At 42.6% G+C, this 268,929-nt stretch overlaps 6 protein-coding genes across 12 annotated transcripts; 3 read left to right on the top strand and 3 right to left on the bottom strand.

Annotated features, from left to right (window-relative positions):
• Window positions 1-26,776: 26,776 nt before the first annotated feature.
• On the bottom strand, window positions 26,777-75,663 carry ACADSB (acyl-CoA dehydrogenase short/branched chain). The gene is made up of 11 exons (XM_053584038.1): window positions 75,531-75,663; window positions 51,685-51,844; window positions 48,022-48,122; window positions 45,108-45,314; window positions 43,768-43,938; window positions 42,585-42,710; window positions 41,077-41,169; window positions 37,432-37,521; window positions 32,650-32,787; window positions 30,601-30,700; window positions 26,777-29,626 (listed from the first exon to the last, which is right to left on the bottom strand). Exons 1-11 carry the CDS (start codon window positions 75,570-75,572, stop codon window positions 29,556-29,558), a joined length of 1,299 nt encoding a protein of 432 aa, XP_053440013.1. The 5' UTR covers window positions 75,573-75,663; the 3' UTR covers window positions 26,777-29,555.
• A 122-nt stretch (window positions 75,664-75,785) lies between these two features.
• IKZF5 (IKAROS family zinc finger 5) lies at window positions 75,786-99,520 on the top strand. Of its 4 annotated transcripts, none has more exons than XM_053584778.1 (5): window positions 75,786-75,929; window positions 77,915-78,063; window positions 90,361-90,526; window positions 93,880-94,062; window positions 95,571-99,520. In XM_053584778.1, exons 3-5 carry the CDS (start codon window positions 90,394-90,396, stop codon window positions 96,512-96,514), a joined length of 1,260 nt encoding a protein of 419 aa, XP_053440753.1. In that variant the 5' UTR covers window positions 75,786-75,929; window positions 77,915-78,063; window positions 90,361-90,393; the 3' UTR covers window positions 96,515-99,520. The 4 variants fall into 4 exon arrangements, with proteins under 4 accessions (XP_053440753.1, XP_053440754.1, XP_053440755.1 ...); XM_053584779.1 differs by having other exon boundaries at window positions 90,346-90,526; XM_053584780.1 differs by having other exon boundaries at window positions 75,800-75,929; window positions 77,915-78,055.
• Window positions 99,521-100,001: 481 nt separating this feature from the next.
• PSTK (phosphoseryl-tRNA kinase) lies at window positions 100,002-115,215 on the bottom strand. Of its 4 annotated transcripts, none has more exons than XM_053584782.1 (6): window positions 113,482-115,215; window positions 111,819-112,110; window positions 110,130-110,328; window positions 105,508-105,583; window positions 104,979-105,072; window positions 100,002-100,218 (listed from the first exon to the last, which is right to left on the bottom strand). In XM_053584782.1, exons 1-6 carry the CDS (start codon window positions 113,695-113,697, stop codon window positions 100,019-100,021), a joined length of 1,077 nt encoding a protein of 358 aa, XP_053440757.1. In that variant the 5' UTR covers window positions 113,698-115,215; the 3' UTR covers window positions 100,002-100,018. The 4 variants fall into 4 exon arrangements, with proteins under 4 accessions (XP_053440757.1, XP_053440758.1, XP_053440760.1 ...); XM_053584783.1 differs by having other exon boundaries at window positions 110,130-110,298; XM_053584785.1 differs by lacking the exon at window positions 113,482-115,215 and adding an exon at window positions 113,252-113,385.
• Window positions 115,216-126,699: 11,484 nt separating this feature from the next.
• C3H10orf88 (chromosome 3 C10orf88 homolog) lies at window positions 126,700-148,467 on the top strand. The gene is made up of 6 exons (XM_053585719.1): window positions 126,700-127,865; window positions 128,580-128,783; window positions 129,724-129,796; window positions 134,285-134,491; window positions 143,949-144,391; window positions 148,171-148,467. The coding sequence occupies exons 1-6, from the start codon at window positions 127,444-127,446 to the stop codon at window positions 148,403-148,405; spliced, it is 1,584 nt and encodes a 527-aa protein (XP_053441694.1). The 5' UTR covers window positions 126,700-127,443; the 3' UTR covers window positions 148,406-148,467.
• A 5,683-nt stretch (window positions 148,468-154,150) lies between these two features.
• On the bottom strand, window positions 154,151-156,105 carry LOC128581144 (protein FAM24A-like). Its single transcript, XM_053583526.1, has 3 exons — window positions 156,090-156,105; window positions 155,220-155,346; window positions 154,151-154,328 (listed from the first exon to the last, which is right to left on the bottom strand). The coding sequence occupies exons 1-3, from the start codon at window positions 156,103-156,105 to the stop codon at window positions 154,151-154,153; spliced, it is 321 nt and encodes a 106-aa protein (XP_053439501.1).
• Window positions 156,106-180,788: 24,683 nt separating this feature from the next.
• Window positions 180,789-193,333, top strand: CUZD1 (CUB and zona pellucida like domains 1). Its single transcript, XM_053585090.1, has 9 exons — window positions 180,789-180,870; window positions 182,998-183,148; window positions 185,057-185,271; window positions 187,335-187,485; window positions 187,845-188,062; window positions 188,540-188,712; window positions 189,929-190,320; window positions 191,425-191,693; window positions 193,167-193,333. The coding sequence occupies exons 1-9, from the start codon at window positions 180,789-180,791 to the stop codon at window positions 193,331-193,333; spliced, it is 1,818 nt and encodes a 605-aa protein (XP_053441065.1).
• Window positions 193,334-268,929: the final 75,596 nt, after the last annotated feature.

Raw genomic sequence — 268,929 nt, 5'->3', positions numbered from 1 at the left:
TCTGGAGAAGGAGGTCTGGTGGTGGTACCCCCGCCAAGGTGAGCAGCCAGCGCAGCAGCCCCTCAGCTGGTCTCGCCCCAGAGCCCTCCCAGTCTGCTCCACCTGCTTCTGTTGGGAGAGGGAGCTTCTGGCTCACAGCCTCCAGGTTTCTTTCAATGGGTTCAGGTCCTATTTCAACAGCAGCATTTCTATAAACTAACTGGCTCCCTGATGTGTCTAACAGAACTATGGGCTGTGTTCCCTTCTTGCTCCTAGAGGTCGCCAGGCCCAGTTAATGGCATCTGAAGGGGTCTCTGATAAGATGTGTCATCTCCCAAACAAGAGTTCTCATTATTTACCCCAAAGAATAAACAAGAGGGGCTGGGTGCGGTGGCTCACACCTGTAATCCTAGCATTCTGGGTGGCCGAGGTAGGTGGATTGCTCGTGCTCAGGGGTTGGAGACCAGCCAGAGCAAGAGTGAGACTTGGTCTCTACTAAAAATAGAAAAAACTAGCTGGGTGTGGTGGTGCCTGCCTATTATCCTATCTACTGGGGAGGCTGAAGCTAATGAATTACTCATGCCCAAGAGTTTGAGGTACCTATGAGCTATAACACCATAGTACTCTAGCCTGGGCAACAGAATGAGACTCTATCTCCAAAAAAAAAAAAAGAAAGAGAGAGAGAAAAAAAAAGATAAGAAAAGAAAAAACAAGAGGTAGGAAGAAAGTTAAGGAACCTGTGTAGACTCTGTGAGGGATGGTCCACAGCTCTAGAATGACTCCAGTTGGTGGACAGATGGGCACACAATGAAGGCATAGATGGCCATGGCCTGATCCATGACACTCCCTTCTTAAGGGAAATGACCTTGTCAACACATACATGCATATTTAAACCCAAAACGACCCTGTGATGTCTGAGGCCACAGTAAGTCCACAGGGCTGAGAATTATGTGGCACACTGAGACCAAGGCTTCTGACCAGAGACTCCACCTGGGTATTCTGATGGTTTGCACCTGCTGGTAGCGTGCTGCCAGGCAGGTTAGCAAACACCACGCTCCTGCCTTCTTGCCTGAACAAGGGCCAGGCTCAAGTTTAAGGAAGGGGGAAATGTTCATAGAATTAGTAATTTAAGATGTTCCAGCAAAAATCTCTACTTATACTCCCAGATAATGTTTTTATTTGTTTTTATTTTTATTTTTTTATTAACATATTCCAAACCTAGGAACCAAACTGTCTTTCTTTTTAAAAAAAAAAAAAAAAAAAATTATTTTTTTTTTGGAGACAGAGCCTCAAGCTGTCACCCTGGGTAGAGAGAGTGCCATGGCGTCACAGCTCACAGCAACCTCCAACTCCTGGGCTCAAGCAATTTTCTTGCCTCTGCTTCCCAAGTATCTGGGACCACAGGTGCCCACCACAATGCCCGGCTATTTTTTGGTTGCAGCCCTCATTGTTGTTTGGCGGGCCAGGCTGGATTCGAACCTGGAAGCTCAGGTGTATGTGGCTGGTGCCTTAACTGCTTGAGCCACAGGCGCCAAGCCCAAACTGTGTTTCTTAATGGTTCTCTGGTCAATCAGGTCTTTCAAGAAATACATATCAAAAGCTTATGTGGTAAAGTTTTTACCAAAAATATTCTTTGTCAGTTTCAGTGATTCACACCTCATACGGCTCTTACTTTTAAGTAGAATCAAAGAGGCTTGGTGGTGTTGGTGGTGGGCCTATGACCATGCACTGCTTTCTGAAATATCCTTTGGTTTTTTTTTTTTTCTAAATCATAACTGTATACATTGATATGATCATGGGGCATCATACACTCGCTTCATAGACCATTTGACACATTTTCATCACAATGGTTAACATAGCCTTCCTGGCATTATCTCAGTGACTGTGCCAAAAGATTTACATTGTACATTTACCAAGTCCTTTGTACAGCTCTCTAGTCACTATGGAGAAAAGTGGAAATAGAGATGCCAGGATGGTTGACCTTTGGGTCCCAGGGGTAGTGGGTGGTAGAAGGCTTAGGCTTCTTCAGGCACAAGACGGGACAGAGTACCTTCCATGGAGGGCTCTGGCTTGGCTGGCAGGCAGTAGTCCTGGGCCTCTGGTTCACTCTCCAGATGAAGGTGGGCCTCTAAGCAGTGTACCCATCCCTGCTTAGTTTGTAAAGCACACTGACATCCAGGATCTCGTTTGATCCTCTCAGCTTGTGTTAATATTATCTTCATTTCACAGATGGGAATACTGAAGGCTCAGTGGGAAAATAACTCACCCCAAGTCACACTGCTGGTTAAGAAGCAGAGCAGGACTCACATGTAGGTGTCCTTATCCCAGCCCACTGTGTGCATTCACGGAGGGTGCGGTGAGCAGCGCTCTCGGGGGGGCCCAACGAAGGAAGCTCTGAAGATGGGTCCAAAGCTGCCCATGGTGTGGCTTTTATGCAAGGTTTGTGTCTTCTTGGTGTAGCTCTTGTTGTGCTGAATTTAATTATTTGTAACAAAGCATTTTCATAGCTCCTACTAAAACTATGCATAATTACAGTGTGTAATGATGTAAGAATCCCTGAAAGTCCTCCTGGCAACCCCTTCCTGGAGAAGGAGGAACTTTCCTGAGTGAAGCAGGCCACTGAGTCTTTACCAAAACGTCCCCCATAGTTAGGGCACATTAAAGATGCAATGCCCAGAAAATTGGATTGTTTAAAAATAATGAAACTTTAAGCAGCAAAAAAGAAAAAAAAAATTAACAATTAAAGATTTTCATAGGGTGATTAGGGAAAGATTCGAGCTGATTAAAATGCTACCAAGGGAATGAGACCCAGGGAGGGAATGGAGGGGGCACCTTCATCCCTGTGAGGATGGGTAGGACCGTGGCAGGATCTAGGTGTATGAGAGAAGGGGTTATGGCGGCCAGCTGCAGACAGGGTCTGCTGGGCACTGCCAGTTTTGGGGGGATTATGGGCTAACGATGGCTCCCATTCTGTGAAAGAAACCCAAGTCCTCAACATTTGTGCTTTGATTTGAACACCGTGATAAATCACTGGAGTCCATCTACGGGCCCCCAGGCATCTCTCCCACCAGCCCCTGTGGCCCTGCCTGACCCCTAAGCACAGCCACCATCGTAATCCACCTGTGTTATGACAGAAGCAGGTGCCCTCCCTGTTCTTGGACTTCAGGACCACAAAAAGGAGGGCAGGAACCCTCCTCATCATCTGCTCCCCTAGAGGCCTCCCTGAAGGTTCTGAAAATCACACCTGGAAACTAACCCAGTGAACACTGAGTCAGGAAGAACGGGGTGGCAGGGTGGGGAGGGGATGGCATGGCTGCTTGCTCAGGGAGGGGCTGCCTTCCCTGATGAGGTGTCATACTGAGGGCCCCTCCTTACCTTCTGTGTTAGATCATGTTGAGTCTTGAGTGCCCCTCTCATTCATTCATCCATCCCCTAACTCAGTATTTCCTGAGCAAGTTCCCTGTGGCAGAGCCTGAGGACACAGCCTGCTCTATCCGGCACTCACAGGGAGCAGCAGACAATAAGAAAGGAAAATGCAAGATGATCACAGTGAAGAAAGTTAAGCGAATGATGTGGTAGGAGTGACTTGGCAGTGAGTGGAATCAAGGGGGTGGTGACAGTGAGCCAGGAAGGCAGCACAGGTGTGTCTGAGCTCACTTTGCTGCCCTGGTGGCAGCACCCAAATGTTCTCCGGCCAGGAACCACTCCTAGGCTGGAGAGGAGGGCCCCTCTCAAGCCTGAGTTCTCCCTGTCTCCCCCTGCTCCACCAGCTCACCTCTCCTTTGGTCCCTCGGCTGGTAGGTCAGCATTGCCCATCAGCACTGGTGAGACAGAGACGGTGGCCCCAGGGGTCGCTGCTGGAGGAAACCTCCCAGGTACCCACCAGGGCTCAGGCTTCCACTTAGGAAACTCTTTTGGAGGAAAATATTCTTTTTTTTTCCTTCCTCCTGCCTTAGCTCCATCTCTCAGCTGTCAGGGCCTTTTCAGATCAGAGTTCCTGGGGCCTCCGTGTTTATCTTATGGGAACGTAGTAAGCAGCGGGGAGCTGGGCTGTCAGACCCTCACTAACACGGTGGACTCACATTCAGGACCTTCTGTGGCCTGGAGCAGCTGCTGCAGCTCCCAGGCCTGTCTGGACAGCTGTGGGTGCTGGTTGACCCGAATGCCTATGTGGGCAGGCTGGGATTGGCAGTCATTCCTATTGCACAAGGGAGCAAACTGAGGCTTAGAGGGCCAGCTGGTGTCAGGATCTGCCCTCGATCCTTGGCCTGCCTCTCTTTGAGTTTCCCATGGCCACGGTAACAGACTTCTAGGAGCACAGAGCTTAAAACAACAGAATTTATTTTCTCACCCTTACAGAAACCAGAATTTTGAAATCAGTATCACGAGCTGAAATCAAAGTGTAGGCATAGGCCTTGTTTTCTCAGAAGCTCTAGGGGAGAATCTTTCCTCACCTCTCCTAGCTGCTGGGAGCTGCTGGTTTCCTTGGCCTGAGCCTACATCACTCCCATCTTCAAGGCCAGCACTGTCAAAGCTCTTGGCTTTGTCTCCACATGGCCTTCTCCATGTGTGTTAGATCTCTCTCTGCCTCCCGCTGATAAGGAAATATGTGACTGCACTTAGGGCCACTGGGGTAATCCAGGATAGTGTCCCATTCAAGATCACATGTGCAGAGATTCTATTATAGGAAAATGTTACAGTTCTAGGGATTAGGACCTGGTATCTTTGAAAGCCATTATGCAGTCTACCATACTCCTCCTAGCTAAAGAGCCTGTACTGCCAGCTGAGAGTTTCCAAAACACCCTTCAACATGGCCTTGGCTTTGTGTTGATCCATTTCCCTAGGAGGCTCCTGGGGATGGCAGGCTGGCAAGTCACAGGTGTGGAGGAAAGCAGCTGCCTGGCACTCACATAGGTGTCTGTTGGACCCCCCCCCCCCCCCCGCAGCAAATAAATGGGATGCAAATAGTTCCTACTGGGAAGGCTCCAGGGAAGGAGACTCAGTCTGAGCTGGAACCTGCTTTTAAGTTTGCACTGAAGCAAAGCAAAGAGTTTCAGTGTCCAGCTTCTCCTGGGAGCCAGTGTGGCGCAGGGCATGGCCAGGAAAGGCTGCTGAGGGCTCCCATGTGTCCTTGTCAGTGGGAGGCAGAGAGATATTTTACACACAGAGAGAAGACCATGTGAAGAAGACAGAGCCAAGAAGGTGCTGGCTTTGAAGATGGGAGTGATGCAGCCGCAAGCCAAGGAAACCAGCAGCTTCCAGCAGCTGGGAGAGGTGAAGAAGGATTCTCCCCTAGAGCTTCTGAGGAAACAAAGCCTGCCCAGCCCATGACACTGACTTCAATGAGCCAAGGACCCTGGGGTCTAGATGCCTCCAGCAAGCAGGTCTTGACCCCTCTGGTCACTCCTCAACACTGTGGTGCTCCAAGCACTTGGGCACAGTCCCATTCCCAGAACTGCATGGGGGTCTTTGCATTCTGGCTGTATTAGTTTGCTAGGATGACTGTAACAAGTAACCACAGATTTGGAGACCTAAACAACTGAAAGGCATTTTCACAGTTCTGGAGGCTGGAAGGGTGAGGTCAAGGTGTTGGCAGGGTGGGTCTCTTCTGAGACCTCTCTCCTTGGCTTGTAGATGGTCGTCTTCTCCCTGTCTTCATATGGTCTTGCCCTGTACATACTTATCCATGTTCTAACTGCCTATTCTTATAGGGACAGCAGTTAGATTGGCTTAGGGCCTGCAAAAATGACCTCATTTTAATTTTTAAATTTCTTTAAAGCCCACAACTCCCATATAGTCTCATTTTGAGGGACTGGGGAAAGGGCATCAGCATGTTTTGAGGGGAGACAGTTCACCCCTAGTATCTGGCGTGCCCCTTTCTTTCCCACTTGGTCCTCATACTCAGTTCCATCGTGACACGTCCTCTGTGAAGCCTTCCTCAAATTCCTTCCCCTGCCCCTGTATGTCTTCACGGTAGCACGGTGTCTATGCTACCGACAGAGTTCTCACAGCACATCTCACAACTAGTCACATACCTGCCTGTCCTGCACCCAAAGCTCAGGGATTGGGGCCACTTTACCACAGTGGGTCCCCACTGTGGTGCTCCTGGCCCAGGATCTTGTGTGGAGGACATTTGCTAAATTGTATGGAATGGCAGAATCCTCTCCTTTAGACTCCGGGCTCTGAAGTCTTCTCTCTTCCTTTCTGGTGGTTCTGGGTGGGAGTTCCGTACAGCTCTCATTCTGAGTTCTACTCGGAGTCCCTCCAGCTTGAATTTGGGTCATGGGGAATCTGAGAACTAACAGGGCAGAACATTCTGGGGAAATCACCATGCTGTCTGCTCATGTTGTCTGTCCCACCAGGCCGCCTGTCCTCACCGTCCTGTCTGTCCCACCAGGCCGCCTGTCCTCACCGTCCTGTCTGTCCCACCAGGCCGCCTGTCCTCACTGTCCTGTCTGTCCCACCAGGCCGCCTGTCCTCACTGTCCTGTCTGTCCCACCAGGCCGCCTGTCCTCACCGTGCTGTCTCTTCTACCATGCTCTGTTTTCACTGTCATGGTGGTGTGGTGACAGCTCTAGGTGATCACTGAAATGATTGAAGAGAATAAGAGCTAGTAAGGTTTTAGCAAGAAAGGAAATGTTTATTTTAACAGCTTGGATAACAAGCTAGGCCTCATCCTGGAGACTGCAGGCATTATGGAGAGTGCAGTGCTGGATTTTATGCACAACTTTTGAGAGGTATCTGTTGCTTCTTAGAAGCTTCCCAGGGTTTTGATCAACTCTGTTCCCATAAGAAATGTTCCCATAACTACTAGTATCTATCTGTCCATGTCAGAAAGTCCTGGGAACATTAATCAGTCCCCCAAAATAATGAGCTTCCCAAAACACCCCCCTGTAAGATCTTGATTAGACCTATTTCCATCATAGCTCAGGCCAACCTAACCCAAGACAATCCAAAATAGCCAGGACTGCACCTGCCATCGTCCCTGTCATTTCTAAGTGGCTGCCTAAGCTAACATCCCAGTGCCGTCTGTTCCACCACACTGTCCTCACTATGCTGTCTGTTGTTTGCTTCCCTATTTGGAGTATTCTGATTTGTCGACGGTTCTACTTAACTGAGAATTAATTACTATGGGTACTTCAGTCTAATACTTCTTTCTGAAAGATAAGTCACAATGACATTTAATGACATTTACTCTTTTATTTGGAATAAAGCACCAACCAGGTCCAAATCTCAATAATGTGAAGGTTCTTTAGAGCCTAACAGCACTGCAGGGCCACCATGATGCTCCCAGTTACCTTTTGTGCTAACAGGTGTTGCTGGTGGGTAGAATGCTGGCTCAGTTCCATTTTCCTGCTCTGCGTGGTCTTCCCACCTACCGCCTTCTTCTATTCCTTCTCACTCACTCTCTCATTTAGTGATCTGGTTCTGCTCCTGTGTGCTGAGTGACCTCAGACGAGCCTGACCTCTATGTGCCCCGTATATCTCCCAAATGGAAATGATCAAACTTGCCTTGGGTCTCTCTTGCTCTTCTTGTGAGGGCTGAATAAGTGAATGCAGGCAAAAGAGCTTTGGAAATAGTTCCTTTAACATATGATTAGAAATCACTATGATCATTGGAAGACCCTGGATAGGAGGAGCCATGTGATTGAGAAAGTGGAATGGGATGGTCTGCACCCACATTTCAAAGACATCAAATGCAGCCCTCTGAGCCAGGAGACCAAGCAGCAGAAAGACCTTCTTCCAGTTGCCACCCTCTGGGCTGCTTTGCTCATGTCATCCATCCCAAGATAGGAAGGGCCAGCTGGGCAAGCCGGAGGACAGTCACTCTCCTACAGGCCTGGGTCCAAGTTCCCAGGTAAGGCCATCTGCATGTGAGCCTGAGAACAGATGAGACATTTAAATTTTACCAGCTTGACATGGAGAAATGGCTGCAATTATTTTTATCAGCTGAGAGAACAGGCATTAAATGACAAAATATTAGCTGGGACCTAGACTCACAAAAACTGCAGGTTCCAGTGGCTCCAGGAGATCTAAACTTGCAGGGCCAGGCCGGGGGAAGAGTGGTCTCTGGTTCCCAGGCCGCTCTGGGGGCTCCCTGTCCACTCTTATATTTACTGTTTTACCCAATCACTTCATTCATCCATCTGTTCATCCGTGTCAACCCATTTTTTAAAAAATTTTAATTCTTATTTATAGACTGACCTTAATAAACTCTCCTCAAGTACTGCAGGTTTGTCACTGTCACAGATGCAAACATTATTAATGACAGGCTGGTTGGCCGGAGATGACGGCTGCCCTTTAGACTCCTCTGCAGCTGCCTGGCCGGCAGATCTCGGCTGGGGAGGAGGGTGTCGGTTGATGAGGTCAGGGGTCAGCACAGCGGCCCATGATTAACGCCCTTTCCAATCACAGTGGCCAACCACGCCCGCAGGTAGAGCATTCTGCTCCTATACTCAGAAATTGTCCCCGGCTCTCAGATGCACCAGAAAATCCATAGCAGCTGCCCTGGCCTATTTGTTTAAAATAAAGATGAATCAATGGGAGAAGGAGATGGCTGGGGAAGGAGAATGCATCTGAGAACCTTGCCCAGGGGTCACCCATGGGGAGTTGTGGGAGCTCTGGGCCAAGCTGGGGCCTGAGACACCTTCCACGTGAGCCCTTTCGTGAGCTACCATGGCCAGACCCTCCTGGTCTTGAAATAAAGAAACTCCTTGAGAAAGACCAGAAACTTGGACCCTGTAGCCCAGGACAGGGCCCACTTATCCATTAGGCCCAGCAGGCACAGAGCGTAGGGCCTGTGGAAATGTTTTCATTTTTATCTCTTTTAAAATCAGAAGCAAAAACCAATTATAATAGTAATGACTACATAATAATGAATCCTGCCTAGATTGTATTTGTCTTGATATCAGTGGAGTTGTCAAATATAATCTTACTGGTTTTCTTTTGGAGGAAGGGGCCCACTCAGGCAAAGGCACCTAGGACCTGTAGCGTCCTAATGCAGCTGCTGGTCCAGCTCCCACGTGGTTTTAAACTATACCGATTTTCTTCCCAGAAGGCTGATCCATAGCTCATTAAAAGGCACACCCTGGCTTTGTGGCCTTCTCTTGTTACCTGAGATCATAAACATTCCAAAGTCACTAGCTTGGGAGGGTGGAAAATATCGGATGAAGTAGTAAATCAAGGCTTCTCCCATTAGCCTTAAAATTAGACATTTCTACATTAAGTCTTGGGCACATTCTTAACAGACAACTGTCACCAGTCTAAGTGCAAAATAGATTATAAATCCTGTTTGTTGGTGGAGAACCAACCTGCTTGAAATATATATTTTTCCGCCAGTGGCTTAAAACAAGCTTAGCAATTATTTGACAGAGAAACTCAAAATATTTCTTATTTTCATCTGTAGAAAGGCCTGCCGCGCTCAGTGACACAGCTTGGGCACTGAAGGCAGAGTGGAAGGGTGGTGGCAGCCCTGGCTTCCCTCAGCACGTGGGCGCAGGAGGACTCCCTGACACCTGGCCCAGCGCTGGAGAGGTAAATCATGCCACGTCCCCATTAACGTCTCATGTTGTTGCACGGTGGTAATTTTGACAGCAAAATAAGCCACAAAACTGCATATGCTATTGGGTGACATGTAATTTTAACTTCATTCAGGAGCAAGACTTTTGAGACATTGTTACCTGCCGGAACAAGCAATAAAGTAAGGATGTACAGGAATGTGTCAAACCGAGGGCCTTCCTAAATTATGCTGGGAGGCACAGATTAATACATTTAATATATTCTGGTCATGAGTGAGGTGCTCATAGCAGAACAACTGCTCCTTCAGCGATATCATTCATGGGAATGAACTACAGTCACACTGACAGCCTGGAAAAATGCCCCCACTTTTCAAACTGTACAAATGGCAGTTGGACACAGTAACTCAAAACTGGACACTTCATTTCAAGTTTAAAGCTAGTGGCCCAGCCACAAACTATTACTCCATCTTCTTTATTTGTGGTCCATGGTTTTGTACTCTTTAAGAATCAAATAAATACTGGTGTAATGGTTAGCAACTGCCAGTTCAACGAAAAATACTGCTAAATTCACCAATAAGTCTTTTTTCCACACACACAAATTTATGCCCCAAGAACAGAGCCCATTCCTGCCACAGGGTCTGGATAGTTTTTTAATGTAGAGGGAGACTCACTTTAGTGATAAGAGTTTAAACCTGAACACTTTTTTCCTTTCTTCTCGCTCATAGATCTAGGGCTGGGGTAAACGATCAATGAATGTAATCAGAGGCGCATTAGCTCGAGCCGCTCAGGCTGGCAGGAGCCAGGCAGGGCTCTTCCCCACCTCTCCATCCCTCCGCTCTAGCCAGACGTGTCTTCTAGAATTCCAGTGGAAGCTGGGAATCCTCTGGGTTGCTAGTGGCCAAGAGTGCCCTGAGTGTCCACACACACGAAGTCCTAGCCAGTGTCAACTTGTTGCTGTCACTATAGATAAAAACCTATCCCATTTTCCAAGTGTCTTTCCCCCAACTTTAAAAAACCTTTCTATTAAGATATCATTAACATACCTTGTAATTCAGTGATTTAAAGTATACAATTCAAAGGGATTGAATACACTTGTAGAAATGCACAACCATCACCATGGCCAATTTTAGGATATTTGTATCACCCCACAAAGAAATCCTGTACTGGCTTGGCGCCCTTAGCACAGTGATTACCGTGCCAGTCACATACACAAAGGCTGGTGGGTTCGAAACCAGTCTGGGCCGGGCCAGCTAAACAACAATGACAACTACAACAAAAATAAAGCCGGGCGTTGTAGCAGGTGCCTGTAGTCCCAGCTACTTGGGAGGATGAGGCAAGAGAATCACTTAAGCCCAAGAGTTTGAGGTTGCTGTGAGCTATGATGCCATAGCACTATACTGAGGGCGACATAGTGAGACTCTGTCTCAAAAAAAAGAAAGAAAGAAATCCTGTACCTATTAGCAGTTGCACCTGGTTCCCTTCCATCATGCCCAGCTCTGATCAGCATTCTGTCTCTGGGACTGGCCCATTCTGGACATCGCTCGTAAATGGAGTCAAACAGCATGTGGCTCTTTCTGACCAGCTTCTTTAGCTTAGCACAGTTTTTGAGGTTCCCTGTTGTTGTAGCAGGCATTAGTATTTTATTCCTTTTTAATAGCTGAATAACATACCATTGCATGGATGTACCACTTTTTTAAAAACTTGAGACAGCATCTCCCTTTGTTGCCCTCTGTAGAGTGCTGTAATATCCTAGCTCACAGCAACCTCAAACTCTTGCTCTCAAGTGATTCTCTTGCCTCAGCCTCCCAAGTAGCTGGGACTACAGGCACCTGTCACAATGCCAGGCTATTTTTTGTTTAGTAGGCTCAGGCCGGGTTCAAACCCACCAGCCCTGGTGCATGTGGCCAGCACCCTAACCCTGAGCTATGGGTGCCCCCCATGGACCACATTTTATTTATCCATTCATCACTTGATGAACTGGAATGCCTGCTTTCACCCTGCTCCCAGTCTTCCCCAAATCTTCATAGCTGGCCTCCTATGTGTCACATATGCAGAGTGGAATAAAGCGTGTATTTGTCTATGGCTTCAAGGTCTTGTTACAGACTCCGAACACTGGTTAGTTGACACCAAGGCAGGAGGAAGCAAAGTAAGTTGTCCAAGTTATCTTACCTGATGACAGCTCAGAATATAGCTTTCTGCCCAAGGGTTTTTCCTCCACCCTGTGGGCCCAGCCCAATGACCTGGGAAATTTAACCCCATCACATGAAGAAGGGAGGGAACTGGGCTGTGTATTCTCTCTTATAGAGGGAGGACGAGGTTCTGATACCAGAATTTCAGGTTCTTGGTCTCGGTGATTTGAAGAATAAATCGATGGACTACAGGATCAGTGGTAAGTCAGGATTTATTTGCAGAAACCAAAAATTACGACAACTACAAAAACCAAACCTCCTGGCAGAGAGAATCCAGAAGAGGAACAAGCTTTCCTGCTCCTTTCTGGAGGTCTGTCTTTGGTCTCTCCGCTCAAGGGTTTATATAGTGGCAGGGGGTTGTTCTGCTAGGGTGTGAGTCCTGTCAGTTACAGCCAGCTGTCCAATGACTCTCAGGCCTTGGAAACTGACAGGAAATCCACCAGTCAGAAGTGCACATGGAGGAGACAGCAAGGCGCCATCCGCTCAGAAGTGCGCTGGAGGAGACTCCCGGCGCCAGCATCTTCCCCACAGGTGTCCCGCCCTTGCAGCAAGCTGGTTCCTCCATCCACAGGAGCATCAACACCTCCATGGCTAAGGCAGCAGGTCATGGTGCTGCTTTGTCCTGCATCAGTTCCAGGGCGGTCAAGCACCCTGGCAGTGGTCACACAGGATAAACATGCTGTGCAATGCAAGATTTGGGGTTCAGCATGTCTCCTCCCAACACTCGCCCCATGGTGAGGGATGGCTGTGTCTTAGTCACTGTGCTAAGAGTATAAATCCCATTAGGAGGAGCCTGGGTGAACCAGGAGGGATTGCTTCCACAAAGCAAGGCGGAGTGTCAGGCTCTGTGGCCCCTGCTCCTCCACATGACATGGGGAGGGAGCAGAGAAACTGCCCTGGGCAGAGGCTGTGAACTCCCACCCACCATCCCTTCTTCTCCTCACTGACAGAACCCTGCTTGTATCAGGTGTCTGTATACCTAGCTAAAGGACTGCTTTTCCCAGCCTCCTCGTCAGCATGTTGTGGCCAAGGAGAAGAAAGAAAATCTTGTTGGGCAATGGTCATGCATCATGGGTGATCTCTCTTTTAAACAACAAAAACAAAGCCAAATGTACCCATACATTACCCATTATCCAGATTTAATAGTTGCTTACATTTTGCCATATTGCTTTTTTTCCTGGAACAATTAAAAATAAATTATAAACATTATGGCATCTTACATTTAAATATTTTAGAATGCATCTCCAAAAAGGAAGGACATTTTTCTTATATATTCATGATACCTATCACACCTAGCAAAATAAACAATAATTCCTTGGTATTATCAAGGCACCAGTCCACATTTAATGGAAGAAACCTCATAAAGAAAGTCTGACTCGGATGGGAGACAAATGTCTTTTTGTCCTTCCTTTTAATCTTCTGTTTTCCTGAATCACAAACATGAAGGTTGGTGCTCCAGCAGCTATCTTGTGACTCTGAGGTCAGCCTGATGGTGAAAGCCAGAGACAAGTATGGCCAAGTAGTTTGCCAGATTAGCAAAAAATAAACAACAACAAAACCAAATTTAAAGATGAAGACGAAGAAGAAAGAAGAAGAAGAAGTAGTCCAGGTGTGATGGCTCGTGCCTATAATCTTAGCACTCTGGGAGGCTGAGGCAGGTGGATTGCTTGAGCTCAGGAGTTGAAGAGGACTCTGAGCCACAGCGAGACCCCATCTCTAGAAATAGCTGGGTGTTGTGGCAGATGCCTGTAGTCCCAGCTACTTGGGAGGCTAAGGCAAGAGAATCACTTGAGCCCAAGAGTTTGAGGTCACTGTGAGCTATGATGCCATGGTACTCTATCAAGGGTGACAAAGTGGGATTGTCTCAAACAAATAAAAAAAGAAGAAAGAAACAGAATTAAGCAATACACAAAAATGTCTAAAATACTAGTTCAACTTGAATTTCAGATAAACAACGAATAACTTTTTAATAACTATGTTGTGTAAAATATTTGGGACCTAGTTATTAAAAAGTTACTTGTTTTTCTGAAATTCGAGCTTAACCGAGCATGCTGCCATTCTTGTGGCAATCTCCTCTAAGGGTCTCCGGCACCTGTGGACTTCCAGGGGTCCTCCACTGTGGGGAGCTGCCACACATGCACCGCAGCCTAACCAGCACTGCCCACCTTCTTCCCTCCCCCCTTGTCTGATTAATTCAGTTAAGGAACACTTATTAAGCATCTCCTATGTGCTCGGTCTCAGAGCTCTGTGGATATAGCAAGATGGGATATGAGACTCACAATCTAGTGAATAATACAGATATTAAGGCAGATACCCAAGTGCCTATAGGAGCGGTTCTCAACCTGTGGGTTGCGACCCACAGGAACTGTATTAAAGGGCTGCGGCATTAGGAAGATTGAGAACCACTGGCCATAGGTTGAGGAGCAAAGAGGGGGCATTCAGGTGCTCCCACACTCATCCGTACTGATTACTTCCAGGTCTCTAGCACTGGGCTGTTTCCCTCCACTGGCCTTTGCCTACAGTGCTCCTAATCTATCATTCCCCACATCTGCCCCTCCCCCTTCATTCATTCGGCAAACCTTGACTAGGCACCTGCTATGCCTTGTGCCAGGGAACAAAGGGCCCTCCCCCCTGGGGCCTCAGACTCACTGCCCGTTCGTGAAATCTTCCAGGTGTTATTACCTTAGATATATGGACTGTAGGATGATGAAGGCTTCATTATTCCTGGGGAGCAAAGGAAAGGGCAGGGTAACAACAGAATGGGGTCTTGAGGAATAAATAGGAGCTCACTAAGCCCTTGAGATGTAAATGCAGCCCTGAATGAGGGGACGAGTAGATGAAATCAACCAAACAGATATGGGTACCCCCTTTTTGTCCTTCTCTAGTCACAGCCTCAACCTCCCCTCCCCATGGAGAGAAGGTGAGATCCACAGAGACTCTGGAGTTCCACAGGGTGGACGGAACGCGGCCTGGAAGCCAGTTGTCATTTCTCTGCCTCTGGTTAGGCTGCGGTCACGCCCTCACTGTGACTGCCTTGAGCTGATGAGTATTTGAATAACATGGGTCATTTTCCTTGGTCCAAACCTTAGCATTCTGCAAAACAAGGCTGAAAAGCCCCTGGGCTGGCACATTTCCAGTCCCTTCCAGCATTTTTGGAGTCGTCTATCTAGAACAGCAGTTCTTCACCTGTGAGCCGCGACCCCTTTGTAACAATGAAAATACATTGCGGCTTTAGGAAGGTTTAGAACCACTGATCCAGAAGGTCAGATCTGGAAAAGTTTCTTAGCCAAGATCTGGTCCAATCACTCATTTAAGTGATGAATAAACTGAGCTTCAAACTAGAGAAAACTTGCTTGAGGTCACATCCCACAATGAGGTCCAGACCAGCTCTGTTTGGGCCCTGACTTTCCTGGCCCCCCTTGGGGGCTTCCGGAGCAACTGACACAAAAATTATACCCAGTGAGATTTCTAAATACTACCTTGCAACTACTGGCTTGGGGCACCCAGCAGTGGTTAAATCTCCTTTCTAAAAGACCCTAGTCCCACCTAGGATGTAGCTACAGTGGCTCAGCTTGGGCCTCCAGAAACATCTGTCACCTTGTATGACAGAGGCCAGGGCCACAGGAGCCAGCTGACCTTAGGAGCTTCCCTCTGGCAGATAGGTGTCCTGGGGACCCGGTCTTAGCCTCATCTCCCTTTTCCTTCCCCAGGGGATTCTGTGCTCCAACCCAGCCTGCAGCTCTGGCCACAGGCAGACCCTGGAAGGAAGCTAGGACCAATTGCTCCTGCTGAGCAAAGGGAGGGAGCTACAGGGACTGAGCCAGAGAACTTCCCCAAAGCGCAGTGGGGGCCAGGAAGGACCTGTGGGGCAGGGGAGAGGAGTGACTGGGGGAGTGACTGGAGGAGCCAGCTGGCTCTCCAGGGCTAGGAGAGAAGGTGAGGACTGGTTTGGAAAAAGACTTCCCGGGAAGGCAGCCCTAGACCTGTTGAGATGACCCCTGAATGATTGAGGACAAACAAGCAGCCCTCATCACCCACAAGCAGTGCCCAGAACCAGCAGAAGAGCCTCCTGACTCTGACCCCAGGGTTCCTTCCTCAAACCCTTGTTCTTTGGGGGGTCCACCTGCTCCCTGAGCCCTCTAGACGTTGGCGCCCCCAGTCTCAGATGTGGCCTGGAGAGGCCCTGATGAGGCTGTTCACAGTCCTCCACCTGGCCATCACAGGTGAGTGAGTCGTCTCAGGAGTGTTTGGGCATTACCCTTCATGGACTCAAAGGTTAGATGCCGATTCCACCTTGCCACTGGTAATGAAGAGCAGGGAAGACAGATGGAGGTGCCCGGCGCAATATGCTAATTCCCTACCCAGTGGACCAGGAAATGGATGATCATTTGTGCTGCCATCAGGACTCAGAGATGCTGCCTTAGAGCCCACTTGTCGTTAAAGCCGTCCCCCTGTAGAGGCTCCTGAGAGCAATCCCCACAGCCAATTTCCAGAGGTGTAGGCAGCATGAGCAAAAGGACAAGGGATGGGTTTGAGGGGCTTTCTGGGGAGCCTCCCAGGAACTTCCACCTGCGCCCAGACTGCCCTGGCTCCCAGCACCAGCCAGGTCCCCCTGGGTTGGCCCCAGCCCCTTGGCTTTTCCTTCTGAGCAGCTGAGACTGCTGCGCACCCTGGGTCTTCCCCAGGAACAGGGAGCAGGTGTGCTGATTCAGGGGCCCAAAGGCTCGTGGAGGGGAACAAAATCGGTGTGGGTGCAGAGAGGCATTTCTGGACTCTCTGCTAACCCTGAGCTCCATTGCTCTCTCCATTACTCACGGTGTGGGGGGCGAGGGTGGGTCCAGAACGCTGCCTGGGACTTGCAGAGTTCAGCCTTTATATTCTGTCCCTTTGATATGTCTGAGACCATTCCAGGGCAGCTACTGCTCAGGTTGTTGTTCCAAGCCCTTTGCCCGGCAATTTGGACCTGAGCTAATAATGCTGCTGGCTCCTTTCCTTCTGCCCTCCAGTCATAGAGTCTTGTGCTCTGAGGAAGTCACCAGAGCTGACTGGTGACTCCCAGTCAGAACTGGGAAAGCCCTACCAGGATAACACAGCCTGGAGGCCGGCCCCACGTGAACCTGCAGGTGAAAGTGCAGAGGACCTGAGTGCTCGGCCTGTATTTCTTTTTTTTTTTTTTTCATTTTTTTATTAAATCATAAGTGTATACAATGATATGATTATGGGGCATCATACACTCACTTCATAAACCATTTGACACATTTTTATCCCAGTGGTTAACATAGCCTTTCCGGCGTTATCTCAGTTACTGTGCCAAAACATTTATATTCTACATTTACCAAGTTTCGCAAATACCCCTGTAATATGCACCACAGGTGTGATCCCACCGATTCCCCTCCCTCTACCCACCCCCCCCTTTCCCACTTCCCCCTATTGTTAAGTTGTAGCTGGGTTATAGCTTTCATGTGAGAGTCCCAAATTAGTTTCATAGTCTCGGCCTGTATTTCCACGGACACCAGCCAAGGTATGTGAGTAAAGGCACTCGGCAGCACCAGGCCCCTCTTGGGAATCCCAAGCTATCACCTGGGGTACTCAAGGTCCTTGTCATCCTAGAAAATTGGTGCAGGAAAAATTTCACTTTAAACAATTCCAAAAGAGGCTTAGTATAGAATTTGTGTTAAAACAAAATTTGTCTTAAAATTTGTGAAAATAAATTTGTCTCATTCTAAAGTTAAGGCTATAATTGCATCTACAATCTTAGACTGAGTGAAGAATGAATCCAATGTTGATTGGAAGGGCTTTAGCACAAAATTGTATGATGGCTCACTCTGTAGGCCATTCTTTGCGGTTGATTTTCACAGCATGGTCTTAGTGTCATTTTTGCAAAATTATCCAGAGGCTTCATGCATTTTCACAAGGGCATATCTTAATCCATGGCACTCAAATCATTCTCTTTTGAGTGTCTACTGTGTCATTTCTCTTGTCCATTTTTTTTTTCTTTAACTCAAGCATGGCCAGGTCCTCACTTGTCCGTAGCTTTTTACGGAATTCAAACGGTTCTCCAGCATCCTTTTCACGACTCCACGAGCTCCTGCAACTGCAGCACATCTGCAGTTCCATTCGCCATCAATCTGTACGGGCTTTGCAATGTATTGTTAGAATATTTGACAATTAGCGAGACCTACAATAAGGTTGGTATGGGTTGAGCAAAGAGAGACTTAGAGTTAACAGAAAGGGCAGTCCCAGTGGCTGCTGCTGCCATAGATGGTTCTTTAGCTAACACAGTGTCATTAATATGATGACTTGCGCTGTTCTAAGGAAAATAATTGGAAGATACAGGAGATGAATCCTTGGATAATGATCTTTCTGGGTATTCAGATCCTCCTCCCTATAACAAAGAACAGTGAAGGCAAACATGCTTCATTTCACAATGTTTCTGCTGGATCTTTCTGGACCATTTCTGAGAGACTCATTCTAATAAAAGACAAGAGCTTCTGAAAAGAATCAGGCCAAGTCTAACACAGAAGATTCTATTGAAAATAGCTCCAGACCTAACTTTGACCTTAGCCTAGGTTCTGGCACTTTTCTCATCATTCCTGCATGGCCACAGGATTCTAACTGGGATGACACTTCCCTGTGCCATTTTCCCAGGACTCAAAGAGGTGGTGGCAGTACTTTTCAGAACCCATTTCATTCAGTGCCAGAGGTTTTCTAGGTCTTAACAATAAGAGAAAGAAGTAAAAATTTCTGGAGTCTATACTTGCCCAGTGCCAGATATTGTAAACATTTTACAAATACTATTTGATTTCCATTACCTTTGTGGTGTTGATACCATTTTAAACTTGAAGAAATAAAGACACAGAAAGATGATTTTTGTCCAGGTCACACGTGTGGTGAATGGTGAGTTGAAATTTGAATGTAGGCAGCCAGACTCTAGACCAGGGGTCCTCAAACTGCGGCCCGCGGGCCACAGGAGGTGGTGTGATTGTATTTGTTCTCGGTTTGTTATTTTACTTCAAAATAGGATATGTGTAGTGTGCATAGGAATTTGTTCATGTTTTTTTTTTTTTTAAACTATAGTCCAGCCCTCCGACTGTCTGAGGGACAGTGAATTGGCCCCTTGTTTAAAAAGTTTGAGGACACCTGCTCTAGACCTCATACTTATGACTAATGTTGTGTAGACCAGTGATTTTCAACTGGTGTGCTGGGAGAGGATATTAAGCGTGCCTTGAAAACATTTTTAAAGATTATTAATTAAATTATTTTTCCAAGAAGTTCAAAGCACAGTGAACTTTTACCCTTCCTTCTTTTGATCAACATAGTTTAAGTGTGCCACAGAAGTTTAACTATAGGTTCAAGTGTGCCATGAGATAAAAAAGGTTGAAAAACACTGTGTTAGATGCTGACTTCCCTTCTTTCTTCTGAATTTGAAAATGCTGGGGAGCAGAACTGAGGCATTAGAAGGGCTGCACATTCAGGATCACCAGCCCCAACCCACCCTCGGTCAGAGAAGCACAGAACACCCAGAAGCATCTTGTGTAAGTTTCCCAGTGGAGCCACCCAAGTCAGTAGCATAGTGATTAAAACTCAACGTCTCCTGAACCCTTACCAAGCATACTTTCTGTTTAATCATGAATTCATTTAAAAAATTCTATGTGGAAGTTGAGAAACTGTCTTTTTGGGAAAGGCCACGCGGGAAAAACTGTTGTCACTCAGATTCACCCAGCACAGAATTATTTTCTCAAAGATGCCTTGTGTCTTGAAACCAAAAAAATAATCGGGTTGAACATGCTCCATGCAGACTTTCCGCTACCAGTGAGCTCTTTTATAGCCACTGAAAAGTCACTTTTTGGGGGGCTCATTATCCTTCAAGATCTCTACTGCTCATTTGCATATGAAAGAGGAAGTTCATAAAAGCCCTTTCTTATTTTCTAACACAGGTTCAAATCAGGGGCCATTATCATCCTATAGAAAGACCCAAATGGCATATGGATCATTCTGAAGAAGGGGGTGAGCGCCTTTTAAAAGAATTGTTTTAGTTTTTGCAGGAAATTAATCAGAGGGATGGGCTTTGTGGAGCGGGGAGCAAATCTAATCTGTCCTTTGTTCGAATTTGCCTTGCTCCAATTCCTAGCAATTGTAGACAACATGCTCTTTTGTTCGGGAGACACTTGTTACATGCATAATTAGAGGCTGCAGTAGCTGTGTTTAAAGAAAAACTGTTTTCCAATGTAATGTGTGATCTTGATAATAGTATTTTCATCAAAGGTAGCAATTACATTCATTAAGCTGGGGCTGGCGTGGCGGCAAGGAAATTAAGTGGAAAGTGAATAAAAAGCTCCCCTCCCCCTCTTTTTATCTCCTTTTCTTTATAAGTTGAAATGCACCATGGTGAGCTGTAACTGGGAAATACATAGTGAATATAAAAAAATAAAGTCCTCCTTAACCTTTCTGAATAATGACCCTGCAGATATCCCAGGGACAGCAACTATAGATGCACTTTTCAAATTAAAGGGCTTTATTCTACCTTAATTTCCTATGCACGTTTTAAACGAGCTCAACATATGATTCAGGTCTTTAAAGGCTGCAGGGCTCTTTAGGATTAATTCACTGTTCTTTTCACACATAAATTAATAGTTTTGTGTTCTCAGAAAAACCACAACAAGGCATAAATCAACCAGTTTAGGAGAGAAACAAGGCCAGTTGCCTATTTTTAATTACCCCTTTAACTATTCATTTAGGTTGCCTTATACTTTCATTTTGAGGATGTTGTAAAAGAAGCCCACATATTGAGGCAGAAAAATAGCAGAGAGAAAGAGCCCCCCCGGGTTCTTGACTCTCACTGTGTTGCTGTCAGAAATTCACTCTGGAAAAGACAAGTAGACGCAGGCGTGTATGTATGTATGTAAGTGTGACACACTTAGGCCTGTGTGTGAGCCTGTGTATGTGTGTGTCGCTCCTCCAGGCAGATGCTTGCGTTTTTTCTTCCTGCATTAAAAGTCCTGCTTTAAAAATGTCCTTGCAATGCCTCAAAGGGCTTGATGATTCCAATTTTATTCAATAGAACACAAGGATAGCCAGACATTCCTGGTCAAAAGTAGCTGGAAATATGCCACCTCCCATTAGCACCCTAGCTTCCACCATTGACCTGAAAAGCTTTCTGAGAAAATAAAACCAGTCTACAAAAATCAATTGGGGACCCCTATTTTTTGTGTGATTGGACGTGCACAGCTCTGCACTGAGAATCATTATCTCTAGATTGATTGACCCAAATATCATGCAGATCATCTTGGAGCAGAAGCCGGAGTGCATGAACAGGCTTCACATTTTCTGCTGTCTGCACAGCTAGACATGGCAGTGGCCTTGATGCCAACCCCCTATGCAAGTAGGTCAAGGTGTTTTACCCTTGGCTAAGGGAGTTACTATAATCTGAGCAAAGGTGGATTTCAGAAGTTTTTCAGCTTTACTTTCTAACCTGCTTATTAGCAGCTGGTTTGACTTTGTGAGGCAAGAACACAGACTGGTAGCCGGGACAGCCGGCTCTTGGTCCCAGCTCACCACATGTGGGGTGTTCTGCTAGGGGTTCACACGCACTGTGTAACTTGTCCCTCATAGCCACCCTTCCAGGTGGGCACAGCATCATCATCATGCCCACGTTACACTCAAGAAAACCCACAAAACCTTGGAGAGGTCAGGTAACCTCAGCTGTGGTCTCAATGTCTGCATCCCCACCAAGTCTCTATATTGAAACCTAATTCCCAGTGTGGTGGTAATAAGAGGTGGGGTCTTTGGGAGGTGATTAGGTCATGAGGAATCTACCCCCATAAATGGGATGACTGCCTTTAGGAAAGAAGCCTGAGGGAGCTTGTTTGCCCTTTGGCCCTGTGAGGATGAGGTGAAAGGTGCCATCTGTGAAGCAGAGTGAGCCTCAACTTGACCTTGGATTTCACAGTCTCAAGAACTGTGTGCAGTAACTTTCTGTTGTCAATTGTCCACTCAAAGTTATTTTTCTATGGCATTCTGAGTGGACATCAGACACCCACCATCAGTTGTACCATTAAGAAGTGATGGGGCAGGCACATCAACTCCAGCAGTTTGAGAGCAAAGCTTGGGTTCTTAGTCACCTGCCTGCGGGAACTTAGGAGCAAGGGCCTTTACCTTTCTGGGCTCAGATTCCTTCTTCCTAAGATAAAGGGGTAATTCACAAGTCTCTGGGACAATGAGCTGGGACTGTCCAGGAACACTGATACTTATGGCTACCCAACCCGTAAGCAGCTCTGGACTCTAGCTTTAGTTCTGCAAAGGTGTAAAACCCTACATCTTCTTATTCCGTTGATCAGCATCATGTCAACTTTGAGCCCACAGCCCAGCATTTGATGAGCTATCCAATCCTGTGCAGGGTTCCGTTCCCAGAAACTGAGTCTGGGTTCTAGGGTCTTGCCCAGTGCCACAGAGCAAAGGAGGCTGAGAGCCTCCCTCATCTCCTGCACTCCTCACCTCCCAGAGAGAGAAGTCAGTTTTTCTGGCTCCAGGAATTTTCTTTGGGTCAGTTTTTCTGCTCTGTGTGGGATACATACTTGAGGAGAAACCTGAATACCAGTAAAATGGGATTAAAGAGAGGGCTCTGAGGATGAGGACCTGCCATAAGAAAGGGACCAGTGTCCATCCTGGCAGCATTGTGGAGCAGTAGCTCACAGGGAAATTTATCTTTTAGGGATGGGGAGACATGAACATACAGTTGTCCCCACTTATCCACAGGGGATATGTTCCAAGACCCCCAGTGGATGCCTGAAACCACAGGTAGTACCAAACCCTATATGTTTTTTTCCTATACTTGAGTATATACATGATAAAGTTTAATTTATAAATTAGGTACATATGGTTAAGAGATTAACAATAGGTAATAATAAAATAGAACAATTACAATAATATGCTGCAATGAAAGTTATTACCACATGCAAATGTTGTCTCTCTCTCAAAGTATCTTTGGTGCTGTACTCACCCTCTGGTGATGATGTGAGATGATGTCTGGGGAACATCATAGGCATCGTGACGGAGCATTGGGCTACTACTGACCTTCTGACAATACATCAGAAGGAGGATTATCTGTTTCAGGTGATCCTTTGAGCCATGGCAAGGTAGATGGTTGGATGTCAGGAGCAGATAACATCCATGACTAACAGGCAGGTAGCATAGACAGCACGGATATGCCGAGAAAAGGAATAATTCCTGTCCTGGGTAGGACAGAGTGGAACTGTGTAATCTTTCATTATGCTACTCAGAACATGTGATTTAAAACTTATAAATTAGTCTGGGTACAGTGGCTCACGCCTGTAATCCTAGCTCTCTGGGAGGCTGAGATGGGTGGACAGCCTAAACAAGAGTGAGACTCTTTCTCTAAAACTAGCCAGACGTTGTGGTGAGCGCCTATAGTTCCAGCTACCTAGGAAGCTGATGCAAGAGGATAGCTTGAGCCGAAGTTTGAGGTTGAAGTGAGCTATGACACCACAGCACTCTACAGAGGGTAACACAGTGAGACTCTGTCTCAAAAAAAAAAAAAAATATATATATATACAGTTAAAAACAATAAAACTTATGTCTGGAATTTTCCACTTAATATTTTTGGACCATAGTTACTTGCAGGCAACTGAAACCATGTGTAAGGAGGGACTACTGTATTCCTACATTGTCCGAGGGAATCGTTAGGGTTAGAGAGGCTGCAGATGAAATCAAGAGAGAAGAATGACCCAAGTTCCCAGGGGAGGACTTCTCTCTCTCTCTCTCTCTCTCTCTCTTTTATTTGGTGTGGCACCCAGGCAGAATAACCAACTTCTTAAACTTTGATTTTGAGGTAATCATTTAATCAGCAGCTGGCAAATATTTTCCTAATGGGTCAGATAATAAATATTTCAGGCTTTGTGGGCCATCTCTACTAAAAATAGAAAAATTACCCAGATGTTGTGGTGGGCACCTGTAGTCCCAGCTGCTAAGGAGGTTGAGGCAGAATTATTTGAATCCAAGAGTTTAAGGTTACTGTGAGCCAGGCCTATACCACAACACGCTAGCCTGGGCAACGGAGTGACACTCTGTCTTGGCTGGGGGTGGATACTCAAAACAATCAGCAGGGGTCCTCAAACTGCAACTGCAGGCCACGTGAGGCGGTGCGATTGTATTTGTTCCCGTTTTTTTGTTTTTTTACTTCAAAATAAGATATGTGCAGTGTGCATAGGAATTTGTTCATAGTTTGTTTTTTTAAACTATAGTCCGGCCCTCCAACGGTCTGAGGGACAGTGAACTGGCCCCCTGTTAAAAAAGTTTGAGGACCCCTGCTTGCTGGTGACCCCCATGACCTCCTTTTTCATCCCCAGGCCCAGCACCTCGGGCCCCCAAAGTGAAGTGCAGGTAGTGATGTGGCAGCTGTACTTTGCAAACTTTTCCTAAGAATTTATATACCTGTTTGTGCTTAAAGAAATATGTATATGTAGCTTGGTACCGTTCTGCACAAGTACTGTGTGGTTTGAACAGTACGACTTGCTGACCATTTCATCTCCAGGTGTGGATCCACTGTATTCTTTTAAGCTGTTGTGTGTGCTAGTTTTCCTGCATAGCCATTTCAAATTTTTCTTTACTGTAGACAGTGCTGCACTGAATGTTCCCGGAATCTTTGCGGTCACCCTCCCGGAAACTAGGAGAGCTGAGCTTGTCATAGCCTTGCTGACAATTTGTAATTTATACTTCGATTTTCTAATTGATCCAGCTTAAAGTTATGGTTCGCTTTTTTTATTAATATAGCCACTTTTTTTGGTCATTTATTTGCTTATCATTGCATAGTGAATGCTGCCTGGAAAATTTAGTCTTTTTAAATTTGTAAAAATTTCTTTTGAGACAAAATCCCAATAACGACCATTTGCATTCGAAGAGAAAGAAGTTCTCTCTCTGTATGTCAAGCCTGTTAATTATACGCTATCTGCATCCTTTAGATCTGTCTTTACCTTCTACTTGACTTGTTGATTTCTAAGTCAGCACCTGTGATTATGGCTTTGTCAATTTTTTTCATTGTATTTCTATTTGTTTTGCTCAATATAGTTCCCAGTTATGTTGTTAGGGACATAAAGTTCATGACTATTGGACCTTCTTGGCAAATTCTTCCTTTTTATGAGATATCCTTTAAAATTATTTTTGCCTTTAATTCAGTTTAGTTAGCTATTAGCATTAGGGCTTTCCTTTTTGGTAGCATTTGTATGGTCTTTTTCCATCTCTCTTTTTCTTTCTTTTTTTTTATTAGAGACAGTATTACTTTGTGTCCCTCAGTATAGTGCATCTCTCTCTTTTTTATATTTAATTTTTTTTCCATCTCTTTATTTCAACCCCTACCCCATCCACCATTGGTGTTTTGTTGCAGCTGTGTCTAACTTTATGTAGCTGGGATTTGAATTTCTTTTTTTTTTTTTGGTACCATCTGAGTATCTTTGATGTTTTTAATAGGTGAGTTTAACCCATTTGCAACAACAAATGCAATGATGTTTGGCTATTCCCATCTTATTTTGTATTCTACTTACCAGTTCCTTAAAAAAAATTGTAAAGTTAGGTCTTTGTGAACTATCTGTACAAATAATTGCAAATCAAACACCCTGCAGCCACCACTCAGCTTTCTATCATGATTTTTTGTCATTCTCCCCACCCTTGGGTAGGCTTTAGCTATTATTTTCTTAAAAAAATGTTTTTTTTTCCAGATCAAGAGTCAAACACAGCTCACGGCAGTTCTAGCTGAAACTTTAAGGGGTGACCTGGGGCTTCCTTAGTTCCCTTTTCAGTGCTTTTCTCATCCCTCCAGCAGCATCTTCCTATTGTTCCATCCATCCATTCTTTCTACTAAAACACACGTGTTCCCTCCACACTTGTTTCCTAGGCCTTGTTCTCTGCTAGTTTCTCTGCTTAAAAAGGCCCGAAACTCACCCATGAAGAATTATTTTTTTGTGTGTTAATTTTTTTTTTTTGGCCGAGGCTGGGTTTGAACCCACCACCTCCAGCATATGGGACTGGCACCCTATCCCTTTGAGCCACAGGTGCCGCCCCCCCATGAAGAATTATTAATTCATTACGGGCTAGTTGGTGATGGCATTTTTACTGGAAGGCTCCTGAAGATAAATAAGCCTTAAAGATCCAAAAGAATGAATCTGGAGGGGGTGGGAGTCCTTCATCAGCGAGACTACCAGAGTTTGAATCCCATGTCTGCCATTTACCAATAAGCATCTTATTTAACCTCTCTATGCCTCAGTTTCCTTGCCTGTAAAGTGGGATAACAAAAGCACCTACCCGACAGGGTTGTTGGCAGTTAATGTGTCAGGAGTACAGAGTAATGGCTGGCACATGGTAAGAGGTCGGGAGATGCTGGCGCTTATTGTCACCATTCTCATGGGCCTAAAGCACTGCTTCTGCAGAAGGCCTTGGTAGTTTCCTACTCAGTCTTTCTGTGAGGATACACTAATAAGAACAGACAAGACACCTGGGAGAGGCACACAGAGAAATGGGCTGTTTTTATTCATCTTTGCCTGGTGGCTCAGGGCCCACAGCACCGTGGGCACAGCAACCACTCCGCATGTGTGGCTGAATGACAAAGAAAGAAAAAGGGACTGAAAACTACATTTCTAAATAATATAGAAAATGATGGGGAACAGACAAGCTGAAATCTTCTATGGCTTTAGACTACAGTGCATCACTGAGTAAAAGTGCAATAATATAAAATTTCCAGAAGTAATGCTACAAAGTACAGGCATAAATATCAGCCAGATAATCTCCGCACGCTGAGGATATGCCCAAATGAGATGACCTCGTGAGTGAAGAGCTGCTTATTTTGCCATTAAAAAAAAAAAAAAAGGGTCCTCTGGCAAAATTTCCTTTAGCATCATGAATTTAAACTTGGCCTACATTATAAGACCTCTTCTCTGAAAATAAACAAAATTGGCTTACATAAGAGGCAAGCTATTGGCTTGGTAAACAAAGGTGTCTCTATTTTGCAGGAAGATTACATCATTTTCTTACTTCATCTATACATGTAACAAACAATTTTGCTTTATAAGAGTAGCACAAATCTCCAGTTAATTTAGGGCTTTATTTTTCATTCTCCATAGAATATTGGTTTTGTAACACTGGATACATTCTAATACCTACACCATTAAAACAAAACTTACACTTTATAAAAATAAGCAAAAATATATCAGCAAAGATATAACTAGTACATTTATAGATCAGAATAATGAAACCAAATGATTGCACAGTAATCTTCATAATTTGATATAACAGTTATAGCCAAAGGGAGCCACTGAGTGCCAGGATCTTTGGGCAAGTGATTTATATACATAAGCAATGACACTGGTCAATCAAAACACTTCAGAAATTTTAATTCTTTATCAGTTAAACCTAACAGAATGATAGGAACAACACTGGACTGGGAAGTAGCACATGTAGATTCTTGTCTTTGTCCCTGGATGGAAGATCTCGGGCAATCAAGCTATGAATCCTTCACTTTTAAAATGAAAGTGTTGGCTGGATGGTTCACTAAGGTCTAAGTTTAACTTTCCATGATTCTAAATCTTTGATACTCATTCATTTTCATGTTATAAAATGAAATCTTTAATGATACTAACTTGGCATTTGGGTTGATTCTAGCTCCACCCATACAAGTCTATTCAAACAGTTCTCTCTTTTCTGAGTTCCGAGACAGCCCAATCCTCAAATTAACAAAAACGGTAATAGGCTTCAGGAGGGAAATAGTTCTCCACCAGTCATGGACTCAAGATCAGTAGTTTTAAAGATCTCAAAGTCATGAGTACCAGAAGAAAAGTAATAATGAAAGAACTATGAGAAAAATCCACTCAACTTTTTTGGTAAAAATGGTAAAATAACACATTTTTAAACCATTTGCTGATTCACTAACAGAAGATAGGTGCATATCTTAACTATAATACATAATTAATTTTAACTGTTCATGAACATGCACAAAGTACACAAAATTAGAACTTTATCAATAATAAATATAAATTCAAGGTTCAGGTGTATACAGCGCCCTGACTGATGCTGCTAAATTGAACATGAGGTTTATTGCACTTTTGTATGTTTATAAATCCACAGGAAGAAGTTCGGCTTCTTTCTACTAGTGTTGGCTTCTGCTTCATCATCTGTCAAGCCCACCTCTCTCCCATAATCACAGAAATTACAGATGTCTAAAGCCCCTTTAGGGCATTTCATCCATTTCCTACTTTTCTTATCAGATTACTGTCTTTTTATTCTGAAAGACCAAATGAGTGGGTTTTCATCATCTCCCCATTTGAAAGGCAAGTAAACGTTATCTCTTTGGCTCCTTACTTCTTCCTAATATTTTAATGTAATTCCTAGCTCAATTGTATCTATGCAACTTTGAATATTTAACTATGATTTGCATTGTAGAAATTAATTCCATTCAAGAAACATGAAAGTACAAAGCAAAATTACTTTGAAAGCATCAGGTTTTCTTAATAAACATTATCCCTTCATTGAAGTACTAAAATGCTTCCCATTTCGCAGTAATGTATGTGTTAAAGCAACTGCACAAGCTTTGGGACACTGTTCATGTCCACTGTCTGGAACATCTGAAAACCCCCCTCTTCTGTGGTCCCTGTGCTCCCTACTGAGGGGCTCAGAATCTGTGCCTCCAGGGGTCTCTTCCGCCCTAATACTGAAGAGTGCCCTTTAAACTATATATTTTGTTAAATTTTTCCTATTTATAGTTTGCACTATAAAACAATAGATTTATTTTTGCCTTCCCAAATATAAAATTATTTTAATATTGAATATGCTTTCTCAAACTCTACAACTCTTCTCCCCCATTCCTTACGAGATTTTTGATACCCTTCTTTATGGGCAAGAGAGATCTCTCTCTCGAGAATTATTCAATCAAGAGCCAATTTCTGATACTATTCAGGATAAAGCCCAATACCCAAATTTGAGGAAATAACACTGTTTCAATTAAAATACAGAAAGAAATTGTACTATTAAAAAACTGTGCATATTATTACAATATTGTATTGAGTACTTTCTGACTCTTAAACCAAACTACTTAAACCTTATACTTGAAAACTAAGGTAGAGACTTGTTTTTAAAATGACCTACTGAGTGGGGCGGTGCCTGTGGCTCAGTGAGTAGGGCGCCGGCCCCATATACCAAAGGTGGCAGGTTCAAACCCGGCCCCGACCAAACTGCAACAACAACAACAAAAAAAAAATGACCTACTGAGGGACTGCATCTTTTATAAAGATCAATCACTGTAACAATTATATTGCTTTATTCACATTGTTAAAATAATATTTTCTTCAATTATATGACCTACAAAGTTATATAGTTATTTTTCAACCAATCTCATATTTAAAACTAGGTTTTTAGATTTTTCTAAATAAGTTTTTCAAATCAGTTTTTACCTCATTTAGCAACTGAGATCTGAAAAAAGTAATGAATAAAAATTGCCTCCTTTAATATACTTCTCTGATGCCACAAGATAAAGATTTAATAGGATTCTATAAGTAATTTGGCAGTTCAGCTGTCTTTATTTTTCCAAATGCTGATAAGGTGAAACTTTTCTATACTCTGAAATTAGACTGATATTATAAATGTGTATAGAACTTTAAAACTAGCTTTGAAGAAAATATGGCTGCTTGTCTTCCCCAATTTACAAAATGTTCGCTTGTAAAAGGTAAAATCTAAAAGGCCTTCCCCCAGCACCGCAGCTAAGGGCTCACATAAAGCACTTCGATGCTCTGGAGGTTTACTTCTCCGACGAGGCACAATAGTTAAAACTTGGACAGCAATGACACCAGAAGAAGTCACATTCCTGCGGACATCAGTATTCCATGTCGATGTGCTTTGCGATGGTGTTCAGCTGGATGTTGGAAGTTCCTTCATATATTGTACCTTAAACAAAGGGGAGCAAAAGTTAACAGGAGTGATCCACGGTTAAGAGTCTATATAAGAAACAGCTTTATGCACATTCCCTCTGCATGTTATAAAACTGTTACTAGTGACAGTCAAGGTCCCCTAAATACGGTAGGTACTATCTGTCAAAGTAGCTTTGCTAAGAGACAACAATCTTCCATTTGGCTTACAGATGTCTAGAATCAGTATCGAACAATTGAAGATTTCAGTCCTCAAACTAGTATGTATTAATACATGAACTCAAGAGTGTTATCAAGAACTGGTAGCTTGTGGAGCCTGGGTTTGTTTTCCTACCTAGCCTTAGAACACTGAAGGGCTCAGGCTTTACTGGGCACTTAGGTTCTGACACTAGAACGACATCTCAAAGATCAGCCTTAAATTACACTAACCAGAAAACATTCACATTTTAAAAATTAAGGTAGATTTTTTGGCTCAGCACCTGTAGCTAGGGTGCTGGCCACATACACTGGGGCTGGCAGGTTTGAACCTGGCCTGGGCCTGCTAAACAACAATGACAACTACAAGGAAAAAATAGCCAGGTGTTGTGGTGGGCGCCTGTAGTCCCAGCTACTTGGGAGGCTCAGGCAAGAGAATCTCTTAAGCCCAAGAATTTGAGCTTTTTGTGAGCTATGATGTCACGGCACTCTACCGAGGGTGACATAGTAAGACTGTCTAAAATAAAACAAAACAAAGAAAACAAACAAAAAATTAAGATAGATTTGGTCGCAGTCCATTGAGGTATTTTAAAGGGCAATTCTATGTTATTAAAAGCATAGCCCTCCACCCCTTTTAAAGAAGAGAAAGGGAAACACACAGCCACAAGAACGCCAAGAAACACACACCAAAGAGGTTAAAATTGCCTTTGTCTGAGTACCAGTAACACGAGATTGAGAAATAAAATAGCCAGAACTTCTGAAGAGGCAAAGTCAAATGTAAAAAAACAATCTATGTACCAATCTTTGCATCTCGGAAGTATTTTTCCACAGGGTAATCTTTGGTGTAGCCAACTCCTCCCATCCACTCGATACATTTACTAGTCGTTAGCCCGGCAATCTACAAAAACAAGAAGGAATCACTCACTGAAACCATGTAACTTAGGCATTGTACAGTCTTCTATGTAACATCTTTAGAAGGCAGGAAGTTATTTGATTAATGCTCCACAGAAGAATGGGTTCCTCAACCTCAAGATCTTTTGAGTGACCCAACGGTTGGAATCAGGGCAAGCTGGGAAAGAGAATGGAGGGGCAGGCTGACCTTACAAAGTGGTGAGCAGTGTGAATAGTGTAATGGCCTTCAAGGATGTCTACACCCTAATCCCCAGAAACTATGAATATGCTGCCCTACGTGGCAATAGGGGCTCTGCAGACATGATTAAGTTAAGGCCCTTGAGATGGGGTGGTTATCCCAGATGATGTGAGTGAGTCTAATCACAAGGGTCCTAATAAGGGAAAGAGGTTACCTCACTGAAGGCTATGTGACCACGGACACAGGAAGCAGAGCAGAGATTTGAACAGGCCACGTTGTTGGCTTTGAGACAAAGGAAGGGGCTGCGAGTCACAGAATGCAGCAGCCTCTAGAACGGTGGTTCTCAACCTTCCCAATGCCGCGGACTTTTAATACAGTTCTTGTGGGTCCCGACAGGAACTGAAAACCGCTGCTCTAGAAGCTGGGAGTGGATTCGCCCCTAGAACCTCCACACAGGCAGCCCTGCGCATGCCGTTATCTTATTACAGTGGGACCCATTTCAGACTTCCGACATCCACAAGTCAGAGAATGAAGCTGATCTGCTGTAGGCCACTACATTTTGGGCAATTTGTTGCAGCAGAGATGGAATCTAATACAAATCTAGCTCCTTTTGTTGGGAGAAGCCACTGGAGAGAGAGGTGGCCTCACAGACACTTTGAAAAGGGAGGGCCTACCTTGGGGGAAACCACAGGGGCCAAGAGGGCAGCGGGGTGATTGCAGGAGTTTGGTCAAGAAATGATGCTGCTGGACTAGAAAGGTGGTAGCAATGAAGGAGAGAGATACAGAGTCAAGAAATCTTTTGGGGCAGTGCCCATAGCTCAGTGGGTAGGGCATTGGCCATATATACTGAGGCTGGCGGGTTCGAACCTGGCCCGGGCCAGCTAAAACAACAATGATAACTGCAACAAAAAAATAGCCAGGCATTGTGGCAGTGCCTGTAGTCCCAGCTACTTGGGAAACTGAGGTGAGAGAATGGCTTAAACCCAAGAGTTGGAGGTTGCTGTGAGCTGTGATGCCATGGCACTCTACCAAGGGTGACATAATGAGACTCTATCTCAAAAAAAAAAAAATCTTTTGGGAGTAAAATCCATGGGAACTGATGCTGGATCTAACTTGGGAGATAAGGAAAAGGAGGGCATTGGGAGGACATTCGGGTCCTGATGCTGCACCAAAGGGCGGGCCACAAAGAGGCTGGGCATATTAGTCTGCAACTCAGAAGGGAAGTTGAGGCAGGAGATGAAATTCAGGGGCTGGAGAGGTTAAATAGGTATTTAAAAGCCATGGAATGTCTGAACATATCATTGATGCTGGAAAATAGGTACCCTATGGTTTGGCTGAATTCTCCAGCCAAAGTCTAATGTGTTAAATACAGAATGTGAACATGTGAGTAGAAAGTATTAAAACACAGACAGGCTTTTCTTGGTCTTGTTAATCTCATTTGCTCATATTATGGAGACATCTTCCACGCCATTCACTCCGCCCCAACTTGAAGTGATGGGCACGACACCATCGTTCAGAGGAAGCTCAACCACGGATGTGTGCGTGGGTGTCTATCTGATCCAGGTCACTCACCAAAACACTGGCACCTCCCTGCACTAAAGTGTTCTCCTATGGCAGCTTTACTTTTCTGCTTTTCTATGAGAGAAACTGGAAAGTCCACATTATCTTATTTGAGAAACAACTGAAATTCAATCAACATTCCTAAGTGAAAAGGTTAAAAACATAACTGGAAAAAAAAAAAAAGATTTTTTTTTTACCTCTGAAGCATAGTATTTGGCCATGGAAGCTTCTTTTATGAATGGCCTTCCGGCCTCCACAAGCCTCACAGCGTTGTACGTCAGCAACCGCGCAGCTTCCAGCTGGGTGGCCACAACAGCCACTTGGTGTTGGAGCCCCTGTAACGGTCAAGCCCAAGTTAGAGAATTATGATTTCTAAAAAGCAACTCATCCTCAAAGTCCTGCCTGGACACACAATACTGACAGACTCAAAGTACACTCCAAAGGAAATTCACATTCATTTCTTTAAAATACTTTAAAATCTGCAATCTAAAATAAAGTAGGAGACTATGAGTATTATTAAATCCTCTTTCTGTGGAAAAATTTCAAAGTTCAAATTCTTCACAATTGTTTAATAAATTATCACAAAATAGAAAAAGTTGGCTGGTGTGGTGGCTCACGCCTGTATTCTTAGCACTCTGGGAGGTGGAGACAGGTGGATTGCTTGAGCTCAGGAGTTTGAGACAAGCCTGAGCAATAGAGAGATCCTGTCTCTACTAAAAATAGAAAACAAACAAACAAACAAACAAAAAAACTAGCTGGGAGTGGTAGTGCACACCTGTAGACTCATCTCCTCAGGAGACGGAGGCAAGAGGATTGCTCAAGCCCAACAGTTTGAGGTTGCTGTGAACTGTGATGATGCCAGAGTGAGACTCTGTCTCAAAAACATAAATAAGTAAAATAAAAACTTGACTGTTATATTTGATAACCATTTTCTTTTATTCTTTTTTAGTAACAGAGTCTTAGCCTGTCACCTTGGGTAGAGTACCATGGCATCATAGCTCACAGCAACCACAAACTCTTGGGTTCAAATGATCTTCTCGCTTTGGCTTCCTGAGTAGCTGGGACTGCAGGCACCAACTATGATACCTTGCTAGTTTTTTCTCTTTTTAGTAAAGATGGGGTCTCACTCTTCCTCGAGCTGGTCTCTAACTCCTGAGCTTAAGCAATCTACACCCAGAGTCCATCGCGGCCAGCATTTGATAATCATTTTCACTTCTTTATGATCAAAATTGAGCTTAAACTAAACCCCAGCATAGAAAAACTTTGACTATATTCTTTATTTGCTTGAAGTAAGAAAATTTTGATTTTGCATAGGGCCCCAAGGCATTATAAGATGTTAGCTGCAAAGTAATAAAGGAATATTTGAAGCACCAATTACTCCCATCCTGAAATTCTGGAGGACGATTAGCTACACACTCAATTTTGTCAATGAAAGAAACTATCTTAGCAAGACGAGAATACAAATATTAACATTTATGGTTATAAACCATTTCCTGGAAACACTAGGCACAGATGTTTATTACAAACGGAAATGTATCTCCTGCCTAATCTATCTATCCATCCGTTTAGATACCCCACGAGCAGCTATGAAATGCTAGACCAGTAATTTTCAACCTGTGTACCTCAGATCTTAGGTGTGCTGTGAAAATTTTTAAAGACCATTAATTAAATTATTTTAGAAAGGAGTTCAAAGCACAGTAAGTATATTCTTTCCTTTACTCTTTTTTTGGATCAACATAATTTAAGTGTGCTGTGGAAGTTTAGCCATAGGTTCAAGTGTGCCTTGAGATAAAAAAAGGTTGCACTGTGCTTAGCGATGGAGGAATCATGCTGAACGTGACAGTCAGAATTCCCTGTTTTTTATGATTTACAGTCCAACAGGAAGAATAGATAATTAAGTAATTATAATCAGGTGTGAAGAATGTTGAGCCAGAGAACCTTGATTAAGGCAAAATCACACAATAATCCCAGGAATGGCTTTTTGTAATTAAAATGGAGGAAAAAGCTGGAGAAAAATAACACTGCTCCTAAATATCTAACAGATTTCTTCTTCCCTTTCTGAAATATTTGACATGTACAAAAATCTGATATGTAAAAACACATGTAGGTTATGAAGGCTATAAAGCATAATAAGAGACACCCACAAACCTACGTGCAGAGTAGGGGTGTCTGTCCCCTTATGATTTACCTTTCCAATTTATGGCATCTTTTGAAGAAAAGAAATATGCCAGTCTTATCACCAATCCTATCTTTATGATTAGTCCTTCTTGTGCCTTGTTTATGAAATCCTTTCCTACCATGAGGTCGTACAGATACCCTACGTGTTGGTTCTTCCAATTACTATGTAGGTACCATGAAAACTGAGTAAGGCATGTCTCCTGCCCTGTGAGAACCCACTACTGCTGAGGACTGGTTCCCTAACCATGTTGAGAACACAAGGCCTGGCGTGAAGAACATGTTCAATAAATCTATGCTGAATAAACAATTGAAAAGAGCTAAGATGAACAGGCCTGGTCCCACCCCTCAACGATCCTCTAGTCCAGAGATCAGAAAGGTAAGAACGAACACATGCAAACAAAAACCAAATCACTCAAACGACATAAAGTTGTTGGGAAAAACCCTCCGAACTTCAACGAACGCTTCACATAATGTTGCTTTTTAAGATCAAATTTCTAAGTTTTCTTTAAATTACTCACACTAGGCATCTCTAAAAATGCCATTATGATTATACGTATTAGTACAACTGACCTCTTGCATCTACATGTAACATTCAGATACACATAGAAACAGGTTCCTGTGTACAGGAAATCAAAGACTTCTCTTAAAATTGTCTTTACATTCTGTCCTTTTCATTACAATCTTTGTCGTAGCTGGCTCTGAGCAAGAGCTCTATTATACTGAAATGAGAATTAGACCAGGAGCCAAGACAAAACCCTGTCATTTTGGTACCATAGTAGCTACGTGACCTTGGGGACTCAACCTCTACATGCCTCAGTTTCCCATGCATAAGACGGGGATGGTGGTAGGCACTGGGTCTTGAACCGACTGTGCATGTCCATAGCTGTATGCATGTGCGCAATCTGAGCATACCTGTGTGACACCTACTCATTGTTAGAAGCCCGCAGACCGTGCAGCACAGCAGAGCTGATAGTGTAATAAGGAACTGTACTGGGAGCCTAGAGCTGCTTGGAAGATTCTGCAACCATGTAAAGTAATTATTTTGGAATTTCAGATGATATGCTTCAGGTTATCTAAAAGGCTTAGTAAGCTGTCATTTCCAGGCTTCCCCTACTCCGGCCACACTTGAACATGGACGGGAAGAGTATCATTGCCAGTGAGGAATCCCTGGATTGCCTGGGTTATTTTGAGTAGCTGCATCGTTGCACCAAGCCAGTATTTCCCAATATTCTTGGCTGATTGCATCTTGTATTTTTGAAGCAGAGTCTCACTATGTCACCTTCGGTAGAGTTCTGTGGGGTCACAGCTCATAGCAACCTCAAATTCTTGGGCTTAAGTGATTCTCTAGCCTCAGCCTCCCAAGTAGCTGGGACTACAGGCGCCCGCTACAACGCCCAGGTATTTTTTGTTGTTGTTGTTGTCATTGTTGTTTAGCAGGCCTGGGCTGTGTTCAAATCCACCTGCCCTGGTGTATGTGGCCAGTGCCCTAATCACTGAGCTATGGGCACCGAGCTAGCTGATTGCATCTTATTTGCATTTATGGCAGCAAACTTGTTCTTCTGTAACAGTGGTCTCCAACCTTTCTGGCACCAGGGACCAATTTCATGGAAGACAATTTTTCCACAGTTTAGGGGAGAGGGAATGGTTTTAGGATGATTCAAACACATTACGTCTCCACCTTAGCTCATCAGGCATCAGATTCTCACAATTATACAACGTAGACCCCATGTGTATGCAGTTTACTGTAGGGTTGGTGCTCTGGTGAGAATCTAATACTGTGGATGATCAGACAGAAGGCAGAGCTCCGGCAGTGATGTGAGCAATGGGAGTGGCTGTAAATACAGATGAAGCTTTGCTTGCTTGCACTCTGCTCGTCTCCTGCTGTGCAGCCTGGTTCCTGACAGGTCACAGACAGCTACTGGTCCATAGCCTAGGGTTGGGGCCATAGCTGCTTAAGATGTGTGTGTCTAAGTACAGTTAGTCCCTTAAGGATTACTGCCTGGTGATGGACTGAATAGGGGACACATAATAAGTGTACTATTTACTGAGCACTTGTTCTACCTACATAATGTGAGAAATACCTTATACATACCTAATTTACAACACGATAAGGGGCCATACGTTGGCTCACACCTATAATCCTAGGACTCTAGGCAGACGAGGCAAATGGATTGCCTGAGCTCACAAGTTCAAGACCAGCCTCAGCAAGAGTGAGACCCCATCTCTAAAAATAGCCAGGCATAGTGATGGGCGCCTATAGTCCTAGCTGCTTGGGAGGCTGAGGCAAGAGAATCACTTGAGCCCAAGAGTTTGAGGTTGCTGTGAACTATGACACCACGGCACTCTACCAAGGGCAACAAAGTGAGACTCTGTCTCAAAAAACCCCCCAAAACACAATAAGGAAGTAGTTATTATTTAACAGACAAGGTAGTTGAAGTTCAGAGAGGCAAGATAACTTGCCTACAGCCTAAAGCTACTGAGCGGAAGACACAGGATTTCAACCCAGGAGACCTGACTCCAGACGCTCTGCCCTGGGACTTCTGAGGCAGTGAGGAGACGAGGCTATAGTGCTCTCCAAGATGCCCGGATCGCACCACAGCTGGGCTTAAAGGACAACTGCTCTGCCCTTGGAAAAGATGGAGGAATTCACAGATACATGTCATGAGGCCTATTCCTTCTTCCCACCTCTCCGACATTAAAATCTCTTTGAGGGGATTCCCTCCATTGCTTTTCAACACAATTGTTCATAACAGGAAGCTGGGAGAATCCAGCACAGTAGAAAGAATCTAATAATTCCATACCTGAAAATCAAATACTCTTTGGCCAAATTGTGTTCTTTCTTTAATATATGGAATAGTGTAGTCAAAACATCCTTGGGCCAGTCCCACCATCTGTTAAAAAAAATTAGAATTTCTTACTTTGTTACAAGTTTATGCTTTTAATTATCCAAGTTGTAAATTCCTTCACACATAAATTGAATAGCTGTGGTAAGAGAAGAACTGGAGATGTGCATGTGGTGAGGTGTGGGTTAGTAACAGCTTGTCAGCCAGCTGTGGTGGCTCACGCCCATAATCCTAGCACTCTAGGAGGCCGAGGCATGTGGACCAGCCTGAGCAAGAGCGAGACCCCATCTCTACTAAAAATAAAAAAATAAATAAAAAAACTAAGGCAAGAGGAACGCTTGAGCCCAAGAGTTTGAGGTTGCTGTGAGCTATGATAACACAGCACTCTAGCAAGGGTGACAAAGTGAGACGCTCCTTCAAAAAAATAAAAACAAAAACAAAACCAACACATTGTCACCTAGTACATTTATAGAAATGAACTTATAACAACTGGGAAAAACCTGAGTGATCTCTTTTGAGTATATTTAATTCCAGCATGGAGGTCAACACCCGAGCATGGTGGTGTTCCCACAACCAGATTACACTTTAGGAATCTTCTCCTTTCAGCTTTGCTTCTCTAGGCATAATGTGAGCCTCAGTTTTACTCTGAACTGGCTTCAGAGACTGTAGAATAAATAACAGCTCCTCCGGTTCTCCTAGGAGTAAAATGTGGAAGGTCACTCTTTAACCATCTACCTTCCTGTCCATTTTGTATATGGGTAAGATTACTAAGAGTTTCACCAGCAAAGGCATCAGAACGCCGGAGAGCCATGTTTCTCAATGCTGGCTGCACATTAGAGTCATCTGGGAGCTAGATACAAAAAATACCGTGAGGCTGAGGAGGGTGGATTGCCTGCTCACAGGTTCAAGACCAGCCTGAGCCAGAGTGAGACTTTGTCTCTAAAAATAGCCAGGCATGGGCGGCACCTGTGGCTCAGTCGGTAAGGCGCCGGGCCCATATACCGAGGGTGGTGGGTTCAAACCCGGCCCTGGCTGAACTGCAACCAAAAAATAGCTGGGCGTTGTGGTGGGCGCCTGTAGTCCCAGCTACTCGGGAGGCTGAGGCAAGAGAATGGCTTAAGCCCAGGAGTTGGAGGTTGCTGTGAGCTGTGTGATGCCATGGCACTCTACCAAGGGCCATAAAGTGAGACTCTGTCTCTACAAAAAAAAAAAAAAAAATAGCCAGGCATTGTGCCTGGCGCCTGTAGTCCCAGCTATTTAGGAGGCTGAGGCAAGAGAATTGCTTGAGCCCAAGAGTTTGAGGTTGCTGTGAACTATGATGCTATGGGGCACTCTACTGAGGGCAACAAAGTGAGACTCTGTCTCAACCCCCTCCCTCCCAATACAATGAAACCCTTGCCTAAAAACTGAGTCTAAATCCTTTTTTTTTTTTTTTAGAGACAAAGTTTCACCTTGTTGCCCTTGGTAGAGTGCCGTGACGTCACAGCTCACAGCAACCTCCTTGGGCTTAGGTGATTCTCTTGCCTCAGCCTCCCTGAGTAGCTGGGACCAAGGCGCCCGCCACAATGCCCGGCTATGAGTCTAAATCTTGACAGTTGAGGGTGGAGCGGGCCTAAACATCAGCATTTAAAAACTCGTTGGTTGATTTAATGCACAACTAGGACTGAAAACAAGTGATAGAGAAACTGGTAAAAGCATTAATTCACGTCCTTGAAGAACAAAGCAGGACATGGTGATAATTTTAGCTGAACTGTCTCATTGCTAATCAAATTTCATTTCTATTGAACAATTCAAGCTTAAAAATGATCCCTAAATTTCCACATTAGGTAGCCATTAAGTCACTATCCAATTATGTCAAACTTTGTAGGTTTTAGAAAAAGAAAAACAATCAATAGTTAAAGCTTTTGGGGAAAATATCTACAAACTCCTCATCAATATTTCATTAACATTCATTCAGATTTTCTTTTTTTCTTTTTGGCCGGCATATGGGACCGGCACCCTCCTCCTTGAGCCACAGGCGCCGCCCTCCTCCTCTTCTAAAAGGCATCTACCAAGACAGAGTAACTCCCTGACCTTAACTTTTAGTTAGGTTATAAGATAAGTTGGAGTAATCGGACTAAAGCTCAGGCCATGTATTTTATTGCCAGAACATCTGTATTATTTATATGTCTGGGAATAATGAGATCCAATACTGTAGTTTTTAATGCCACATCTAACCAAGTGAAATCGCAGAAAAACTTTAAAAAGAACTGATAAGCCCCTGTAATCCCAGCATTTGGGAGGCTGAGGTGGGTGGATTGCCCTGAGCTAAAAGATTTAAGACCAGCCTGAGCAAGAGTGAGACCGCGTCTTTAAAAAACAGTCAGGCATTGTGGTGAGCACCTGTAGTCCCAGCTACTCAAGAGACTGAGGCAAGAGAATCGCTTAAGTCCAAGAGTTTGAGGTTTCTGTAAGCTGTGATGCCACAGCACTCTACTGAAGGTGACAAAGTGAGACTCTGCCTCCAAAGGCAAAAAAAAAAGAAAGAAAAAGAACTGATAAGCCAATATTCTTTAGTACTATACTGTTTCACTTTGTGGGAATGGGATAGGTTTTGATCTAAGAATAGTTTGTTAGCAAAGTAACAGCAGCACGAAAAAAAAATCTAGAGTCTAAATAATCCAATGTCTATTCCAACAGCTGTTATATATGAAATATCTTCAAAATCTAAAAGCCACAGTTCTTAAGTTTTGGATACTCATTGATTAAAAACAAACAAATACAAATAATGTAATTTATAGTAACACCAGAGATATTATTCATTTATTAATCTAGAAAATTGCTATCACTTAATAGAAAAGGTAATAGCATGATACCATGTAAAGGACAAATTTGGTTAAAAAAGTGGAGCAGTTTCCATCTTATATATCTACTTAATTGTGGCTCTTTGATTTCATGTGACACCAAAAAAAAAAAAAAACAAAACAGATTTTCACCTGCAAAACACTAAACAATCTATTTAAAATCTATCATGTGCAGATTCCTTCTCCACAGTTCAAAGTATCCAAAAGTTGCCCCTAAAATCACCATGCAAAGAGAACATGGAATATTGTAGCTAAATGTACATTTATAAAATATTCACTTTACAAAAAATATTTGTAAAATTTATCACATTTTTTAGATAAAGGTACATTTAACTACAATTTCTCATTTTCCCTACGTATGTTGACTTTAGGGGTGACTTTTAGAACACTCTGTAGAATAAATATTATTTATTCTTAATTTAAAAAATTCTTCCATAATTTCATGCTTTGAAAAGTTGGTTTCTTAAAAAAATTTTTTTTTTAATTTTCAATACATTTTAGAAGTTATTGGTACAGGTATTGAATAAGGTTTATTCAGAAAAACTGTTATTGCTAGGCCATTGTTTAGTTCTCTAGACACTTCCACAATTGCCCAAAACAGAATCTGCAAGAAGTAATCAGAAGCTGTTCTTTTACCGCATGTAAGGGGAAGGCGCCATCTTGTGTTCACGAGCTTCCAAATACTCATTGGTCTTAACTGCATTTTTTCCGTTTTCCATTTTAATTGCCTCTAGTGTGGAAGAGCTACAGCCCGACTCACCTGTGCAGCTATTCCTATTCTACCTTCATTGAGACTCTCTATGGCGTGCTTATAGCCAAGGCCAATGTGTCCCAAGATATTGGCTTCTGGGACCTGAAAAAACAAATGAGCACTTAGTTCTCAATTTAATTTGACCTTATTCATTTTCACCTATTTTCAAAGCACTTAAGACTCTGAATTCGTGTGACATTCCTCCCTCTCAGTCCTTGCTGACATCTCAGTATCTCCCTCTATGCTCTCAGAGGGAAAGTACCCAGATCCATGCTGTCCACACTGCATCCTCCAAAGCCTTGCGTGACTTGCTGAAAGGATGAATGGATCTAGAAAAAGGGAATCTCATCAAATTCATCCCCAACAGAAATAACTTTTCCCCCAGTTCTTACCTGTATGCTGTAATGCGAGATAACATCACAGAAAACATGCAAGGCCTTGCAAAAACAAAAGTAGTAAGCCCTTCATCTGTTGAGGCTCTTCACCTTCACCACAACCGAGGGGTGTGTGCGTGTGTGTATATAGGGGACAGAAAGAGGAGGGAGGAAACAAAAATTGTTCTTAAAAATTAAGACTGGCAATAATAAAAAATACACTTTGCTTTATTATGTGGACAGATGGGAGAAGAAGAAAGCACAGGCAAAGTACAAGGAGGACAGTGGGGGTGAAATGGTGAGACCTAAAATGCCATTTGTAAAGATAATAACCCTCCCTTAACCCCCACACCCATGCACAAAAAGATCAAGCTCTGCTATGCGTGGTGGAAAACCCACCACCACCTGCCCTACCACAGAAAGTTCTAAAGTCTCTTCTGTTCCTAAGAGGCTTTCAACTGTGGGCGTTGCCTGCCTGGTTTCTGCTCTCGCTGCGCAACATCGCCATCTTGTGGCTGTTGGTGCACTGACACCAGACTCCCTTCTCGGAAGCCACCTTTGGTTCACAAGGATCAAGCTAAAAAGTATAAATGGTTCAGAAGTTTGTAAGTTGTAAAATATAAACGGCGTGGACGGCGCCTGTGGCTCAGTGAGTGGGGCGCTGGCCCCATGTACCGAGGGTGGCGGGTTCAAACCCGGCCCCGGCCAAACTGCAACCAAAAAATAGCTGGGCATTGTGGCAGGCACCTGTGGTCCCACCTACTAGGGAGGCTGAGGCAAGAGAATTGCCTAAGCCCAAGAGCTGGAGGTTGCTGTGAGCTGTGACACCATAGCACTCTGCCAAGGGTGATAAAGTGAGACTCTGTCTCAAAGAAAAAGAAAAAAAAATATATAAATGGCGTTAATTCTCAGCATTTGCTCCTGAGGCCAGCTGCTGAGCAGAAAGATTTCCACTCTTGGCCTAAACTTTTGTTGTAAAATGAATGTTTAGTCATGACTTAAGTGCACTGTTCACGAGTTTCACAAAATATTCTCCTGTGTGTGCCTGTCGCCCCTTGATATTTTGACACCTCTCTTGCACACCTACTATGATGCAAAGCTCTTGTCACATCAGGCTTTTATCGAATATGCTAAGATACCCACCTTGACATCTTCGAACGTTAAAGGGCATGTGGAAGACGCTCTGATCCCCAGTTTGTTTTCTGCTCTTCCTATATGAAGGCCTGCAGTGTCTCGATCCACTAAGAAGCAGGTAATTCCCTTATACCCCTTAAAAAGAGAAGATGTAAGATGCTATTACCATTTTGCTTTACACTCCCTGGTTTCTAAAGAACTCAACGTAAAAAGCAAACTAAAAATAGACCTTGGCAATAAATACTAATGTACTCAGAGTGGCAACATGTGCCTAATGAAACAAGAGTGAATGAAGGACATTAGATCCAAACTCAAGTACCCTACTGTTCCTTTCACTTTTTCAGAAACTGTCATGGACATTAAAATGACTGTTATACATGGAGACATGATGATAAGGATTCCATATTTTAAATTCAATTTTGTCATATACTTTAAAGTTTTAACAATTTATTTTAAATAATACATTAATGAAAAGATAAAAAATTGCCATTTTATTTACCATTTTGCTATATGTATATTTTCCAACTGAACAAAATATTCTTAAAATAAATGTATTAAATAGATACTTAAATTCTTTATTAAATAGAAAATTGGAATTCCGCAAAGTTAAAGATTAGCTTCCTATATATTATGAGATAAGTAATAAAATGGTGCTCCGTGTTCAGTCATCCCTTGGTATCTGGGGAGACTAGTTCCAAGACCCCTGAGGACACCCCAATCCACAGTCCCTTACATAAAATGCTCAAGTCCCTTATATAAAATAGAGTAGTATTTGCACATAACCTATGCACAGACTTCTGTAGACTTTAATTCATCTTTAGATTACTCACACAGCCTCATACGATGCCTATACACCCCTTCATTCAAAGCAGTACTTGGTGCTTGGCAAATTCAAGTTTTGCTTTTTGGAACTTCGTGGAATATTTTTCTGAATATTTTTGTTCTGTGGTTGGTTGAATCTACAGATGTGGAACCCACAAATACAGAGGACTGGTTTTAATTAATGATTGTGTCAACAATATTTATTTTACATTAGTAAACAAGAGGATGAAAAGACGCCAATTGATATCTAACATTTTTGGTACTGAGAAGGAAAAATATAAGGCTAAATCCTAAAAAGGGGATGGAGAGAGGAAAGTAAAAATAGGAAAGATGAGAGGAAAAAAGGAAGAAGTTTTATTTTCACACTCACAAGGCTGGGGTCTACATTCGCCATCACCAGGAACAGGTCTGCATACTCAGCACTGGAGATCCACATCTTGGACCCATTGATGACATAATAATTTCCCTTTTTATCAGCTCTCGTTTTCAAAGCAAATGGGTCGCTACCTGCTCCAGCCTCTGAGAGACAGAAACTTCCTATCTACATATGAGAGAAAAACAACAGATATTAATGACTATATTTGTACTCTGCATAACAAAACTTACAGCAAAATAGATGTTTATAAATCAAACTTTTAGCTACTTTTTAAAAAAGTGTGTATTTATCAAAATTGTAATATTATTCTGACAGTATTATTTTCCAAAATATATGAGGTTTAACAATTAAGTTTGTGAATTCATCCTAGAAAAAGTGCTACCTACTTCATTGCTGGATATCACTACGGCCACCTTCAAAGTACTCCCCTCGGCCATCTGATGACCACAGTGATTTTCAGCAAATGAGGTGTGTCATGCTCTCTCTAGGATGAGTTCAAGAACTTAATTGTAGACCTCATACGGTGACAGTTCTGATGGCCATTCCAGAAAAAGAGTTCCAAAACTGCTTTGAAGGGGAGTTAGGTGTTGGCAGTGGTGCAGAGCTTCCCAAGCAGAGTACTCTGAAGGTCACTGTAGTGATATTCAGCAATGAGGCAAGTTGCACTTTTTCTAGGATGAATCCAGGAATGTAATTGTCTGACCTCTTATGTCAGAATTTGTTTAAGACAAATTTAAAGACTTAAGAACACCTAGTAAAGTTTATTTAAATTGATTTTAATAATTATAACAGAAAACATCTCAATGTAAATGAAACCATCAACAAAGGTATTAGAGAATATAACTGGGACAAAAATGAAATAATTTTTTTTTTTTTTTTAGACAGAGTTTCACTATGAAGCCCTTAGTAGAGTGCCGTGATGTCACAACTCATAGTAACCTCAAATTCTTGGGCTTAAGCGATTTTCCTATCTCAACCTCCCAATAGACAGGCGCCTGCCACAACGCTCAGCTATTTTTCTGTTGTAGTTGTTATTGTTTAGCAGGCCCAGGCCAGTTCTAATCCGCCAGCTCTTGTGTATGTGGCTGGCACCCTAACCATGGAGCTACAGGTGCCGAGCCTAAAAATGAAATAATTATTTTGTCTGATGATTATTCTCTAAATTTTCAAGTGGCAGATGACAGGCAAAGTATATTTTTCTAGTAGCATTAATTTTATTGAGAATTGCTTGATTAATTAATGGTGTTGCATTGTTTCTAGATAATAAAGTCAACAACACAGTTACTTTTCTCCTGAAAAGATCTGACTCATTTCAACAACTTATCTCAACTCACCATCTCTGTAGCCAGCTTGGGTAAATAGGTGGCCTTCTGTTCTTCTGTTCCAAGTTTTATAATCAGTTTGTTAATTACTGTGTTCTGGAGGTCACAAAAGAGCGCCACAGCTGCATCGACTTTGGCTAATTCCTCTATCACTAGGATAGTGGAAAAAAATGAAGCTCCTGTCCCGCCATATTTTGTGTCAATTTCAATACCCATCAACTAAAGGAAAAACAAGGAAACAGATTAAGAAAGCTATTTTATATGGAAAATTTCTTGCAAGTACAAATTCAAAGATAAACTATAATATATATTCTCAACTTTAAAATTTTGCATGTATTATTTTATTTTAATTTGGTATGGCTATTTTGCTATTAGTAACAAAAAAATCTGTTACAGAAACTATATATATTTGAAATGCAGGAAATCACATGCTATCATTTGTTTCCTTTTGGGATGCAAGAAATGAAAATAACGGAGGAAAAATGCTTTGAACAGAATGAGAAAATATATACTCTATTATATATATATATATAAAATCTGATGACCTTTCTTGCTAAGAACTCTTGTTGCCTGCTTAAGACTGTAGGTGGTGGCTCGGTGCCTGTGGCTCAGCAGCTAGGGCATCAGCCACATACACTGGAGCTGGTGGGTTTGAGTCCAGCCCAGGCCTGCCAAACAACAATGACAACTACAACCCAAAAATAGCCAGGTGTTCTGGTGGGTGCCTGTAGTCCCAGCTAATTGGGAGGCTGAGGCAAGAGAATCGCTTAAGCCCAAGAGTTGGAGGTTGCTGTGAGCTGTGACACCACGGCACTCTACCCAGGACCACAACTTGAGACTCTGTCTCAAAAAAAAAAAACAGACTGTAGGCGGTTTTTCAACATGGCATCCTTTATACTGATTTCAGTGTCCTAAAGAAACAGAAGAAAATACCCCTCAGTGGGAATATCTACAGTTTTATTTGGTATACTCTCTTCTATTTGGGCTCTTACACATTAACTTTCTTTCTTTCTTTTTTTAAGACAGAATCTCACTCTGTTGCCCCAGGCTAGAGTGCTCTGGCATCATAGTTCATAGTAACCTCAAACTCCTGGGTTCAAGTGATCCTCCCCCCTAAGCCTGCTGAGTAACTGGGACTTCAGGCACCCCCCACAACACCCAGCCAGTTTTTCTATTTTTAATAGATGGGTCTTGCGCTTGCTCAGGCTGGTCTCAAACTCCTGAGCTCAAGTGATCCTCCTGCCTCAACCTCCCAGAGTGCTGGGATTACAGGTGTGAGCCACTGTGCCTGGCCCACCTTGACTTTCCTTATCCTGGAAAATAAATGAATGCCCATTCCTCTTGAGCCATTTTAGCAGGTCCAGGATGGTCAGCAGACAACATTTGGACTTGTTTACTAGAGCCACACTAGACAAGGCACAGGTGCCCGGTAAACACCACCAAATGCTGGCCAAGGTCTTCCAACAAACCTGAGGAAGGCTGACCAGTCACCACTGGACCTTCCACGGTACTCTCAGCTTCAGAAATACAATGTGTGTACATGTAATTCAAGACCCACAGCTGCTAACAGATAAAAGGACAATGCTCCTCCTCTTTCCAGACACTCTTGGTATCAGGCTGCGGTCAGGGCGTGGCTGTTAGTTTAAGGCTGAAGGCACAGTGACAATGGGATGATGACTGAGATGGTGAGAGGAGCAGAAGTGATGTTCTGGGAGGAAGAACGGAAGGATCTGGGTGTGCCTGAAGACTGAGGAGGGGACGCTAACTATCTGATCAAGAACAGCTGTCAGAGATGATGCTTCTCTAAAAATGTGACTAATTTCCCACAAAGTGGAGATACTGTTTTTGTTAGCTATTACAACAGGTGACCGAAGGGCTGGGATGACAGGGGTGAGAGGCGGGTGAGGTCGCATCTAAGAAAGAGCAGTTTATGGAGATGAGTGTAGGGTGTAGGGGTTGCTGCGACAGCCCAGACTGCGAGAACTGCCACTTCAAGCCAGAGGTTTCAAACTCAAGTCAGAAGACTTTTCAGAGAAGCCTAGAGGGTCTATAAACAATAAAAGAAAAGAAAGTTTTTTTTTTTTTTTGTAGAGACAGTCTCTGTTTACCACCCTTGGGTAGAGTGCCGTGACGTCACACGGCTCACAGCAACCTCTAACTCTTGGGCTTACGTGATTCTCTTGCCTCAGCCTCCCGAGCAGCTGGCACTACAGGCGCCCGCCACAACGCCCGGCTATTTTTTTTGTTGTTGTTGCAGTTTGGCCGGGGCTGGGTTTGAACCCGCCACCCTCGGCATATGGGGCTGGCGCCCTACTCACTGAGCCACAGGCGCTGCCTGAAAAGAAAGTTTTTTAAAAAAGTAAGCCAGGCACAGTGCTCTTGCCTGCAATCTAGCACTCTGGGAGGCTGAGGAGGGTGGTTTGCTTGAGCTCTGGAGCTCGAGACCAGCCTGAGCAACAGTGAGACCCCAACTCTACTAAAAATAAAACAAACTCGCCAGGTGTAGTGGTGGGAGCCTATAGTCCAGGTACTTAGGAGGCTGAGGTAAGAGGATTGCTCAAGCCTGAGAGCTTCAGGTTGCTGTGAGCTATGATGATGCCATGGTACTCTACCCAGGGTGACAGAGCAAGACTCTGTTTCAAAACAAACAAACAAAGAAACAAACAAATAAACAGTAGAGCTTTTAAACTATGGAGCATTGAGTTGGACAGTACTTTGCTGTGGCAGCTGCGCCATGCCCTGTAGGGTCTGGCTGCGTCCCTTGCCTCTGACTCTCTAGCAGAATGCCCCAGTTGACAACCCAAAGTATCTCCAGACATTGCCAAATGTTCACTGGATGGCAAAACTGGCCCCTGTTGAGCACCATTGACCTAAACGCTGAAATGTATTTATAAAAGCTTGACATTTGAAAAATTATAAAACAGACCCCTTGTTGAAATAATCCCTGTAGTACTGACTTCTCCATTTTTGAATTTTCATCCATGGTTGAAACCAAAGGAGCAATTTGTTCCTGTGCAAATTTTTTCACTGCAAGAAAAAAGAATTACTGATTAGTTTATGTTCAAGTAGCAGTCATTTTAATAAAAATTATAATTAGCTCATAATAGCTTGCTGACAAAATTTTACTTTTTAACTAAAAAGTTAAAATATACATAAGCACTCTTTTTCTTCTTTTAAAATATAATTTACGATGTGTTTTGAACATGTACATGTACAATTCCTCACCCCCCTTTGTAACTCCTGGTGAGGTTAAAACATAAATAATTCATGTATATGATACAACCACAACAACATAGAAAGCAGAAAATGAAAAATGAGAGCCATGCCCCTGCCCCTCAGTCCCACTACCTAACGGCAGCTAGTGTTAAGTTTATTATGTATTATTTCTGAAAACTTTCTTTTGAGAATCACCTAATTTATCTGTACAGACACACACTTTATATGGATTTTTCACACATGTTTAATGGTACCTTGCTTTGCTCCCACTTATATCTTTTCAAAAAATTTTAAATTTTTATTGTTTCAGGTTAATTTGAGGGTACAAAGGACTAGGTTACGATGTTTGCATTTGTAGGCAGAGTCCCTCAGCGCCCACTTCCATCCGGATGATCTTTTTATATAGCGCATCCCCCTACCTCAGCCCTTTTAACAGCTGCCTGGCCAGATGGAACCGGGTTTCTCTGCTTTGCACGCTGACATTCTGGAGCAGGTTAAGTTATTTACTTATTTATTTTTTAGAGACAGAGTCACACTTTGTCGCCCTCGGTAGAGTGCCGTGGCGTCACAGCTCACAGCAACCTCCAGCTCTTAGGCTTAGGTGATCTCTTGCCTCAGCCTCCCAAGTAGCTGGGACTTCAGGTGCCCACCACAATACCTGGCTATTTTTTTGTTGTATTTGGGCTGGGACCGGGTTCAAACCCGCTACCCTTGGCGTATGAGGCCGGTGCCCTACTCACTGAGACACAGAGGCCACCCCGGTTCAGTTTTGTTGTTGGGATGTCCAGCGTGTTGTAGGATATTTGGCAGCATCTCTGGCCTCTGCCCCTCTGGCCGCTGGTAGTACCTCCCAGTCTCAAGTTGTAGCAACCCAAGGTGTCCCTAGGTATAGCTAAATGCCCCTGGGGGTGACATTGCCCGGTTGAAAACCACTGTTCCAGACCTGGTAAGTCTTAGATGCATGTGGATTCATTTTGATGAAAGTACCCTGCTAACTTTACCATCATCATAATACCATGTGCTGCACATGGGCAGAGAAGCCCAGGGGGCTGGACCAAGAGATCAGCACATGCTGGCTTGCTCTAGGATTCCTTTGTGTCTGCACAAATGCTTCCCTCTGCCTAGGATGTCCTCCTGTCCCTCATCCAGCTAGTCAACTGCTCTTTATCCTTCAAGGTACAGCTGAAGAACCACATTCTTTGGACAGCCTTTCCCAACTGCCCCCCCCCCCCGCCTACTTCCTGCCACCCCTAGCTAATTTTAGGTACTCTCTGCTTCGCTCCCCAAATACCTCCATGATCTTTACCATGTTATCCTGAACTATTTCTTTTATTTGACTGTCTTTGCCAGTAGACTATGAGTTCTTTAAAGGCAGTGACTTTTCTCTTGCCAAGATTTTTCTTTTTATTCTTTAGACAAGTACTAAATAAACAGATAGGAGCGATTCTTTTGATTTATGTAAAATATTTGACCACCCATTCTATTTCTTCCTTAACTGCTTCAAACTCACTTTCCTAAAAGACCATATTTAAAAGCTGAAGGAACAAAGGAAAAGAAATTTACTTATTATGGTTGTCAGAATTCTTTTTTTTGCAGCTTTTGGCCGTGGCTGGGTTTGAACTCACCACCCCCGGTATATGGGGCCGGCGCCCTACTCCTTTGAGCCATAGGCACCGCCCTGGTTGTCAGAATTCTTAAAAAAAAAATTGCTATGTTGCCCAGGCTGGATAGCAGTAGCTATTCATAGGCACGATCATAGCTCACTGCAGCCCCAAACTCCTGCCTCAGTCTCCCTCGTAGCTGGAACTATGTGCATGCCCCTGTGTCCTAGTCAGAATTCAAAGACCGCCCCAAGATTCCCAGGCCCTGGTGTCTACGTCTTCTCTCAGTTATTCAATGGAACATGAATCCAAGTGCTGTTGTGAGGGCACTATTTTTTAATATTTACGTGTGTGTGTGTGTGTGTGTGTGTGTGTATATATACACATAAAAATTAATATTGTAGACCCAACTCATTACCAGGTCTCAAATCGGCTGACTTAAAACAGACAGATTAGGGGTGGCGCCTGTGGCTCAAAGGAGTAGGGCTCCAGCCCCATATGCCATATGTGGTGGGTTCAAACCCAGCCCCAGCCAAAAACTGCAAAAAAAAAAAAAAACCCAAAAAACCCTAGATAGATTATAGTTGGTGGGCCTTACCTAATCAGGTGAACCCTTGAAAAAGATGGGGTTCTATCTGGTGAAACAGGTTTTAAGTATGAGAAGGATTTGATGCAAAGGAGAATTACTGGTTTCAAAGACAGAGGGAACCACACGGCAAGGAACACACAGGCCTCCAGAAGCAATGAGCAACCTCAGACTGACAGCCAGCTGGGAAACGGGGACCTCAGTCCTACAGTCACAAGGAACCAAATTCTGACACAGCCTTGGGAGCTGGAAGCACTCTGAGCTCCAGATGAAAATGTAGCCCAACTGGTACCTTACCTCAAAGTTAGTCAGTCTTCTGAGACCCTGAGTCTGGCTCGTTACTCCTGGGCTTCTAACCCACAGGACTGTGAGCTACTAAATGGGTGTTGTTTTAACCTATTAAGTCTGTGGTGACTTGATACCCAGTAACAGTAACAGAAATCTGTACTCTCCAAGAACATATTGACATTGTGCTCTAGATTTTTAAGTGTGTCATAATTTTATACACACACGTATCTATACATGTATATAAATGAATGGAAACTGCTATAGGTTTATGGCATACAACCTGTTTCATGATTTCAAACACAGGTATTTCATAGTAAAGGTAAATTTTAAATTCCACATAAAATATAACCTCCCCCTATTTAAAACACAAAAATGGACCTTATGTGTACTTCTTAACTCTGCAAGGCTATATAAGAAACTGGTGGGCAGCACCTGTGACTCAAAGGAGTAGGATGCCAGCCCCATATGTTGGAGGTGGCGGGTTCAAGCCCAGCCCCGGCCAAAAAAACTGCAAAAAAAAAAGAAACTGGTAAGAAGGTGGCTCTGGCAAGATCTGGAAAACCAGGGAACAGAGATGAAGAGAGATTTCACTTTAACCATATAGCCTTTTATTCTATTGTTTTTTAAATCTTGGAAAAGTGTTACCTTTTCTAAAAAAAAAAAAAAAAAAAAAGAAAAGAAAAAATTCCATTCACAAAGTTAGATGGACATATTTCCCGACCATAATTTCATTTTTTTTTTTGCTGTTTTGGCCGAGGCTGGGTTCGAACCCGCCACCTTTGGCATATGGGGCTGGCACCCTACTCCTCCAAGCCATAGGTGCCGCCCCAACCATAATTTCATGTTGTCCACCCAACTCATTACCAGAAGATGAGGTGAAGTTGAGAAATTCACTCACCTGAGCTCGTTATCATTATTTCATCATCCGTAAATGTTTGCAGTGGGCCAAATGGTAGTCTGATATTTGTCATCTCGAGCAGAGCTTCTGACTGGGAAGATTTTAGGACATGAGGAGGAATCTTCCAAGAAGACAGGCAAGTTGGAAAGTGTCTTCTTAGCTACAGGAGCAGATCCCAGTGAATAGGGCACACATACAAACAAACAAAAGAAAAGTATCTGGACATCAGTTTCTTTGGGAATAACTTTACAACCCATTCTTACATTTCATATCACCAAAATAAAGCACCTTAACCTACAACATTTTTTTTTTTTTTTTGTAGAGACAGAGTCTCACTGTACTGCCCTCGGTAGAGTGCCGTGGCGTCACACAGCTCACAGCAACCTCTAACTCTTGGGCTTACGCGATTCTCTTGCCTCAGCCTCCTGAGCAGCTGGGACTACAGGCGCCCTCCACAACGCCCGGCTGTTTTTTGTTGCAGTTTGGCCGGGGCTGGGTTTGAACCCGCCACCCTCGGCATATGGGGCCAGCGCCCTACTCACTGAGCCACAGGCGCCGCCCTACCTACAACATTTTTTAATTCACTATCTTTTGAACATAAACACATTAGTTTGATAACATTATCAGATACCTCCTTTATTGAGAATGAGCTGTTTTAAATAACACATTTCTCAGATAATTAACTTTTAGCAATAAAGGAAACAAAACTTTCTAGATGAAATTCAATTCTTAAAATGTATTTCATATTCCACTGACTTCTTAGATAGGAAAACTGGAATTATAACACTATTGATGTCAAAGTTTGACTGCCACCAATACCATTCTCTTATGGGCTGGGCATGGTGGCTCACAAGACAATGGTCTTGATGGTGGTCAAATGTATTATCCTAGCACTCTCAGAGGCCGACATGGGAGGGTCACTTGAGCTCAGGAGTTTGAAATCAGCCTGAGCAAGAGCAAGATCTTGTCTCTACTAAAAATAGAAAAATTAGTCGGGTATTGTGGTTGCTGCCTAGAGTCCCAACTACTCAGGAGGTTGAGGCAAGAGGATCACTTGAACCCAGGAGTCTGAGGTTAGTATGAGCTATGATGCCATAGCACTCTAGTCTGGGCAACCAGAGTGAGACTGTGTCTCAAAAAAAAAAAAAAAAAAAAAAGGGAGAGAGAGAAAACATTCTCTTGTAAGGGTACAGAGCTAACTGCCCTTCCCCAAGTGGCCCAGACAGCTAGGTTTTTGAAATTTTGCTAATTGTTTTTCAACTTTTTTTTTTTTTTAAGAGACAGAGTCTCCCTTTGTCGCCCTTGGTAGAGTGCTGTGGCGTCATAGCTCACAGCAACCTCCAACTCCTGGGCTTAGGCAATTCTCCTGACTCAGCCTCCCAAGTAGCTGGGACTACAGGCGCCTGCCGCAACGCCCAGCTGTTTTTTTGTTGCAGTTTGGCCAGGGCTGGGCTTGAACCCCCCACCCTCGGTATGTGGGGCCGGTGCCCTACTCACTGAGCCACAGGCACTGTCCCATATTTTTCAACTTTTTGTAAGAGATACTGTAACATAAAGGTTAAGAAAATAGGCTCTGGAGTTGGAAAGAACTAATTTCAAATCTAATACCTTATATTAATACTTATGTGATCTTGGACAAGTGATACATACATATATTTTGAGTCAAAGTCTCGCCCTGTCACCCCTGGTCAAGTGCAGTGGTGGCATCACAGCTCAATGCAACCTCAAACGTCTGGGCTTGAGGAATCCTCCTGTCTCAGGACAAAGCCAGGAGTCACAACATTACTGATGTATAAAACTGATTGCTATCAAGAGTAGCTAGCACTGTAGGCATACACCACCACGCCCAGCTAATTTTTCTATTTTTTGTAGAGACAGCATCTTGCTATGTTGCTCAGGCTGGTTTCAAACTCCTGGCCTCAAGTGATCCTTCTGTTTTGACCTACCCCAAAGTGCTGGCATTACAAACATGAGCTCCCACACTCAGCCTGGGCAAGTAGTCCCAGTTAAAACCTCTTGGAGACTTGTCTCTACTAAAACCTTCCCTTACCTATAAAATACAGATTATAACCTCTTGGAGTTTTACAAGGATTAGTAAAATAACCCATTAAAGGGTTTAGCCTATGCTGCCATACAATCAGAGCTCAGTAAATGTAAACGTTAAGGACGATTCCTACAACTGCTGGTGGTGGAGCGGCTCACAGCGTAAGCAGTAGCAGTCATAATCATTTCTTGCTATTAATGTGCCTTCTTGTTGCGGTGTCCCAAATCCTTTAACAAATGTAGAAATACACAGAAAACACATTTCTGTGTATTTCTACATTAAATATATTTTCATATTTATGAAATGGAGAAATACATAGAAAACATATTTCTACGTTTCAATGTAGAAATACATAGAAATATGTTTTCTCTCTTTTCACGTGTTTTGACTAAACACGTGAAAAGCTGAGAAAAGAGAACAAGGAAACAAGACTCACTGTGTTTGAAACCACTGTCAACCTTTGCTACACACGGGCCAATCTTTGCAATACTGTTCCCCAGAGGAAAGTAATCCTATCGGAAGAGACACACGTCCATGCACATTTGTTTCTCTGTTTTTCTTGTTTTGTGTTCAGAATTAGGAGACAGTTTAGGGCAAAGTTGTGTGGAAATTTTTTTTTTTTCCTCATTGTAAGGCAGACTTGGGACAAGAAAATTTTGGGCTAGAAAGAAGGCAGCGGGGACATGGGGTGTTGTCGTCTTCCTGAGGAGACAGACAGTTAAGACTTACAAAGAAGAGTGTGGGCCAGGAGAGGTGGCTCGTGCCTGTAATCCTGACACTCTGGGAGGCCGAGGCGGGTGGATTGCTTGAGCTTAAGAGTTCGAGACCAACCTGAACAAAAGTGAGACTCGTCTCTCCTAAAAATAGGAAAATAACCTAGGCATGGGGGCGCACGCCTGTAGCCCCAGCTAGTTGGGAGACGGAGACAAGAGGATCGCTTGAGCCCAGGAGTTTGACATTACTATGAGCTGTGACGCCACGGCACTCTATCCTGAGACAACAGGGCGAGACTCTGTCTCAAAAATAAGTAAATAAGTAAATGACTAAAGAGATATTTGAAGAATTTTAAAAAGAAGGATAGGATGGGCACAGTGGTGTGCAGCTATAATCCCAGCGACTTGGGAGAATCGGCCTGAGGCCACAAGTTGGAGACCAGCCTGGGTAACACAGTGAGACACCATGTCTAAAAACATTAAAAATAATAAAAATAAAAATAAAAATTTAAAAATGATTTAAAAAGAAGGGTAAAGGAGAAGTGAGGTAAGAAATAGAAGTGCAAAGGGGCTCAAGAAGGCGAGAAATGCTGCTTAGTGGCAGGAGGAGGGTACTTGGTCGGTAGCGTCTGGCACAAGAAAGGAGCAGGAACAGGGAAGCAAGGATGGAGACATTAGGGAGAGGGAAGAGAGGTAAGGGTGGGGACAACCTTGCTCCGGGGCTGGTGCTGCCGTCTGAAATGAGGTCAGCACGTCTGTGAACGAATGAGAGGAGACGGTCTTCTCCACAAAATGCTCAGGAAGCTTGCCCAATTGCATTTCAGAAACCGTTAAGAGACTGCGCACATTTCTTATTTCTTTTTTTTTTTTTTTCTGTGGTTTTTTTTGGCCGGGGCTGGGTTTGAACCCGCCACCTCCGGCATATGGGACCGGCACCCTACCCGCTGAGCCACAGGCGCCGCCCCACATTTCTTATTTCTAAGGGAGATTATTTACTTCACTGAACCCACTACAGAATTCTTTGTGTTTCTTAGTCAATATGTCACCTTTGTACCTAAGTGTATCTTTAGATGAAAGCTCACCCCCGAGAAACTGAAGAGCCAGTGGGTCTTACCATAGTATCTATTTTTCCTGCTGACACGACTGGGAGCCCCTTCGTTTCAATACGGCTACTGACAAAGCAGATGACTTTTCAACACGCAGCAATTATTTCAGATTCACAGAGAAGATAACAGAGGCAAATGTACTTGGAAAAGTATGAAATGGTATGCAATCACAGGGTGGGATAATTGAAGATACTCTTAAAATATGCTGAGCGGAGGCCATTTTTAACGAAAGCCTTAAGAGATATTACCTTTTTCCGGCAGAAAAAAAATTCTGTTTAATAAAGGAAACTTTTCTTTCCCTTACCCTTAACTGCATAGCCTGAAGTTTCAATGTTGATTTTCTCATGTCCTCTGCCCTTAAGTGGTGACCTCAGCCTTTGCAGCCTTGGTGTCCACTCCATCAAAATGATTTTCCACAGTTATAACCCATTGCACCACATCATCACATTTTTTTGTACAGGGCAGCAATTGCTACTTGAATGGAATAACAGTTATTTATGCCTTGCCAAATACTTTTTTCAGAGTTGAATCTGATCTGTTTTCTCCTCAACTGACCAGACTTGTGCCACACTTAGAAGTGCTGGACATGATCAAGCCTGGGGCCTGACGACTCCTATGGACAGAACGATAGAGCCCATGAACTTGGCTGGAGGAAAAATTAACATCTACATTTCACTAATCTCTAACTGAAACAGTATTTCTTTCAATGATGAAGGCTGATAACTAGTTACAGTAGTTTTAGCAGAATCTACGACACTGTCATCAAAAGAAACTCACTGAGCTGGTGCAAGTATCTTGAAATATTGTTTGACCTTACCACTACTTCAAATTCGCAGCATGCTGCGAGATCTTAAGAAGCATGTGTTACTATATCACAATTAAAAATAAATGAATTATAGGGTGGCACCTGTGGCTCAGTGAGTAGGGTGCTGACTCCATATACTGAGGGTGGTGGGTTCAAACCCGGCCCCGGCCAAACTGCAAACAAAAAATAGCCGGGCGTTGTGGCGGGCGCCTGTGGTCCTAGCTACTGGGGAGGCTGAGGCAAGAGAATTGCCTAAGCCCAGGAGCTTGAGGTTGCTGTGAGCTGTGATAGCACAGCACTCTACCAAGGGCAATAAAGTGACACTCTGTCTCTACAAAAAAAAAATAATAAAAAAACATAAATAATAATTATCATTTCCTCTATAATCCTGTATTTCATACATTTTAAACATTTTGATAAAATGTAAACTTTACTACAGTGTTGTATACACCTTACTCATTCACAAAAAAGGTTAAGAACATGTGATTATGGAATCATTAAAAGAAATTATAGATATTTCTATATTACACTGAGTTGATGCAAATGTCGTCAAATACTGTTTGTGCTCACTACTACTTCAAATTCACAGCAGTTATTAGAACTGCTGCCAAAGATTAAGAAGCACATATTACTATATTATAATTTAGAAACGTAAATTATGGCTCGGCACCTGTAGCTCAGTGGTTAGGGCGCCTGCCACATACATGGAGGCTGGTGGGTTTGAACCTGGCCTGGGCCAGCTAAACAACAATGACAACTGCAACAAAAAACATAGCCAGGCGTTGTGGTGGGCACCTGTAGTCCTAACTACTTGGGAGGCTGAAGCAAGAGAATTGCTTGAGCCCAAGAGTTTGAGGTTGCTGTGAGCTGTGACTCCATGGCACTCCGAGGGCAACATAGTAAGACTCTGTCTCAAAAATACAAAATTAAAAAAAAGTATATTATAATTTCCTTCATAATCATATATATATATATATATATTCCCCCCCCGCCCCCGCAGTTTTTGGCCAGGGCTGGGTTTGAACCGGCCACCTCTGGCATATGGGGCTGGTGCCTTACTCCGTTGAGCCACAGGCGCTGCCCATAATCCTGTATATTTTATACATTTTTAAACACTTTGATAAAATGTCTGTAAACTTTATTACATTGTTGTATATACCTCACTCGTGTCACAGAAAAGGGTTAAGAACACCTGATTGGGGAATGTTCTGGTAAAAGTTTTTTTTTTTTTTTTCCTGCAATTTTGGCCAGGGCTGGGCTTGAATGCACCACCCCCAGTATATGGGGCCGGTGCCCTACTCCTTGAGCCACAGATGCTACCCCTGGTAAAGGTTCTTAAACTTAGTTACTGTGTTGATCCTAACCCTTTCTCCATTGTGCTCCAGCTTAATGAAGTATTGTTGCAAACAGTATTAAATGCTTCCAACCTACAAGTTTTCGTATCATATGAAAGGCTAAAGACAACACCAGCAAAGCTGAGTTTGCCTACAAAGAATGGATCAGGCTTTTCATAGAGAACACTTCCACAACGGCCCTTGACCTCTAATCCCTGAAGTCATTTGTTCCTGCCTAGCTGGGTCCTCCAGCTCTCCCTCCTCCCTGAGATGGTTCACAGGCACATCTGCACCCTGTGGGCCGACTGTCCACACAGATGTCATTGAGCACTACACACAGCTCTCTCCCCATCGACTTCTGAGAACATTCCTTTCTCTTTCCTGAAGTAAGGGTGACTTCACTTTCCCCAGAGTACATTACTTCCTCTGAAGCTCTCTCGAGTGGAAACCGTTCCTTCTCTCACAATCTACCTTTCTGGGAGTGAGAAGGTAGGGTCCATTAACTGCCCGCTCCTCAGCAAGGCTTCAAGAACATTACGCCTCCCTGCTCGTGCAGGAGAAGGGAGGAGACCATTTCCCTTGAGGATCCGGCCATCACTCTCTCGCTCCGCCAAGCCTCACTGCTGGCTCTTCTGCCCTCCTGGCCAATTGCCCTTATTTACTGAACCTAGTTTATAAACATGCTCTCCACCCAACACATGCCAGTATCTGAGGAGACTGCAGAGTCCATGAGGGCAGCTCATGCAACATGGCCTTGAGCTCTTCGTCTCCAGCAACTCTCTCCACTGTCCCCTTCTGAGTTGTCTCTGGGACCCAGCTTCTTGTCCCTCAGCTTTCCCAGTAACCTACACCACCAATCTGTTCCACACATGGCCAGCTCGCCAGTACCATCACACACTAATTTCTTTGTCCCTAAGTCTCTCCTGCTGTCATTACCTTCATTGTCCAGCTCCTTCTCCTCTATTTGTACAACATAAACAATGCCCCTCTTTTTAAGGCCAGTCCCTTGACCTCGTCTCAGGATCCCATCCTTCCCACCTTCTCAGGGTCCTTGGGAATCACTTTTGTCCTCTCAGGTTTCTTCCATTCCTCCCTCAAACTTCTGATCCGCACGAAAACCCTGCTCTAATTCTCACCACATTCACTAACCATCTTCGACCGTGCATCCACCTCTAGCCCCCACCCTTTCTCCCCTCCTGCTTGGCCAAACATCGCCCAAGTAGCCTCACTTGTTGCCGCTATCTCCTCCCCTACACCCCCCAAGATGCTTCCTCCCAGCTCCAGCAGAATCTCCCTCCATAAGGTCACCAAAGGACATCCCCAGACTTTGCAGGCCTCGACTCACTTGCCCTCAATAGCCACACTGTCCTCCTTCGAAATTCCCTGATTCTCAGGGCTTCGTTCTGCACTTGTTCCTGTCCCATTCTTTCCAGCTCAAATCTTCCTCAGCCTTCTATAGCTTCTCCCCCACTACTTGGCTCTTAAGGGTTAGGGACAGTGAGGGAGAGGGAGGAGAGACTCTCACCTCTGCAATCAGGGTGGACAATTCAGTGATGGTGAAGATACAAGCACGTGCTATGCTGTGTCTGAGCCCCCTTGGGTGATGCCTGCCTGTGGTGAGACTCCCCCACAAGCATGGGACTTGGGGGAAACAACTAAGGTGGCAACTGGCCCTACTCATAGCCCAGCAGCAGGGGAATGTGAGCAGCACAGTAATAGAGGTTATGTGCAAAGGGGACTTTGTCTCTCCCTGGAACAGTTTAGGGAGGCTTCAGAGAAGAGGTGGCATTTGAGCCCTGAGTGAGGAGAAGCAGATCACCTGCTACGACAGAGCATCCGGGTATAGGGGGCAGCAGCTGCAAACCACACTGCTCTGAACGCTCTCCAGATGGGGTGCTCTTCCTCTTTGACCTTTAACCCCAAGAAGCAAGAGCCAGCTTTTACCTTATTAAAACTATCCTTGAAGAAAAATAAAGATACATGCCATGCTTTGAATGTGTCCCCTCCAAAATTCAGGTGTTGAGACTTAATATGATAGTGTTGATCAGGTGGGGCTTTTAAGAGGCATTTAGGCCATGAAGGCTCTTCCCTTGTGGATGGAATTAAGAACCTAATACATGAGGCTTCACATGGCATCAGGCTCCCTCGCCCTTCTGCTTTCTACCAAGTGGGGGTCTGCAAGGAAAGCCCTCACTGGACAAAGAAATCTGCCTGTTCCTTGGTCTCAGAGTTCCCAACCTCCAGAACCGTAAGAGACTTCCTGTTCTTTCTAAGTTAACTCAGTCTATGGTATTCTGTTACAGCAGCACAAAACAGACAACATGTTTGTACTGAGGCCTGGCAAGTGTACTTTAGTTCAGATGCGAAAACAGACACATGGAAAGGACGCAGTGATGTTTATAAAGGTAAAAACCTAAAAATCCCATCATCAGCAGAGAAATGCATAAATCGTAGTACCCTGATGCAATAGATTTTTTTATAGCAGTTAAAGGGAAGTAGACAGCTACGTGTATCAGCACAGAGCAATCTTGAAAATACAGAGTAAAAAAAGCAACTGGCAAGAGGATTTGTCGGGGCCGGCATTTCTGTACACTTCCTAAGCAACCAAGTGACAGTATGTATTCACACTGGTGCATGCAGGTAGGAAAGGTCTAGAAACATGAATGAGAAGCGCACACACATCAGCTTCACGACTGTGGTTACATCCGAGAGGGAAGGGTGGGGTTTATGCTGGTTTTTCTTTGTAAAAATCTGCAGCAGGGCTGGGCACGGTGGCTCATGCCTATAATCCTAGCACTCTGGGAGACTGAGGTGGGTAGATTACCTGAGCTCAGGAGTTCAAGACCAGCTTGAACAAGAGCGAGACACCATCTCTACTGAAATAGAAAAACTAGCTGGTGGGGCAGCACCAGTGGCTCAAAGGGGTGGGGTGCTGGCCCCATATGCCGGAGGTGGCGGGTTTGAACCCAGCCTCGGCCAAAACTGCAAAAATAAAATAAAATAGCTTTAAAAAAAAAAAAAAGAAAAACTAGCTGGTGCACGCCTATAGTCCCAGCTACTCAGGAAGCTGAGGCAAGCGGATGGCTTGAACCTACGAGTTTGAAGTTGCTGTGAGCTATGATGCCATGGCACTCTACCCAAGGGCACAGAATGAGACTCTGTCTTAAAAAAAAATCTGTAGCAAAGTGGGTTGGACACATGGGTGCCAATCGTGTTAGCTCATGTGCTTTTCTGTATATTAGAAATTTAAGAATAAAATATTTTTACATAGGGTGGCTCCTGTGGCTCAAAGGAGTAGGGTGCTGGCCCCATATGCCAGAGGTGGCGGATTCAAACCCAGCCCCAGCCAAAAACTGCAAAAAAAAAAAATTTTTTTTTTTTTTTACATTAAGGTGGCTCCCGTAGCTCAGTGGTTAGGGTGCCAGCCACATACACTGAGGGGCTGGCAGGTTCAAACCCAGCCTGAGCCAGCTAAAATCAACAATGACATCTGCAACAACAACAAAAAAATAGCCAGGCGTTGTGGTGGACACCTGTAGTCCCAGCTACTTGGGAGGCTGAGGCAAGGGAATCGCTTAAGTCCAAGAGTTTGAGGTTGCTGTGAGCTGAGACGCCAGAGCACTCTACCGAGGATGATACAGTGAAACTGTCTCTTAAGACTACTTACATTAGGTATAATTGCCTGAATCATGTATGCGTTACGATCTCAAGGTAGGCATGACTTTAAATGGCTAGAAGTAGGGGTTTGCTTTTGAGAGAGCCTCACAATGTTGCACAGGCTATAGTGTGGCGGCATAAGCCTAGCTCACAGCAACCTCGTACTCCTGGGTTTAAGCCATCCTCCTGCCTCAGCCTCCGAATAGCCGGGACTACAAGTGCCTACTACAATACCTGGATAACTTTTTTATTTTTAGTAGAGATGAGGTCTTGTTCTTGCTCAGGTTGGTCTCAAATTCCTGAGCTCAAAGGATCTTCCTGCTTCAGCCTTCGGGGAATGGTAGGATTACAGGCGTGAGCCGCCACATCTGGCCTCAAGTAGGTTTTAGATAACATCTTCCTTGCCACTACACAATTTCAAGGATTTCTTTTTAATTTTTTTTTTTTTTTTTTTTTGTAGAGACAGAGTCTCACTTTATGGCCCTCAGTAGAGTGCCGTGGCCTCACACAGCTCACAGCAACCTCCAACTCCTGGGCTTCAGCGATTCTCTTGCCTCAGCCTCCCGAGTAGCTGGGACTACAGGCGCCTGCCACAACGCCCGGCTATTTTTTGGTTGCAGTTTGGCCGGGGCCGGGTTTGAACCCGCCACCCTCGGTATATGGGGCCGGCACCTTACTGACTGAGCCACAGGCGCCGCCCAATTTCAAGGATTTCTTAAGAACCTAACTGTTGAATACAGTTACATGTAAGTAAACTAAATAAACTAGTTTATTCTGATAACATTTTCCAACCACTCTACTAGTGTCTTAGAAGCAAGTGGCCCTGAGATTTAAATCTGGGGTTAGCATTCTTGGCTGCACACCTTATCACTTGGAGAACTTAACAAAGAGTTAAGAACTTAACTCAGTGGCCACCACTCAAGGTTATGATTCAGTAGACTCAGGCCTGGGCTTCCTTAGCTTTTAGGAGGTCCCCAGGTGATTCTAATGTGCACACTGGGCTAGCACCTGTGGTTTACCTGTGGCTCTGAAAGGACAACTATCAAAAGCCCTCAAAAGCCAGGCCATTCACTTGTTGCTTAGAGTCCAAGTAAAGACTATGAAGGTGCCTCCCGGAGTAGAGTAGGCAAGCGGTTAGATAATGAGAAGGGAGAGAGAACAGAAAAGTCAGGCCCCTGGCTCAGACAAACCCGAGGAGGAGAGCCAAAATTCCCAGCATTGCACAGGTGTGCAGTGACCTCTCCCTGGGTACATACGAATGAGAACGGAACAAACTCTAACCACCCATCAGGTGCCTTTGACTTCAACAAATAAAAACACCACCTGCGCCGTCTCTTCCCTGAGATTGTACGATTGCTTCTGCACCAGCTGCTCCTACGCCTATCCACTTGCACCTACACTTGCCATTCTCACTGGCTGTGTGTGCATGTCCTGAAACTCTTTTCTGCAATATTAGCATAAAACTTTATGCAGGTGACACTCCAAACCCTTCCCCCAACCCTCCAATCGTCTTTAACATTGTTCTTTTGTTTTGGACAAGTAACATGTGAACAGGCTCAAAAAACTCATCCCATCCCCATCCATCCCACTTCTCAACCTGCCGTAGGAAACTGCTTGGATTAGTTTCATTACATATTCTACTGTTTTAGTGGCACCATCATAGCTCACTGTAGCCCCAAAGTCCTAGGCTCAAGGGATCCTCCACCTCCAAGTAGCTGGGACTACAGATGTGCACCACTGCTCCTGTCTCTTCCAGGGTTCTTTTAAATATAAGCAAATAGGAAAATACATTTTCTCCCAGTCCTTTCCAAAAGGTAGCAGCTGTGTATCTGATTCTGTATTTTTCCTTTTTTCCCCCCACCAATGTATCTTAGATATCTGTTAAAACAGAACAGGAAGGAAGAGTACTTTTTCTCCTAATAGTTGCAAAAGAGATCACTGTGTACAAGAACTTTTTGTTTCTTCAAACCAGGTTCTACTTTAGATTTGCTTTTTTTTTTTTTGTAGAGACAGAGTCTCACTGTATCGCCCTCGGGTAGAGTGCCGTGGCGTCACACGGCTCACAGCAACCTCTAACTCTTGGGCTTACGCGATTCTCTTGCCTCAGACTCCCGAGCAGCTGGGACTACAGGCACCCACCACAACGCCCGGCTATTTTTTTGTTGCAGTTTGGCCGGGGCTGGGTTTGAACCCGCCACCCTCGGCATATGGGGCCGGCGCCCTACTCACTGAGCCACAGGCGCCGCCCTACTTTAGATTTGTTGAGTGAAGTACATGACTGTGGCAAAAACCTCAATCAATGGAGGTTTACTAAGCCACGATTTGGGGACATGCCTGGGAAAAACAAGAACCACAGACAAGCTGTGGCTGTTTTTCTGAAGGGGAAGTTGGAAACTCAAAGGCATACAGAGAAGGGGTGTGTGTGTACACACAGGGTCCCCACAAAGCAAAGCTATTACCTTCTTGTGATGCCCAAGAAATCTACACTATACATAAAGTAAGGGAGTGAAGGAAACATCAATTACGTAGGTGTCCCTGGATAGGTAGAATGTCTGATTCTGTCTCCCTTCAGTTCTGTCCTATAATTCATTATTATTTTGGAATCAGATAGGCTCTAGTTTTAGGTGCTAGATATAGGTACAATTTGCACATCCTTGTTTATGGAAGATCAGCAAAAATTTCTTTAAAGAAAGACCTGTGGAATTAGGGGGTGGTCCTGACTTGTTGATTTTCCTTTTACAGGTCACATAGGAAACTAGTAAGCTATTACCTCTGGGGCAGGGTAGGGTGGGGAGAGATTACACGGGGTAAGCATAATATAACTCATTTTGTTGTAACTAAAGTTGTAAAGTTACAACAAGGGAGATTTTGTGAGTATCCTGGTGGTGGGTATACAAATTTACATGTGATAACACTCCATGGAACTATACAGATGCAAACTTTTTTTTTTTTTGGTTTTTGGCTGGGCTAGGTTTGAACCCACCACCTCCGGCATATGGGACCGGCGCCCTACTTCTTGAGCCACAGGCGCCGGCCCCCCCCCCCTTTTTTTGTAGTTTTTGGGCGGGGCTGGGTTTGGCCGGGGCTGGGTTTGAACCCGCCACCCTTGGCATATGGGGCCAGCGCCCTACTCACTGAGCCACAGGTGCCGCCCTACTTTAGATTTGTTGACCGAAGTACATGACTGTGGCAAAAACCTCAAACCCAGCCCCGGCCATATCCCACCTCTGGCATATGGGCTACCCCTTTAAGCCATAGGCACCGCCCGCAAATTTCTCTAAACACCTAGGTTAAGGGGTAAAATGACAATAGGCAGATCAACAAAAGACAAGATGTGCACATCAGCTGTATTTTCAGTTTAAATGGTTTGTGTCTGGCGTTGGTTGGATGCTTTCCTGTTTGCTTTTAGAACTGTAGTTCCTAACAGAGATCCATGGCCTGTTAGGAACCTGGCCACACAGCATCACCACCTGATGCCTCCTGTCCTGTCCCCCAAGTCCAGGCTGTGGGAAAATCGTCCCACTGCCAAAATGGTTCTGCTCTGCGCCCTTGCCCTTGCCCGGAGGAGCAAGGGAAGCTTTGTCTGTATTTACATCCACTCCTTATCGCTTGCATTACTGCCTGAAGTCTAACTCCTGTTACTCCCACCCCCACCGCATGGAAAAACTGTCTTCCAGGAAACCGGTCCTTGGTGCCAAAAAGGTTAGAGACAGCTGCCTTGGAAAAGAAAATTTTAGCAAATACTGCAGGGCAGTCTAGTTACTAGGGTAAGCAAATTTTATCAGGCCCGCAGAGAGGGAAGTTTGGGACTTCAGTCAACTCCCTAACCCCATGTCTGGGGGCACTTGTTTAAAGCCATTTGTTCCCAGCTAGCTGCCTCACCCACCGCCCACAAGTCCCTGGAATATGTGACTACAAAGGTAGATTCATGGTAACTTGAATCTTTGCTCTCAGGCGGCAGTCCTCAAACTTGGCCCAAACAAACTCATTATTCATTCATCTCAGGTTGTTCTTCCTTTAGGTCATTACCCCAGAGCCTTGCCAAAACAGGAAGCTGGTCCATGTTTTGATTTCTGTACATAACGTGATAGGTGAAAAGTTATATCACAAAGCATTCTTGTATTTGTGTCTGTGTTTGAGCACCTTTTCATATGTTGCACTGTCAACAGAAAAGAACCCAAACTCTGAAAATAAAGAAGTTTATTCTGAGCCAAGTCTGAGGACCATGGCCTGGAGCAAGTGGAATTGCTGGGGTGTTACAGTTTGGCTTTAGACATTTCAGGAAGACTGGAATCCCACGTAAAGCCATAAACCAATATAGGGAAGGCATATACTGCTTTGGCCCAAAAAGGTGGGACATCTTAAAGTAGGGGGCTTACAGGTCATAGGTGATTTAAAGATTCTTTGATTTGTATTAGTTAAAAAAAAAATGAAGCTTTGTCTAAAGGCTTGGATCTTAAAGAAGGCTGCTAATCAAAAACCAGCCACCTGGCAGCCACCCAGATTTATGTAATCTATTAAGTAAATTGAGGACCTGCAGCTGTGGTTAAATGCATCCACTACCAGGTGAGGTATGAACATTTTCACATTTTTTACATTACTGATGATTTCAAATTTTTATGTTTTTTATTTATGTATTGTTTTAGGATTGTTTTGTTTTTGAAGTTTTTGTTCTATTTTCATAATAAAACACTGTGGTCCCCAAAGAAAAATTATCTTTTTTTTGTGGCAATGCATTAAACTTTGTCTTGGGTAGACTTCTGCCTGTTAATGAACAACGGAGGGTGTCTCTAAGAAGGGCGGGGGCCGGGGTGGGGGTAGCATGATGAAGAATGTCTGACACCCCTTCTAATGACCAGCAGCTTTAAGGCATTTCTGGGGTCCCCTGGGCCAAGAGGGGGTCCTTATATTCAGTCAGCTGGGGCAGGACTTAGGATTTTATTTTAACTCACAGAACCATTGTATTTTGGAGCAGTTTATTCCTGGTCTTTGCTCATGTCTTATTGTTTTCTATCCCTATTTATTTCCATCCTCATATCCAGGAGCTCTATGTAAATTAAAGAAATTGGCTCTACGGTGACAGGTTTTGTGACTTTTTAAAGCTAGTTTATCATTGTATTTTGCCTTTGCTTATGGTTTTGTTTTGCCACACAGAAACTATTTTGCCAAAATTATTAATCTTATTGTGATGGCATCTAGGTTTTGAGCAAAATATCTTCCTTATTCCAAGATAGTGAAGGAATTTGCCAGTTTATTTTTAATACTTTTATGTATTCATTTAAGATTTAATGTACATTTTTGGCAAAAGATAATGGATACAAACAAAAACACTCCTGGCGCCTGTGGCTCAAAAGGGTAGGGTGCGGGCTCCATATGCCAGAGGTGGCAGGTTCAAACCCAGCCCTGGACAAAAAAAAAAAAAAAAACCCGTGTGTGTCACACTTTATGGGGGCAAGACATGATTGCAAGAGGGACTTTACCTAACAATTGCAATCAGTGTAACCTGGCTTATTGTACCCTCAATGAATCCCCAACAATAAAAAAAAAATAAAAAAAAAAAAACCCACTCCCAAAACCTCCTGACAAATAAAGCCAGGGAAGGCAAGTGAAGAGAGGGTTCTCATGCTTGTGAATGAAGGAGTTAAGGAAATTTCATCCCCAAATCTGATTCCTTGGTATAAAGAATATTTTGAATTAAAGGCCATTCATGATCAGAAGGATCCATTGGAGGAAGACTTTTCTCTGGCTACATAAAATCTGAACAACCTTATTGGGAATCAGAAGGGGCTGCTGACTTCCTTATTACATGCTAATAAATCTGGTCCTAAGGGCTTTGAAGGGGGACACCTGTCTCTCAGGTTAGTCTACAATTCAGTCTGTTTTTAACCCATCAATACACATTCCCTCTGGTAACTAACCACTTGCTGCACGTGTATTTTCCACACTCTCCCCCCTCCCTTCTTAAAAGGCATCTTTAAAAGTCTCTGACCATCACTGAGACCGTGGGTAATCATTCTTGTGATTTCCCCCCATGCACATGGTTTCGGAAATAAACCTTTAGCTTATTAATCTGTCATAATCGTGAGTTGATTGTTCAAGAGAACCAACCAAAGGCAGGTTTCCCTGTGATCCCTACACATGCCTGATAAAAACTATCACAAAAGCCTGCAAAACCCACAACCTAACACAAAAGTCCATCACAACCTTTCACAAAATAACCTCTGTAGGGACATTGCCCGAGTGAGCAAATGCCTGTCCAACCTTGGACTGTTGTCACTCTTGTTACTGATCTTGTAGCCAAGTATCATTATTTCAAAACAATTACCGGTGTCTTCTTTTACCTCCCTGAATATGAACATGTTTATTAAACTATGGAAAGTGTATTCCCACTGCAACATTCCGTTCCCAAATATCTTCAGAGTCTGTTATTAGGTAGTATTGATATCAGTTTCCTGGTTGTGATATTTACTATAGTTTGGAGAGGTGCTACCACTGTGGTAAATTGAACAAAGAATATGTAGGATCTCTTTGCATGTTTTACAACTGCATGAGAATCTACAATTATCTGAAAACAAAGTCTAAAAAAATTCTATCCCTCCCAAAGTAAATTCAATTGCTTGGCTTTAATATGAATTGGCATGGTTTAAGAGAATTATGTCAGCAATTTAGAAGAATTTAATGAAAAAATGTTTAACACTTCTTATGCCAAATTATTTGTAACTGCTATCTAAAACATGTCTACGAGGTCTTTCAACAAGCAGGAGAGGGGAAGGGGAAGCAGTTCTCCAGGCAGATTTTTTTATGTAACAAAGGGTTAATTGCCGATATGGTTAATTAAGTTCATTTTCTGTTATCTCCTTGGGTTAATTAACCTAGTCAAAATGGCAACAGTGTTTTTCATGACTGTTTATATTCCTTGGGATGTGAGGATCAATATGGCATATAAACAGTTTTCCTACAGATTTGTTGGATGTTTAACACCGAACTTGGATTTGACAGAGATGGCCCTGTTACATAAGGCAGTTGTAGGAATTACACTGCCCACATTTTCTTCTGTCACTTTAGGCTCTGTTGTTGGCAGAGTCCAGCCAAGGTAGCAACCTGGGAAGGACTACTGAGGATTTGCTTATTAATGCTGTTTATCCCTCAGGGCGTAAGTGTTCTTTAGTACGGTAAATTACACAACACTTCTTTCTTTTTTTCAGACAGAGACTCAAGCTGTTGCCCTGGCTAGAGTGCCGTAGCATCACAGCTCATAGCAACCTCAAACTCCTGGGTTCAAGCGATTCTCCTGCCTTTGCCTCCCAAGTAGCTAGGACTACAGGTGCCCGCCACAATGCCCGGCTATTTTTTGGTTGCAGCTATCATTGTTGTTTGGCAGGTCCAGGCTGGATTTGAACCCGCCAGCTCAGGTGTATGTGGCTGGTGCCTTAGCTGCTTGAGCCACAGGCGTCGAGCCTACACAACATTTCTTTTTCTACTTCCTAGTAAAGGATTCTCAGTCTTCTAGATTTTATTGAATTCTGATTAAATACAGAATATTCACTTTAAACTCTGATTGAACTACTATATTTCCTTTTGGATTTTAAGTTGATCCTTTTTCCACTTTCACGTCCCCAAGCCAAAACAGCTACACCGGAATTTCTCCAACCTCTACTCCATTTCTCCATCAGGTAACTTCTGTACAGGGTGTTCTCCCAAACTGCTGAATATGTAACTTTTCCCTTCCGCCAGGCTCTGGCTCTTCCTTCGAGTCTCTAGGAGTTCCTAACATTGCCTTAACCTTCTGGAACACTAGTGACTGTCTCAAAAGACAGCTAAGTAAACCAAGCCAGGGCGCAATGTCACAGAATCAACTGAAGGAGACCTGTTTGTCTTCTGTATGACCTGGGCCAAGTTAGCACTTTCTCTTTCTCAAATTACCAAGGCACAGAAATGAAACCCGCCTATTTCCAAATTACTGTTTCCAAAGTAATCTGCAAAGACAGATTATGGGACTTTTTAAAAATCATGTCATTACTTGGTCTAACACCTTACCAGGCAATGGGAAATTTCTTTGACCCAAGTTCCTTTTTCAACTCTGCATCAGGCAGAATTTAAACAGGAGTCAAGAGGCCTGAGTTCCATACCAGGATTTGCATAGTCAATGCCCGCAGGTGCCAGGTGGGTACCAAATTGAGTGAAGGAGCATGGAACAAGTTCACTGCCTGCCTCAATTCGTACTCACCACCTCCATCAGCTGGCCTGCTGTGTCTGCACTTCTCCAGCACACCCCTGTGCTCTCACTAGTTAGTTCACTGTATGTAGCACAAACTCTGCTCACCCGTTTGCTTGTAAGTATCCTTTTATTTGCCCTGAATTCTGAATTAAGCCTATCTATTGCAAAACTCCTCTCAATGATATCCTCCTAATTCTCCTTTGCTGCTTTGCCTTTTTTCAGCGTTCACCTAGAATAGTCTGTACTGCACTCTGAAGGCTCAGACTTCTTTTCCTCACTATCCCTCAGCTGCCTTGAATCCCCTTGCAGCTGTTACTAGCACCCATATCTCCAGCTTCCATTGTTTTGCTACCTCCCAGACCTGTTTCCTGACCAGGTTCCAAAATGCTTCCAGTTTTAAGTTTTACTAACACTTGAAACGTGTCTAGAACAGCATTGTCTTCTTCCTGGCGCCTGAAGTTACTTCTCTTACAGATGTCCTAATCATTGTCTATCACTAAGCTACTCCATTTAAAAAACGCAGACTCCATTAATTCTTCCATTTCACGATAATTACCAAATCTTCTCAAGTCCTCCTTTATTGTGTCTTCCTTTTTTTTTTTTTAAATTAAAAACACTTTTTTTTGTTTGTCTTTCTTGAATGTGTTTTTCTTTCTAATCGTCAGTGCTGTCACCCTCAGAGGGCCTTGTTACACCATGGGTGGACTTCTGAAACACTCTAAGTGGCATCTGTGCACTAAGCGTCTTCTTTTGACAAATCCCTTCTACAGGCTGCTGACCACTTTATCTTGCAAGGTGCCTTGGTAAACAGTACCTCAGAATCCTCAATGGCTCCTGTTGGAATCTTTGAACAAAAATCTTTCAAATTATAGATCAATTTCTGTAGTCAATAAACTGGGTGAGGCAAATAGAGAGTGTCCTACCTGCCTATAAGGAGCAAGGCTACTTTACATTCTATACCAGTGTGCCTCAGTGGGGCGATTTTGCCCCCAGAAGACATTTGACAATGTCTGGAGACATTTTTGGTTACAGCTCAGGGACACTAATGGCCTCTCATGGGTAGAGGCTGGGGTCCTGCTGAACAACACCCTGAAGTGCACAGGACAGTCCCCACAACAGAGGACTGTGCAGCCCCAGACACCCAGGACAACCCCAAATAGAGGACTATCCAACCCCAAATGTCAACAGTGCCGAAGTGGAGAAACCCTGGTCTAGTCCTTAGGAAAGAAGAATAAGGACAACGCAGGCCCAAGACACTGCTCATGTACAAGGAACTTGAGACAAAGGAGAAAGAATCAAGAATCTTAGGGACACCAGCCAGGGCCTGGGGGACACAAGATGTACAGAGGTTGCCCCCCCCCCAATAAACATACACATTGTAAAAAAAGGAAATATTAAAATTGTAATACTCAAGTCATGTTTGACTTCTGCAATTAAAAGAGATACAAGATACAATATACAAGATAACGAATGTTACCGGTATCTTTTGAGTATTACAATTTTAATAGTTTTCTTCTTTTCTTAAAATGCGTATACATTTTTTGGCACTTGTATTTGCATCTGCAAAGAAACTGTCATTTCTGTCCCAATGAGTAATACAGTTATAAGTGCTTGTGTTTTGGTGAACAAAAGGGTTATTACTGGGTTTGTGGGCAACCCTGTCTGGGCAACACTCATAGAGGAAGTGGCAGAATAAACCTGAGCTGGCTTCAATCTGTGACTGTTTCCAGCTTCCTAGATTGGAAAAGCCAAAACTACTTGGCAGTTATCAGCTCCACACTACAACAGGAGTTAAGTACAACCTTAACTCCTTAACGTGATGGAGACTTGCCATGTGAACCCATCCCATCCATCTGCAAACTTGTCACTTCAGCTACCATGGCATATTATTTCTTGAGAAAGCAGAGCATATTCCTGCCTGGACACCTCTACTTCTACATCTGCTTGTCTGGAATCTCTACTTCTGTGCTGCTTTACCTGAACCTAAGCCATCCCTTCTTTGATCATTCCAAAGGTCCTCTCCTATAAACACTCTGCCCATACTATTTAGCCAGCATTACCTACACACTATCTTCTATCATATATTCATTTTTAACACATATCCTGTCTCAATTAAAAATGTAATTTCCTCTATGTCAAGAACCCTGTTGCAAACTCATAGGTTCCAAGGATTTGTTTATGTACTTGGCATAAAGCAAGGATACCCACTACCTCCTCTTGGAGTTTCTGGTAATAAGTTCTGCTTGTGTTACTATCTAGTACGTACTGAGTATTTATTATGTGTTAGGAGCTGTCCTAAACATGTAATGTCTATTATCTTGATAGTACTATTCTCCCACTTTGCAGAAAAGGAAATGGAAGTGGAGAGTGAGGAAGTAACTTGTTATCATGGTGGAGGGCAAGGGGCGAGAAAGGGCTGAACTTGTCCTTTCATGAAGAATGCATTCTCTAGGTAATGCCATGACATTAATCTATTTATGAGAGTGGTATCCCTATGACCCCAAACTACTTGGCAGTTATCAGCTACACACTTCCCCTTAGCTCCCACCTCTGCATTGGGGATCAAGTTTCCAATATACTGTATGAACTTTGGCGAACATACCGAAACCACAACACCTACCAGGCTATCTTAACCTAGTTGCCAAATACATGTTCAGAAAAAAAAAGGTACTGTGACTTCTGGCAGCTACTATCTGGCAGAACCTATGGAGAACTAACTGAATAGGAATCGTGTGAAGGATATTCTCCAACAATCACCTCTTGCAAATTTCAAGCAGTCAAAAAATGCTTTGGAACCACAGGCTGACTAGAAGGTCCAATTCTCCACTAATAGGGCTGCTCAAACCAAAAGGACAGGACAGTTCTAATCCATCTGCAGGACCAAAAGAGACCCGAGAAGGCAGAGATATGCTGAGTGCCAGCGCTGTACCTGGATTGCTGGGTGACTTGGGAACAGGGTATTGCCTCTAAGTTCCTTGTCTGCAAAATGAAGCCACTAATAACTACTTCATCAGGTTCTCAGGAAGCGTAAAGAGGGTAGTGGATATAAAACGCTATTCCTTCCCCACAATAAGTTTTCAGTAAATGCTGGGTCTCCATTTTACCTTGGATAGGGACCAAAATTAAGCCTTACATGGCATTTCTCCTTCCTCACACCACTTGTGAACATATACCTGGAGGCAGGACTCTTTTTTTTTTTTTATTGTTGGGGATTCATTGAGGGTACAATAAGCCAGTTACACTGATGAGGCAGGACTCTTTTACCTTATTCTTTCACATTAGAGATCGTTTTATTTGACCATTTTACAGGCTTAAGATGTTAAGAAAATTAGTAAAATGACGTCAGTATATTGTTGCAAAGGAACAGAAATATGTTCTTATGATTACTGTTTAATACTGTTTATAATTGTTGGTTGATAATTTAGCAAAGAAAGTTCCCTGGGTTTTACAATTTGACTCTGTTCTAACTAAACTATGGCACTGACTAAATACCTCCAAGGCTCTAAGCCTGCAATGGCTCTCCACAACCCCAAAGGATGCACATCCTTCAGATGCCTTAAATGGTCTCATTCCCTTTGTGCTGCCCTGTCCTCTCCTGTCCCCTCCTAGAACCTAACCCAGCTTCCAAACAGCCTGTCTCTTCCCATGGTCTAGTCATCTCTTTCCAGTGACACCATAGGCTGACTGTAGACCTGTTATTCCATGCTTAAATGACATGAAATTAGTTGGACATTGTTCTAACCTCTTCAATAAAAGACGAACTTCCTGAAGGTAAGGTGTTTTGTTCATTACTATATCTGCCGTAGCACACGATGCCTTGTGCATGGCCATGAGAGCTAACATTTACTGGGAGCTGCTGATGCCAGGCACTGTTCTATAATAAACGCCTTGCACAACCATATGTACCCACAGAACATGTACAATTAATTTTGATAACAACGTATGGAATGGATACAATTAATTATTCTCCCCACCTCACAGAAGAAACTGAGGCACAAAGAGGTTAAGCTGCCCAAGGTTATACCACTACAAAGTGAGAGAACATGGGTTCAAGCCCAAGCAGTCTGGGTGCAGAACCCCCCAATCTTAACCACTGTGCTACATATAGTCAACATTCAATCAGTTACATTAGCTAATTTATGGAAAAGAGCTTTGAAAACTTATGAAAGGCTGTATGTCACAATAAAACAACAAATCCAAGCAAAATAGGTCTCTGGTATCTCTAAAGGGAAGGTTGTAGCGCTTGAAGGATAAGGTTAGAATCTGACAAGAGTTTTTTTGTAGTTTTTGGCCAGGGCTGGGTTTGAATCCGCCACCTCTGGCATATGGGGCCGGCGCCCTACTCCTTTGAGCCACAGGTGCCGCCAGAATCTGATAAGAGTTTGAATACCAGCTGTAACACTTCCTAACTTTCACAAGTTTATCTTTCTTAGCATCAACCTGTAAATATGCAAGATTATAACTGGGTTATAGCTTTCATGTGAAAACCATAAATTAGTTTCATAGTAGGGCTGAGTACATTGGATACTTTTTCTTCCAAGAATAGGGGGCAGGGGGAAAAGGAGGGGAGGTGGGCAGAGGGAGGGTGATTGGTGGGATTACACCTGCGGTGCATCTTACAAGGGTACATGTGAAACTTAGTAAATGTAGAATATAAATGTCTTAACACAATAACTAAGAAAATGCCAGGAAGGCTATGTTAACCAGTGTGATGAAAATGTGTCAAACGGTCTGTAAAACCAGTGTATGGTGCCCCATGATCACATTAATGTACACAGCTATGACTTAATTAAAAAACAATACGCAAGATTAACTACATGTTCAGAATTGAGATGACTCATATAGAACACCAAGAGAGAACAGCTTGCCAGAGTATGTGGTCAATAAATGCTCGCTCTTAAACAAATTGTAAAGCTAAGAAAACTTTCTTTGCTAAATCATCAACCAACAATCATAAACAGTATTAAAATGTAGTCATAAGAACATATTTCTGCTCCATTTAAACAATATACTGACATGACTTCACTAATTTTTTTCTTAATACCTCAAGCCTGTAAAACTGTCAAATAACAATTATGTTTGATATAAGACAAAAATAAGTCCTGCCTGGGGGCATAAGACTGAAGCAGCTGTTGAAAAGCCTTCAACTCATTAAAACAAATGCAAAGGAAATATAAAAAGTAAACGTCAGCAGTGGGAAAATTCCAGAGAATTGCACGGACAAACACAAGAGTATCTAAATGAGGATCTGGAAAGTATGCCATAAGGATGTTTAACGTGGCAAGGGCTGTTGAAGAATCAACAGCTGTGTAGGTCCAGAGATCACAATTAAGTAGGGCAGGAGGATGGTTTCAGCTCAAGTTCATGGTTTCAACCTAAGTGGTGGTGAGAACATCCAGGGAAGATGTTCAGGCTCTGGCCATGAGTTAAGGATTGGAGGGAATTCTCTTCCTGGCCTGTAACTCCGAACAATTCTAAAGTCCTTTCTTACTTTTCGAGTGGGGCCATGGAAGGAAGGGCAGGGAGACGCTCTGCTCAGAATGAGACTAGACCTACATTTTAACAATCTTTTTTGGGGGGAGGTAAGAGACCGGAAAGGTGACACCTATGCATTGATGAGATCCAAGACTCGGTGGCTCTCAGGAGCCAATGGCCCGCAAAGGACAACTTACCAACGCGACTCTTAGACTCCATGCAAGGTGCCTTCTTCTCCAAACCTAGACAAGCCCCCAGGTCCCTTCCCACAGGCTCCTGCCCCCAGTCCTCCCTAAAGAAGCGGAGGCCAGCTGCACCGGAGGCTTGGAGGGAGGGTCCGGGTCATGGTCGCCCCCCAGGTGAAGGGTCTTAGGATCCGGGCCCGGTGGAGGGATGGAGGTGCAGGCCCAGGACGTGGAGCGGGGCTCAAGAAGGCCCCGCCGGCGGCCAAGTTCGCCCCAGGTCCTTAGGACGCCTGCCACCAACGCACTCACCAGACAGCTGCCGCGCAGCAGCTGGACCGCCAATCCCGCCATCGCTGCTGCAGGCCAAGAAGCTACTCTGGATCTCGCACCGCGGTGCAGCACTACAGCGCCGGGGGGCGGGCAAAGCCAGGCCCGCCCCGCCCTTCACGCCCCGCCCCGCACACACCCTCCGGAGACTCCACCCTCTCAGGCTTACGGAACACCGAGAGAGGCACACGGCCCCCTCCGTTGCCTTCGCTCTCCGTCCTGCTCACGCGAGACTTGGCAAGGCATGGGGGCGGGGAGGGACCGAGAGACACAACAAACATGGCGGCGGCCGCGGCTGCGACAGTGACGAAGACCGTGGCGGCGGCGACGGCAACGGCGTTGAATAAGACAGTGGGGTTTACTCCGTGTGGTTGTCAGGAGGTAAGTAAGAGGCTGTCGGGTCCGAGTGCGGCGACGCGGCTGAGAGGGCGGATAGGGAACGGCTGGAGGCGAGAGCCCGGCTGACCCCGCCCGAGACTCAGTTCCTGCAGGGGGACGGGCGCGGTGGGTCAGTGGGCAGGGTGACCCCCCCAGGACCTTCTCGGCCGGACTGCGGAGGGCTGCGGTGCCTGTGGTCGCGAGATCCACGAGGGAGCCGCGCCTGCGTTGTCGGCACCGTCAGGCAGGAGCTCAGCGACTCCAGGGTGAGGAGACTGATGCACCTGGCTCTGACAGGTGGTTGTGGGGAGTCGCCCCGAGATTTGCGTCTTCACGAGGTCCCAGGGACTGGGGATAAGCCTAGGGGCGGATCTTCCAGATGTTCCACATCCAGGTGAGGGTGTTGCTCCGAATCTTGGTGAAGATGCTACCCCGACGCCGACCGCAGGCTGCTCCTTGGGAGAAGGACTTTTAAAACCTTCCTCTTTTATCTGATAGATCCTGCTGGATCTGTTTCTACTACGCGTGCACTTTAATTTTGAGAACATGTAAGATTTAGGGAGGACACTGTAGCAAAGTTCGTTCAGGATTTAGGTCTCCAGGTAAACTGTCGAGTACCAGTAGACAAGCCAAGCATCGTCCACAACTGGATCCAAGCTAGAGGGGTTTTCTAACATTAACCAAGTGGCCTATTTAATGTCCCGTTAATGTACTGATCAGAAACAGAAAGAGGTGTACAAGTGGGAAAAGAAATAATGGCATCTTTAATTGTGAGATCTCAGGAAATTCACTTTTGAAGAAAAGCTTTAAAACAGCTTTTTAAACGTTTGCACTAACAATTTTTAAGATTCTGTTGTATTTTGATTTATGTCGTGTCTTTAAGACCACCAGAGATCAGTGCATTGGTGGGAGTTCATTAAAGTGAATTGAGATGTTTGGTGTTCTTTTCCTGTAGCCATCCTGAATGGTTCCCAGAAAACCAGTTGTTTTTGTTGCCATAAAGGGATAATAAAGACGAGATTCAGATGTGCTGAATGGGTGTGTATGGTGGGATTTTTGAAAACCTTTTCCATTTCCATACATAGGGGGCTGATGCATTGTTTTTTATGCAACTCTAGCTGTTCCACAGTCCTAAGCTTAACCCTTTTAGAAGTGCACTGTGACCTAATGAAATTAATAACTTAAATTTAGTAAGATGTTAAATTTTTGCTAAAAAATGAAATCTTAAGAAGTCCAGGCTCCTTGCCCGTAGCACAGTGGTTATGGTACCAGCCACACGCACCGAAGGTGGCAGGTTTGACCCTGGCCCGGGCCAGCTAAACAACTGCAACAACAACAACAGCAAAATAGCAGGGTGTTGTGGCAGGTGCCTGTAGTCCCAGCTACTTGGGAGGCTGAGGCAAGAGAATAGCTTAAGTCCAGGAGTTTGAGGTTGTTGTGAGCTGTGATGCTAAAGCACTCTACGAAGGGTGACATAGACTCTGTCTCAAGAAAAAGAAAAAAGTCCACTGGTGAAGTAAAAGTTAGTCACACCTTTGGTGCCTTTGCTGAAGTGAAAAACTATTGCTTTGTTCTTTGATTATGTCAGCTTGTGTTTCTTTTCAGCTCATGGTTAATAAGACTGGCACAAGGCTTGGCACCCATAGCTTAGTGGTTCGGGTGCTGGCCACATACACCGGGGCTGGTGGGTTCGAACCTGGCCCTGGCCTGCTAAACAACAATGACAACTACAAAAAAAAAAAAAAAATAGCTGGGCGTTCATGTGGGCGCCTGTAGTCTCAGCAACCTGGAAGGCTGAGGCAAGAGAATCGCCTAAGCCCAAGAGTTTGAGTTGCTTTGAGCTGTAATGCCAGGGCACTCTGAGGGCGACATAGTGAGACACTGTCTCAAAAAAAAGACTGGCACAAGTTACTAGTTTATTACACCCGTAGATGCTAATTAAGTGTTTGTCTTAAAGGTTTTTATTTGTGTTGTGCTTTTTTTTGCAGACCTCTGTATGGCTTTTCAATTTTAGTTGAAATTGCCTCCATGGCCTTTTGGAGTCCCTTGGTGTGTCTCCAGAGTAAATTTCAATTACTCTACATTTCATCAATGGTGGAGTGGCAGGAAAAAGGAGGAACTGATTTGAGGTGAAAAGGTTAGATTGTAAAACTTCTCTTTTGTATTTCTTCCAACATGGTTTTTTTTATGTTGTGATTTTATATTATGTTTTCTGATTTGTTAAAGCCTTCTAATGTCCCTTTTTGCCTTCAAAGAGTTTTTTGACAGTTCTGAAATCAGGAATTGTATTCTTTTTGAACACCCATGTTACTGTATACAATCCAAGCCTCATTTGTGAGCCTTCTCTATTAATGTATGTTCTACAGCAGAGTGTCTTTCAGTGACCATAATTATTAGGCGACAGAAGTAAGCACATCATTTGAACTCTAATGTAGAGTTAGGCAGTAAGTTAGTTGCTAAGTGCTGTATTCTTCCCTAATTAAAATCTTCTCAGATAATACTAGATAAATGAAATATATCCTATTGTACCCTAATTGCGTTCTCAAAATTCTCCCATATTTTAGAAAAAAGAGACTTTGGAGAAGATAGGTTAAAGAGCCTCTCCTCTGGTTCTTTCTTGCATTACTTCTGTTTCCTAGTTATGAATATTAGAAGTTGGCTTCTAATATTCATCTTAATGTCTCTGTTTTAAATTATTAGCTCTTGGTTAAGAGGTTCTTGGTGTGCATGCCTATTTATACATATATATAGAGTGTGTGTGTTCTTGTATTGATTGGCAACTTCTTATTTATAATATGAGACAAAAGAAGAAAGATCAGAAGATTTCATATAAAATAAATCCTTTATCAGAAACAAAACAAGGCTGGAGAATAGCTTAAAGTACCTGCATGGAAGTAAAGAGGTTTTCATGTTCTTTTGGGATATCAAGTCTTTATTTTTGGACACCTCTTTTTCTTCTACTGCCTTGGCAAGTCTTGGTTATTTTGTAAAAGCATTATTTTCGAGTTTAGAGTGGATAATTTTGGGGGTAGCTATTGGCATAAAAATATTTTAGGTCTACTCTAGCCAGTTTCTGTATAGACATACACCAAGACCCCATGGAATTCCATACCAAACTCAGCTTACCTTAATCAGGTAGTCACAGGAGGTACTCAGGAATTTTGCTGTATCATAATGATAATCGTAAGGTTTGAGAATGTTCTTCTCTTTGGTTATTGTGCTTAGAGATCTGTTTTAGTTCAGGCTGCTATAACAAGTTATTATAGGTTGTGGTTTAAACATTTCTGGAGGCTTGGAAGTCTTAAGGTCAAGTTGCCAGCAAATCAGGTATCTGGTGAGGGCCTACTTTCTGGTTGTATTGTCACATGGTAGGCAGTTCTCTTCTTATAAGGGCATTAAGCCCATTCAGAGGGTTCCACCCTCATGGCCTAATTATCTCCAAAGGCCCCATTTCCAAATACCATCTCATTTGGGGTCAGAATTTCAACATACGAATTTAGGGGGACACAAACATTCAAAGCATGGCAATATCAGCTAGGAGAAAGAGTCCTGGGTTGGAATAATCTATAATAGTATTAGAGAACGATTAAATAAATTTCTTCTTTAGATGACAAGATTTTATACATCGAAATTTTTTGTAAAGTAATTTTGGGCTAATAAGCCCCAAGATGTTGAGTTTGTGGCCAGTAGAGAAGATACCATTGAAGAAAAGTATAGTTTGCTGATTTCCTAAAGTATATATTTGTTATATTTGCAAAAGTTTTTAATTAGTGCTTTAGAGATATCTCCAGATAGCAATTAATTTGTAGAGTTCTTAGATTAAACTATCAGCCCTGAAACTGATGATTATTATTTTAAATACAGGAAAATGGCTTGGATATGGAATCCTCTATTTTTTTTCTATGACAGGAAGTCTTTTATATTTTCAGAATTATTATTTTTCCATGTATTATGCTCAGAAATATTTATTCGAGGTGGAGAAAACTGGGTTTTGAGTCAAAGACTCCACTTAGCTGTAGGCACCTTTCATGGGGTCTGTTTCACCAGCTAAAAGTCTGTAAGGGCCTGTCATGCTACTTGCATATGGAGATATGTGACATAGGTGACAGGTCAAGTGGGCACAAAAATGCTTAGGGACGGAAATTACTCTTTTAAATCACAATATATCTTTAAGGTTCTATACCATATTAATATATTTAAAATTCTAATTTAAGAATCATTTTCCTTCACATTTAAAATGTTATGTTCCCTTATTTCATTGGTGTCCTTTTTTTTTTTAAGTCCATCATGCATGATGATTGAAAAACAGCATACAATTTATGGCAGGGAACACAGTGAAATTTATAATGTGACAATGTGATAATAGCCAGGACTGTCAAAATATGCCAGCCATCCTCTGTAATTAGGCTCATTTGTGTTCTTAAACTTGAGATCTTGAGATGCCTGTATAAAAATATCATTTTCTTCTGCTTGCTTACTGGCAGTCTTGTGTGTTTTTACTGCATTGTCACATGTACGATAGCAGTGTTGTGCTTTTTAATCAAGATTTGGTAACGTTTATCTTGCTTACTGAAACCTATAAAAGTATATTCAGACATTTTCCACTGGAAATGTTAACCAGTTTTCATATTTCATATTTCATTATTTAAAAAATAATTTCCCAGATATTTTCTTATTCTTGATGATCTTTTTCACTGGAGCTGGCTAGCTTAACATTTTCCAACTGAAGAACAAAATTTAAAGGACAAATAATCAGTGGAATCAATGATTGCTACAAAACATACGGAATCAATGATTGCCTCAAAACATAGTAATGTAACAAATAGGAAACAGAGAACCAGTTCAAGTAAACACAGTAAGATGGGGGAAAAATAAACAAACTTGTTCAAAAGCCAGCAATAGGGGTGGGGCATGGTGGGACTGTAATCCTAGCACTTTTGGGAGGCTGTGGTGGGAAGATTGCTTGAGGCCAAGAGTTTAAGACCAGCCTGAGCAACATGGTGAGACCCCCATCTCCATAAAAAAATTTAGCTGCCTGTGGTTATATGCCACCACAGGCAGCTAAATTGGTCCTATTGGTCCAATTGGTCCTATTGACTCATCTGGCTAAAGCAATCAGATTGCTCCTGCCCAGGAGTTCAAGATTGACATGAACTATGACCATGCCATTGCACTCCAGCCTGGTGGCAGAGCAAGACTGTCTTTTGGGGAAAACAACAACAACGATAACCTATAAGACTAGAAAGTTGAGCCAGCCTAAAGTAAATGATTTAAAGAGGTGGCCTAAAAGCAAAATAAGGAGATAAATTTGTGAAATTACAAACTGATTTGGGAAATTACAAATTGGGATATATGAATTACCACGTTTGTTCTACTGTAAATAAGAGACAAAAAGATACTCAGTATATTCTCCAACCAATTTGATTAACTGATAGAAATGGGGGGAAAGAAAGAAAAGCTTCCGTTTATATCTTTTGCTTAGGTTTTTATGGGACTGTGTGATTTTTTTCCTTGCTGATTTGCTTGAGTTCTTTGTAGATTCTTGTTATTGGCCCATTATTGGATATATAACATGCAGATATTTTCTCCCTTTCTGTAGGTTGTTTTTTCGTTCTATTGATTGTTTTCTTGGTTGTGCACAAACTTTTAAATTTAATCGATTTTTAAAATTAAATCATAACTGTGTACATTGATGCATTTATGGGGTTCAGCGTACTGATTTGATATACAGTGTGAAATGCTTACACTGAACTAAGTAACACATCCATCACAGGAGTTTTGAAATGTACCATTGCATCATGCACCTTAGGCGAGATCCTCCCAGATCCCCTCCTTTCCCCCTCCCATTCTTGTCTACTTTCTGAACTATATTTATGTTTCATCATTCATATGAATGTGTAGGTGATTATATATTGATTTCACAGTAGTATTGAGTACATTAGATACTTTTTTTTCTCATTCTTGAGATACTTTACTAAGAAGAGTATGTTCCAGTTCCATCCAGGTAAACATAAAAGATGCAAAGTCTCCCATCTTTTTTATGGCTGCATAGTATTCCATTGTGTACATACACCATAATTTGTTAATCCATTCATGGGTCTGCGGGCACTTGGGCTGTTTCCATGTCTTGGCAATTATGAATAGGACTGCAATAAACATTCTGGTGCAAATGTCTTTGTTGTAAAATAATTTTTGATCATCTGGGTATATACCGAGTAGAGGAATTGTAGGATTGAACAGTAGATCTACTTTTAGTTCCTTGAGTATTCTCCAAACTTCTTTCTAAAGAGATCATATTAGCTTACATTCCCACCAGCAGTGTAGAAGTATTCCCTTCTTTCTGCATCCACGGCAACATCTGTAGTTTTGGGATTTTGTGATGTGGGTTAATCTTACTGGAGTTAGATGATATCTCAAAGTGGTTTTGATTTGTATTTCTCTGATGATTAAGGATGATAAAGTACTTTTTCATGTATTTGTAGGCCATGTTCCTGTCTTCATCAGAGAAGTTTCTGTTTCAGTTTCTTGCCCGCATAGAAATGGGGTTATTTGGGGTGGTGCCTTTGGCTCAAGGAGTAGGGCGCCAGCCCCATATATTGGGAGTGGCAGGTTCAAGCCCGACCCCAGCCAAAACTGCAAAAAAAAAAAAAAAAAAACCCAAAAAACAAGAAATGGGGTTGTTTTTTTCTTATTGATTAGTTTGAGTTCTCTGTGGATTTTAGTTATGAGTTCTTTATCGGAAGCATAACCTGCAAAAATCTTCTCTCATTCTGAAGGTTGTCTGTTTGCTTACTGTGCTCTTGGCTGTGCAAAAGGTTTTTAGTTTGATTAGATCCCACTAACATTTTTGGTGTTGCTTCAATTTGAAGGGAGTCCTCCTCATAAAATATTCTCCCAGGCCAATTTCTTCAAGTGTTTTCCCTGCACTCTCTTCTAGTATTTTTATAGTTTCATGTCTTAAGTTTAAATCTTTTATCCAATGAGAATCAGTTTTTGTTAATGGTGAAAGGTGAGGGTCCAGTTTCAGTCTTCTACAGGTCGCCAACTGGTTCACCCAGCACCATTTGTTAAATAAGGAGTCTTTCCCCCACTGAGTAGTTTTAATAGGCTTGTCAAAGATCAGATGACAACGAGTAGTTGGGTTCATCTCTTTGTTCTCTATTCTGTTCCATAAATCCACCTCTCTGTTTTTGTGCCAGTACCACGCTGTTTTGATCACTATAGATTTATAGTATAGCCTGAAGTCTGGTAACGTGATACCTCCTGATTTGTTTTTATTTCTGAGTAATGTTTTTGTTATTCGAGGTTTTTTCTGATTCCATATAAAATGAAGTACTATTTTTTCAAGCTCCTTAAAGTATGACAATGGTGCTTTAATAGGGATTGCATTAATTCTGTAGATTGCTTTGGTTAGTATGGACATTTTAACAATGTTGATTCTTCCCAGCCATGAGCATGGTATGTTTTTCCATTTGTTAACATCTTCAGCTATTTCTTTTCTCAGAGTTTCATAGTTCTCTTTATAGAGATCTTTCACATCCTTTGTTAGATAAATTCCCAGATTTTTCATCTTTGGCACTACTGCTGTAAAAGGAATAGAGTCCTTGACTATATTTTCAGCTTGACTATTGCTGGCATATATAAAAGCTACTGGTTTGTATCCAATACAAAAGCATTGATTTTGTATCCTGAGATGCTGCTGTATTCCTTGATCACTTCTAAGAGTTTTGAAGTTGAGTCCCTGGGATTTTCCAGGCATAGGATCATATCATCAGTGGAGAATGAGAGTTTGATCTCCTCTGACCCTATTTGGATACCCTTGATCACCTTCTCTGATTGTGATGGCCAAGAATTCCATTACTATGTTGAGTAGCAAGGGAGACAGTGAGCATCCTTGCCTAGTTCCTCATCTGAGTGGAAATGTTTTCAATTTTACACCATTCAATATGATATTAGCTGTGGCTTTGCTGTAGATGGCCTCTATCAGTTCAAGAAATGTCCCTTCTATGTCTGTTTTCTTAAGTGTTCTGATCATGAAAGGATGCTGGATACCATCAAAAGCTTTTTCTGCATCAATTGAGAGAATCATATGGTCTTTGTTTTTTATTTTATTGATGTGATGTATTAGATTTGTGTATGTTGAACCAACCCTGTAACCCTGGAATAAAACCAACTTGATCATGATGTATAATTTTTCTGATGTGTTGTTGAATTCTGTTTGCTAGGATCTTATTGAATATTTTTGCATCGATATTCATTAATGATATTGGTCTATAATTTTCTTTCTTTGTTGGATCCTTTCCTGGTTTGGGGATCAGGGTGATATTTGCTTCACAGAATGTATTGGAAGTATTCCTTCTTTTTCTGTGCTTTGGAAAAGATTATATAATATGAGTACTAGTTCCTCTTGAAAGGTTTGAGAGCCTGCCATGGGTCTCTTTGTTGGGGAAAGGTCTCGCATCCTCTAGTTCAGTGGTTCTCCACCTTCCTAATGCCACGATCCTTTAATATATAGTTCCTGTGGGTCGTGATCCACAGGTTGAGAACTGCTGCTCTAGATAGGCGTTGTACCTGTAATTTGTTTTCTTGAATGCTCTTCCTTGGTGTTACAGCTTGCTGAACTTCTTTCTTGGCTGAGTTCCCCACCTTCGGCTTCATAGAGTCCGAGTCTGTCCAGTTTTTCTTCCTCTGGTCAGGAGCCTCTGCCGAGGGTTGCTACCAGTTGGCCTTCTTCCCAGAATCCTCTGCTACCAATTTAACCAATTTTTGTCATTGCTGTGGTCTTCTTCATAAATTCTTTGCCTAGGCCAATATATAGAAGAGTTTTTCCAATATTTTCTTCTAGAATTCTTATGGCTTTATGCCTTAGGTTGTAGTCTGTTGTCTGTTTTGAATTAATTTTTGTGAGTGGTGAGAGGTTAAGGATCCTGTTTCAATTTTCTACATTTGTCTATCCAGTTTTCTCAACACCAAGTATTGAACAGGGATTCTCTTCCACAGTGTATGTTGTTATCTGCTTTGCCAAGATCAGATGGCAATATGAGGATGGTTTTATATTGGGTTCTCTGTTCTGATCCATGGATTTATGTCTCCATTTTTGTGCCAGCACCATGCTGTTTTGGTTACTATAGCCTTGCAGTACTACGTACAGCTTTAAGTCCTGGAAAGTGATGTCTCTCTGTTAGTCCTTTTTGTTTGAGGTTGATTTGCTTTTTTGGGCTCTTTTCTGTTTCTATTCGAAGTACGGAATTATTTTTTCTAGATCTGTAAAAATTGATGCTGGCATTGAATCTGTAAATCACTCTGGGTAGTATAAACATTTTATCACTTTCCAATCTCATTTTTCTGCCACCAACACGCTTCCCAGATTTTAATTTATTTTGGGCAGGCCATTTTCCTACAAACACAACCACATGAATATAACACACAATCACCTGTTCACATCAAAACACTTGGCCTGCCGAGAAACAGAATACAACCTGTGCGAGAAACAGAATACAATCTGTGCTGTCTGTTGGCTAGAGTCTGTATTACACAAGGAAACACATCAGACAGGTTCTGACAGCAGAGTGGGATAAAAAATGCAACAAAAAACACAATTGGATGTCTTCAGACATTAGAGTGGAACAGAAAAATAATTATGTTGCGTGAGGTCCGACATAGGGGTCAGAAAGAGTTAATAATGTTGATTCTGCTGATCCTTATGATTTTTTTTTTTTCTTTGCAGTTTTTGGCTGGGGCCAGGTTTGAACCTACCACCTTCAGTATATGGGGCCAGTGCCCTAGTCCTTTGAGCCAAAGGCACCACCCATGTTTTTTCATTTGTTTACATCCTCTGTGATTTCCTTTCTCAGTGATTCCTAGTTCTCCTTGTAGAAGTTTTTCACCTCCTTTTTAAATATATTCTTAGGTATTTTATTTTCGTTGTTGCTATTGTAGAAGGTACTGAGTCTTTGATTCTCAGCTTGACTGTTGTTGGTATATAGAAATGCTACTGATTTGTGTACCTTGATTTTGTAACCTGACATTTGTGAATTTATTTATCAATTCCAGGAGAATCTTGGCAGAATCTTTGGAGTTTTCTAGGTAGAAGATCATATCATCAGCAAAGAGCAGTAGTGTGATCTCTTCCCCATTTTGATACCCTTGATTTCCTTCTCTTGTCTGATTGCTCTGGCTAGGACTTCCAGCTCTGCATTGAACTGTAGGAAACCTGGTCTTCTTCTAGTTCTAAGTGGGAAAGCTTTCAATTTTTCCCTCTTCACTATGATGTTGGCTATAGGTTTTCGTATATGGCTTGAATAATTTTGAGGTATATTCCATCTGTGTCTATTTTATTAAGAGTTCTTGTCATAAAAGGATGATGCATTTTATTGAATGCTTTTTCTGTGTCTATTGAGATGATCACATGGTCTTTGTTTTTGCTTCCACTTACATGGTAAATCACATTTATACATTTGCTTATGTTCAGCCATCCCTGGGATGGAGCCCAACTGCTTATGGCCGATTATTTTTTTGACGTGCTGCTGAATTTGGTTTGCTGGAATTTTATTGGAAATTTTTACATCTAATAGACATACTCTTATCTGACAATGTGAATGTTACTTCTTTGCATTATTATTATTATTGCTTAATATTTCGATGCAGCAATCGTCTGATTTCTTTTCTGAATGTATTTATTGTCATTCATTCTTTACGAGGTTTTTGTTTCTAGTCCTTATCTTAAACATTGTTATTGTTATTAAATTTTAAGCCTTTTTAATTCTGTGAAGGCAAAAGCAGAAACCTAATAAACACATGTATATGTAAAAAATTTCTCCAAAAAATAATTTTTACATCTGTATTCCTAAGAGATATTGGTCTGTAGTTTCCTTCTTTTGTTGTGTCCTCCCCTGGCTTTACTATCAGCGTGATACTAAAGCTTTGCAGAATGAGATGGGGAGGATTCCTTTGCGGTTATGAAATAATTAATGCAGTATGGGTATCAACTCTTCTTTGTAGATTTGGTAAAATTTGAAAATTTTTGAAATTTTTGAAATCATCTGGTCTGGGACTTCTTTTTGTTAGAAGATTTTTTATTGCTGTTTCACCGTTGTTACTTGCTGTTGGACTGCTCAGGAGCTCCTGATAGAGCTTAGACAGGTGTCATCAAACTGTGGCCTGCGGGCTACATGAAGCAGTGTGAATTGTATTTGTTCCCGTTTTCTTTTTGCTTCAAAATAAGATATGTGCAGTGTGTATAGGAATTTGTTCATATATATTTTTTTAAACTATAGTTCAGCCCTCCAACGGTTTGAGGGACAGTGAATTGGCCCCCTGTTTAAAAAGTTTGAGGACGCCTGCCTTAGGAGGTATGTGTTTCCAAGAATTTATCCATTTCCTTAATGTTTTCAAGTTTATGTGCATAGAGATTTTTATAGAGCTTGTATTTTGGATTTCTGTGGTATCAGTTACAATATCTCCTTATCCATTTCCAATTAAGTTTATTAGGGCCCTTTTCTTTTTCTGAGTAATCTAGTGAAAGATCTATTAATTTTGTTTATCCTTTTCAAAGAACCATCTTTTTGTTTCATTAATCTTTTGTGTGATTTTTTTTTTTTTTTTTTGCAGTTTTTGGCTGGGCCTGGGTTTGAAACCGCCACTTCCGGCATATGGGAACGGCATCCTATCCCTTTGAGCCACAGGCCCCGCCCTTGTGTGATTTTGTTGTTATCCGTTTTATTTAGTTATGCTCTAACCTTAGCTATTTATTTTCTTTTGCTAGGTCTGGGATTGGATTGCTCTTTTCTAATTCTTGGAGATGGTTCATTAAATTGTTAGTTTGTGATCTTTGCCTTTTTTTTTTTTTTTTGAGACAGTGTCTCACTGTGTCACTGGCATCACAGCTCACAGCAACCTCAAACTCTTAGGCTTAAGCAATTCTCTTGCCTCAGCCTCCCAAGTAGCATGGACTACAGGTACCTGCCACAATGCTCAGCTATTTTTTGGTTGTAGTTGTCATTGTTGTTTGGCAGGCCCGGGCTGGTTTTGAACCCACCAGCTCCGGGGTATGTGGCTGGAGCCATAGCTGCTGAGCACCGAGCCAACACACCAACTTTCTTTTGGTTTGCATTTGGTTTTCACAGTATTCCCTTCACATTGAGTCTGAATGAGTCCTTGTGGGTTAGATATGTTCCTTGGAATCTTTAGATACTTAATTTGTATTTTTTTATCCACTCAGCTAGACTGTGTCTCTTGAATGGGGACTTGAAGCCATTCACATTTACTGAAAGAATTGATAAGTGGATGGATTTCTGTTTATTCTGTGGGGTAGGACCTTACTGCTTTGTTTTACTTCTTGAAACATGGTACATGTATCTTTGCTCTGAGCTTTCGCTTTTGGGTGATTTTACACTATACTCATGTGTGTATAATGCAGATCTGAGTACTTCCTGCAGGGCAGGTCAGATCTTGACAAATTCTATTAGTGTTTGCTTGTCTGAGAAAGTCTTTATTTCTCCCTCACATAAGAAACTCAGTTTTCCAGGATACAAGATTCTAGGCTGACCATACTTTGAGAAGATTCTTTGTCTTCTCAAACCATCTCTTCTGGCTTATAAAGTCTCAGTTGAGAACTCTGCAGTTAGTCTGATAGGTTTTCCTTTGTAGGTTAGCTAATATTTTTGTCTTAAAGCTCATAGGAGTTCCTCCTCTGTGTTAACTCTGGCCAGTTTGATGACTGTTACGGTGATTGTCTCCTTGTGTTGAATCTCCCAAGAGTCCTCTGAGCTTCTTGTACATGTACCTGGATATCTAAATTTCTTGCAAGACCAGGGAATTTCTCCTTCATTCTTTCTTCATGTAGGTTTTCCAACACATTTTTTTCACCTGCAAGAATGTCTGTGATTCTTACCTTATGCTGTATTTTTTGGAGGCTTTGTTCTTATTTCTCTGTTCTTTGTCTTTGGCATGTTTAATTCAAAGGTGTTGTCTTCAAGCTCTGAGATCTTCTGCTTGATACAGCTTGTATCACTGTTTTTCATATTTCCTTGAATAAATTTTTTATTTCCAGAAAGTTCCGTTTGATTTTTAAAAATAATCTGTTTTCTTCAGTGAATTTTTCATTTGTTGTTTTTATGGTTTCTTTGTGTTGGGTTTCAATTTTCTCATATTTTGTTGTGCTTCCTTATACTGTATTTTGCTGTGTATAATGTATACTTTTTTTGCCCACATTTTTAAAGGAGAAGTAAGCAAGTGCATTACGTAAGTAGTATGGCTAGGGTGCCATAGAGGCCAGTGGGCCTCCAAGGCCACCACACCCTCCCCTCTGGGCCCACCCGGCCATGTGGGCGCATGTGGTTCCAGTCTGGGAGGATCCAGGATCCAGTGGGTGTGGACTAGAGCAGCCTCCACCAAATGCCACAATCAGGGAAGGAGGAGGTGGCAGGGCTTGTGTGGTGGGCCTTGAATGTGCAGGGCAAGGCTGGAGGCCTGGATGTGTAGAGGGGACCGGGAGCCCCATGCACCTGCCTGGCTGCTTGCAGGCTGAGCAGCCTCAGAAGCTCTTGACCCACTGCCAGTGGTGGGGAGGTAAGGGATCCTAGGAACAAGGGAAGGGATAGCCTTTACAGAGCAGGCCGCTGTGAGAGGGCCGTGCATGGGCCGTGCACGGATCATGCATATTTACCAGAGTAGCTTTAGTTTGTTTTTGTAAAGGTTTACTGAAACACAGCCACACCCATTTGCTTACATGTTGTCTATGGCTGCCTGTAGTTATAGTGACAGAGCTGAGTAATTGCAGCAGAAATGGGATGGACTACAAGGCCTAAAATATTATCTGGCCCTTCACTAAATTTTCCCACCCACTGTTCTAGGCCACATATTTTGAGACGACTCTCGCATGTGAACACTATGATCTAATTAAGACCCTCTGCTGACCACACATGGCTGTTTCAACTTTAATTACTTAAATAAAATACAATATTCAGGTTATTTGTATTAGGCATATTTCAAGTTCTCAATAGCTACCTATGGTCTGTCACAGCTGTCTGGACAGCGTAGATATGCAACATGTCCGTCGTCTAGAAAACTCTCTCAGGTAGCCCTGATGGAACCACTGGTTCTTTCTTTACTCTCTCCCTCATTGAAAATCTGTGCTGATGTGCCCATTTCTTTTATCTGAACTTTTTTCTTTTTTTCTGTCTTTGTAGTTTTTTTCTATCTTCTATGATTAAGTTTGAATCTCAGTTTAAATTAATATACTGATCCCCTCCCCCCATTTTGTGTATGTCTTCTCTAGTTCACCAAAAAGATTATATAGTATTTACAGGAATACCCTGTGTTTTCTGTTCTTTTACAGTGTCTTACACAAAATGTTTTTGTCTCTATTGTAATATTTACTATGTTCTGGATCTCCCCAAATAGTGTAAAATTGTTTCAGTTTTTTTTCCTCTAGGTATAACGAACTGTAAACTTTAAAAAAGCAAAGATGGGTGAAAAGAAACCAGAGCCTTTGGACTTCGTGAAAGATTTTCAGGAATACCTGACTCAGCAGACGCATCATGTGAACATGATTTCTGGATCAGTTAGTGGGGACAAAGAAGCAGAGGCTCTTCAGGGAGGTAGACTCATTTTAATACAATTAAATAATCCAGTTTTATAAATGTTAATGCTTATGTGTGGTTACTCATATTATGAAAACACTGCTGACTGGAATGATTGTTTTTTTCCTAGAAAGATAACGGGGCATTATTTTCCTTCTTTAAATCAGACTTCTGCTCAGGGATAGTGCTTAATGTGGTCCAGACAAGTACTGTGGTCTTATTGAAGGTTATAAACTCTAAATACCCTTCCTGTCCTACAGATTCTGTTAGCTAACAATAGGCACTTGAAACTTAAAGGGGATCAAAACATTAGCTTCTTTTTTTTTTTTTTTTGTAGAGACAGAGTCTCACTGTACTGCCCTTGGGTAGAGTGCCGTGGCGTCACACGGCTCACAGCAACCTCTAACTCTTGGGCTTACGCGATTCTCTTGCCTCAGCCTCCCGAACAGCTGGGACTACAGGCGCCCGCCACAATGCCCGGCTATTTTTTTGGTTGCAGTTTGGCCAGGGCTGGGTTTGAACCCGCCACCCTCGGCATATGGGGCCAGCACCTTACTCACTGAGCCACAGGTGCTGCCCAAACATTAGCTTCTTGATGGAAACAGTTTGGCCATCAGGAAATCTGGATTAGACATGAGACCAAAGTATGGGTTGCAGCTTCACTGTTAAAATGAAGACAGAGCTAACCATATTTGCCCATGTAAGAAAACAAACTAGGGCTGGATCACTACCTGTAATCCTAGCACTCTGACAGGCCATGACAGGTAGATTGCTGGAGGTTAGGAGTTTGAGACCAGCCTAAGCAAGAGCAAGACCCCATCTCTAAAAACTAGCCAGATCTTGTGGTGAGTGCTTATAGTCCCAGCTACTCGGGAGGCTGAGACAAGAGGATCACTTGAGCCCAGGAGTTGGAGGTTGCTGTTAGCTATGATACCATGGCACTCTTCCCAGGGTGACAGACAGAGACTCTGTCTCAAAGGAAAAAAAAAAAAAAAGAAATAAAAACAAAACAAGAAGACAATTAGAGAAAGCAGTGACCACTTGAGCCTGCTAGAGGTATATTTTGTCTAGTTTGCTTGTAACACAAAAACTGAAATCTATTCCTAGCCTGGCTGAGGGGGCAGCAAACTATAGCCTGTAGGCCCCATCTAAACTACTGCTGGGGTTGTATGGCCTGTAAGCTAAGAACGATTTTTACACTTAAAAATGGTTTCAAAAAGAGAATTACGTCATGACACATGAATGTTCTGTGAAATTCAGACTTCAGTGTACAGACATGCCGACATGCTTATTTGTTTACTTTTTCTTTTTTTTTAGATGTGGTCTTGCTTTGCTGCCCCTGTTAGAGGGCAGTGATATAATCATAGCTCACTGCAACCTTGCAGCCTCATACTCCTAGGTTCAGACAATTGTCCTGTCTCATCTTCTGCAGTAGCTGGGATTATAGGTGCCTGTCACTATGCCCAACCAATTTTTTCTGTTTTTTGTAGAGACGGAGTTTCCCTTTTGCTCAGGCTGGTCTTGAACTCTTGACCTCAAGTGATCCTTCCACTTAACCCTCCCAGGGTACTAGGATTACATATGTGAGCCACCACACCCAGCCGACGTATTTTCTATAGGTACTTTTGTGCTAAAACAGTGAAGTCTGGTTGTTGTGATACAGACGATATGACCCACAAAACCTGAACAGAAAAAGTTTGCTGACCCCTTACCCAGTCTAGCTAGGGACTAGCAGCAGGGACCAGGCATTCCTTGGGAGCTTGTTTGAAATGCAAAATACTGTGGCTCGAAGGGGTGGGGCGCCAGCCCCATATGCCAGAGGTGGCGGGTTCAAACCCAGCCTCGGCCAAAAACTGCAAAAAAAAAAAAAAAAAATCCTAATTAAAATAAATAAATAAAATTAAAAAAAAACGAAATGCAAAATACCATACCCCACCTGAGACCTATTCAGTCATAATCTGTGTTTTAATAAGATCCCCAAGTAATTCATATAGATACGAAAATCAGAGTCAGGGCTGGGAATAGTGGCTCGTGCCTATAATCTTCTCACTCTGGGAGGCCAAGGCAGGTGGATTGCCTGAGTTCACGAGTTCGAGATCAACCTGAGCCAGAGCAAGACCTCGTCTCTAAAAATAGCTGCGCATTGTGGCGGGCATCTGTAGTTCCAACTACTTAGGATGCTGAGGCAAGAGAATTGCTTAAGTGCAAAAGTTTGAGGTTGCTGTGAGCTGTGACACTATGGCACTCTACCGCGGGTGACAAAGTGAAACTCTGTCTCAAAAAAATAAATAAAATTTGAGAGGCACTGGCTTAGGAAATCAGTGATAGAGAATGGAGAAACCGAGCCTCATCCTTCCAGTGCTATGGCCCCATTAGGTATCAGCCTTGTCCCACCAGCAAAATAACTTCTCTTCTCCTGATGGAGGAGGGGGAGGAAAGAGAGGAGGAGAGGCCTTGAGTTACACATGCCAGCACTGCTACTCCCTGGGGTAGAGTATAAGAACTTTGCCTGTGTAGTTGTAGGAATAAAAATTTCTCTCCTAATGCTAGTGCACAGATTGCCACACTAGATTTAGAGACTAGGGTTGTAGTCCCTGCCATTTGCTGCTTTTCCTGATTATGAGTAACACCTGTCTCTTCAGGTTTTTTGTACAAAGTAGTAGATTAGATTAGATTAAAAACAGCCAAACAAGCATCTTTTAGTTCTGAAATTCTTATAGTCCTAACATTCAGAAATATCACTGATGATACTTTTATGTGGCCTAATTAGAATTCTACGATCCTAAGTGCAATCCAGACTCTAGAACATATGTCTAAACTGGGATGGTGGAAAACTTACTGCTTTAGATTAAAGTAAACAGAGTTAGGGTTTTGGTGATGATTATGCCCACGAGTTTTTGGTTTTTTTTTTTGTGGTTTTTGGTCGGGGCTGGGTTTAACCCGCCACCTCCGGCATATGGGACCAGTGCCCTACTCCTTGAGCCACAGGCGCTGCCCTATGCCCACGAGTTTTATCTGTAGAAACAGCTAGAGTGATAGACACCTGTGTGTAACTGTGCCGTCACTCTGCAGTGAATTGTTTGACTCCTTTGTCTCTTCACCTGTTCTCTTCAAAAGCATACTGAAGACTGATACAATGTATGTGTAAATAACTGGAGGTCCCTCTATGAAACTTTCTAAGAATATAATACAGAACATACTACTGCCTGTGTATAACATTAGCCTCAGTTCAGAAAGTCTGTTATAAATTGAATTTAACTTTTGTGGGAAGTGAGCTGTCAATTTATGAAAGTTTTTAACCACTTAAGACTAAGTGCTAAATTGAGTTGATTCTGAGATACATAATTTCTTTTGCTGTACTTTGTTTATAGCTGGAACAGATGGTGATCAAAATGGACTGGATCACCCATCTGTTGAAGTTTCCCTGGATGAAAACTCAGGAATGTTAGTAGACGGGTTTGAAAGGACATTTGATGGGAAGCTCAAGTGTCGGTACTGCAACTATGCCAGCAAAGGAACAGCCCGGCTTATTGAACATATTAGAATCCACACAGGTAATGGAAGACAGCTGGAGAAAGCATTTCTTTGGGGGCAAGAGTTAGGGACCAAGTGGGCCAAATGGATCTGTCATATAAATAGTTCTTATAGTTCAACAGTGAAGGTTGATGTAAGGTTTGAATAAATGGAGAAATTATTCCATTTTTACAAAGCAACATCATAACGACATGCAAACAGGTGAGAATTGAAACCCCTTGTGGAGCATCTCCTTCTTAGTCAAATAATCTGTCCATCTGTCTGTTCCTTTGGTTGGGGAGGTCAATGCTGAAAGCAGTATAGATGCTAAAATGTCTTCATCCTGACTAGTACATTCTAGTTGCAAAAATGGGGCAGACGCTATGGCTAACCCTAGGTGTCCCCTTAGTTACCCTTCTTCTGAGATGCCTTACTAATTACACCCTGCCTCTGCCCCAGACCAGGTCTGGGTCCTTCTTGTGTCTTCCATGGCTTCCTGTGCTCCTTCATTATATCGCTGTGGTGACCCAAAAGCCGTTTGAGGACAGGGATTATGATGAGACCATCTTTGTACCCCGAGAGCCTTGGCACATACTTGTTAGATGAATGACTCCACGTCTCATATTTCAAATATTTTACGTATTTGGGTAGTTGTCAGTTGACATCATTAACTAAAATTATTCCTTCTGGCATCTGGAGAGTAGGAAGATGGAGAAGCTTTGTTAATTTTGAAGGAATGCTTTGTATAATTTATACTTGGACTAGGAAGCTCATTTTGAATTTGAGCTTTCTGTCTCATAGAAGGACTTTTTACAAAGCTTTTTTGTATATATTTTTTCACCTTGAGAAAAGAGTATGTATATGTGTGTGTATGTATGTGCATATATGAATGTCTGTGTATACATACGTACATGAACATAACACTTTATGAGATTTTTTTCATAAAATCATGTAGGAACTAGAATATTATCAGTTGTACTATTTCTTCATTCCCCAATGCCAGCTGAATACTTAACAATTTTTTATACTATATTGCTTAGAATATAAATGCATATCTCAAATTGTTGCTGATGAGTTAAGCTTTACTCCAGTTTGTGTTTTTTTTTTCTTTTTTTTAGAGACTGAGTGTCACTTGGTCACCCTCAGTAGAGTGCCGTGGTATCAGCTTACAGCAACCTCCAGCTCTTGGGCTTAGGCGATTCTCTTGCCTCAGCCTCCTGAATAGCTGGGACTACAGGCGCCCGAAACAACACCTGGCTATTTTTTGTTGCAGTTAGGCCGGGGCCAGGTTCGAACCCACCACCCTCAGTATATGGGGCCGGCGCCCTATTGACTGAGCCACAGGTGCCGCCCACAGTTTGTGTTTTTTTTAATGAATTTTTATCTTTTATTTAAATGTGAATTTTTTTTTCTTTTTTCTTTACGAATGTGAATTTCTAAAAAGCATTTTCTTCTTGCTCAGTTTCTTAAATCCAAAGACTGGACAAACATGAAACTTTCCATACATGAGCTGCTCTTGTAGTTTCTCCCCATTTTTCTTTTGAAACAGGTGAGAAACCACATAGATGTCACCTATGTCCATTTGCATCTGCTTATGAACGTCATCTGGAAGCTCATATGCGTTCTCATACTGGAGAAAAACCATACAAATGTGAATTATGTTCCTTCCGCTGCAGTGATCGAAGTAACCTGTCCCATCATCGAAGGCGCAAGCATAAAATGGTACCAATTAAAGGCACTAGGTCTTCCTTAAGCAGCAAGAAAATGTGGGGGGTTTTACAGAAGAAAACAAGCAATCTGGGCTATAGCAGAAGAGCACTAATCAATTTAAGTCCACCTTCCATGGTGGTTCAGAAACCAGACTACCTTAATGATTTTACCCATGAGATCCCAAATATCCAGACTGACTCCTATGAAAGTATGGCAAAAACCACACCAACGGGTGGCCTTCCAAGGGACCCCCAAGAACTCATGGTTGACAACCCTTTGAATCAGCTCTCGACTCTAGCAGGACAGTTGTCCAGTTTGCCTCCTGAAAACCAAAACCCTGCATCCCCTGATGTAGTCCCCTGCCCCGATGAAAAGCCTTTCATGATTCAGCAGCCGTCTGCCCAAGCAGCAGTCTCAGCTGTGTCAGTAAGTATTCCCCAGAGCTCCTCTCCCACAAGCCCCGAACCTCGGCCATCACATAGTCAAAGGAACTATAGCCCAGTGGCAGGTCCGAGCAGCGAGCCAAGTGCCCACACGAGCACTCCTAGTATAGGAAATAGCCAGCCAAGCACTCCAGCCCCCGCCCTGCCGGTCCAGGACCCTCAGCTTCTGCACCACTGCCAACACTGTGATATGTACTTTGCAGACAATATCCTTTACACTATTCACATGGGGTGTCATGGGTATGAAAACCCTTTTCAGTGTAATATATGTGGATGCAAATGTAAAAACAAGTATGATTTTGCCTGTCATTTCGCAAGAGGGCAACATAACCAACATTGATTGAAAATAATCACATTATGTTTTATCTAATTTTGCCTTTTTGTATTTTGTGGTTTGATTTTTTTCCATCCCTATTTTAAGGTTTGTACACCTGAAAACCAAAACCCTGCATCCCTTGATGTAGTAGATTATATTTATAGAACATAAATTTTGACAGTGGAAACAATTTTCCTATTTTTTTCATAAAAATCTGGTCAGTCATTTATGTATTAAAATTTTAGACACTTGTATCTCTTTCCTTTCATTTAGACATTTGAGAATTAGAGTGCAATCATAATCTTCCAGGTGTTCATTTAAATTTCTCACGTTTATGATCTGTAAAACTTTAAGGCTTATCTATGCTTTTGATATTTCAGTATATACATTGAGCTAGATGTAATTTCTGCCATATTTCAAAATGGTAGAATGAATTATTTTCTCTTACAAAGTCTGTTACAACTTATTTCAGTGTTTAGTAGAGAACTGCCTTAAAAATTGGTCTTAATTGAAATACTGTTTAGTTTACATATCTAACATTGAATTAGTAATTTCATTTCAACTGACAATAGTAAAGCTATTTCAGTGTAATTTTTTTTCCACAAGGGGAAATGTAAAATAGTTAATTCTTACAAAAATATGAGGTAAAGTTCTAAAATAAAACTCAAGACTTTAAATTGAAAAGTGTGTTTAATATTTGAAATACCCATTTATTTAATTTCTAGTTTAAACACATGTCCACTTTCCATTGATTCTTTATTATATTTCCGGATTACTTTCAAAAACCACAGGTAAATACACTAGAGTGTTAGATGCCTTTTTTCCTTTCAGCTTAAACATTCTAACTCTTTCATTATTAAGTTATTAGTGTCAGATGACTTTGATAACAATAGTGAGAATATTTTATTCTTCCTATTCCTTTGAAGACCAAAGAGGTATAGTGGAAATAATTCATCTTATTATTAAAATGCAGATCTTCAAAAAATTTTTCTCTGAGGATTTCCTTTTTCTGCCTTCTATTTATTACTGCTCATAATTTCCAAGAAAAGGTAGGTATAGAAATACATGGTAAAAGTAATGGTGAAGAAATATTTACAAAAAATGAGAACATGTATCTAAAGTGGATTCTGGTCTCCTTTCAGAATTGGCCATTTAAAATGTTTCCTGTGAATTCAAACATTCTTCTTTGTAATTTCACTAGTATTCATGTATAGTGATAAAACTATATGGAAACTGAATTATCGCCTTAGTTAGAAAGGATAAAAGATGTGACAATGGATATAAAATGCATTTAAACATATTTGTTTATAAAAGTATGACTTGCTAAATCTAGAGTAATTCATTTTGAATAGGAGGCTGTTGTTTTTATGTAATAACTAGTTTACTCTGAAGACAGCTTGGTTAAATAATAAAATATATTGTTACTAACTGTTGGTTTCTGTGTACTTGGCAAAAATTTTTAATTTGGTTCACATCTTCAATACGCTGTTACCTAGCTTCAGAAGGAGAATGTCCTGTTAAGCATCTATTAGCCCAAAAGGACTAGTAAATAAAAGGGAAATGTCCACAAAACCCCCAAGTGCCAAGTTAATGGATCCTCTGCCCCCTCCCACATGCTGGAAAACTACTGAGTTCTTTAGTATCTTATCTAAGCTAATCTCAACTGCATTATTTAAAAAACAGCATCAAGGACAGTTTCTTCAGACTGGAACTTTCTTTTTTGTTAAATCTTGTGAATCTAAAATTCTACAGTTCTGTTTCACTCTGTTGCTTAAATCACTCACTGCTCAGTTCAGTTTTGCTGCAGCAATTTCCAAATGTATAACTTTGCTGTAGTATTTATCAATTGCCAGAAAGAAACAGGTTGTTGTTTGGAAGCTGCTGCAGTTATTTTTTCCTTGTATTTTTCAGATAAAAGCAATACCCCAAAATAGAAAATGAAAAATTTCATTAAAGAGAGTGAGTTCTCTTATTATAAAACCAGCTTATAAATTCCATATTCTGGGCCAAATACATTTTTTCTAACAACTAAAGATGGGTAATTTGAAGGTATATTTTGATTTAAACATGGAAAAGATTTTTTTCATAATTACAAACTAGAATGTAAAATCCTAATTTTCCTATGACTTAAAAGAGCACAGTTGGTATTCCAAAGGTGTTGATTGCTTAAAAGCTACAATTATTCTAAATGCACTTAAAATTTTCAAGGCAAATCTACCTTATAAAGTTTTTTGGTATTGTATTTTTTAAAAGATTTAGGATTTTATTTAAATTTCCTGTGAGTTAAATTCTGTATGTGGAAAGATGTTCATATCTTCCCTTGTGTATTGAATGTTTCTCATTTTATTTTTAATCAAATATTTTATAGAAATAAGTTGTTAGGAAAAGTTTAACATGCACTATTTATAGTACTTTGCCATTAACAGGCAATGTTCTGAAACTAAATTTATTTTTGTTCAGTGAACATAAATTTAGATTTTTAAAGTTGGTAGATAATTTATCTCCACTAATATTTTTTTAAGAAACTGTGAAAAGATTAACAGGGAATAATTTTATTTCAGATTTTACTAATGTAGTATGTAGCTACAACTTGAAATTCAAGTAAAGGTTAGACTTTTACTTGGAAGAAGTTACATTCGGTGTTGCCAGTGCTTTCATTTGAGAAATTAGTGTTTGCCATTCTTCTGCTAAATTGTTTGACAAAGGGAATACTAAGAAACTCAGAAATAAAACTTAAGTTCTGCGGAAATATTAAATGAATGTCTTACTGAAAGATTCCCTGCTAAAGACTTTCTCATTAGTCTTAGAGGGTATATGCTTTCTAGAACTTGTTTTTGTTAATATGTACTTTGATGTAAAAGAACATATTTTGTATGCAAAACAGAAAACTTGCATTATGGTTGTAAAATACACTATATTGTTTAGGGATTCCAGAAAGCGGTTTAATGCTTAAATACCTATATCTAGTATGTAGTTCAGATTGTGATGAAGCTTTGCTTTTGTAATATATGAATAAAATATTAACACTTTCTAATGACCTTGATTTTTCTTTTTTCAAAACTAGGATCAAATTAATTTTTTTGTAGTATTCTGTTATGTAAAATGTTACATTAATAAAAGAAGTAGATTTTGTAGTGGTTTGAATTTCTAGAATGCCTTTCCTAAGATCTGTATGAGTTAAAAAAAAAAAAAAGAACAAACAGGTCCATACATCCGCTACCTGTCTCCCTTCTAGGTTCTTTATTCAAGGTCCATTTAACTTGACTTTTGTCCCCAAGCCCTATCTACCGTAAGCTTTCTGGCACATAAATGAAGAAGGCTGCTTCTGTGCTTAATTAAATGACAAGTAATTTCTGTTACGACAAATGAATCTTTCAGAATGAACTGATTTTTTTCTTTAAAAAAGAATGGTCTTGGCAATGTACAATAGTGACAACACAAAATTGTTTCAGCAATTTGTTAAACAATTTGTTAACTTGTTTGCAGAAAGTTACCAGAATCAGGTATTTGATTGGAAATTCAGCAATTTTAATGCTGCTTTGAAAAATACTTCAGTACAATCTTATCTTTCTCATAATTAAAAAAAGAAATGACATCTGATATGTCAATAATTTGTTGAAAGCACAGATATTTTTTGTTTCCTTGTCTTAGGTCTTCCAAAAACTCTGTTTTGAGCTTATTAAGTTCTTCTGCTAGAAACTTCAAGTTGTGAGGAGGCACTTGTTCATCTAAAATAAAAAGATATTCTCAGATTATTTGTGTAAAGTAAAGCAATCTGGGCTAATGACATCAGAAAATTGATTTGATTACTTTACTAGGGGTGGCCAACCTGTGGCCTGCAGGCTGTATACTGATTTTGTAAGGTTTTTTTTTGCTTATCTGTGATGTTGGATATCATTAAGAATATAGAGGGACCTTTTGTTGCTAATCAGCTTTCATTAATGTTTGTGTACTTAATTCGTGGCCCAAGACAACTCTTATTCTTCCAATGAAAGAAAAAAAAGGTTGGATACCCCTGTGACAAACTAGTCAGATGCTATAATTAATTACAATTGAGTTAGTGTAATATACAAACAGAAGGTCACCATATGATACACAAAAGTCATCTGAAACAAAAGAATTTAAGGAACTTGCCATGGGCTAGGCACGGTGGCTCTGGCCTGTAATCCTAGCACTTTTGAGAGGATGAGGTGGGTGAATCACCTGGCTCAGAAGCTGGAGACCAGCCTGAGCAAGAGCTAGACCTGATCTCTACTAAAAATAGAAAAACTAGCCAGGCATCATGACAGATGCCTGTAGTTGCAGGCACTGGAGAGTCTGTGGCAAGAGGATTGCTTGAGCTCAAGAGTTTGAGGTTGTGAGCTATGATGCCATGGCACTCTACCCCAGGCACAAAGTGAGACTGTCTCAAAAAAAATAAATAAATAAATAAAAAACTTGCTATGAAAAGAATGAGCAGAAAAGAAACTTGAAAGGGATTTTTGTTAAGAAGAGCCATGATAGCTAGCTTACTATCTTACTGAACTAACACGTAGAAAAGCAAAAAAAGCAGAAATAGAAAATCACAATTTAGGGTTTTTTTCCCCCATGATCAACTTAAATGGTACACAATTTAGTTTTGAAACTGATAAATCACATCTAGGCAGGAGTCCAATATAACATTCTGCAATGGAAATGTACAGCCGCTAAATTCAAGTCAGCAGCTACTAGCCACATGTGGGTAGTGTTACTGAGATATAGATTTTTGTTCATTCATTCATTCATTCATTTGGAGACAAAAGTCTTGCTAGAGTGCCATGGCATCACAGCTGACAGCAATCTTAAACTCCTGGGCTCAAGTGATTCTCTGGTCTCAGCCTCCTGAGTAGCTGGGACTATAGGTGTCCAGCACGACAGCCAGCTAGTTTTTTCTATTTTTTAGTAGAGATGGGGGTCTCACTTTTGCTCAGGCTGGTCTCCCAACTCCTGAGCTCAAGCAATTTACCTGCCTTGGCCTCCAAGAGTGCTAGGATTACAGGTGTGAACCACCATGCCTGGCCTGAATTTTATTTTTTGATAGCTTTACTGAAATATAGTTTACATTCCATATAATTTACCCCTTTAAAGTGTACGATGATGGTTTTTAGGATATTCACAGATATTTGCAACCATCACTACAGTTAATTTTCATCATCTCAAAAGCAAACCCATATCCTAGAGCTCTCATCTTCCTACCCACTCCATCCTTCTCTCCACCTCCAATCTTCCTGTCTCAAGACTTGTCTCTGTGGACATATCATATAACTGGAATCATAGAATATGTGGTCTTTTGTAACTGACTTCCTTCACTTTGCATCGTGTTTTCAAGGTTATTCTATGTTCCATAGCATCTATCAGTAATTCATCCCTTTTCATGGCTGAATGGTGCTATTCCATTGTATGGACAGACCAAATTTTGTTGATCTATTTGTCAGCTGATGGGCATCTGGCTTGTTTCCATCTTTTGGCTACTGTGAATAATGCTGCTTTAAACAGTTGAGTGCAGGTTTTTGTGTGAGCATGTTTTCATCTCTCTTGGGCATATACCTAGGAATGGAATGGGTCACATGGTAACTATATTTGAGAAACTGTCTGCATGTTTTCCGGAGTAGCTGCACCATTTTACGTTCTCACCAGAAATGTGAAGGTTCCCATTTCTCCACATTCTCAAAAGCACTTGGACTTTTTTCTTTTCTTTTTTTTTTTTTTTTTGCAGTTTTTGGCCAGGACTGGGTTTGAACCCACCACCTCCAGCATATGGGGCTGGCGCCTTACTCCTTTGAGCCACTGGTGCCACTTGGACTTTTTTTTAAATTTTGAGAAAGTCTCACTCTGTGCCTGGGGTACAGTGCCATGGCATTATCATAGATCACAGCAACCTCAACCTCCTGGGCTCAAGTGATCCTTGTCTCTCAGCCTCCTGAGTAACTGGGACTATAGGGGCCTGCCACAACCCATGGCTAATTTTTATGTTTTTAGTAAAGACAGGGGTCTCACTCTAGATTGGGCTGGTCTTAAACTCTTGAGTTCAAAGAATCCTCCCACCTTGGCCTTCCAGAGTCCTAGGTGAGAGCCACTGCCCAAGGCCCCAATACTTGGATTTTTTAATCTAGGCATCCTAGTGGGTATGAAGTGGTATCTCATTATGATTTTGATTTGAATTTTTTTCTTTCTTTTATTTTTTTGTTGAGACACAGAGTCTTACTTTGTCACTTTCAGTAGGGTGCCATTATGTCACAGCTCTCAGCAACCTCAAGCTCTTGGGCTTAAGCTATTCTCTTGCCTCAACCTCCCAAATAGTTGGGACTACAGGTACCCACTACATTGCCCAGCTACTTTTAGAGACTGAGCTCTCACTCTGGCTCAGGCTGTGACCTCAGGCTATCCACTCTCCTTGGCCTCCCAGAGTGTTAGGCTTACAGGCATGAGCCACTGCACTAGGCCTGTATTTTCTTGATGACAAATGATGTTGAGTATGTTTTCACGTGGTTATTGTTCATTTTATATCTTCTTTGGAAAAATGTCTATTCAGATCTTTTGCCCATTTTAAAAATTGGGTTATTTGTTTTTACTATTGAGGGGTAAGAGTTCTTTATTTTGGAAACAAGTCCCTTATGGGATGCATGTTTGCATCTTATAATATTTTGAAATATTTTCTCCCATTTGTGAGTTGTCTTTTTACTTCACTTAGGATAGCGAAGCTCAATTTTTAATTTTATTTATGCATAGATCTGAAAACTAGTATTACCCCCCCACGCACACACACACAAAATCTGTAATTTTTTAATGGGTGGGAAGTGAGTCAAGAGTGATTTGGGAACATAACCCTATCCACCCCATCCCTTTCACTGACAGAGCAAGAGCCCCTGGAACTACTTTTGTCTGAATTCTAATTATGCTGCCATTTCTGTTGCAGTCCTCAGTTTTTCAAAGTTTGTTTTGTGATCCATTTTTTGTGGCAACCATTGTTTGTCTAAAATGACATCCTTTAGAACACAGAGTTCATTAAATATGTGAGGGTGTTCTGTGGAGCTTTTGCTTCCACACATGTGAGTTCAGGTACTGGGTTACAACATAAAAATCTCATTAGGGGTCATGGCCTAAAAAAAATTTGAAAACAGTTATTTTCACGAAAGGCAGAAATTTAAAAAAAAGATAAAAACCACAATAGGATTAGTTTGTTTCCTTTTCAATGTTCTGGGCTTCTATAAAGGTAATATACGTGCTGGTGGTACCTGGGAGCACGATGGAAAGCGCAGGTGGAATCAGACTTAACTCTGAACACCCCGTGTTCAGTAGCCTTAGGCAAATTGCTTGATCTTCTTTACACTTCTATTTCTCCATTTGTAAAACTATACCTCTTAGGATTGTAAAGATTAGAAACAATATTTGTAATGCGCTTAATACATAAAAAGCACTCCAAAAATGTTAGCTGGGTTTTTTTTAAATCAAATTCTGAATACAGCAATAAGTCAATATTTAAAACTGAAAGGAATTATTTTCTAAAATTATATTTACCACACATTCCATCTATTATATGAATTCAGACTTAGAACATTGACCTTGTTCAAACTCTGTGCTGATCTTCAACCTGGCCCCTGACTACCTTGCCACCTTCCTTCCTTCCCCCCATGCTCAATGGCCTCTTTGTTCTAGAACATTCCAAACCATTCTACTTCTGGGCTTTTGTGTTTGATGTGTCCACTGCCTGGAATGAACCGCCAGAGAACTGCACAGTTTGCTCCTTCCCTTCATTCACATCTTTGCTGAAATGCCATCTCTGAGAAGTCTCCCTGATTACCCTTTAAAACACAAATTCTCCCTTCACTGACACTGCCTCCCCCTGTTTTATGTTTCTTCAAAGCACTGTCATATATTCATCCAACTATTTCTTGTCTTTCTCACTAGAACATTCTGCTCCCTGCTGATTCCCTAGCGTCTAGGATAAGACCCAGTACAGAGTAAAACTCAGTAAAAATTGATTAGATGGATACTTAATTCCACAGGTGGTATTTTTATATTTAACTAAATTGCATCTTTAAACTGGAAACATGCTATAAACTTCTATGACTGAAAACAAACTTCCTGAGTGTCAGGGGAACAGTGGCAGCTACAAAACGTCATTTATCACACCAGCTAAACAGCATGAAACTGACACAACATACCTTTTTTTTTTTTTTTTTAAACACGGAAATTAATGACCTTTTATACCCCCTGCCAGTAAAACATATTAGAAAACTGAAAAGAATTTTGCAGTGATAAAAGATACAATTTCACAATACCGAATTAGACATTAGAAATGGGAAAGTAGATTCTCTGTCCCTATGGTCTGCAAATTTAATGTGTGCCTTTAAACAAACAAAAAAATTCATTAACTTGAGAAACAAGTTTATGGCCATAATCAATGCTCTGTTGTGTCTCGTGTTGCTTTTTATTACATTATCTGTGTTTTTCTGCACTTACAACATACCTTTTGCTTCCTTCATCGTCTGAGACACAATTCTTCGGAGTGTCTGATCCACTTTATGAAGAATGTTAGTTGAACAAATGATTCTGTCTGTTTCCTAGATAGTACAGATATTGTTATTGCAACAGTTACGTACAGTTTTAGAAAGGAAATGGTGAAAGTACAGGTGGCGTGTATTTGAAGGGACCAAAAACAAGGTTTAAGTGAAGAGAGTCCACATGGATTACATCCAGGCATAAACTGGCTTCTACGTTGGCAGTGATATGCTGGTGAATATCTAATACCGGGCTCTTGAGAGATAAATCCCAAACCTATCTGTAGTGTTTGCCAATTTCCGTGGTGTGAAACATTCCCACCCTGCCCATGCAGTGCACACTGTGACCAGGGGTCAGCAGCTGAATGCTGGTGAGGTGCCTGTCAGTGACAAAGCACTTTTCATGTTTTACTTATTTTTTACATTTAGCTCAAAAAAGATCTTCCTACACAAAGCTGTTGTCCCTCATTTACAACACATCTATATTGGAAGACATACCTTTTGTTCCATATTGTCCTCAACATATTTGACTGGATTTTCCAAGGCAATATGCAACAAATCAGTCACCTCCAGGCTATAGAGAAAGTGTGATAAAATATAATAAATCCATGTATCAAGCATCTCTGTTTTTCTAAGAACTTATATTTATGAAACCTAAATTGAATTTTAGAGGAATAAAACTGCTGTAATGCAAGATCTTTGCCAAAAGGAAAATAACTATGATACAGAAGCTACCTTCCACCTGCAAAATCCAACAGAGTAGCTCAAAATAGATAAGCCAAACCCCCCTCATTGAAAAATAGTCATTTATGAAGACTCAAGTCAATAAACTTTGAAGTCATTCTCTCTTTTCCTATCAAGTGCTGTACTGTTGGCTGCCAAGAGTTCTGTTTTGTTCCCTAAACAAAGATGCTCAGTCTTGTCTTTCTGGCTTCTGCTTATCCGGTAAGAGAGTTTCTGGATAGAACTGTGGTGAGGGTCTGAAAGAAAGGAGAGGCGTCCAGTCCAGCGACAAGGAAAGACTTTAACAAAGGGGTAAGGAGAATGGAGAGTGACCAGGAGTCAGCTCTGCTCCCATACAATTGCAAAAGGCTTTTGTTAGCCCCATCAGTATAGCTGGAATGGGGAAGTGCCCAGAATGGGTACCTCACAGGGCTCATCTCTAGTTCGGGTCAGGGTTATGGGTGTATCACTACTATCAGCCAGGATATAGGTATAGTATTTCCAAGAACTCTGGCCTTAAAATACTCCAGGAGTCTGGAAAGGGAGACTTGCTGCTGGCTTCTAAGGTGTTTTTCTAAAAATGGCTGCACTCTTGTCACATTTATGAGAATTCCTTTCCCACACTTAGGGAGATTCTGGTAAGGGGTGGCAGCAACACTAATTGAAGCCTATGCTCTCTCTGCTTCTAACAAGGACTGGGTATAACGAGTCTCTCAGCAGGGATGGTGACCTTATGCTGCTCTCCTGGGACATCTCAGTGCCTCAACCAGCTGTCTACTTCCGAAGGAAACAATTTTAAGTATTCCAGAAAAAGTAGCAATCAACTGGTTATGTGCCTGCTCAAAGTTTCAGGATATTATGACAAGTTAAAATTAGAAAGTATACCAGTAGCTTATTACCAGTCTAAACAACAGTCAATTAGTTCAAAGTTTGTTTGGGGGGGTTATTTTTACAGTGTGTTAACTTTATAAAATGCATGGAAACTGAGCCACAGGCGCTGAGAACTCACATTAATCCACAGGAAAAAAGCCAACAATCCCTTATATCAATGGGCAAGAGACATGAATAGAACTTTCTCTAAAGACGACAGACGAATGGCTAACAAACACATGAAAAAATGTTCATCATCTCTATATATTAGAGAAATGCAAATCAAAACAACCCTGAGATATCATCTAACCCCAGTGAGAATGGCCCACATCACAAAATCTCAAAACTGCAGATGCTGGTGTGGATGTGGAGAGAAGGGAACACTTTTACACTGCTGGTGGGACTGCAAACTAGTACAACCTTTCTGGAAGGAAGAATGGAGAAACCTCAAAGCACTCAAGCTAGACCTCCCATTTGATCCTGCAATCCCATTACTGGGCATCTACCCAGAAGGAAAGAAATCCTTTTATCATAAGGACACTTGTACTAGACTGTTTATTGCAGCTCAATTTACAATCGCCAAAATGTGGAAACAGCCTAAATGCCCACCAACCCAGGAATGGATTAACAAGCTGTGGTATATGTATACCATGGAATACTATTCAGCTATTAAAAAAAATGGAGACTTTACATCCTTCGTATTAACCTGGATGGATGTGGAAGACATTATTCTTAGTAAAGCATCACAAGAATGGAGAAGCATGAATCTTATGTACTCAATTTTGCTATGAGGACAATTAATGACAATTATGGTTATGGGGAGGAACAGAAAGAGGGAAGGAGGGAGGTGGGTGGGGCCTTGGGGTGTGTCACACTTTATGGGGGCAAGACATGATTGCAAGAGGGACTTTATGTAACAATTGCAATCAGTGTAACCTGGCTTATTGTACCCTCAATGAATCCCCAACAAAAAAAAAAAAAAAAAAACCATGGAAACTGTATCCTGAGGGTGAGGGGGCCTAGGCAGCCTCGCGTGAACTGTTCCTTTCCTCCTTCTCCTCTCCGCCTAAGACAAAGATGCAAAGGATCTGGTTAGCCCCACTCCCAGAAGTTTGCACCAAAGAACTCTAACCTTCCAGGGCAAGCTGGGAAATTTGCCCACCACCAACAGCCCCATGTAAAAGGGGCCTCTAACTGCCCCCAGGCTGCAGACAACACCTTTACACTGCCCAGGTGGGTCACCCTCCCCTTTCAATAAACCTGATTTGAACAACAACTCTCCGTCTAGTCTCTGGGCACCACCAACTTATACTTTTCACTGAGAACAAAATATTTTGTGAAATGAGTTTAAAACCTTAGCTTTTAAAAATTACTGATCCTTCGTAGACAACAGGAAGGAAGTAAGGAAACATGGATAGTGTACCTCTAGAACTGGTGCCTTCCAATGTAACCAGCCACTAGCCATAGAAGCTATTGAAGTTTAAATTAATTAAAATTAAACTGAATTAAAAATTTATCACTTGTACTAGCTACTTTTAAGTGCTCAATAGTTAAACGTAGCTAGTGGCTACCTTATCAGACAATGCAAACACAGAACACTTCCATTATCAGTAAAATTTCTACTAGAGAGGTACCGCTCTAGAACTCTCAAGACATATCATGAGTGAAATGCATCAGACAGCCCAGCCTGTAAGTCTCACAGATACATAAGCAGGGTAACGATGGTGAGCTTGAGGCACAGTAGGACTCAGTACCCGTTTCGCTCTTCATTTTTCATTTATTTTTTTGAGACAGAGTCTCACTATGTCACCCTCAGTAGAGTGCCAAGGCATTACAGCTCACAGCAACCTCAAACTCTTGGGTTGAAGCGATTCTCTTGCCTCAGCCTCCCAAGTAGGTGGGACTACAGGCGCCCACCACAACGCCTGGCTATTTTTTGTTGTAGTTGTCATTATTGCTTAGCAGGCCCCGGCCAGGTTCAAACCTGCCAGCCCTGGTGTATGTGGCCGGCACCCTAACCACTAAGCTATGGGTGCCGAGCCCAATACCACTCTTTAATAGATTTCTTTCTATAAGAGGCTAGATGTGGTGGCTCATACCTATAATTCTAGCACTCTGGGAGGCTGAGGTGAGGCTGTGGATTGCTTGAGCTCAGCAGTAGACCAGCCTGACCAAGAGGCAGATCTCATCTTTACTGAAAGCAGAAAAACTAGCCAGGCATTGTGACAGGCACCTGTAGTCCCAGCTACTTGAGACGCTGAGTTAAGAGGATTGCTTGAGCCCAAGAGTTTGAGGTTGCTGTGAGCTATGACGCCATGGCACTCTACTGAGGGTGACAGAGTAAGACTCTATCTCAACAAAAAAAGGAAAAGGAAACTACAAGGTAATCTACTTAAACTGTTAAGGATAGTCATCTTTGCAGTGATAAAATAAAAAAATTATTAACTCACAGGTTTTTAATAAAAACTGCAATCTCTGCCTGCCTTCTTTCTCCTGCCTCTTCCTCAAACCACTTAGGTGCCAGACCAAAAGGAAACGTAAATTCTCTTTACATTTCCCAGCTTCATCTTTTAGAATTTGTTCCTTTTGGGTGGTGACTGTGGCTCAGTGGTAAGGCACCGGCCCCATATACCGAGGGTGGCGGGTTCAAACCCGGCCCTGGCCAAACTGCAACAAAAAAATAGCGGGGCATTGTGGCGGGCGCCTGTAGTTCCAGCTACTTGGGAGGCTGAGGCAAGAGAATTGCCTAAGGCCAGGAGTTGGAGGTTGCTGTAAGCTGTGACGCCAGAGCACTCTACCAAGGGTGACATAGTGAGACTCTGTCTCTACAAAAAAAAAAAAAGAAGAATTTGTTCTTTTAAGCCTCAAGTAATTCCTAAGTGTCCTGGAAGGATGAACAAGCAGGCCTAAAGACCGGAAAAATGTCTGTCTTCAACTTTACCATAGAAAAAACAGTATTCACATTCACAATGCCTTGTGAATGCACCTGCAATTAATTCTTTAGTATTTTTCACCCTTAAATTCAGCTACCCACAGGACCTCAGAGCTGGCATTCTTTCTTCAGGATGCCACACCATTCTCTCGCTCCTTTTCTCTCTCTTCCCCCTCTCCATCTTACCCTTTCTCAGTCTTTTCTCTTTCTCTTCTCCCCCCACTCTCTTCCCTTAATCTAATATAAAATAAAGTTTTATTCCTAATCTTGGCCTACAGAAATGCTTTTCTTGGCCTATGCTCAGCACCAACTGAGGAACTGAGTTTGCCACACCTACCAAACTATGCTGTTTTAACAAGAGCATCAAAGATGTGTTCTACTCTGAGTTCCCTGCTCTAAATTCTGGGAGGGAGCATTAATATAATCCTCACAGTTAAGCACAGGCATTTGCAGATAAACTTGAGTTCAAATCTCAGCTGTTACAAATTTGGTGATTCCGGACAAACTACACTTTTCCATTTCAGTTTCCTTGTCCTCTTCCAAGACCTGTGTGAGGATTAACAAAGCAAACACGGGTAAAGCGTTTGCAGAATACCTGGCCTCTGAAGCACATGCTGGACTCTGAATTGTGAGGCTGTTGTGTTCCCAAGCATTTTTCTCAGGGTTGGGCTTTTCTATCTTTCTTTGCATCAGGTGGATGGTCTCTGCAGGCAGTGCCCGTGGTCTCTGGCCATTCCTTTGTAAACAGGTCTCCAGAGGACAATCTAAAAAGAGTTGGCAAAAGCCTAACGAATCTGAAAATAGTTTAAAACCATAAAATTATTGGTGTACTATTTTTCCAAAATATGAAAATACATTATGCAAATTTCATATTTCCCAAAATATGAAAATATATTGTGCAAATTATGCCAATTACAGTAGGAAAATATATTGTGCAAATGATGCCAATTACAATTCATTTGCAATACCAAACATCCACCTTTTATTATTTATTTATTATTTTGAGACAAAGTCTGACTCTGTTGCCCTGGGTTGTGCCATGGTGTCCCAGCTCACAGCAACCTCAAACTCCTGGGTTCAAGCCATCCTCTTGCCTTAGCCTCCGTGAAGCTGGGACTACAGGTGTACACCATTATGCCTGACTAGTTTTTCTATTTTTAGTAGAGATGGGGTTTTGCTCTTGCTCAGGCTGGTCTCCAACTCCTGAGCTCAAGCTATTCACCCACCTCAGCCTCCCAGAGTGCTAAGATCATAGGTGTGAGCCACCATGCCCACCTGAACATCCAGCTTTTATTTATTTATTTTTGGCCGGGGCTGGGCTTGAACCCACCACCTCCAGCATATGAGGATGGTACCCTACCCCTTTGAGCCACAGGCACCACTACATCCAGCTTTTATTTATTTATTTATTTATTTTTGCAGTTTTTGACAAGGGCTGGGTTTGTTTGTTTGTTTTTTATAGAGACAGAGTTTCACTTTATGGCCCTCGGTAGAGTGCCATGGCATCACACAGCTCACAGCAACCTCTAACTCCTGGGCTTAAGCGATTCTCTTGCCTCAGCCTTCTGAGTAGCTGCGACTACAGGCGCCCGCCACAACACCCGGCTATTTTTTGTTTGCAGTTCAGCCGGGGTCGGGTTTGAACCCGCCACCCTCGGTATTTGGGGTTGGCGCCTTACTGACTGAGCCACAGGTGCCGCCCACATCCAGCTTTTATTTATTTATTTTTTTATTAAATCATAGCTGTGTACATTGATATAATCATGGGGCATCATTCACTAGCTTCACAGACCGTTTACCAAGTTTCACATATACCCTTGTAAGATGCACCGCTGATTTTAAAATTAAGTAAATCAGGCCGGGTGTGGTGGCTCACACCTGTAACCCTAGCACTCTGGGAGGCAGATGGATTGCCTGAGCTCAGGAGTTCCAGACCAGCCTGAACAAGAGTAAGACCCCTTGTCTCTAAAACTAGTTGGGCATTGTGGCAGGTGCCTGTAGTCCCAGCTACTTATAGCCCCAGCTGTTTATAGTCCCACTAACTTGGGAGGCTGAGGTAAGAGAATGATGAGTCCAAGAATTTGAGGTTGCTATGAGCTATGACACCACAGCACTCTACCAAGGGTGGACAAGGTGAGAATGTCTTCAAAAATCAATCAATCAATAAATAAAATAAATCAACCTTAACCTCCTAATCCAATTACAATACATTCTCACTGAAGATGATAGTGATTTTGATATGTGAATGTATGTCTCTGTGTGTAAGGAAAAAATGTTGAATTACATTTCCGAGCCAGCTGGTAGACTTCGTATCTCATACTTTGATAATAAAAGTTGTCATCTAAAATCAAAAGCAAAGGTCTAGAAACAGCAGTTTTCATTATGATGTAGGAAGACTGGGCCTCAGACTCTGCAGAAAATATCAGATCTTGTTCCTTTAAGCAGGTTATAAAATCTTCCCACATGGCTTCAGTCCTGTTGGGTGGGGCTGACATCTGACATCCATTAATGACAGCCATTAAGAAGTATTCCAGGTACTTTAACAGTTCCAGTCTAAGCACTTTCCACTGGAATGGCTACAAAAGACCAAAGAATTGCAATATATATTAGGCCAGTAGGGCCTCATTGCCACCCCATCACATATTAAAGCTCACAATACTGAACTATTTGTTCTGTAACACATCTGGTTTCTTATGCCTCCATGCCTTGTATATACCATTCCTTCTGCCTGGAAAACTCCTATATAGTTAAGAAGTCAAAGCTTGAGGGAAAACAAGAGGACAAAGATCAAGGTCCCTCTCCTGCTTGTCCACGCCTTACCACTGCTGAGATTGAACCGATGGGTCCTACCGCCTGGACAAAATATATTAAGTATGGAAAAAGCCAGCAAACACAGCAATCTCTATCAACAACTTCTGGCTTTCTCCTAAGTGGTGACGGTACTATCATCCAAGTAAATCCTGTGCTACCCTGATATTGTATTTACCTCACAATTAACAAAGAATAAGAAAGTAGATAAACTCTGCTACAGGCGAGGCCCAGAATTTTTCCACCCACTTACATGTACTGTATTTTGGCATATATACTTATAAAGTGGAGTCAAATAATATTTGCATTTGATTATGTAAATACATTCACATTCAAGCACTAGACAACAAAAGTAACAATTTACAATTTCAGAATATTCCAAAGGGTATTTGCTTAGCATTAGATGACAGACATCAATCCACTTTCCCCCAGTGGTCTCAGCTTTCACATGCTTCTCCAAGAGGTTGCACCTCACCATGCTGAGTATGAATACAAGTCTATTTCTTCCTTTTGTGGTTCAACTAAGAAATAGCCATCTTTTCCAATACTAGCAGAGGCAGATTTCCCCTGAAATGAATGAAGATTAAGCTTCAGAGGCCAGACCCTTCATTAGTTCAGACGCTTTGTTCCTGTGAGGAACCCAAAGCAATTTTGTTATCTATAATTTGTATACTATTTCTTAAAGACGGTTCTGCAAGTTATACAAACTTAAGCCCCACAAAAGCTGGATGCGCCGTGCCTAGATGTTAAACTGCCTCTGTTGGAATTTTTAGAGAATCTTTCCTTCTCCTAATGAGAAACTTCCCTACGGATTTTCAAGATTTCATCTGACCACAGGAAATTTCCACTTAACCTTGTCTAAACACTCCATTGTACAGAATACACAGTATATACATGCACCAAACGTACATATAAACTTCTATAAGACATCATTCTACAACGGCTGTTGGTAAATGTTTTAAGATAGATGTCTATAGCCAACTCATTCACTCCTTGGAATAACTATATTAACCCCGCTGCACTTTTCTCCAACTCCCGTCTCTGCTCCTGTCCAGGTCTCCCCGCCCACGTCAGGCGCAGTCTAGGACACAGAGGCGCTCAAAGCAAATAACCAACAGGCCCCGCCCCTCCGCACTGACCGGCGGCCGCGCTCTCGCTTCGTCGAGGAACGCATCGGGCATGACGTCATCATACGCGACGACGCCGACGGCCCAGGCCTGTTCCTGCCGCAGTCGGTGGACGAGCGCGCGCGCGAAGGTCGACTTTCCTGCAGCAGGCAGGCCGCAGAGGACGCAGAGAGCCAGCTTCCGTGGCCCCTCGTTGCCAGTTGCTCTGGCGCCATCTGCGGTCTTCATGCCGCCCGCGGAAACCAAAGGAACCTGGAAACGCTGTCTCCCGGCACTGCCCGTCAGTCGCGCAAGCGCATTGTCTCCCGCTGCCCTGCTGCGCCACCTGGTGCCTCAGCGAGGAATAGCCGGGGATCGAATGCGCACAGTCCCAGCTGTTTCCGAGGTTGCTCCAGTGGTACTCCGAGCCGCTGGAGTCCAGCGGTCGGTGAGGCTAGATCTGGAGTCTGGGGAGACAGTGGCTCTTTGTTTCCTATCTCATAGACATTCCTCCTGCTAGAAACTTGTGGTCCATTAGAATTTGCTCTTAGGTTTTGCTGCGATGAGGTATTAACGGCCCAGAGAAATCTTAGAAGAGACTTTAAGCCTTTTCCTCTAGCAGTCTTTGGAAGGTAAATTACTGGAACTCAAAGAATAATATGCGAAGCTCACAGTCCGAACACCACGCCATTCTGTCCTTCCTAGATGTGAATGGTGAAATTAGTTACTGCGTCCTAACGCCACCAGTTGGCAGCAAGTGTAAGGAAATCAGGGCAAAACAGTTTTAAAAAAAGTAATACTAAGGTATGAAGAGGTATAAATGCAAGACAATTTTTGCGTGGGTGTGTGATGTAAAACAGTTTAATTTAGATTCTAGTTTTCACCTTACTTAGGAGATGATTACTTTTTACTCAGTGTATTCAGAATATGAACACGTGAGGACAATGGATGTATAGTGGGTCAAAATACGACATATAACCTCCTAAGCCTGATATGATGTATTAGACAAAGCACATACACATAATCTCTTTTTCTTTCGGATTGACAGTGAAGAGCGTTGAGTTAATTTACTCTTTATTTCATGACATACACATCTGTCATTATTGGTCTGGGACAAGGTCCCGGTCCTTAATTTACCATTGTGTTTTATCCCTCATCCTCCACACCTGCAACCTATTTAAACTCTGCAGGCAACCTTTTTTTCTTTTCTTTTTACATGGTTATTTTTGTTTTGTCTGTTTTTTAGTAGACTGTTTTAGAGCAGATTTAGTTGGTTCCCAGCAAAACTGAGCACAAAGTGGAGTTCTCATATACCCTTTCTCCCTGCCCTGCTGTCATTATAACTGATGAACCTACATTAACACATCATTATCACCCAAAGGCCATAGTTTACATTGGGGTTCACTCTTGGTGTTGCACATTGTATAGGTTTGGGAAATATGTGTAACCTCAGTGTAACTTCGAGTGCCACTGACTTATGTTTGAAGAAGCTTTCTCAGAGTCCATATGAAGGGATGTTCCTTTAAGACCCTCCCAACTCCTACAGGAGCCAGACTGAAATTTCCTGAAAGGGACCTTGGGAGTGGAAAGCAAGATAAGTTAATGTGCATCTCAGTTAAAGGGTGCACCTGTTTTCTCAGACAAACGGCTGAATAAGTTTTTGTGGTTGCTTTGTATAGTTTGTACTCTTAGCATATAAATCATTAGCTGCCAATTAGTTTTATTATTAGAAAGTGTATGTGCAAAACTTAGTGTTATTAAGAGTACATAAGCTTGGGTGGTGCCTGTGGCTCAAAGGAGTAGGGCGCTGGCCCCATATGCCGGAGGTGGTGGGTTCAAGCCCAGCCCTAGCCAAAAACTGCAAAAAAAAAAAAAAGTATATAAGCTTGTAAGAAATAAACTTGAGGCCAGTGCATGCCTGAGCGAGCTGCAGTCTCCCCTCTTTCTGAGATTTCAGTTGTGGACTTTTCCTCTGCGGCACTGATTCACGCAACAAATATGAAATGATACCTATCCATCAATACCAAACAGTTTCTCAGCCTTATAAATCCTCTGTGCTCCACTTGTTCATTGTCCCCCTCTAATTCCTGACACAACTAATCTTTTTATTGCCTCCATAGTTTTGCCTTCTCCAAAATGTCATATAGAATCATAGAATCTTTTTAGATTTGCTTTTTTCACTTAGTAATGTATACATTTAAGTTTACTTCATGTCTGTTCACAGCTTGATGGTTCTTTTTAGCACTGAGTAATAATGTCTGGATGTACCACAGTTTATTTCTTCATTCACCTACTGCATGACTTCTTTTTGTTTTTTGTCTGGGGCTGGGTTTGAACCTGCCACCTCTGGTATATGGGGCTGGTGCCTTACTCCTTGAGCCACAGGCACCTTTTGGCAATTAAACCTCTGTGTGCTCGGTTTTGTATAGACCTGTTTTCAGAAAGGTAGGTTTATTGGCTGGGTGCCATGGCTCACACCTTTAATCCTAGCACTCTGGGAGGCTGAGATGGGTGCATTGCTTGAGCTCAGGAGTTGGAAACCAGCCTGAGCAAGAGTGAGACTCCATGTCTAATAAAAATAGAAAAAACTAGCCAGGCATGGTGGTGCATACCTATAGTCCTAGGTGCTCAGGAGGCGGAGGCAAGAGGATCTTTGAGATCCAGAAGAAGTTTGAGGGCTCAGTGATGACATGGCACTCTGTGACAGAGTGAGACTGTTATTTTTTGTTTTGTTTTTTTAAGAAAGTGGTATTTTTTACAAAACTAAACCTAAACTAATACCTGCTACCTTAGTGTATTGGCTTCCTCTTGAGCAGACAGCAGTGAACCTGGTAAGGCTGTAACAAGGTCTTGTTCTGTTGCATGGGCTGTCTAAATAGTACCTTAGTTTTTGCTGCTTTGGATGGGAGGAGGAAAGGATGTTATCAAGACAGTGGGACAGTTGGCCTTACTCTCCCAGCTGATGGGCAATGTGGTTATAGCTATTGAGTCAGAATGCCCAGAGCTTACATGCCTAATTCATTTCTCCCAGTCTCAATTCAGTTATCCCCAGTTCAGCCTATTTTATTCTTTCTTCCTGCTCATCTCTCAGCTGCTTATAATATAGAATCACTTAGTACCTCTAACACAGGGGTCCTCAAACTTTTTAAACAGGGGGCCAGTTCACTGTCCCTCAGACTGTTGGAGGGCCGGACTATAGTTTAAAAAAAACAACCTATGAACAAATTCCTATGCACACTGCACATATCTTATTTTGAATTAAAAAAAACAACAAACAAAACAGGAACAAATACAATATTTAAAATGAAGAACAACTAAAGTTAAATCAACAAGTTTACCAGTATTTCAGTGGGAACTATGGGCCTGCTTTTGGCTAACGAGATGGTCAATGTCTGGTTCCATATTTGTCACTGCTAGTTGAAACAAGTGATGCAAGTGTGCATCAGTTAGTCCCACGACTGAGAGGAGTCGAGAGACAGGAGGGGAGTCGGACAGTGCGGCACACATTCCACACATGCGCACTGTAGCAGGACAGGCAGCCGTGGCAAAAACACCCAGAGGGCCGGATCAATGTTCTCGGCGGGCCGTAGTTTGAGGACCCCTGCTCTAACATATTAAGTGGTGTTTGCACTGAAGATACAGAGCTTTGGGCAGAAGTATAGAAGTTTATTTGGTGAGCTTGAGCAGGCAGCTGCCTGAAACCTAAATGAAAAAGACTGGCTTCCTGGCCTTGGATGGCTCTGCTCCTTTGTGCCATCTTTGCCTTCCTCTTTCTTTTTTTTTTTTGTTTTTTAGTTTATTTTTATTGTTAAATCATAGCTGTGTACATTAGTGCCATCAAGGGGTACAATGTGCGGGTTTCATATACAATCTGAAATATTCTCATCAAACTGTTCAACGTAGCCGTCATGGCATTTTCTTACTGTATGTAGGTATTTGTATTCCGCCTTTAGTAAGTTTTGCCTGTACCCCTTCTAAGATGCACTGTAGGTGCGGCCCCACCCATCACCCTCCCTCCACCCTCACCTCCCCCTTCCCTTCCCCTTCCTTGGCCCTTTCCCCATAGTCTTGTGCTATAGTTGGGTTATAGCCTTCATGTGAAAGCTATAGTTTAGCTTCATAGTAGAGCTGAGTACGTTGGATACTTTTTCTTCCACTCCTGAGATACTTTGCTAAGAAGAATATGTTCCAGCTCCATCCATGTAAACATGAAAGAGGTAAAGTCTCCATCTTTCTTTAAGGCTGCATAATATTCCATGGTATACATGTACCATAATTTGCTAGTCCATTCATGGGTCAATGGGCACTTGGGCTTCTTCCATGACTTAGCAATTATGAATTGGGCTGCAATAAACATTCTGGTACAGATGTCTTTGTTATATGCCTTCCTCTTTCTTTACCCCAATCTCAGCTGCTTTAAGGAAATGCTGAGTATGCTGGGCAACTTTAGAGAGGAAAAGGACTCAAACTTTTATTGCTCTGTTAGGTATGAGTGCCCATGTTTAGACTGACCTGACCTTTGGCATTCCCAGTAATTACAGTAGTCAAAAAAAAATCCTCATCTCCAGTGGATACGTTCTGTGGCCAATTTTCCCTTATATACAAACATATAACTTGAAGGGGCACAGGTCACTTCTAAGATTTGTTACTAAACTTGACTTAAATCATTCTTTCATTAGATTGGTTAAGTCACATGGGCAGTGTCACTGAATCCGTGCAGCCTCAGTTATTGTCATCGTTCCCTTCTGATTCTCAGAAAAGATACAGGGAGGTTGGTCAGTAATCATTTATGCTGGAATAGTCATTCTGCTTTGAACTTACGGTTAGGTTATTTGTCCCAACTTATCTTACTGGTTCTTTACTGTCATTGCTGCCACGTAGGGCCCTGGGCATTGTGTGGGACCCTTGTCTCACCTTACACAAGCTGTAGAAGGTACTCAGCACCTAGTTCCAATTTCAACCTCAACTAAATTTTCCTGCACTTTCATTTCACTTTGATCTAGCTGCCTGTTGCACACATGTTAATTATTCTTAAGAGAAACTATTCACGGGAACAAGTGAGAGGAAACAGCAGTGTGGTATTTATGAGTGATAATCCTCGTTAATAAATATCATGTAGAAATCTTAAAAAGTCTGAGATTTCACCTCTGCTGACCCCCAGTATTTTCAGAGCAGGTTTTCTCCTCTAGTTACTGTCACAGTTTTCTGCCAGCTCAGCATTCATCTTCTTTAATTGGTAACAGAAATTGCTAACAACCTAGCTGCCATGATTTTTCTCAATCATGAACAGCCAATAAAATCTCACCCTCCCTACTTTTACCCATCTTCTTCTTTCCTTACTAACTCCTAGAGCTAAGTTTCCTGAAACTCTTTTCTGGTCACAAAAACAGATTTTCATCTCTAACAGATTTTCATCTGCACCCAAACATGGCTTTGCCAGCACAGCATTGTTCATAACCTCTGCAAAAATCTCACTTCTAGTTGTTGAGATTAGCTAAGACATACGTTATTTGGTAGACTAGTAGACGTTTGTACATTTTTTTTTTTTTGAGGCAGAATCTCACATTGTTGCCCTAGGCTAGAGTGCTGTGGCATCAGCCTAGCTCAGAGCAACCTCAAACTTCTGGTGCAAACGATCCTCCTGCCTCAGCCTCCCAAGTAGCTGGGATTACAGGTGCCTTTCACAGTGTCTGACTAATTTTTCTGTTTTTAGTAAAGACGAGGTCTCACTCTTGCTCAGGATGGTTTCTAACTCCTGAGTTCAAGCAGTTCTCCAACCTTGGCTTCCCAGAGTGCCAGGATTACAGGACCATGCCTGGCCTAGACTAGTAGACATTTAATAAGTGCTTGTCCCCTTGGTTGTCAACCACTCATTGACCTGTGAAAATGAACTTCCCTACTTTACTGTCAAGTAAGATATTCTTAATACCCATTTCAATAACATCTATAACGTTTAGACCAGTGTAAAAAGTTTGTGATAGGGTCTCTTTTGTCTGGACTTGAGTACAGTGGCATTGTCATGGCTCTCTGTGACCTCAAATTCCTAGGCTTAAGTTATCCTCCTGCCTCAGACTCCCAAGTAGCTGGGGCGGGGGCATATAACCATGCCTGGTTTATTTTTTTTTAATTTTTTATAGAGATGGGGGTCTTGCTATGTTGCTCAGTCTGGTCTCAAACTCCTGGCCTCAAGTGATCCTCTGGTTGTGACCTCCCAAAGTACTGGGATTGCAGGCATGAGCCACTCACTGCACTCAGCTACAAAGTAAAACTTGTAAGTTTACTGGCTCCTTTTTATACTCAATGTTAGTGTCATTTGCAGCTGAATCATCTTCAAGTCACCTGTCTTACTTCCTATTGAGTTTTTGAAACACATAACAAAGGTATCCTAAAATGTAAGCCAAATACTAACCATTACCAGATCTTGAACTAATCTGGTGATACCTAGTGTTTTTTGATTCCCCAAGACCATCTGTTTCTGGTATTGTGAACTAGTAAATTACCTAATCTGCTGAAAGTGGGTCTTAGACCTAGAATTTCACCAGTCTCACTAACCTTGAGAACCACCAAAGAAAGAACAAAGGTACAAGATGCAGTTCTGCTAATGGAGGATCTGAATATTACCAACTTCTGCTATTTAGAAACAATGATGAAAGAAGTTTCAATTCCTTCATTGCTGAAGCTTTCACCTCAACTTTAGAAAAAAAGCAATTTCGGGCGGCCCCATATACTGAGGGTGGTGGATTCAAACCCGGCCCCGGCCAGACTGCAACAAAAAAATACCCGGGCGTTGTGGCGGGCATCTGTAGTCCCAGTTACTCAGGAGGCTGAGGCAAGAGAATCAACTAAGCCCAAAAGCTGGAGGTTGCTGTGAGCTGTGATGCCACAGCACTCTACTGAGGGGGACAAAGTGAGACTGTCTCTAAAAAAAAAAAGAAAGAAAGAAAAAAGCAATTCCTGGAGATTTCTGATGACTTTTTTGGACTGTGTCTTAACTACCTACCATAGTATTGTATGTTTGAATTACTTATAAAGATGTTGCAAACAAAGTTAATCATTTAATAAGTGGGCCTTGTATTTTGGTGCTGTGAAAGTTACTTCTTCACTTGGTATTTGTGCACCAGATAGTGTGTTACATGCTGGGGATTCACATGTAAAGACAGCTCCTACTGTTAAAAGCTCATAATTTATTTTAAGAGAGTAAGTAAAACGTTCACAGCATATTAAAAAAAATTAGAAAATTTACATCCTGCTGCTCATGTTATACTCCAAAAGCACAGCTATCAAAGGTAAAACCAGGAGAAAGGTTTCTATAGCTTCCTCTAACCTGCAATCCAATAGTACAACATATCCCTGAAGGGACATTAACACCATACCTCAAAATTCTGTCCTTGTGCATAAAGACAGGTCATTTCTGTAGGAAATGTATAATATTCCAAATGAGTTGTTGGCATAGAACGTAGAATTTTTGATGGGTTACTTCTTCAGAACGTGCAAGTACCAAGAAAGCATAACATAAAGTAACAAAACAAATCCTGCAGGCAATTTGATTTGGATGCTGTTTTCCCTAATTATTAACTTACCAAAAGAAGAGTTGTTTCACCCAGACCGTCCTTTTAAGACTCTAGGTAAACAGGGCAATACCCATAGCTCAGTGGGTAGGGTGCTGGCCACATACACTGAGGCTGATAGGTTTGAACCTGGCCTGGGTCAGCTAAAACAACAATGGCAACAACAACAACAACAAAAAAATAGCCAGGTCTTGTAGTCCCAGCTACTTGGGAGGCTGAGGCAAGAGAACTGCTTAAGCCCAAGAGTTGGAGGTTGCTGTGAGCTGTGATGCCATGACACTCTACCCAGGGCGACAGCTTGAGACTCTGTCTCAAAAAAAAAAAAAATAATGATAATAAAGACTAAGTAAACAACAAATTATAGCCAAGTTCTCAATAAAGCAGATAAAACAATTTCATGAAATGAGTGCATTATGAAAGTTCTTTTTAAGCCAGTTATCTTGGAGTGGATTTTTCCATACTATGTTACTTGTGGTTACCTATTTAGTCAATTCTTTATTGTATTAATTCACATTAGTGTACATTATTGTGGACCAAACAAGAATATTTTTAATTAAAAAGGTAAAACCCATATAAACCAAAGTAGTGTTTAAAAATTTCAAAGTGAAAAGGGGTCCCAAACCCCAAGTGTTAAGGACTTTTCTTTTTCTTTTTTTTTTTTTTTTTTGAGACAGAGTCTCACTTTGTTGCCCTTAATAGAGTTCCTTGACATCATAGCTCACAGCAACCTCAAACTCCTGGGCTCAAATGATGCTCTTGCCTCAGCCTCCTGAGTAGTTGGGACTATAGGCACCCACCACAATGCCCGGCTATTTTTTGAGACTGGGTCTTACTCTTGCTTAGGCTGGTCTCAAACCTGTGAGCTCAGGCAATCCACCTGCCTCAGCCTCCCAGAGTGCTGGGATTACAGGCGTGAGCCTCTGTGCTTGGCCACAAGGACTTTGTTATAAGGCCACATATTTAGCAGTAAGGCATGGTTCTGTGATTCCTAACACCTATCTCTGTATTTAAAAATATTTTCCTCTTGGCTCATTCCTGTAATCCTAGCAGTCTGGGAGGCCAAGGTGGGTGGATTGCTTGATCTCATGGGTTTGAGACCTGCCTGAGCAAAAAGCGAGACCCTGTCTCTACTAAAAATAGGTAACTGAGAAAGGAAGATCATTTAAGCCCAAGAGTTGGAGGTTGCTGTGAGCTACGACGCCACGGCACTCTAACCAGGGCCGACAGCTTGAGACTCTCAGAAAAAAAAAATTTTTTTCCTCTAACTTTAAATTACTGTCTTTACTAAGATTCTAGGGTAGTGATGTAGACAGAGGTAGGGATGCAGGAAAAGCATGTAAGAGTACCAAGGAATTCTTTTAAAAAGACATATACAGGGTGGTGCCTGTGGCTTAGTGAGTAGGGCACCAGCCCCATATACTGAGGGTGGCAGGTTCAAACTCAGCCCCAGCCAAACTGAAACAAACAAAAAAAATAGCTGGGCATTGTGGCGGGAACCTGAATTCCCAGCTACTCGGAGGCTGAGGCAAGAGAATCGCCTAAGCCCAAGAGCTGGAGGTTGCTGTGAGCTGTGACGCCATAGCACCGAGGGCAACAGACCAAGACTCTGTCTCAAAAAAATGAAAAAAGAAAAAAAGACACACAGTCCACCAATAAAACTCTTAATTACTTCCCCACTGAAAATCAATTGCTGTTACTAATGGGAATATCCAACTCTTTTTTTTTTTTTTTTGAGATAGAGTCTCATTTTGTCACTCCCAGTAGGGTATCCTCGTGTCATAGCTGACAGCAATCTCTAACTCCGAGTAGCTGGGACCACAGGTGTCCACCACAATGCCCGGCTATTTTTAGAGATGGGGTCTCACTCTAGCTTAGGCTGGCCTTTAACTTGTGAGCTTAGACAATCTACCCACCTTGGTCTCCCAGAGTGCTGGGATTACAGGCATGAGCCACTGAGCCCAGCCTCCAACTCTTGACATATACTGATGATCAGGGGATCCAACAACCACTCTCAATTTCAATAATTTGCTTATAGAACAAATAATTTGCTTATAGGACTTATAGAACTCAAAGCACTTACTTCTTGGTTATGGTTTACTATAGTGAAAGAATACAGATTCAAATTGGCATAGCAAAGGCACATGGTGGAAAATCCAGGAGAGACCATGAGCAAGCTGCCAGTTGTCCACTTCCAGCGTAGTTGTATGGATGGCATTTAATTCTTCCGGCAATGATGTGTGACAGCCAAGAAGGCTCATCTGAGCATTGGTGTCTAAGGTTTATGTTGTGGGTTAGTCATGGAGGTATGCAACACCCAGTCTTTAGCCCTCCATAGCTCAAACTGATACAGTGTGGCCGCTCACCATACATTATACTGGTAATATAAGCTCGCTGGTGGGGTCCAAGGACACTAGGTATACAAGGACACTCTAATCAAGAAAGGCATTCCAGGGCGGCGCCTGTGGCTCAGTGAGCAGGGCGCCAGCCCCATATGCCGAGGATGGTGGGTTCAAACCCAGCCCCGGCCAAACTGCAACCAAAAAATAGCCGGGCATTGTGGCGGGCGCCTGTAGTCCCAGGTGCTCGGGAGGCTGAGGCAAGAGAGTTAAGAGTTAAGAGGTTGCTGTGAGCCGTGTGACGTCATGGCACTCTACCAAGGGTGGTACAGTGAGACCCTGTCTCTACAAAAAAAAAAAAAAAGAAAGAAAGGCATTCCAGTGGGTTACAGGTTATCTCCCTGGAGCTGGTCACAAGCCAGCTACTGTGGAAGCTGCAGGGTTTGAATCTCTTAGACATCCTTAGTTAACCCTTCACTATATAACAGTTTTAGGATAAAGTGTTTCACATAGGTGATAATCATAGATGTCAGAGACTCATTTATAGTTCAGGAAACTCTGTGACATTTCTACATTTCCTCAGAAAGGTTGTAATGAAAACCATACAGAATCCAATGTTGTTAACCAGAACAGTGGTTATTAGGTAGAGTGGGTACCCATAAATGAAGATGGGGAAGAGATCGTGAGGTCTTTCTTTTCCATTACTTCCTTAACTGCAGGCCCAGCAATGAGGTAGGGTGAGAAGGAATTTCTGGCAACTTTGGGACCTGTAAAAAAGGGAGAGGAGAAGGGAAACCCCAAATAGCTGAAAGGGAAGTTAAGTTCCAACAACCACCTTTCTGGGAAGTATACTTCTGGGTAAAGGGTAGTTCATACACAGTAAGAACTTACTTTATGTAAAATTAAGATCATTAAAAAATCTAAACTGTGGCATTACTAAATGAATATGCTCAAGAAAATTAATACCCTAAGTCAGTGGTTCTCAACCTGTGGGTCGCGACCCACAGGAACTGTATTAAAGGGTCGCAGCATTAGGAATGTTGAGAACCACTACCCTAAGTCGTTTTCTTCCAAAATGTTCTTTTCAAATGTATGTTGGCTCATATGCTGAAAACAGATTTGAAATATGCTCTTAAAGAGAATACTGAATTCTTACATACCCATAAACTACAGCAGAAGGCTCAAAATAGGTAAGGCTCCAAATTGCATAGTTTATCTTGGTGATATTGGTGGGAAGCTTCCAACATTTATTTTATGATTTATTTCAAGATGAAAAATAAAGCAAATAATCATTTGCAATTCATGACAAGAGCAATTTGTCATATTAAGGTTGAGGTCATTACTTGAAGGTTAATGTAGGATAATTTAAAAAAAAAAGATTGTGGTCAGCGCTGAAACATAACTATCCAGCCTTTGAAAAACTGTAAAACTGAATTTATTAGTTTTGCCTTTTTCTCCTCTTGGCTATCAGCTAACTCTCACTAGCCTATCAATTCCATACAACAAATCTGTATTCAACACCTCCACTGGGCACAGAATTATTTCTAATTTCAGGGAACACAAATATGTCAACTGACAAAGTCTGAGATCAAAAGGGAATTATAATACTTACAAAGTCTAAGTGTAGCACAGAGGAATTAATTTAATTCTATAGCAAAGTGAAGGTCAGCTTGGTTTTGAATAAGCAAGAAAATGTGACCAGTTTCATAACAAAATTTTACAGTTCTCTAGTGTCTTAGCTGTCTCATGTTCCAAAGGAGTTTCTAGTGTTCACATTAGAACTGAAGCAGGCAGCTGAGTCTCCTTGCCTGAACAGGGATGAAACAGCATTATCTCAGCTTCAGTGGCCTAGCAAAGTAGGCCACTTTCTCTTAGAAAAGTAGAGAAGAGACAGAGGGGTCTCAGTACAAACTGTTGAACAGAACTTTGTATTTTTTTGTTAACTGATACAATTTCTTTGAGTTTTTCCCAGGAAACAGCAGAACCTCTTTGCAGCCCTGAGATAACTACAGCGCCTTACTCTACCAGAATGTCTGTCTGGAGAAAGTCAAGATAAGCGATATACCAGGGCAGATTGTGACCGAGAGCCACTGAGCCTGTACACAAGGCTGAACAGTATTAACCCCTAGCTCATTATAAAACTAAAACTCCCACCCTGGGGAGGGACCAGAACCATTTTCTGTTCATGGGATATATGAATCATCATGAGTCCTCACTGCACCTTGTGCCCTGCACTCCACCCCAAACATACAAGGAGTATGTGTCCTCTATTAATTATTCATTTTCACCTCCATAAAACCCCCTTAACCCTGTGCCTCCCCATCCCAGCTGACATGTCCTCTGAAATAAATCCTTTCCTCCTTGACAAGCCTCATCTCAGAATTGGCTTCCTGTGCAGGGGGCAACAGTGAACCACCTTTGTGTGTTCGGTAACAAAAAGAAATGGCAGTTTAGGTGGGAGGCAGGCAGGGGGCAGAGCAGGAAGGGCTTTGTGTGCCATGCTGAGTGAAGATGTTCTTGATTCAATCAAGAGCATCAAGTACCACAAGGAACGTAGGATAGTGCAGAGAAAGAAATGGAGGTGGAGAATCAAGGCCAATGACTAGAAAAGGAACTTCTGAAATTGTTCAGATTAAAGCTGGTGCTTGGAAATAGAAGCAGCGGAGATGAAGAAAGATACGAAAGTTTTTCTTTAGGAAAATGAAGACTTAGCTGGGCAAGGTGGCTCATGCCTGTAATCCCAGCACTTGGGAGGCCTAGGCGGGTGGATTGCCTGAGCTCACAGGTTCCAGACCAGCCTGAACCAGAGCAAGACCTTGTCTCTAAAAATAGCTGGTGTTGTGGGGAGAACCTATTAGTCCCAGCTACTCAGGAGGCTGACAGAGAGGATCACTTGTGCCTGAGTGTTTGAGGTTCCTCTGAGTTATGACATCAGGGCACTCTAGCAAGGGTGACAAAGTGAGACTCTGTCTAAAAAAAAAAGAAAAGAAAATGAAGACTTAGTGATTTACTGGGTATATGGGAATAAAGTGTTGACTGTAGGACTCTTTAAGTTTTCTATTCCTGGTCATTCTACTTTATTTAAAGAAGTCAAAATCTAGTTTTCAATACTGATCTTGCTCATGAAATTGCAGATTAGTGTTTCTGAAGAACAGTCTATTTTCCTTTAGACTGTCCACAAATGTTAACATGGATCAGAGTTAGTTTATGACCACAGGAAGTAGGGCAGAAACAATGAAGAACAGAAACAATGAAGACAACTTGGACGGAGTCTAGAGTATTAAAAAGATCTTTGCCAACTAGGACCTTCACAATCAGGGATTTGAATCTTTTTTGTATTCTTTATGTATTAGGCTTCTGGTGGGTTTTCTGTTTCAAATTAGGTTGAATTTACTTACCATACATGAAGTCATCATTTTTCCCACCCAACATAGGGAAAAAGAATGCAAAAGATCACTCTGTTCTTATTTATAACTAGAGGGCACATGTCCTAATATCCAAACTCAAATGAAAACTTAAGCAAAAAACTAATTTGCACTTAATCATGAACCCAAAACAAAGTTCTGAGATGACGGTAGATTATAGGTGATCAAAAACGTTATTTTCTGGAAACTACCAGCTTAAACACAACTTTGGAACTCCGACATCGCCTATTCTGTAATCTAATTTCTTTTTTCTTTCAAAAGATGAAAAAGAATCTGCGCACACCTCTACGAGAAGAGGACTGTGGGGGCGGGGGGCACACCGTCCACATTCCCATCCTACACGGCATCTGGGAAGTTATTATCTCCCACTTCTCTGCATTCTGCGCTAGCGGCCCCCAAAGCCAAACACCCCTGGGGCTGGAGGCGGGAAAAGCCCCGGAGTCCTCGGAAGAGATGAACTAGGCCGGGAGTTGATCCCGAAGGCTTCGAGAAGCTACAGGACCACACCTACCTGACTACAGACGCCCCTCATTGGACCCGCCCTCCCCATTAACTGTCGTCCGCCTCGCGCGCAGGTCCCCTGTGACCAACGTCGAAAACTCGTCCTCGTGCCCACTCGGAGTTCTCCACGCCTGCGCAGTCTCCCCGGTGCTGGAGGGACTGTAGATGCACATGCTCCACCCTTCATCTCTGTCTCTCTCTCTCTCCCTCTGCAGGGCTGATTTTGAACGCCGTCCCCGAAGCCTGATGGCTTGCGCATGCGTCCCCACGCTAGCTGCGTTTCTCCCCACAAAAGCCACAGGCGGCGGGTATTTGAAGCTCAGCGAGCCGGAAGTCGCTCTGCTTCCTCACTTCCACGCTGCCCTAGCGGAAACTCATGCCCTGGAAGAGAGGTTCCGGGGCGGGGCTGGCCTGGCTGGAGGCGGCACAATGGAGACCCGGACTGAGGTCGCGGGAGTGACCCGCGGTCTGACGCTGGCCTCTTCGTGGCCTGCCGCACGCGGTGCCCTAATCCAAAGTCTCACCCAGGCTGGTCTCGGAGCCCATGACTTTGATTGCGAGGAACTGCCAGCGCCGCCTGTTTCGGGGTGCGCCGGGCCGGGGCGGGGGTTGCTGCTCTGGGTGACAGCCACGCTCCTGGGGGAGGAGGGCCGCGAGGGGAGAGGGTCTGCGCCAGGGTCCGAGAGCGGAATTGGTGCCGGCTCTGTGCGGGGAAGCGGCGGCTGCTTGGTGGGGCCGAGGTCGGGGTGGATCCGGCCCCGAAGTAGCCGCGGCTCTGGGTGTACGAGCTGGGGGCTCCGGGGAGCGGGGAAAGGTGACCTGGACGTTCGGAATGTCATAAATGTCCCCCTCTGTCAGGCTTGACAGCTCGTCAGTTATACTGAAATCAGTCTGCCCATCTACCCCCAAGCAAATAATCTTTCTGTCGACTAAAACAGGCTTCTTGAAAAGGCGGACTCTAGAGGAGCGCCATCAACTTAAATTTGAAAAGGATAGGCTTTTGTCTTTTATCGCCTTCTCTTCCCCACTCTTGTATGCACACGGTGAGCGTCCAGTAAATTTATGTAATTATATGAGAATCAATAGAGTAGAAGGTCAATCACTGGGAGAAGAAAGAAAGGGGAAAGCCCTGATGTCTTAAGCCTACATTTCTTTATGAATTCTGTATTTGTGGGGTGCTTGGACCTCAAGGGCAAGTGGAAGTGAGTTAGTAGAAATGTCCATGGCTTGGTGAGTAAGTGGGTTTTGAACAGTGTTCAGAGAACTATACTATATAATGTTTTTGCCAATTTTCTTCTCAGCCAGAGTCTAGTGATTTTGAAGAGAAGCCTGTGCAGCCAAGATGAAAACCCCTGCTTCCTCTTCCTAAAGTATGACCCCAACGGAGTTGAAGAAATCGTTTCTGTTGGCATTTTAAGTTCTGCAAGAAATATGGAAGTTTACTTAGGAGAGGAGTACTGTGGAACCAGTAGGGGCAAAAGTGTTGGTGCTGTCCTGGATGACAGGTTTGTACAAGTGAAAGTGTTCTTGTACAAGTGAAAGTGTTCTTCTGAATCAGTATTTTTATTTTCCACAGCTTTTCTAGTGAGGTTCTTGATTCTCTGCCACAGGGACCATACTTTAGAGAGAGAAGGAAAAAAAAAAAAAACCAACTTTTTAAAAAAAATTCAAAGACAATATAGCAGATTAGACTATTAAGGGATCATATTTATAGTCAGTCTAAATTAGACTAGTTTGTTTTGTTTGGAGACAGAGACATGCTCTGTCACCTGGGCTAGAGTTCAGTAGCCAGATCATAGCTCACTGCAGCCTCAAACTCCTGGGATCAAGTGATCCTTCTACCTTGGCCTCCCAGAGTGCTGAGATTACCATACTGAGCCCTTAATTATTTTTATAAATAGGGAAATTTAGAACTAATAGTGTGGAGGTGAATTGATAGAATGTTAGAGCTAGTTAGTGGAAGAGTTTTAATAGGATGATGAAGTTCTGCTAAGTTTTTTGTCTCTCTCGTTTAACTCATGGGGGTCTGTTTTCCAAAAGTTAATTTGGCAATTAGGGTGGAACTTTGAACACATCCTCTTCTTGGAAGACTGTTACAATTAATAATTTTTTAATAAAGATTTCTGCACCAATCTGTCTTTAATATAATCCAAAATATGAATCCTTCATATTGGAAATAATTACTGTGTTTATTGAGTTTTAAAATATTCTCTGTGCTACATAATTGTATATATGTTATCAAATTTAATTCTGTTATATAGCTAGTAAGCGGTAGATGCAGTCCTTGGGCAGAGTAATTCAGTTCTCACAGGACTTTCAACTTTATGCCTCAGCAGAAAAACTGAATTTTAGGATTTAAGTATTATCCTGGAAATGTTTACTTTTGAGTGGAACGATTAAAAGTGATAATGTATGAAAATTTTAAAAAATCTTTTTTATTTTTAGTGAACATGAAAAGATCATTTTGTACAAAAATTATCTAAAATTGGAGTCCTTTACACATGCTTGTAAAATAAAGGTAAGCTTTCAGTAAATTTTAACAAATTTGGCAAGTTGTTTTTGTACTTTTCATACTTATTTCCTGCTGGTTTGGTAATACAGTAATATAATTAGTCCAACTAGGTTTCTGGCTTTAGTTCAGAAGCACTTAGTAAACATGCAAAAAAATCACTTTTTTTTTCTTTTAAGAAGACAAGTGTCATTCTGTTGTTTTGGCTAGAGTGCTTTAGTGTCAGCCTAGCTGACAACCTCAAAATCCAAGGTTCAAGTGAGTCTCCTGTCTCACCAGCCTCAGTAATTGGAACTATAGGCACCCACAGCAACACCCAGCTAATTTTTTTCTATTTTTATTAGAGACAGGGCCTTGCTCTTGCTTAAGCTGGTCTTGAACGCCTGAGCTCAAGGGATCCTCTTGTCTCAGCCTCCCACAGTGCTAGGATTACAGGGAGCCACCACACTCAGCCAAAAATTACTTTTCTAAAAAACTATCAACCCTTTTTAACATTGAAATCTTCTTTTAAATGCAGCCATTTTTTAACTTACAGAAAAGTATTGTTAACATATCATTAATATTAAGTGCTATATTTTGAAACCTTAGAAAACTGAGCTAGAAAACATTTTTTTTTCATCTTTATACCAAAAAACCACACACAGTTTGGCCCTATTTATCAACCAAGAAGGGAATTACAGAAGTTGCAGGCAAGGGAACCAAAAAGTGGAAGGGATTGTACTGTTCCTCAGCATAAAAATACTGTTAAGGTGAATTTTACTGAGGTCATCACATCTAGGGATAGGGTACTGAGTTGGGAATCTTGAGTCCTGAATATTAATTCATTTCCATCATGGACAAGTGGTCTAACCTTGGTCAAGTTTTTTCACCTGATTTAATCTACCTCATGGGTAAATGTTGGTGGCTTAAGAAAATTAATTCTTGGACTCTCTTTTTATCTCTATAATTCTGTGCTCATTATTACTTATAGAAGAATATGAAATTATTATAAGAAAAAAGTGATTTTCATAGCAGGCAGATAGCAAATTGTTAGAACTGATTATTCAAAGATGTTTTTGTTTTGGGTAGTACATATTAAGTTTCTAAATCTATTTAAATAAAATGATTGATTCATGCAAATTCTAGAGTGCCGCTTAATGCCAGATAATATACAACGTATTTAGGAATTAGTGATAAGAAAATAACTGTAAATGCTTGCCTTCACGTTGCTTGTATTTTAGTTGGGTAAGACATAATAAGCAGACTTAGTAAAATATGAGGTCTGACAATTAAGTTCATGAACTTGCCTCCTTGAGCTTATGTTGCAGCACTGTACAGACTACTCAGTAAGGTTTCAGAACCTTGGTGTATCAGTGTCTCACAGCTGTGTGCATGTCAACTGTGGTGGTGTCTTACTGAGTGGCATTTGTTATTGTTGTATGTTTTTGTGTGCCCCCGTGAGAATGTCAGAGCTTGAATTAGCAAGTAACAAACGTTAAATTTCTTTTAAACGTGGCAAGAGTGGAAGTGAAATCAGGAACATGTTAGTCCCAAGTTTATGGAGATAACGCCATGAAGAAAATGGCAGTATACAAATGGATTAAATGTTTTTCTGAGGAAAGAGAAAGCATGACTGATAAAGAGAGGTCAGGGTGGCCAGCGACAAGCAAAAATTCATTGAATTATGCATCAGAATCATCGGCTGACTATGAGAAGCATAGCAGACCAAGTAAAAATCACTAGAGAAACAGGGAAATCTTAAAATCTTAACCAACAACTCAGTGGCTCTTGCATCATGATGGTGCACCAGCTCACTCAGCACACTGTCTATGAAGTAAACAAATAACTGTGTTGGAACACCCTCCCTACTCACCTGATCTGGTCCCCAGTGACATTTTTCTTTACCTGAAGATAAAGGAAATATTGAAAGGAAGACATTTAGGACATCAAGGTATAATATGACAGTAGCTTTGATGGCCATTCCAGAGAAAGAGAGTTCCACAATTGCTTTGAAGAGTGGACTGGGCATTGGCATCAGTGCAGAGCTTCCCAAGGGGGGGGACTTTGAAGGTGACCACAGTGATATTCAGCAGTGAGGTATCCAGCACTTCTCTAGGATAAGTTCACAGACTTATTTGTCAGATCTTATATGTACTGTATTTGATGAGAAAGGCAGGGGGGATCGAAAAGAATAAAGGACAATAGAGAAGTTGGGAGGTAGGAAGTTAATGATGCATTTCCTTAGTTGTCAAGGATAGTCATGTCAGTGGTTCCACACTTAAGAGTTTTTTTTTTTTTCCACACTTAAGAGTTTTTAGATCAAGTATTTGTATTGACATATGTCCTTGTGTGACATGGATTTACATGTCTCTGAAGGTGAATGTTTTTAGTAATTATTCTTATGGGAGTGCAAATAATTATTTCATTCAGGGAAACCCCAGAGTATATGTGAAAGCTTGTTCTAGGTCAATAGTATATGAAAGTTAAAGACTTGTCACTGAAGCAAATTTTTAAGCACTTACATAGTGGTAGACAGTGGAAATTTTAACACATAATCCTTACAGCAACCACGTGAAGTCATTGTTATTTTATTCTCTCTTATTTTCCTCCTCACTCAGGTTTAGCATTTTCCCACAGTCACACAGGTTTTGAGTACCAGTCATAATTTAAACTTAGATTTGTCTGGTTCTACAGCCTGTTCTTTTCAGTTTTGCTAACTTTTTGTCAGTATCCAACATGAAATGCCTCTTGGTTGAGAAATACGGACAAAAGGGGGTATAGTGGCTCATGCCTATAATCCTAATTACTAAGGAAGTTGAGGCGGGAGTTCAAGATCAATCAGGGCAAATTTCTTTTAAAAAAAGAAAAACCTTAAAATTTCTTAAAAAAAAAAAAAACCTTAAAAATAAATTAGCCTGGCATCGTGGTGCACACTTACAGTCCCAGAGGCTGAGGTGAGAGGATTATTAGAGCCCTGGAGTTTGAGATTGCAGAGAATTAATGATCATATCAGTACACACCAGCCTAGGTGACAGCAAGACCCCATCTCTAAAAAAGATTTTTAGAAAGAAATACGGATAGCATAAAATATTGGAAAAACAGCTGGGATAGAAGCCAGAAGAGCTAGATTCTAAGCCCAATCTTTAGTAATTAAAGTATTCTTTGACAAGTTAGAAAATCATTCTTAGACTTACCTTTTTTATGTGTTGTCTAGCAAGTTCTAATACAACATTTTGACATTCTCTGACATTTCTAAATTCTAAAAGACTGAACTGTATTTAATATTTCAGCAAACATTTAGAATGGACTTAGGGACAGCCTTCTTTTGTGTTAAGTAATTCATGGAAAGCGTGGTATGTTAAGGTCTCAGGTTAGTATACAGTATCCCTTCTTACTTGCAATTTCACTTTCCATGGTTTCAGTTACCTGCAGTGGACCTTGGTCTAGAAATATTAAATGGAAAATTCCAGAAATAAAGCAATCTGTAAGTTCTAAATTGTGTTCTATCCTGAGTAGCGTGATGGAATCTCACGCCATCCTGCTGCTTCTTGCCTGGGATATGAATGGCCCTCTGTCTAGTAACATAGAACCCAATGTATGTATGCCATTACCTGTTAGTTACTTGTTAGCCATACGTAACATCAGAAGGTCCATCGTAGCCTAACTTTAAGTCACAATGCTCAGTCGTTCACCTCAGTTCATCTCATTAGGTAGCATTTTATCATCTCATACGTCCCAAGAAGGGCGAGTATACTTGATCTTAGCCAAAAGGCTGAGAATCAGTGAAGAAGGGGCATACAATACAATCAAGTATTTTAGAGAGAAAAACTATGTTCACATAGCTTTTAAAAAGTATACTGTTATAATTATTTTATTATTGTTGTTAGTCTCTTACTGTGCCTAATTTATAAATTAAACTTTATCCTAGTTATGAATGTATAGGAAAAAACATAGTGCATGTAGCATGCAGTGCTGTCTTCAGTTTCAGGCAGCCCCAGAGATAAAAGAGGGCTACTATATTTTTAATTTCTTTAAGGAATTAAGTAAATTAAGTAAGTTAACTAAGTAAGTAAACCTTATTCTGCTTTTGTTATTTTACATGTGGTATAGTTTTTTTGTTTTCTCAGCCTCCTGAGTAGCTGGGAGTACAGGTGCCCACCACAACACCCGGCTATTTTTAGAGATGAGGTCTCGCTCTGGCTCAGGCTGGTCTTGAACTCCTGAACTCAGGCAGTTCACTTGCTTTAGCCCCCCAGAGTTCTAGGATTACAGGTGTGAGCCACTAAGCCCGGCCATTTGGTCCTTTGTTTTTGAAAGTACTTTTTTGTTTGAACAGTTCATCTGGGCCTCAAGAAATTGGAATTTTTTCTATGATTATTCTAGAGAAAAATTACACTTGAAGGTAATGTTTTAGGTTCTTGAATACTTCATCCTTGTTTAGGTAATGCCAAGAAGTGACCTTAAATGGTGGTTGTTTTTAATATCCTTATTTTATGAAACTTTTTTGTTCTATAATAGTTGCTGTCCTTTGGTGAAAAGCAATGTGTGTTCATCAGTAAAGTTGTGGTACACACAACATCAGTTTTGGCAAATTCGTCAAAAAGCTGTCCTGCTCTAGGATCAAGAATAGACCTTGACAAGGTCCGAAGCATAATGGAGTCTATGGGGTCAAAATTATCACCTGGAGCTCAGCAATTGATGAATATGGTTAGATTACAGCAGCAGGTAAGAAGAAATGGATTTCTTTCCAGATACTATTAAAAATTTCAAGAAGATGGGTGGCGCCTGTGGCTCAGTGAGTAGGGCACGGGCCCCATATACCGAGGGTGGCAGGTTCAAACCCAGCCCTGGCTGAACTGCAACCAAAAAATAGCCAGGCGTTGTGGCGGTGCCTGTAGTCCCAGTTGCTCGGGAGGCTGAGGCAGGAGAATCACGGAAGCCCAAGAGCCAGAGGTTGCTGTGAGTCCTGTGACATCATGGCACTCTACCAAAGGTGGTAAAGTGAGACTCCCTCTCTACAAAAAAAAAAGGAAAAAAAAAATTTCAAGAAGATGGCTTTTAAAAAGGAAATGCAGTGACTTAAAATGGTTTTGAATTTTACCAATTTAACTGTTATCTTTAGTTTTGTAAAACTCACATTTTTATAGATTTATCCTCTTACAAAATGTTTTGACTATAGATCTTCACACTTTTTCATGAATTTATCTGCTCATTTGTCTACCAAATATTTATTAAGCATCTTCCCAGGGAATAAGACACAGGTTTGAGCACTTCTGAGAGTGCAAAGATAGTGAGTTGGTCTACAGCATACGGGAGTCTAGAACATGTAAGTAGGTAGTGATGAGGGAGACTAGGAAAGGCTTACTAAAGGAAATTATCTAGACCTTCAAAGAAGAAGAGTAGGATTAGGCACGTCAATTCAGAAGGAGACCTTTTCAGACAAAGAGAAAGGAGGAGGATAAAATCTTCTGTGCTAAAAGAAGTAGTTATAACAGACATGAACACAGTCTTGTCTCTGGAGCAAAGAAGCGACGGGAAGTTTACAGTAGATTAGAGCGCATACAGAGAGCTTCAAGTACTATTTTAAATTTGTGAATGTTTTTGACCTATATTTCAAGAAATTTTAATCTACTGTTTTTGTAAGGTGAATAAGAAAATAAGACTAGAGGAAAGAGACCAGCTGTTTGTTATTTTCCTCATCCAGATAAGGTTAATGAGGGTCTGAGATTGGACATCATAATGTGATGCTGGATTGTGAGATGCTAAAACAGGGGAGCCATGGGAACTTGACAACTAATTTAACATCGGTGATGTGGGAGAAAAGTAGAAGCAAATGTGAAATCATTTTTGAATATGATGATGTCAATATATATAAATGAAACCCAAAGGAAGAGGACACTTGGATGGAAAAAGAGTCTAATTTTGGTGACAGTGAGAGTTAGCTTTAGATTAAACATTAGTTAAATAGATGTTGTAAGCATTTGGAAACACAGGATTGGGAGAAGTGATGTGAACCTTCAGTGGCTGGAAGAGGGGTTTAGCAGTATGTTCCTAGTAGCCAATAAAGACAGAAACAAGACAGACAGAGCCGTGGGGTGTTGCTGTGTTTCATGAGGGTACAGGGAGAGGAAAAGGGGACAGGAAGCACGGAAGGCAGTAAGATAGAGTAGCAAGAGGAAGGTTTTGGTGTCAAGCAGAGCAACTTCAGGTTCTTGTGCTTTTATTCTGCTCTGTTTGGCAAGTTGATATTTTGTCAATGTGAATTCTTCATATACAGAATTTAAGTAATAATACTAGAAAGGTCACAGTATTGATGTGAACGTTTAAATAATGCAAGTAAAGAACTCCTTGTAAATACTATAAGTATTCAGTGAGTACAAGTGTTGGAGTATGGGCAGAGTTAAGAGAACCAGGAGAGCTGAAGACTCTAGAAAACTGCAGAAAGGAGGGTTTCAAAAAAGAAGGAAATCTGTACTTTTCTTTTTCCTCCACTGTCACCTGAATGCCTCAGGGGGTTCCTACATGGTCCTGCTCTGATACAATCCATTGTCCGCAGTTTACTCAGAATAATCTAAAAGAGTGAAGAGGTGTCATCTTTCCCCTGTGTAATCTCCCCCACTGAATCCTACCACACTTAGAATAAATCCTGATTCCTTACCCGGACCTCTGCAGACGTGGTCCTGCTGTCTCCTCAGCCTCTTCAGCCACCTTTCCTTAGGCACTTTGACCTAGACTTTCTGATGTGTGTATTCCCTAAATATCCAAATCCGTTCCTTCCTTAGGACCTTTGTACTTGTAACTGTTCTCTGGCCAGACCCCCTGCCTTGTGGTATTTTTGTGTCTGTATTTTTTTTTTTATTATTCAGATCTCATTTTAATGTTACACCTTTGTTTTTGTTTTTTGAGACAGAGTCTCAAGCTGTCGCATTGGGTAAAGTGCTGTGGCATCATAGTTCATAGCAACCTCCAACTCTTAGGCTCACGCGATCTTCTTGCCTCAGTTTTTCTATTTTTAGTAGAGATGGGGTCTTACTCTTGCTCAGGCTGGTCTTGAACTTATGAGCTCTAGCAATCCACCCACCTTGGCCTCCCAGAGTACTAAGATTACAGGCATGAGCCACCGGGCCCAGCCTAATGTTACATCTTTAATGAGACTTTCCCCAGCCACTCAGATTAAAGTCATGTGTACCTCCAGATCTATACATGTATCATAGTTTCATCAGTGCTCTTCTGATCAGTTTGTTTTTTATGTGTGATTGCTTGCTAATCTTACTAAAGTGTAAACTTCATGCATACAGACACTTGTCTATCTTGTTCATGGATCCAAGTACCTGTATGTGTACAGTCATGCCTCCATTAACGATGGGGATGTATTTTGGAATATGTATCCTTAGATAATTGCATTATTGTGTAAACTTAGAGTGTGTACTTTCACAAACCTAGTTGGTATAGCCTACCATAAGTTGTATGGTGCCTAGAGCCTGTTGTCCTAGACTACAAATCTGTAGAGTATGTTCCTGTGTTGAATACTATAAACAATTATAACATGGTGGTATTTGTGTATCTAAACATGATCTTACCATAGAAGAGGTATAGTAAAACACTGGATGGAATGACTTGTGCCTGTAATCTCAGCTACTCAGGAAACGGAGGCAAAAGGATTGCTTAAGGCCAGGAGTTTGAGACCATCCTGGGTCATACGTTGAGACCTCAATCTCTAAAATAAAAAATTTAAATTAAGGGCTGGGTGCAGTGACTCACGCCTGTAATCTGAGCACTCTAGGAGACCGAGGCAGTTGGATCCCTGGAGGTCATGAGTTTAAGACCAGCCTGAGCAAGAGTGAGACCCCTGTCTCTAAAAAAATAGCCGGGCGTTGTGGTGGGTGCCTGTAGTCCCAGCTACTCAGGAGGCCGAGGCAAGAGAAATGCTTGAGCCTAAGAGTTTGTGGTTGCTGACTACAGCACTCTAACTGAGGGCAACAAAATGAGACTCTTTCTCAAAGAAAAACAAAAAAAAAATTTAAGTAAAAGTAGGGGCAGTGCCCATAGCTCAGTGGGTAGGGCACTGGCCACATACACTGAGGGTGGCAGGTTTGAACCTGGCCTGGGCCAGCTAAAAACAACAATGACAACTGCAACAACAACAACAAAAAAAAGCTGGGCATTGCAGTGCGTGCCTGTAGTCCGAGCTACTTGGGAGGCTGAGGCAAGAGAACCGCTTGAACCCAAGAGTTTGAGGTTGCTGTGAGCTGTGACACCACGGCACTCTACCAGGGCGACAGTTTGAGGCTCTATCTCCAAAAAAAAAAAAAAAAAAAGAAAGAAAGAAAAGAAAAAAGTAGGCCAGGTGCGGTGGCTCACTCTGGAAGGCCAAGGCCCGTGGATCGCTTGAGCTCAGGAGTTCGAGACCAGCCTGAACAAGAGCCAGACCCCCGTCTCTAAAAGCAGGTGGGCATTGTGGTGTGTGCCTGTAGTCCCAGCTACTTGGGAGGCTGAGGCAAGAGGATTACTTGAGCCTAAGAGTTTGAGATTGCTTTGACCTATGACAACAGGACACTCTACCAAGGGCAACAAAGTAAGGCTGTCTTGGCTAGGTGCCGTACTTAGTGGTTAGAGCGCCAGCCACATGCCCAGCATTGTGGCAGGCACATGTAGTCCCAGCTACTTGGGAGGCTGAGACAAGAAAATTGCTTGAGCCCAAGAGTTGGAGGTTGCTGTGAGCTATGACGCCACAGCACTCTACTGAGGGCAACAAAGTGAGACTCTGTCTCAATAAAAAAAAAAAAAAAAAGTAAGACTGTCTCGAAAAAGAAGTACAGTAAAAATATAAAAGATTTTACAGTAAAAATGTAAAACATAAAAGATTTAAAATGGTGCACTTGTATAGGGCACTTAATTATGAATGGAATTTTCAGGACTGGAAGCTTCTCTGGGTAAGTCAATGAGTAAACAGTGAGTGCATGTGAAGGCCTAGAATGTTCCACAATTATAGATTTAATAAACATGGTGCACTTTACACTCCACTACATTTTAAGACATTTTTTTCTTCAATAATAAATTAACCTTAGCTTATTGTAACATATTTACTTTATAATTTTTTTTTTTTTTTTGTAGAGACAGAGTCTCACTGTACCGCCCTCGGGTAGAGTGCCGTGGCATCACACGGCTCACAGCAACCTCTTAACTCTTGGGCTTACGCGATTCTCTTGCCTCAGCCTCCCGAGCAGCTGGGACTACAGGCCCCCGCCACAACGCCCGGCTATTTTTTGGTTGCAGTTTGGCCGGGGCTGGGTTTGAACCCGCCACCCTCGGCATATGGGGCTGGCGCCCTACTCACTGAGCCACAGGCGCCGCCTTACTTTATAAATTTTTAAATTTTTTTTTTTTGGTTTATTTTTTTATTTTTTTCTTTCTTTTTTTTTTTTTATTAAATCATAGCTGTGTACATCAATATGATCATGGGACACCATACACTTGGTTCATAGAATATTTGACACATTTTCATCTCATTAGTTGACATAGCCCTCCTGGCGTTTTCTTAGTTACTTTGCCAAGACATTTACATTCCACATTTGCCAAGGCTCACATGTACCCTTGTAAGATGCACCACAGGTGTGATCCTTTCAATCCCCCTCCCTCTACCCACCTCCCCCCTCCCTCCCCACGCTTTCCCCCTTCCCCCAGTTCTTAGGTTGTAACTTGGTTATAACTTTCATGTGAAGGTCCTAAGTTAGTTTCGTAGTAGGGGTGAATACATTGGATATTTTTTCTTCCATTATTGAGACACTTTACTGAGAAGAATATGTTCCAGCTCCATCCATGTAAACATGAAAGAGGTAAAGTCTCCATCTTTCTTCAAGGCTGCATAGTATTCCATGGTGTACATATACCACAATTTGTTAATCCATTCGTGGATCGATGGGCAATTGGGTTTTTTCCATGACTTAGCAATTATGAATAGGGCTGCAATAAAGATTCTGGCTGTATCTTTGTTATGATGTGGTTTTTGGTCTTCTGGGTATATGCCCAGCAGAGGAATTACAGGATTGAATGACAGATCTATTTTTAGATTTCTAAGTGTTCTCCATATATCTTTCCAAAAGGAATGTATTAGTTTGCATTCCCACCAGCAGTGCAAAAGTGTTCCTTTTTCTCCACATCCGCACCAACATCTCTGGTCTTGAGATTTTGTGATATAGGGTAGTCTCACTGGAGTTAGATGATATCTCAAAGTAGTTTTGATCTGCATTTCTCTGATGATTAAAGATGATGAGCATTTTTTCATATGTCTGAAGGCTGCAGCCTGTCTTCTTCAGAGAAGTTTCTCTTCAAATCCCTTGCCCAGCCTGCGATGGGATCCCTTGTTCTTTTCTTGCTAATGCGTTTGAGTTCTCTGTGGATTCTGGTTATTAAACCTTTGTCAGAGACATAACCAGCAAATATCTTCTCCCATTCTGTGGGCTGTTTGCTTGCTTTACTTACTGTGTTCTTGGCTGTGCAGAAGCTTTTTAGTTTGATCAAGTCCCAAAAGTGTATTTTTGAAGCTGCTTCAATCGCCTGGGGGGTCCTTCTCATAAAAAACTCACCCAACCCAATTTCTTCAAGGGTTTTCCCTGCACTCTCTTCTAGTATTTTTATAGTTTCATGTCTTAAGTTTAGGTCTTTAATCCAGTAAGAATTTTTGAAACTTATTGACTCATTTACAACAATACTTAATTTAAAACACATTATTTAGCTGCAGAAAAACTTTTTTTTTTTAAATTGAGACAGAGTATCACTTTGTTGCCCTCTGTAGAAGGCAGTGGCATCATAGCTCACAGCAACCTCAAACTCTTGGGCTCAAGCGATTCTCTTGCCTCAGCTTCCCTAGCAGCTGGGACTACAGGCGCCAGTCACAGTGCCCAGCTGTTTTGCTTTCCTTTTTTTTTTCTTTAGCAGACCCTGGTGGGGTTCGAACCCACCAGCCTCAGTGCATGTGGCTGGCACCCTAACCACTGGGCTATGGGCGCTCAGCCACAAAAAACTCTTTTTAACCTTATTCTACACGCTTTTTCTATTTTTAAAGTTTTTAGTATTTTTTTTAACTATTTAAATGTTTTTGTTAAAAATAAAGACACAAACATATACATTAGCCTAGGCCTGTGCAGGGTAAGAATCATCAATAGCACTCTTTTCTCTTTTTCAGAAATCTCATTGTTCACAGCATGTGTAGTTTATGTGCACACATATACATACATGAAGCTTTTTACATATCTTTGTATAAATATATGGACACAATTCTGTCTAAATGCTTTCCAGTTGTGTATGTTGCTAAGTAATATTTTCACTTAAAAAGATACATCTGACTAAGCAATAAAACCTTCCTGTGATTGTCTGAATATTCTGGTAGGTAGTCAGCTCTCTATTTCATCACTGTTTATTTAAGTTTCTTCAGTTTTTTTTGATAGCATGCATGTGGTATGTAGAAGGAACTTGAACATCTATTTTTGCATGCTTGTTCATGTATCTTTTTTTTTAAAAATTATTTTTTATTAAGTCATAGCTTTGTACATTGGTGTATTTATGGGGTTTAGGGTCATGTATTTTTTGGGGGTAAATTTCTACAAGTGAAATTATTCTGGCAAAGGTAGGCCTTTTAAATTATCTAAAAAGTATTTAACCAACTCCTTTCAAAAGGATTTGATATGGCTTACAAAACAATATATAAGTAAAAGTTAAAATTGAAAAAGCTCACATAAAAAGAAGAATCGCTACCAGTCCCTAGTGGTTTGTTCATTTCCTATAGTGGCATGTAGATGCACCTGTGAATTTCTCGATATTTAATCTAAAGAAAAAAATCACCTAAAGAGCTCACATCTCAGAAAATATGATATATCATCATTGTGTTAAGAACACTTAACATGAGCTGTACCTTCTTAAATTCTTTAATGTGCAATATGATACTGTTAACTGCAGACAGAGTGTTAGACAGATTTCTAAAACCTGTTCATCTTATGGAGCCGAAACATTCTGCCTATTGATTATTAGCTTCCTGTTCCCCCTTCCCCCAGCCTCTGGCGGCCACCCTTCTCCCCTCTGTTTCTGCAAGTTTAACAATTTTAGGTAAGTCATGTTAGTGAAATCATGCATCGGTTGTCCTTCTGTGACTGGCTCATTTCACTTAGTGTAATGTCCTCCAGATGTGTCATTTTGTTGCATATGACAAGATTTCCTTCACTTTAAAGGCTGAACAGTATTTCATTGTGTGTGTACACCACATGTTCTTTCTTACTACCTTAGTTAATGGCATTGAGGTTGTTTCCGTGTCTTGGCGCTTGTGAATAGTGCTGCAGTGAAGACCAGAGTGCAGATGTCTTCTCTGAGATCCTGACACAGTTCTTTCGATATATTCCCAGAGGAATTGTTGGTACATGTGCTGGTTCTATTTTTAGTTTTTTGAGGAACCTCTACTGTTTTTTTGTTTTTTTTTTTTATAACTGCTATACCATTTTCAGTCTTACAAATGACTAGTTTTTATAATCAGTGCATTTCTTATGAACAATCAGAATACATTGTTAGAAAAGAAAATTTTACATAGCAAATACCTTTACATTTAGATTTTTCAATTTAAATTTTCTGCCTACTTAATGGTCACCCATAATTTTGACGTTGACTCTAGTATAAATATCATTATGGTTTGTTTAGGTTTGTCACTTTTCTATAATATGTTTTATGGAAATATAGAGAAATAAATGAGTTTTTCCATTATGAATGAGTAAAAGTTTTTTGACCTTATGAAGAGTTGTCTAATGTTAACATTTTATAAATGTAATTATGCATAATCTATCTTGTTTCAGGAATATTCAAATATTCAGGTTTATTCAAAATTTGAATTTGACAAAACAAGATAAATTGACAAAAGGCTAACATTTCTCTATAAAGAGCATTTTTTCAAGATGTGGTTGATTGAAAGAAGTTGAATGGGGATATGACATTACAATTCCTCCTTGACATTATAAGTGTTCATCACCACCTCCACCCTATGATATATTTTCTTTCTTCCTTCCAGCGTAGTCTGTCTCTTCCTACTCTCCTGTCATGTAGGCGCCATAAGGTCAGGAATTTTAATTTGTTCTGTCACTGCTGTATTTCCAGTGCCTGAAATAATACCTAGTACAGAGTAAATTCCTGGTAAATATTTACTGAATAAATTAATGTTGGCTTGGCTTAGTCTAGCAATACTTTTTTAGAATATCTAGATGAATACATGAACTGACTTTCTTTAGCTGATCTTGAGTGTCACTTGTTTCGGTCTATTTCTTATCAGCTGTTGAACAGCAATAAGTATGGGATGTTATCCCCTAATATGAATCTATAGTAGACTTCTATATTTTGAATTTAGAATAGAGCCACATGCCTTAAGAGTTACTTAGGCCTAGTAACTTTGCCTAGGTACTTAGCCTTTCTGTAGTGGAAAAATTAACATAAAAGATATTGTAACCTTCTCTACAAGGTAAGCCAGAAACTTCTCTGGAAATAATACAGCATAAGCAGTTGAGTTGGGGCTATAAAAATGACTCTTACTATCCCAGCAATTCTTAAAGCAAACACAGTCAAGTGGTAGCACATTTTAGTTCTTGAAAGTGCCACAAATACACCCATAGAATGTACAACTTTAAATAATACACCTATCTGTGTAGCCTCATGAAAAACTCATTACAAAAGACATGACTATGTAAAAATGAGTAGCTTATCATCTGTTGAAAGTTTGGCATAATATATAATTGAATTCTAAGAAAATTATCAATTCTTGCGACTCAGTTGAGAGTACATTTTATTGCATGATTTAAAGAGGCCGTTGTAGCGAACACATTAAAATACGTCAGTGTAATTTCACTATGTGTGCTAGTATGTATTTTAATATTTTCTTTAGGAAAGCTACAGTGAAATGCTTAAAAGCTCTGGAGTTAAGTTAGCCTGGGTTCGTGTCCCAGTTCTGCCACTTCCCAGCTGTGTTACTTTGGTCAGGTCATCGTTAGCTTTGGTCTTCTTTACTTAGTATCAGGCTAGTAATGGTAATCTGCTTCATAAGGATGTTTTGAAATCAAATAAAAGAATGCACAGTGCTTGACTCACAGTAACTACTCTAAAAGTTAGGCTTCGTTATTATGTCTGTTAATGTTTATTTATTTATCTTCTTTAGAATTGCATTCCCCTTGGAGAGCAGCTTCAGTCTGTTTTGGGAAATACTGGATACAAGCATATGGTTGGGCTGCAATCATCATCTACTTTAGGAGCTTTAGACAAGTCATCCTCTACACCTTTTCCTTTTAGAACTGGATTGACATCTGGAAACATGACTGAAAACTTAAAACTTTATATTGATAAAAGTACACAGCCACCTGATCAAGGGAATCTTACAAACCTTGAAGAATGTAAAATTATGCCACAAAAGCACTCACTTCTTGAAAACGATCTTAAAAGTGCAGTATCTTCTTTCTTACCAAAGAAAGCAAGTGACAATTCAAATATACCTAATTCGGAGTTGCTGCCTTTTCTCCACAATTTGTGTAGTCAAGTTAACCATCTCCGTGTGGGACATAAAGAGAATCTCACTAAGTCCAGTGAAGGCATTCTTGGTGTTGGGTAAGTATTATTTTAAGACAAATGTAGCTTAAATTTGGTAGGTGGGAGAACCAGATGAAGGAATTTGATTTGTCTCAGTGATTACTGCCTGACAATCTGTTTCCAGAGAAAATTTTAGCAGCTGTTTTTTTTTTTCTTCCTTTTTACATTTTACTGTATTATACTTACAGGAAATAGCTACGCCGTGGAATGGATTGCTCTGAAATGAAGCGCCTATGACTAGAGATGTTACGCACTTCTCAGGCATTGTGTGAAGGGGTGTGGGGTATAATTATAAGCTAAGCTAAGAGTTGGAGTAGAAAGTGATTTTGTATGGATGGAGAAGAGCTATAGGAATCATAATCTTCACTTTTTTTTATTTACATTTGTATTATTTTTTGCCTGGGTATGTTAAAGATGCCATTGTAAAAGGTCTTCCTTGTTGTTTATGTTTGGTCTAGGTTAATTACTGAATGATAATAACCTGTATTAGGATAATTGTTTGTATTATACAAACTCTTTTCCCCTAGTCTCTTAATCCTTTATTTTGGTAGGTAAGTGTTTGTGATGTTGCTAATTCTTTCCATAGGCGTAGTGTGTCAGAATAGTGTTCTAGACTGGAATTTAGGACTCTGGTCATAGTTTTGAGTTAACCGTTTTGCCATAATATTTTTCTCATAGTATCTTCCTCAGTTTAGAGTTTTCATCCGAAAATGAGGGAGTTCAATTATTTTGTAACTAAACACCACTAACAACCAACAGGATCAAATTGACATTTGCAGAAGGCTATAACAACAATAGCAGGATATACAGTTTTTTTCAAGTGTCTCTGGAAGATTCACAGATAGATAGATTCACAGATACCTTCAGTCAGAAAGTAAATTTAACCAAATTTAAAAAGATTGAAATTATACGAAGTGTATTCTATGACCATAAATGAATCTAATTAGAAGTCAGTAACAGAAAGACAAGAAGAAAATTCCCAAACACATGGAAAAGAAACTGCACATTTAAATCTGTGGTTCAAGAAGAAATCTGAACAGAAATTAAAAATAATACATAGAAATGGATGAAAATACAACAGATCAAAATTTTGGGAATGCAGTTAAAAAGTGTTGGTAAGGCTATTTATAGCACTGAATGATTACATTAGAAAAGAGGAAAGTTTTCGACTCAACAGCACAAAATTACAACTCAACCAAGATGAAATAGTCTGAATAGTCCTATAACTATTAGAGAAATAGAATTTATGCCTGTAGTCCCAGCTACTTGGGAGGCTGAGGCAAGAGAATCACTTAAGCCCAAGATTTTGAGGTTGCTGTGAGTTGTGATGCTATGGCACTCTACCTAGAGCGACAGCTTGAGACTCTGTCTCCAAAAAAAAAATAGAAAAGAAAAGAAATAGGAATTATAATTTAAAAGCCATGCAAAATGAACCCAAAGCAAATAGAAAGGAGGAAATGATAAAGAGCATTAATCAGTGCCCTTGAAAACAGGAAAATAACTATCATACAAGCAAAAAGCTGGTTTTTGAACATTTTAATAAAATTGATTACTTTCTAGCAAGAGTGACAAAGATTTAAAAAGAGGAATGACATAAATCACCAGTATCACAAATATAATAGGGAATCACTAGAGACCCTAAGGTCATTAAAAATATCAGGAGACCAGGCATGGTGACCCCTATAATCTAACACTCTGGGAGGTGGAGGCAGAAGAATCCTTTGAGCTCAGGATTTTGAACCAGCCTGAGCAAGAGTGAGATCCCGTCTCTAAAAATAAAATAAAAATAATAAAAAGAAAATTAAAAAATTAGCCAGACATGGTGGGTGTACTCCTGTAGTCTCTGTTATTGGGGAGGCTGAGGCAGGAGGATCCCTTGAGCTCAGCAGTTTGGGGTTGGAATGAGGTAAGATGATGCCATTGCACTCTACCAGGGGCCACAGAAAGAGGCTCTGTCTCAAACAAACAAAAAGATAATAAAGGAACGTTAAAAAAAACTTTATGCTTATACATTTGATAGAAGAAATGGATTAGCATGTAAATGTCTTAACACAATAACTAAGAAAATGCCAGGAAGGCTCCGTTAACCAGTGTGATGAAAATGTGTCAAACGGTCTATAAAACCAGTGTATGGTGCCCCATGATCGCATTAATGTACACAGCTATGATTTAATAATAATAAAAAGAAGAAATGGATTAATTCCTCAATAACTACAAACTATCAAACTCAACCAACATGAAATAAGAAATGTTATCAAAACTACATTACGCCAAAAAATTGGCCATGTAAATACATGTAAAATATACACATCTATAAACATAATAAAATACTTAAAAATTATATAACTCTAACAGAACATGTATAGGATCTGTGGACTGAAAATTATAAAATCCTGATGAAATAAAGACCTCAGAAAATGAGACAAACCATGTTCATGGATTTGAAGATTCAACATAGTAAAAACATCAATTTTCCCTAAGTTGATAATATAAGGTAAATGTACTTCCTATCAGTAGTGGTAAGATTTTTTTTATAAATAATGGATAAGATTTCTAAAATGTGGAAATGGAAAATTCTAAAATAATGGAAAGGTAAAGAAACTAGAAAACACAATTTTGAAAAGGAAAAGTAAAGTAAGAGGAATCACTACTTGATTTCAAGATGTAGAGTTACAGTAGTCAAAAGAGTGGTATTGACAAAGGGATAGACACACAGATGGATAGAATGCACAAAAATAGGTCGACACACATACACTGATTTTTAACAAAGCTGTAAAATAAGTCAATGGAGGATGGATAATCTTTTTAACAAGTAGTATTAGGGCTTGGCACCTGTAGGTAAGTGGTCAGTGCGCTGGCCACATGCACCAGGGCTGGTGGGTTCGAACTTGGCCTGCCTGCTAAACAACAATGACAACGGCAACAACACAAAATAGCCGGGCATTGTGGCAGGTGCCTGTAGTCCCAGCTACTTGGGAGGCTGAGGCAAGAGAATCCCTTAAGCCCAAGAGCTTGAGGTTGCTGTGAGCTATGATGCCATGGCACTCTACCAAGAGTGACAAAGTGAGACTCTGTCTTAAAAAAAAAACCAAAAAAACAAGTAATGTTGGTATATGTGGCCGGTGCTCTACCCACTGAGCTACGGGCACCACCCAGACAAACAGCTTTTGTGGTTTCTAGCTCTTGAGTGGACCCTTTATTTTATTTATTTATTTTTGATCGCCTCAGTAGAGTCCCATGGCGTCACAGCTCACAGCAACCTCAAACTCTTGGGCTCAAGAGATCCTCTTGCCTCAGCCTCCCAAGTAGCTGGGACTATAGGCACCTGCCACAACGCCTAGCTATTTTTAGAGGTGAGGTCTTGCTCTGGCTCAGGCTGGTCTTGAACCTGTGAGCTCAGGAAGTCCACCTGCCTTGGCCTCCCAGCATGCCAGGATTACAGGTGTGAGCCACAAGCACAACATATTGACTTCATAAAAAAACTGGTCAAGAACAGTTTTGATTTGGAGCTCAATATCAAAAAGACCCTTTCTAAAGGATTGTTCTTGAAGGGTTCATCTTCACTTTTATATTTCCATTTCAATTATATACTTAGTAAAAGAGTTTAAGAATGTGTTGGGCATTCAGGACTATGGTCACCTGTTGTTTACTTAGATTGGAACCTGGGAGTCTACTGTAAGGATACAGCACAGTTGAGAACACAAATTTCAGCCATGTATGTTGGCTGCTTATTATATAGCTTGGTTATTTTTGTTATGTTAGGAAAGATTGATGTATTTGTCTTAATTGGTTTTTAGAATGGAAGAGCAACCTGTTTGTTCCTACTTGGAAAAGATTCTTTCTAAAAATATGGAACTGATAGAAAAGAAACTCGTGGACTACATTGATCAGCGAATATGTAAACTCCAGGAGCACATAGATGATAAGATTGCTTTATTAATGGATTTGCTGCAAAATCCCAATTCCCCGCTCACTGGGATACCTCTAAGACATTATGACTCTGGAGAAAGACTTTCAAATGGAGAAAGATAAGCTCTTTACATATACAATGTACTGCAGATATTTATTGCATATTTATTATAAAGCCAAAACCCAAAAATGCTTATGAAAAGCAAGGATTGAATGTCCTTTGAAGGATCACAATCTTAACTTACATAAAGTGACCTCAGTGTTAATTTTTACTACACTTTTTCTTGTAAATCCGTACTGTACATTAAGAGTTAATATGATGCCGTCATAAGTTATTTTCACTAGTAATATTTTTCTCTCGCTTGAGTGTTTAAAATGTTCAAGAATTTCTAATGTATTCATTAGTTTGTATTGTATATGTGTTTGAAGTGACTTTTATTTATTCAAAGACTAATAGTTTTAGGAATGTGAAAAATAATCCTTAGAGTAATTGATTTTTTTTCCTAATTATCTCAGAAAATTGGGTACTTCAGACTTGGAACCTTTAATATAGAATGCCAATTTACATTTTGTATTATTTATCTGAGTAATGGATACTACGTGATATTTGGCATTTGTAAAATTAGATGACACAGGGGCTGTTAATATTATTTGTTTCATTACAGCATAGCCGTAGACAGGAAAGTAAACAATCAGAGTCAGCCTATTCCTTGTTAGGATTAGTACTTTGGATTTGGTGTTCTGTGTAAAACAAGAGCAGTCCTCTCATTTGACCTCAGTAATCCTGGAGAGTATAAGGAAGTCTCTCTGTTTGAACAATTGATACATGCAGTTCTTCTCCCCCATAGTCCTTTTCTGCAGTGGGAAACATGAAATGCTGAGGCTCTGCATGGAAAGATTAGGCAGATGAATTGAGAGATTGCAATTGTCTCTGGCAGACTTAATTTTCTAGGCAGATGAATTGAGAGATTGCAATTGTCTCTGGCAGACTTAATTTTCATATCTTATAACTATTGCATATTTGTTGCATATTTGCTGAAGGGTGATATATTTGCATATAAAAATAAGGCATCCACTCTGGAAGCTACTTGTCTTAATAGAACTATCTTATTTCAACTAATCTTTGCATAAGATGTTTTATTTTTAAGAAAAGGGGTATCCCATTTAATGTTTTAACAAATTTGTTCCTTAAAAGGAGGGGCATTGTATACACTATTTGTCCATTTTTCTTGTGCTATAAAGGTGACACGGTGTATGGAACAGAGTCTGGCCACAGTGAGCTGAGGGTTTGCATGTTCCTTTTGCTAGTGCTTTGTGGGCCATTATTTATGCAACAGTCATAAGAGGTATGTAGTGTTTTCTTTGTCATTGAGGAGAATCTGTCTCACTTAAGGCTGACCCTGTGAGTTAATAGTCCTGTACTGCCTGGAATTTGTGATGTGTTCATTGATTCACACAGTGTCTCACTGTGATGTAGCTGTAATCACTGCACATAGAGCAAGAACCGTGAATGAAGAAAGATACAGACAGGCCTGGTTCCTTCTGCATGCATTTGATGAGAAAAAGTTGTGATTGGGAAGGAAGTCACAATCATTTTAAAAAGTAATATTTGTCAATATGAAGTTTGATAAATTTATGATTTTCCTATATACTCTGAGTTTTACACATTTGTTAATATTTAGAACAATACCAGCACAACATAGAATGGTTATTTGAGTTAGCTTAGTGTTTATGTTAAAAATCAAAGACAAAATATACCAAAATATATTTCTGTTTCAAATTCTTTAGTTTGACTCCCTAATGTGAAGTAAAAACTTGTAAAATTAAAGTACTGTAATCAAGGAACCATGCAGGATCATTTATTAAGGGTCAGTATTTTTCATAGTTGTCAAAAATTCCTCCTTTGAAATTGGGAAACATATTTTGCTATATGTGATGTTTCTATGACATTCATTCACAAATTTTCAACTATTTTTAAACGTATAAATGTATGTATATCATGCAAGCCTTCATAGTGAATGGGTTGATAAAAGTTTTTGAATTTATTTATTTTCTTTTTTCAGTAGATTTTTTTTTTTAAAGAGCAGTTTTAGGGCTGTAGCAACATTGTGAGGAAGGTACAGGGGTTTCCTGTAGATCCCTACCCCACATATGCACAACCTCTCCCACTGCTGGGTTCTTGCCTACTGCTCAGGAGGAGGACAGCATCCTGAGACAGCAGGAGTTGTAAGAAGAGTTTAACATTGCAAGACACCAAGTGGGGAAATGGGAGAGATTTCTCAAATCCATCTCCTCTGACTTTTGGGCTAAGATTTTACAGGTAATTTGGGGAACGAAGAGCTGGGGAATTGGGTCAGCTAATTGCTTGGAGAGAAACTCAGAGGGTTGGGAGGCAGAAATTGTCTTCTTGGCTGAGATGGCTCTTGGATAGACGGTGGCAGGACTTGTTGGGTCAGCTCCACTGCAGGGCTGCTGGTCTGGTTGACATCACTGAGATTCCCCTGAGGAGTCTGGAAGATCTCTCAAAGACCAGTGTTAGGTTTCACATTAGTGCTGTTATTGTATAGACCACAGATCTTATATCTGTTAAGAATTCATGACATTTAAGCAATAAGCAGTAAGCAGTTACGGGAAAGCAAGTTAGGAAACAACCCATGCCTAACTTGTAGCTATGTCTGTACTTCTATGAAAATCAGACTTTTTCGAAAGTTCCTGCCTTATAGCCTTACATAATTTAAAAATAGGGAGTTTCACTATCATTGTCCCCCACCAGAGTAGTGGGTTTATTATGGTTGATGAATCTACCATGATATTATCATCATCTAAAATCCGTAGTTTACATTAGGTCCATTCTTGGTGGTGTATGGTCTGTGGGTTTGGACAGATGTGTAATGACCTACTTCCACTGTTACAGCAGCGTAAGGTTGCTGTACACGGAACAGTCTCACTGCCCTCTCAGACCTCTGTGCTGTACCTGCTCATACTTTCAACCCCTTCAACCCCTGTCAACCATTCATCTCTTCACTATCTCCATGGTTTTGCCATTTCCAGAATGTTATCTTTTTTTATAGTTTTTCAGACTGTTTTTGTTGCCCTTGGTAGTGCCATGGTGTCATAGCTCACAGCAACCTCAAACTCCTGGGTTCAAGAGATCCTCTTGCCTCAAGCTCCAGAGTAGCTGGGACTGTAGGTGCCCTCCACAACACCTGGCTATTTTTAGAGATGGGTCTTGCTCTAGCTCAGGCTGGTCTTGAACTCCTGTGCTTAGGCAGTCCACCCACTTTGGCCTCCCAGAGTGCTAGAATAACAAGCGTGAGCCACTGTACCCGTCCACAATAGTATAATCTTAAGAGTTTGTTCCCCAGCTAGGGTCTCAGCTTCTCAGCTGGCCATGTACACCCAAAGTCCAGCTGGAAGATTTAAAGAGGCAGTCAACAAAACAGGAAAACTGAAGCTATCCCTGGAGGGCATAAGGAGGGAAGGTCTGGGAAGGTAAATTTAGAGGAAAAGGTTGCAGCCCTATTCATAATTGCTAAGTCATGGAAGAAACCCAAGTGCCCATCGATCCACGAATGAATTAACAAATTGTGGTATATGTACACCATGGAATACTATGCATCCTTGAAGAAAGATGGAGACCTTACCTCCTTCATGTTTACATGGATGGAGCTGGAGCATATTCTTCTCAGTAAAGTGTCTGAATAATGGAAGAAAAAATATCCAATGTATTCACCCCTACTATGAAACTAACTTAGGACCTTCACATGAAAGCTATAACCAAGTTACAACCTAAGAACAGGGGGAAGGGGGAAGGCGTGGGGAGGGAGAGGGGAGGTGGGTAGAGGGAGGAATAAAAAAAAATAATAAAAATAAAATAAAATTGAAAAAAAAAAAAAAGGAAAGTCAGCTCCTAGATTCTCTTACACTGCCTAGGCGGAGGTGGTAAGCAAGCATTGTAAAGAGGTCTATAGCTGGGGAGAAACAGGTAGGAAACCTTTGTCTTGGTAAATTGCCGTCCTGCCATCAGGCAAGCAGGGCAAGGGGAAGAGTGTCCCGTACGTTTTAACCTCCTTCAGGTCCGTAACACCCAGTACTTTAGAAAGGAATATTTTGATCTCTTTCAGTACAAAGGATTACAAAGAAAGGTCGAGTCATACAAATAAAATAACTTAATTCCTCATAACTGTTTCTCTTCTGAGCCAAAGGTCTCCACTGAGGAAAGGAATTTTGGCATGGTCTAAAACACAGCTACTGGGGAAGCTGAGGCAAGAGAATCAATCACCTAAGCCCAGGAGCTGGAGGTCGCTGTGAGTTGTGATGCCACGACACTACCAAGGATGATAAAGTGAGACTCTGTCTTTACGAAAACAAATAAACAAACAAACAAACAAAAAAACCTCTAGCTGTTTCGAATATAACCTTACCAGAATGTTGCTAATTCTTTGGATGTTAACATTTAAAAGACATGTTACAATTTACATCTCTGACTGAGTGAGAAAGGCCTGCAGACAGTTTGGGCTTTTACAGGGTTTTCTGGGGAAAGCGCTCATAAAAAGAAAAAGAATCTGTCTCTGAACTTCTGGGTCAAAGGACTCATTTTCATGGTTAAAACAGTAATTGGTCATAAATAAAAATCCAAGACCAAATTTCAAACAGTAGGAAGGAACTATAATTTTTAAAGCCTGCTGTGTAAAGTGAAATCACAGGAACTAAATTGTCATATTTCTGCCCCAGGACACAGGCAGAAAAGGTAGTTTTCCTTTTGTTGTTCCTGAAACCTAAATCTCCCCCAAGGCAAAGACAAAATCTCTCTTCTAAAATGGGAGAACTGAAAAGAACAGTCCTAACAAAGGCCAGACCTTGCCTGAAAAGAAAGGGGAGCTGAGTGGGGGTGTCCAACAGGTGTGGCGTTTCATGGTTACGTGGGCATCAGTGTGGAGTGCACTTAGCAAGTCGCTCCAGGAAGTAATGATGGCCCCTGTGGGGGAGTGAGACATGATTGCTATTGCATTTCCCTGCCTCTCTGGGCTTGAAAACTCAGGGCTGCATGTGTTCCTCGGATAGTTTCCTTTTTTCTCGCTGTGGTCCAGGGAGTCTGGGCTCTGGCCTTCAGCTGGAGGTTCCTGTTACAGCTGAAGACATTGTCGGCTGGATCAGCACAAATCAGTGTTCCAGGGATCCACAGAGGAAGCAGCCTGTTCTGGAGATTTGGGGGATGGCAAAGAGATGATCACAGTTTTTGGAAGAGACCCTTAAGTATGGAAGAGACTCATTGTCAGCAGCATAAGGAACAGTTCTCTGTGCTCTACCTGGGAGGAACCTGGGTTTTCCAAATGTCCTTTGGAGGCCACTGAGCACAAGCCCACCTGCATACAGGTCAGACAGCTCTAACCCAGGGAAGTCCCACCTGGCTTTTGTCACTTTTTCTTTGGATGAATGGAGTCCGCAAGGAGGGAGCTGAACATGATCACAGAACCCTCAGAAGAGGAGCCCATCCAGCTGCTGCAGCTGGGCAAGATCAGCTGAAGTTGAGACTGGAAATGCCCTGAGACTCCTCTATATCTTTATTCTGGCGTGGGGCCATGCCCCATGCTTTTATTTTCTACTCTAAGTCTCCTTCTGGTGTAGCGTAATATTACAAACTAGTTACCCCAAGTCCCAGAGGGGTTAATGCAAGGGATATTTATAACCAACAAAAGAAACACTTGAGGCAGAGAGGATGATTTTCTGTGTTGCATGTTTATTCAAAAGTATATAAAATAATATTGTTCATCATATAATGCAAACACACTAGAACTTGATTTGAATAATAAAACATTCCACTAAGAAATATTTCTCATGAAGATTTTTGTGCCCACTTTTCCCACGTCAGAGTCCCTCATTTGTGTCACAGCAGCAAGGTGGCAGGGAGTCATAATCTGTGTACATTCTACATCCGTCACAGCACTGGAGTGCAGCACAAGACCCAGTGGCGGTGGCTTTGTTGTTCCAGCACAACTTGGCTAGATTACCACAACATCTTATAGCATCAGCATCCCTTGCAGCTCTTAAAAAAAGACATACAAAGCGCAGGGTTAGAATTTTCCTTCTCAGTCCCTGTGTGGCAATCAAACCTGTGACACCAACACTAGGTTAAAGTTCCCCCCTCCACCCAAGTTCCTTCCTCAGATTGCTATAAATGTAGAGTCAGGTAACAAAAGTAAAGGAAAGTGAATTGCAAGTGAGGATCACCCTGCTGGTTACTGCAAGCCCTCGAGAGGCAGCAGTGGTGGGGAAGGTGCTGCGCGAAACTGTGCAGTTCTGGGATGTGCCATCCAACTCCCTAGAACGGGGGGGACACAACTGCTTCTGCAAATGAATCTCTTCCATACTTGCAGGGTCTTTTCCCAAAACTGTGATCATTTCTTGTCTCATCTATGTCCCCTTGTCAACTCTCCCAGGATCTGCACACAGCGTGGCAGTCTCAGGGTCTTGAAGGCCCACCTCACTGTCTCCTGGCTACTGGGAATGACTGAGGGAAAACCCAGAGAGCTCCCAGTGCAGGTAGGAGGAGCTCCGACCAGCCCATCTTCTGTGCCGGTCCAGGCAGAGGTTCAGCATGCAGCCTGCCCTGCAGCCTTCCGTCTACAGTGCTCCTCACAGAGGGAGGCCCAGCCAAGACACTAACTTACACACCGGGCAGTGAGCTCAGCAAGGTCCAGTGACAGCCAAGCAGCACCGGCACACAGCCCTAGGCGGAGTGCATTCTACTCCCTGGCTCACAAACCCAAGCCACAGGAAAAATATGATTCCATACCTGAGCCTTTTGCCTTTTCAAAGCTGCCTGTTAATCCTGACCTCATCCCAGTGTGGCCACAGCAGCGGGAAGGACCTGCTGGGCAGAGAGCCCAGCCGTCCCACTTAGGAGGTATTGTCCAGTCTTGCCCCCATGACTCACCTTAGTGCTCTGGATAATTTGATGTAAAGACAGAGAACGATGCCTATGAGCACAAACGTGGCAATCAGTAAGCTGATGCCAATGCCGATCATAATCTTCGTCTTGAGATCAAACATCTTTGCCACACCTAGGCAGAGAAGTGCAGAGAGGCTAAATGTGTCTCTCTCCCCACACAGCCCTTAGCAATCCCAAGTATTTCCTGCAGTGGAAGAAGAATGAATCTTCCCTGAGTGGCCCAGGAGCCTAGGCTAGCCTATGAGTGGGTAAAAGGGTATATTTGTCTGTGAAAAAGGACTGAAATGCAGCTCAGGAGAGAAAGAATCAGAAATACAGACACTGTGAAGAATCCTTACTTTCACCTGCTGTAATGTGCAGCTGTAACAAACAGGTCCCCACTGGAGATAATCCTGCTCTCAAACCCTGAGCCTCCTGAAATGTGTTCATTCAACAAAGAGTCAGTATTCAGCCCTCACTGTACACTAGGTTTAATATTTTATGAGACTAAGGGAATTAAGTTTCTCCAAAATGTTATTGTCTAGCAATCCTGAGATTATACAAACCCATTTTGTATGTAATATGTTAGGAAAAAAACTTTTTTACTTCTTCCACTGATAATTGGATCATGTTATCTTGGGGTTTAAGGAGACACTAGACCAGTGTTTTTCAAGATTTTTTTTTTTTTTTTTTTTTTTATCTCACAGCACGTTTGAACCTATAGTTAAACTTCCACAGCATACTTAAATTATGTTGATCAAAAAAAGGTAAACAAAGAAAATACTAAAATACTTCCTGTGGTTTGAACTTTTGAAAATAATTTAATTAATGATCTTTAAAAATTTTTGTGGCACACCTAAGATTGTGTCAGCATACCAGTGTACTGTGGCATACCAGGTGTAGGCTTGGCGCCCGTAGTTCAGTGGTTAGGATGCTGGCCACATACACCAAGGCAGGTGGGTTTGAACTTGCCCGGGTCTGCTAAACAACAATAACAACTACAACAAAAAAATAGCCAGGCATTGTGGTGGGCACCTGTAGTTCCAGCTATTTGGGAGGCTGAGGCAAGAGAGAATCGCGTAAGCCCAAGAGTTTGAGGTTGCTGTGAGCTGTGACACCATGGCACTCTCCTGAGGGCAACATAGTGAGACTCTGTCTCATAACAGAAAATCACTGCTCTAGAAGCTTCCAACTAAACCCTTGCCCAAGCTAAGAGATGAGTCATTCCCTGCACAGACCAGGAACCAGCTTCTTCAGAAGCCTGTTTACCCCATTGTCTTTCTAGTAGACCACAGACCTTCCTTTGCCATTTTTTTCCTAACTTTATCCTCCCGGGAAGTCCAATTTGTCTGGAATAAGCAATTTGCTTAATCTCAGTCTGAAATTGGGGAACAGTGAGCCAGTAAAGGAGACTAAACATTCTGACCACTAAGCACACTACTTAACTACAGAGAGAATATTCAGAGTTCGATGAAGGTCAACTGTAGAAAAGTAAACAAAAACATTAGGGAACAAGATATTTACTCAGAAATTTATCAAACCTGTAATCTGAGAAAGTGGAATCTAATTATCCCTGTTGGGAATAATTAAGATCTAAGGTTGAAAAGATCGCTTTTGGAAGCGCAGTCTCTGTCCAGCCAGAGCTAGTAGAACGGACTAGCTCCATCTTTTATGCCACAGGCTGTGTGACATCAACCCTCTGGACACCAGCTCTCTTTCACAGAGTTCTGAATTCTGTTCCATGTTGAGGTATATTGCAGCTTCTATGAAATATAAATGCTGTTTTGAATCACTTAATTCTAAATCTTTTATCTTTTCAGGTCTTATTTCTCTTTTATTAATCTTCAGGATTTTATTGCTAATCAAAAGCAAGTTTAATTAAGATTTTGATTTAATAAATATTGTAGAACCTCTGTGAGTTTACCACTCAAGGGACTGTACCAAACTGGTCAACATACAGAGGTGGTCAACATAAGGAACTAAACTGCTGTACGTTGAGTACGTGTGGTCATGTCTGGTCTATAAAAGTTAGGTCAGCTTAAGGAGGTGGTTCATGTAGGGAGATGGTCAACTACGGAGGTTCTACTGTAAAAGAAAAAGACAGGCTGGGCACAATGGCTCATGCCTGTAATTCTAGCACTCTGGGAGGCTGAGGTGGGTAGATTGCCTGAGCTCAGGAGTTTGAGACCAGCCTGAGCAAGAGCAAGACCTCATTTTAAAAAATAGCCAGGCATTGTGGTGGGTGCCTGCAGTCCCAGCTACTTGTGAGGCTGAGGCAAAGGAATCGCTTGAGCCTAAGAGTTTGAGGTTGCTGTGAGCTGTGATACCATGGCACTCTACCAAGGGTGACAAGGTGAAACTCAGTCTCAAAAAAAAAAAAAAAAAAAGAAAGAAAGAAAAGAAAAAGAAAAATGGGGGGAGGCATTATACTTATATATCTTCATGCTTAAAAAATTGATTATAGCAGACTTACTTTCTGTTTTAGTTATACAATGAGATAACATGGAGCCATTTATTAGGACTCGGATACACATCCATTGACATGGGAAGATTTTTCATTCATTATAGTTAAAAGAGTTACAAAAATGAAAATTGCACAGGGTTGGGGGGCAGAGCAAGATGGCTGACTGGAGTCAGCTTTCCACAGAGGCTCCCATCCAGAAGGAGAGTTAAAGGACAGAAGTTTAGCAAGTAAGCTGATGGTTTGGAGCTGAGCCAAGAGAGAAGTTTGAAGAATGCACATCAACCCTGCTGAGGCGAACTGTGACCCAAAGGATACAAACAATAGGTACAAAATCCATCACCAAGTGGATGGGAGTCCCCTCCCCCAGGAGAACAGCTCACAGTATACTTTCTACAAACAAGTGAGCAGAGTTCAAACATCCTCCTATTTTATCCCATGGGAGAGATCCTCTAAAAACTGGACCTCCTTCTGGGCAGTGCCTGTGACTCAAAGGAGTAGGGTGTCAGCCCCATATACCAGAGATGATGGGTCCAAACCCAGCCCCAGCCAAAAAAATTCACTGCAAAAAAAAAAATAAATGTTATAAAACTGGACCTCCTTCCCCTACTAGGGTGCCATGGCACTCTCCCGCCAGGCATAAAACTGTATATATTCTCTACTTGCAATTCTGAACTCCCACCACTCCCCTCCACTCTCACCCCGAGGTCTGGAGGCCTGTCCCCCATGGAGTCCAGATTCTTGGGCATTTTCTTGAGAGGTGTGGACAGGACGTGGGCTGTTGCAGGTCTGTGCTGATTCTGCCACACAGGAGTAGGGAGAAGACGGTGGACTGAAGGAACCATGCGGGACAGGACGAGGCAGTGCCCCATGGCAGAGAGCAGCAGTGGCAACTGCAGGAACAATAGGGCTCACACCCCGGGGGATATTTTGGATAGACACTCCCTGCCTCTCTGGGCAACCAGAAAAAGCCGGGCATCTTCTTCGATAGTGGACACTAGTGGAGCAGATTGGGATGGAAACACAGGCCCCGAGAGTAAAGGGTATGCCTGAGGTGGTACCTGCCTTGATGGAGCACGGCTGGGAGGGAGAATAGAAGACGTGTGTGTAGTGATGAGTGATGGCATACTTCCAGGGCGGGGCTCAGCCAGAGGACTGCTTTAGTGAGCCTAAGAAGCACCCAGCCCCCAGGGGATCATACTTAAGACAGGAACAGGTGGGCGGGGCTGGAACTGATTGCTGATAATGAGCTCTAACTGTGCCCACCACAACACAGATTGCAGTGGAGAGAGACACACCAGCTCTGGGCGGCAGCACAGACCAGAGCTGAATTGCAGTTTCTGTGAACTCAAACAGCATCTGGTCTGCAGGGGAATATAGCCAGGACAGAACCACAAATTCTGCGAAAATATAAGTGTCAGCAACATCAATCAGGAGCGAGGCTGGAACTGAGTGAACCACCCCAGCTTCCATTTAGTACCCAAGGTTGTGAGGGCTCAGCTCCCCTTGCTGGATGGTGGCAGAGTGCAGAGGCCTGGCCCAGGAGACATAGATCTCCCTGTGACTCAGGCAAGCGCAAAGTCCTGGAGCATCTGCTGATTGGAGGGAACTGGGTCACAGCCCTGTGGGGTTATCAGTGACTGGGTATGACAGAGGTGCAAGGTGGGGAAGGAGCCATCAACCTTCCCAGACTAGTTCATTTGCTGGGGGAAGAGGGGGGAGGGAGGGTTCCTTCTGGCCTCACAGAGCACCAGAACAAGTTATACTCGAGCTGCCAGCAGACCCCTGCTATCTAGTTGCCAGAGACCTTTTGAACTCTCCAACCTGAGACAGGTGCTGACTGAGACAATTGATTTGGACCTCTTGAACTGGGCCAATCACCCGAGGACTATCCAAGTAGTACCCTGGGTGTGTGGTTGTGGGAAGGTTTGATTGTCCTTTTCCAGTTGTCGCTCATAGGGGGTGGAGTGACTTAATTGCTGGTGTATCTCCACAGCTGAGACTTCAACCCAGAGTAACTGATTCACTAGGGTAGGACAGAGACCAGATGAATACAAGACAACCCACTTAACCCCACCACACCAAGCAAGTCCCCAGTGTCTCAGGCTGTAGCACTGTAGGGGTCCTTTGCAAAGCTCTAGGAAAAAAGGTACAGAAACCACTCCCAGCTCTTGGGCAATGGGCTGGTTAATCACTACTCCAGGAGCTCCCCAACCCAACTTCACCTTAGCTGCTCATCCTGCCAAACGGTGTAAAATAATCACATGGTGGAATCGGCGGAAAAACTCCAGTAAGAAGAATAATCAGAGTAGATCAATTTTCCCAAGGAACGATATGGCAGAAACAACTGAAGATCCCATTCATAAACAAATGGCTGAGATGTCAGAAATCGAATTCAGAATTTGGATTGTAAATAAAATTAATAGAATGGAGGCAAAGTTAGAATTAGAAATTCAAGGAGCATTTCAAATGTCTCAATAATTCAATGAATTCAAAGACAAAATCACCAAGATTTTGACATATTGAGACAAGAATTTTCAGCTCTCAAAGACCTGAGAAATACAGTAGAATCCCTCAGTAACAGAATGGAGCAGGCAGAAGAAAGGATTTCTGACACTGAAGACAAAGCTTTTGATCGCTCACAAACTCTCAAAGAGGAAGAGAAATGCACAGCCAAAACAGATCATTCTTTCAGAGAGCTCTGAGATAATCCGAAGAAAACTAATATTTGCCTTATAGGAATCCCTGAAGGTGATGAAGTGGCTTCGCAAGGCACAGAGGCTCTTCTCATGAGATTATGAAGGAGAACTTTCCAGACATGCCAAGAGATTCTGAAATTCAGATAGCAGACAGTTTCAGAATCCCAGCATGACTCAACCCAAACAGGATATCTCTTAGGCACATCATAATTAACGTCACTATAGTTAATATGAAGGAAAAAAATTCTGCAATTAGCCAGTCATAAGAAAACCATAACCTACAAGGGGAAGAATATTAGAATGACTGAAGATCTCTCTGCTGAAACCTTTCAAGCTAGAATAGGGTGGTCATCGACTTTTAATCTCCTAAAACAAAGTAACTTTCAACCTAGGATCCTATATCCAGCAAAACTGAGTTTCATTTATGATGGATAAATTAAATACTTCAATGACATTCACATGTTGAAGAAATTTGCCATAACTAAACCAGCTCTCCAGGATATTCTCAGACCTATCCTCCATAATGACCAGCTCAATCCTCCACCACAAAAGTAAACTCACTCAGAAACTTTTGTTTGATGAAATTCCAACTTCCACAGTGGCAAAAGAATTAAAAATGTCCACTGGACTTTTGAAAAACATGATTCCCAAAATTCTACCAGGCTTGTCAATATTCTCAATTAATGTGAATGGTTTAAATTGTCTTCTAAAGAGGCACAGGTTGGCTGACTGGATACAAAAACTCAGGCCAGATATCTGCTGCATACAAGAATCTCATCTTACCTTAAAAGATAAATATAGACTCAGGGTGAAGAGATGTTCATCTATATTTCAGGCAAATGGAAATCGGAAAAAAAGCAGGTGTTGCAATTTTTGGCAGTGTTGGATAGATCCTCCAATATGAAGCTAAGCAAAGAAATTTTAGACTTAACCATTCAAAATTTGGGTTTAACAGACATCTACAGAACATTTCATCCCAACAAAACTGAATACACATTCTTCTCATCAGCCCATGGAACATACTCCAAAATTGATCACATCTTAGGTCAAAAGTCTAACCTCAGCAAATTTAAAAGAATAGAAATTATTACTTGCATCTTCTTGGACCATCATGGAATTGAAGTTGAGCTCAGTAACAACAGGAATCTGCATACTCATACAAAAACATGGAAGCTAAATAACCTTATGCTGAATGGTAGCTGGGTCATAGATGAGATTAAGAAGGAAATTACCAAATTTTTGGAACAAAACAATAATGAAGTCATGAATTATCAGAACCTCTGGAATACTGCAAAGGCAGTCCTAAGCAGGAAATTTATAGCACTGCAAGCCTTCCTCAAGAGAACAAAAAAAGAGGAAGTTAACAACTTAATGGGACATCTCAAGCAACTGGAAAAGGAAGAACATTCCAATCCCAAACACAGCAGAAGAAAAGAAATAACCAAAATTATAGCAGAATTAACTGAAATTGAAAACAAAAGAATTATACAACAGATCAATAAATCCAAAAGTTAGTTTTTTGAAAAGGTTAATAAAATAGATAAACCTTTGGCTAACCTAACCAGGAAAAAAGGAGGAAAATCTCTAATTTCATTAATCAGAAATGGTAAAGATGAAATAACAAAAGAGTCCTCAGAAATTCAAAAAATCCTTTTTTTTTTTTTTTTGTAGAGACAGAGTCTCACTTTATGGCCCTCAGTAAAGTGCCGTGGCCTCACACAGCTCACAGCAACCTCTAACTCCTGGGCTTAGGCGATTCTGTTGCCTTAGTCTCCCAAGTAGCTGGGACTACAGGCGCCTGCCACAACGCCCAGCTATTTTTTTGGTTGCAGTTTGGCTGGGGCTGGGTTTGAACCCACCACCCTCAGTATACGGGGCCAGCACCTTACCGACTGAGCCACAGGCGCCGCCCTAAAAAATCCTTAATGAACATTACAAGAAACTTTATTCTCAGAAATATGAAAATCTGAAGGAAATTGACCAATACTTGGAAGCATGCCACCTTCCAACACCTAGCCAGAACGAAGTGGAAATGTTGAATAGGCCTATATCAAGTTCTGAAATAGCATCAACTATACAAAATCTCCCTAAAGAGAAAAGCTCGGGACCAGATGGCTTCACATCAGAATTCTACCAAACTAGTACCTATATGACTTAACCTTTTCCAAAATATAGAAAAAGAAGGAATACTACCCAACACATTCTATGAAGCAAACATCACTTTGATCCCCAAACCAGGAAAAGACCCAACAAGAAAAGAAAATTATAGACCAATATCACTAATGAACATTGATGCAAAAATATTCAACAAGATCCTAACAAATAGAATCCAGCAACACATCAAACAAATTATATACCGTGACTTAGTAGGTTTTATCCCAAGGTCTCAAGGCTGGTTCAATATACGTAAATCTATAAATATAATTCATCACATAAAGAAATTAAACAACAAAGATCATATGATTCTCTCAATTGATGCAGAAAAAACTTTTAATAATATCCAGCATCCATTCATGATCAGAACACCTAAGAAAATTGGTATAGAAGGGACATTTCTTTTTTTTTTTTTTTTTATTTTGGCCAGGGCTAGGTTTGAACCCACCACCTCTGGCATATGGGACCGGCGCCCTACTCCTTGAGCCACAGGCACAGCCCTGAAGGGACATTTCTTTTTTTGTGTGTGTGGTTTTTTTTTTTTTTTGGCCAGGGCTGGGTTTGAACCTGCCACCTCCGGCATATGGGACCGGCGCCCTACTCCTTGAGCCACAGGCGCGAAGGGACATTTCTTAAACTGATAGAGGCCTTCTACAGGAAATCCACAGCTAATATCGTATTGAATAGAGTTAAATTGAAATCATTTTCACTCAGATCAGGAACCAGACAACATTGTCCATTGTCTCCATTGCTTTTTAACATTGTAATGGAAGTCTTAGCCATCACAATAAGGCAAGTAAAGGTGATCAAGGGCATCCATTTAGAGTCAGAAGAGATCAAACTTTCACTCTTCGCAGATGATATGACTGTATATCTGGATAACACCAGGGATTCTACTACAAAACTCCTAGTAGTGATCAAGGAATACAGCAGTGTCTCAGGTTACAAAATCAACACTCATAAATATGTAGCCTTTATATATACCAACAATAGTCAAGCTGAAAAAACACTCAAGGACTCTATTCCATTCACAGTAGTCCCAAAGAAAATGAAATATTTGGGAGATTACCTAACAAAGGACATGAAAGATCTCTATAAATAGAACTATGAAACTCTAAGAAATAGCTGAAGATGTTAACAAATGGAAAAACGTATCATGCTCATGGCTGGGAATAATCAACATTGTTAAAATGTCCATACTACCCAAAGCAATATACAATTTTAATGCAATCCCCATTAAAGATCCACTGTCATACTTTAAAGATCTCAAAAATATACTTCATTTTATTTATCAGAAAAACCTCGTATAGCCAAGACATTACTCAGAAATAAAAACAAAGCAGGAGGAATCACAGTACCAGACCTCAGACTATACTATAAATCAATAGTGATCAAAACAGCATGGTACTGGCACAAAAAACAGAGAGGTAGGTGTATGGAACAGAATAGAGAACCAAGAGATGAACCCAGCTACTTACCGTTATTTGATCTTTGACAAGCCAATTAAAAACATTCAGTGGGGAAAAGATTCCCTATTTAATAAATGGTGCTACGTGAATTGGCTGGCGACTTGTAGAAGGCTGAAACTAGACCCACGCCTTTCACCATTAACTAAGATAGATTCGCACTGGATTAAAGATTTAACCTTAAGACATGAAACTATAAAAATACTAGAAGAAAGTGCAGGGAAAACTCTTGAAAAATCGGCCTGGGTGAATATTTTATGAGGAGGACCCCCCCAGGGTTTTGAAGCAACATCAAAAATACACTACTGGGACCTGATCAAACTAAAAAGCTTCTGCACAGCCAAGAACACAGTAAGTAAAGCAAGCAGACAGTCTTCAGAATGGGAGAAGATATTTGCGAGTTATATCTCTGACAAAGGTTTAATAATCAGAATCCACAGAGAACTCAAACGTATGAGCAAGAAAAGAACAAGTGATCCCATGTCAGGGTGGGCAAGGGACTTGAAGAGAAACTTCTCTGAACAAGACAGGTGCACAGTCTAAGGACATATGAAAAAATGCTCATCATCCTTAATCATCAGAGAAATGCAAATCAAAACTACTTTAAGATGTCATCTAACTCCAGTAAGATTAGCCCACATTACAAAATCCCCAAATCAGAGATGTTGGCGTGGATGTGGAGAAAAGGTAACACTTCTACACTGCTGGTGGGAATGCAAACTAATACGTTCCTTTTGGAAAGATGTTTGGAGAATACTTAGGGATCTAAAAATAGACCTACTATTTGATCCTATAATTCCTCGACTAGGTATATATCCAGAAGACCAAAAATCACATTATAACAAAGATATTTGTACCAGAATGTTTATTGTAGCCCAATTCATAATTGCTAAGTCACAGAAGAAGCCCAAGTGCCTATCAACCCATGAATGGATTAATAAACTGTGGTATATGTACACCATGGAATATTATGTAGCCTTAAAAAAGATGAAGACTTTACCTCTTTCATGTTTACATGGATGGAGCTGGAACATATTCTTCTTAGCAAAGTATCTCAAGAATGGAAGAAAAAGTATCTAATGTACTCAGCCCTACTAAGAAACCAATTTATAGCTTTCCTATGAGAGCTATAACCCAATTGTAGCCCAGGAAGAAGGGAAAAAGGGAGAGGGAAGGGAGGGGAAGGGGAAGGATGCGTGGAGGGAGGATAATTGGTGAGACCACACCTACGGTGCATCTTACAAGGGTACATATGAAATTTACTAAATATAGATGGAGAGATTAAAGATGGCGGCCATGTAACAGCTTCCCTGCAACTGGGCATGGTGAGTCTGGGGAGATAAGACTCCAGGCATCTATGGCTGGTGGGATCTGCCTATAATCATCCCTTTGAGGATACTGGGAGTCAGCAAGGGACTTCTGGACCCCAAGAGGAGGACAAAAACAGTGGGAAACTGGCAAGTGGTTGCGTGTGTTTGATTGACCTAATCACACCGAAAACCATAACTACAAGCAGCAGTGAGACTGCAAACCAGAAAGGCCTTACCTGTGAACTGTTTTGGTGTTTTTGGACTTGGCAATCAGTTGAACAGCCTTGGGGAGAACTTGAGCAGGAGTGCGGAGAACTTTGGGCATTGTCTGGGGTCCCAGACAGAGCGGCTGAGCTGGGCTGCAGGCAGCCATTGTGAGAAAACTGCCCCAACAAGCTCCGCCCTCAGGGTCCCAGAGCAAGGATCAGGTGGGACCTAGTAAACCAGTGACTGAGCAGCCTAAAGGCGGGGACTGAGCTGCCTTACAGCCTTAACCCTCAGGGGCAGAGTGAGACAGTTTTGGCACACTGGAGGCTCGGGCTGTTGCCCTGGGTAGAGTGCCGTGGTGTCACAGCTCATAGCAATCTCAAATCCCTGGGCTTGGTGCCACCCAGACCTCCATAAGATCTGCACCATGACCCCGCACCAACCGGGCCTCTGCTGCTGCACAACCCTGTGTCCTCCCAGCCTCCACACTGGCCCGCTCGTCTGGCCAAGGATACTGGTAGCCGCGTGCCCTCTGGAGCCCTCCCTGCCTGGGCGTAGAGCCCTTCCCCTGGCCAGAGACTGCTGGAGCCTTGGGCTCTCTGTGCCAAAGTCACTGGGCGACAGGCACTCCCAGAACTGTGCACATCACCTCCCACCCTGTTGCTAGATCCGGGTGTGTCACATGCTGGAGCTGCTTCCACAACCAGAACTCCCTAGCTAGAGCAGCCCCAGAGGAACTACACAGGGTCACTACAAAGATCCAGCAACAATAGAGTGATCCTGCTGGGGTCTAATCTGGGAGAGACACCTCCCCAAGTCTGAGGATGGCTAGAGGCAACAGTGAAAAACAATCATGAGGTGAAATCAACAGAAAAACGCTGGCAATATGAATAATCAGAGTAGATCAATTCCCCCAAGGATTAATGGGGCAGACACAGCACAAGATCCCATGCACAAAAAAATAGCTGAGATGTCAGAAATCAAATTCAGAATCTGGATAGCAAATAAGATTGAATTAGAACTCCAAGCAGTAACCCAAAAGATATCTCAAGAATTCAATGGATTAAAAGACCAAATGACCAAAGATTTTGACACATTGAGACAAGAAGTTGCATCCCTCAAAGATCTGAGAAACACAGTAGAATCCCTCAGTAACAGAATGGAGCAAGCAGAAGAAAGGATTTCTGACATTGAAGACAAAGTTTTCGAATGCTCCCAAACTCTTAAAGAGGATGAGAAATGGAGGGCAAAAACAGATCACTCTCTCAGAGAGCTCTGGGATAATTCGAAGAAAACCAATATTCATCTTATAGGGATCCCTGAAAGCGACAAAGTGGCTTCACAAGACACAGAGTCTCTTCTCTTTGAAATTATGAAGGAGAAATTTCCAGACATGTCAAGAGATTCTGAAATTCAGACAGCAGACAGTTTCAGAACTCCAGCACGACTCAACCCAAATAAGACATCTCCCAGACACATCATGATCAATTTCACTAAAGTTAATATGAAGGAGAAAATTCAGAAAGCTGCCAGATGAAAGAAAACCATTACCTACAAGAGGAAGAATATTAGAATAACTGCAGATCTCTCTGCTGAAACCTTTCAAGCTAGAAGAGGATGGTCATCAACTTTGAATCTCCTAAAACAAAATAACTTTCAACCCAGGATCCTATACCCAGCTAAACTGAGTTTCGTTTATGATGGAGAAATTAAATACTTCAATGACATTCACATGTTGAAGAAATTTGCCATAACTAAACCAGCTCTCCAGGATATTCTCAGACCTATCCTCCATAAAGACCAGCATAATCCTCCACCACAAAAGTAAACTCACCCAGAAAATTTGATCAAATTCCAACTTCCACAGTCGCAAAAGGATTAAAAATGTCCACCAGACTCTTGAAAGGCTTATCAATATTCTCAATTAATGTGAATGGTTTAAACTGTCCTCTAAAGAGGCACAGGTTGGCTGACTGGATACAAAAACTCAAGCCAGATATCTGCTGCATACAAGAATCGCATCTTACATTAAAAGACAAATATAGATTCAAGGTGAAGGGATGGTCATCTATATTCCAGGCAAATGGAAAGCAGAAAAAAGCAGGCGTTGCAATCCTATTCACAGACGCAATAGGCTTTAAACCAACCAAAATAATTAAGGATAGGGATTGACACTTCATATTTGTTAAAGATAATACTCAATATGATGAGATCTCAATTATTAATATTTATGCACCCAACCACAACGCACCTCAATTTATAAGAGAAACTCTAACAGACATGAGCAACTCGATTTCCTCCACTTCCATAGTAGTTGGAGATTTTAACACCCCTTTAGCAGTGCTGGATAGATCCTCCAAAAAGAAGCTAATCAAAGAAATCTTAGATTTAAACTTAACCATTCAACATCTGGACTTAACAGACATCTATAGAACATTTCATCCCAACAAAACTGAACACACATTCTTCTCATCAGCCCACGGAACATACTCTAAAATCGACCACATCCTAGGCCACAAATCTAACCTCAGCAAATTAAAAAAAATAGACATTATTCCTTGCATCTTCTCAGACCAAATTATTCCTTGCATCTTCTCAGACCAATAAAAGTTGAACTCAATAACAACAAGAACCTGCATACCCATACAAGAACATGGAAGCTAAACAACCTTATACTGAAGGATAGATGGGTTATAGACGAGATTAAGAAGAAAATCACCAAATTTTTGGAACAAAACAACAATCAAGACACGAATTACCAGAAGCTCTGGGATACTGCAAAGGCAGTACTAAGAGGGAAATTTATAGCATTGCAAGCCTTCCTCAAGAAAACAGAAAGAGAGGAAGTTAACAACTTAATGGAACATCTCAAGCAACTGGAGAAGGAAGAACACTCCAACCCCAAACCCAGCAGAAGAAAAGAAATAACCAAAATCAGAGCAGAACTAAATGAAATTGAAAACAAAAGAATTATACAACAGATCAATAAATCCAAAAGCTGGTTTTTTGAAAAGATCAATAAAATAGATAAACCTTTGGCCAACCTACACAGGAAAAAAAGAGTAAAATCTCTAATTTCATCAATCAGAAATGGTAAAGATGAAATAACAACAGACCCCTCAGAAATCAAAAAAATCCTTAATGAATACTATAAGAAACTCTACTCTCAGAAATATGAAAATCTGAAAGAAATTGACCAATACCTGGAAGTACGCCACCTACCAAGACTTAGCCAGAACGAAGTGGAAATGTTGAACAGGCCTATATCAAGTTCTGAAATAGTATCAACTATACAAAATCTCCCTAAAAAGAAAAGCCCAGGACCAGATGGCTTTATGTCAGAATTCTACCAAACCTTTAAAGAAGAACTAGTACCTATACTACTAAACCTCTTCCAAAATATAGAAAAAGATGGAATATTACCCAACACATTCTACAAAGCAAACATCACCTTGATCCCCAAACCAGGGAAAGACCCAACAAGAAAAGAAAATTATAGACCAATATCACTAATGAATATTGATGCTAAAATACTCAATAAGATCCTAACAAACACAATCCAACAACACATCAAAAAAATTATACACCATGACCAGGTGGGATTTATCCCAGGGTCTCAAGGCTGGTTCAATATACATAAATCTATAAATGTAATTCAACACATAAAACAAACTGAAAAATAAAGATCATATGATTCTTTCAATTGATGCAGAAAAAGCTTTTGATAATATCCAGCATCCCTTCATGATCAGAACACTTAAGAAAATAGGTATAGAAGGAACATTTCTTAAACTAATAGAGGCCATCTACAGCAAACCCACAGCCAATATCGTATTGAATGGAGTTAAATTGAAATAATTTCCACTTAGATCAGGAACTAGGCAAGGTTGCCCATTGTCTCCATTGTTCTTTAACATGTAATGGAAGTTTTAGCCATTGCAATTAGGGAAGAAAAGGTGATCAAGGGTATCCACATAGGGTCAGAAGAGATCAAACTTTCACTCTTTGCAGATGATATGATCGTATATCTGGAACACACTAGGGATTCTACTACAAAACTTTAGAAGTGATCAAGGAATACAGCAATGTCTCAGGCTACAAAATAAACACCCATAAATCTGTAGCCTTTATATATACCAACAATTACCAAGTCAAACAAACAGTGAAAGACTCTATTCCTTTCACAGTAGTGCCAAAAAAGATGAAATATTTGGGAGTATACCTAACAAAGGATGTGAAAGATCTCTACAAAGAGAACAATGAAACTTTAAGAAAAGAAATAGCCAAAGATGTTAACAGATGGAAAAACATACTATGGTCATGGCTGGGAAGAATCAACATTGTTGAAATGTCCATACTACCCAAAGCAATATATAAGTCTAATGCAATTCCTATTAAAACTCCATTGTCATATTTCAAAGATCTTTAAAAAATAATACTTCGTTTTATATGGAATCAGAAAAAACCTCAAATAGCCAAAACATTACTCAGCAATAAAAACAAAGCAGGAGAAATCATGCTACCAGATCTGAGACTGTACTATAAATCCATAGTGATCAAAACAGCATGGTACTGGCACAAAAGCAGAGAAGTAGATGTCTGGAACAGAATAGAGAACCAAGAGATGGATCCAGGTACTTACTGTTATTTGATCTTTGACAAGCCAATTAAAAACATTCAGTGGGGAAATGATTCCCTATTTAACAAATGGTGCTGGGTGAACTGGCTGGCAACTAGAAGATTGAAACTGCACCCACACCTTACACCTTTCACCATTAACTAAGATAGACTCTGACTGGATAAAAGATTTAAACTTAAGACATGAAACTATAAAAATACTTGAAGAAAGTGCAGGGAAAACTCTTGAAGGAATCGGCCTGGGTGAACATTTTATGAGGAGGACTCCCCAGGCAATTGAAGCAGTATCAAAAATACATTACTGGGACCTGATCAAACTAAAAAGCTTCTGCACATCCAAGAACATAGCAAGTAAAGCAAGCAGACAGCCCTCAGAATGGGAGAAAATATTTGCAGGTTATACCTCCGATAAAGGTTTAATAACCAGAATCCACAGAGAACTCAAACATATTAGCAAGAAAGGAACACGTGACCCCATCTCAGCATGGGCAAGGGACTTGAAGAGAAACTTCTCTAAAGAAGACCGACGCACAATCTACAAACACATGAAAAAAAGCTCATCATCCTTAATCATCAGAGAAATGCAAATCAAAACTACTCTGAGATATCACCTAACCACAGTAAGAGGAGCCCACATAACAAAATCCCAAAACTAGAGATGTTGGCGTGGATGTGGAGAAAAGGGAACACTTCTACACTGCTGGTGGGAATGCACACTAATACGTTCCTTCCGGAAGGATGTTTGGAGAATACTTGGAGACCTCAAAATAGACCTGCCATTTGATCCTATAATTCCTTTACTAGGTTTATACCCAGAAGACCAAAAGTCACAATATAACAAAGACATCTGTACCAGAATGTTTATTGCAGCCCAATTCATAATTGCTAAGTCTTGGAAGAAGCCCAAGTGCCCATTGACCCATGAATGGACTAGCAAATGGTGGTACATGTATACCATGGAATATTATGCAGCCTTAAAGAAAGATGGAGACTTTATCTCTTTCATGTTTACATGGATGGAGCTGGAACATATTCTTCTTAGCAAAGTATCTCAGGAATGGAAGAAAAAGTATCCAATGTACTCAGCTCTACTATGAAGCTAAATTATAGCTTTCACATGAAGGCTATAACCCAACTATAGCACAAGACTATGGGGAAAGGGCCAAGGAAGGGGAAGGGAGGGGGGAGGTTTTGGTGGAGGGAGGGTAAGGGTGGGGCACATCTACGGTGCATCTTAATGTACACAGCTATGATTTAACAATAAAAATAAATAAATTAATGAAAAAGAAATTTACTAAATATAGAATATAAATGTCTTAACACAATAACTAAGAAAATTCCATGAAGGCTATGTTAATTAGTTTGATGAAAATATTTCAAATTGTATATAAAACCAGCACATTGTACCCCATGATTGCATTAATGTACACAGCTATGATTTAATTAAAAAAAAAGAAAGTTGAAGGGGATACCTGTTGTACTCAAGTTTGTATGACTAAGTTACTCATACTTGGCAAATGTAGTAAAATTAAATGAGACTCCAGGTGCAGAAAAGATTGTGTAGACTTGTTTCTTCCTGCATCTCTGTGCTAGGTTTAAGTATAATCTCTGGAAATAACACAAAAGTGAATGAAAGAACTCTGAAAGGTGGAAAGAAGAAAGGAAACTGGTGAGAAACCCGAGATCAGGATGATCATCATAGAGGCAGAGCAGAGGCGGCGGCCCGGCCTGGTGTTTCCAAGTCTCAATCTAGTTCATTCCTCCTCTGGATTTAATGTGCGTCCTGTGGACAAGCCCAGGCTAGCCCAGAAGCAGTGGCGCGGCAGGGTGGCTTGGTTTCCCTGTTGACAATAAGCAGGCAGGGAAAGTGTTCTTCTATTTCACTGGTTCTGAGACTGCCCTCCTTTGACCCTTCAGGGGACTCCACCATACACAGTGACCTAGCCTAGGAAACACTTTGTCCCTGTGGGCTAGAGATGCTCTCCCATTTAGAGACTACAGGTGGCTTCAGCCTGGGGAACCTTCCACTGCCCCTCAGACAGCACTGTCAGGTACCTGGGAGCTCCAGTGGCCCCCGATAAACGGAGTAGACCAAACTAGAACCGCACTACCTCTAAAATTTAAACTGCCTTTGGAACCTCACCCCACAAAAGAAGGCTAGGACCTGGCATGCTAAACTTAAGCAGAATGACTACTAATAAAAAAATTTAAATATGGAAGGAGAGGCTGGGCGTGTTGACTGTCACCTGTAATCCTAGCAGTCTGGGAGGCTGAGGTGGGTGGAACGCTTGAGCTCAGGAGTTTGAGACCAGCCTGAGAACGAACAAGACCTCATGTCTACTAAAAATAGAAAAACTAGCCAGGCGTAGTGACACATGTCTGTAGTCCCAGCTGCTCAGGAGGATGAGGCAAGAGGATTGCTCAAGTCCAAGAGTTTGAGGTTACTGTGAGTTGAAACACCATGGTACTCTACCCGGGGCGACAGAATGAGACTCTGTATCTCAAAAAAAAAAAAAACAAAAAAGGAAGGAGAACTCAGGTTTCTCTACCTTGTGTTTTTTCCTCCAATCTAAGCCATCTTGGATATAGGTCCTCTGACTCCATTTGAAGAAATAATGTTAAAATGGGCAGAAAATGAAAATCCCGGGCAGCCCTGTCCAAAGTAGGGAATGGGATTGTCCCTCACAATGAGGAAGGAGGGCCTTGGGAAAAGGGCAGGGCAAGTGGGAAGATGCTAATGTTTGCTTTACCCCGAGAAGGCATGGAGGAAGAGTTGCTTCATTTTCAATGGATTTCAAATGTCAAAGGGGACTGACTCTAAATAAAAAGTTTCCACATCAAAATTCATGGGAGCCTAGGGAACAGGAGAGGTGGAGTTAGGGAGAGGAAAGGATTCCTGGATTTCAGGGCCATCTTCAGTATTGACTGATACCAGACTTCCACATGGCGGGTCACTTCCCTGAGCCTGATGCTTCTTTTCTAAAGTGAAGGGATAAGGCATTCTGTGTAGTTGGAAAATGTTGGCGGAGGCAGCTGTTAGTCTTGAAGTTTTCAGAGGTTTCTATGAGGACCTATGTGCCATTATTTTGTAAATTCCGATGCCAAGATGAACAATTAACTCTGGCTAATGGCTTTTCTCCAGCCACAGGTGTATTCTGCCCACAGGCTGGATCCAGGTGGAAAGTGTGAAAGTGAAAACAGGTTTTTGATGGAACCTCTTTCAGCTGGTCTCTTTGCTAGGGAAAGTCTGTGGTAACATCCCTGCATTCTGAGTGCGTTTCATCTGAATACATTCCATGTCCATCATCATTTCGGTTCATGTCTCAAGAGTTCAGATTCCTCAAAAAGTCAAAGAGTTCCCTTTATCATCTCCTACTCCTTCTCTTCTGGACCCCACAATTCTCATTTAAACAGAAACTTTCAGGAGCAGGTCCTGTACACACAGCTTACAGTCATACTTGCTCTGCGATTTTAAATTTGAGCCTGAGTCTCTCCTTTAGAGCAGTGTTTTTCAACATTTTTTATTTCCTGGCACTCTTGAAAATACAGTTAAATTTCTGCAGCATACTTACATTATGCTGATCAAAAACACAGTAAAAAAAGTGGGGGCGGGGTGGACAGAGCCTGTGGCTCAAAGGATTAGGGCACTGGCCCCTTATGCAGGAGGCGGTGGGTTCAAGCCCAGCCCTGGCCAAAAAAAAAAAAAAAAACTGAAAAAAAAAGAATATACTTACTGTGCTTTAAACTTCTTTCAAAAATAAGTTCATGATCTTTAAAAAATTTCGTAGATTACTGAAGATCCTCTCATGGCACACCACTGCACCATGGCACACCAGTTGAAAATCACTGCTTTAGAGACTTACTCATTTAATAGGGCAGTGTTTCTCTGACTTAAGTTTGCATAGGTATCATCCGGAGAGCTCGTTAGCTCACAAATTCTGGGCCCCACCACGGAGATTCTGATTCACTGGGTTCCAGGGTGGAGCCCATGAACTTGCCTTCCTAACCAACTCCCCGGTGAGGTAGAGTCAAGGGGCTGACTGGCTGGCTACTGCGGGAGGTTTTGTGTCTGAACCCAAAGCAGAAACTCCACAGTCAGCTTGTTTAATAATAACCCTGAGATCTTTTGTGATGCCTGGTCAGGGACTCTACCTCCCTCTGGTCTGATTGCTTAGCTCTGTGTTGAGCTATAGAACCACCATGTTTATCAAAGGAAAATAGGGGGAGGTGGGGAACAGCAGGCCACATGGTAGTGGCTAATGTGACTGTGAAGCTGGGCTGGTGCTGAGAAAGGGCCTCAAGTCACAGTCTTTATAGCTGGGTCAGATCCCCACAGCCACACTTTTAAGATGAGTCATGTGGTGGCAGCATGCAAACTCATCTGCTGCCCTGCATCGAATGAACAGAAAATCCAGCAATGGGAGAGGGATAAAAACTCAAAATGCCATTCACAAGAAAAGGGAAGATGGAATAACACTCAGGGGGACAGGGAGGACAAAATGGAGCTTAAAATCATAACCTGACCCGGGGAGGGGGGGTGGCTCTCACCTGTGACCCTAGCACTCTGGGAGGCTGTGGCTGGTGGATTGCCTGAACTCAGAAGTTCAAGACCAGCCTCAGCAAGAGTGAGACCCCATCTCTACTAAAAATAGAAAAAATTAGCCAGGGGTTGTGGTGGGCACCTGTAGTCTCAGTTGCTTGGGAGGCTGAGGTAGGAGGCTTGCTTGAGGTTGCTGTGAGCTATGATACCACAGCACTCTACCCAGTGTGAGATTCTGTCTCAAAAATAAAAAAAATCAACCTGTATCTTTATTTCATCTCTCCATCACCCACACCTACCTTGTAGCCACTTCCAACTGTGGTATTTACCTTGTTACCTCTGAAAGTGCGATTGTCAGCCCTCACCTCCCAGCATCCAGACATGGCTTATTGAGTGTGGAACATACAAATAGGGAAAAATTATTTTCAAAAAAGGCTAAATAGAGACTTTGTAAGTGCTGTGGTCCCCTTCTGGTTGAGCAAATTTAGGTAATGTTTTCTTAGTACTAATAATAATTTGAATAAAGTAATTATGTACAGATAGTTATATATTATATAGCAATGATAGAAATATGAGAGAATCAATACCTATAAATTTCTAATATATATAAAATGAAACTTAGATCTTCTTCACTGAGAAAAATTTAAGAAACTGAAGACCATTAACTAAAGCTCATCTGAATTATTTTGAGTACTGTAATCATGAATATTTAATCATTTTATAAAATATAGCTTCTGTTTTCTGGTTATAGCCATACTGAAGCATTTTGTGAATAAAAAGCAAGCCACAGCTATTGGAAACTAAAGGGTTCAACCTTAACTGAGACACATTTCCCCTGAATGCTGAAGGAGATGCCAGCCCTGGGCTACATGCTATGAATACATAAAGAAAAGTCTGATAAAGCGGGGTACAGGTCCTCATGTCATTGAGGTCAGAATGAGATTCATAAATGAACGAACACATATGTTCTCATGTTAAATAAATAAATTTCTCAAAATCTTAAATGAGTGTAAAACATCCTTTTTCATAAAAGTAAGCATCTTAACAAACACTAGATGAACATCAAATATTTTCATTTATTTCAGACAAGTGGTTTCCACAGTGGATGCATTTGTTTTTCAAATACAAATGTATCATCCTTCAACACATGTACAATAGTTACAATTTCTGAAAACTATGTCTGCCAGAGGGAACTGTAATCTGGTTGATTCATGTGCTTTCCTCCTTTAGCCTCAACGTTACACAATTTAAACATACTAGGAAAGGCCTTCGAAAGAAGAATCTGTATCAGCTCAAAAAAGGAGAGACTTGCTTATATTTTCTGGATATGAGATAAAATAAGACTTCTCCCCTTGTACACCAAACACTAAATCCAAAATAATAACCCTAACAAGGAAAAGGCCAGTTCTGATGTTCACTTTCCTACCTACTGCTATAATGTGACAGATCATAAAATTAATGGCCCCAATGGGAACTAATTTTGCACATGCCAAACATCACATCTAATTTTACCTGAAAAAATATTTTATATTATTTACAAACAATATTATATATATGTATATTTATTTTAGCAGGGATGGGAGGTCTTGGTCAGGCTGGTCTCAAACCCCTGAGCTCAAGCAGTCTCCCCTCCTCGGCCTCCCAGAGTGCCAGGATTGCAGGCGTGAGTCACCATACTGGCCCTACCAAATCACTTTTATTTTAGCTGTTTGAATAGGTGCATTGTGGTATCTCACGGCGGACTTAATGTCCTTTCATGTCCATATGCTGATTGTGTATCTTCTTAGGTGAAATATCCTGTCTTACACACTTTCTAAATGGATTTTTAAACTGTGGAGTTTTGAGACTTCTTAATATAGTCTAGGTATGAGTCATTTGTCAGATATTCGGTTTGCAAGTGCTTTCTCCCAGTCTGTAGCTTGTGTTTTCATCCTCTTAACAAGATCTTTCAGAGAGCAAAACTTTTTATCTTTGATGAAGTCCAATTTATTGATTTTATTTTATGAATTGTGCTTTTGCGTTATGTTGAAGTAATGTTCTCCAATTCCTAGTTGTTAAACATGTTCTCCTATGTTTCCATTTAAATGTTTTCTATCTAAAAGGTCATTTAAATCTATGATCCACTTGAGTATATATTTTTTAATATTAGATGTGAGGTTCCTGTCTTAGGATATCCATAGCCTATGGATATCCAATTGTTCCAGCATGATTTTTTTCTTTCTTTTTTTTTTTAGACAGAGTCTCACTCTGTTGCCCAGGCTAGAGTGCCAAGACATCAGCCTAGCTCACAGCAATCCCAAACTCACTTTATCACCCTTGGTAGAGTGCCGTAGCATCACAGCTCACAGCAACCTCCAGCTTCTAGACTTAGGTGATTCTCTTGCTGAGTAGCTGGGACTACAGGTGCCCGCCATAACACCGGGCTATTTTTTGTTGCAGTTTGGCTGGGGCCGGGTTCGAATCTGCTACCCTCAGTATATGGGGCTGATGCCCTACCCCCTGAGCCACAGGTGCCACCCATGTTCTAGACCTATTAATTGGGGAATACAATGAAAGGTTCATTGACTTTGAGAATCATGACATCACACTCAAATTAGCATTTCAGTTTCACCTACTTGATATCACCAAGACACCTAAAGAACTACAGATGGAATTGATTGAACTCTCAGTAGATGACATTTTAAAGTCATTGTTTGATGCTGAGAAAGATCCAATTGAAAAATGGAAAAATACCTATGCCTTCAGCAAACTTGAAAAATACTTTCTTAGGGATGCAAGGCTGGTTTAACATACGCAAGTCCATAAACGTTATCCACCATATTAACAGAGGCAAAAATAAAGATCACATGATCCTCTCAATAGATGCAGAAAAAGCATTTGATAAAATCCAGCATCCTTTTCTAATTAGAACACTGAAGAGTATAGGCATAGGTGGCACATTTCTAAAACTGATTGAAGCTATCTATGACAAACCCACAGCCAATATTTTACTGAATGGAGTAAAACTGAAAGCTTTTCCTCTTAGAACTGGAACCAGACAAGGTTGTCCTCTGTCACCTTTACTATTCAACATAGTGCTGGAAGTTCTAGCCAATACAATTAGGCAAGAAAAGGAAATAAAGGGAATCCAAATGGGAGCAGAGGAGGTCAAACTCTCCCTCTTTGCTGATGACATGATCTTATACTTAGAGAACCCCAAAGACTCAACCACAAGACTCCTAGAAGTCATCAAAAAATACAGTAATGTTTCAGGATATAAAATCAATGTCCACAAGTCAGTAGCCTTTGTATACACCAATAACAGTCAAGATGAGAAGCTAATTAAGGACACAACTCCCTTCACCATAGTTTCAAAGAAAATGAAATACCTAGGAATATACCTTACGAAGGAGGTGAAGGACCTCTATAAAGAAAACTATGAACTCCTCAGAAAGGAAATAGCAGAGGATATTAACAAATGGAAGAACATACCATGCTCATGGATGGGAAGAATCAACATTGTTAAAATGTCTATACTTCCCAAAGCAATCTACCTATTCAATGCCATTCCTATCAAAGTACCTACATCGTACTTTCAAGATTTGGAAAAAATGATTCTGTGTTTTGTATGGAACTGGAAAAAACCCCGTATAGCTAAGGCAGTTCTCTGTAACAAAAATAAAGCTGGGGGCATCAGCATACCAGATTTGAGTCTGTACTACAAAGCCATAGTGCTCAAGACAGCATGGTACTGGCACAAAAACAGAGACATAGACACTTGGAATCGAATTGAACACCAAGAAATGAAACTAACATCTTACAACCACCTAATCTTCGATAAACCAAACAAGAACTTATTTTGGGGGAAAGACTCCCTATTCAATAAATGGTGTTGGGAGAACTGGATGTCTACATGTAAAAGACTGAAACTGGACCCACACCTTTCCCCACTCACAAAAATTGACTCAAGATGGATAAAGGACTTAAATTTAAGGCATGAAACAATAAAAATCCTCCAAGGAAGCATAGGAAAAACACTGGAAGATATTGGCCTGGGGGAAGACTTCATGAAGAAGACTGCCATGGCAATTGCAACAACAACAAAAGTAAACAAATGGGACTTCATTAAACTGAAAAGCTTCTGTACAGCTAAGGAGACAATAACCAAAGCAAAGAGACAACCCACACAATGGGAAAGGATATTTGCATATTTTCAATCAGACAAAAGCTTGATAACCAGGATCTATAGAGAACTCAAATTAATCCACATGAAAAAAGCCAACAATCCCTTATATCAATGGGCAAGAGACATGAATAGAACTTTCTCTAAAGATGACAGACAAATGGCTAACAAACACATGAAAAAATGTTCATCATCTCTATATATTAGAGAAATGCAAATCAAAACAACCCTGAGATATCATCTAACCCCAGTGAGAATGACCCACATCACAAAATTTCAAAACTGCAGATGCTGGCGTGGATGTGGAGAGAAGGGAACACTTTTACACTGCTGGTGGGACTGCAAACTAGTACAACCTTTCTGGAAGGAAGTATGGAGAAACCTCAAAGCACTCAAGCTAGACCTCCCATTCGATCCTGCAATCCCATTACTGGGCATCTACCCAGAAGGAAAAAAATCCTTTTATCATAAGGACACTTGTACTAGACTGTTTATTGCAGCTCAATTTACAATCGCCAAAATGTGGAAACAGCCTAAATGCCCACCAACCCAGGAATGGATTAACAAGCTGTGGTATATGTATACCATGGAATACTATTCAGCCATTAAAAAAAATGGAGACTTTACATCCTTCGTATTAACCTGGATGGAAGTGGAAGACATTATTCTTAGTAAAGTATCACAAGAATGGAGAAGCATGAATCCTATGTACTCAATCTTGATATGAGGACAATTAATGACAATTAAGGTTATGGGGGGGGGAAGCAGAAAGAGGGATGGAGGGAGGGGGGTGGGGCCTTAGTGTGTGTCACACTTTATGGGGGCAAGACATGATTGCAAGAGGGACTTTACCTAACAATTGTAATCAGTGTAACTGGCTTATTGTACCCTCAATGAATCCCCAACAATAAAAAAAAAAAAAAAAAAGAAAAATACTTTCTTTTTTTTTCCAACTACTTTTTGCTACGAATCTACGTTCTCCTCCCTAACCCAAGTCAAGACACCCTTAAGGTCACAAATGACTGACAGCCATCTAGAGGATCAGCTGAAAGTGGGGACCTCTGTGCTGCAACCAAATATTCAAAGTTATGAAAAGGTTAATTAACTTTAAAATTAACAAATAGTTTTCATTTTTTAAATTATTAAGTACACAATAGTTGGATTTTTACAAAATAATGTCCTTTTAAACGTATATCTAATTCAAGTTTTTTGAATGTGGCTTTATTTGATTACAGGTAAATTAATGAGGCCTTCCAACATGAAAGATTCTCCACTTCTGTCCTAGTCTCATCACAGACACCAGGATTCCTTTCTCTTCACTGTAAAACACAGTGTCCAACAGACTAATCCACCTGCTTCAGCCTTTCTAGACATAACCCAGTAGAAATCCCTGCAGGGTAACCTGAACCTGGACCTTCTTTTTCCCTCTTATCCTCTGTTTCTCCCCTCCTCCCCTTTAGGATCAGATCTCTGGCAGGACATCTGGATGACCCAGTTTGATCCAGAATTTGTCGAGGTGCTGCACCCCTTCTCGCCCACTGATCCTTTGGCCCCCGAAGCCTGCCTTTCTTGGAGCAGAGCAGTGAAGGCTTCAGATGTCAATCATGCCACCTGTTGGGATCTGAAGGAGCAGGGTACAGGCACAGCCCCAGGTTAGTCCCACAAGGAATCTCGGTGCCTGCTGCATGCCAGCTGCTGCAGATCCTTTTGCTGGCTGCAGACCTTCCAGGAATGAGTTGGGGAGAGTGAACACTTACTGTTGGGGATTACTGATAAGAGCCAGTCACACAGCTGTTATATTCCCACATAAGTCTACCCATCACATGGCTGGAAATGACGCATTTTCCTGGAGGTCTCTGGGGACCTTATGAAATAGTTATGAGTCACAGAGACTATAAAAGCTTGCTAGCCCTTAAGGCTGCCTAGCCCCTTGCAAAGATGGAGGTTGTAAGATGGCTCATGTCTTTGGCTCTTTTAATTGCCTCATGTTTGACAGAAGTGAAGTCGACTGAGGATGAAGGTAAGAAAATCTAACCAGATTTCTCTATCAAAAGAGGAATGACCTCTCAAAGGGCTTTAAATTTTTTTTTCAAATTTTTTTATATTGGTTGACCTCAATACAGAGAAAATGTAATACCCTTGGTGAGATTTTGGATTAGTACTGATTTTATTTAGTTCATAAAAACATATAAAAAACACATCAAATTTTACCAGGTAGTTTCACTACTAAGAGTTTTTCTTTGTAGTGAAAGATCATAAAAATATCCAAAGAAATAGATGCATTTGCAAAGTTGTAAAAATGACAAATTTTTGTCATCTATTTTGTTATGGTAAATCTGTACAAAGAAACACCCTTTTGTAACTTTTAAAAAAGCATACTCATCTGTAATATGTCTCTGATCCACAGTAAAAGAAATCATCTGAAAATTTTTACAATTTATGGTGTGTATGTTTAAAGTGCTTCAAAATGTTTATGTTTAGAATATTATAAGTAACGTTGCTATGAATGTTAGTGTACAAGTTTTTGTAAGGATATTCATTTTCATTTCTTTTTTTTTAAATTAAATCATAGCTGTGTACATTAATGCGATCATGGGGCACCATACACTGGTTTTATAGACCGTTGGACACATTTTCATAGCACTGGTTAACATAGCCTTCCTGGCATTTTCTTAGTTATTGTGTTAAGACATTTATATTCTACATTTACTAAGTTTCACATGTACCCTTGTAAGATGCACGGCAGGTGTAATCCCACCAATCACCCTCCCTCCGCCCATCCTCCCCCTCCCTCCCCTCCCTCTCCCCCTTCCCCCTATTCTTAGGTTATAACTGGGTTATAGCTTTCATGTGAAAGCCATAAATTAGTTTCATAGTAGGGCTGAGTACATTGGATACTTTTTCTTCCATTCTTGAGATACTTCATTTTCATTTCTTTGTGGGATGTGCCTAGGGGTAGAACTGCTGGGTTCTTCTTTTTTTTTTTTATTAAATCATAGCTGTGTACAATAATGCAATCATGAGGTACAATGTGCTGCTTTCATTACAGCCTGAAATATTTTCACTGAACTGGTTAACATAGCCTTCATGGCATTTTCTTAATTACTGTGTTCAAACCCTTATACTCTACACTAAGTAAACTTCACCTGCACCCTTCTACTGCTGGGTTATTCTAACTCTATGTCTAGTCTTTTGAGGAGCTACCAGACTGTTTTGCACAATTACAATAGCTACACCATTTCACAATCCCAGGAGCACTGTATGATCATTCCAATTTCTCCACATCCTTGTCAACACTTACAGTTTTCTGGTTTTGATTCTAGCTCAGCGGTTCTCAACCTGTGGGTTGTGACCCCTTTTTAACAATGAAAATACATTGCGGCATTAGGAAGGTGAGAACCACTGTCCTAGCTATTCTAATGGGTGTGAAGTGGTATCTCTTGTGGTTGGGATTTGCATTTCTGTGATGACTAATGATGCTGAGTGTCTCTTCATGTGCTTATTGGCCACTTATAGATCTTCTTTGGAAAAATATTTATTCTGGTCTTTTGTCTATTTTTAATTGAGTTCTTTGTCTTTTGATTATTGAATTGTAAGAATTTTTTTACTGGGAAGCAGAGGCAGGTAGATCACCTGAGATCAGGAGGTTGAGAGCAGCCTGAGCAAGAGTGAGACCCTCCCTATCTTTACTAAAAATAGAAAACCTAGCAGGGTGTTGTGGTGGGCACCAAAGTCCCAGCTGCTTGGGAGGCTGAGGCAAGAGGGTTACTTGAGTCCAAGAGTTTAGGTTTTGTGTGACTTATGATACCATGGCATTCTAGCCAGGTGACGAGTGAGACTCTGTCTCAAAAAAAAAAAGAAAAAAAAATTTTTTTTTGTACATTCTAGATATAAACTATCCTTTTAAAACTATTCTTCTTCAGGCCCTAATATATTCTCTTTTATGAGCTATAAATAAATGATTCCCCCCCCCCAAAGGCTCCAAGAAGGAGAAATCAATTGCTTACGGCTTACTTTGGAGTGAGCTGAAAACACCCACGATGGCTGAATGCTGGCATGCATGTTGCTTGTGGGAAGTGGATACTCAGTCACTGAGGAGTGGGAGGGGCTGCTGGCTCTCCTGAGTGCTGTCTGTGGTCTCTGCCAGGCAAACCAAACTGCACCGCCAGTCTGGGAGGGGCCAATCTGGGCGAGGACCACAAAGCCCTGATTCTGCAGCTTAATCCCAGTGAGAATTGCACCTGGACGATAGAAAGACCAGAAAACAAAAGCATCAGAATCATCTTTTCCTACGTCCAGTAAGTAGAGGCTTCCGTTTCCTTATGAGGGACGTGGAATTCTGGCCACATTTTGGGCGGGGTGGGGGGGTGCTCCCTGTGGGAAGAATCCTACTGTTAGAGGGGGTTGTGACCCTCCTAGCCAGCATGAGGGTGATGGCGGCAGTGGTGGTGGTGGGTGGTCCCTGGTGATGACTCTGTGCCTGGTAGTTGCTCAGAGAGGTCTTCTGATATCAGGAGTTCAGAAGGATTGAGAACTTCTTCAAGGCCACACAGCTAGTAAGTATCATGACCAGGGTTATTACCTAGTAAGTCTAGTTCCATATTTTCTTCCTTAGAACACTAAATGTGTGGTTCCAAATTTTGGTATGTATTAGAATCAGCAGGGGAACGTCTAAAGACTCAGGTTCCCAGGCTGCACCCCATAGAATTAGGTCAGTCTCTGGGGTAGCACCCAGGCATCGGTACTTTTTATTGTAAAAGTTTAATTTTGAAGTGAGCATACATTCCTACGTGTTTTTTTGTAAGTGCCCAGGTGATCCCAGTGTGGGGCCAAGCTGAGAACAGAGAGACCGCTCTTGGCATTTCATATCTACCCAGTTAATCCTTTCAACAATTCTCATGGATTAGATGCAATCAAATATCCATTTAGTAAATAAGAAAGTCCAGAGAAGTCACTTAACGGGTCCAAGGTCACATAATAATAAAAGTAGGGGAGGAACTGATTCCCAGCCACCTGGCTGCAGAGCCAGCCCTTACCCTGTCCCAGTGGTTTGCAATCTGGATCATGTACCAGAAGCACCTGGAAGGCTTGCTGAAGCACGATTGCTGGGCTCCACCCTCAGAGTCTCCATTGTCTTATTCAGATGATGGTGGTGGAGTCCTGAACATTTGCATAGGTAACATATTTGCGGGTGATGTGATGCTGCTGGTTTAGGTACCACACTTTGAGAGCCATGGCTCTGTACCACTGAAGTTGGAATTTACTTCAGCCCTCAAAGAACCAAGAGAAAGGATCCTTTCAAATTTCCTGGAACGGTAGAGTTATTAAGAAATACATGCTCTTCTAGCTGTGCAAGAAGAGAGGAGAAAAAGAGAACAAAATGTGGAAGAACTATGGAAGGAAGTTCCCATTTAACATTCCCTGGATGCTTGCTGCGTGCCAGGCCTATGCTAAGTGCTACACATTCAGAATATTATGTCACAGAAGAGTAAGGAGGCGGCTGTGACATCCCCATTTTATAGAAAAGCACATCAAAAAAGGTTCCATTCCTTTTCCAAAGTTACACAACCACTAAGTGGTGACAGTGGAGGGGGAACGCAGATTTCTCTATTCTGTGTTATTAAGTCATGTTGGAAGGATGTTTTCTGAGGTCATTTGGCGATACTCTTCAGATGGGCAGAAAACGAAAATCCTGGGCTAGCCCCATCCAATGCAGGGCGTGGGACTATCCTTCAGGGTGAGGAAGTGGCAGTAGGAGGGCAGGAAGGGACAATGAGGAGATGCTGAGGTTTGCTTCCCCTGGGGAGGGAAGTGGCTGTGAAAGAAGAAATGTCTTCACCTTCCAACAGCCTGGGATACCAAGTGTCAGTGGGGATGGATTCTAAACAAGAAGGCCCTACTCCAAAGAGTCACCTGGGCACAGGTAACAGGACAGATGGGAAGAGGTAGAAGGAAAGGAAGCCTGGACTCTGGGCCCGTCTCCACCATTTACTTGACGTGAGACAAAGCAGCTCACCTTTCCGCACCGTGGATGGTGGGTGAGCAGGTTGATGTGAAGGAGGGTGGGGGCGGTGCTTGGTCTTGGAGAGCTTTAAATGAATACACAAGTGCCGCCACTTTGTAGATTGCTATGCCCAGGTGAGCATCGACTCCGTGAAACCTTTGTTAGTGGCTCTTCTCCAGCCACAGGTGTCTTCTGTCCTCAGGCTCGATCCAGGTGGAAGTTGTGAAAGTGAAAGCATTGAAGTCTTTGACGGACCCTCTACCAGGGGGCCTCTGCTCGGGAAAGTCTGCAGTGAAAATGACTTTGTCCCTGTACTTGAATCATCATTCAATACCTTGACGTTTCAAATAGTCACCGACTCTGCAATAATTAAAAGAAGCGTCTTTATCTTCTACTACTTCTTCTTGCCTGGTGTCTGTAAGTCGTCATCTCATACCTTCACCCCCATTTCCCTCAGCACAGCTTACACACTGCTGCTGGGTCTTGCGAGCTGTAGTCCGAGTCTGGTCCCTCAGACGCTTCTGTATGTGGGAGAGCAGCAGTTCCCTACCTTCCACGTGCATGAATATCACCTGGAGAGCTTGTTAACTCACAAATTCTGGACCCCACCATGGAGATTCTGATTCACTGGTTCCAGGGTGGAGCCCATGAACTTGCCTTCCTAACCAGTTCCAGGTGAGGCAGAGGCAAGGCGCTGGCCGGCTGGCTGCAGGCTGGGGTGTTGTGTCAGAGCCCAAAGCAGACTCCACAGTTAGCCTGTTTAATAACCCTGAGATCTTTTGTGATGCCTGTTCAGGGACTATACTTCCCTCCAGTCTGACTGCTTAGATCTGGGTGGGGCTATAGAACCTCCATGTTTAACAAGTCCCCCAAGTCATAATGACAAAGAAGACTGTTGCAACCCCTATGGCACTGGTCTCAGTTGCCACAGGAAGGAACCAGGCGTGACACGGATTAGAAGTACAAGCTTGCGGGAGGCGAGCTAACCTTAGTTGCAGGGTAGCCCGAACCCCCTCTGCAATGGCTATTTATTAAGGTTATACACAACAGGTGTGGAGAGTTAAGGTAACTGACATACACAACAGGTGTGGAGAGTTAAGTAACTGACATACACAACAGGTGTGGAGAGTTAAGGTAACTGACATACACAACAGGTGTGGAGAGTTAAGTAACTGACATACACAACAGGTGTGGAGAGTTAAGTACCTGACATACACAACAGGTGTGGAGAGTTAAGTACCTGACATACACAACAGGTGTGGAGAGTTAAGTACCTGACATACACAACAGGTGTGGAGAGTTAAGTACCTGGCATACAACAGGTGTGGAGAGTTAAGGTAATTACATAGGCGGGCTGCATGCTAAGGACTGCCACGTGCTCTCCTCATGTGTTTCTTCCCCACAACCCCCATGAAGTAGTACTAAGCATCAGTGTTTATCACATGCCTACTAGTGAGTGACCGATCCTATCTCATTCCGGAACACTGAGTTACTTGGGGGATTGCCCCCAAGTCACAAAACATCTCTAGGTTTGCCAGGAAACTGTCCTGTTCTCAGCGTGTCCTTTTAATGTGGTAAGAATCAGTAACTGTCCTTTGCAAGCATGGTGTCCATTCCTCTACAGAAGACCGGAGAGCACACTCTAGGAATCTCTGACCTGGCCTCTGAAATCTAAGCTGGTCAGGCAGTCAGAGGCTGCACTTCCTCCCTACTGCCCTGCAGCACCTACAGAATGCCAAGAGCTTACCGTGAGAAAAACTCCAGCCAGGTTTTCTTTCCAATGCCCAGCGCTGATTATATCACTCTCCTGCTTATTCCACTGATTTCTTGGTTGCACCAAATCTCCAGAGTGGAGCTGTCAAAGTTTTCCCAAGCTGCATCCCGGTCGCCTTTTCAAACCTCACCTCTAGCAGCTAATCCAAACTGCTTTGCTTCTCCAGAAAAGAGCTTTTGGTATTGTTTCTCCGAAGGGAGGGGCCGAGAGTGGCAGGTGAAAGTTGCATTTGAGCTGAGCTTTGGACAATAGCATGACCAGAGTAGAGAGAGGTGGGAGTTGGGGGAGGACTCAGCTATCCTGGAGCCAATGGCCCCCAGAGACATGGGAAGAAAGGGCAGGGGGACAGCAGGCCATGTCAAAGTGACTCAAGAGACTGGAAAGCTGGGCAGGAGCTAAGTGAGGCAGGGCCTTCAGTGCCAGTCCTGAGAATGCGGCTTTATTTTCTATGGCTCAATCCAGATAATGGAGCATCTCTATAGCTGGGACAGATCTCATAATGTCCTTTCAATGTGATTGATTTGGCAGCAGTATAAAGGTTCCCTCCCTGCCCTGAGACGGATGAAGACATCATATGCAACCCTGGGAAAGACAGATTTGGAATGACACTCAGATGAGACACATTTATAAGCTCCATGTACAGCACGGAAATTAGGAACATCTCCATTTTGACTTATATTCTTAGGCTCCTTCATATCTATTTCAGCTATTCCAAACTGTGGTGGTTACCTGGATGCTTTGGAAGGATCTTTTACCAGCCCCAATTACCCAAAGCCACATCCTGCGCTGGCTTATTGTGTGTGGCGCATACAAGCGGAGAAAGGTTACAAGATAAAATTAAACTTCAAAGAGATTTTGTGAGTACTGAGGTCCACTTCTGTCAGAGCAAATGTAGTGAAATCACTTGGTAATTAGGAAGACCTGAGGAGAAGAAATTATTACACGCAACACCCACATTTGGGCACTTTTTAAATGATCCGTGTAGATATGGAAAGGAAAACAATTAGTGATACTATTGCATTGAACTAAATTGATTATTTTTCTGAAGATGCTGAGGTCTTGTTAGGGACTGACAAAGCCCTGGGCTTGCCATCATAAACCCTGAGATACAACTGAGGGAAAAATTCTTAATCACTTAAGAGTGGAATTGTTGAGAATTTAGGACATAGAATTGAATTGGTCTGAAAAGCTTTTCATCAGAGGCCTCCTTCTCTAGCCTAGAAGTAGACGACCAATGCAGATTCGATTTCCTTGCTGTCTATGATGGATCCTCCACCAGCTCTGGTCTGATTGGAAAAGTCTGCGGCCGTGTGACACCTACCTATGAGTCTTCCTCAAACTCTTTGACTGTCGTGTTATCTACAGATTACGCCAATTCCTATCGTGGATTTTCTGCTTCCTATACTTCAATTTATGCAGAAAACATCAACACTAGTAAGTCACATTTCATGTTCTTAGCTACACTGAACCTCTCTGAAGATTGTGTACACATAAACTGCTCCTGAATTCTTAGCCTATGCAGCTGTTTGTATTTGCAAGACTGTCACTTATAGTTGGGAACGTTTTCATGACCTGAAGCTTGAAAATCAGGTCTGTGCTTAATGCAAGAGGAAATGAATGCTATTTTGACCTGTAAAGGATTCCTGCAGAAAATATGGACTGTCTCCCTTCATACCTTCTGTAAAGACACAATTAAAAATATTAGATTTACATATTCTAGGTTCAAACAAAGGCACTATGAATATAGTCAAAGGTGTATCAACTGCTCAGCTATCTCAGGCTTCTGATTACCGTTTAGGGCAAAATGGGTTTTGACTTTTTATATACTCACCTGCACGCACAGCTTTTCAAGATCCACAGTTCATAATTGGTATAACCATGATCATCCTTTTTCTTTCTTCCCTCTGACAGCATCTTTAACTTGTTCTTCTGACAAGATGAGAGTTATCATAAGTAATTCCTATCTAGAGTCCTATAACTATAATGGGAATGACTTACAACTAAATGACCCAACTTGCAGACCCAAATTATCCAATGTTGTGGAATTTTCTATCCCTCTTGATGGATGTGGAACAATCAAGAAGGTAAAGTGAAACGCTGATAGCTGGGTTTTGTCAAATATTGAAGGCGTGTTGGGCGATGCACTTAGGGTAATGCTTGTTAGCGGCTTTAACCAACAACCTCCAAATCTGAGCGGCGTAACACATGATAGTTTGCATGTGTGGACATTTAAGTGCACATGTTCACACACAAATGCCTAATTGCTGCGTTTGGGGTGTGCTCTGAAAACTCACTGGAGAGTTTGAACATCTCTGTGCAGGGGGCTTACTAGCCTACCAGAAACAAGTGTGCAGAAAATGTTTACATCTCACATTCGGCAAAAAATCTAGCTCAATTTTAATGTTCTTTCCCTTGTAAAGACAAAAGGTAAAACGTCCTTATTTTAAACATGAAGAATATTTCTGGAAGTTTGTAATTTGCTTTACATTGTCTAGAAGTCTCATTTAAAATCTCAAATACTTCTAATATGGGCTCCCTTTAGGACACGCGTCACAAACGCTTCACTCAGGATGTTAAACCATAACCTAACTGAAAAGAATGGAGGCTGATCCAGAGGCGTGGATAGGCAAATTGCTGTTTCTTGGCAAAAGCGAACAGACAGGCTTAAGTACACAGTGAGCTCCGTGGGATTGCCACTCTCGGACTATAGACATTTTAGAAACTGCCCAGTTAGCCACACCGACATAGTGCTCCTGTGGAAGGCAATATGTTGCAGGGTTTAAAGTCTTTATAGGGCTGGAAAATTGCATTTAGAATGTAATTGAAAAACATTCTGTCCAATTCTATCTTAAAGTCTTTTTAATACATGCTGTATCTCTCATTTTATTCTTTCACCCTTCACCAGAATATTTCTTCGATGAAACACATTTAAGGTTTATAGTACTCTAACATAAACACTGTTATCTTGTGATTTAAGAAAATTATGTCTCCACCTGCAAATGTTATTTACCTCTATATTCTAAAATATTATTGGATGACCATTAAATTGGGACTAACTGAGGAGCAGGCATGAGCACAGAAGGAAGTAAAACTTAGTGAAAATCAACCAGGAATGAGGGGCAAAAACCTACCTAATGGGAATAGTGAACACTTTTTGGGTGGAAGGCATTACAGATAGCTGGGACTCAAGCATTACAAAAGCAATCCATGTTGCTTAAAATATTTGTACCACCTTAATATTTTGAAATAAAAGATTACTGGACTTAAAATATAAACTTTGAATTCCATCTTGCTCTTCAGGTAGAAGATCAGTCCATTACCTACACTAATATAATCACCTTTTTTGCATCCCCAACGTCTGAAGTGATCACCCGTCAGAAACATCTCCAGATTATCGTGAAATGTGAAATGGAACATAATTCCACTGTGGAGATGATGTACATAACGGAAGATGATCTAATACAAAATCAGAATGCACTCGGAAAATACAACACAACCATGGCTCTTTTTGAATCTGATTCATTTGAAAAGGCTCTGCTCGAGTCACCATACTATGTGGATTTGAACCAAACTCTTTTTGTTCAAATCAGTCTGCACACCTCAGATCCAAATCTGGTGGTTTTCCTTGATACCTGTAGAGCCTCTCCCACCTCTGACTTCGCATCTCCAACCTATGACTTAATCAAGAGTGGGTATGTATTGATGTAACTGACATGTATATGGAATTTCTTTCTGAGGAGTTATTTTAATGAAGTAATTTGTGTGTGCATGTATTTAAAAATTATTCCTAGAATGACCATGAAATTTATTGAATTTATTTTAATCATTTTATAAAATATTATATACTCATTATAAATAATTTAAATTAAAACATGTATACAGACACAACTTATACCCTGTTGAATTTTAAGTGTCTTTATAAAATATTTGCTGGTGGAAACAAACTTATTTTATGTCAAGAAAGGTTTTTGTACATTTCGGTTATTTTCAACAACTCAGAAGACAATTTCCTGTATGCCATGTTTAGCGTATGATACCGTCAGTAAAATACATGTGGCATTCTTTTTTTTTTTTTTTTTTTACAATATATAGTCTTTTTTTTTTATTAAATCATAACTGTATACATTGATATGATCATGGGGTATCATACACTCGCTTCATAAACCATTTGACACATTTTTATCACAGTGGTTAACATAGCCTTTCCGGCGTTATCTCAGTTACTATGCCAAAACATTTACATTCTACCTTTACATGTGGCATTCTTAAAAGGAAAAGTATAAAGTTCTTCTTTGAAAGGAAATTTCCTCCCCAACACCAAACAAACAAACAAACAAACAAAAAAAACACCCAAACCTGATGGATTTTAACTAAATCATTCATACTGATCCCTTCATAACAAGCATGTTTGAGTTCCCATACGTAGGCATTGGTTTTCTGGTTAATTTGCACAGACCAACTGAATCAAAAGCATACAGCTAAGAGGAACCTGGCTATCTATCTCACCCAGGAATCAGATCTATAGTTTTTTGTTTTGTTGTTTTGCAGTTTTTGGCCAGGGCCAAGTTTGAACCCACCACCTCTGGTATATGGGGTCGGCGCCCTACTCCTTTGAGCCACAGGTGCCACCCAGATTTATAGTCTTAGCTCACTGTAGTTGAACTAGAGACATTGTCTTTCTAGAGAGATTTCTTGATTCACAAATTAGTTCAGAGAAAACTTTGTATTGTCTCTTTTTAGTATCAACAAGAATGAACTTGGGCAACTTCTGAACATATTTATAAATTCTGTTCCAGATGTAGTCGTGATGAGACTTGTAAAGTGTACCCCCTATTTGAGCACTATGGAAGATTCCAGTTTAATGCTTTTAAATTCTTGAGAAGTCTGAGCTCCGTGTATCTGCAGTGTAAAGTTTTGATATGTGACAGTGGTGATCACCAGTCTCGCTGCAATCAAGGCTGTCTCTCCAGAAGGAAACGAGACATTTCTTCATACAAGTGGAAGACAGATTCCATCATAGGACCCATTCGTCTGAAAAGGGATCGAAGTGCAAGTGGTAATTCAGGTAAGAAAAAAGTTATTTCATGGTCTGGGAACACCTCATGGCTCATAAAATGCTGTTTAAATCTGGTAGTTCTTAAACATGTACAGTGTAAAGATTTATAGAAGTTTTAGCAAATAAATAGCACACAGGATTAATATCCATTTCTACTGATAATTTGCATGTCACATACAGTGTAAGCATATGAAACACTGAAAATTCAACATTATTTATATGGCTTTTGAGTATAAATGTCATGTCCTCATCTCTAAAAACGGTTTCCATTAGTTTTTTGACTTATTATAGATGACATAGCAGATAACTGAATGAAAAGCAATGTGTTTTAACCCCTAAATGAGTAAAACAAAGTGAACCATATCTCACATAATGGCTTATTTGAATACAAGGCTATTTTTGGAAAACAAGGAAATCTATTATATTAACACAGGACAGTCCCGCTTCTTTTAAAAGGCTTGAAACCTGAGATCTGCCTGGTTAAATGGGAAAGAGTGGTAAATCGTAAAGAATTGTCTATGATTAAATGGCTTAAGAAAAGCTATAATGCAACAAAAACTATTCATAGAAATTTATCTTAGTTTGTAAGGCTGTTAGGATAACAGCACAAAGCATTCCTTATACTCACAATGTCAAAAGGAAAATATGTTCTTTCTCCTGCTTACTGCCGACTGGAAATATTCATGTCCAAATCCCTCACTCAGTCAGCAAGCCAAACCCAATTCACTGTAGAAGTAAGCAATTGCCAAATGTTTTCTTCATTTACTTTTATCAAATAAAGAATTGCATTAACATAAACATTGGTTTATTTCATAAACAATTGAAACAAAAAAAAAGAAATTTATCTTAGATGTAAGTGGCATTAAAGGACCCTATGACCTCTGTCTTTATTTATTATTATTAGCACTGTAAAGGAGTGTATGGTTCTGGTTTATAGCAAAGTGTTTCCATGGTAAAAATAGAAGAACACAAACAAAAATTCAGTAATTTTATAAACACATTCACTAGAAGGCTCGTGTGGCATATCCATAGATATTGGTTTGAATTAGGAAATTTGTGAATGAAAGTCACAATAGATATACGTATTAGAAAGTATCTTTTTTCCTATTTCAAGATTAACGGCTTTTTTCCCTTAGTATTAGATAAAATACTAAAAACCATAGTATTTTCAAACTATGAGAAATGGTGATCATTAATACATGAAACAGCATTTCCATTTGGCTATGGTGTTTGAATTCACATGTTCTTCATCTTACATCGAGGAACCAAACTAATTCAACCACTTGAAACAAATAGCTTCAAAATTAAACATAAGCTCATTCAAATATTGTATAATCGTTTCTTTATATTGTGCCGGCATTACACGTTATTAATTCATGTGTAAGATTCATAGGGTGCCGCAGACTTATGATAAATGTTATCAACATTTTGTAGTGCTAATACTTTTTTAAAAAATGATTTTCGTCTTGTTTCCAATCACAGGGCATCAAACACATGCAGAAGAAACTCAGCAGCATCCATTCAACAGTCTGCACCTGTTTTCGTTCCTGGTTCTGGCTCTGAATGTGGTGGTTGTGCTCACTGTCACAGTGAGGCATTTTGTAAATCAGCGGGCCGGCTACAAATACCAGAAGCTGCAGGACCATTAACTAATGGGCATGCCCTAAGCGGGACCCATTTCTCCTGGATGCTGGAGGAAGTGGCCTCATGGCTACAGACATTAAGAATTAGTGATATGCAGACCTTCATGTCACTGTGATGACTGAAATGAATAAACAATATGTCAGTTGGCTTTCATTTTAGGACTTAAAGGCACCAAAATATACGTGAATTTAAAACACCTCTTACCATAAATATAAAACATTTGAACCAGATTTTAGGGGGGAAAAGAAAGGGTTACTTTTGCTTACGTAGCCTTCAGAGTTAGATTCATTTATTTTTTAGATGCAAATATGCTACCTTTCGATACATCAGAAGTTAGAATTTCTGGAACTATTGAGAGAATAGCAACCCTCCTGGGCTCACAGCCTTATTGCTTTAAGGCAGGTTGTACCTTGCCCATTTCAGGAGAGACCTTTGGATAGAAGAACGTGGCTATAAAATGAGAAACTGCATCCCATTTCTGGGTCGATGAGATAAAAGCATTTTTCCTCCTTTTTACCATCAAGCACAACAGCCGAAGGTTAATCACCCTCGCGAGGCGTAGCCAGTTCAGATGTGCGGGTTCCCTGTAATGTAGCTGAACACTTATGAGTACAGACCTCAGGATGAGCTGATTTTACATATGCCAAACATTGAATCTAGTCATCTTAGATGAACCATACAGTGTCACCTTACCACCTAACAACACACACAGTTTAAGGTTCTCATATGAATCCAAACACGTGACCACATTCCCGCACTCCCAGAGCGTTTTACTTCTGTGAGCGTGTACTGCTTGTCTGGATGCTGAAGGGAACCCACGAGGGATGTGGTAGAATTTCTACCTCTCAGAATAAGTCCTTAGGGGCTCGGCTGATATTTCCCACCCCAAATCAAACCACATCTTCCCCATATTTTTGTAGTATCTCTATGTACATCTCCCAAATACTCCTCCTGCAGCGACTTGCCTCTATTTCCATCGATGCAGCCCAAATTGGACTACTGCAAAGTTCTTTCTTAATCCAACACAAACCTCCTACGAGTTTAATCAGAGTGGGCAAATCACATCATGTACTTCAGAACAGCGCGATTCTCTGGGCCAGTTGCTGCCCATCAGGAATTGAGTGGCCGTTCTCTGCTGGCCGACATGGCACACCGGGCATGGAAGTGTGACACTAGGAACACTGACTCTCCAGAGAGGGAAAAATCATTATTACCGTGGATCAAAAAGTCTTTTGTAGTGGAGAGGTTGAGACCTGCTCCTGCATTTTGGGCATGCGTGCTGCTGTTGGTAAGTGTGCTCTTTAGGGGAAGAAGTGAGAGAAGGTCCCAGATGTGGAGCTGATGGCCTGGGTTCTAGTTCTTCCCACTTACCTGTGGGTTATGTTGGCCAGGTGGCCTTCATCTATGGTCTCTACAATTTAAAATAGGGGTTGGCAGCACTATCATATGCCTGACGGTGTGGCGAGGATTAAACGATTAGGTCCACTTACCGCTAGGGATGAGTCCTCACTGCCAGCTCCAAAGTCCCATTGTAGAATCTGCTCCTAATCTGCTTGGGCCACAGATTAGGTACTGCTTGTCGTAGGTTTGGGTTCCTGGAAACAGACTAACACAGAAGCTGGGTACAGGGCCTTCCTGGGAGTGTGTGAGGTGGGAGGGGAGCAGGACCAGACAGGGAGTCAGTGCTCTATGAAGTGGACAACCCCCCAGAGAGTCTCAGGGCTGGGCTGGCTGCACACGCCACTGAGGCCTGGTGTTCAAACCTTTCTACACCTCTGTGGGCCAGTCCTTGATAGAGGGCTGCCTGGGAGTGGGGAGCTGTGAGCTTGGATAAGACAGCTGTCTTGAGCAGAGGGAAATTCCTGGAGAGCAGTGGTGCTGGGAGCACCATCAACACACGCAGCTGCTTGGAAAATGAGTGACTCCGTTTGAGGGTGCATCTGGGTGTCACTCCAGAGCAGTCAGTACAGTCACCTTCTAAAAGAGCAGGAATTTCAGAATGTTGCACAAAGCAAAATATAGCTCTTTGTTGTATTCAAGAGGTACCAAGGTGCTTACCACGGTGTCTCAGAAAGGCTAAAAACAAAGGGATGGGCAGTGGAATGCCAGGTACATGCCAACCAGAGGGGCAAGGGAGTGGAATCCAGGCCGCCCATGTGGCCTCTGCTGCCTCAAGGGGTGGGTTCCCTCGTTACTACTGGGCAGGGTTGAAGGTCCTCTCTCTCTGCTGGGCCGCCTCCAACTAGCAAAGAGTGAAAGGGTTACCTTGATCCTTCCAAATAAAGGTGGAAATGGAAGACCAGGCTCCTTATCTGGGGGATGCAGGTGAGAGTCTCACTACTGCCTGGAGATGATGGGCATCCCAGTCCCTACCCTGACTTCTCTGACATCACCCTAGTGAGGGGAAGGGGGGTGGGAAGAGGTCCTGGGGGAAGGTGAGAGATTGTCAACTTTTGCTGGCTGGGGTGGAGGGAGCCACAGCGTTTCCCATGGCGTAGGACAGTTCTTATGGAAAACTTTTCTGTATGGCTAGGTTTCCCCCTTGCTGGTTCTTTGGCTACAGAGAGGAGGCTTTTCTTACATCTTTTTGGGCTGCACCTTTGGTGTTTTCCAACTGTAGGCTTTTCCCTGTTAGTGCATTTTGATCCATGGAATATGGGATGCTCAACAGTGGCCATGGCTTTCAAACTTCAGTGTCTATAAGATCACCTGGATTTGGGGAGCGCTTCTTCCTCAATCCTGTCCCTTGAACTTATTTATTTATTAAAACATTAGTTCTTTCACCATCAATACTTTTCACATTAGGGATTTATTAAAAGTAATAAAATGCTAGGTTTTGATAGCTGTTAGCCTCTACTTTCTCAGCATGTTCTGGTAGGTACGGCAAATTGGCAGATGAACTTTTAAGAGCAGAAACTCGAGCAGCCCACACTTACTTGTAAAAACTCCTTTATTCATTGGAAGCACTTACATGAAATAGACACCAGATGTTAAAACTGTTTCATGTGACTGAAGGTGAAGCTACTCATGGACAAATTAACTTTGATTTAAAAGATAGACTTTTCACCATTTTGGGCAATAAGCACATTTATTTCATCGGATTTCTATGTATAAGTAGCGAAGTTCATCAAAATAAATATCAGTATATCTTACCAAGACAATTGACAAGAAAAGGCTTGTAATAAAACTGAGATTTGCCCCCTCAGAGACTTCATCTTTCCTTGGGCCATTTTCATCTCTGGGGACCTCAGGGTTAGCTCTCAGGCTCCACCACACTCTGATCTCCTCCTGGGGGCTCTTGACAACACTGCAGTCTCATCTTGTATGTGATATTTATTGACAAAGAGTGGAACAATTTCTTAGAGATGGGGACCTTTCTTTTAAATGTTGCCACTGGACATTTCTTGATAAGCAAAAATAAAAATCTATGTGCAAGCATTTTTCTTTAAAGCCAACTTTGAGAGTTGTGAGTCTAGCACAAGTCTCTTTCTGTTAAAGTAAAAAGAGAGATCAAAGTAGGCGCTCTCTCCTTTTCTTGGAGGATGTTGGAATGTGCTAATCTTTCCATATTTGCTTTTCAGGTTTTGTGTGTACTTTTCTAGGTTCCATGAATGTTTTTGGATCTGGGAAACAGACTGAGAACATGACCACATGAGCACCTGGTGGCTCAAACAGCAGATATGTGGTTCTTGCGATTGTATTTCAACCTTTCTTTTTTGTAAGCTACAATCCAAACCTGACAAAGCCTGGGTCCAATTTATTCCCCTTGAAACAAACCAATTAAAGCTTGTAGGATGAGTAAATGACATGTTGGATTCCACCAACCAGGAGTTAGAGTTAAAAAAAAAAAAGAGCAGTGGCATCCTGACTTTTGGCAAGATCTAAAAATAAATTCTTACTCCTCCAGAAGGACAGAAATGAGATCCACCCGATCATTACGAAATCAAAGTAAAAAAAAAAAAAAGTTTAAATGAGCAATGGGGTATAGAGAGATAACTCTTCTCTTTGTAACAGTTTGTACATTTTAAGACAATGATCAAGTTCCTGATAGTGAAGAATTAGGAAATGCAGCATTTATAGCCTCAGAAGTTTAATAATCAGATAAGATTTATTTAGTAACAAACCTTAGAGAAGCATCTCCTGTAGCTGATTATTTGCTTTCTAATTTCTAGGAGATTCCTGTGGAAATGGATAAATCACACTAGAGTCTTGCTTTGAGCAGTGACTTTGTGGATCTCCAGCGGACCCACTGTTTGGAAATGTTCAGTCTGCTCTTCCTTGGCCTCCACAGCACCTAAACTTCTCCTGCTCCGCCCTGCACAGCCCTGGGAGCAGCGAGAGGAAGAGTCTTGCACCTTGCACACGGCGACCTTACACTGCAGATAGACCACATCATAGCTGTCAAGAAAGCCGAAGGCGTTGAACTTGAACTGAACCACATTCTTCTGGCTGGAGTGGAGGTTGATGTAAGAATTGTCTTTGATGCACCTGATGGGGATAAAAACACAAGGCCAAAAAATTTAACTGAAAGCATGGTGTGAATTCACTTTGACCCAGATAATTAGGTGTGGACACAGACCTCTGAATCACAAACGCAGTTCTTTCTACTACCCACTCTTTTTTTTTGTTTTTTGTTTTTTGTCAAGGTAAGAGTTCTGCCCCATGGCCTGAGCAGAGTGCAGTGGTGTCATAGTTCACTGCAACCTCCGACTTGGGCTGTGGGCATCTTGCTGCTGGGATTACAGGTGCTTGCCACAGCATCTGGCTGGGTTTTTAATTTTTTTGTTTTCCTGAGTTGGGGTCTCACTCTCGCTCAGACAAGTCTCAAACTCCTGAGCTTGAGCAATCCTCCTGCCTCAGCCTCCCACAGTGCTAGGATTATAGGCGTGCCTGGCACACCACTCTTTCTTTAATAAAATTTTTTAAACTATGATGAGTCAAAAACCACTATTCCTGGCCAGGAATAGAAAAAAAGTGTAAAATAAGACACCATAAAAACAAAGTAAGCTAATTTAATTCTAGTTAGAACTCTTCAGAAGGCCTATTTTATTTATGCCAAGGGAGAAATTACTGAAGGTGGACTTAGGTTATTTAAAAATGTATATTGTAAACTCTAGGACAATCATCAAAAAAGTTAAGGAACTAAGTATAAAAGACTCATTGAGAAGGGATGAAAGGCAATCATATAAAATGCTTGATTAAAACCAAAGAAGGTAGTAGGAGGCGTGTGGGGAGAAACAACAGATGCAGTGAATAGGAAACAGTTACCAAGGGGGTGGATTTAAATTCAACCACATTAATGATCGCTTTAACTATGAATGGTTCAATACACAAAGTTAGAGAAATAGATTAAAAAAAGAGTAGATGTAAAAAAAGCCCCATCTATATGTTGCCTATGTTGTTACTTTAAATATAAAACACAAATCAATTAAAAAGGAAAAAGATTGAGAAAGATATACCATGCTATCATCAATCAAAAGAAAGCTGGAATCGCTGTACTAATTCCAGGAAAACAAACTTCAGAGGCAGAGCAATTACCAGGAATGAAGAGGCGCAGGATACAACCAGACAAGGGTCAATCCTTCTGGAAGACATTACAATCCTTAATGTCTACATGGGAACAACAAAGCATCTGGGGATTCCATGGAGGTTGTGCAGGCTGCCTGTAACTATTTGCCCCCACCTGGGGCTGGAGGTTAGTGAGGACACGCACTCCGCCTCTGGCGCATGGTGAGGACTTTTGTATGAAGTTCTGATTGAGGAATACCAAGGGAGACTCACGGGCTCCCTGAAGAAATGCCATGCAGATACAGTAGTCAACCCCAGGGCCTTCCATTTTCCTTACCCCTGCTGGATCAAATCATACTTGATGGTTGTAAAGTCATTGGGATCTGGAGAAGCCACACAGGTATCCATGAAGAGCATCAGGTTGGGGTCGAGGCTATGCAGGGTGGCTTGGAGGAAGACTTCTTTCCCCTGGCTGGCATAGTATGGCGCCATGCTTCCCACCTGCTGGGGCCCTGGTGACTGGAGGAACGCGACCGACACTTCGTAGTTGGTGTTCTCCGTGGGGACATCAGCCCCATGAATGACTTCAACCGCAGCAGGGCCGCCCACCCTGCAGGTGAACTTGAGCTCAGGCACTCTGTGCCGCACGATAACTCGACCAGGGTGGCCCCGAATCCGGCCTCTGATGGAGTTGGAGTAGCTGAGGGAGCCCAGGTGCTCCTGCGAGGGCAAGAGGAGAGCTGGTGGGCAGTGCTTCCGGCTCCCAGGCAAGCCCCCGTGTACAGGAGCAGAGGCCTTATGCCCCGCCCCCCGCCCCCCCCCCCACACACAGTAGGGCAGGAGCTCCCAGGCCCAGGAGGAAACTTAACTTCCAAGAGGCCTGATGTGTGGGGTGCACACGGGTCGCCCCCTTCCCTCCCTAGAGCTCCCTTTCTGCTGAATTCCTACACGTCTAGTCCCCTCGGGCTCCTGCAGGCCACCCCTCAAGTCCTGGGGCTCATGTCCCTCTTTGGTCTCTCCCCTGCCCTCGACTCTAGAACAGTTGGGGCACCACGTGAGCTGCAGGCCAGCCTGCAGCCTTTCAGATGCCACACGGCCTGCAGGGCTAAGGGGGTGCTGGAATCCACGGGCAGCCCTCCCTCTGCCTCTCACCGCCTCCTTCCCACACCTTGTATAGACGCCCAGAGGAAGCCTGGGCTTGTGAGACTGAGATCCTGAGACATTCTGACTTGCAACCCTCCAAGGACTGACTATCACTCAGAGCGTTTCTCAACCTTTTGTCCACTGTGATCCTCCTCGGGAGCCTTTGCAAACACCCTTCCTATTCACTCTGCCATCTCTCCAGCCCCCGCTATGGAGTTTTAATACAACAAATACACTTTTTTCATACTGTGTGTATCTGTGTTTGATCCATTTACAATCGCCAAAATGTGGAAACAGCCTAAATGCCCACCAACCCAGGAATGGATTAACAAGCTGTGGTATATGTATACCATGGAATACTATTCAGCTATTAAAAAAAATGGAGACTTTACATCCTTCGTATTAACCTGGATGGAAGTGGAAGACATTATTCTTAGTAAAGCATCACAAGAATGGAGAAGCATGAATCCTATGTACTCAATCTTGATATGAGGACAATTAATGACAATTAAGGTTATGGGGGGGGAAAGCAGAAAGAGGGATGGAGGGAGGGGGGTGGGGCCTTAGTGTGTGTCACACTTTATGGGGGCAAGACATGATTGCAAGAGGGTCTTTACCTAACAATTGCAATCAGTGTAACTGGCTTATTGTACCCTCAATGAATCCCCAACAATAAAAAAAAAAAAAAAAAAGAAAGATATTAACTTTTTTGTACCTAAGAGCCAATTTCTATCTTCCCTCCTCCTTCAGGGATCACACAGGTTCGTCTTTGAAAACACACATGTAGAATAAAGGCAAACTTCTTGGCCACGCAGTGCCCCCCACTTCCGAGCTGCCTTAAGCTTCCCACGTCGAGTCTCTCCTCCGCGTCAGCTGCCTCCCCCCACCGCACCATCTCTGCCCAGCTGCTCCCCCTCTCAGACTGGCTGGCCCTTAGCTACTGCCCTTTCCTTCCACCCAAATCACTCCTCAACTCCCTCCCCTGTTTTATTGTTTCCTTAACACTTTTTGCTATAACAAGGACTCTCCTTTGCCATTGTTCAGTGTGGAGTGCCCGACTCTTTTCTGAATTAAGAGCCATGGGGCGGGGCCTGCCCACCTTGTGGCCGTTGTCTCCTTAGCACCAGGATGGCTGCTCACGCACAGACTCCTAACAGGCACAGGCCCTTTGGCAACAGTGTTTTCCTCACCAGTGGCCTGGGGCTTTCTATCAACCCATGTGGTTTCTGACCCTGCTGTGTCCCCAGCAATGTGGTCAGCGCATGGGGTTTTCTGGAGGAACGAGTCTGGCCAGGGCCAGCAAGGAAATTTGCAGGGTCTTCCCTAATAGTCCAAAAGCTCCCTGGGGGTGCCCTTCTCCAAGAGGGGGCCTTCTGGAATGGATCCTGGGGAAGAAACCTCTGAGGTAAAAAGTAGTTTTCAGAGCACAAATAATAGGAGAGACTATGGTTTGCTCAGCCAGATGGACAAAATGTGAGTGAATTCAACCTCTAACAATGTCAACGGTCCCCTGGGGTTTGAGTGTGTGTCTATACAGGAAGTGACGGACTAGAGAAGTGATGTGGGGATCTTGCTTAGGAACAAGTTCATTGTTAAATACACTGAGAAAAAAGACTCTGTGGTTACAAGCTCTCCCTCTATTTGTGGTATTCTTGTTTCTTTGACTTCAATCCCACCATTTTGTGAAATACACAGATGGTTAAGGAAAATTAAACAAACATTATATATTTTATTCTTCACAAATGTCTTAGAGGCTTTCTTTCTAGACTGTAAAGCTGGAATGCAGCTACCTGGTTGGAAACACAGTCAGATGGACAGACAATCTGTCCTTCCCCATGCCCAGCAGCACACAGTAGGTATGCACTAATGCCCAGCCAAGAAGCATGTTGTGAAAAATGCTTTGCTTTGGGGGTTAAGAGAATATAATCCACCCATCTATCCATCCACACATCTACCAGCTATCAGCACTCAACACCTGCTATTGTGTATCTCAAATTTCCCAAAGGAAGGAAAGTTTCAGACAATTTAGTGATCTCACCAAACTCAGAAGGAAGTCATGGCTGTATCTTTCCTCTGTCCCAACACAGGTTTGGTTGAATTTTTCAAACCTCACTCCTTGGTCTCCAACCACAGGAGGATACCACCACCATGGCAGTTTCTTACCTGCTGGATGGTGCCACAGTGGCCATAGGGAATGTTGAAGATCAGGTAGCGCCCCGTGATCTGCGGGCGACAAAGCTCATCATTTAAGTGGATGTCCCAGGAGGAGTAGCCCAGCCTCAAGAGGTAGCCTCGGTCGATGGTGGCTTGGAAGAGGTGAGGCAAGCAGGAGAGCTGGGCTGCAGGAGGCGGAGATGGAGAGGGCCTCACAAAGAGGACCTGGTGCACTGGGGTGTACAGCAGGGTGTGTGTACACCCCACCCTCGCACCTCCACTCTTGACTTGGCTTTCATTGACTTTATTTATATCCAGCCTTTTCTAAAAAGGCTTTGAAATCACTCTATGTCCCCAGGAACAGCCCATGGATAGCTCATTTCCCACACTGAGAACCCCTGCACCTGAGCACTGTCTGCTGGGCCTGTGGATGGAGGTAAATTGGAGAAAGAGGCAGAAAAGTGGGAGGGAGCCTGGGCACAGAGGGGCTTCTTGCCTAACCCGCTAAAGCCCAGACAGTGGATACAAATCAAGAGATCTCAGTGGAAACACAGAGGCTGCTTCTCCTTCACTGCCAGCCTTTTTTCCCCACTCTGCTGCTCTCCTAGCCCCGCTTTCAGCAGCCTCAGCCTCTGACCCAGGAGGAGGAGACTTTACCTTTTCCCTTGGGTACAACAGAATCAGCGGGACCTGGTGAGGAGGGAAGGATGAAAAACAGAGGTCAACTGTGCTGAAACACTGCAAAAGGGTGATGCAGCTAGGAGTTAAACTTGAAGTGTAGAGGAAAGACGGGCTCATTTCACTTTGACAGCTGGAGTACAACAGTGGGAGAGTACAATAGGGCAAAGGAAAGGGGAGCCCAGTGCCTCCTGATGGACCTGGAGTCTGGCCTTCACAGAGGAATGTCCAGAACATGGGTACCATCAACACCAAGGTTTACTGGAGCAGGAGAATGGCGTTACTAAACACAGGGCTTCAAAAGCTATAAACACTGTCACGTGTATGAACTCTGGCTGGTGTCCCTTCCTAAGCACATGCTACACTGGGAACTTAGGCTGGGAAGGATGTAGTTAGCAGCTACCAAAAGCGTTTCCAGCTCAGAAATGAGGCAGGACAGTACCCCAAGGCCAAGACCCGAGCACAGACTCACACTACTGGGCTCTCTGTATGATAAACGTCTGTCTTCAGGGAACTCGTAACAACTTTCCTACTGGGGCCTCGTGTCTGTGTAAAACAAGGCAAAACCTAAGTGGGGGTAAAAGCAATGGCCACAATCCTGTTGATTTCCTTTCCTACAAAAAACTAAGACTTGTTCACCAAATCTTAGAATTCCGTAACTCCATGGGATGTAGGGTAAACTTAGGACCAGTACAAGGAAGAACTACTCCAGACAGAAGTTGGAATGCCAAGACAGATATCTGGGGATAATAACTTGCATCCCAGGAAAGGAGCCGGGTCAGCCACATCTCTGATGAGAGGGACACCAGGGGGAACCTGGGACATGTGGGGTGTCCTGACTTCTGAGGGTTAGGTCCAGGGGAAGAAGAGTGTCCACCTGGAAGTGTGCCCTTGAGCCTTCCTCAGGGATTGGAAAGGGAACAGGGCAAACTGTAGTCTAAGCATGTTCTATGAAATTAATCATTTTGTTACCCTGACTTCAAGTTCTTGAAGCTTTTCAGAACAAACACTGCTAATTTGGAGTAAACTACCAAGCTTGGAGGTTGCAAACACTTGCCACCACCTGTAGGTAACAAACATAATGTGCCCTGGGTATGCTAGACACCGGGTGTTGGCCCCACCTGACATCTCTCAGGGTGGCGCACGTGGACCTGGGGACCGCGCTCGCGGGAGCTGCGGCCGGACTGTACCTGCGCAGACCACGCCCGCGTCCTCGTGGTGGTGGCAGTTGTGGCGGCCCCAGCCCGAGTGGGAGCAGCGCTCCAGCTGGTCCTCGAGGCCCACGCAGAGCACGTCATCCAGCAGGATGGGCCCCGCGCCGGGGCCAAAGTGGCCGTGGCCTGGGGCTCCCAGCGCGGGCCCGCAGCCCAGCAGGCGGCACACGACGCGGGCGTTCTTGATATTCCAGTGATCGTCGCAAACCGTACCCCACACGCCGCGGTGCAGCACCTCCACCCGGCCCTCGCAGCGGCTCGGCCCGCCCACCAGGCGCAGGGGCGGCTCTGCGGACAAGAGCAGCGGTCAGGAGTGGTCAGGAGTGGAGAGGCCCTGCACGGCGTCTCTGGCGGCACCCACTGCTTGCGGTAGAAAAAATCAGACCTGAACCAGCACCGGCCCAAGTTCAGGTCTGATTTTGCTGTTTTCTGTCACACACACTCTATTATACAAAGCATTACCCAAAGCCTTAATTTCCCAGATACCAAAGGACTTAATCTTTAAACAAAATATAAAAACCAAACCAAACAAACAAGAACGAAAACAGGCAAGAAGACAAAAAACACCCCGAAATCTTTGGAAGACAGTGTTCTAGAATGAGGCACTTCCTTGACTCATCAAACACATATCCAATGAAATTACTTTTACACTTGATGAGTAAAAGACAATAAAGACGGCTATAAAGACGGTATTTTGTAACTTCACTCGGTATTTACTCAAGGTTAGTGAAAATGTATGGATACCGATTTGTACCTAGCAGAATTGTCCACGCTAGTCCACACCCGTGTGCCCATCCATAGGAGAAAGGATTAATGTACACAGTGGGATATTACTAAGTAATTAAAAAAAAATCAAATTAGCAATGCATGGAATGATACGTGTGATCAAAAAACAATTTGATGACTAAAAGAAGTGAGGCAGAGGCCAGACATGGTGGCCCATGCCTGTTATCCCAGCACTTTGGGAGGCCAAGGTGGGAGGATCACTTGAGGCCGGGAGTTGGAGGCCAGCCTGGGCAACATAGCGAGACTCCATCTCTTCAAAAATTAAAAAAAAAAAATTAGCTGGGCATAGAGGTGCAGTCCTATAGTCCCAGCTACATGGAAGGCTGAGGCAGGAGGATCCTAGGAGTTCAAGGTTACAGTGAGCTATAATCAGGCTACTGTACTCCAGCCTGGGTGACAGAGCGAGATCCTATTTTGAAAAAATAGAATAAATTAGAAGAAAAGAAGTCAGACACAGAAAGCATATATTAATTGATTCCATTTAAGTGAAATTCTAGAAAATCAGATTTAATATATAGCGACTGAAAGATCGGTGGTTGCCTAGGAGAGGAAGGAGAGATTCACTGCAAAGGGGCATGAGAGAACTCTCTTGGGTGATGTAAATGAATCTATATCTTGTTGGTGGGGTTGGTTACATTATACAAAACTCACAGATGTGTGAAATTTATTGTACATAAATTGTACTTCCAAGAAAGTTGGTTTAAAAAGTACAAACAAAAAAATAAAACCTGTTATGTTGGTGATGCCACACTCCCAGACATGTGTGAATAATTTGTCTTCATATTAGCTGGTCTGCAGTGATGTCTTTCAGTTCCCTGCTCTGTTTGGCATGTAGAAGGTGCCTCATGAGTGTTATCAACCACCCTGGACTTCAGCTTCTCTGTGCTGCAGCCTCCTGGTCTACCATGGGTGCTTTCTCCCTGCCCAATTTTTGGCTGTAATGTTGGAAGCAAGATAATCATGCTTGTTTAAACTAGGATTAAAAGTAAATATCTACTCAGTGAGGTTTTTCAAGGTGAACTTGGGCCTTCCCATCCACAATGTCTGTATGTATTCACACACACTTGTGTCTGCACATACATACCTGCAAGCTGATGAAATTTCCCTGTAAAGAATAGAAAATTTAAATGAAAAATTTAAATGAAAAAATACAATCTTAACAGTATTAATGGACATGTGATCACTTTAGTGCTTAGAAACAAACAAAAATTACCAGGTGAAGGGACTGTTTCTTCATTAACTGAAATTGTAACTGTAAATAAGAAAAAAAAGCTGTAATATTGGGTCCCTTCCAAGTCAGGTATTTATATTTAAAACTGAAAAAGTACTAAACATTTTCTCTAATTTCAGGCACCAATACTTCCTTTGTTTGTTTTATTTATTTAGAGACAGCGTCTCTCTCTGTTGCCCAGGCTGGGGTGCAGTGGCTTCATCTTAGCTCACTGGGACCTTAAACTCCTGGGCCCAAGTGATCCTCCTGTCTCAGCCTCCAAAGTGCTGGTTATAGGTATGAGCCACCGAGCCCAGACAGGCACTAATACTTTTAAGTTTCTACTTTGATTTGAGTACAGAAATGCTGCCTATTAAGTTTAATTTTTATTGGCATCAAAATCTTAAAGTGGTACTGTATCCTGTCTCCAGAAATAAAATAATTTATTGAATGGTCAGGAAAAATGCTTTATAAATGTACTGACTTTTGGAGAGGGAGGATAAAAAATTAGGATTTTATAGAAGAAAATTTTATAGGGGCTGAAAATGAAGCCAAGAAAATCAAGTTAGGTTGTTCAGAAATATTTGTAGGCATATGATCATTACCAAGTGATGGTGTCACTTTTGTTGAAATTAGATCTGTGGCTGCCAAAAAAAAAAAAATATTCTAGTTAGAAGAAAGCATTAAAATTTGGCTTCATTGGAATCTTACATGGTATACTGTATATTTATGAAAATAAGCCTGCTTCATAAGTGGTATGCAACAGAAATCCAGCTTGCACATTTATCTTGTGGCTTCACACACTCAGGCGGGAAAGGGTGTATAAGAAGTTGGCATTTTGTAAGGTATATCAACTGTTCCTACTTTGAGCATCCGCAATGTGTCATCATTTATATTTCTAATTCTTACAGCAACTCTGCCTGGTATGTATTGTCACTAATTTAGAGGTGAGGAAATGCAGACTCGGAGGGGCTGCACAGTATGCTGAGGTCATCCACAATTCAAGGCTGTGAGCTCCCAAAGCACATGTTCTTTCTCAGCCCTGCGCCTTTCAGAAGCATAGACGTAGGAGTTACACTCACCCAGGGCCCAGTGCAGTAAATCAGGGATGATTCTTACCCCAAGTAAGGGTTTAATGGCCTCTGCACTTTCCTCACACTCTAAGGGGCACTTCCTGCAGAAACAGGAAGTGGTTCGGCTGCCATGCTTTCATAAAGGAAGTACAATGTGTGCATGCCATCTAATCTGTGTACAAAGGAACCCAACTGCCACCAACCAGGTCTGCAAAAAAAAAAAACTCACCTCATGTAATGTCAAGAGCCAGTGAAAATTACAAGTGAAGAAATCTTCTGACAAAAGAGGAGTCATGGTAGGGGGTGGGGAAGTAAGTGAGGAAATGAGGATGGAGGGAGTGAGGGAAGGAAGTGCTGAAATGTAAGTGAAAAGCAAGTACTAAATTTGGCTTCATTGTTCTATCCCCATATATTTTCAAAGCAATCAGGACTTGGGGGAAAAAAAGAAAATAAATAAAATACAAGAAAGAGCAACAGAGCTCATTTACTAAGACACTGATGTCGCAGGAACTAGGGGGAATTACATGGATGGATTTATTAGCCAAGCAAGATGGGAATCAGGAGACCGGGCTTTGCCCTGCCCCAGCTCTGTGACTTTAGGCAAGTTGCTTCCTTCTCTGGGCCCTGTTTTCCTCCAAAATGAGATGGTGGTTCAGGCCTTACTCTCCAGTTGGGGCCATGACCAGCACCAGGGGTGTCTCCTGGGAGTCTGTTAGAAACAGAGTTCAGGTTCCACTTGGAACCACTGAACCTGCGTTTTGACCTGGTATGCATGCTTGAGGTACACATGCAGGTGAATTGGGCACTGCTGATCTAGATCATCTCTAAGGTCTTGACATTTGAGGCTGGCTGTTGTACCCTGTTCATCGGATCACCAGGATCCACCCCCACAGTGTTTAGTTTCTTAACTAGTGGGGGAATGGGGGAGTAGCCTGGAATCCTCTGGGAGTTGACTGGCCTCCCCTGACCTGTCCTTTCTTCTCTCCTACCCTCATGTGGGCATGTAAACTCTTTTTGGCCTGGGGGTTCTCAGAAATTCTCTCACCAGGGCTGCTGCCAGGAACAGAGTGCATACCTGGAGGAGAAGGCACTTCAGCTGAAGTGGGTGCTGTATCTGCAAATGAAGAAGAATGTTTTGTTCTCACCATCTGCATGATGGAAAACAAAAGGGCAGATGGATCAGATTGACACTCGCAATCCGCCTTTCTCATGTGCACATTCAGGAGTGCTGGCCAGGTGGAAGCATCACCTGAAAACATGACACACATAGCCAAGCAGTGGGTCCCCAGCCATTGCCCCTCTTGGGCACCTCTGACCATGACCTGTGCAATGGGCAGAAGGCATTCCCTACTGAAGGGGACACGTCTGTGTCTAAAGATGAATGAGGAGCTCATGAAGCTCAATTTCTGTGAAGAGGATGCTGGGGTTTCTGCTTATACTTGGGATTGTACTATAGACAAAACATTGAGCACATATGTTCATTAGCCAAGTAGAGAAAAATTTGATTATATGTAACTTAGGAAATGTGACAGGTAGAAAATATTACCAGAGGGAGGGTCCACTTCTGCTGAGGTTGAGAATGGATCTGTGTATAAATAAAGAGAATGGGAAACATCATTGAGTAGAAGGAAGAAAGACCCTGAGGTTTACTTTGTGATTAAATGGTCATTAAGCAGACTCATTTTCTGAATAGAATATGACACATAAGCTATTCTCATTAATTTAAACAGCACGATGAGAGAGACTTTACCAGATGGAGAGGTCACTTCTGCTGACATTGACGAGATATCTGTAGATCAAGGGAAGAAGAGACTTAGGTACCAGTGGAGGGGACGCCCAGGTTTCTGGTTTTTTTTTTTTTTTTTTTTATTGTTGTAGTTGTTTTGTTTTTTTAATCAATGCTACACTGGATACAAAATTTTTGATGGAACTCCAAGAAGAGGTACTTGATGGGACAGCAGACTAAATGTTCTGCCTGGTGTGGAGGGCACAATGGTTGAGGTGGAGGCTGCAGGTGAGCAAAAATGACAAGGCAGCAAGGAGACAGCTCATCAGACACACATGCCACTGTCAGACCCGGGGAGGTTAAGTGGCCTCATGGGTCCATGTGACTGCTGGAAGCTTTGTCTTCCTGCTCCAGTCAATAGTGCTGGCCTAACCAGAGCCTCCACGACCTTCATGCCACCTCCATCCCTTGGGTCTCCATTTCTCTTGCCCACCCTTTACTTCTTCCCATGGAGGTGGCAGTGACCTGTTTGGAGGACCACAGCCATTGGCAAGGTTTCTTGTCTGTGTGGGTCTAATCTAACGAAGATTCTGTAAATGGGGACTTGCTTTCCTGGCCTTCTTCTTCCTTTCAGATGGGTGGAAGTAGTGCCCTCGGATCTGAAGACTAGAACTTCCTGTAGCTGGGCTGTCCCAAGATCTAGAGAGGGGTCGTAGGGTATTAAGTGTTGGCCTCCAGTTCAGTTTTATCAATAATAAAGTCTATATTTGGTGCCAACTCTGATATTTTATTTCTCAATGGCTGTAGCACCTGAGTTAGGAAAGTACCTTCTTTTCCTTTCTCCCCCCCAAAACCCTCCACACTACTTGTGAAATTCTTGAACCTGGAGTCACATAAGGAACTTCTTGGATAATTCCAGCCAGCATTACTCAGAACCTGTTGTATAAGAGGTAAGTTACTTGTCAGCCTAGCTAGCCCAGCCCTGTAGCTCCCTGTGCCTTGGCACAGAGCCAGCTGGTGGCCTTCTTCACTGAATGCTGCTGAGCATCATGGAGGAGCAGGGATGCCCATGGCCTGTTTTCTCCCCATTCTGGCAACATTGCATAGTAGCTGGTCTCAGGGAGAAACTCTCTCCATGGACTCAAGTAGGTGATGACATTAGACCACCAATTAGTCTAGACGGAATGTTGTCACAGACTGGACTAGGCCTAATTGGCTGAATGAATTTTTCCTTTGGCTTTTGAATTTATCTGGGCTACCCAGAATTCACCCATCATCAAGGGGAATGGCTTTTGTAAGTCAGGTCAAAATGAACATTAAAAAATTGTTAATAAAAAAAGTTACTAAAGAATTAAAGAATTTGACCTGCACATAAATAGTTGTTCAATGAATTCACTGGAAAGCCACATAAAATAATTTATAGGAAGCAAGATGGAATAAAAAAAATATTAAATTACCTGTTGAAGTGGTTACAGTAATACTCAAAGATCCTGTCAATAAGAAAAGGTAATCGGTCAAAACCTACCTAAGGCTGCAAGCAAATGTTACTTTATAGTTTGTTTTCTTTTCTCTGTCTTGGGGCACAAAAACTATGGCCTTCATTTATTTAATTGACAAATCTTTTTTTTTTTTTTTGAGACAGAGTCTCACTTCGTCACCCTCGGTGGAGTGCTGTGGCGTCAAAGTTCACAGCAACCTCAAACTCTTGGGCTTAAGTGATTCTCTTGCCTCAGCTCTCAGTAGCTGGGACCATAGGCACCCACCGCCTGGCTATTTTTTTGTTGTTGTTGTTGCAGTTGTTGTTGTTTAGCTGGCCGAGGCCGGGTTCAAACCTGCCAGCCTCTGTGCATGTGGTTGGCGCCATAACCACTGTGCTATACGGGTGCTGAGCCTTAATTGACAAATCTTGACTGTCCATTGCTCCAAGATGGGCACTGAGCCAGGGATGGAGCAAAACAGTGAACAAAACCACATGTGGTTCCCATCCTCAACGAGAGGACTGTGTTGTGAGAGAGGTAAGGTCAAATAAACGTGAAATTGCAATGTGACAAGTGCTATGCAAGAATGAGGGAAAGACGTGTGATGGATGAGAACCCACCGCAGTTGACCCAGCCTGGCCAAGGAGTTTCTCTATGTCTTACCACCCCTCACCCTGCCTTGTTCCAGGCATGAAGTCTGGCCTGGAGAAGGCACTCTGCTCCTGCACAGTGACAATCTAACACCACCCCACCCCCATGCCTGTCCTCGTCTGGCCCTAGTGGAGTGACAAAGGTGACCCTCCTATCCTGTCCTATTTGTCCTCGGTACAATGGCAGAGGGCTTTACCAGGTGCAGGAGTTATTTCTTCCCAAGTAGAAGTTATATCTGAATAAGAAAACACAAATAGGAATGTGAGTCAGTTGATCTGCACCTTTTTTTACTCGTTTTCTGGTTATACATATTTCTGCTTTTACTAGGGTCTCTTTTACCAGGCTTTATTGTCAGAAAAAATTCAACTATGAGGATTAGTTATTTCTCACCCTTTCAAATTAAAACCCTACACACTGCTATAAATTAAATCCATCCTGAAATGAAATGTGCTTCCCTGTCCTTTTAAACAAAAGATATTGATCATATTGAAACCTGCATGATTCAGACTTATTAGGAAGAATGTCATCATTGTGCAGGGATGTAATTCAGAGGTGTCTCAAAGGACATTGATTTAAGTGGGCATTTTTGCTCTATATAGCGACATTTAGGAAGTCTGGTGATAATGAATGGTTTTTCTGGATCCTTCTGTGGCTATCAGAGCATCTTCTAGCATTTCCTGACATTGCCGATGTGGCTCCTCTACCCCTCCCAGCCCCTTCTCCACTACCTCAACCCCTTTTCTCTCCTAACTACAATCAGCAGGGTTTCTATACAGCCAACTGTTAACATGAGCGTAGAAAGTGGGAATGACAGGCTCTCAGAAATAGGCCCGTGGGCACCTGTGTGTGTATTCAAGGGCTTTACTTCCCTTTGAATGCTGGGATCTCAACATTCAAATAATCTATTTCTGGATTCTAGTCTATTTTCAAAGGGATTGACTTAGCCAAGAGACTCCTGGACGAATGGGGGTACAATTGTACTAACTAGGTACAGCACAGCAGTAGTCTTTATATAGGTAGTACAAGGACTAGTCAGCAAAAAACTTGTTACCAGTTGTAAGGGCCAGATTTGTGGATGAAATTGAGGTAGAAACTGTCAAGACAAGTGAAAGGTTAAAATTAAATTGTAATGAAATGCCGTCCTTGCTAATGAAGTTCTTTGGTGAAGAATTTAAAAAGTATATCCTGTCTACAAATCACGTACCAGCCATGTTTCTATTAGGTTATGTTCTATTCCTATTTGAGTCTCCTATTCTCTGTTTCATTAAGCCAGGGGAATTAATGAGACAGTTGGTACATGGGGCTGGGACCTGAGACCTGTGTTCTAGTCTCTGGTCTTTATGGAAGGGAACATATGGTCTTATACAAGTCCCTTGGCATCTCTGGGCTCTGCTTAGCCCCTGCCAACTTGTGCTGTACTAAAATTGGCTCAAAATGGCTGGGCACAGCGGCTCATACCTGTAATCCCAGCACTTTGGAAGGCTGAGGGAGGAGAGTCACTTGAGGCCATGAGTTTAAAACCAGCTTGGGAAATAAAGTGAGGCTCCATCTCTACAAAAAATAATAAAGAAAAAAATTAGCTGGGTATGGTGGCATGTACCTGTAGTCCAAGCTGCTTGAGAGGCTGGGGTGGGAGGATTGCTTGAGCCTAGGAGTTTGAGATTATAGTAATCTATTATTGGACCACTGTCAGGAATGGGCTGTGAGGTGGCAGGGCCCCCACAGCTTGGGGAGGCATTCAGGGAACAACCCCCACAGCTACTTCTCCTCCTTAACATCAAACATTCTTTTCACCTGCCAGAAATCAGTAGCTCATGCATACTTTCCTTATTATTGGCAAGCATACAGCCTTTCCTCCTTAAAGTTCATCTTTACCCCAGGTGTTAAGATTTACCTTGTTAAAGATACTTTATAAGTAAAGCCATTTCCACAGTTTGGTGCTGGCTGCAGTCATCAGCTGTGTCAGCCCTCCTGACCCCTTCCTATCCTTTGCTCTTGTGTGTTTTATGTCTTTTGTGCATTTCTTTCTCATTTCCCACCATTCCGACTCAGGCTACCTCTCCTTCCTTGTGCAGGTTTTTGAGCGACCACTGCACTCCAGTCTAGGCAACAGAATGAGACCTTGTCTCCAAAACCAACAGAAAAACAAACACAGTAAAACTCACTGAAAACCCAAATGTGTGGACACTGATGGGAATTTTAAGTGAATCCATGTCACTGGAACTTGAGTTCAGAGACCTGCTGTTGCCCCACAGAGGGAGAGAACAAACTAGACATATTGTGTCCTGTGTGTGGATGGCATGCAATCAAGATCAATTTACCCTGTTCAATTTACCATTTCACTTAGTGAATACATAAGCATCTTATATTAGTTTGATGTAAGCGTGATATTTAGTTCCAAAGGAGATAGAAACTCCAAAACTGACCATATACGTGGCAATCTATACATGTCTGATTTATGGAAAGCAAGAAAGAAAATAAAATTACCAGGTGAAGTGGTCATTTCTGTGGTTGATGCTGAAATTGTAAAACAAGCATGAATTTAGAAGATACTTTTTAAAAAATGTGTACCTCAGGCAGGGAGTGGTGTCTCACACCTGTAATTCCAGTACGCTGGGAGGCCAAGATGAGTAGATTGCTTGTGCCCAGGAATTCGAGACCAGCGTGAGCAAGAGTGAAACCTCGTTTCTAAAAATAGCTGAGCATTGTGGCCCATGCCTGTAGTCCCAGCTATTTAGGAGGCTAGGGCAAGAGGATCACCTAAGCCCAAGAGTTTGAGATTGCTGTGAGCTATGACACCATGACACTCTATGGAGGGTGACAGAGTGAGTCTCTGCCTCAAAAACAAAAAAATGCATACCTCAGATACATTAAAATTAGATACAAAACAACTTCTGAAATGTGAGAATTATTTATTTTATTTTATTTTTTTGAGACAGAGTCTCACTCTGTGCCTTGGGTAGAGTGCCATGGAGACATAGATCACAGCAACCTCAAACTCTTGGGCTCAGGAGATCCCCTTGCCTCAACCTCCCCTTGCCTACGGCACCCACCACAGTGCCTATCTAGTTTTTCTATTTTTAGTACAGGCAGGGTCTCACTCTTGCTCAGGCTGTTCTCGAACTCCTAAGTTTAAGCAATTCACCCATCTCAACCCCCAGAGTGCTAGGATTATAGATGTGAGCCACCTCACCTGGCCTGAAATGTGAGAATTAAAATAAAAAAGTTTTGGAGCGGTGCCTGTGGCTCAAGGAGTAGGGCGCCGGTCCCATATGCCAGAGGTGGCGGGTTCAAACCCAGCCCCGGCCAAAAATCACAAAAAAACCCCCAAACAAACAAACAAAAAAATAAAATAAAGAAGTTTTCTTAGTTGAGTTTGAAATGGAGACAGGGGTGCATGAAGGCAGGAAGTGAGAAACGTTTATTGGTTCTGGGAACAATAAAGATGGGTCAGAAAGACTTTTTCACTGATGCAGTAAAAGGAAATCTTTTCTAGAGTGGCAAACTGCTAGGAAGCTTCCTAATTGTGACCTTTTCAATTTCTAGCATTGATTTGTCATTTTCACCAAACTAGTTTTATCAAATTGCCTGCATGCTAAAGTGATTTTTTAACACAATAAAGCATATTATGACCCCTAATTCAATAGTCATTTATTTTTGTTAACTATCTATTATAGTTGAAATGCACAAATGATTCTGACTTTCCCAGGGGAATGCAAGTTCAACGAGGGCAGGGCTGTTGTCAGTTTTTTCATTATTACTCCTTAGCACCTAGAACCATGCCTGGCACAAAAATATCCCTTAAATAAATGGATGAATAAATTAAAGCCTATTCTAGTCTTTGCCCCACAAAATTAAGATAAGCTGAGCAGTGGCTATTTTATTTTGTTTGATTTCCTTTCTACTCTACTCTTTTGGCAAAAGAAAGAGGAAAACACAGATAATGCACAAACTGAATTTAAAAAGGGAGGGGGAGGGGGCGATCTCCAACCACAGAAGTCTAAAGGAAATAGCACTGAAGCTTTTATAGAGGATGCATTAGAGATGTGAGGAACTGGGTTTTATTCGTGGAATTCCTTAGAAACACACCAAGAAGTCAACTTTAAAGCTCAAAATAGACAATTTTGGGACAATGCCTTGGAAGTGCCATTATCCCAGTGGGTGGTTACCTGGGGGGAAATCTGGCAACTCCTCTGAGACTACAGGGACTCAGTGGAATGCAAGGGTGTTGGAGAGGCCTCCTGGAGCCAAGGCCAGGGTAGCCTGTGGGGCTGAGGCACTCAGGGCTGACCCAGGATGGTATCACATGTCCTGTACATCTGCTGCCCCAGGGAGCCTAAGAATGTTGAGGATGAACCTTGGGGATACATTTAGAGGACCCCAATGGGGCTCAAACTTCCCCACATTAATTTCCATGTTCCCCACCAACAGTCATGTCTCTAGGGCCTTGGAGAAAGCCGTGAGTGAGTACCTGAGCAGATGCCCCTGTGTCCTCAAGGCCAAAGTTGTGGACAGACAAACCCGATGGAGGCACTGGCCAAGCGCGGCCTCAGTGCCCCATATCCTCCCCTAAACAGCTGTTCCCTGGGGTTCTGATGCCCTTCCTGCCGCCCAGCTACTGGCACACCACATGGACAGTGCTGACTCCCCAGAGGTTGTCACGCACGGCCCCCAGGTGCCTGTGTGGTAGACGTCCAGGTGGACTTCACACCAGCTCCTCCCACCTGCCAACCTGATGACAGGCAAGTCTGGGGAAGACCCAGAGGTTACTGCTGGATCAATTCTGGCAGGAAATTTATAAAGGGACTTTTCTTTAGTTTTTAATATACTACACTCTAAAGTCCAGAACCCTAGAAACTTGCTTCCTATTTCTCCGTCCCAGGACCAGGTCAGATTAGTGTTTATAAATTCAGTGACTGACTTTTCCAGGGTATTTGTGATTTCACATATTTTGTTTCCTCATTTCCATCTTTGTATTGGAAATATGACAATTACAAGGATAAGGACAAATATCTGTTTTGAAGCCAAGCCATCAAAGTGATGGGCAACGGCACTGGGATGTGTCAACCTCAACCTCTCCTTATTCCCTTTAGGCCAAACTTGTCCGTTGGCCCTGGTTCAGAGTTAAAAACATTTTCAAGAACCAGACACTAGACAGGCAGCAGCCAGCTCTGCTGGAAACCTCCCCCTCCCTGTCAGCTCGGTGTTTTCACAGTCCCAAGGGAGGTGTGAGTGCAGGTGGGCACTGATGTACCCTTGGGGGGTCCCCTAGAAAGATTCAATAACCAGAAAGCTGTGACAGAAACGAGAGGATTACCACCTACGGGAGCGGTTTCTGATGACACTGGGGCAACATCAATAGCTGATAAAGAAAATCCACGGTGTTCAGGTTAGTGGGGGTGAATGTCTGTAAAACGCCTGATGGAATCCGAGCCTGGCAGGCAGGTGAATTTCAGGCTGTGCCACTGTAGTGCCATGGGACATTCTGGCAAATGTGGCACCTCACAGCCAGATCTGTATTTTTAAAAATTAAGCCCAGGCTCTGACTTACTGATGGAAGCTTCGTTCTGAACCTTACCAAGGAGGCTGATGGTCACTTGGGAGATGTGAGGGCACAAAGCAGGGGAGTGAACATGTGATGCTATTTTAATTCAGAGTTTTTATCCTGAGACACCACAACTTATTGGAAACACCAAACCTTAAATTTTCAGATTAAAAACTAATGACCAATAGAGTGGAATAGAAATATCCTTCCCCTTGACCTTCACCTTTACTCTGTGGAGGAAGCTTGTGTCCACCAGGCCTCTGATGAGGTGGGGTCTCTGTGAGACCCCAAGATGGAGTGGAAAGCCACAGATGTTCGTTGCATACAATTATTTAGTAACAAAAGGTAACAAAACAGGGGGTTAACATTATCGTTCAGCTTACTTGAAAGGTGGTGTAAAATTGCCCGTGGTGGTCAGAAAGTCTCTACTCAGGCAATGAGCAGATGGGAAGAGAAGCCACAGCTCTCCCTGAGAAACACCTTCATGAGAAACGTATGAGCTTGGCACACACAGAAAAACCATTTCTGGGAGTTAAAAAATGTCCCAGAACAGGGCAGGGCTCCCTGGTGCTCAGATATGTTTTTTCACACAGATCTCTTCTTAGGGCCAAGGGAATAGGCGAGGATCCTGGGCAGGGGACTCCCCTCTCCTCGGCCAAGGGTGACTCATGACCTGGGTTACCTGAGTCTGAGAGGATTCCTAGGACATGGGACATTCAGTGCTAAAACCAGGAAATTCCAGGCAAACCGAGACCAGTTGTTCATCTCACCTGGGTGGGGACCCCATGCCCAGGTAAGGCAGATCTGGCTGTGCTGCTTGGGAAAACCTGGTCTGGGCAGGTTGGGCCCTGTGTCCTTGTGCTGTCCACAGTTATGGATGGACAGCCGGGGTACTGGTGCCTCCCCTGGCTGGTATTGTTGCCCATGCACCTCACATTGTCTAGGAAGATGGGGCCAGGGTCATTGCTAACAGACTGCCCCTCGGGCACACCACCTGGGCAGCGGTCGGGCCTGAGAGGTCATCTCACATGGATCCCCAGTTCCATATAGTGGATTTCAGGGTGGCCCTTGCACCTGCTCTTCCCTTTGGCTAGCCTCCCTACTGTCAGATCTGTGAAAGCCCAGGGCCAAGGGATCTTGAGAATGTTCCTTCAATTCTCAAATGAGACAGCCCTACCAGTGCAGTGGTTCTCAACCTTCCTAATGCCGCGACCCTTTAATACAGTTCCTCATGTTGTGGTGACCCCCGACCATGGTTGGGGGTCACCACAACATGAGGAACTGTATTAAAGGGTCGCGGCATTAGGAAGGTTGAGAACCACTGAGTTAGAGGATCCACCCTGGGCTGCAGGCTGCTGTTGGGGCTCACGTGTCCACGGGAGGAAACAACAGGACTGCTTGTTGTATCTGAAAATTAGCACCGACTGACCAATATCTCTCCTCCCTGGGCAGTTATGGAAGTGCAGGCCACACGCTGGCTTTGCAGAAGACATACTTTAAAACATTCTGTTTTCACCCTGTCTTGGGTGTCATTTTCTCATGTTGTTTTTCAAAAAATTCACAACAATAAAGCAGAATGCTTGGAGTTCTGACTTTGCTTTTTGACACCATGTCTCTCAAAGAACATTATGACATTGTCAGAACAAAATTAATTTTGATGACTTGAATTTAGAAAATTATAAAATACTTGTTGGGGGATGATAGAGGTGGTGGGCAGTTGGAAAATAAAATAGAAGATACAGTGTCAGGGCTTTTAGAAAGTAGGGAACTGGCCGAGTGTAACTGACACCCGAGCCTGGACAGAGGAAGCTGGTTGTCAGAGTCTGGACTCCAGGAATCAGCCTGTTCTGAGGGGCCCTGTTAGAAGGGTCCTCAAGAGCACTGTGTGGGGTCTGGCCTTATTACAGGCCTTCAGAGGGTGGTCAAGTAGGTGCTTTCCTTGGAAAGATCTCTACACCAGGAGAAACCACCACACCACCAGCTTGCCCATAATGAGCTTTACTCTGCACAGCACTGGGCCTGGAAATAATGTTTGCTGCTTTTCTGTTGGTCACAAATGGTGGGACATCAGCTTCAGAAAAAGTTACAAAATGTAAGAATGGAAAAAGTACCTGTTGGATGGAAAACATGTGGATCCTCCCCAGGAGTTGTAGAAACTATACAAATAAAAAAGAAAAATCATCACCACAATTACATCCCAAAGACCATGAGATTCCACACTCTTCTCAATATCATTGCACCTGCCAGTCTGTCTTTAAAGAACCCTATCTAGTCCCTAATCAAATAGCTACCATTTAAAATGTGGTGGGAGCTCATCAATGAGTAACTTGTTCTTCTGATTAAGAGTAACAAGATAAGAAGTAAAGTACATGTTGGAATTGTGAATTTAGGGGGCAACTTGTTAAAACCAGAGTCCGTCTGCTGCATCCCAGGACCAAGGTAGGGACTGCAGGTAGACCAGCAGCTCCTGTACTCTGACCCCCTGTCCCCCAGGCCAAACTACCCTCAGGCCCTCCTGACCCAGGTCCTCTTGCCCCCCAGGCCTTCCTGTCCCCAGGTCCACCTGCCCCCAGGCCCACCTGCCACCAGGCCCACCTGCCATGAGGCCCATCTTCCCCTAGGCCCACCTGTCTCCAGGACCTTCTGCCCTCCAAACCCTTTTGTACCCTGGCCTACCTGCCCCAAGGCTCTCCTGCCCCCAGACCCCCAGGTTTACCTGCCCCCAAGGCCCCCTATACCCAGGTTCAACTGTCCTAAGGCCATCCCAGGCTCTCCTGCTCTACAGGGCCTGCCACAGGCTCTGATTCATAAAGCACCACTTTGGTTCAAGAGTGGTATCTTGGAGTCCTGCTGAAATGCCACAGCTCTCTTAGACTGAAGGGACAATGCATCAACCTCTTGGCACCCAGAGTGTCCTTTCCTCCAGGTGCTTGGCAGGGCTCTGTGGGCATGGTAAACAGCCCTGGATCCTCACCTTCTGGAAGATGGAAGAGTCTGGAGCTCGGGGCCTAGTCAAGTTAAAGCTCGTAGGGGAGACCCAGGGTGGGGACACCAGTACTAGATGGCTAGTTACCATCAGCAAATAAAATGGATGTGAACTCACAGATATCTGGATGTCCAGCAGCTAAAGAGCCTGCAGAGATAAGGGACACAATGGTGGCTTAATAATGTGGACCAGGAGGGCGAAGTGCTTTAAGGATCAGGGTCTCAGCTTAAATGCGACTCCAGGAAACTGGGCATAAACACTTATTTAGGAGCCTCGTGGGCTGTCCCTTCTGGGTTTATACAGCCAGAAGTATATACAGGTGTGGGTTGTCTCATCTGGCTAAGAGCTTTAAGGTGGTGATGCTGGTAGAATTTTCTTTAGAAACTAAATTAACAACAACAAAATAGTAATATTTTTATGAATTTATGGTTTGTATGATTGCCTAATCGTTCTCTGTGGATTATCTCCCTCCTCTCAACAACCCTATGAAAGTAGTATGTTTGTTGTCTTTGCTTTATAACCGATTAGCCTTTGTAGATGCTTACATTGAATGGGGCCCTTCTGTATATTGAACAGTTGGCATATTTTTGAGAGTTTGAACAGAAATCCTCTATCCTGTCCATGAGGGAAGGTTTAAGGCACAGAGACTTTTCGGGAAATCCCAAGCATGGCCTGGGCAGCTCTAAGACTGGCCTGGGGGGGGACCTTCTCTCACCAGAACAGGTGACGTCAACATCGTCAGGGTGCCCACAGTTGTGAGTGAACAAACTGCCATGAAGGCAGTGACCCCCACGTCCAAAGGGCAGAATTACAGAAGGACCACAGCCAAGGTGGGCTCTCCAATGGGGATGTGAGCATAGGATCAGCAGGGCACCCACAGCCTTCCTAGGTGCCAGCTTCCAAACCAGCCCCTCCAAGCCATTCCTGCATCTCACAGCCTCTTCCTCTCAGTCCCTTTCCAGTCACAGATTTTCTGGGTGAATTGAGTCATTGCCAGGCCTTCCTCAGGCAGCAGCCACTTGTCAGGCCAGCCTGCAGCCGTAGAATGGAGTAGAAATGTGGGGAAAGGGTGTGTGCAGCCAGGAGTCACTCTCCCACATCACGCCAGAGTATTTTGCAACTAAATCAAGCTCTACAAAGGGAAGGAGAGTGAACTGAGAAGAAAAATTACCTGCTCTCGTGGGCACCTCTCTTAGCTTTGGAAAAGATGCTAAGGGCAGACAGAAAGCAAAGAAGGAAATTATACATCTTGATCAAATGTCCAACATTTGACTCTCAGCCAATTGTTGGTGGCTCTCCACTGTGTGGGTCACCTACAGACAGTTTCTGACTCTGAATTGGAGTCCCTTCTCATGCTGTTTCTCTTCCGGGAAAACTCCTGGCACCACCCAGGTGGTATATGTGTGCAGGAAATGCAAGCCAACTCTTACACGCTGAAGAAAACCAAAGCAGGGTGGCTGATAATTTTTTTTAAAACAGATATTATTTTAAAGTCAGGCAAGCACCCTCGGGGGACCTCCCCTATTCAGTTGAACCTGCCCTGGTGCTTCGTCTGGGGGCCTGGGGTCATTTCTCTATTCCCCAACTCTTCTGTTCATACTGTCCTTCACTCTTAAAGACCTGGCATGGAGGAGCCACTGACCAAATTTAAACTGTACCAACTACTAGGCCAAACAGGACCAGGGGCAAGCTAAGAATTGACCTTTTCAGCTTTTTCATTCTTAGCAATTCTGTCCAATAGAAAGCCGTGTACAGTGACAAACCCCTGCAGGACTGTGGCCCTGAACAAGGTATGAGTTGGAAGATAATGGCTGATGTCTATGTAGGCTGCCCCACTGTGCTTGCTCTACACAGAGAAATCCACTGAATTATCCTCTTTGTCCTCATCAGAGGAGGACGCTGAGGCCTGAAGCAGTTCAGAGATCTGCTACAGGCCTCATAGCTCCTAAATGATGAAGACAAACCAAGGATTTGGCCCCTAAATCACTACTCTACTGCCCAGCGGCCCACAGCAAGGTGAGTTACAGCCAATCAATGAATTCAGACCAATTGAAATTACCTGAGGTCGGGTAACTCACAGCAGTGGAAGGTGTCAGGTTAGGCAGAGAGGCTGTGAAAGACATGGGAAGGGTGGCTAGGTCATCTCTTTTCACGATTTCTCAACCTGAGGGTAGACTGGCTTACTTCAATCAGAAACTACACCCAGTGTGCGCATCTCAGAGAGGCCCTGAGTTAGCATAGTTACAACCACCAGATGTCCTGGGTCCCTGGGTTCATTTCTGTCCTGTTCCTTGACACTGTAATGTTATTTTCTTTTTCTTTCTTTCTTTGCTGTTTTTCCAACTGTAGCCCCAGTGATGTGCCTGGTGTGATCATCTCCCCTGCAGGTTACTCTAGTTGGTGATTCTTCCTGGGTATGTATGTCTGAATAAATGTCAGGTGCTAAAGGCCAGGACCACATTTATCTCAAGGACATGCACTACAACTCAGCTCCAGGAGGGAGATGAAAGGCCCTTGAAGGGACTGTGGAGCAAGGCTGGGAACTCTAGGGTCAGGGTGAAAGGGACACAGAGCTGCTGCTGGGTGGCCCTTCCAGGTACTGTGACCTAGCGCACAGCCCTGCCAGGGCCCTGATTCCAACTCTCTGGGCCCTTTAACCCTCAGCCTTGTCTTCGGATATGCAGCTTCAGTTTCTGTTTTGCTTGGAGCATTGATTCTGCCCCTTGACTCCTCTTCTCTCGGAATCTTCCGGTACCTGCAGCCTTTCCTTGCCCTTCGTCTCATCTCAGGTGGTTGCTACCAGGTCTGGCTGATCAGCCAGTTTGTGTCTTCCCAGCCCCAGTTTGTGTCTTCCCAGCCAAACCCAGAAGGGAGCAGAGACGAAGGGGACTCCAGCTACTGAATTTATTTGCAGAAACTCAACTGAGATATAACTGAGGAATGAGAGCCTGGTCTAGGACGTGGGGCCCCCACTGTTAAGAAAGCTGTCTGTGTTACCTGGAAAATGAGGGGATTGAGTCAAAGAGAAGGCTCTCAAAGGCGTGACTCATCACGGGTGGGGCGCAAGATAATTTGAGGTACCGCAGCTTCTATTTTGCGTTGCATGCTTATTGTATTAAAAGGCAAAAATTCACATTTAGCTCCATTCTGAGTAAGGATATTTTCAGATATGCATGGGTGTAAATTTATTAGATGATAAAGTTCACTGTCTACTTCTATCTATCTATCTATGACAGAGTCTCAACGTGTTGTTCAGATTAGGGTGCCGAGGCCTCAGCCTAGCTCACAGCAACCTCAAACTCCTGGGCTCAAGTCACTCTCCTGCCTCAGTCTCCCAAGTAGTTGGGACTGCAGGTGCCTGCTGCCATGCCTGGCTAATTTTTCTGTTTTGAGAAAAGACAGAGTATCACTCTTGCTCAGGCTGGTCTGAGCGGCTGATGCTTGGGGCCCAGGGATGTGGGGCCTGCCTGGGATTTCTCTACAGCTCTGGTGCAGCTGGGCTGAGACTTAGCCCGGAGTGTCTCTCAGCCACCGCTGCTCAGAATTAGGCCCACCTGAGCAGATGGCACTGGCGTCCTCATGGTGGCCGCAGTTGTGGGAGAGCCAGCCACTGTGTAGGCACTGCCACAGCCTGGCCTCCGTGCCTACACACTCCACATCATCCAGAATGATGGCGCCCAGGCCTCTTGCAAAATGCGCCTGCCTAGGGGCTGCCACTGCCGTTCCGCAGCCCAGCTGCCTGCACACCACCTGGGCATCGCCCATGTCCCAGCTGTCATCACACACCGTGCCCCAGCTGCCGTTGTAGCGCAGCTCCACGCGGCCTTCACACCGGTGCCTGCCATTGGTCAGCCTGAGGGCCATATCTGGAAAGGCAGACACCCGTCACCACTCTGGGGCTAGCCCTTTGCCACTGCAGAGGAGACACGGGCCTCTCCTCTGAGTTGACCTGCTCATACCTGAGGAGGGAACCACTGCTGGGTAGAGCTGGCTGCAACAGGGGTCTGGGGGGGCAGTGTTTTTAAAAGCTTTCCCCCACACTGGATTAATTGCCTACTTCGTGGAGGCCAAAGAGAACCCTTAAACCTTTTGTAAAGTGAAAATCACCAAGCCTGAAACACTGTTGCTGCTCCTAGTGTGGAATCGGAATTGTGCTTTTGAGGCCAGGTGGGAAGACACTGCACGTGGTTTTGCATAAAACTGGCTCCGAGAAAATGTCCTTTCTCAGCCCAGTGTGACGTGTCTCTGCTACCAGAAGGTATGTGTGGTGTGTGATGTGCCATTTACTCCAGGGCATGGCTGCACGTTCACCCACTTCCTCCCAGTCACATCTGGGGAGTAAACCAAGGAGGTTGGGAAACCCCTTCACCCCCCTAGGGCCCAGGTGACTGAGCCACTGCTCGTCTTCATCATCACCCCAAGCTGGGCCACGGGTGAAAACGATGGAACGACCTACCAGCAGCATTTCCATCTTGCTCAAGAGACTCATAATTTGCATAAAAGCCCATGTTGGTGACGATAGCATCGCTGTGGAACACCACGGAGATGTGGTTGGAGGAGGAGGTAAATATTGGGGTTGTCCTGGAACAGAGTCTCCCCAGAGAGAAAGATTCACTTTGTGGACCATCAAAGATTTCAATGAAGTCGTATGGACAGCCATAGAAATTTTCCATTCTGTGAAATGAAGCAGAATCATTTAGACCCAGTCCATCGGGGCTTTCTGCCCAAGAAGCATCACCTCATGTTAGTTTAGGAAAGGTGAGGAAGGAGATGTCTGAAACTTACACCTCTTCAAATGGGTTGCAGAAAAAATGACCTTATGGACATGGGCAGCAGGTACTCTCCTGGTTCTAAAAATCTTTTAATTTTTAAAGTTTAAATTCAGCAGTACTTTCTGAATATTACAAGCCCATGGAGTAGAATTTAAGTGACCTTGATGGGCATGTGGTGAAAAGCAAACTTGCTCCTACCTGATTATTCTCTCCTCACTTCACTCTCCCGCCTAGAAACAGCGTCAATGAACAATTTCTGTTCATTTCCTGCTAGAGATTGTCTACGCACGTGCAGCTGCAGGCTGGGCTATTTTCCATGGCTTTCTTACAGCTCATTCCAGAGCCATACATGCGATTTGTATGATGGCAATAGGTGGATGTACCAAAATCTATCTAACCGATCCCCTTCTGCGGGACACTTGGATTGTTTCCCATCTGTTGCTACCATAAGTATGCTTATCCCCAGTGCACACAACACTTTATCTGCAGACCAGAGTTTTGGAACTGGAATTGCTGGGTTAAATGATCTGCGTATTGAAATTTTTTTTTTTTTTTTTTTTTGTAGAGACAGAGTCTCACTTTATGGCCCTCGGTAGAGTGCCGTGGCCTCACACAGCTCACAGCAACCTCCAACTCCTGGGCTTAAGTGATTCTCTTGCCTCAGACTCCCGAGCAGCTGGGACCACAGGTGCCTGCTACAACGCCCGGCTATTTTTTGGTTGCAGTTTGGCCGGGGCCGGGCCTGAACCCGCCACCCTCAGTATATGGGGCCAGCGCCCTACCGACTGAGCCACAGGTGCTGCCTCCAATTTTTAATCAATATTACCATAAGCCGCTAAGTTGAGAATTAAATATGAAAAGCTTTTTTTTTTTTTTTTGTGGGAGGCAGGTTAAGGAGAGGGAGGCATGGCTGAAAAGGCAGGAAGTGTGTACTCACTTTACCACTTCAAATGTGAGTTTGATGCGTGCCCCGATATCCACTTGTATGTCCCAAGCGCATATCACATTTGTGGGGTATTTTTTAGGAAACCAAGGACTAGAGAAGGAGCCTGAATTATTTGTGAGCAAACCACCACAATGGAAACTTTCATCTGCAAGAAAATGAGAAACCCCATCAAATAGGGGCTTTGCCCTCTGCTTGTGTTTTCTGAGGGTCATGAGGGGACAGAATGGAGACAGACGTGAAGGAGACTTGCTCTCAGGTTGCTTTTGCTGGTAACTAGAAAAGTCAGCATCGGAGCATCCCCAGAGCTCCAATGAAGATCTTAAACTAGGTGTTTATGAGGAGGAGATGATGCTGCCTAAGGTTGAAAGGGCTTGATAACTTGGCAGAGACCAGGCAGGCCAATGCACCCGTTCTCAGCATGGTGTGTTATAAAACACCTTGTGTTAGAAGATTCCTGGTTGTATTATATACACATCGTAGCTAAAATCAACACCCAGATCGGTTGCAGCATCTAGTTTGAGGCGGAAATATTGGGTGTGGTATGGAATTTGACTTAAATTGAAAAGGAAGCAAATAACAAGGCCAGGTGAGGAGCTTATGCAAAGATGGCGTACCTGCAGGGGCTGTCAACACGGAGTCTGGAAAATCACAGAGAAACAATCATACTTCGAGCAAAGACTTTTATCCAGAATACTCCTTGAAAACACTCAGGAGCACTGACACTCAAAAGGCACAGTTTCTCTGTGCCCCATGGACAGAGGTAACTGGCTCGTCAAGAGTTTGGACAGTTGCACGCCCAGGGCGTGGATGGGTGTCACTGGATGACCTTGGAATGTTCTTTTCTTTGTTAGCATCTCATGGCACGATCATTCCCACAAGCAGTTAACCCTTTCTCCACAGCAGATGCTGACTGACTCAGGGAATCTCAGTGGCTGAGAGAGGTTGCATTTCTGGTCAATCTGAACTCTCCCTCCCACGAATACCACTCTTCCCGCCCTGTGTTGTCCCTTGCCCCTGACATTTTATCAAACCTAATGGGCTACATTGTTTTTGTTAATTAGCAGCAGAGAATTTAATTCAACTGGGCCTGTATGTCAAGGGCGTGGCAACTATTTGAACTGTATAAAAAGCAGTACCTGTTGGTCCTGGGTGTGAATTGCCATAAACACCTATTCAAAGACAAGAGAGAGAATGACAGATTGAGTAAGGTGGTCACATCATTTCTCTGGATCAAATGTATTCTATTCTGGGCAGTTGGAAATGTAGTGTCAAAGCCCATGCCTGTTAGGAGACTGACCCACGTTAGCAATGCCCCTGGGGGAGGCAGCACACTGAGAATTTCAGTCTCCTGATGGCTCAGATGAAACAAGCATGGCATTTATTTGCTTTTGGTCAGTTATGGGGCTGACTGAGCTTCAGCAACAGAGTTGAGCTCAGGTACATGGAGGAGGAGGAAATACAGAGTATGGACTAGTGTGTGATCTGGGACACGCCCTTGTATCCTTACAGATACAATGTTGTTGCTATAGCCTCTACTTTATTAGTGGTTGTGAAGGTTAAGTGAGAACATGAATGCCCGGGTTTCAGCATAGAATCTGGTGCTAGTTGCTGGATACCATCTACTATTCCTATTCAGGAGACGGTGGATTGTTGCCAACACCATGGCTTGTCATTCCAGGAATAGGATAATTTAATCACTGTGACTTTCCAGGTGGGATCTTGAACAGATGCAGCAATTTAGGGGAAAGAGCGCTAACTCTTAAGCAAATTGACTTAAGCCACTGGCTCAAAGCCCAGGGCTGATTCCTGAGTAACTGCCTGCTGGTGTTGACACCTCCCTTCCCAGGGGTGGCTGGTGGGGGGACTCTCTGATCCTGAGAGTCTCAGGGTGCTCACCTGAGCAGATGGCGCTGGCGTCCTCATGGTGGCCGCAGTTGTGGGAGAACCACCCACCGTGCACGCACTGCCACACCTTGATTTCGTTCCCAGAGCACTGCACCTCATCTAGCATGACGTGGCCGGTGCCTCCGTCAAAGCGGTTCTTGACTGGGGCTGAGAGGGCCTCGCCACAGCCGAGCTGCCTGCACACCACCCTGGCATCTGCAAGGTCCCAGCTGTCATCACACACTGTGCCCCAGGTGCCGTTGTAGAAGACCTCCACCCGGCCCTCACACCTGTGGCTGCCATTCACCAATCGGAGAGACATATCTGGAGACAGGGAAACAGGGGCTTCTCAGCTGTGGGGCTGTCCTCAAACTCTCAGACCTTCTGCAGGTAGAGAATATTCCCCAGCACTTGGGCAATAAGGGTGGCCCTGGGTTCTGATTTGCTTGGAGTTTTCCTTGTTTGTGACTGTTATAGGTCAGTCAGTGCCTGTTAATTATTTTAGAGTTCCTTTAGAACTCTAAAGAATATCCCACTAGGAGGATAAATTATGTGGTCGCCCTAAGCAAAAGCCACTGGGTACTATGAAATGTTCCCCATTTCCTGCTACAGAACCTATGTAGTCTGTGAATGTTCTGGATGGTTGGCTAGGGGCGGGTGGGCTGGTAGTTGTAGTTTGAAATAGTTTTGTCCCACAAGGATTTGTTTCCTATTGAGTTCTCTTCTGTCTTTGGAGAAGAATGGGGCTGTCTTTTGGGTTCTCAATTTATGCCCGTGGCCAATATTAGATTTAACATTTCAGCCAACTGTTTCTTTAGCTAGGTTACTTTGGGAGAAGAAAGCGATGGTGAATGCAGAGTAGGGGCTGTTAGTGTCTGTGGATGTCACTCAGAATGTCCTTAATGGAAATTGGATTTAGAAAGAGTTTTCTCTCTTGCCAGGCATGAGGGCCATGACTGTAATTTCAGTGTCTGCAGAAGATGATGGGGAGAATTGCTCGAGCCCAGAACTTCAAGTCCAGTTTAGGTGGCACAGCAAGACCCCATCTTTAAAATAAAAAAAACCATAGATCTCAGGCTGAATGCAGTGGCTTGCCCCTGCAATTCCAGCATTTTGGGAGGCTGAGGCAGGAGGATTGCTTGAGCCCATAAATTTGAGGCCGCAAAGAGCTATGATGGGGCCACTGTACTCCAGGTGGGGTGACAGAGTAAGACCCTGTCTCCTAAAAAAAAAAAGTCTTCTCTGTTAAAAGGAAAGATCACAAATTCGATTTGACTTCCTCCCACTGTACAAAGGAAGGGGACCTACCACTCTTCCTTTCATCTTGCTGGACGGAGTTGTACAGGGCGTAAAACCCTGTGTTGGTGATCACGGCATCACTTCTGAACACTGTCGTCATGACATTTGAAGAGGAGAGGAATGTGAGCTCTTCTCCCGCACAAAATCTGCCCAAGGAGAGTGTAGCAGCCTGGTGTCCATCGAATACCTCAATGAAGTCATTAGGGCACCCATAGATGTCCTCTAACCTGAGGGTGAAGGCAAAGTTAATCTCCCAAAGGAAATCTGCTGAACCTTTTAAATAGAGTCATTGTTTGCCCGGCAGCCAGCCGAGCTGGCAGTCATCCCTGCCTCCTCCTTCCAGCCACAGGACCCACTCATCCCCTGGCCTGGAGCCTGCCCTCCTGTCCTTCCCTATGGGGACTTCCCCAGGACTGCCGGGCTCTCACCGCTCCCCCGCCGTTTTGGCTTTCTGTCTCTCCTGTCCTGTTCCTCTCTAGCTTGAGTATCTCCCGAATGTCCCCTGACTGTAATTCAAATCCTGCCACTCTCGGGGTGGTGGCAAGTGTCCAGCAAGGTGTCATCTAATAAAGCTCTCAAGAAGACCCCGAACAGGAAGAAAAGTGTTGGAAGTAGAAATGCTGAGGGCCTGTTGACTCTTCCTGCTAAAGCCCCAAACTGTCCCATCAGAGATGCTGACTGACTGTCCTGCTCATACTGTCGGGACCCCTGAGCTCTATCCGGTTACCATACATATACGTTTTTTTCTTTCATAGCATTTATCAACTTATCAGTGACTGAAATTGTCCTTGAGTTAGTGGTTTATTTGAGCACAAGTTGTCTCCTCATGTAAAAGACAAACTCTGTATGGGGAGAGATCTTATCTTTCCTGGTTGGCACTATAAGTTCATTCGTAGATCAGGCCCTCCACAGAGTGGGGGCTCAAGAAATATCTGTGGAAAGAGCACCAACTATCAATATTAACAAGATAAAAATGTGAGATAGTCACATTTGCATGTCAGCAGCAGTAAGGAGCTTTTGATGCCTACGTGATCCAAGTTCATTGCATAACATATGCACAGTGGGCATCATTACATTTGTACACGAACCAGGTACTGGATTTGGAAACCTGCCCAGACATCTGTTCTGGTGAAGTAAAGGCCAGGTACCTCAAAATAACCCTTTTCAAATTTTTGAGAAAAAGTGAGTGATAACATTTATGTGTAAGGTGACTATGGTACGGCAGTACAGTCACAAGTGACATTGAAACCTGAGAAATCATTTCATCAGAAAACAGAACACGCTTCACTTAGCAAGAATGAAATGGCATAATTTAAAAATGGATATAACGTCTACCAATTGAGTGTGAAGCCAAGATTTATAGAAGCTGAAATAGAAAAACAAGGCAAACTCCAACATAGGTCAGAGTTCCTTAGTCTCAGTAGTACTGACAGTTGGTTCTGATAATTCTTTGCATTTCAGGGCACTTAGCATCCGTGGCCTCATCCCATCCACTGATCACACTCCCATTGTAACAATCAGAACTGTCTCCAGATTGAGGCAAATGTCCTGAGGGGTACAGAATTACTGCCAGTTGAGAATCACCGGTGTAAATAATAACTAACTTTATGCTCTGAGAAACAAAATGTAAGTATCAATAAATCTAGATTTAAAAACATCAAAATGAAGAAATCAGCCTCTATGCTCTGGCTTTGGGCAAGAAATCAAACAGCTCCTTGATTTATGCATTCCAAAATCAAAGTAGGAAAATTCTATCAGAACAATGACTGTGGGGGCAGTTCCAGCTATTTAGAGCAACCATTTTCTGGAAGTAATGTGATGAAACTCTGTGCCTCTAAACATTAGAACTGTGAATTCCATACATGCAGATTTGAACTATATGGTATGAAATTTCCTCATATTGCTTTCAACAAAAAAGTGTTAAATAAATGAATACATGATAAATACATTTTGCTCATAATACATAATGACACCCTGATATTAGTTTAAGTCCTTCCTATTCAAAAGGAATTTAGGCACCAGATAACACCAATCGAATCCACCTGTACTCTGCTTGATACCATTTTATGTTTTTAAAAGCAGCGTCCAGTCACTCAGACCCTCAACTGCTGTGGCCAGTGGACACAGACAGAAAGTGGTGGCAGAGGTCTAGGACATACTCTGGGACAAAATAGGGAAGAAAGAATGACCCAGAGGCAACCCAGTATAGAAAGATGAAACCAAGGTTAAACATTACTAGGAAAAGTAGTATTTTCATACAAAAGTTACTTCTGTTTATGTATGTGTATATGAAAAGAATATATGTATAAAGATATGTGCATATAAAGATATATAAGTAGAATACATTTCTTTTTTTTTTTGGTTTTTGGCCAGGGCTAGGTTTGAACCCGCCACCTCCAGCATATGGGACTGGCGCCCTACTCCTTGAGCCACAGGCACCACCCTAGAATACATTTCTTAAGAGTGCGTGATAGTTTGAGAAAGAAATACAAAGGGCATCTGATGAGAGAGATGAATGAACTTTAATTTGTGAAGGAAAAATCTTGGAAGGGACAGGATAGAAATATTTGAAGAGAAGAGGAAGTATGAAGCTCAGACACTGGGAATGAAGAGGACACTCATGTCTCGGAGGGAAGTGGCTGAGAGTGCAGGGGTGAGGACTTCAGGCATGGGCCGCCCCGGGTGGGGCTCCTTGGCCTGGTGTCAGGAAGGCTCACGGGGCGTTCACATTGCACAGGAAATTGAGCAAGCAGATTAAAGGGTTTTTTGCAACCTAGGTGACCAGACCAAGTCTTACCTAAATTATGAGAAGATCTGTCCCATAGAAAGGCCACCTCTTTGAGGAAAGCTTGAACTCAAATCTAATCTGGTCTCTATAGTAGAGAAAGGCAAAGCTGCTTACTTCAGGCTTGGGATGGTCAGTTCTATGTGGAACTTCTTGGCCACCTGTATCACCCAGACACACTCCACATCAGTGGGGTAGTTTGTAGGGTACCTAGGGCTGGAGAAGGAGCCCGAGAGACTCGAAATCACTCCCCCGCAAGAGTGACTTCCTCCTGTAAAAGCAGATGAGAAATCCCCAGTTGGCTTCTTTAGGCACACACATCGTGTTTTCCCAAGTGCAGAACCCTGAATTCCACTGAACTCAACAGCGAAATCACACAACAGGAAGGACTCAAGCTGGTGTAGACAGTCGTGGCTTGGCAGGTGCAGGGGATTGTGCCTCTGGGAGGGCTTAAGGGAGGATGAAAGATGTGTGCTGGCCTTCGTATTAACCTGGATGGACGTGGAAGACATTATTCTTAGTAAAGCATCACAAGCATGGAGAAGCATGAATCCTATGTACTCAATTTTGATATGAGGACAATTAATGACAATTAAGGTTATGGGGGGGGAACAGAAAGAGGGAAGGAGGGAGGTGGGTGGGGCCTTGGTGTGTGTTACACTTTATGGGGACAAGACATGATTGCAAGAGGGACTTTCCCTAACAATTGCAATCAGTGTAACCTGGCTTATTGTACCCTCAATGAATCCCCAACAATAAAAAAAAAAAAAAAAGAAAGATGTGTGCTGGGGTAGGCAGAACCCTAAAACTGATTATGAGTGGGGTGGGAGATGGGACTGGGTACATGTATGTAGCATGTGTGTGGGGTGGTTGTTAACTTAGTGCTGTCCTGGGTTCCTGCCATGCAAACCACCTCAGCTCAGATGTAGAAAAGCCACTCATCACTGAGGGCTCCACCCCACCCATTCCTTCTCCTCATGGTAGGCAGGGCAGGCAGCACAGACAGAAGTCTGTTCCACTTTGGTGAATTGACTCCACTCAACTTAATACTTTACAGGTTATTCATTCTTTCAATGAAAGAAAGTTACCTTGTGCTATAGGGGCTGGAGGAACAGCAACTGCAAAAATCAAAACCGAAGAAAATCAGGGGAGAGCTTGGCATCATAAAATTATCTTATGCTTAAATACAAGTGAATGAGCCTATAAAATTAAAACGCTTTAGTATGTATGCACTTATTTATTTAGTAAGTGGAGATAGGGTCTTGCTATGTTGCCCAGCCTGGCATTGAACTGATGGCCTCAAGTAATCATCCCACCTTGGCCTCCCAAATTGCATGACTTATTTTCTCTTTTGTGCTAGGTTCCACCAAGCCAACAACCATGCTCACATTGACCAGTCACTAGGAATTACAGTAATATTACAAGGCTACAGACCATATCATTATGTCTGAAGGAATTTATTAAGTGCTGAAATCCAGAAGGACAAAAATCAGAAAGCTGAGAGCCGAGGTGGAGAAAAGTCGGTTGGACAGGAGTTCTATTGACTAAGGTTCCTTCTTTTCCTTTTTACATGTCCTCTCAGCTTTGATTTCTATGTGGCATGTATCATTGTCCATTGATGTCCAGAGAGATTTACCCAAGACCCCCTGCAGATACCAAACTTCATGGATGCTCAAGTCCCCTATAGAAAACGGCATCATATTTGTATATAACGTAAGCTTATCCTCTCGTATACTTTAAATCATCCCTAGATTACATATAATAGCTAACATAATGCAAATGCTATATAAATAGATATTATAGTGTTTCGAGAATAATTCCAATATAAAAACGTTCAGTACGGAGACAACTATCCTTGTTAGAAGAGCCCCAGATGGTTTATTTCTTACTTGTCATCTGCTCTTGACCCAGGTGGAGGGAGTTTGGTATTTAATGCATCTTCATTTTCCCTGCATAGTTTTATTTTCTAGCCCATGTCCCTCAGAGGCAACTCTTTCCACCTTCTCTCCTCTCCTTACTGAAGCTTACCCATAGTGATCCAAGCTTTCTCCTTCTACTCTCCTTTGCTCTGCCACCCCAGAGACAGTGTTGGATGTAATTCCACTTGGGACATGCGGCTCTTGGCTCCTTGTCTGAGCCGTGGTTCTCAACCTTGGCAGCACACTGGAATCATGTGGGGAGATTTAAATATTACTAATGCCTGAGAGTGACCCCAGAGATTCTAATGTGACCAATCGGGGGTTCAGCCTGAACGTCAGGAATTTCAAAAGCTCCTGGGTGATTCTAGTGTGCAGCAAGAATTGGAAACTTATGGGTCTAGTCATTGTCTACCAGTGTCTAGGTCAGGACAGAGGCTGGATTTCTTTTTAACTTTGCAGAGATAGTGGGAATTCCAAGTATTGGACATACCTGAGGGTGCAGGAATCACACCTGGAACCCAGTTGCCAGCACCTGCATAAAAGAACAATCAATTTAAGAAAATCTGAATTCAATTCTATGAGAACAAAGAAATAATTTTCTAGTATAGGCAGTTCTCAAGCAGGCAGGGACCATGTCAACTACGTGGCTCTGGTGTGTTTGTCTTCAGAATGGAGTCAGGTCCACGTTGCTGAAGGGATATCACCTGTTTGGCCATGTCCTCAGATTCCCTGGTTTTGCTCTGTGCTTGGCCTCTATCCATCACTGATCTGTCTCTGGCTGAAGGATCAGAAAGAACCTACCATGGGAGGAGAGGCTACTTGAGCAGATGACATCAGCATCCTCATGGTGGCCACAATTGTGGTCTGACCAGCCAGAACTGGGGCACAGGCCAGGGTGTTGCTCAATTCCTGAATACTGAGTGTTGTCCCGAAGGATGTCTCCAGAGCCTGGGCCAAAGTGGGCCTTTCCAGGAACAGCAATGTCCCATCCACACCCAAGGTACACAACCTCGGCTTCACTTAGGTCTCACAGGTTAGCATACACACTGCCCCAGAACCCCTGGTGGAGGACCTCCACATGACCCCAGCGCTGCCTGGCCTGCCCACCAACCATAGCACTGGTCTATGATTCTAAGCAACAGGATTTTATGTTTGACTAGGAATTTTGTTGTTGTTGTTGTTGCAGTTTGGCTGAGGCTGGGTTCGAACCTGCCACCCTTGGTATATGGGGCTGTGCCCTACTCACTGAGCTACAGGTGCCACCCTGACTGAGAAATTTTAAGTAGGAAGTGATTTTCAGCTTCTGTATAGCTAAGGCACACACGGGAGTATACCTTGAAAGTGGTCTTGATTCCATAATAGGCTTTCAAGCTTAAGAGTGAGACAGAAATTGGGTTTGAATTCCAGTTTTGCTCCCTAGTTGTATAAACTTTGACAGGTTACTGGGTCTCCCTGAGCCTCAGTTTCCTTGTCTGTGACATGGGGACTCTGGCAGCATCTCTGTCAATGGGCAGGGAGCCAAAGAGAGCACACATATAAAGCACCCAGCAATTCAGTTACTGCGGATCTTGCTGTGTGGTTCTCCATGTCACAGTGCTGCATTATGGAGTAGAAGGTTCCATCTACTTTTTGTGGATGTGCCTTTGTAGGTTTATCCTGGACCACAAGGGTGATCATGTTCATAGGGCCCAATGGGAATGGCTGTATGAGCTGTAGGGCTGTAGGGATGTGGCCAGTTGGAATTACCTGCTGTCTCCCGTAGGCACCCTAAGGGTGACCTCCCCTTACCATGTCCATAGGCTTTGACACCCTGGCCTTCTTTCTGTTGCTCCGACGGGCCCAAGTCTTCCCCCCACCCATGGGCCTTTGCATTTGCTGTTCTCTCTTCCTAGAATGTTCTTCATTGTCATTCAACACAGGCCCCTCATCCGAGAGGCCATACATTCTCCAGTCCCCTGTAGCCCCTTCGCTACCCCAGGTACCCTTTACTCTCCCACAGGGCTCTCTATTCCTAGCCCTTATCTCTATTCTTTATCATCTCTACCCCACACCATCTTATTTACTGGTTTCTCTACCTCATTCACCCACATCCACGCTACAACATAAACTCACAGAGGGCAGGGAGCTGTACAGTTTGCTCTACGCTCTCACACTTATGACTGGATCTGACACATAGTAGGACCTCTGTAACTATTGCTAGATGAGTGAATGGTGGCCTTGAGTTAATGAGTAGTCTGGATTTCAAATGTTGGAGCTTACTTATCTTCCTCAGGGCAAGGTCTCAAACATAGCTTTCTGGGAAAAAATACACAAGGAATTCTCTTCATTGGGGACAAACAAGCCATAAACTGTATCCAGAGACTTACTATCTGGTTTTCTGGTGGTCCTAAAGGATTACTGGGGTCCTTGAAGGGGCCATAGAGCATCAGAAGTTCCACAAATGGCAGGAAGTGTCCTTGCAGGGTGAAAATTGGACCTATCTCTGAAATGACTGATGGCTAACAGGAGTCCCCAAGTGTCTCACTTGAGTGGGTCTACAGTCCACTTCATAAAAAGTATAAAACTGGCCCCTTTATGGAGGAATGTGGAAGTCTTCTCACAGAAGTGACTAAACCACATTTCAGCACTATGGACAGCTCCCCAGGGGCTGTTGGCTGCAGATACAGCTCCCAAAGCCTTCGTATCAGTCAGCTTTCCCCTGCAGGAGGAAAGCTTACAGGATGCATGTCACTGCCTTATTATACTTTCCCAGTGGGAAAATCTAGCACTTATGGAGCAGGGCTGATGAAGCTAAATGTGGGGGGTTTTAACAACAGGATCCCAGGCCTCTACTATAAGGGAGTCTCTCTTGTTAGAAACCGTCTTGGCTTTTAACAACCAAAAATTAATCAAAGCTTCCTACCTAACTCCCTTTCATCCTGTGGAATAGCGTTGAAAAGAGCATAAAAGCCTGTGTTGGTTATCATAGAATCACTTCGGAACACCACTGTTATGATGTCTGAGGAGGAGAAAAATATCACAGCTGCTGGGGCACAGAACTTCCCCATGGAGAGTGAGGCAATCCTGGGGCCATCAAAGATTTCAACTGAGTCATAGGGACATCCCAGGATATCTTCCAGTCTGGGGAAGGAATAGAAGTAGGGAGTTAGTGTTAGGTTAGAAACTTCCTAGATATTAATGCTAAATAAGGGTGACAATCATTAAGACTAAATATTTGAAATATATTTAAATTGTACCCTCAATGAATCCCTAACAATACAAAAGAAATATATTTAAATTGCCCACTAATATGTAAAATATTAATTTTTTTCAGATATACTATCAGAACTCTGTTTTCTTGGGCTGAGAATGTATGAAGCTTATAGTTATAAACTTATAACAGAAGATTTAAAACCATAATGGTTTTGTTTGATCACAACCTACATAGGACATCAGGGAATACTAATCCACACTGCAACTAAATTCATGATAGTCAGATCATGCCAGTGATAAGCATGTGATAGAAATCACAGCCAGAGTTTTATACTTCTGTACTTCACTATATTTGTCATACCCAAATTGTTGGGGTGAAAAAAACCTCGATTTTAAAATAAAAATAATGGCAGCATATAGAAGAGCATTTGCAGCATGGCAATTACTCATGAGGGATGTAAAGAGGACTGGTTTTATTTTATTTTTGAGGTTTTTTTTTTTATTAAATCATAGCTGTTACATTAGTGCGATCATGGGGCACCATACACTGGTTTTATAGACTGTTTGACACATTTTCATCATACTGGTTAACATAGCCTTCCTGGCATTTTCTTAGTTATTGTGTTAAGACATTTACATTCTACATTTACTAAGTTTCACATGTACCCTTGTAAGATGCACCGCAGGTGTAATCCCACCAATCACCCTCCCTCCGCCCCTCTCCCCCCTCCCTCCCCTCCTTTTCCCCCTTCCCCATATTCTTGCCCTACTATGAAACTATTTTATGGCTTTCACATGAAAGCTATAACCCAGTTATAACCCAAGAGGACTGATTTTAAAAGAATGACAGCTAATAACATGACTTTGAGGTGTGGGTTCAAGTTCTCACCTCATTGTGAGCTAATTGTGCTCTGGAGTTTTAGGGAACAAAGTTAACATGTGCTAGGTCATTTTTCTAGCTTAGGGCATGTCTGAATCCATGGTTTTGGTATAGTCATGACTATCAATTCAGTGCATGCCTAAAGCTAGATTAACATGAAATCCCATAATCCTGCTATGTTTGTAACATGAATGTGTGTCAAATATAACAACAAGAAGGAGGATTTTGTACAGACTCTGCTTACAGAAACATATTGATGAAGAGATGGGGGTTTGATTTCAGATGGGCCTAGAAAGGTTGGCCTTGGGCAAGTTAGTTAACCTCTCTGAACCTCAGTTTCCTCATTTCTAATGAGGATGATAAGGACATATATCTTTGGGCTATAATAACACTGACATGTGACAAAGCATATGAAACGTGTCACCCTGTAACCCAAAGTAACCCTGTCACTCATGTGACAAAGCATATGAAACCTTAGCATACAATCAACATTAAAACTATCAGCTGTTATTTTATGTCAGGAAGATAAAAATGGCAGTGACTTTGAAACATTTGTTGTCTGTACTTCAGAGATGAGGCAACATCTCTCTAGTCTCTCCTTTGACCATGCAGAACATTTAGAAGATGCAGGACTCATGACTGGAGTAGTTGGTTAATGCATGTGTACAAAAAGTTCTTACTATTTGTTTAAAATTTAGATGAAGCAAATAAAAGTCTAAGAAGACAAATGAATGTTGATACCTAGGGTGCAACAAAAACAAAGCTATTAGAGATTTTGGTGATGTTTTTAGAAAACAAATCAAAAGAAAAGCTATCAAAATAAGGTTAAGTCAAATATGTTAATAAAATACTCATTGTAATTTTCAATTGAGAAGTAACTCATTGGATAGTCTTGAAAATTAATCTGAAGTTTGACTTGGCAGGACTTAGAATTTGTGTTCTTCTGGTTTCACCCATAAATATTTCTCACTAAAGGAAATATTTCCACTATGATCTCACAAACCAATATTCTTATTTAGATAGAACCTTCTCTTCAAAAGTGTTTTCTTACTTCAAATTTGGAATCATGAGCTCTATGCGAAATTTTTTATCCACATGGATCTCCCAAACACATTGCACATCTGTTGGGTAGCTTTCTGGATACTGTGGACTAGAAAATGAGCCAGAGAGACTAGAAATGACCCCTCCACAAGATTTACTTCCTCCTGAAACAACAGAGAAAAAGGATGTCAGAATGTGTTCACATGGTGGCATTTGTGTAATCCTCGTAAAGATCAGCTCACACCCAGTGCTGAGGCGGAATCCAGCGTCAGTATCCTGGATGGGCATGCATAAGCTGATTGACTAGACCTTTAGTTTAAATGTTTCTTGGGAAGAAAACATGGGAAGAAAAGCCCATTCAATTTAATTCTGATGGGTCAAAACAGAGTTTCCTGTTTTTCTCTCTCCCCCCTGGTAAAGAATATGTTATATTTGTCCTCTATGCTTACTGTCTCCTCTTCCTTTCTAAAGCAGAAGGATGTTTTGCTTACTGTAAGAGAGGCCGAGGAGATCTACAAAAGGAGCGGTTGAGAAGGAAGCACAGAGAAACAGGCTGTACGTGCTTGTGAAAGGGAGGAGTTTGGGAGGTCCAGGAAGCAAGATATTGTAGAACAACATAGGGAGCTGGTGAACTGGAGAGAAAGGAAAAGGGACATGTGGGCTGTTGGAGAGATTATCACTGGTGCCCCTTTTGAGTACCTTTTGATCACTTTTGCTGGGTAGACTGTGTGATCTTGAACTCAGTATTTGCTATAAGACTGGCACTTGCAGGTTTTTTTTTTTTTTGATACATAAGGGTTAAATAAGATACCAGTGAAATATACTTCTTTTACATTAATGGTCATTTTTATAGGTTCACACACACACACACACACACACACACACAAAGCAGCATGCCATACAAAGAAGCAGAAAACTTATAATCATGAAATTATTTTTGGGGAAATTTGAAATGCAATATGCTTTACTGAATTTCTCCTTTAAATTATTAAGTTGCTTAATTTTTCTTCTTTCTGTTCCCCCTGACCAACCTGTGATCCTCCAAGAATTGGTGAGATTCCTAGACTTTCCTGAGATGGATGGCAGGAAGTGGTGATGCTCCCAGTCATCCTCTAGTTCCACCACAATAGAATATATGAGCTGTGATAACGAGGCCAGGTCAGACTGCCACTGAAACCCCTGAGAGCTGGACTTCCTGACATCTCTAAATGTGTCAGTGGGTGATGGACTGGTGCCTTCTATAGAACTGTATCCCAGAAGGCAGGCTGAATGTGGGCCCGACAGACGGAAGGGCCACACTCTCTTCAAGTCTCTTGTTGCCCTCCTGCCTACTCTGCTTGAGGAAGATGCATATTCCCACTTCTCAGTCTGACTCTCTGGCTAAAAAGTCAGTATTTATAGTGGCAACAGAGAAGCAGGACCCTTGCTCACAGTGTCCCTGTCTCTCCTTTGTTCTACATCATGGGCACACTATCTACTGTCTGCAGTGATGGTTCTCTGGGCAGGGAGTTACCAAAATAAGTGACTACCTGTTATGTGATCCTGAGAAGGTGCAGAAGGACCTGAGAGGAAAAAAGAGGAGATAATCATGACATCCAGCGAAAAACCATTTAGTCTCATCTGTAAGTGATTGAAATGTAAAGCATTTTCCTTGGAAACATCAGTGTATTTAATACAAACTGAGAAGAGCCTGAAGGTGCTGAGTGACTATTTTCTATGTTTCTGTGGCAGATTAAAGGAGGTCATAAATTCTTAGACATTCCTCCATTCCTCTGTCACAAGGTGCTGTCTAGGTTTCTGCACATAAACTTGGGTAGATTCTGTGATTGCTTTGACCAACAGAACATGGAGAAAGAGATGGGCAGTTCACTCTTTCTGTTTCTGGGAACACTGGCTTACTTATGCAGCTCCCAAACACCTTACAAGAAGTCTGACTATCCTGCTGTAGAGACCATGTGAAGAGGCCCTGAGACCACCTGGAATGGCCCATCCTTCCAGCTGACTTCATCAAGGCACCAAGCACATAAAGCTGTCTTGAACTCTCCAGATGAGCCACCAGAAGAACACTTTCAAGTGACTCTTTCAAGGCTTTGTGGAGCAGAAGAATCTCCCAGCTGAGCCCTGCCCAAATTCCTGACCCACAAAACTATGTCATATATCTAAATGGTGTGAACTTTAAACAACTAAGTTTTGGGTTAGTGTAATATATAACCAAATGATTTATTTCACTCACCATTGTTATCCTTATTTCTCTGCTATCCATGTAATTTACATAACATGATGAAACTATAGATGAGCCTTCATTTGAATATTCATTGCTCTTGACCCTTACCATGGCCCTTTAACTTTAGATAGCCCCTCCCCTCTCACTCATGACTTTAACACAGAAAGCTGGCCTTTCCCTAGGAACACCTGGAACACATTAGGACTTCTCTAGGCAAGTGCCTGAGAGAGATGTTTCTACTCCTAATATATACCTTTAACACTGATGACTTGTGACTTGTGTTTTCTCTGAAGCTGTGTGGGGCAGCCAGCTGCATTCAAAGGTCAAGAAATGGCCTTATAAATTCCAGTTCTGCCACCTTCTAATCAGGTTGTTTTGGGAAAGCTTTTTGATAACCTTAATCCTCACCTGTGAGGATTAAATAAATTAATTTATCCAGAACCCCCTGCATCATGCCTGCTGCTGAGAAGACGCACAGAAATGTCTGTTTCAATAAAACAAAATGACTTTTCCTTCACTTCTGGCATTGTTTCAGAATTTTCAGTACATGTGTTGGTCTGATTTTTCTAATCTGTGGATTTTATTACAAATGAATATCATTCAAAGATTAAATTATAAGATCTTTGAAAAGAGGCAAAAGTTATAAGATCCTTGACAGCATATCCTTTGCAGTCAGACTTGATCAGTGTCAGAACTTAGCTCTACCATTAACTTGCTGAGTGACCTTGAGAAAGTTACTTAACTTTCCTGTGTTTTAAATTTCTCTTCTGTCAATATAACATATAATGACTTGTTCCAGGATTTTTTCTGGTGATTTGTAATGACCTGAGAAAAACATCTCCTCTCCTTTGCTTTAGTTTTGCTTGGTCTTTGTGTAGCCAGGCCAGTCAATGAATACAGCAAATGAGACTGATAGCCAAGAGCCCTGCCAGCTTGGGTTCAAATCTACTAGCCAGCCCTGGGCCCCTTGCCAAGGTTCTGTGTCTCAGTTAATCTGGAAAATGCAAAGAATCCAAATATCTACCTCAAGGGGTTCCTGTGGGAATTACAAGGGTTAAATATGTGAAGGGCTTAGAACAGTGTCTAGTTCTTAGCATTAATAAATACTTGCTGCTTATTATTATTGATATTATTATTATTGGGAAGTTGCCTGGATTAGAAAAAAATATGGACATACCTGGAGGTGTGAGCAAAGATATGTCTTCTGCATCTGGATACATAAAAAAAAGGCAATAGGTCAATCTCTTTGAGGTGAACAGGGTGTGGGGAGGCGATGAAGAGGAGAGGACCATGGCCCGTCTTAGTACAGGACCCCAGAGTACTAGAACTTCCTCCTGGACAGTGTCCACTACCCTCTGGCAAGGTCTCTGACTATGAGGGCTGGGTCAGTTCTGTGCCATGGCAGCCAGGGTTGGATTACCTATGCCTCTCTAATGCAGAATCTCTGCACTACTTCATAAAATGCAGATTTCTGGGCCCCTTGGGGATGGATCCCTGGAGTCTGTGTGTAATGCTCCAGGTGGTGCTGGTGCCCACTAACATTCAAGATGTCCCCTGTGTGACTCCAGAGCTGCCCAAGTTGGAGCCTGTGCCTGAGATCTAGGCCTGGTCTGGAGGAGATGCTAGAGGAATGACCAGGTGGATGAATGGAGGAAAATTTCACCCAGGACACACAGTTCTGCAAAATGTTTTCAACCACAGCATCAGAAATTATTGCCCCAGTGGGGAGAAGATACCTGAGCAGATGACACCAGCATCCTCGTGGTGACCACAGTTGTGCTCCAACCAGCCCGAGTGGCCGCACTGGTCCAGGTAGTGCTCCGCTCCAGAGCACTGCAGGTTGTCCAGCAAGATGTCTCCTGAGCCTGGGCCAAAGTGGGCCTCACCAGGGCTAGAAATAGCCCGTCCACACTGGAGCTGTCGGCACACCACCTGCGCTTCGTTCAGGTCCCATAGGTCGTCACACACGGTGCCCCAGGTACCCTCGTGGAGGATCTCCACGCGTCCTGAGCAGCGGCCTGAGCCACCCACCAGCCTCAGCTCTGGCCAGTCCCCTGCAGACAGAGATACGGATGTGTATGTGTGTGCCCCCAAACCCCACCTGGGGTCCACCAGCACCGGGCTCAGAGGCAGGCTGCAGGGAGCCTCCCCTCGTTTTGTGCTTCGGGACTTATTCGTTGCATTTCTCATGTGTTTCTGAGTGGCAGGGTGTGGGGTCTTCAGTCAATTTTATTTCCGTTCAAGTACTATCAATTGTCTTTCATGTTAGGCACTGATGATACAGCCTGAAACCAAGAGATGTGGTTTCTGCCCTCAGGGAGCCTAGAATCTATTCATTAGACAAATACAGACACATCCACACTATGATTCAGGTGTGAAGAAAAAGGGAAGGTTGTTACAAAGGGAATAGTAAATAGGAGGGGCCTGGGAGACACCTGTTAAGAAGTGAGAAGGAGCTAGTCAGAGAAAGAGCTGGGACGGTCCTTTGATGCAGAAGGGATAGAATATGCAAAGAAACCACAAAATGCGTTTCATTCTGCATGCATCTCCCAAAAATACGGACTTCTATACACACACACACACACACACACACACACACACACGTGCACAAAAGCCATCATCACATGTAAAAATGAAAAGTTATTGCAAATAAGACTTTGTCATGGCATCTCGGTGGTGTGAAGATTTCTACAGTTTAGACAAGGAGTGAACTTAAAGCTGGAAGAACAAATAGCTCAAGGGCAAAACCCAGAGCAGCTGATGTTTAACTCCCGCTGACGTACGACTGACCTGAATTGTTAAAAAGTGACTCCTTAGCACCTGTGTAGAGAGAAAATACATATGTCAGTACTTTTTGAAACTCTGACTTTAATAACTGAAGATGAAGATTTTTAACTATGTTCTTGTATATGTTTATTAATAGGATATAGAAAAAAAATGAGTCCCTTTGAATAACACAGTTATTTAGAGACTGACAGCTAAGAGCACTCTCCGCTCAGGTAGCTTCTCCCATCTCAGTCACCCCAGACTGAAGCGGATTCATCGGTGGATACAAAAGTAAGCTTCTCTCTGGTTGTCGGTTTGCTACCGCGTTATGAGACAACGTCCAAATGTGAAGGGTACATCTGGGGTGATGTGACTTAAACTGTTGATTTGGTAGAAGATAAGTTTCACTTTGGGGGGACCTCAGATTTCGACAATCATCCTCTAGTCATCAAAACTTGGGAATGGGGCGGTGCCTGTGGTTCAAGGAGTAGGGCGCCAGTCCCATATGCCGGAGGTGGCGGGTTCAAAGCCAGCCCCAGCCAAAAACCACAAAAAAAACCCCAAAAAACTTGGGAATGACACTTCCTTATGAGGCTGTAAGTAGGTTATAGGTGGCACATATTACGAGATGCCGCTATGCAAACAGATATGCTTTTACATATGTTAGGGAGCAGCTGAGTCGCTGCTTATATGACGACTCTATGCAGTGAACACCACTTCTAGTTGTGAGTACAGAGCCCCTAAGTCACATCAGGTGTTACAGCAATTAGTTTATCAAAAGGCATCTCATTATCAAAAGGGTTAAACAGACATTCTTGAGGTAATTAACTTACTTCCAGCTAACCATTTACACATCAGTAAATCGAGAGTATTTTAAAACACATTTTCTTTTTTTTGTAGAGACAGAGTCTCACTTTACCGCCCTCGGTAGAGTGCCATGACGTCACACGGCTCACAGCAACCTCCAAGCTTTTGGGCTTACGCGATTCTCTTGCCTCAGCCTCCAGAGCAGCTGGGACTACAGGCGCCCGCCACAACGCCCGGCTATTTTTTTTTTGGTTGCAGTTTGGCCCAGGCCGGGTTTGAACCCGCTACCCTCGGTATATGGGGCCGGCACCCTACTCACTGAGCCACAGGTGCCACCCTTAAAACACATTTTCACCAGGCAGAACTATGTCTAAATGAGAGTTTAACTGTTGCTGACTTAAATACAGTTAGCTTGGGAGCAGTGGCTCTGTAAGCAGATGCAGGCCTGGCCAGCTCTGAAGTGCCCCGGCCTGACTCGCAGGCTGCCTCTGTCATGAATGAGCTCCTTAGTCCCTATCATCAAACATGTTCTTTGCACATTTCAGTAAAGCATACATACTTTCGGTAATACATATTACCAAATTAGAAAATTAGAAGGTTTTATTTATTTATCTAGTAATTAAAACCAAGTTAAAGCTAAGTTTTAACCAGGTTAAAGGAGATACAGCAAAAGTTGAATCGAATGTTTGAGGATCCTGTCTTTGTCCCTGGCCGATCTGAATACTAACAGGGTGACTGAGATGGGAGAAGATACCTGAGCAGATGACACTGGCATCCTCGTGGTGGCCGCAGTTGTGCTCCAACCAGCCAGAGTGGGTGCACTGGCCCAGGTGACGCTCCACACCAGCACACTGGAGGTTGTCCAAGAAGATGTCTCCTGAGCCTGGGCCAAAGCGAGCCTTCCCAAGGGCAGACACAGCCTGGCCGCACCCCAGCTGTCTGCACACCACCTCAGCTTCGTTTAAGTCCCACAGGTCGTCACACACGGTGCCCCAGGCCCCCTGGTGGAAGACCTCCACGCGTCCTGAGCATGGGCCTGAGCCGTGCACCAGCCTCAGCTCTGGCCAGTCCCCTGCAGACAGAGACCTGGTGACTGCTGTCTTCTGGAGCACTGTGGTGAGCTCCCCATTGCCATACTACGTTAGGGATGGAGAACCTGAGTAGAGTCAGTCAACTAGTCAACCTGCTAGCTGGAAGTTGGTAAGTTACTAAGATTGTCAGAAACCATTAGCGCCCCCAAATCCATTAATGGAATATCTATTTTGCCAGAAGTAGGTGCTAATCTTTTCTTAGTAACTGCAGGAAAACATTATAAATAAATTGCACAGTGATTTGTGATTTTATGAAGGTCTTTTCTCTCTCTGTGTGTATTCACCTTTACCTTTACAAAATAATTCAGGAAAGTGAATATTGGCATACCAATTTTATCTATGAGAAAACTGAAAATCAGAAAAGCAAAGTTATTCACTCCAAACCCATGTCTGGTAAGTAGAAGATGTAAAGTTGGGTCTCGTGATCTCTGTGTTCACTGTTTTTTTCTCTGTTATTCTATCTCACTGCCTCTGGAACCACTCTGACAGCCCACTCACTTTGAAAAAGGCTCTTAGTGATATGGTTGTAATGGTAACTATGGTCAGGTCTAGTCACAACAGGAAAAGGCAGAATCCCACCGCAAGGTAAAGGTACTTGTAAGAAGCTCAGGCTTTAATGACTATGAAAGGTACCAAAAAAAAAAAAAAAAAAAGGATTTTGCTTGTTCTGAGATGCTAGAGCCAAAAGAACCCAACAGCTTTGAATGACCCTAAAAGTTTGGGTAGAGTCAATTGGCCAGTTGGGAACATATGAATTATTTGCAGTTGGGCAAGTTTCTGTGCATGAAGCAGGTGCAAAGGAAGATAGCGGAGGAAAGACACTTGCTAAGTGAATGGATGCGTTTCAGGGCTTACCTGGTCTTGCTGTTACTGTCCTGGGTGTTGCTGTTGGGATGGCTGTGGGTACAAGAAGATGCCCTTAAATCAAAAGGTAGGACTTGGCAAGCCTTGAGGGAAGGGTTCTGAGCCCGAGCTTCAGCACATTCTGGCTGATTCTATCATCTTCATAATAAATGACGTCCAAATCAAATTCTCCTTTCATGTGTGTTCTGTTGTTTCTCAAATGTATGGGTCCAACAAGAATAATATTCCCTTCTTCTGATCAGTAATTGGAAATACAATAATATTTAAATTGTGCTGTTGTGTGCTATGTGTAAAATGCAATCATTCACAATCAGTGTCTTTTGGAGGGAGTGGGAAACAGCCATTTCTCCTGTCATTAGCTTTCCCTGAATGTACAGGATCTGATTAGGTGGGTCTTACCGTCTTTGATAAAAACAAGGAATTAGGAAATAAAACTGACAGCTATGGTGACTGTCAATAGGTGTAACTTGGTTTCAGTGTGAATGGGCATCAGACTTGTGCAAGAACTGTGCAGACTGAACCGGTCAGCTACAGCAGATTTAAACAGGGAATTAGGAAAGACATCTAGAGAGACAGAAGATGGTGGCAGTAAAAGCACCAGGAGAGGGGTCAGAGGAAGAAATATGCACTGGAGACAAAGGTTAAGTAACAGCATTGTGACTTACTGATTAGATGTGGGGTCTGGGATGTTGCTTCTGCAAACACAAGAAAAACACTGTCACTTTAATGACAATTAAGGTGATTGTCCCTGATCCACCGTGTGACATAGAGCATCTCTTTTGTGTGTGTTCTTTTTTGTTTTTTGCAGTTTTTGGCTGGGGCTGGGTTTGAACCCACCACCTCCAGTATATGGGCCGGCACTCCACTCCTTTGAGCCACAGGCGCCACCCACTCTTTTGTGTTTTAAAATATGTTTCCAAGCTTGCTCAATGAGTTGGGTCTCGTGATCTCTAGGTTCACTGTTTTATTCTCTGTTATTCTATCTCACTGCCCCTGGAACCTGTGCTTAGCTTTCCCTGAAGGTATTAGGGCTCTTGCTGAAGGTACAGGATTCTGTCCTGCACAACGTCCTGGACAGAGCAGACGCGAGTTATCCGCAGTTCTATGGGCACTGTCTCTTTTCTCTCAGTGCTGAATGGTGCAGGACTGTAGATAATCACTGAGTCTCTCAAGCCTCAGTTTCCTCATCTGTGAAAGAATAACTCATGTAAAGTGCTCAAAACACTGCCTGGTATATAAGGTCTATAATAACTGTCATTTGAACATTTTGATCACAGTTGCTGTTATCATTACCAGCCTTGAGCACACTGCACCTTCACAGAAACCTGTGTCACGGCTTCCACCTGCCTTCTCTCCACACACCCCATCCCTGGGCCTGAGCTGCCCTCTCATCTGAGGGGCCCTCTCTCTCCAGTGTGTCTCAATCACAGGCTAGCCAGCTTTACAGCCAAATCCAGGGCTGTTTCCCCCAATGTGCTCCCGAATACTTGCAGCTACACTCTTCTCTCTCTCTTTTCTGATGCCTCTTATGGAGATGCATGTACCCGTTGATTTAGGATATTCTAATATACTCAGGAGCTCTGTTTGTTTGCCTTAATCTCATGTATCCCCTTTGTCATCTAATTCCGTCACATATCTTTGTCCTGAACTCCCTCTAGGCTATGCCCGAGCCTCTCTCAGGTTGGACTCAGCCCTATTCTTTGGTAAGTCCTAAAACACCCACCTACTGGTAGATTCAGGGTAACCGTGGAAATGACTTCCTAACAGGCTGTGATGAGATGTTTATGTGAAACTAAAAAGCCTGTGATGACGTCATCAGTCCCCTAACATTCCTGACGCGCCATCAATTTGCTGAGTGCTGTCTTTGCATCACTGCACGTGACTCTCACAACAAATCAGGATGCACGTTCCTCCTGTTGTTCCCATTACACAGATCAGGAATTGAGGCCGGGAGAAGTGACATGGCTCACTCCAGGTCACAGAGCAAGTGACAGGACTGTAGCTGCTCCCAGGCAGACAGCTCAGTTCTAGAGCTAGTCTTACCTTTGGGTGCAGTATAATAATAAGCAATGAAGTTTTTCCCTATGTTGTTGACGCTTCGGAAGTACACAAGGGTCATGGAGCTGGAGGAGGAGGCGTAGGTGAGGTAAAAGCCAGAGCACGTCTTCCCCAGGGACTTGGCTGAGGACGGGGGGCCGTCCAGAACTTCGAAATATTCATTGGTACAGTCGAGGCTGGGGAAGCAAACACCCATGGATGTCTCTTGGTCTCTTTATCAGGAGACCTTAGAGGGAGGCTGTGAGACAGATGCTTTATTTCACTACTGTAACGAGTCCGGAGATGGATTAAAAACCTGTCAGTCATTCAAACATAGCATACATTTCTTTTTATCTTACTTTTTCTCTTTAGAACCATTGCTTTAAGACAGTGATTCTCAACCTTCCTAATGCTGTGACCCTTAAATACAGTTTCTCATGCTGTGGTGACCCCCAACCATAAAATTATTTTCGTTGCTATTTCATAACTGTAATTTTGCTACTGTTATGAATCGTAAAGGTAAATATATGATATGCAGGATGTATTTTCATTGTTACAAATTGAACATAATTAAAGCATAGTGATTAATCACAAAACAACATGTAATTATATATTGTGAAATATTTATTTCTAATTACAAATAAATGTAATTTTGTCTTGAAGCATGGTGTAGCATGCGTAGCAGTCTTAATATAACAATAGTAAACTACATTGCTACGTTTTGTGACAATATGCATGAAAAGCCAACGTCAGTGGGAAGGTTGAGATTGCATCTTTTTCAACAGATCAGAAATTCTCGGGGCAGTCTTTGTAAGAACACAGCAAAGATCATCTTCCACAAAATGTCTATGCTGTATTTAGACTTGATAATCATTCTTTGTGTTGTTTTTTTTTACACACCTGTTACTATCACAAGGAGGCAGTATTCACATCAACCACAGCTGAATATAAAAAGACTGATCAGCATCCAGATTAAGTTCCCACGGTACAGACATTTTTATTTTGCAGTAGTTGATGATTTTACATTTACCCAGTAATTATAACTCATGAAGTGTCATTTTATCTCCAATTCTGCTGCTTTCAACACAGCAGCTGCTCTCTACACAGCAGCTGCTCTCTACACAAGTGTGACTGGTCCGCATAAGTACATTATGGCGCCAACCCCGTCACATACACCTGTATTTGTACAGGGTGTATGTGACGGGGTTGGCGTGATGATGTCATCCCGCTGGGTACTTGTATGTGGGTGTATCTGCATATGGGCAGACCCGCCTGGAGACGGGTAGAGGAGCCATGTCTCAGTTCTTAAGACCATTGGAAATACGTGTTTTCCGATGGTCTTAGGTGACCCCCGTCAAAGGGTTGTTCCACCCCCAAAGGGGTCGTGACCCACAGGTTGAGAACTGTTGCTTTAAGAGAATGGGATTTTAACTAGAGGAGTAAAGAGAAGGCTGGCACCAGGTGTAGCCCTGCTGAGGGTCTGGGAGCAGCCTTGGCCAAGGGCAGGGCCAGGCAAATCAAGGCAGGTTCACTATGTGGCAACTCGGGGTGGGGGTGGGGGTCAGGGGCGAGAGAGAGAGAGACTGCTCACATCTCATGGGTCTGCCAGTGGGACGTAGTTCCAAGTTCCAAATAATCCACTTGTAAGCTCCTGCTAGCCAACCTGCCTAGAGAGAAACGGGCGACCAGATCTGCCCAGTTGTGTGGAAATCATCTGATTCTGTGAGCTGTTGTTTGTCACTGTGAGGTTCAGTCAAGATGCTGCTAGTGCTAGAATCAGGAAACCATTCCTACACCTCAACTGGATTAGCTGTCCTTTCCAAGCCATATTTTGATTAAGCAAAATTGTTCTTGGGGGTTAATTTCCATAAGAAATTAATCATGAATTTATCATTTATGTACCATCCATGAACGACATCAGTGTTGACTATTTACATTAAACTCAGAATTCTGGATTTCCTACGTCTGGGGTATCTTGAGTCTGCACTTGTAATGGGCAGGACAGAGCACACTCTCTTTCTCTCTCTCCCTCATGAACATACATCCCTATCCAAAGTGAATTTCGTGTCAATTAAAAATTCACGGAAGCTCACAACAATCAATTGTATTTCTCTATACTAGCAACAAGCAAACTAAAATTAAAAGCATAGTGTCATTTACAATCACCTCCCAAAAAAGAATACCTAAAGAATAAGTCTACAAAACATGTAGATTGACATGCTGAAAACTACAAATGGATAACACAAGAAATAATACCAAATGCTAGCTCTCCAGGATGGGAAGAAAGTAGATTTCTTAGATGTTGCTGGTGGGAACATAAAATGATAGTCACTCTGGAAAATAGTTTGGCATGTTCTTAAAAATCTAAAACCATAAAACTTAGCAATTATACTCTTTGGCTTTGTCCCAGAAAGATGAAAATTTATGTTCAAACAAAAACTCTGTATATGAACATTCATAGAAGGTTTAATTATAATAGCAAAAGTCTGGAAGGAACCCAAATGTCCTTCAGCAGGAGAATGGTTAAACAAACTGAGACATGCATGCAAACAGAATGCTTCTCTAATAAAAAGGATCATGCATGATTATGTCACTGTGCTCTAGTGCGGGCAGCAGAGAAAGACTCTATGTCTTTAAAAAAAACGATCAAACCATTGCCACATGTAACAATCTGAATGGACCTCAAGTACATTGAGCTGAGTGAAAAAGCCCATTTCAAAAGGTTATACACTGTATGATTCCTTTCATGTAACATTCTCAAAATGACCGACTATGGGGATGGAGAGCAGATTAGTGTCTCCAGGGGACAGAGAAGGGCTGGTTTGTGAAAATAAAGTGAAAAGGAGCTGCTGAGTTGTTCCTTTGTGGTTAGGAAACAGTTCTGTATCTAGAATATGGTGGCGGTTACACGAATCTATACATGGAATTAATTGCACAGAAGTACACGTGTGTATGTGCGTACATAAACACACACACGCAAATAAGTGCACCTAACAATTGGTGAAAACTGAGTAAGGTCTATAGTCTAACAGTATCTTACCAATGTCATCTTCCCGGCTTTGGTGTTATTCTACAGTTATTTAATGTGACACCATTAGGAGAAGCTTGGTGAGAGGTATGTAGGACTCTAAGCATTATTTTTGCAATTTCTTATGTGTCTATAATTATTTCAAAATAAAAAGTTAAACATGCGCCAAGGACTCTGTTGCTTATGAGACTCAATCATGAGAATAAATAATTGGGGTTTTAAATGACACAGTGTTGGTTTCTGAAGATTTATCTCGTTCTTTTATTTAGAACCTATTTCCTTGTTTCTTCTTTTTTCTTGTCTCTGTGTTGATTCCTGAGCATCAGATAACAACTGCCTCTCTTGGCCTGGCGCCTGTAGCTCAGTGGTTAGGGCACCAGCCACATACACTGGGGCTGGTGGGTTTCAACCTGGCCTGAGCCTGCTAAACAACAATGACAACTACAATGAAAAAATAGCTGAGCGTTGTGGCAGGTGCCTGTAGCCCCAGCTGCTTGAGAGGCTGAGGCAAGAGAATTGCTTAAGCCCAAGAGTTTAAGGTTGCTGTGAGGTGTGACACCACGGCACTGTACTGAGGGTGACATAGTGAGACTCTGTCTCAAGAAAACAAACAAATAAAAAACTCTGCCTCTTCTTGTTTTGTCAAACTTGCCTCATGTAGAAGGATCTCATTAATCCATCTGGCCAGAATTCTAAGGTGCCTCTCAAATCTTTACGTTTGTTCAAATTGCTGTCCCTGATTCTGGTGGCCCCAGGAGATTAGGATGTGCCAAGCCTTGTTAATACCCTAAGATTACAGATAAGACATAAGTCACATCCTCTACCTGCAGCTGGAAAAGCTGCTGTGTTAGATGTGTGTTTCAGCTCTTTCTGTCCTCAGGGGGAAGCTGCGAGCAGGTGTTTATCTCCCACTCTCTGCCCTACACTGGGGAAAGGATCAGTAGCACACACACACTCTTGTTTAGACTGCACCCTCTGATCCTGGGACAGCTGCTGGAGGTGGGCCTGTTGTATGTCCACCTCTTCATTTTCTGTGGACTAGGGAGATGCTGCAGTGCAGAGCTCCATCAGCTGGAGACGATCCACAGATCAGGAGAAGATATTCACACATCTTCTACATCTAATAAGGAACTACTATGAATGAATCTAGAGGACATCATGCTAAATGAAATAAGCCAGGCACAGAAAGATAAATACCGTACAATCTCACTTCTAGGTAGAATCTAAAAATCTCAGACTTACAGAACTAGGGAGTAGAATTGTGGTTACTGCGAGAGGCGGTGGATGGGGAGATGTTGGTCAAAGGGTATAAACTTTCAGTATAAGAGAAAGAGGTTCAGGAGATATATTGTGCAATATGGTGATAGTTAATAATAATGTATCATATATTTCCAAATTGCTATAAAAGGTAGAATTTAATGATTCTTAACTCAAAAAGGTAAGTATGTGAGGTGCTGAATATGTTAAGTAGCCTGATTTATTCATTCCGTAATGAATAACACACATTGTGCCCTATACCTATATATAATTATTATTATAACAATTAAAAATAAAATTAAAAATTAAATAAGCTCCATGGTGCACTTAAATAATAGATTAGGACTTACTTAAGATACGGAAATGCCAACAGTACATGATGAGTTGCATTTGCCTGGATTTCCCACACACAAGTTGTGTTGTCACGCATCTCATTCTGCGGAGGGTTCCTAATCGCTCCAGATGAGTTACTAATAATGCCGCCACACGGAGATTTTTCTAAATGCAGAAATGCATTTTAGAATTTCAGTTTGTCATTATTCAGTTTATTAATTTTGTAATTCATAACTTTTTTTCTTATGTTTTCATTTCCAAAAAGGTTTCATTGATCATTACTTTGTGGGTATAACTTAGAACAACCCAGAGGTATAGACTGGTCTAAAACGTTTCACAAACTTAGGAAACTAGGGATGAACACATCTGACTTCTGAAACATCTCTCAGCTCTTTTGAGAACTCTACCATTGACAGGAGTTGGCTGGGAAGAGCTCTTCTCCAACTCCTATCAGCCAGAACCTGGCCTGGTGGTCACCTCCTAGTTGTGGGCTCTAGGATTAGCTGCAATTTGTGTCCCATATTTACAATATGAATAAAATATGGCTTCAGTCTTCCCAGTTAAGGCAGAGCCAATGGGGAGCCTCTGTGTCTGTGAAGATGGTGGGGTTCATCCACCATCAGTTGTAATTTATTTGAAGTACATTCTTAAAAACCTACTATTAAGGGTAGTGCCTGTGGCTCAAAGGAGTAGGGCACTGGGCCCATATGCCAGAGGTGGTGGGTTCAAACCCAGCCCTGGCCAAAAACTGCAAAAAGAAAAAGAAAAAACAAACAAAAAACTTACTATTAAGTATAAAGATGTTGCTGAGTCACTCAACCCTCTAATACTGATCATGCTTTGGGTCTACCTGTCCATTTTTTCTTCACCTGCTTGTCTGTCTATCCACGTGTCCAACATTCAGTACAAAATTAAAGATAATGCCAGTAGCAGCACCAACAGCTGGCTGTGTAAAAACTAGCCCTGGTCATCTAGCTGTAACTAGAAGGACCAGCCAGGCTCTCCTAGTGTCAGTATTATTCGAGCCATTTATCCCTAGGTGGTGCTAAGAAAAGTTCAGTGGAGCTTCTGGAAGGCACAGAACAGAGAAAAAAAAAGTGGCAGATGAAAAAGGAAGGACACAGAAGGAGGACAGAGATTGTCAGAGAAGGGGAAAGGGTGGAGAAGAAAACTGTGCTCATCCTGGTGGAAGGTCTGTAAAATCATGGCCTCGGGTACCACACTGGCGACATTGCTGTATTAGTGGCTGTGTGTCTGCCCTTCGCTGTGCTGTCTGTGCTGGGAGACTGAAAAGGCTGGCATTACCTCATTACCTGGACTTCCTTCTTAGGCTAAAGAGAAATGGATCTAGAACACAGGCTCACTGGCCTTCATTACTGGGCTCTTCCCCCAGAACACAGGTTCAGAGGGGTGACCTAGGCAGGCTGTAGTGCTTTGGCTCAAATTTCTCTGACGAATCACTTTAGGGCTTGAGCTAGAAGATGATGATCAGGGCAGACAAGGACAGAACCTTCTTACCTGCAGCCAGTGTCGCCAGCAGGGCATTCAGCGGATGACCTGTCAAACACACAAAGGACACGTGGACCGCCAGCGAGTGCTGAGGCCCACACCTCTGTCTGCACATGAGAATCTTGCAGCAAATTCACTGCCTGGGCCCCTCCTGGGGTTACTGAGTCAGGGTCCCTGGGGGATTTTAACGTGTGGGAAGGGAGACGCACGGATCTCGATCCTTCCCAGCCTCTGACCCATTCTTCTTGTTATGCATGCAAATGAAATCATTTTAAATTTGGAGTCAGGGAAAATGAAAGACTTGAAATTCTGGCTCCTGGAGCCTCTTCCCAAGTGACCCCAAGGATTGGCCTTATGAGGCCGTGATGTAAGAACAGAAGCACCAGCTCACTGATTCTTTAAACTGGTGCTGCTCAGAGACGCTGAGTTAGAACTAAAGATGACGGGGATCCTCCTACATGCTCCCAACATCCCTCCCGCTGGCGACACTCATCTCCGCACCTCCCACTGAAGACCCTCCCCCTGGGCCAATTCATTCCCCTCTGCTGCAGTTGACAAGCCATGAGGGGATGTGAATGAAGCCTCACCAGACCCAGTCAAATCAGCTGTGTAACTTGTTCTCTGACAGAGGGCTGGCTATGAGCAAGGTATCAAGGGACGTGGGTGGGGTCTGATGAGGGAGAGAGGACACTGGCATAGAGGACTCTGAGTGCTGGGGTTCGGGAGGTGTGGGGAACCAACAGCAATGGAAGCTCAGTGGGGCCAGGGCTGCACCAGGAACAAGGAAGGTGGACGTGGATCTGTCTCACCTTGACTTGGCCCTGACCTGGCAAATCGGCCATTCACCACAGGGCAGGACATGCCCTTAACGGTCATATCTTAGCCACCTCCTGCCCATCCATTTCCCATTGCCATCCCCTCTGCCATCCTCAAAACTGATGAAAGTGTGGTATAGAAGTCCGAGAAATCGAGAATCTGTATCTTGCATGTAAAGTGCACAGTGGGGTCGGAGGAGAGGTGGAGAGTGAGGCTGGACTAGGTGATTTCTACAGCACCATCCACCTCTCCCACTGGACAGTCACAGGATTCCACATCTCCCAGTCACTCCTCTGGCTTGGACGACATCAATGTCCAGCAGAGCTTCTTCCCCAAGAATTTGATAAGCTGCACATATAAACCTCGGCTCCCCTACCTGGTGGAGGGACAGTCGAATACTCAGCATCTGTAAGTGTGAGAGGTGAGAACATCTGTTGTGAGAAAATGAAGTGCAGCTCATTTTCACAGTCATTTTACCTGCTGCTTGACAGGTTTTCTCCTGGAAGTTGTGGAAGCCGGGCTGGGCCTGGGCAGGGAGCACGGTTTACCTGAGCAGATCACACTGGCGTCTTCCCCATGACCACAGTTATGGGAAAACCAGCCGATGTGGGAGCACTCCTCCAGGTGCTGCTCGTCTCCCCTGCAGTGTACGTTGTCAAGCAAAATCTTTCCAGAACCTTCTCCAAAATGGGCTTCGCCCAGGGCTGAAATGGCCCAGCCACAGTCCAGCTGTCTGCAGACTATGTTTGCTGCCGGAAGGTCCCAGAGGTCATCACACACAGTCCCCCAGACTCCTTGGTAGAAAAGTTCCACGCGGCCAGCACAACTCCCATGGCTGCCTACCAGGCGCACAGGGGCCCAGCCTCCTGGGGAAGAACAGAGCGGTCAGGAGGTGACAGTTGTGCCCTCTGCTGCCAGTGACTGGCTGGGTTATTGTCTACCCGACCTGCTGTCTGTCCTTATCTTCCATGACGTTGCTACAGAAATCCTTAGTGGCCACGAGGGACTCCGTGCTATTCCCTAGAATAGCTGCTTAGGCTGCTCTAAGGGGCCTATGATGCCTTCCTTATCCACACTCTATTTTAAGATCACTTTCCTGTGCTAGATTGTTACAAAAACGGCTTTGGTTCTTCTCTACCCTGTGCTCAGAGTGACACTGTAGTTCCTCCCATCAAGGGGCTGAGCTGATTCTCACACTCCTGGATTGGGGCTGTCAACTTTGGATTTGCTGTGGACTGTAGACTATGGCAGAAGTCAGGTGTACCCACCCAGACCTGAGGCCATGGGTTGGGCTCCACTGGGGGAACTCTGAGAGCATCACGTGAACAAGCCTGGGCTAGTGTGCTGGCTAATGAAAGGCACATGGTCTTACCACTTCCGTCATCTTGGACAACAGCTCTAGAATTGCCCAATGTGTGAGGGAGGCCATCCTAGGACAGGTAGTCTGTAGCTGGCATGCTAGCTAACCCAGATGTGTGAGCAAACCCAGCCAAGGTCAGCTGAGCCCAATCCGGAGTGGCAGAGGTACTCAGCTGACCCATGGCCTTGTGGGAAATTACAAATGGTGGTTATTTTGGACCCGCAATCAGCACCGTCCCACCTCCAGAAGAGCTGCGCAGGGACCCATGATCAGCACCCTCCCGGACCTCCGGAAGAGCTGTGCCAGGACCCGCGATCAGTACCATCCCGGACCCCTGTAAGAGCTGTGCAGGGACCCTCCCGGACCTCTGGAATAGCTGCACCAAGACTGTCCCGGACCTCCGGAAGAGCTGTGCCGGGACCCGCGATTGGCACCCTCCAGGACCCTGGTAAGAGCTACACAAGGAACCACTACCCCACCCGCTGGGCCTCCCCATGCCCTGACCAGGAACTCCAGGAACTCCCCATGCCCTGACTCAACCCCGTGTCTTCCCTCCTGTACCCTCCCTGCCTCCACACTGCCTGCTCATCTGGCCAGGGACTCTGGTAGCTGTGTGCACTACAGAGCCCTCCCTGCCTCTGTGTGGAGCCCTTCTCCTGGCCAGAGACTGCTGGAGCCTTGGACCCTCTGGGCCAAAGTCACTGGGCACCAGGCACTCCCATAACTGTGTGCACCACCCCCTGCCCTGTTGCTGGATCCGGGGATGTCACACTCTGGAGCTGTTCCCACAACCAGAACTCCCTGGCTGGGGCAGCTCCAGAAGAGCTACGCAGGGTCACTCCCTACAAAGATCCAGCAACAATAGAGTGATCCCCCCGGGTCTAATCTTGGAGAGACACCACCCCAACTCTGAGGACGGCCAGAGGCAATGCTGAAAAACAATAATGAGATGAAATCAAAGGAAATACTCTGGCAATGTGAATAATCAGAAAAGATCAACTCCCCCAGGGATCAATGGGGCAGACACAGCACAAAATCCCATGCACAAATAAATAGCTGAGATGTCAGAAATCGAATTCAGAATCTGGATAGCAAATAAGATCGAATTAGAATTCCAAGCAGTAACCCAAAAGATGTCTCAAGAATTCAATGAATTCAAAGACCAAATGACCAAAGATTCTGACACATTGAGACAAGAAGTTGCATCCCTCAAAGATCTGAGAAACACAGTAGAATCCCTCAGTAACAGAATGGAGCAAGCAGAAGAAAGGATTTCTGACATTGAAGACAAAGCTTTTGAACGCTCCCAAACTCTCACAGAGGAAGAGAAATGGAGGGCAAAAACAGATCATTCTTTAAGAGAGCTCTGGGATAATTTGAAGAAAACTAATATTTGTCTTATAGGGATCCCCGAAAGTGATGAAGTGGCTTCACAAGGCACAGAGTCTCTTCTCCATGAGATTATGAAGGAGAACTTTCCAGACATGCCGAGAGATTCTGAAATTCAGATAGCAGACAGTTTCAGAACTCCAGCACGACTCAACCCAAATAAGACATCTCCCAGACACATCATAATCAATTTCACTGAAGTTAATATGAAGGAGAAAATTCTGAAAGCAGGCAGACGAAAGAAAAGCATAACCTACAAGGGGAAGAATATTAGAATAACTGCAGATCTCTCTGCTGAAACCTTTCAAGCTAGAAGAGGATGGTCATCGACTTTTAATCTCCTAAAACAAAAGAATTTTCAACCCTAAATCCTGTACCCAGTTAAACTGAGTTTCATTTACGATGGAGAAATTAAATACTTTAATGACATTCACATGTTGAAGAAATTTGCCACAACTAAACTAGCTCTCCAGGATATTCTCAGACCTATCCTTTATAAAGAGCAGTGTAATCCTCCACCACAAAAGTAAACCCACCCAGAAAATTTTGATCAAATTCCAACTTCCACAGTCACAAAAGGATTAAAAATGTCCACTGGACTCTCGAAAGGCTTATCAATATTCTCAATGTGAATGGTTTAAATTGTCCTCTAAAGAGGCATAGGTTGGCTCACTAGATACAAAAACTCAAGTCAGATATCTGCTGCATACAAGAACCGCATCTTACGTTAAAAGACAAATATAGACTCAAGGTAAAGGGATGGTCATCTATACTCCAGGCAAATGGGAAGCAGAAAAAAGCAGGCATTGCAATCCTATTCTCAGATGCAATAGGCTTTAAACCAGCCAAAATGAGGAAGGATAAGGATGGACACTTCATATTTGTTAAAGGTAATACTCAATATGATGAGATCTCAATTATTAATATTTATGCACCCAACCAGAATGCACCTCAATTTATAAGAGAAACTCTAACAGACATGAGCAACTTGATTTCTTCTAGTTCCATAGTAGTTGGAGATTTCAACACCCCTTTAGCAGTGCTGGATAGATCCTCCAAAAAGAAGCTAAGCAAAGAAATTTTAGATTTAAACTTAACCATTCAACATGTGGACTTAACAGACATCTACAGAACATTTCATCCCAACAAAACTGAACACACATTCTTCTCATCAGCCCATGGAACATACTCCAAAATCGACCACATCCTGGGCCACAAATCTAACCTCAGAAAATTTATAAGAATAGAAATTACTCCTTGCATCTTCTTAGACCATAATGGAATAAAAGTTGAACTCAATAACAACAGGAATCTGCATACCCATACAAGAACATGGAAGCTAAATAACCTTATGCTGAAGGATAGATGGGTTATAGACGAGATTAAGAAAGAAATCACCAAATTTTTGGAACTAAACAACAATGAAGACACAAATTATCAGAACCTCTGGGATACTGCAAAGGCAGTCCTACGAGGGAAATTTATAGTACTGCAAGCCTTCCTCAAGGAAATGGAAAGAGAGGAAGTTAATAACTTAATGGGACATCTCAAGCAACTGGAGAAGGTACAACATTCCAACCCCAAACCCAGCAGAAGAAAAGAAATAACCAAAATCAGAACAGAATTAAATGAAATTGAAAACAAAAGAATTATACAACAGATCAATAAATCCAAAAGTTGGTTTTTTTGAAAAGGTCATTAAAATAGATGAACCTCTGGCCAAACTAACCAGGAAAAAAAGAGTAAAATCTCTAATTTCATCAATCAGAAATGGTAAAGATGAAATAACAACAGAGCCCTCAGAAATTCAAAAAATCCTTAACGAATATTACAAGAAACTTTACTCTCGGAAATATGAAAATCTGAAAGAAATCAACCAATACTTGGAAGTACCCACCTACCAAGATGTAGCCAGAATGAAGTGGAAATGTTGAACAGGCCTATATCAAATAGCATCAACTACACAAAATCTCCCTAAAAAGAAAAGCCCAGGACCAGATGGCTTTACGTCAGAATTCTACCAAACCTTTAAAGAAGAACTAGTACCTATATTACTAAACCTCTTCCAAAATATAGAAAAAAGAAGGAATACTACCCAACACATTCTATGAAGCAAACATCACCTTGATCCCAAACCAGGGAAAGATCCAACAAGAAAAGAAAATTATAGACCAATATCACTAATGAATATTGATGCAAAAATACTCAAATAAGATCCTACGAATGGATTAATAAATTGTGGTATATGTACACCATGGAATATTATGCAGCCTTAAAGAAAGATGGAGACTTTACCTCTTTCATGTTTACATGGATGGAGCTGGAACATATTCTTCTTAGTAAAATATCTCAAGAATAGAAGAAAAAGTACCCAATGTACTCAGCCCTACTATGAAACTAATTTGGGGCTCTCACATGAAAGCTATAACCCAGTTACAACCTAAGAATAGGGGGAAGGGGGAAAGGGAGGCAAGGGAGGGGGGAGGCGGCGGAGGGAGGGTGATTGGTGGGATTACACCTGTGGTGCATCTTACAAGGGTATATGTGAAACTTAGTAAATGTGGAATATAAATGTCTTAGCACAATAACTAAGAAAATGCCAGGAAGGCTATGTTAACCATTGTGATGAAAATGTGTCAAACGGTCTATGAAGCTAGTGTATGATGTCCCGTGATCATATCAATGTACACAGCTATGATTTAATAAAAAAAGAAAAAGAAAGAAAAAAAATTATACACCATGACCAAGTAGGATTTATCCCAGGCTCTCATGCCTGGTTCAATATACATAAATCTATAAATGTAATTCAGCACATAAACAAACTTAAAAATAAAGACCATATGATTCTCTCAATTGATGCAGAAAAAGCTTTTGATAATATCCAGCATCCCTTCATGATCAGAACACTTAAGAAAATTGGTATACAAGGGACATTTCTTAAACTAATAGAGGCCATCTACAGCAAACCCACAGCCAATATCGTATTGAATGGAGTTAAATTGAAGTCATTTCCACTTAGATCAGGAACCAGGCAAGGTTGCCCACTGTCTCCATTGCTCTTTAACATTGCAATGGAAGTTTTAGCCATTGCAATTAGGGAAGAAAAGGCGATCAAGGGTATCCACATAAAATCAGAAGAGATCAAACTTTCACTCTTTGCAGATGACATGATCGTGTACCTGGAAAACAGAAGAGATTCTACAACAAAATTTTTAGACGTGATCAAGGAATACAGCAATGTCTCAGGCTACAAAATCAACACCCATAAATCTGTAGCCTTTATATATACCAACAATAGCCAAGTCGAAAAACCAGTCAAGGACTCTATTCCTTTCACAGTAGTGCCAAAGAAGATGAAATATTTGGGATTTTATCTAACAAAGGATGTGAAAGATTTCTATAAAGAGAACTATGAAGCTGTAAGAAAAGAAATAGCTGAAGATATTAACAAATGGAAAAACATACCATGCTCATGGCTGGGAAGAATCAACATTATTAAAATGTCTATACTACCCAAAACAATATATAATTTTAATGCAATTCCTATCAAAGCTCCATTGTCATATTTTAAAGATCTTGAAAAAATAATACTTCATTTTATATGAAATCAGAAAAAAACTCGAATAGCCAAAACATTACTCAGAAATAAAAACAAAGCAGGAGGAATCATGCTACCAGATCTGAGACTGTACTATAAATCGATAGTGATTAAAACAGCATGGTACTGGCACAAAAACAGAGAAGTAGATGTCTGGAACAGAATAGAGAACCAGGAGATGAATCCAGCTACTTACCATTATTTGATCTTTGACAAGCCAATTAAAAACATTCAGTGGGGAAATGATTCCCTATTTAACAAATGCTGCTGGGTGAACTGGCTGGCAACCTGTAGAAGACTGAAACTGGACCCAAACCTTTCACCATTAACTAAGATAGACTCTCACTGGATAAAAGATTTAAACTTAAGACATGAAACTATAAAAATACTTGAAGAAAGTGCAGAGAAAACTCTTGAAGGAATCAGCCTGGGTGAATATTTTATGAGGAGGACTCCCCAGGCAATTGAAGCAGTATAAAAAATATACTACTGGGACCTGATCAAACTAAAAAGCTTCTGCACAGCCAAGAACATAGCAAGTAAAGCAAGCAGACAGCCCTCAGAATGGGAGAAAATATTGCAGGTTATACCTCGGATAAATGTTTAATAACTAGAATCCACAGAGAACTCAAACGTATTAGCAAGAAAAGAACAAGTGATCCCATCTCAGGGTGGGCAAAGGACTTGAAGAGAAACTACTCTAAAGAAGACAGATGCACGATCTACAAACACATGAAGAAAAGCTCATCATCCTTAATCATCAGAGAAATGCAAATCAAAACTACTTTGAGATATCACCTAACCCCAGTAAGAGTAGCCCACATAACAAAATCCCAAAACCAGAGATGTTGGCGTGGATGTGGAGAAAAGGGCACACTTTTACACTGCTGGTGGGAATGCACACTCATATGTTCCTTTTGGAAGGATGTTTGGAAAATACTTAAAGATCTAAAAATAAACCTGCCATTTGATCCTATAATTCCTTTACTAGGTTTATACCCAGAAGACCAAAAATCACAATATAACAAAGACATCTGTACCAGAATGTTTATTGCAGCCCAATTCTTAATTGCTAAGTCATGGAAGAAGCCCAGTGCCCATCGACCCACGAATGGACTAGCAAATTGTGGTACATGTATACCACGGAATATTATGCAGCCTTAAAGAAAGATGGAGACTTTACCTCTTTCATGCTTACATGGATGGAGCTGGAACATATTCTTCTTAGCAACGTATCTCAAGAATGGAAGAAAAATATCCAATGTATTCAGCCCTTCTATGAAGCTAATTTATAGCTTTCATATGAAGGCTATAACCCAATTATAGCACAAGAATATGGGGAAAGGGCCAAGGGAGGGAGGGGGGAAGTCCGGGTGGAGGGAGGGTAATGGGTGGGGCCACACCTACAATGCATCTTAGAATGGGTACAGGCGAAACCTACTAAATGCAGAATACAAATGTCTACATACAATAACTAAGAAAATGCCATGAAGACTACGTTGAACAGTTTGATGAGAATATTTCAGATTGTATATGAAACCAGCACATTGTACCCCTTGATTGCACTAATGTACACAGCTATGATTTAACAATAAAAACCAAACAAACAAAAAAACCAAATGGTGGTTATTTTAAGCTACTATATTTTAGGAGTGCTTTTATTTATTTATTTATTTATAATTTCAGATTAATATTATTAGGTGTTGTTTTACATGGCGACAGATAACTTATATGCTTACTTTTTATTCACATCCCCTTTTTATATAATATGTCCCACCCATAGCTGGGAAGAGGCACAGGGTCAAAGTCACGTTCTTGGTGACAGAGTCTGCCTGGTCATATTGAGAGAACTGGTGTGCATATCTAACTGCAGAAGAAGCAATCTGCCCACTGGATTGTGCTACATTCTCTCTGCTAGGCATGTCATTTTTGAAACTGGGAAGACAGCTGGAAGACTCAGTCTGACACGTGCATTTGGGGCAGCCAGGGCAGATCCCATGTGGGTGGGTGAGTGCATAGAGACACTATCCACAATAATTATCGCCTTCCCTGCCATGATGAGTGGGTGCTCACGTGTTAGTTCACAGACAGCTGGTTGTTTAAAAGAGCCTGGCACCTCCTTACCCCTTTTGCCCCCTCTTTGACCATGTGACACACCTGCTCCCACCTCACCTGCCTTGACTGGAAGCTGCCTGAAGCCCTCACCAGAAGCAGATGCTGGCACCATGCTTCTCACATAGCCTGCAGAGCCATGATGCAAATACCTTTTTTATAAATTACCCAGCCTCAGGTATTTCCTTTATAGCAATGCAAACCAGATTAACACAGGTAGTTCTATTCCTTTTTCATTTTATTCCCTCAGCTGGGTTCTCTAAGATTTCCCTATATCCCAGCCACAGACTCCTTTCAATTAATCTTGCTCTAGTAGGCATTTATGCCATGGAACCAAATGCTCACCCTTCAATAAATGCCTCCCATTTCCCTTCCCTCCTTCACGGCCTAAAATAAGTGGTCTCCAACTGCTGCCTACTGAAATCTCTCCATCCTTCCAACTCCTGCCCAACCACCTTCATTCCATGAGGCTCTGTGGATCACCTGGACTAGGACTGATTCTTTTCCCTTGCCCTTTGCAGTGGTTCTCCTGGGCCAGGGCCAAGCATATCTCATCTCCCAGGAGGCTGGCTGTGTGGCCCTGAGGGTAACAGTCATTGCTCACACACTGTCATGGGGCTAGAGAAAGTGACAGCTCTCAGAGAGGGTGCTCCTTGGGGCCTTGTTCTTGATCGGTATTAGGTGAGCTGCATAGCAGGATCAGAGACTCACCAGCGAGGGGTGAGCTGGATGTGTGATGAGAACATGACAGTGGGTGTGGTCCCATCCACCTGTGAGCGGCAAACACCCGGGCCCTGGTCTGGCATGCGGGGCAGGGCCTCTCTTGTATGGCACTGACTACTGTCTCCCCACATTATGGTCTTCATTTTCTGTTTTTGTTTTGCTTTGTTTAAGTATATATTCACGGGGTACAAGTGTAATTTCGCTGTACTGATACATCACATTGTGGTGACGTTAGGGCATTACAGCTTTCTAGGTACTAAACTACAAGCTTCCTGAGAATTATGACTCTGTCCAGGTCATTGATGAATTCAGAAAAGGACCTGATTCAGTGCTCAGCCCATAGTAGGATTGTAAGATAAAAAGTTATCAGGCTAGTGAGGAAAAGAAAGATTAAGGTTTTAATTCAGGTAAATAAAACTCACAGAGACAATGATGGTGGCCTTGGTGAGTGCCATGCTCCCAAGGCCACGGCATATGGCCAGGAGCTTTAGCACTGCTGGGGACTCTCTCCCACCAGGGATACACTTGTCCCCAGGGCAGTGACAGTGGTTCCTCTTGGTTCTCCTTCAATCTATTGGCAATTGGTAATTCCAATATTTTACTCCAGCCTCATTTGGCCTCAGACTTAATCTAATTTGTGAAAACCCCAGACCCAACTCAAGGCTGAATATCCCAAAATATTTCTGTCCTTAATCTCAGCAAAACATCATACTAGAGGGCCTCACCCACCTCACTCTTCACTAACTTTGTAAGGCTATTGTCCTGCCCTAGGTTCTAATCAGGAAAGTGCTGTCTCCTGCCATCAGGGAGTTTAATTACTGATTGTTACTCTGCCTGGCACAATCCCATTGTCCCCTCACATGGCATTTCCTGGCCGAGACTGTCCCCTGGTATGCTGTCCCCTCTGGTCTGGATGGAGACCCCTTTCTGGGTACACCATGGCTCACAAACTCCCTTATTACTGCCTTCACCACTCTCTGTTGTAATGCCCCAATGGACTTAGCCCACATAAGAGTCCACTTTGTTCACTGCTCTACATAGGCCCACTGATGCATGTTCATTCACTCATTCATTGTTGAATAAATGCAGTTGTTCAGAAGACAATACAAAAAGAAACAGTCCTACCTGGCGGTGTAGAAGGAGGTGGGTGTTGAGCCACTGATACCACTGATAATGTGGGAAGTATGTTTTCATGGGCTAGTGAAGAAAGGAGGAAGGAAGGACGGACTGCCATCAGGGGATGGTCACATTAGAAGAAGATTCACAGTTTCTTCAAGGGAGCACCTGCCCCCTCCTGGGATTCAGCAGGAATAATGTTGACCCTGCATTCTAAGGCCAGTGACCTCATACCCCTAAGGCCTCCATTTAGGGTGTAATGGGGCATTGTAACCTGTTGACAAACATGCACCACGTGGCCCTCAGTGAAAGTAGAGCCTGTGGGCAGTTAGCCCCAAGTGTCTGGCTGTCCGAGAGGCCATCACTGGCCATCACTGGCTGTCCTCTCTCTCTTTGCTGCCCCTTCCCTCACACATGCTACTGTCATGACTTTAGGTGGGATTGACTCTGAAACAGCGTGAGGAGCCCCTGCAGGGTGTGGGAACTGATCTATATCTTGACTTGGTCACAACATTGTATACAATTACCCAAATTCACCAAATTGGACCTGAAAAAAGGTAAATTTTATGGTCCATATTATAAATCAGACCTTAATAAATTAGATATAATGATGCATTAATAGAAGAATGATAGACGATTTATAAATTCATCATAGAATCTATGTGGGAATCTATGTGGGATTCACTGTTATATTCTTCAAACTTTGCTGTGTATTTGAAAATTTTCATAACAAAATGTGGGAAGAGGGAAGTGCCCCTCAATTTATACTGTAAGTTCCATGTCTCTGTTTTCCAGTGACAGTCTCTTGCTCTCCACAATGGCAAGTGCACTATTCAGCCAGCCCATGTGGTTGCTTATTCTTTGCTTGTTAGACAGAATATCAGAGGCCTGGAATCTTGGGGAGCATGGGGCCCACAGAGCTTGTTCTAATGATAGGAGGCTGAGGGCCAAGGTAATGCACCTGGCAAGAGGCCCACATGCATCAGATTCTTGCAGGCCTGGGCCCTCCCTTCCCCCACACCACCTGCCATTTGCCATGTGAGTGCCTTCCAGGTGCTGGTCACTTTTAGGTATTGTCATATTTATGTCCTTATTCAATGTTCTAGTTATTCCTACTTCAATGAGGAGAAAAATGGGACTGAGAGATGACATAACTTGGCTGGAGTTATGTAACTGAGGATGATCGTAGGTCACATCTGTCTCTCCGTTTGGGAATAAACTCCATAAAAGAAAAAATCAAGGCGGTTTTGATGACTGCTATGTCCCTAGTACTTGGCACAGAGGTTGGAGTGTGGTGAACACCTGGTCAATATCCATTGAATAAATGAAGGAATGAAGGAATGAAGCTTGGAATCAAAGAATGATCTGGCTCTAAACCTCATGATCTTTCCCACTTCATGCTAAGTCAAGTCTGTGTCACTGAGTGTAGCACCCGGTCCTACCTGTAGGCAGTGCAGCTGTGGAGTTAGCACCTATCAACGTGAAGGGAGATTATGTTTGTTATCCTGTCTGGATTGGTGAGTGTTTATAGGGCACTTCCTATATTTAAAGTGCAAGGGGAAGCAGAAAGGGGAAAGAGACAGAGACCCTTTGAGGGTCTTGGCACTTCCTGGGGATCTGAGACAGATTGGGCAGCAAATGCTGAGTGTCCCAGGAGTTCAGAGCATCCCCAGCAATCCTGGGTGTTGGGAAGGCCCCATGTTCTATGGAGGAAGGCTCAGGATGGGCCAGGTGTAACCTAGACAACTTGTCATTTACAGAGACTATCACTCCAGCTATGAGCAGTTCAGGATTATGAAAGACTAGGGAGTGCTGTGGGGCAGAGAGTCAGCCAGAGGGAAGGTCAGTTGTGTCAGAATACAGAGTGTCCTGAACACCAGCTGATGAATTCGCTTTTCACCTGGAGGCCACAAACTGAAAGCTTCCCTGGACCATGTGCCTGTTGTCCCCCTCATCTCTCTGAGTTGGCTCCACCAGGCCCCCAGCTGGTGTTACCCTCCCCATCATCTAGTGCACCATGAGAGGGGATTGAGAAGGAACATGTAATGGTTCATGTGTGTTCTTTGTCCTACCTTCTGGTTGGTGGGCAGACAATTCAGGACTAGCTAGAGTGAAGAGAGAATTTGTGTGAACCAGATGGATTCACCAACAGAACTCTCACTCGCTGGTTTTATGGTGTCTCTGTGACCCCAGCATACTGAATTATATGTATATAGTTTATCTTATCTACTGGTAGAGTTTCTAGAGAATCTGTGCCTGTCATGGTTTCAGTGAGATGGAAAGAAAGAACACAGAATGTATTATTTACCAGATAGCTGGTCCCTGACCATAGTAGCCCTCAATTTGAGAAGCATAATAAAAAGGCTGTCTTAGGGATTTCTCCCTCAGATACCTAGATTAAGGAGTGGGGCTAGGGTAGGACCAGACTCTCCTGGAGCACACTGGAGTTAAACTCCCCAGGTGTGTTTGGAAGCTTCACCCCTGCCTCCTATGGGGTACACCTCTCTGTGATTCCCCTGACGATGTTATGGCAGATTCAATGAGGACTGAGGAGCCCCCTAAAAGAAGGGCAAGAATATTCATGGAGGACAGTCTAATCTCTCAGTGCTGGTCCTGCCTATATCTCTCCAGGGAGCTCTACAATGACTAGGCAAAATAGTTTTAGAAGGAAAAGTTTACCCAAGGCAAACTACTCACAGACTGGACCTACCTGGGAGCATATCTGAGGGAAGAGCAGCCTCAGGCTCTGTGGTGGTGGTGGGGGCTGGAGAACCATCAGCACCTGATCAAGAGATCAAGGTCTATGAGGGTATTTATAATGCACTGTCTAATGGTATCTGTTAGTATCAGCTGATGAAGTCAGCTTCTGAGTGTCACCTGACAGTGGTGAAGTCCTGGCAGGTAACAGCCTCTCACCTGCACAGATGACGCTGGCATCCTCCAGGTGCCCACAGTTGTGCCTGGCCTGGCCCCTGTGCACACACTGCCCCAGGTGATCCTCACTGCCCACACACTGCACATCGTCCAGCAGGATCTTCCCAGAACCTGCCCCGAAGTGGGCCCCTGAGGGGGCCGCCACAGCACGGCCACACTGTAGCTGTCGGCACACGACAGTGGCCTCGGCCATGTCCCAGAAATCATCACACACGGTCCCCCATGTGCCCTGGATGAGGACCTCCACACGGCCTGAGCACGTCTCTGTGCCATTCAGCAGCCTAACCTCCATCCAGGCTCCTGGGAGTGGGGAGGAAACAATAGGGGAGACAATGAGACAAGGGCTGGGTCTAAATCTGGGTCATGATATTGCCTTGAGCTTGTTACATCAGTCTCATGTTACTGGTTCCATATACTCAGAGCTTCCATATTCCACAAAATAGCAATGATATAATGATAATACTAATATTTTGTGAGTTTTTATACATTACAGGCACCATCAGAGTGCCTTACAAGTTTGATCTTATTTGATTGTCATAAGTCTTTGATATTGGTTCAATGGGAAAAGAGGCAATTATCCAATAAATATTGCAAGAAAACGCGCAAGAACTGAAAGACATGGATCTCTAGACTAAAAGCTTAAACCATGTGTGCAGAATAATGTGTGACAAAAAGCTCAGATCAAGGCAAATCATTGTGGAACTTCAAAACACAAGGGACAGAGAAAGGCCCAAAAATGTTTCAGAGAAAACAAAAAACAACACACA

The sequence above is a fragment of the Nycticebus coucang genome, chromosome 3 (genome assembly GCF_027406575.1).
Source record: "Nycticebus coucang isolate mNycCou1 chromosome 3, mNycCou1.pri, whole genome shotgun sequence".
Taxonomy (NCBI): Eukaryota; Metazoa; Chordata; class Mammalia; order Primates; family Lorisidae; genus Nycticebus; species Nycticebus coucang.
This window is presented reverse-complemented; position numbering and strand designations above follow the sequence as displayed.

What these genes read in the sequence shown, in the direction of transcription:
- ACADSB (XM_053584038.1), bottom strand. Translation starts at nt 75,572, where the DNA reads ATGGCGGGATTGGCGGTCCAGCTGCTGCGCGGCAGCTGTCTG. An exon ending in AGGGATTATTTCAACAAGGG is followed by an intron (nt 45,315 to 48,021) that starts GTCTGTTTTATA and finishes TTTTTCCTTTAG; the next exon opens with TTGATGGGTATTGAAATTGA. An exon ending in CGAATGTAGACCCCAGCCTT is followed by an intron (nt 42,711 to 43,767) that starts GTGAGTGTGAAA and finishes TCTCTTTTTAAG; the next exon opens with GGGTATAAGGGAATTACCTG.
- IKZF5 (XM_053584778.1), top strand. Translation starts at nt 90,394, where the DNA reads ATGGGTGAAAAGAAACCAGAGCCTTTGGACTTCGTGAAAGATTTTCAG. An exon ending in AGCAGAGGCTCTTCAGGGAG is followed by an intron (nt 90,527 to 93,879) that starts GTAGACTCATTT and finishes CTTTGTTTATAG; the next exon opens with CTGGAACAGATGGTGATCAA. An exon ending in ACATATTAGAATCCACACAG is followed by an intron (nt 94,063 to 95,570) that starts GTAATGGAAGAC and finishes CTTTTGAAACAG; the next exon opens with GTGAGAAACCACATAGATGT.
- PSTK (XM_053584782.1), bottom strand. Translation starts at nt 113,697, where the DNA reads ATGAAGACCGCAGATGGCGCCAGAGCAACTGGCAACGAGGGGCCACGG. An exon ending in GCATGTGCTTCAGAGGCCAG is followed by an intron (nt 105,584 to 110,129) that starts GTATTCTGCAAA and finishes CTTTCTCTATAG; the next exon opens with CCTGGAGGTGACTGATTTGT. An exon ending in GACGATGAAGGAAGCAAAAG is followed by an intron (nt 100,219 to 104,978) that starts GTATGTTGTAAG and finishes TTTTTATTTTAG; the next exon opens with ATGAACAAGTGCCTCCTCAC.
- C3H10orf88 (XM_053585719.1), top strand. Translation starts at nt 127,444, where the DNA reads ATGCACATGCTCCACCCTTCATCTCTGTCTCTCTCTCTCTCCCTCTGC. An exon ending in GGTGCTGTCCTGGATGACAG is followed by an intron (nt 128,784 to 129,723) that starts GTTTGTACAAGT and finishes TTTTATTTTTAG; the next exon opens with TGAACATGAAAAGATCATTT. An exon ending in TGGTTAGATTACAGCAGCAG is followed by an intron (nt 134,492 to 143,948) that starts GTAAGAAGAAAT and finishes TATCTTCTTTAG; the next exon opens with AATTGCATTCCCCTTGGAGA.
- LOC128581144 (XM_053583526.1), bottom strand. An exon ending in AAATTATCCAGAGCACTAAG is followed by an intron (nt 154,329 to 155,219) that starts GTGAGTCATGGG and finishes TCTTTTTTTAAG; the next exon opens with AGCTGCAAGGGATGCTGATG.
- CUZD1 (XM_053585090.1), top strand. Translation starts at nt 180,789, where the DNA reads ATGGAGGTTGTAAGATGGCTCATGTCTTTGGCTCTTTTAATTGCCTCA. An exon ending in CTTCTTCTTGCCTGGTGTCT is followed by an intron (nt 185,272 to 187,334) that starts GTAAGTCGTCAT and finishes TATCTATTTCAG; the next exon opens with CTATTCCAAACTGTGGTGGT. An exon ending in AAGTGCAAGTGGTAATTCAG is followed by an intron (nt 191,694 to 193,166) that starts GTAAGAAAAAAG and finishes TTCCAATCACAG; the next exon opens with GGCATCAAACACATGCAGAA.